General features: G+C 36.9%; 1 protein-coding gene across 4 annotated transcripts; it reads right to left on the bottom strand.

The window, feature by feature from the left end:
* Window positions 1-54417: 54417 nt before the first annotated feature.
* LOC131063486 (DNA mismatch repair protein MSH4) lies at window positions 54418-277982 on the bottom strand. 4 transcript variants are annotated; one of them, XM_057997313.2, is made up of 24 exons: window positions 277772-277982; window positions 277004-277207; window positions 276839-276874; window positions 276623-276735; window positions 246509-246554; window positions 206290-206336; window positions 203621-203728; window positions 203097-203172; window positions 179191-179263; window positions 178918-179063; window positions 178749-178813; window positions 140104-140243; window positions 139860-140002; window positions 139676-139726; window positions 106950-107013; window positions 87174-87317; window positions 87014-87084; window positions 86772-86830; window positions 86427-86583; window positions 66146-66198; window positions 65953-66051; window positions 55442-55556; window positions 55198-55317; window positions 54418-55066 (listed from the first exon to the last, which is right to left on the bottom strand). In XM_057997313.2, exons 1-24 carry the CDS (start codon window positions 277829-277831, stop codon window positions 54902-54904), a joined length of 2355 nt encoding a protein of 784 aa, XP_057853296.2. In that variant the 5' UTR covers window positions 277832-277982; the 3' UTR covers window positions 54418-54901. The 4 variants fall into 4 exon arrangements, with proteins under 4 accessions (XP_057853296.2, XP_057853295.2, XP_057853297.2 ...); XM_057997312.2 differs by having other exon boundaries at window positions 178728-178813; window positions 277772-277981; XM_057997314.2 differs by lacking the exon at window positions 277772-277982 and adding an exon at window positions 277523-277631 and having other exon boundaries at window positions 178728-178813.
* Window positions 277983-288358: the final 10376 nt, after the last annotated feature.

The following is a 288358-nucleotide window of genomic DNA, read 5'->3' as shown; positions in this document are numbered from 1 at the left end:
GATGGCCCATTGCTTGTGGCCTAACAAAATAACTAGAACCTAATTCTTATCATGAGCGTCACCCAATTGCAAATCACCAATATCCCTTCGAGGTGAATAATTAAATAATAAATAAAGTAAATTTCACGAGAGCTCTTAACTTGACCATCCCTAAGAGGGGTTTACTATGGTTTATCTCAACGGATGTGGAATTCAATTAAAAGTTATCTTATTAAATTATCGATCCAAGAGGGATTACCCGCCCCTTGGATTTTTAACTTCCAAATGTCCCTTATTACTCCCCAACGATTTATAGGGACGATGCCACAGACGTCGTTAATGCAGCTTTATTAGGCGTTAAGTGCAGTAGTTCAACACGATGGCATTACCCGTAAGCGTGACCCAGAGGCACCGTATATACCGAACGCTGCTAGTTTTAGTTTTCCAACTCCATTTGTTTAGTTTTCTAAACTAACATCATACTTGAATATAATTATGAAATGGATGTACATAATTTTAAACCTTAAATACTATTTGAACAAAGAATATCATTATTCTACAATCAATTGGATTAATACATGTATTGGCATGGTAATGATAATTGTGAACTTACGAGTAATCGCATGAAAATTAAGGAATACGAAATAATCATAATGCAATGCAAAAGTAACGTCATTTATATTCAAAATGCAGAAATGTTTTTCTCTATCGCAAGACTTAATTAGTTATAAGGTTACAAATTTCTCATGAGTGACCAAATTGAATAATAATGAGACTTTACTTATCTCAAAAATTATGGGTCAAATAATCCATTCATTTCTCTAAGGATTTGAAATAATACATTGAATTCAACTCTTGTTAATTTTAAGGAAATTAAATTTAGCTAAACAAATGTACATAAAAAAAAAGAAATTAATTTAATTTTAATTTAAAACGATACACAAAAAAAATACTTAAATGTTAAATCGAATGTTAAACTTCCATCCAAAATTTCCTATGGCAATCTCGTTTTAATTATTTGTATATAGAACCGGGGGTGGGGACCACGGGTCCCGCCACTCCCTACGGTCCTGCATGTGCAGGCCCGTAGGGGTTGACGGGGCCACGTGGTCCCCTCCACTCCCCTGCGGCCACTTGCAGTGACCGCAGGGTAGTGGGGGTACCACTAACCCTGCCGGCTTACGGTAACGCCTTTCTGCGCTCGTAAGGTTATTTTCGGGGTCTGTGCGTACGTGCGGTTATTTTGGGGTCTGTGCGTACGCAGTGATTGATAATGTATCATTTAAATTGCAAATTGACATTGGGGTTATATAATCTATATATATATATATATATATATATATATATATATATATATATATATATATATATATATATATATATATACACTTGTATATATATATATATAAAATATATATATGGTTTCAAATTCTTTACAGGATAATTTTTATTTAAGAAGGTAAGAACAGGTAAAATAACTGAGTATTTCTTGGTTTGTCTCCTCACAGAAACCAGACTTTTAATGTATGTATATATATATATATTTTTTTAAAATCAAAATCACAGAAAGAGAGAGAGAAAGATTTATCCAGCCATTACAGGAAGGGAGTTGTTCTCAGACTTCTCAGGAAATTGGTTTGTTTCCAGGGTTATTCTCAGAGTCCAGGAGGATTTATTCAACTGGTAATTTTAGTGAGCTCTTTATTCAATCCACAGAGAGTTTTCAAAAAGAAAATAATAATAAGAATACTCCTTAAATGAGATTTGGATAACAATAACCAGAGAGATGAAAGATGGTTCTTCTTAGCAAGAATCAAAAAGAATAAGAGGAACAATTTAAATCTGGATCTAGATTTATTATTACATTATTTTTTTTAAAAAAAAACAGTGAATCTAATTCTTTGTCAAGCAAATTTAATCTACTTCCTTATCAAGAATCTGAAACTAATAATCAACAATTTGTTCTATTCTACTCCAAAATTTAAAACTAAGTTTTATCAAAGTTTGAAACAATGAATCAACAAATTTATTTTTCTTTCTATCAAACATTTTAATCTACTCCAAATCTGAACTAAATTTTATCAAAATCTGAATAATGAATCAACAATTTATTTTCCAAAATCAAGAATCCAAACAATGAATAAACAATTTAAAACATTTTAATCTAATTCTTATCAAAGTCTGAAACTAATTTCACGAATGAATTTCATTTTCATAAAATAATCTAATCTAATCTACAACAAGAACAAGATGCACAAACTAAGCTTGAAGGAACCTGGATGCTTGCAAAAATGGTGTAGAGTCTTCCTTGATCCTCCAAATTGAAGAGAAATCCTCCCAACAAAACCTTGGCTGCAATGAAAAAAAATGGACTACAAAAGAGAAATTGCAGAATTTCTTATCCAATCGCTAACTTTTCTTTTGAAACTTGTTCCCATTTTATAAAAGAAATTACCATTTCCCACTACCTATTTTTTTTAATTGAAAAAGAGATTCTTCTCCCAATTTGGCCTCCATGCAAATTAATTGGGCTTAGTGGGAGGAGTTACATGCAAGGAGGTGGAGAAGCCTCTAGAAGCTTCTTATTCCTCCTACAACATGTGCCTTAATGTGAGGGAAATTAAATAACTAAATTAAAATATATATGCATTTTCCATGTGTGTGTGGTTTATTAATTTATTCCCTTACAATATTCAATAATTCATCCAAAGAGTATAAATAAAGTTTTGTATTTAAATCAAAAAAAATGATAAAGGAGGGTTGTGACAAAAGGCTTGGGAGAGGATCCGCTCTAAATACCAGCCATATGAGGTTGCATCCACAAAGGTGTCCCTCTGCCTCTTGTGCCACCTCTTCCATTTTGTGATTCCTCTTCCACAAATGAAACCAACCAATTATGTGCCTTATCATGAGAAACAACAATTAAATATTTGAACTCAACACTTCCTTCTCTAGAGTTACTTGCATGTGCTTCATGTTTTGATATTACTTCTTCGAGGGACTTCAACTTCTACTCCACCTTTGTACACTTAGCTGATAATTCTTATGAGACATTATCCTTATCCATCAATTGTTCCTCAACGTATTTCAGCTTCAGCTTGGCCTGAAGTTCAACTTCTCTCAAGAGAGCATTTTCCAAATCTTTCTGAAGAGAAAATAATTTGCCTTTTGAATTGTTATGATTATTTTCTAGAGCTATTACAAGGTTCTCAATCTCAAGATGTCTTTTAGTCGATATATCTTCAAGGCTACCAATATTTACTTTTGCTCCATGACTTAAGCTTTCCTTCAGTTCTTTTTCTCTTAGACTTTACATAGTCTCGAGCTCCAAAACTCTTACCAAGGAATCCTCCATAAAAATAAGTAGATCCTTGAGAAATAGATTTTCCTCTTTTAGCCTCACAATTTTTCTCTCTTGGTCATCCACCCAATTATCGACATCGGATGCCTCATCTACATTGTCCTCAAACTCATCTTCACTCGCCTCAACATCCTCTTCTTTACTCGAATCCTCCTCATTTTTCTAGTCATCCCACCAATGTACTTGGAATTTAATTTCAACTTTCACATGCATAGCACCACTCTCTACGATTCTAAATTACCAAGAAATTATTTGATGACTGAATCAACTTTATTATCTTCTTCCATCTCTGCTCAATAACTTCACCAAGCTTTGATACCAATTGTTAATTTGAATGAGTAGAGAAAAACATATAATCAACACAAAACAACATTTGAAAAGAAAATAACACAAACACACAATGCACAATGAATTATGTGGTTGACCATAACTAGCTACGTCCACGGGAAAGCAAGGAAAATCATCTATTAACGAATATCCAATAAATCATACATGGTTTGCACTCACAACCATTTATACAATCATATGCAACTATGCAACAAAGAGTTGGGAGAAGGCGAATGGTCATTTGACCGTTGGACTTCACATTCCCAATAATTTATTGGCATTGAATGATAATGTTTTAGAGAAAAAAGCTATTGAACTCAAGATAAGGGATAATGGTACATTAATCTAATATTGATTGTGAAAAAGATCAAGAAATTATGTCCCTGTAAATATCTCCCGAGTACAAAATGTTGTTTCCCTTTCAATTTCAATTTAGTTCATCTCTATATATATCCTAGGTGGATGCATTTAGGATGTTGATGCTAATATAATGACACATATGTATAAATGTACATCTATATCTCATGAAATTGTATAAAATAATATTAAACGTTACTACATATTGTAACTAAAATTAATATATATATTTTAGTTGAGACTTATTCCATTTACTACAATTATTTAAAAAAGAGATTCATATGGGCATGATAATTTTCGCATTGTTATATTGTTTACTATAGTGACAATTTCTTACACCACTGTAATTATTTTGATGTCATCATTTATAATAATTAAAGTATTATTTATTACCATTCATTGATGTGTTAACTATAATAATAAAATTTATATATTTAAAATGCATGCTTGAATTTATTATCTTGTCTATAATAATAAATTATTTACTACCATTCATTGATGTGTTAACTATAATAATGTTGTCCTCATTTTTGTTTTAAAAAATGAAGGACCATTACATGAAATTTTTGTGAAAAAATGAAAAAAAAATTACTCTATGGCACGCTTCCCGAGGCAGAATTTCGACTAATCCTTGGACTGGCTTAATCCTCAGTCCATCCTCGAACTACGTTTCGAATTTCATCAAATTTTGGGTTCGTTTGCTATGTCTTTCCTTCAGTCGGGTTTTAAAACCCCAACTGCAGGTGGAGAATTTTCTTCAAACTGCAAGTTTTAATGATGTTCATTGTTTTGGTCTTTGTAGGGGAATTTTTGACTTATTACATGTGCACTTTTATTTAAAAGATGTTACTTGTAATTTGTTTTAAATTTCCCCTTTGTTGTTTTTATCTTTTTATTGTTTTTTGGTCATTTTTAGTTAAAATAGGGATTTTTTGGCTCAACTGCAAGTAAACTTGCAGTTTGGTCAAAAAACCCCTACTTTAATGGTTTTCACATGTAATAGGGATTTTAAATCCCCATTACATATGTGCAAGTAAACTTGCAGTTTGGTGAAAAAACCCCTACTTTAATGGTTTTTGCATGTAATAGGGATTTTAAATCCCCATTACATATGTGCAAGCAAGTATAACTTGTTGTAGGGATTTTATTTCCCATTTACAAGTATTTAAAACTTGCAGTTTGGTCCAAAAAACCCGATTTTGCCTTGTAAGTGAAAAAGTGACAATTTAAAACTTGCACTTTGGTCCAAAAAACCCGATTTTGCTTATAAAGTGCATTTTTGACATTTTAAACTTGCTATTTGTCCAAAAAATCCCGATTTTGCCTAACATGTTGAAAAAGTGAAATTTTAAACTTGTCATATCCTCCAAAAAACCCGATTTTCATTGTTTCATACATTTTAAACTTGCTATTTGTTCCAAAAAACCCGAATTGCAAGGAAAAACATGTTTTTTGAAGATTTTTAGCAAATTTTGTGGAGATTTTTTGGGAGATAGAAGGCTTTTTGGATTCCTTCCTATTTCCATGCATTTTTAGACACCTTTCACGCCACATGGAGGTTAAGTTTGCTGGTTTTTAGGTTTATAACAGCAAACACGTTTTTGCTAAAAACCCACGTTTTTCTTCATTAAAAATGCCACGAATCAGCAATGTTATGAATCGTTTTGGCTTGGTATGCTAAGGTATTGAGGTTAGAAAGAGTCTTGACCATTTTCCATGCCATTTCTCATGCATTTGCTACCACGTTTTTCAGTTTTTGCCATTTTTTCAAAAACGTGGCTAGGGTTTTGGAATACGGTTAATTTCTTTTTAAGAGATATTCTTCTTTATTTCAAAGATTGATTATCTTTTGGAGAAGCATTTTCACATTGGAGCAAGGTAAGATTTATTTTCTTCTTGTTTCTTTTTTCTTGTTTTCTTGTTTTTTTTTTTTTCTTTCTAGTTGTAAATTTGTAAATGGTTGGTTCTTCCCCAAAAATCAGATTTTGTGAGAGAGATTTTCCCTTTTGTAAAGCAATTTTAGAATTGCATTGTTCTTCCCCATTTTCCCTCTTTACTTGTATTCGGGATTTTAAATTCCGATTACAAGTTGGATGAAAATCATTGTTCTTCCCTTACGGATAAAAGATTTAACTATCTTTTTTTTTGAAATCCGAGTTGCAAGTTGAAAGTTCTTCCCATTTTTGCATTGGCAAAGTTCCAAGTGATCTTCTTGAAATTCATTTTTACCTATCCGCTTCCAATTCCCTCATCCGTACATACCAATTCATCCACTCATTTCACACCTTCATTCATTTTCCCCATTTAAAGTCTACTTGCAGTCAGCCATCCAGAACCCGAAATTGGTCCAAAATGCACTCAAAAAACACTTGAAAATGAGTTTTAAAGGACCAATTACAAGTGCAAACTTGTAGTTACCCATTACACATATGAAGTTGCGTGTTTGTTCCCACATTTGCAAGTTAATGCTCTTGTTTTTCCCACACATGTAATGCAGCTTCCAAAACCCGAAATTCACTTGTGAGCCCATTTTTGCATCAATTTATCCCTTCCCTTGTCAGTCCGGTTTGCACACATGATCTACCAAATCAATGGATTAAGGCATGGGCCTTATTTTGCAAGAAGATTTCAAGAATGAAGGATGATACAAAGAAGAGATACAACAACAATTCATGGTTGAGAGCATAGAATGCTTTCAAGACAAAGATGGTCATGACATGAAAAGAGGAAGGCAGCCCGTTCCCTCTTGAAAAGCTAGTATTACCCCAAGCAAGAAGACAAGGATGCAAGTTCCCGTTCCGGTTCAAGATGTCTTTACCAATCTAGAATACTTCAAGTTCTAGCATCCTGAAGCGACATGAAGATCATCAAAGACAAAGGATGATGCAGTTAGAGTCGTGTCTTTAGACAAATGGAATAGTTTTAGTTATGCATTTGTAATTTCGTTTTGACAAGTTACATGTAAAAATATTTTTTGTAAAATGCAAGTTACACATTACTTGCACTTTTGTAATTACATGTAAGGCAACTACAAGTTGTGTCCGATTAGGACTGTAGTTGGAATAAGTCTTAGTTAGTTGGAGTAACTCTTAGTTAGTTAATGAAGTCTCAGTTAGTTATTGAATGAGTCTTGGTGGTTGAGAGAATCTCTCAAGTTAGTTAGGATCCTCCCACCTTTTTCTCAAGGCTCCTCTTCTATAAATACTGGAGGAGTCTATTGTAATATTTATCTTTTGGAAAGCAAGCAAAAACTCTGCCAAATTTACAGCAAGAAGTCTTTGAGCTTATGTATGTGGATTGAAAGTTTTTGAAGAATAATAAAGAAGGATTACTCAAGTTTTGAGTCTTTGAGCTACATGTTTGGGTTTGAATCTTTTATTTCTTCTATGCAAAGTGTTTCTAAAGGAGCTTAGTCCAATCTGATTTGAAGTCTTTGAGCTGCAAGTAGAGAAGATTAATTAAAATAGGAAAAATCTCTAGAAGGAGCAGCAAGTCTTTGAGCTTGCGTCTATTCTTGAGGAAAAGTTACTGTTTGATAAGAAATAGCAGCAAGTCTTTGAGCTTGCATTAGTTCTTGTCTTTGTGTTAAAAGAATAAATTATTCCAGTCTTTGAGCTGTTGTCGTTTATTCATTGTAAAATTTAGTATAGAAAAGGGTAGATAGGACTTCCAATAGTCAAGTCTTTGAGCTTGATATTGCTGTCCCGTCCCGAAGGAAGTGACGGAAGTCTTTGCGCTTTCAGGAAACTTCATTTCCTTTCTCTTATTTCACTTTAAAGTGGTTACTACTGTTATTCAATCGCTATCCTTTTCTGTGAAGAGAAAAGGATATTGTCTTTCTTGAAAAAAGAAGAAAGGTTGCTGTCCCATCCCATTTTACTTTCCAAGTTGTAGTTAGATAGGGGGAGCCTTCCCTTAATTAGGAGAGTTTTTACTCATGTGCTGTGGTTGAAACCACAATTTTGTATATTTCCCCAAGTGTACAAAATTTTCAACCAACAAATAATAAAATTTATATATTTAAAATGCATGCTTGAATTTATTATCTTGTCTATAATAATAAATTTATACTAATATATAAGATAACAACAAAAATATGGTATAGAGATTGCATTTATCACATTTAATTAATTATAACTTAAAATATAATTGTGTATAAAATGAAAGATTTTATTTATAAAAGATCTATGTTATTTTTCACTAATTCAAAGTAAGGATAAAGATATAGTTGTTTGAATTGGGTACTACATATAGGACTGAATTTTAACGGCTCCTTTCTATCAACGTCTATATTCGAATATTTGAATTTTTAAATCAATCTGTCCACTTCGTAGTCTCCATTCTATTTCCTACAGCTGCTGTTCTGAGCATGCAGAAATTTTGCAATTCATAGGAGTCACCATGGACATAATGTGGCAGAACCTCTGCAATAGCTCAGTAATAGATACTCTCTTTGAGCTGCATACAGTGTTTTCACAATGTGTCAGAGCTCTGTAAAAGCCCAGTAATGGATACTCTGTATCTGCTGAGGATACTCCATATGTCAAGGCCAAGCATGTACAGGTATGCATGCCATTTTGGTGGTTTATATTTTATTGGGTTTCATTTCTTCTTTGATTTTGTAGTATTTTGGTGAATAGTTGTAGAAGTCTGTAAGTGGGGGTTTCGCTTTTGCTTTTATTTTGCAGCGTTTGGGTGGGGTTCTTACGTGTTAAGAGGAGTCTGTAAGGGGTGTGTTTTTGTCTTATGTCTTGAAATTTTGTGATTTTTATAAACATTTAGACTATTTAAAGATGTTGTCTGAAGTTTTGGGACAGATTGGAAAGAATGTATGCAAGAGGATTATATTTTCTTGGGTATGATCTGTTGTTTGAATTTTGAAGTCTGTTAATGGGTTGCTTTTTCTGGGAAATATTTTTACCAAATTGATTTGGGATTTAAATTACGTTTAGGTTCTTTTGTGAGGGGATTTTCTGTGTTTAGATATGTGTTTTAAATCAATTCCTTTTGTTTTTGTTTTTAGGATTTACCTTGTTTATGATGGATTTATGATTTATGAATTATTGGGCCAGAAAAATTTTTCGGTTGGGGTAATGTGAGAGAAGATTTGCTCTGTTAAGATTTATCAATTTGCAACTAATCCCATTGGTTTATCTTTATTGATGAGAATTCAGGTTATTTGTGTTGATTTTTTGGGCCTGTGAAGCATGTTGTTTCTGCATATACAGTTTAGCATTTTGAGTTGGATTGGAAGGTGTTTTGAACAGAGAATTAGTGTCTTAGAATGTTTTGTCAGACTTGAAATGGTAATGCTTTAGGTTATTTAGGATGAATGTTAGGGCTGCAAAGCGTGTGTTATCTTGGATTGTTTTTTCTGAACATGGTTTAGAATTTTGAATTAGATTGGAGGGTGTTTGTTAGAATGAATCATTCACAGATATAGTTCGGAATAGATTGGAGGGTTTCTGAGGTCTATTTAGAGATGACTTGTTATTCATGATATACTTTCTGTCATAACTCTATTTTTTAATAATTCCGATTGGAGGGTTTCTGAGGTCTATTTAGAGATGACTTGTTATTCATGATATACTTTCTGTCACAACTCTATTTCTAAATAGAATTATTAAACAATTTTATTTGACATTGTATTTATAATTTATTTAATTCATGTATTCAAAATTTAAAATTAGAAAATCTTAATTAAAAGATTTTAGTTGCAAATTAGAAGCTAATTATAGCCAAAGAAGGTGGCATTTAGAAATAGTGAAAGAAACTTGTTGCATGCTTTCAGCCAAACATGTAAAAGTCATGCATTTGACCTTTCTAGATATGTAGAGAAGTGGGCACACTTTTTGCTTGCATTTTAAACTATAAAAGATTCTTATTCTTTCACCAAGTACGAGGAATTCACTTGATGTTTTGCATGAGTTTTGTTTTTATCACTGTGATAAAAAGAAGGCTTTAACTCATGTTGTTTGTATTGTTCTGAAGTGAATCGGTGAAGGTACTGTTAGGGTAAAAACAAATGGCAAGGTGAGATGTACCATGCTTTAAGCATTGAGAAAGCATGCGTTTGTTGTGGGTTTAAACGATTCTTTGAAGATAAAAGACAGAGGAGGTCTGAGAGGTGAAGGAGAGGAGAGTTCGGGGAGGGGGGAAAAAATTTCATCCTTCCTAAGTTTGCAGATGGAAGTTTTACAAAAAGCCGATTTGGCTCCTCTTTAGGGGACGATCAATGTTAGAGTAGGAGGATTATGATGAATATATTTGGCTTTAGGAGGACACCGGTGGGAGGTGGACTCAAAGGCATTGATCGACTCAATCTAAAGGGATCAATTAGTACCGGAGCAACTGTTGAATCTATGGGAAAAGAACAACATAAACAAGGATATATGATTTCAGTTATGATCTAAGAACCATTGTCTTCAAGCTGCATAAAGGGACCGTGAAAACATGCTAAGCAAATAAGAGTACATTAATACAAAACATTTATATTTTCATGGCATTTGCTTTCATACCATCAAACCCCAAAATATTTGGATTCTACTTGGCAGGCTTTGTGAATCTATCCACAATGTCAATACATCCACCGTATATTTGTATACAAGTCCATTTTGTTTAAATCGCACCTTGTCTCGTTTTTTTTTTTTCATCGATAAAGGCAGAGCCAAATTTGTATTAAATAGTTTTAAATACATAGGTTTGTCACTGAATTCCAAGACAATCAAAAAAGAAAGCCCCTGCACTTAGAGAGCACAGAGGTCCCTTCAAAATCTGAAAACCTTTAATCTTATGATTTAGCCATTTTTCTAAACCATAGAAGGTTTAAAAGTCTAGAGAAAGCAAACACTCTATAAACATGTATGTCCGATTTTCAACAACCTAGGAACAGAGTTTTTGAATGCAAAATTGATATCTAATAAAAATATACATATATAATTGCATAACTAGTAATCAAAATGAGATATCCACAGAAAGCCTAGCTTGGGGAGAGAATGTCAGGTTGTTGAAGCTGCTTCCTTGGACGGCCTCGGCCTCTGCTTGCTGAAGAGCCCCGGCTACGACCCTTGCTCCCACGACCACTGCTCGGGCCACCTCTGCAACTCTGATCAGGTTTTGGCTCAGCTTCTGTAGCAATCGAAGGCAGGAATCCATTCAACCTTACAAATTGGAACAGAATCTCCTCTTTCCCTTCAGCCTCTGGGTCTTCTCCTAAGAAACGCCATTTGAGATAGCTCAGCCCTGCACTAGCGAAAGCTCTGTGCCTATTCAACTCTTTGCCCTTTAGGTCCAGTAAGAAAGGGTAATAGTTGATAAGTGCTCCGTGGGCATTAAAGAGGATTCGGTCGCTCGGTCTGGGCGCACCAGAGTCATGAAGGGCCTTGTTCAAAACTTCTTGAAATTCTTGAAGAATTTCCACTGGGAAGAGTTCCTTGGTAAGATTCCAAACCATTTGCTTGGGTAGCTTCTGGTCCAGCAAAGATGCCACGAATCTGGAAGAGATGCTGGTGTTATCTCTTGGGTATTCGTCTCTGCTCAAATGAGCGCTACCCAGAATCAATTTGATGGCTAGAAGAACTGGAGGATCCGAATTGGTAAGGAGACGTTTGAGTCTCAAATCCGTAACCTTCCTAAAAGAAACTTGACGAGTAGAAGTCCTAAGAGAAATGTGGGTGTCTGCACCGAAACACGATTCAGGCCTGGGATAAACACTCATAATGAAGCCGAACGGGGGCTCGGAAGACATGGTATCCGAGACCAAGGACATGCCAGAAGAAAAACCAGGGAAGAACCAGAGAATGTCGAGAGAGAAAATGTAGCAAGAAAGGGATGCTTCTGCAAGAAGACGAGCACACAATTCGACAAGCAATAATGGGAATGGAGAGCAATAAAAGCTCGCTCGAAGGTGGCGGAAATTAAATGCCTAAGTCAGACCAAATCTACTCAAGTGCGAAGGGAAAGATTATCTTGCAGACAGCTCATGAAAAGGACTAGACGGCGGCGTTCTCCAACTGGAGCTGAGTGTGTCCCGGTTTTATGTTGCCGATTTGTCCTAGGCTAAGCCGGACCCACCTTGTGACCCAATGTTGGCTGAATGGTTTATTTGAAAAAGAAAGTGATTGTTGGGATTAACCGCCAAAAGGAGGGTGGGTAAAGAATATTTAGATTTTCTTTTTGCAGTCCGCCAGTCCGCTGGCAAGCAGCGTCTCAAACATTTTCTAATCAAGTCTTAATGCCTTGCTCTATCTAAATTATCTGCTGGCTAACAGCCCTGAGACCACCAGTGAACAAAGGTGCCTTGAGCTGCAATTTTTGATAAGGCATCCGCCTCTACATTTGCTTCTCTGTAAATATGTTTTGCCTCAAAGTGTTCAAGCATGTCCAGGTTTTCTAGTATTCTTTCCAATAGTGCTTGGAGCCTCCAATTGGGGGTTATCTTCTTCCTTATAGCATTGATTGCTATCTCCGAGTCTCCTTCCACTGAGACATTTTTGATGCCATGGTTGATGCAGTCTTGCAAGCCTAATAGTAGAGCGGTAAACTCTGCTATGTTATTGGTGTCTGGAGGGATTGGTTTTGCCATTTTCCCAATGATTGCTCCTGTTTGATCTCTGATAACATAGCCTATTCCGGAGGGGCCAGGGTTGCCTTTGGAAGCCCCATCAAAATTTAGTTTCACCCAATCTGGCTTCGGGGGAGACCAGATTGCATCTTTCGTTTTATTGGTTTTATGGCAGGAAAGTGAGGGGATAATGATTCCTTGCCAATTTTGACTAATTTTCTTATCCCATGAAGAGAAGACTTTAGACTGGTTCAGTGCGAAGGCTGTTCTTCTATTGATTGAATCCACTATTGTCGATTCTATTGAATTTAGGATTGATACCTGATTTCTAGCTTTGCCTTCAAATAGCCTGCGATTCCTTTCTTTCCGTATTTCCCAGATTAAGCATGATGGAGCAATTTCCATAATTTGGCTCAACGAGCTCTCCTTTATATGTAGGGGCCAGCTCTGAAATAAAGACTTAATTTCATTCGGCAAGGCTAAGATTAGTTCCAATTTTGCACAGAGCCATCTCCAACATTTGGAGGCAAAGGGGCAATTCAGGAGGAGATGATCCACTGACTCCGATTGGGCTTTGCAAAGTATGCATCTAGAAGGTCCTTCATAACCCATTCTTGTGAACTTGTCTGTTGTTAGAATTTTTTTTTGAATTGCCAACCATGCAAAGATGCCCGCTTTCGGTATGATTTTGGAGCTCCAAAACATCTTCAGAGGGATATTGAGGTTGTTGTGCTCTGCAGGGCTAACCAAAATTTTGTCTCCATCCTTTGAGTTATACTGTCCAGTTTTAGAAGGCTCCCAAATGAGAGAATCTTCCCCTCTTCTTGGGTTGATATTTCTCGCCTGTAAGTGTCCTAAAAGTTCTTCAAGGTCCTTCCTTGGAATCGGCAGGCCCTCCATTGATTTCCACTTCCAACTATGTGAGTTCGAAGCATCTACCATTTCCAGATAGTCTCTAACTCTGACTCCCCAATTATGTTTGAACCAATTTTCTGTGGCAGGGATATGAATGATGTTTGCCAATGGTGGATAACCGCCCCAAGAGTCTTCCCAGAATAGACTTGCTGATCCATCATGAATATCCCAAGAGACCGAGTCTGAGATCAGATTTCTGCAAAAGGTGATGAAGTTCCATATCCTTGATCCTTTAGGAAATGTCCCTGTTCTGAGGATGTTAAGATGGTTGGAGATACTTTGTTGCTAGCATTCTGACCCAAGAGGCATTTGGGTTTTTGATGAATTTCCATACTAGTTTCGCCCCCAAGGCTATATTTTGTAATTTAAAATCCTTGATGCGTAAGCCACCCATTGGTTTGGGCTTAATAATTTTGTCCCAAGCAATTAGCGCAATCTTCTGCTTCTCTTCAGTGTTTTGCCAAAAAAAATCTCTCATCTTTTTTATGATGTAGGCATTGGCACTAGATGTTAAGGATAAAATAGATAAAAGATAAGTTGGTAAGGCCGAGATCACTGCTTGAATCATGACTAATCTTCCCGCCCAAGACAACCATTTGCCCTTCCAGGCATTTGCACTTCTTTCAACTTTGATTTTTAGTGGATCCTAGAGTTTGGTGTTCCTTACACCTCTATCTATTGGGATGCCCAAATAGGTGCATGGAAGGCTTCCTTCTTTGCAGTTTAAAATTCTAAGAATTCTGGTCTGAAGTGAGATTGATGTTGTGAAGAAGAAGACTTTAGTTTTGTCCTTGTTTCTTAACTGGCCTGAGGCCCTACCATACAGATCTAGAATATAATTTAGGTGATTGGCTTCCTTAAGATTTGCTGACCCCATTAAGAGATTATCATCTGCAAATTGCTGATGGGTGGCTACGAAGTTTGTGGTTATTTTAATTCCCTCTATCTTTTCATTGACATGACTAGCTTTGATGGCTCTTCCCAGAGCCTCCCCCATTATTATGTACAAAAAGGGAGAAAGGGGGTCCTCTTGCCTAATACCCCTTGAGGAAGAGAAGAAACCCGTTGGCTTCCCATTAATCAATATTGAAAATTTGGGCGTTGAGATGCACTCAAATATCCAATCTATCCATTGCTTATCAAATCCAAAGGCTTGCATGATTTTACAAAGGAAATGCCAATCTACACTATCATATGCTTTTGTAATATCTAGCTTTATTATCATACCTGGCCTATTTGTGCTTTGGAGGGTATGTATTGCTTCTTGCGCTACTATCACTCCATCAAGAATTGATTGGCCTGGTACAAACCTTGTCTGTTCTTCTGAGATGATGTTGTTCATGAGAGGCTTCATTTTGTTAGTCATGATTTTTGAGAGAATTTTATAAACTGTGTTGCATAGAGAAATATGCCTGTAATCTCCAAGGTTTTCTGCTTTCTCCTTCTTTGGAATGAGTGCTATAAAAGTATTGTTTACCTCCTTAAGAATTTTCCTTGCCCTTCTTGAGCACTCTAAGGCTTATGAGAGTTCCTACCCTAAGATATGCCAGCATTTCTTATAGAAATCTGCAGGGAAGCCATCCGGCCCTGGTTCCTTACCAGAGGGAAGCTGGTTTAAAGCTTGGAGAACTTCTTCCATTTTTATTTTTCCATTTAGGATCTGGTTCTGTTCCATTGTTATAATCCTGGGGATCCCAGACAGCAGCTTATTTTGATCCTGAAGATGGGATCCTTCAGTGTTATTCAGGAGATTGGAGTAGTAGGAGATAATCTCTTCTTTTATAACCTCCAGGTCCTCTGAAGTTTGGTTGTTTCTAACTTGTAGTTTAGATATCCAATTTTTGCTTCTTCTGACTTTTGTTACATTGTGAAAAAACTTAGTGTTTTTGTCCCCCATTCTTAGCTAATTCTCTCTTGATTTTTGCTTCCAAAAGATTTCTTCTTTGGAGAGGATATCCTCGTACTCCAGTAGGAGGGATCTTTTCTGCTGAAAAGATTCTTGATCCATGCCCGCCTTGATGATCCTGTCATTTAGGGCTGCTAATTGTTCTTCTATGAGTCTTTTTGATGAGAAGATGTTTTTGAAGTGCTGGGAGTTCCATTGAAGCAGTTTTTGTTTGACTAATTTTAGCTTTGCAATGAAACAGAAGAGTTTTGAGCCCTCAAAGGATTCTTCCTTCCACCATTTCTCTATCATTATAAGAAAACTTGGCTCTTTCATCCACATATTTTCAAATCTGAAAGGGGTCCTAGTTGATCCCTGAGTGCCTTGTAAAGAGAGCAAGATGGGATAGTGGTCCGAGCCTGAGCAAGAGAGAACATTGCAGAGAGGAGTGAACGGGAAAAGAGTAAGATCCCCTTGCCAGAAGAATCTGTCTATTTTTTCTGCAATATTGCTAAAGCCTTTTCTCCTGTTGGTCCATGTAAAGGTGTCTCCTGAGTCTATTTCAAAGAGGCCATTCCTGTCAATCCAACTATTAAAATCCTGCTGAGCACTCCCTAAGCGAGTGATACCCCCCCTCTTATCTGATGCGCTCCTGATAGCATTAAAATCGCCCCCAATGAAGACTTGTTCTTCAGATAAGGTGGTCAAAATTCCATCTAGAGAAGACCATGTCTATCTCTTTTTGGAAAGGGCTACTGGAGAAGAGTGATTTTAACTGTTCAACTGCAGGAGAGTGATTTTAACAAGCATCCGGTCCTTATTAGATGCGATACCTTCAGCTTTAATATGAGAAGGCTTCCAAATTATCATTAGTCCTCCCGAGGAACCTTCTGATGCTACTGTAGTATCCAAAGAAGCTTGAAACGAGGAGCTTATTCCATTCCCAAAGGCCACTGCTAACTTCTCTTCCAGTTTCGTTTCTTGTAGGAGGATTATATCTGCACTGACCAAAAGAATATGTCTTTTGATCACCCTCTGTTTGTTAGGGGCGTTGAGTCCCCTAACATTCCAAGATAAGATTTTCATTGTTGTTCAGGAAGGTCTAGCATTTTCATCATTTTAATTTCATTTTAGAATCGTTGTGGGTTAAATGATCTATTGTCTCTTCACATGTTAACAACCTCAATATTCATTCCTTGCGTAGCTGTAATAATAGTTCTGTTATTTTGATCTTACACTTTGTTGGGCCATTGGTTCGATTGTCTTATTTGCATGAGGAGATATTGCATGCACTCTACATTACTGGATATATGCTTTGATGCATATCAAATACCTTACCCCAAAACTGCCACTTTGGATATATGTTTCTGGATATCTTGTAATCGACGACTTTTATGTCAAATCTAGTTTTATGATAAGTTTCTGGATTCAATTGTGTATATTTAGTTTGCATCAATATATCAGATCAAATTTCATTATTCATCATCAGGAAATGATCCATCATTGACTTTCTCTCAACAGCTCTCTCTTATCTTGATGATGGATCATGGAATTTGATCTGAAACATTGATGCAAACTAAATACATGCAATTGAATCCAAAAGCTTATCATAATATTCATCACGAACTGTGGAAATTTAATATCTTTGAAATCTACTGTTATTATGCTTAAATGGATCAATTCCTATCTTCATACTGGATATTTGATACAGCGCACATCATTATAGCGCGAGCCTATTTTCAGATTGTTTCATTTAGCATCATCTGAAACCTCCGTAAGCATTTGTCTGTGTTAAAATGATGGAAACGTTTCTCATTGCTGAGAGCAATTTCTTTGCCACAATTTGGAGATAAATTTAGATGCAGTCTAGAACTGGAGCTTGAAGGTTCTTAACAATTTAAGATTACAACAGCTTTCAGTTCCAAGCTAAACAATCTAGTCGAATTCCAGTATCTCATCATGGCGTCTCATCATTAGATGGATACAATATGGGCCTCGCTTGATATTTTGTGGATGCAACGATTAATGGTTTAATTCATTAATGGTGATCAAAATCTGTAAACATCACACTTCATGAGATGACTTAGCTATTAGACTTAACACATAACTTACTCTTCCTGTCGTCGCTTCTCTTTTGTCGTTTGAATGTTATGTGCTTGTCACAAAAGCACTAGAAGTAGAATATTAGAGAGGATATGGTAGACATAGGAAGCACTATTGTCTAAGAAAAAGTAAACCTCTCTTTATTCTTACATAAATCTCTCTTATCAAAAGTGAATATTATAGATAGCGTTGTTTACCAAGGGGTTAGATATATACATCTTCACACTTACCTTTACTATCAATTAGATACCAAAGTATTTTTATACTCTAAATATTTATTAAAGTAGATGAAACTTTGTAATACAAATTCCATTTATGTTGTCTTTATTTATGAATTAGGAAATAAGACTACCCCAAGAGAAATATTGTAATAGCTCTGTTTTTTTTTGAAGCATATTGATTTAACTCTTCTTTAAAGAATGGTAGGAGGAAGAGTACCCAAAGGATCTATCTAGAAAGTATAAAGTGATATTGGAAGATATATTGTAAACTCTTTAAATATATGCTTCATTATATTGATCTTAGAAACTTGGTTACATATTGAGAGTATGCTATTAGTATGAAGTGATATTGGAAGATATATTGTAAACTCTTTAAATATATGCTTCATTATATTAACCTTAGAAACTCGGTTACATATTGAGAGTATGTTATTAGTATGAATATCATACCAATCTGTGTGCCCTCCTGGAGTTGATGTTTTGTTAAACTTAACTTAATTATAATTGTTTCCAAAATTTGTTATTTGAAACTTCTATAATGATCACCTTAGTGAGAATTTGAGAACTCTAGGCTAAGGAGTAGAGTCATTAGACGATGAACCATGGAGACTAGAAGAGTAGTGAGATCATGTTCTGTGTAATGTTGAGATATAAGAAACCATGCAAAATAGACACATTTGACCTAAATACCAAAATTCCTTTAAAATAGTATGTATGATTTTATATAAGTGTGGATCATCTTATTTAACCTATCTTCTCATTCATAGACGTGGATGTCAATCAATCATGGGTTTGATGATCTTAATAACTAAGGTTTTGGATATAATTATTTTGAGGTTCCATGTATGTCCTTTATTAAATTCTTGATTGGATTAAGTGCATACCTTAGTACAACCATGAAAGAAATCTTATTTAAATCTTGATGAGTAGATAAGTGGATATACATATAGAAAAGCATTCTAAGATTAATGCACTTTGTATGTTCTTATGCGTTCTTGGATATCCTTGAATGTTTATGAGCTTGTGTAATTAAGTGCAGATCATCCTATTTTACCTTATCTTCCCATTTGTAAACACGTGTTATTAATTTACTTGTGAAAGGCTATTAATTGGATATGCAAAGATTGTAATCTTATATGCTTGAAGGGATGTAGTATCATTGGAATTATGTGTTACATATATCATAGAAATTTAGAAAGAAGTAAAGTTACAAGTTCTTTATTGATACATGTTTCATTTAAAGAATGAGAATTTTATCTAATCTTCCCATTTGTAAACACGTGTTATTAATTTACTTTTGAAAGGTTATTAATTGGATATGCAAAGATTGTAATCTTATATGCTTGAAGGGATGTAGTATCATTGGAATTATGTGTTACATATATCATATAAATTTAGAAAGAAGTAAAGTTACAAGTTCTTTATTGATACATGTTTCATTTAAAGAATGAGATTTGACATACTTATAAACATTATCATTAAAATGACTTGTCATCTTAGTGCAAGTTTGGGTGTGTTCGATAAGGAAAGGATTTTTAGTCATCTTTACATGCATGTGACATATGTGTTAATAAGTTTGATCAACATATGTGGGTAGTTGACCTTGTGAAATTGTGCTTAAGCTATTAAATATGTGTACAATTGATTTTAAGAAATGGGAAATGACATATATCCTTATTACTTAGAATTGTGGAATTGCTTATATTGATGTACTGTTACGCAAATAGATGCTCTTGTATTCCTTTGTGTGCTCACGTATATGTTGTGAGAGTTTATATTCAAAGTGATTAATTGTCTTATGGATATTACATGGATTGATGCTTGTTGCATATGCATGGTAGGTAGGTGACTATTGTGTATTCTCTTTTTGTTCATTTGTATATCATGTGTGTATTGGACGAGTGTCGAATATGGAGTAAAAGAGAAGGGTGAGTTTCCAGAGAGGTTTGAGTCTCTGCTTTAACTCATCTACCGGTAGTCGTCCCTAAAAGATCTTTGGCCAAAGTTCTATTGATCTCTTAGTATATGCTTGCTAAGTGAATCATTTCATTTTCACTCTCTTCCATATCTTAGTGCCGTTACAACAGCATCGTAGATTGTAGATACACTAAGTTGCACTAGATCTCATTCCCTGCCAGTTTCAAGTCGCTAGATTTTCTCATGCAAGTCAGCAGTTCTTCGTGTTAGGATGAACTCTGAGGAAGTGTAAATGCTTCGCGGTTGGGTGGTAAAGCGCTCCAGCAGTGTTTTCGCCCATGATGTAAGTATGGGAGATAGATGTTGGGAGTTCCTATTAGGATGATATTCAACTTTGTTTTATATTATTCATTGTATTTGGCTTTATGGTCTTTTGTAACATAAGTAATTTTCATTTAACATAAGTAATTTTCATTATGTTTAGCCAATCTCTTGACTTATTTAATAAAAAATTGTGTTGAGTTGTAACATTATGTAACTACTTTTTGGTATATTGAGCATAATAGATTATTCAATAAACTTAATTCTTAATTATGTGTAAAATTGTTGTAATTATGCAATTAAATATTAGGTCCTTTACACTTTCATTTTCCCTTGGAATGATTGGATTTAAATAATATTCATAAAAATGACTCTGATGTAGATTTTTTTTTTACCTTCACTTTTTATTTTACATTTTTAAGATTAGCATCTTAAAGAATATAATTTTGGTGAATATTTCAAGCGCTAGATTGCCTGTATAAAATATTTAGACCAGCTTATATGATATAGATTTTAGGAGATGAAGGTTTGTCTTTCTTCAGTGGCTTTGTCTTCTATTTTCTTCTAATTGCAGTGAATTCCCTCTCTCAAACAAGTCACTATTTTATTTTCCATGTTAGTTGTTGTTTCTTTCACATGATAATGTGAATATGACTCTTAACGGATCTTGAGCATCCTTAAATCATGAGGAATAATTTTGTAAACTACTGGTATCTGACATTTCTTTGACAGGTATTTGACATATATTTAGATTGAAGTTATATTGCATAATAGTTGAAAAAACAAAACCAAAGAGATGTTGAAGTTACTGTGGTTGAGAGATGTAGTTCTGTATGCATCATTGCATTATTTCCCTTGGGTACATCCGCATCCAATGATCCTTACTGTGATGAATGTTCAAATACTTTAGGACTGTGAACAGGAACCTTACTGTCTGGCCCCATATGAATAGTAGGTACTGCATCTGCAAAATTTCTTGATGTTGTTTCATTAGAGGTCAGATACTCCAAACCCATATAAGGATCACTCACATCATGTAAAAAAATCAATACTTTGCAAATAGGCCTTGAACTTGAGATTGCCCTTCACTGTCTTTTCATCATCTCCTCCTGATTCACTAACAGCTCTCAGATTATTCTTATTGGCTTCAGGAATCAACCATGATAAAGCAGAGGCCTCTTCTACTGAGTACATTTCAGCATCATTACCATTCTGATCAGTCCTATGGTCCAACAAATCAGCATGCTCATTATCCTCCACTTCATCATTTTCCAAATGCTCACCACCACCACCATCATTCAAGATATCATTGGAGGTCCCAGTTTTGTTATTATTGACCTGCACATTAGGACACTCATAATATGGGGTCACATGAAGTCTTTCATGTCCACCAGCAAGTGGGCTGGCAAGTTATTTGGAAAAGTAATTTATTATAGAGGAACATCCCGTTATGTTTCAATGTGTGTTTGTATTTTGGACTTGAGCTTTACCAAGATTTGACTGGTTCCAATGAATTTCGTGGTTGAAGCATTTGTTGTCTTTCTGATTTTATTTTCTGTCTGTCTTAATCCGTATTCGGGTGTGATTGGCTGAAATGAATGGCACTGCAAAAACTTTGTTTTGTTTCATATGGTTAGAATTTCTGTTGGTTAAGTGTATGCTTGTAATGAGAAGATAGATTTCAATGAGGGTTTGTTCTGTGTTGGTGGACAAAGAGACTGACAAAGCAATAGCTCTGTTTTGGTCTCGAATAAATGCAGGAGAAAGAGTAGATAGTGTTCTGAAAAACAAGGCAATTGAAGCGATCAAGTCACTGAGGAACTGTTGCTCTGCTGAAGCCCCAGTCTCTGGACAATATACTGTTGGACTTGAATATTCCCAAATACTGTTAATCTCGAGTATTATTTCACTGGATGACCAGATTGCACAGGCTCAACTTGATTCATCAGGGTTTGGCATTCAATGGAAAAGGCTGGTAGCCAAACATGAAAACAATGTCAATGAGTTGAATTTAATGCAGGGCAGCAGGAAGGTTATATTACAACATTTTTTTTAGACAAGCCAAGTTTTATTAGAATAGATTTCCACATGAAATAGAGCAACAATTTGAAGCTCAGCCTCAAAACCCTAATCAGTATTGTGCATCAACTAATTGATATTATAATGTATTATATTTAAGTGGGAAGATGATTTTGAATTTCTTTAATAGGCTGATTGTGCATTGTTATTTTCTTTATGAAGTTGGACGCTGATGCAAAGAGTGTCCAACCTCCCATTGGTCGTATTAATAGGTGTGTGATTAAGAGAAGAAAAAAAAAATGGATTTTTTTCTTCTCTTTCTTATTAAGAGAAAAAAGAAAAATTCGATTTTTTTATTTTCTCATTCTTCTCTTAATCTCATGCCATTAGTATGCCAATGGAAGGTTGACGGCTTCAATTGCATAAAGGCTTCGGGTTCATAAATAAAATAACAATGCATAGTCAATCTATTAACAAAAAATTAAAATCATCTTTTCACTTCTCTTAACTATAATACATTATGCTATTAATTAATGTACAATATTAATGTAGGGTCTTGAAGTTGAGTCTCCTTTTATTGTTCTAGGAAGTTCATTACACTTTACATGACTAAAAAAGTGTTATAATTAACATAACCTTGCTACTACTTTATATTAAAATTCAACTCAAGAGGTTGAGTGGTGTTTTTAGGTTCGGCTACCAGCCTCTTTTCATCAAACTTAAACATTGATCTACCTATCTTAACTTCAACCCATTGTCAAACACATCCCAGTTTTTGTGGGACCTTTTTCAAGATACTACGAAATATATATTCAGAATAGGTCGTAAAGAGTTTTTTATTTTTTTATTTTTTGAGTTAACCCTTTAAATGGTTAAAATTATCAGATTTCCACAATCCATAATAATATCTATAGTTGTTTCTAGATTTGATTGTGTAACTCTACTCTCTTTTTTTGCATCATTTTATTTTTTGGCATCAAAATAAAATAAAATTACACAATCAAATCCAAAAATAGCTATAAACTTTAGATTGATTTTGGGCCAAGATAAATAGCATTTATTAAAATTAGAATGCCCCTTCAATTTAAAGTTCAATAAAAATCTTATATATTGATTAAAGTATTGTATTTTTTATGTGTAAACCAATTAAATCAGAATTAGAGACAACACGATGTGCAATGTTGATATATGTTTAATACATCAGAATGTAAAACTTAATATTAAAATTAATTAATTCAATTATGTATTAATTTTTTAACTTTGATTTAAATTTTCCATTTAAAATAATTTTTAAATTTTAAACCAAACTATGAAGTTTTCTATTATAGCTTATTTTAAAAGCTTAATAAAATTTTAAATCATTTTAAATTGAACTGAAATAAAACAATATATTTAAATTTTGAAACTCAAATATTTTCTAATTGTTTTTCTTATTTTTCTCTTTTATTTATTTATTTGTTTTGTTTTTAATTTTTAATTTTTTTAGGTAAATATTGTCAAGGACGCAACTACCATAATATTAAATGATCAAAATTAATAAAATGCATGCCCTTACCACAAGAGATGCAACAAATATAAACACAATGACACTTCCCCATGGGGGCTTCACTAGCTAGGCAATATTATATCACGTGCGTTCATATTAGGGAGTTTAATATCCCCAAAATGAGGGTACAATATATTGCCTATCGATGAAAATAGAGGGGTTTTTAATTTGAGCTAAGAAAAAATGTAATATTTGGTGAAAATAGGGGAGTGGAAGAGGGGAGAGGTTTAATTCAGACTGTTTATTGGGAGAGGGTGACAAAAAAGGAGTTTAAGGCAATATTTTTTGAAAATAGGGGGATTATTTAGTATGTCATGAATGCACATGATATAACTCAGGTTCACTAAGTGAAGCCCCCCTCCACTTCCCTAATTAAAAAACAAAATGATAATATGTTGTGATCTACATAGTCTGCATATTACTATGTTTTATCTATTTCTCCCCTAATAAAAAAACAAAATGATAGTATGTTGTGATCTAGTTAGTTTCCATAACACTATATTTTCTCTCTATCCCCTATTTCTCCCCTAATAAAAAAACAAAATGATAGTATGTGATCTAGATAGTCTCCATAACACTATATTTTCTCTCTATCCCCTCTTTTTTTTTTTTAATAAAAGGAGTAAAAACTTTATTGAAACACAGACACAAAAATTACAAGGAGGACCAAAGCCCCGAGGCCCCAAAAAAGAGTCATAGGCCCAGTCCAAGATCAGCCAACATCATAACTATCCATGTACTCAACAAAAATATTTTGCAAGACCTGATAGTAATCTGGGGAGAGATGCTCCCAACCTTCAATTTTCCAATCACTATCATGTTCCGAAGCCCACTTAGCCAAACAATCAGCTACTCTATTCCATTCACGAAGAATGTGGATGAAAGACACCTGCTCCATTAAAGAACTAATTTGAAGAATCTGATGAACAATCCCTGCCAGCTGCCAATGAATCCCACTCACCTTCTTCTTTGTCAACAAATTAACAATAATTTGTGAATCTGATTCACAGAAAACCTTCCTTCTACCCAACTCCCAAGCCTGCTCCAGGGCATAGAGAATAGCAAGTCCCTCCATAAAATTATTAGATTGCCTCCCTTTATGCACTGAAAAGAAGAAAACCACCTCCCCCATACAATTCCTACCAACACTACCAACCCCTGCAGGGTCTGGGTTACCCCTGGAGGAGCCATCAGTGTTAATATTGATAAACTCATCCTAAGGGGGTCTCCACCTTCCCACCCTTTGGACCTTCTTCATAGCACATCTATCTCTTCTGACACAAGCGGAGGCGGGAGACAACTCCTACCAGCCAAACCTACTCACAATATCTGCCTCATCTCTATCCAAAAGAAAATTCACCTCACATTTAGCTTCCACTATCTCCCAAATCATAACCATGATTCTATTCCACACTTGCTGCACTAACAGTCTGGCCTCACGAAAGATCCTTCTGTTCCTCTCAAACTAGATCTGCCAGAGTATGAAAATGGGCCCAATATACCAGACTGTCTGGAGGAAGGGGGACAAGATAGGAGGTCTACCCAAACTGCTCCAAAACTCCACCAAAGAGTTTGCGTGAACACAAGAACACTTCCACACCCCCACCAGTAATGCCAAATAAGCATAGAGAAGGGGCATCTGAAAAACAAATGTGAAGAATCTTCCTCCCCATTACCACACAAAGCACAAATAGAAGGCCCCAAGAATCCCCGCTTGCGAATATTATCCCAAGTTAGGCATCTATTCAAGGCCAGAGTCCAAGCGAAGCAGTTGCACTTCGGCCATGAAGAATTGTTCCAAACCTGTTTCCACTAGTGCACCTCTCTTCCCTCCAATCTGTGGTTCAACAGTTCCCAGTATCCACTAGCTACCGCAAAGACACCCTTAGGATTCAGAGACCAGGTTAGTCCATCCCTACCCTTGAGGGCACTATAATGTCTACTCGCCAGAATTCCATGCAACTCGACACACTCTTCATCCCAGCAACCGACCACTCATTAGGAGCCTTCCACCGCTCCAACTCCAGCCGACCACACCTGTAAACAACCTTGAAGTCACTCACCCTTGACCACCCTATCTCCAAAAACCTCTGGTTAAGGTTCCCAAGATTAGGAAATTGATCAAGGATGGGGGGGTACCCATCCCAAGAGTCGTTCTAGAAAAGGACCTCTTCCCCCCTCCTGCAGATCCAAAAGAGTCCTTCCTTAATGAGAGAGGCCCCCTTCTTGAGAGTATACCAAATCGTTGAGCCCTTTCCCTCAAGTAGATATCTTGGAACCTCCTGCACTGGGATCCTCTGCATATATTTGTAGGCCAAAATCTTAGCCCAACCACGATCCTGCTCGACACACCACCTCCAGTACAATTTAGTTGTCAGAGCCTCCCCGAATAAAATAGCTTGCCTTAAACCAAGCCCCCCCGACTGCTTCAGGCTACACACCAAGTCCCAATTGATAAGACTCCATTTGGAAGAGGATAGATTGCCTGCCCATAAGAATTGCCTTGCCAAAGAGTCCAAACCCTTCAAGAACCACTTAGTAGCCACTTGAAGCATGCATTGATAAATTAGAAGAGCCTGAACCACCGACTGAATCAGTTGAACCCTCCTAGCAAATGATAACCATCTGTGAGTCCAATGTTCAACCTTTGAGTGAAATTTATCCAAGATACCCTGTCATGACTCCCGAGGAGGGTTACCAGGAGAAATAGGAATACCCAAATAAGTCAAGGGCAAAGAGCCAACTTGGAATCTCAGGATAAGAGCAATCCTCCTTTGAATAGTTCCAAGGGTGTTGAAGAAAAGGATAGAAGATTTATCCTCATTGATCAACTAGCCCGAGGCTGCCAGATAAACATCCAAAACCTTATGCAGATTAGTAGTTTTTCTGATTCGAGCAAGTCCCATCAAGGCCATGTCATCAACAAACTGCAAATGAGACTACGGCTGCAAGTCATTACCCCAGCTCCAACCTTGAATACTACCCAGACCCACATTATGCTTGATCAGCCTCCCCAGGCCCTTGGCCAGAAGAATGAATAAATAAGGGGAGAGGGGGTCCCCCTAACGGAGGCCCTAGATGCACCAAACAACTTAGTATGATCACCATTGATTAGCACTGAGAAAGAGGTGGATGTAAGTCCACTCATAACCCATTGGATCCATTCCTCAGCAAAGCCAAAAGCCCTAAGGATCTCCTAGAGGAAGGACCAATGAACTCTATCACAAGCCTTAGCCATGTCCAACTTGATAAACATAGCTTTTTCCTTGGAGGTTACCATAGAATAAATGGTCTCCATAGCAATGAACACACCATCCAGAATTTGACGCCCTTCCACAAACCCGCTCTGTTCCTCAGAGATAACATCCCCCAGACACTTCTTCAGCCTCTCTGCTATCAGCTTAGAGATGATCTTATAAATCACATTGCAGAGAGATATAGGGCGAAACTGGCCTAACCTATCGGCCCCATCACACTTAGGGATTAGCGCAATGAAAGTTGCATTCAAGGCCCAAAGCATCTGTTTATTCCTCTGGGACTCTTGGACTACTTCCAGTAAGTCCAGTTTGATGATATCTAGAACTCTTGAAAGAATTCAACCGGAAACCCATCCAGTCCTGGGGCTTTTCCTTTCCTCATGTGAAAAATAATCCTCTCAAGTTCTTCCAACAAAATAGGGCTCATAAGATGCTCATTCATCTCCCCAGTAACAAGAGGAGGAATGCAAGCGAGAACCTGGTTCTCCTCCACCAATTCCCCCTGAGAATCCTCACTGAAGAGGGATCAGAAATACTGTAAAGCCTCCCTAATTATTTCCTACAAGGATAATAACACCTCACCTCTATCATTGACCATAGTAGGAATGGAATTTCCATAACGTCTTGCTTTCACAGAGTTGAAAAATAAAGTAGTGTTCTTATCGCCCACTTGAAGCCAACCAATACAGGCTCTCTATTTCTAGTAAATTTCTTCCCTGAGCTCCCATTCCTCTAAAGCCTTGGTAGCCCTGTCCTCCTCCCTAAACAAGGCTTCAGACAAACCATGTTCTCTGATTTCATTGGTGATGTCATTTACCACTGTTTGGGCAACTTTCTTAGCGTGAAAAATGTTCCCGAAACCCTGTCGATTCCACTATTTAAGCTGAAACTTAACAAATTGCAGTTGCTTGGCAAAAGTGTACATAGCAGTGCCAAAGGCCAGCCTCCCCTTCCTCCACCACTACTCAACAAGAGCCTGCAGAGCAGGATCCCGAAACCACATAAGTGGGAATTTGAAGGAAGGAGAGCGAGCAACCTAGGCAGAAGAAGAAACCAACTTGGTCTGACCCTCTCCAGTCAAGAATCTCAGAACTTGTGGACCACCCCCCACCAACCCAAAAACTGGAAACCAGAAATCGATCCAGCCTCTCTGCAATCCAATACTCCCCCACTCTCCTATTGTTCCAGGTGAACAAACCATTACCAGGCTTAATGTCAACAAGATGCAGTGAAGATATACTATCCCGAAAAAGGAAAGAAGAAGGTTCCAACCGCATGACACCCCCCTTCTTCTCACTCAACTCAAGGATAGTATTGAAATCTCCCGCCATAATACAAGGATGAAAAGGGACCAGCCTTCGCATACAAGAAATATGAGACCATAAGTTCTGCTTGCCCTGAAGATCAATGGGGGCATAGATATTAGTAAACAAGATAAGATCTCCGGTCTCTAGACTAGAGGAAACCCCAGCTAACGAAGATCTGGAAGCCACTCACCAGACATGGCGAATCCTTGAAGGGTTCCAAAGATAGGCCACCCCTCCAGAGGAACCAGCTACCCCAATACACTGACACTCGCCTCACCCCCAGAACTTCGGCACTAGACCCATCATACTCTCCATCGAGAGTTTAGTTTCTTGCAAGAACAAGACATCAGGTGAATGATTCCTAATCAATTCCCAAACAACTTTTTGTCTAGGGCCGCTATTCAAGCCCCTTACATTCCATGAGAGCACAATCATTTAGGAGGACTGGAAAAGTGAGAATCCAAAGTCTTTACTAACCCTGACTCAACCAAATTCTCTCCCATCAGTTTGATTTTATCCAAATCCTTCTTTCTGCCAACCTTTGAGTTCTTCTCCATAGCACTTTTCTTAATATCTTTCTGATGCAGACCCAGGTGAACGGAAAACTTATTACTTTTAGCCCCAGCCGGTTCCAATTTCAGAGCTATCGGAGAGCCCTCCCCCCCAACCAAATTCACCTCCGAACCAAGAGTGAGTCCCAACTGGACCCCTAATGTCTGATCCATCTCCATTTGCTGGCTTCCAATCACTTGCAGGGCCTGGGTAAAATCCTCAATAACTCTTTCAGGACCCCCCCTTGAAGTACCTTGGTCCAAAGGAGTTAACCCCATATTCACTTCCTGATGGTTAAGGTGATCCAAGGCCTCAAATCTGTTAAAGGTGTCCTCCTCCTGTCTCTCCTGTAAGGACCTCTTTTGTCCTCGATTCCTGTTCCTTGTCTTAACTGAGACAAAACCATCAGCACCCACTATCTCGATCGACATAGCAGCTTTTCCTTTATCAGCCCTATCTTGACTCTGGGCCGGCTGTTGAGGTTGGCGCACCACCAGTTTATATCTAGGGCACTTACACTGTAAATGACCATACTCATGACACAAACGACAACGAAAAGGTAGTCTCATAATCTATCTATTGAACCCATGAGTAAGAGCCCGCACACATATCTATAGCATCTAGCAAAGGTTTACTAAGATCAATTTCAACACAGATACATGCAAAGGTCATTACCTTTCTCCCTAGGGTTTGCGTTGAAGATCCCACTAGCTTCCCAAGCAGTCCGACCAACAACCATAGCACATCCTCCCGACAACATTCCACTGGAAAACGTGGTAAACGAACCCACACTAGAACCCTATTTGGGAGCTCCTCCAAAGGGTTAAACCTTGCATGCCAAGGTTTGATGAACAACCCCACCTGGTTGTAAAAATATGGGCCGCCTTCAAAGACCCTATTGCGATCCTCCATGCAGTTGAAAGTAACCATGAAATAGTTGTTTTCCAGCAGCATAATCTCCATTTCCCCTTCCTGTGCCCAAATCCTCTGTGCCCAGTTTTCCAAAAACTGCAAAGAAACCCTCATTCCCAAAAACTTGCAATATAGTGAGTGTTTTGAAAAGTACTAAACGTCTTCAACTATCAACTCGGGAGGAATAACCAGCTTCGGCCTCTCGCTGCATCTCTCCAGGCAACCATTAATCTTCATAATGCGAGAGCTACCAGAACTCCCCGATCACGATTCAGATGAGAAAAGGTTATTGTTAAAAGTCTTCATACTCTGGAGTGGGGGTTTTGAGCCCATCGCAGTGCGGAAATCCATGGCAGGAGGTACTTGTGAGGCCTCACCACCAATACTCATCATCGAAGCTCAAAAAAATTTATACAAGAATATAAAGGACCCACACCCCAAAGGGCCACTCGGGAAGGCATGACACCCATGACCCCACCACTCCCAAGCACCACCGAGAGAAGGAGCCGGCCAAAACCCCTGTCCCCCTGAAATCCCACGACCCGCAACAAACCAGAAGCCCAGCCGCTCGCAGCCAAAGCCCCACTCAAAGCCCACCGTTACACCCTCCACTCCCTCGGCCAAACCCTGCCCAGCCTCGTTTGCCACTTATCTCCCCCGCCACACCTACACTTCCCTCCCCCCGACGACACACCTGCAACTCTGCCTCCCACGAGCTAGGGCGACCTTTTTATTATTTGCATGCTTCCTTCAAAGTATCTTGTGAACTTCCAATGAGATCTCAATTGGGATACCCGAGGAAAAATCCATCTCCACACAAATCCGGGCATAGGTGGTGCTTGCATAATTGATTGTCTCATCATGAGCTTATCTTCTGGTACTACTTGTATTGTTCAATATCTAATTTTACCTGATACAACAATTATCTAAACATACTAAGAACATACCATTAAGATATACTATCGTAACTACACCCTTAACAATGACAAAATTCTTTTTGATACCCATTTTCCCAAACCATTGTCAATTGGTTCAGAAGCTATGGTTATCAGACCCAAAGACACATAAAATGAAAAATCTTTGAGCGAGGATCGAATTAAAAATATCAGGCCTTAGAGCATAAGAAATCGCCCTGAAAACCCACGAGCCATTCTTTAACACATTATCCTTATCCTCCTAAGACTCAAACTCCAAGATGAAGATACACCTTGCACAGGGGAAAATACTCTCCTCATTGTCTAGATAGTCTTTCCATTTCGGAAAAAATACAATTGTGCAAATCACACAGCTTTGACCAAGTTTTAAAAAATCTACATATGAGCACATGGTCTTGGACAAATTTCTCTTGGTCATGAACATGCCCTTCAATGAGAATCTCTACGATGTGCCTAAAGGGAAGCAAATGGATTAGAGAATATGATTTATCGTTGCAGTAGCTGTCCTACCAACAACTTTGCATCAATCCATATTGTTCAACTTTTCAAAATTATAAATTTTAAAAGAAGAAGAAGACAATTTTAACGTCCATAAGATTAAGCATAGCCTTAGTGGGCCTGAACATTGGATGTGAGAGATTGTAGCCATTAATAATTTGTTTTGGCCCAACACCTGGTGGAGGAGAGGGACGAGTGCAGTGAGGATGCCCTAGGGCATCCCAAACCCTAGCATCACTTTGCACAACATTTGTGAAGGAATTTTTTTTGTCTTTATCAGTGCCCAAAAGGTGATCAAATACAGAGCCTTTGCCACTATTCAAGCAATTTGATTTGTTTAATTTTTCTATATTTTTAAGGTATGAGAATAAAGCTAAAAAAAAGACAATTAATATTTCTCCACTTAAATCCCTCTAATTTTTTTAATCTTTTTATTTTATTTTTATTTTGTAGTGTACTCTATTTTATTTATTTATTTTAAATGATTGAGATAATATTTAGATATTTCAATTAATTTTAATAATAAATATAATTTTATTATTAGTTCTTGCCAAGGATACTATTGCATTCATTATGTTTTTAAATAGCTTAATTAGTTATTAATCATTGTCATTATTAACCAATCAATTTTTAGAATTTTTCAAACCAAAATATTTTTTTTTCCTTATAAAAATTAAGATGCAATTTTTTTAACAAAAAATACTTAAAAAATGATTTATTGATCATGTGATTGGCTAAAATATTTTTAGTGAGTTTCTTTGTTGAAGAAAGACAAAAAGATATGAAGAGGAAAAACAGCTCTGCAACTAGGGTTTGACGTGGACTCGTTGGTGCGCCTGGCATTGGGTTTCTTGCTCCTGCATGTGGAGGAGGTGGTAAGACCTCCTCCACGGTGGTAATCTTCTTCCCCCTGCTTTCCCTTCTTTTTTGCTAGCTTTTCGCCAAGGCTCTCTGCATGCGGCGTTTGCAATTATTGCAGGTGCGAGTGGAGGCAAGAGCATTTAATGCTTGATGGAGGCAGAATTAAATGGGTCGGACGCTACCCATTTTCCCTCTTCAAAATCCATGGAGGAAGAACTTATTGGCAAGTCCTTCCGAGATACCATCGTTGGTGATGCTTTGCAGATTTCGCGAGAGGCCAAGTTTACTTTGGTAAGTGCTTCGTCTGCAGGATTCAATGGCGGAGACAGAAGACGAGGTAAGGACCCTGCCTTGGCTCCTTGTACTTTCTCTATCTCTCCTAATGACTCCATGACCGAAGCCCTTGAACTAGAAAATAAAAGGCTCCAAGACATTGCCATTTTCTTTGCAGTTACTAATATTGATAAGTGTCCGGCTAGGAAATTTCTTGATGACTGGATGAAAAATGTGTGGATTAGAAAGCTAGGGTTCAATTTTTCCTTCTGTAAAATGATTCAAAAGGGTCTATTTGTTATTTTCTTCAAAGACAATAAATCACAAGTAGAGGTTCTCCATAAACAGTTCTAGGCCATTGGGCAAACCACCTTCAGGGCCCTCAAATGGTCCTTTGATGCAATTAATGAGAAAATTTTGGCTATCTCTTGCCCTCGTTGGATTCTAATTAAAAATTTACCTCCCATTTTTTGGAATTTCATTCCCCAAATTATTGAGTCTATTGGCAAAGTGGTCAGGATTGATCATTCTTCGAATCTTTGGATTATGTTTGGTTTTACTCTTCCATTACATAGTTGCATACTTGATGTTGTTACTGGGTGCATTAAAGGCATTAAGAAAGACACTAACCTGTTCTGGAATATGCTATCTGGTGATATCCTTTGGTATTTATGAAAAATTAGGAACCTAGAAAAGTTTCAAGGGCAAGAAAGGGCCCTTACTGAGTCTTTTCAAAGTCTCACCCTCCACTCTGTTTGCTCGCAGGTTACCATGGTTTTCAAGTTGAATAAAGAGAAATTTTGTAGATTTCTTACAAACGGCCACACTACAATTTTCATCTTCGAACTCTCTCATGGCTACACCTGGGGAAGGACGAATGCTGGAAGAACACCATTTGTCAACGCCTTAGATGCTCTCATGGAAGAAATCAGAGGTAATGGCCACTTCGTTCGACAGTAGATGATCCAGTCTGCCAGAATGCTGGATGATCGTAGGCTAGTTTGGATGGAAGGTCCTTCAAAATAGATCGCCTGGATTTAGTTCAGACATATATCATGGACAACTTTTTTGTATTTACCTCCTTCGATGGACAACTCTTATATTTACCTCTTTAGTTTTGTAAATAGACAGTCTTTGTTCATGACTCAATCGTTAGATAAACTCGTATATTATGTAAAGGAGCACTTTGTCTTAGACAAGGAGGTCTTTTTGACTTATTATGTACATTCGCCTACATGTAGAGGAATATCGTGACCTATTGATAAAACTTTAATATCTCTATTGTATCACAGTTTACTCTCTATAATCAATACAAAAAATATATTTTTAATAAGTACATTATATTTAATTAGATGAAGCACATTACTAACCCGTGACATCTCTGCATTACCTCAATAATTAACCATTGTTAGTCACCACATTTCCTCTAGAAACAACTCACACACACACACACACACACACACACACACACACACAAATATATATATATATATATAATAAGTACATTATATTTAATTAGATGAAGCACATTACTAACCCGTGACATCTCTGCATTGCCTCAATAATTAACCGTTGTTAGTCACCACATTTCCTCTAGAAACAACTCTCTCTCTCTCTCTCTCTCTCTCTCTCTCTCTCTCTCTCACACACACACACACACACACACACACACACACACACACACACACACACACACACACACACACACACACACACACACACATATATATAATTCGACGGTCATTTAGTGCTTTGAAGACCCCTACTAATATTAGAAAATATGTGAGAACTTTTTTCGATGGTGCCTTTTCAACTTGCGTGCCATGAACCTGGTGTGTGGCATATGGAAGGAATACTTAATAATTTATCAATTTTTTTGGTTTGAATTTTGACTTTTGACTTTGAAATAGTAAATGAGAATAGTTGGAGGGCACATGTCTAGGTAATGCCTCAGTCTACTAAAATATTAGTAGATAGTTTTTCTTGATTTAGAGATTCAATGAAATGCATCTAGACATTATAATTATTATTATAGGTATACTAGCAAGGGTAGCTTCTAATTGACATTAATAATAATAATAATATTGATAGTAATTAAAAATAAGGACACAAAGTTCAATTTATGACTATAGGAATAAGATCGTAATATAAATTTTAATTTTTTATTTTTAAATAGAATATATAAAAAGATAATAATCTTTTCTATAAATTTGGGTATTAATTCTAATTGATATAGATATTTTAAAATTTATTTGCTAAAAAATAAAATTATATTATTGATTGTTTAAATATATAAATTTTATTTTATTTAAGAAATAGTTCCTTTTTTTTATAAATTGTTTATTTTTATGTATGTTTATTTTGAAATGTATCATAGATATTATATATTTATATATTATTTTTTAAAATTTTGATTTCATAATTTTATTTTTTTAATATATGGTGATTGCTTTTGGTTATCACGTGGATGTGTTCATGATATGATGTCTTGTGTCTTTTTATAATTGTAGAATCTTTTTTTAGTATAATCAATTTTAATAAAATAAAAAAATTAATTGTGTTTTTGTATTTATTTTGGAACTGAAGTAAAAATAAAATAAATAAATGTATGTTTTCATATTAAACAAGGAGATTGATTTTACTATGATTAAAGACTCCTCAAAATTTCATGTTGTACTTGAAAATAAATAGTTGTAATGAATGTGCACTATGAAATCTAAAATAATGCATAAAGACTTGGAACAATGCTACATTTGTAGCTCTAAACCCTTTGAGTGTAACTTTTGATTTCAAAAGTGCAACCTTGAACCTTAGTGTAGTCATGAACCTTTTCTCTCTTTCTTATTTACATGCAAATTTATGTAGCGACACACCCTTTTAACTCAATGAAGTTGATAAAAAATAACTAAAACTAATAAAGAAAATTATTATGATTAAACATGGCAAATGTACTTATTTTTATTACACCTAGAAATATATAATTTTAGGATCAAACATTAGTTTTGCAAATAACTAATTTTCTCTTATTGATGTTAATGTTGATGCCATTCACTTCATTTAATTTCTTTCTTTCTTTTTTTAATTTTTTTTTTTTTTAAGCTTCAACAAATATAGTTAAATAATTCTATTTATGTAATTATAATTTATTAAATTGTATTAAAGTTTAGAGTAACAACAAAAATAATATTATGTGTTAAATCAAGAGTAAATTATATCATGTTAACACTTTACCAATCTAATATAATCAGACTACAACAAAATAGTTTAAAGACCATAATAATATGACAATATAACATAGACATTTATTATAGCAAAATAGTAATATAGTAGACTTAAGAGTCATATACTAAGGCATTAAAAAATAGTCAAAACACAATAAATGAACAGTAACATAATGATAGCTATCTTCATCTTCGTGATATCTCATTTGAGTAATCTAAAAAAATAAAGAGTTAAGTTTGCAAACTTTAAATTTGAAACAACTAAACTACTAATATTTTGTGATCAAAAGAGAGATCAAACCAAATATTTTTTTTTGGTTTTCTTTACTACCTTGTTTATCTATCTATCTAGAGACATCTCTATCTCTCTTTTTATCTCACCCTATACCTCTCTATCTGTCTATTTTTATCTCTCCCTCTACCTCTCCATCTCTTCATCTATTTCTCTCCCTCTACCTCTTTGTCTCTCCAGCTATTTCTCTCCCTTTTCTTCTTCCCCTCTAACTCCATCTCTACCTTTATCTACTCTAAACTAACTACACTATTGGCAAGAACATGACGAATTGCGTCCCTTGTTGCACTCTATTTTAGTTTATTATTATTTATTTTTATGCCAATTATCGGTATTTTAAATAATTTTTAATTTAATTATTATCATTATTTATTAGTTGAATAACTATTTGTATTTAATTAATTAAATAATAAATACTTGTATAATTGTTTAGAAGATTAATTATGATTTTATAATTAAATAGGAATAGGTCATGACATGCTACCCCTAAAATATGCATCATCTTGATAAATCAAAGCAGTGTAATCCAAACATGTAAAATCATATAGTATTATAGTTTGGTAGTTTTTTAGATTAAATGGAATATAACTATTGCATCTCATTGACAATTTTTCATGTAGTGTTTCTTTATCATAACAATCTCACTAAAGTATTGGTCTACCATTCTATTGCAAGAATTCTTACTCTTATAATTCTTGATTCTTAGAACTATAAAGCATCCTTGTAACACTCTAATCCATTGAACTGAAAAACATCACTAAGTTTTTTTATATATGTATTTTTCATCCCAAGTTATTAACTATTCATTCTCTTGTATACTTAAGTAACCATGATGGATTTTCATCTTGTTTTTGTGGATGGATTCTTATCATGTTTTGATGGATAGATGATGAATTTCAATCTTGCTTTGACGGATGGATGCCTATCTTATTTTGATGGAAAGATGTTGTAGGAGCATCCATAGTGGACAAGCTATCCAACATCAACCAAAAAGAGATTTTTTTATTTAATTTCTATTTTTGTATGGTTTTAAATGAAATAGGGTGAATAAATTTAATAACAAGGCCAACATTTAATAAAGTTTATAGAGTTTTCTTTCTTGATTTTGGTAATTTGGAGTAATGTTGGAGATAATCCTTCTTGGAAGTTGAAAAGAAAGGTTACAATAGAGCATCATACTACAAATAATGCATTTCACAAGTTTGTTTAATAATGGGAAAGATTCATTTATATCTCTCTTTTCTTGAACTTGCTAGTTTTCAAGAAAGGGTTTTGGCGTGGGAATTTGGGTATGGTTCCAACCCTTGGTTTCGTGGGATATAGCGGATTGCTACAACAACAAATGTCCTTTTATACCTATTTGTTGTTGTAGCAAGGGTCTTTTTGTAAAAGTTTAGATTGTACATGTCAAGAGGTGAAGAAGCTATTTTCCACATGGATTATCTTTTTCGTATGCCATTCAACTTGGGTGACCAATTTGGTATTGGTAAGGAAGAAATATGATGAGAATATCATGTGTTGACTTTAGGAATTTGAACCATGCATCTGAAAAGGGGGTGAATCATGAAATGGGTTTATTGAAATTGTGAGACCCTTAAATGCAACATAGACACTTATATTGAGAGGGGGGTGAATTAGTATAAGTCTACTTTTACCTTTTCAAACTTAAACCATAAGTGTATTAATTTCACAATATCAATAGGGTCATCCCATGATATTGATTCCCACTTTACTTGATGCTCAACAAAAATTTATCTTCAATAATTTTATTTTTTTATTTTTTAACAATAAAACAAAAATACATTAAAGTTATACTTGTTGGAAAGCTTGTTTTGAGGGCTACGATCTTGCAAGTTGGTTTGTCAAGTTGATTCCATTTGGACTTTCAACCCAAGCTTCGAAACACAAATTTTTGAGGAAAATTGAAGAGGATGGGGGGAGAGCCCTAGCCAAGGATGTTTGAATGAACATATTACCTACCTTCAAACAAAGGTATTTTTTCACACAATTTATCAATGTAAAAATACATTACAACCTTTGAGCAATGGTGATTCACTCAAATTTTGTAATAATTCACTCGAAGTTTGTAATGGACCTTTGCTCAAAGGTGGACCTTCGAATGGAGGTTCTTGCAAAAAAGGTGATTTGGAGGAGATCCATATGAAATAACCATATTACTATGTGTTAATCTTTTATTTTAAGTTGAAAGTCTTTGTATGGTCTCAAAAGTTTCCTAGGATATTTTACTACTAGTTTTATTTTTTGTACTTTTTTATGATTTTTGCGATTCAAATTGGATCAATGCATCTATTATAAGATGAATAATGATCAATTCCTTGTTATTGCATTGTATGTTGATGATATGTTCTATTTTAGTAATAATAAAGCTATAATTTGTGACTTGAAGTTTCAACTTTTATCATAGCTTGAGATGACCTTAGGGGTTTCCTGATATATATTTGGTACAAAGATAAGAAGATATGGAGCAAACATAAAGATTAGATTAGACCAAAGCAAGTATGTGAACTTAGTGTTAGTGAGCATATACAAGTTTATGTAGTGTTGTGAGTCTATATACCTCTTGGACCCTACCAATTAGTTGATAGTCCCCTACCATAAAATGTTTTCTCTTGCAATGTATTTGATAAGTAGGATGACCTTAGGAAAAATGTCTCAACCATACATTCTAATTTTAATAACCCAACAATTGTAATTTTTAGGCTATGTAATAGAAAATAGTTAATATATAACATATAGAGGTTAGTTTTGGCCTTGGATGGCTAGTTCCTTGGCAATGAAGTTCTAAATCTCTTTAATCTCTATAATTTAAATAAAAAAGGTTCAATTAGCATGCCATATAAAAAATATGGCCTCCAGAAGTTGGGCATCCTACATTGGAAATGTCAAGCCATCTATGGTGGATCAAAGAGTTGGAAGAAGTACATTTGTTGGCCAACTTATTCAACACATGTTATGGCATGCCACAAAATACATTTTAATGAAGATGATGAAACCAAAGTGGAGTGCCCAAGTTGGTAAGTAGATTATGACGAGCTTATGGCAAGTGGAAAGACTATGTTATTTTATCATGCAAATTCATCTTGGGATTTCAATGTTGGATTTCTAAATAGGGAGTGCCATATTTTGTATGGTTTTAGCTCATAGTTTTCTAATTACCATTTGACACTTTCATGTACTGAGTTCTTGAGATGGAGGTTTCATAGTGAGCTTTTTCAAGTTAACTTTGCTTCAAGTTTATTGTTGGCAATACACCTATAAAGACATAAAGGCTTTGCAAGCTTATTGCAACCATTAATTAGTGAATAATACATCAAGTTTCTTTGAAGTGATTTTTATTTTTTATTTTTTATAATCTTGAAATGGTTTTCCCATGTAACTCCATATGTTATGACACAAATTTTATTATATATTTTTCCTTGTAACTACAAATATTGAATTTATTTGCTTAAACCTCTAAAGCGATTAGAAGGAAGAGTGTGTGCACTCTTGCTTCTTTTTAATATTCACTCAACTGTGTTAAATTTTAATTATAGAAACGCCTTTTAAATGTCTTTTTGGTTAGATTGTTTTGTAGGATACATCCAAGAATGTCCACTTATATAGAAGACTATTTATTAATCATTATTATTCATTATAGGTTTTCTATGTTTTAATGAAAACTATTTATAATTAGTCCAATCTATGATTTAGAAAAATAATTTTAGAATAAAATTGTTGACATTTCAAAAATTAACATTTATGGTCCATTATTAAAGTGTATATAGGTGTATATTTCATAATAAAGCTCTTTAACATTTGTACAATGAGCGAATAAACTAATGAGAGAATAAATTAAATGTTTATCTAATTAGTTTGATATCGATAAATTAGTGGTTATATTGACAATTACAAACTAGTGGTTTATGGTTTCAACCATGTAATTCATTAATGATCATTCTCAAGTCTATGAGTATAATTATTAATTTATATAACAATATTATTAATGATTTAACTCAATACCCTCAATCGATTATCTTCTTGGTTATTAAACCACCTCTCAGTTTGAGTATGGTGGGGCTCAAGAATACCTTAATGAACCTTGATTTTTGTCTTAACATAGTTATAAACTAGAAAATCAACAATGAATTGATTCTTCTACTTGGTTTCATAAATGATAGTGAGTAGTAGAAGGATTAAAGTGTTAGCTATAAATGCAACACAACATTGAAAATATGAGCTAGGAAAACCCATGAGGGTAAAAAGCCTAGTTGATAGAAGCAATTCTCTATTATAATATACAAGTACAAAAAGATTACAATCCTTACTTATATAAAAAAAGATAACAATCCTCTATCAAGCCTATAACCACTTCAATGTCTATTTATGAGAGAAACAAAACTCTACTTATCTTCCTCCCTTTTAATCTAGACCACCAAACTACTTTGATAGAATGTTGGAAAAACCTCCTTACATGTTTCATAGTGTTGCCCATGCTTAACCCAAAGATACATACATTGTTTACAACACCCACAAAACTATCATAGTGTCTCCCATGCTATGCAATCAATAAAAATACAACACCCAATAGCTTCATAGTGTTGTAAATGATCTAACTTAAAGAAGAATTATGTTTTACAATACCCAAGAACATGCCAAAGTGTCTACCATGTTTCCAAAACTTTATAATTTTGTAGGAAGACTCAACTTCATTGAAACAATGGAGCATACATGCATACAAAACTCGAATGAGCTTGATAGTGGTATACATATTCTGAAAGCAAAAAGTATGTTACAATATTATATAAACATGTCATATTGTTGTTCATGTTACCAATACTTTCTAGAATCCCACACTCTTATGCAACTAGAGAGAATACATTCTTATAACAGATAAATAAACTTATTGGCATTGCACATGCTCTCACCCAAGAAGTATACATGTGATACAACACCTTACAATATGCTATATTGTTATTCTATCTTACCAATACATGCTTCATTCCTTGCTCATGTAAATGGAACAAAATTGCACTTTCCTTCTTTTAATTTCATACATGTCTACAACATGTGAAAAAAATTTCCTAGAATTGATCATGCTGCTCTTGAATTATTTTAATTGCTAGAACAAATAATACCTTCATACAACTATTATATACACTACTCATGATTAATACCAACAACAATGGATGTGAAAATTTTGCAAATTTTCAAAAAAATGTGAAGGCTTGAAACTTAGATTACCTCATACATTTTTGTTTCTCCTTGTCATTGCTTGATCTCAAGTGGACTTATTTCTCATGCCCACAACTTAGTGAGTGAAACTCTATTCCTTTCTTGCACAACAAGGTGAAGTTATCCTTGAACAAAAAGAAAATTTACAAGAGAAAATCGGGGTGCTACCATATGTCCATACACAAGACAACAACACTCTCTTATCTCTTATGTAAATTTAACAAGTTCTCTATCCAAGCATCATAAACAAATCCCTTAACACATGCTAGTGGTGTATACTCATGAGAAGGATGCCCCTTGATAGTTGGGTCTTTTTTATTCTTCTCTTGTCCAAGTGACTACTATTTGTCATGCTTTAGGTGTAGTTATAGATGGAGCCTCCAATACTTGTTGTCCCAATGTCCTTAAACTTTGCAATGATAACAATAATTTTTAGATTTATGCCTATTGAAATAGGATCTATTGTTACCTTCCTTGAGAGTGCCTTTGGAATTCTCTTGCCTTGGTTGGTGAGTGGTTTCTACTTTTTCCATCCTTATTATGGTGTTTAGGCTCCTTAGTGATGATGCTTACTTCACATATTGTACCACAATGGTTATTGCTTTCACAAACAATGCATGGAATATGAAACTTGCAATCTCCTACCTTATGCCCATTCCTTTTACAACTCAAACAAATAATGGAACCCTCAACCATATACTCAATCACTTCCTTGGCTTTGGCAAGTTGTGAAGTAGGTGTGGTACAATATATTTATTTCTTTATTTCTTTGTTATCCTTCTGAAGTAGATTTTTCTCTCCTTTTCCTACTTAGATTGTTTCTCTTCCTTTGGACACTATACAATCATCTTGAGGCCTTGCAAATACACTGTTAGAGGCATTTGTACTTCACTTCAGTTGTCCTTGATTTGTGCATGGTAAAGACCTGTAAGAGCTTTATTATGCTTTCTCTAATGCTTACTCTAAGATTTATTGACTGTTTTTGAACTTCTTCTAACTTTTGTCATGGTTGCTCCTTTGTAAGTTGCACACCTTGAGAAGTATTAAAAGGTAGAGAGGATTGTACATGCAAAAACTTGATGTACTCCAAATCTCCTACAAATACCAACAAACTTGTGGTTGTAATACTATTTGATCTATAATTTCCCTAAAAATTCAATTAGAAATTAGGGAATCAACAATGAATTTACTTGAATTCATAAAATTTCCACAATCCATAATGATTTGCTTGTTATTCTTTTGGATTTGATCATGTATATTTTGTTGTTGCCAACGTTTCAGATCAAAAACCATGATCCATCATCTGGGCAAGAGAGAAAGTGAGAGAGCAAGAGAACAAAATATAAGGATATTAGCAGACCTAGAAGATTACAAAGATGGGAGAATAGGTACAAGGACAAGGCACAAAAACTAAAAGAGAAAAAATAAATAAAAATAAATAAATATAACACCAAAAAAGAAACAAACAAATAATTGGAACATAAATAAATCAAAGAAGGACGAGGATGAAAATAAAACATTAATGAAAACTGACCATATATGTATATATGTATGTATGTATGTATGTATGGATATATATGTGTGTGTGTGTGTATATCTATGTGTATGTATGTATGTATGTATGCATGTATGTATGCACTCACACACACATATATGTATATGTATATGTATGTGTATATGTATGTGTATATGTATATGTATATGTATATGTATATGTATATGTGTATATATGTATGTATATATGTATATATGTATGTATATATGTAAATATGTATGTATATATGTATATATGTATATATGTATGCATATGTATATATATTTATATATGCATGTATATGTTGTTATCCCCAATTTAGACATGTGGAAAAATTGGGGTAACCCCACAATTTCTTGGCCTATTTGTGGTTTAATCGCTCTATGCACACTTTTTGAGAAAACTTCATTATCTCATACGTGATCGTTGCTTTGAATTTCCAAGTTATCTTCCTTTTATGTTCTAGGTGTCAATCGGGCCTAGAAACCCAATTTACACCATTTTGGGTTCAAGGTGCAAATTGGAATCATAGAGTCGATTTACACCTCCTTTATGCCTTACCTTTTGCACTAGGTGCAAATTGGGTTTGTAAACTTGAAATGCACCTTGCCAATGACAAGTGTGAATCGGGTTTGCAAATCCAACTTGCACCTATTTAAGACACTTCTTGTTTTAATTCGATTAGGAGTCTTTTTGTCGTTGTTTTTAATCTTCCCCCTGCATTTCCTTATTGGCTTATCATTTCGGCTCAAAGGCATTTTTGTAAATGATTCCTTCTCCTTCAAATTTACAAAGCATTCGAGCGAGTTCTTATTCTTTCATTTTCTCGATTTTTGTTTTTCCTTTTGATAAATGTCATTTCCCAAAGTGCAATATGGGCTTGAGAAACCCTAGTCGCATCCTTTTTTCCTATGATTTTCAAATACATATGCTCTCTTTTCATTTTACCTCCAATGATGGTGTGTTCGGGTCAATAAACCCAAACCACACCAATGATTGGTAGTGTTCAAGTTCATCAGCCTGAACACTCATCTTGTATTTCCCTTTTGATGGCTTTTTGTATCACTATGCAGCCACATTTATGGTGTTGTTCAGGTCCATCGACCCGAACAACACCACATTCATGTTGTTTCTCAGGCCGGTGAACACGAGTAGCACTCGAGTCCAAGAACTTCACATTTTACACCAACCTTTGGTGCGGTGTCAGTTCGTAAACTCAAACCACACCAATCTTTGGTGGATTTTGAGTTTACGAACCCACATCCCACCTTCCCACTCAATTGAGGCTTGGTGTAAGACGGGCCTATAAGTCTGCCTTACACCATGAAACCAATGTTGTGTATGGTGGGCCTATAAGATTGCCCTACACCATTTTGAGTCTTTGCATTCATTGGTGTAGGTTAGACCTATGGGTCTGACCCACAACTATAACAAGCTTTTCTCAAGGTGCAGTTCGAGTCCATAGGTCCAAACTACACCTAGCCTTTTTACCAAGTGTAGTTCGAGCCTATGAACTCGGACTGCAGCTTTGAACCACACTTAGCCATAAGTGTAATTCAGGCTTACGAACTTGAATTACATCAATTGCACACACATGTAAATAGGGTTTGTAGGCCTGATTTACACCTATACTACCATGATGCAATGAGGTTTTTTGTAACCCAAATGACACCAAATGCAACACATTCATGAGCATTGTTCAGTTCAAAATGATCAAGATAACTGATGTTTTCTTTTCTCAAGTATTGATGATTTCTCTATGCTATAGTGTTATTCTTGTACAGATGTCAGAACCATCTCTGAGCAAGAAGGCCATGAAGTTCATAAAGAAAGATCCACATCCATTATTACCACCATCATCAGTCTCATCAAATATTGATCACATAAGTGACACCAAAATAGGTCATGTTGACCTAGCATAGTTTCTTAAGAGAATAGAGCAACCACCTTCATACTACAAGATGGAACCTGTTGGCCATTTGGTGGAATTGATTATGTGTTGCATTGATATTTTGTCATTGATGCCAATACTAACTACTTGGATGCTTTACCGACACCCTTCTAGTCCTGGTAGGTTGAGTGGTTTCTGGTTGATTTGGATCCGACATGATCCAATATAGTTTGGTGATGGAATTGGCTTGTTCATGATACTAATGCTCATATTTGGTTAGTTGGTTTTGGTATGGTTATTGGATGCTATCCCGCTTGCTTAGAAGATTAGTTTATGGTTTCGACGAGGGTTTCACCCATAGAGCTTTTGATGAAGATCTTTGATGAATTGTATAAGTGGTGTTGGTGAAACTTCTGGTGAAGTTTCAGGATGTTGTTGGTGATCATGTTCGAGACTTGGCAAATGGATATTATTGTTGTAGCGTGTGGACCTATACTCGGTCCCGGTTGATCTAGGTTATGGACCGACTTTAATGTAATGTGTGGATTGGACCTCTCGATGTATTTTCAGGATTTCTTATGTTTTCGATATTGTTTGTTTGGTCTTAAGATGACATGGTTTGTAATTATGTAATTGGTTTATTATCTGGTGGCCGACCTAATTGTTTATGGTTGAGGGTTTGTATATATAGATGTAAGATCTCATTGTAGATCATCATGGTTATGGTTAGAGGTCATGGTCAAAGAATGTAATGTGCAAATAATGTAATATCATTCAGGCAGAGGATTTGGTTGATCATTGGAGATCAAATTGGGTTTATGTAAGAGGATTTAGTCCTCCGATATTGAGCTTAACCGGAACTGTACTCAGGCATATGAGATGCTATCTTTTGCAGTTCAACACTTCTCTGGGTTGTAGTATGGATTTCTATGTAGTCAGTGAGGCTCCTTTTTTGATGAGCAGTGTGCTCTAGGCTATTGGCCTTCCTGCAAGTGCAGGCCCCTCAATTGTAATTCACATACTTACTGCAGAAGTATTATCTGACTGTGGGTAGGCTTCCCATAGAGGTTTTTCCCTTTAATGGGTTTTCCATGTATAAATCTTGGTGTCATGTGGATGACTTTTATTCTGTGATTATTGTTTATGCTTAATTGGTTTAACTGCTATTCCGGTATTTGGTTTAAGCATTCTGGTATTAATGTTTTGGGTTCTGGTACTGAAGTTTAATTGCTAATAGTTCCGGTAATCTGTGACAACTGATTCACCCCCACCCCCCCCCCTCTCAACTGTCTTCTGGTTATTTGAATTGTCTAATAGAACCCACCATCAACAATGGTCTTCATTTAGTTTCAACATTCCCAATGTCTTCTCAGGATCCTAAATTTGTCATGGCAGCTGCAAATCGTTTTGATTCTGTTAGTAGGAGTGTGAAGGACACTAGTGGCAAAAAGTTAATCAGACTTGATGAAGACTTCTTTGACACTATCTTCAAGTATTTGAACATTAAGAAATACTCTAATATTACCATGCAGTCAGCACAAGCTTACTAATATAGGAATTTAGATAAGTGTATAAAGAATATGAATGGCATTTGGTTGAAGATCCTGAGACCTAAAATTGCTTAGTGGCTAGAGACCTTTCGTAGGAGTGATCTTATTGAAGAGGTCAATGACCTAGTTACTCTCTTAATCAGAGTGAAAGGGATTCTTGCTTCAAATACTTATTATGAATGGGTGTATCAGTACATCCATGTCATCAGACAGAGCATGGAGAAGATATTTTGGGGGAAGCAAATAAGTGATGCCATATGTGAGAAGCTCACCAAAGTGCCAACTCCTCTTAAGTTCAACATGATATCTTATTTGGTGTATGCAACAACTTCTATGAGGAATTTCCTAGGACTATCTACATCAAGAGACAAAAGGCAAGTTTCTTTATATGACTACTATTCCAGTTGGTACTGAAAAACAATTTCAATCATTTTCAAAGAGTGAATGGTGCATTCTTTGGTTATCACATGTGCATGCTGGACAAAAATTCATACAACAAAAGAGTGTTTAATCATGCTTGGGAAGTTGTGAACGAATATGGGTGCATGTTCCTACAATTCCTTACTTTCACGTATCTAAGGGTGGGATGCTTTAATGGTGAACCTTTCACACTCCCAAGATATCCATAAGATAAAATTGTTTTGATGGAACTGGGTCGTCAGATGGTGGCAGTGCATGAAGCACAATCTGGCTCACAAAAATAGGTCTAAAGTTCTCCTTGACCATTGGTATGTACTCTATCAACTCAATCTTCAAGGCTAGGGCAATGGAAGAAGAGATGAGGAGAGTAACTATGAGATTCTTCAAGGCTAGGAGAGACTTTGATCATAGAGGAACGAGGAACAAATTGAAGAAATCATATGCTCATGTGCACCATATTGAAGACATCTATATTTATTGTAGGAAAGAGCATGATGTCAAGAAGCTTGATTACTGTCGGCTCACAGTGGATCGAATTTGAGAACTTGACCTTGTTGATATTCCAGATGATCTTGAAGAGGATGGTAATGTTCTAGACCTTACTTATGTTGAAAAGAAAGTTTCATCAACACCCTTGCCTCTCATTCATTGGTCATATAAGGATTCAACTTCCATCAGAGATAGATTCCAAAGTATTCTTGTGAATACTAATGTTTGGCTTTCAAGCAAGAGAATTCACAAAGAATAAACAAGATCCTGCCACTCCTCAGAAAGCTCCAAAGTTGAAATTTATAGTTGGGGCTAACAAAGGAAAGACCCAAAGAGAACCGTCCACTTCAAATATTTAGGAAATAAAAGAGTCAAAAGTATAAGATGAGCATTTGGACAATGAACATCCTGATATGGAGCCCATTGATGTTGATCAACTTGAAGGTGAGCAAGAGGCTAATGAAGAGCATGATGAATATGATGAAGGACTACCACAATCAGATAAGTCCTATGAGTCCCTACCCCAGGTATCTCTCTCTTCTTCTACCATGGTACACACTCCTATTTATACCACTAAATTAGAACCTTTTGGATCTACTGTCACTTCTGTCACCCCTAGCGCAATTGTACATATTTCTTCCAATAGTGCTAGTGAGTCTGACTTTGATACCCCACATGATAATATTGAGAATGTTTTATCTACTTTTCTGAATTTGTTTGAAGTGTCGACCACCATGTTGGATGACTTTGATAAGTTCATGGCAAAGACGATCTCTCAAAAATCCTCCTATTGTTGTTACCACAACATCACCTATTGTGACTACTACTTCTCAAGAGCAAATATATCCCTCTCAAGCTTTAGTCACATGTGTTGATGATGATTCTTCCTTACCACCATGGTTGTTCTCAAATGGCCCTAAGAGAAAGAAACAAGCTCTTTCTCTAGATGATTTTGATTTTAGTTAGCTCATTTCCACCAAACCTAAGATCACCAAGAAAGCCAAGACCATATCAAGGGTGAAGGTGGATAAAGATAGAAACAAATATGTAGCGATTTCCATTCCTCCTTTTGATAAAGACATTGATAAGATCCAAGACTCAGATTATATCATCAACAAGGTTGAATTGGGAAAACAAACTCATGATTATGCCACATCAAATGTTCAATCAACTTTGGATTCCCTTGTTTCTAGGTATGATGAAGACAAAATCAAGAAGGATAATCTCAAGGCATAGGTTGAAAAACTCACTAGTGTGCTAATCAAGGTGACTAAGTCTTTAGTGGCCATTGAACCAATGACTTCAACACTAGATGAAAAATTTATGAAGAGAGCTGAGCAAGCATCTTCATGAAGTGAAATAGTGGGAAAATGGATGGATAGGATGCTTAGCCAAGGTACGCAGCTCCTGAGCTTAGCTGTCACCATAGTCAACAATCTTGATACCATGAAAACTGAGGTGGCTAACACCATAGAAATCTTCTCTCAAGAGTTAGAAGTGAAGGAAAAGGATGTTGATGCATGATTCAAATGATCTTATAATTCTTTTGATGCTTCTGGATTCGATTGTGTGAAAATTTTCACACAGTCGAATCTAGAAGCATCAAAAGAATTATATCATGGATTGTGGAAATCTAATAGCATTAATTAGATGATCTTGTGCAAAATAGTGACATTCCTTCTTGAGCTATGTATGTTGAGCAGCGAGAGGCATTAGAGCATCAAATGAATATTTGCAATGTCCCCTTTTCCATTCTATTTTGTTTTGGGGACTATTGGCCAATCACGAGACCCGTTGGTCAGTCAGAGGCAAAATTAAGGTTTCCTATGTTTTGGGAGGATGCTTTGGCAATTTTGGTGGCTTGTTTGTTGGAGTTTTATAGTTCTGATTTTGGATTCCTTCTGGGTTTTCAGAAAGCTTTGCAATGATGGTACATGCATAGAAATCAATGGAGTTTGGTAAACTTACTATTTTTAGTAAGTAGGGGCGATGCCAACTTATTTTTTGGGTTTTTTTGGGTTTTCAAAGAGCTTCATGATGGTGTGACATGCAAATGAATATGAAGACTTTATCAGACTTACTATTTTTAGTAGGTTGTGACAACTGCTCAGAATGTGGTTAAAATGCATTTGGACACTTACTATTTTTTACAGTATGCTACTTTTTGTAAGTGCTATTTTTGGCAAGTTTTAGTGATCTAGTTCAAGGACTATTTCTGGCCGTACAATATTCTGTACTTTGGCCTTCAGTTCACTATGACAGTAGTTCAACACATGGGAAAAGTATTTTTATTATTATTTTAATGTCCCCCTTGGCCTAGGTGTATGACTTATGTATTTCTGGTTATGACCTAAGGGGACGACTTGAGGTGATAAAGTATTATTTTATGTCATAAGGTTGGGTGATTTAGTGTTGAGGGAAAATATTTTATAAAATGAAATATTAATAAGGCAAGATGGACGCCTTATGGGAAGTAAGTTAATTTTATAATATATTTCACTTATCTACCTTGGACGCCACATTATTATTTTATTGTCATTTTTATAAAGTATATTTGCTTCTATGTGAAGGTCGACTAGGAAAGGAGGGGAAATGAAATGCAAATTTCAAATTAAGGTGAAATTAGTGTGCATTTGGGTTTGACATCCATTTGGAGGAATGCGAATTTCAATTTGGAGACACCAAGGTTATAAATAAGAGTGTTGGGCTCTTGTTTTGGTATCCATGAATATTTATAACAAAGTGCTGTCGAATTTGTGCAACTTGTGCTTTGGAGTTGAGAGCTTCCTAGCTTATACTAGTTTCGTTCTTGAGAGATAGCACCTAGCTATTGGAGAGCCTATTTCTCATCTAGAGGAATAGAATGAGCTACATTGAGATGGATTTTGTTATTGTATTTTCAATTTTCTGAGTGTTAGTGTGATTTTGTATGTTGCTGGTTTGTCCATGGCTAAAGCAATTATTCGATCATATCTTCCTGCCTAATTGTCTGATCATTCTAGGTATTGGCTTGCTAGTTTCCTCTCTGCTAGGCATCCCTTTCTATTAAGTTTCATTAATTATAGCAAAGAGCTAGATTTTTAAGGTAGATCGCCCATCTCCAAGCAGGTTGTACCATGTTGGAAGTGACCTTGGGATGAGTTTGAAGGCCATTTGGATTAGTTTGCTCATTGAGACTTGGGCATCCCTTTCATAGCTCTCATTTGCCACTGATTTTGAGCTATTCGGAGGTGTCTTGAAGGAGATACGAACTTCAAGTGCTACTGCTTTGGTTTTTGGTGTGTTATTTTAGATTTGGTAAAGTGTTCTTTTGTCTTGTATTTTCTAGAATTCATTTTTATAGCTTCTTGGAGTATCTTCTTGTATCTCTTAGATATTGGAGCTTGATGTACTGACAAGCATTTTGTAGAGTTTCCATTGTAAGGCTGATTCATTAGTACTAAAACAATCCATTTTATTTCTGCACTATACTTCTTCTATCGCTCACTGCACAAGTGGAAGAGTTTGAATTGCCGCCTATCTCTATTCTATTTTGTACTCCTATCCTCCCGTTGAATAAATGGTTGAGTGATAGTTTTATTATTTCTTGTCCTCCCGCTGAAAAGTGGTTGAGTGATTGTCATTTGCTTAATTTAATCCTCCCACTGAACAAGTGGTTGAGTGATTGCTTTACTTTCAGAATTTCCTTTCAACACAAGTTTTTGATTATCCTAACCTTAACGAGTGCTGAATGTTGTGTTGAAAACTAAAAAACAATTAAGGGGGATATTACAATATTCCAAGCGGCTTATCAAAAACATGAGAAAAGCTCAAAAAGAATGCATAGACAAAAAGAAGAGAGATTGTTGATAAGATATCAGAAATCCCTTGTACTTTCCTTGATGAAAATTAGGAAGCACTTGATGTGGATATGATCATCAAGGAGTTTAGTTTATTACTAACTACTTAAATTGAGAGTGAGGACTTCTCTTTGTCCTCTATTGACAAATTGGTTGATCTACAATTTGTTTTGGATATTCTTGATTCTCTTTTAAAGAAACATAATTTTTTTTGTGTTTACTTAGGAGATTCTATTACATGGGTCAAGGTCATCACCAGTCATACCCAAAGTCCCGATGAAGCTCAAATGAAGATCGCTCTACATATATTTGAAGAATTTTAGAAACAAGATCAACGTGAAGAAAATGATACAATCGTTTTTTATGATTTTCTAGTGGCATTTTGTAATTCCAATCAACACCTTAAGTGTCATTTTGTATATGCTTTAGTACACATGTAAGACTGCACGTGTCCTAAGTCAAATAGGTCTCTACTTTTGACTTAGTCACAATTAGTTGTAACTTTTCCTATTTTTGTGCATCATCCCTCTTCTATATATATGAGGGATTTCATTGTAATAAGGATTTTTTTTCCATCTTTTTGCTAATACATCGAAACTTTGCAGAATTGAAAAACTATCTAAGTCTTTGAGCTTATAGTGTATTGAAAAAAGAAAAGAAGTTGCATCCAATCTTTGTCTTGGGACTATTTTATTGTGTGAGGGAATGTTCTTATGTCATTCTTGTCTACTTTCTTTGAGGTTCAATCTTGCATTGTGTAAAGTATTTGAACTAGAAGAGGTTAAGTGGAATATTGTAAACTTTGTTTTATGATATCTAATTAAAAATGTTTGTATTGATAAGTGGATAATAAAGTGAAGTCTTTGTACTTTGTTGAGTTATCTTGTTATAGTAGAAAGTTTTATGATATACTTGGAAGACTTTGTGCTTACAATATGTCAATTTTGGGTTACAGTGGTTGATAGGACTTGAGTGTTTGAAGGAGAATTTGAGCTCTTTTGTATACAAAAGGCCCATCCCTTAAGTCATTTTCAAAAAAAAATGCAATGAAAGACTTCGCGCTTTCATGGACACTTTGCTTTCAATTAGTATAGATTTCTAAAATTACTGCAAGTTTGAATTGTTTTTATTGAGAAAAGAAGAAATCGGTTCTAAATAGAGAATTAGATAAAAACTAGTTCTTTAAAAAGAGAATCAAGTTATTATACCATCTTGGATTAGTGTAAAGTTAGCAAGTAGATTTAGAATAGATAGAGATTAATGTGGAAAGGGGGAGCCTTCCCTTATAAATAGGAGAGATCACATCTTGCATTCTGAGAGGTATTATCTCCATGTACTGTCATGAAACTCACTTTTTGTAAGCCTACACGAGTTTATAAAATTTTCACCCAATACACACACACACACATGCATGCATACATACATACATACATACATACACACAAACACATATAGGTGTGTGTACATGAAACAATGCAAACAAAGAAAGAACCAAGAAACAAAAAGCCCAAAAAAATTAATGAAAATAAATAATAAAAGAAACAAGGAAAACAAAGAAAGGGCCAAATACACACACACAAAAATATAAATCACAAACCTTAGGAATCACATTCCTCCTTCCAAAGACCCCAAAGACATCCTTCTTAACTCGATTGTCTATAAAGTCATTTGTTTGTGTGGCACTCCTTATATTGGCGAGTCTGGTCGCTCTATTAGTTCAAGAATCAAAGAACATTGGACTAGCATTAAACATGAACGAATCCTTAACTCGTCCTTTGCAGAGCACTCTTCCAAAACTAAACACCACATCCCCTTAGAAGACACCCAAATTGTTGCGGTTGAGGACAACTACTTTAGAAGGAAGCTCAAAGAGACCATTGAAATCCATGATCAACCCTCCAACCTCAATCGAGATGGGGGTCGGAATTTAAGATTCTCTTGGCTCCCCCTTCTAAACCATCTTAAGAAACCTAGTTCTCCCACTCCCCATGGTCCCGTTCTTCTCCTTGTGTGATCGACTTGCCCTTTCCCTTCCCCTTAATCCTTTCTTTTCGATCCTCCTTTTCTAGGCCTCTTTTCTCTCTTCTCTTCCTTTCTTTTCCATTCCTTGGCTCCTCTCTTTCCATTTGTGTCTTGTTCTTCTTGTTAAGGTGTTTGGTCCCCTTGTTTTCCTTCTAGGTTCTTTGGCTTCCTTGTTTGTTGGTGTTTCTTTCTATTTTTGTTCTTTTCCCTCTAATTTTTGTTTTTGTCCTTTTTCAATTTTGTGTTTGTTGGTTTTTTTGGCTTTAGCTTTGGTTCTTTTAATGTGTGTGTATGTGCACATATATATAAGCAAAAAGAACCAACAAACACAAAGGTTTTATTTTCATCATCTTCCTTCTCTATTTTATTTCTGTTTCAATTATTTGTTTGTTTATTTTTTGGTGTTATATTTATTTATTTATTTTTATTTCTTTTAGAATTTCTTTTTGCTCCTTTTAGTTTTTTGTGCCTGGTCCTTGTGCATGTTCTCCCATCTTTTTAATCTTCTAGATCTGCTAATATCCTTATTTTTCGTTCTCTTGCTCCTTCACTTGCTCTCTTTCCCTGATGATGGATCATGGTGTTTGATCCGAAATGTTGGCAACAACAAAATCTACATGGTCAAATCCAAAAGTATAACAATCAAATGAATTTATTATTTTACTTATTATCAAAATGGTGATTCCACATGAGCTAAAAAATGAGTGTATTTGGAAATGAACCGGCATTCTTGTCTTCTCAATTCTTGACTAGTAAACTTGGCACATGTAAGAGAAGTCTACAAGCATTCTATAGGAACCATTTGAGGGTCTCAAGCAAAAGGGAAGATGACAATTAGAGGTTGTATCTCTCAAAAAGTAGAAGCAGTAGTAGTTATAGGCTTGACAAAGTTATGTAGACTCTGTGTACTTGTATATTATGAGCAATACACTTTGGTAGAGCACTTGCCCATGTCAACAAGGTTTTTCTATCTCATATTCTTTATGTTGTGTTTCATTTACACTTCGGTACTTCTTTATGACCTACTTCATTTGGAGGTCATAAATTTTGTATACAAACTTGAAATGAAGTTCAATTTCCTTGAAATTGCATAAAATTTCAAAAGGAACACGAATATATAATAATATTCAACTTCCTTACCACCAAGCTGATTAAAAATATGATGGACCCAAACTGAAAAAGTGGAATGTTTCATATTGTATTATATTGAAAAACATACATAGGAGAAATTCATAGATCTATGGAAACAAGCATTAAGGATCTCTGCATGAACATTTGTTTCCACAAAGTGGGAAAAATTGCTTTAGAAAAACATTTGGATGGAATGAAGCATCATAATTAGATTTTAGATATAGAAGTCAAATCTAATTGATATTGATATTAAATATACATAAGCCAAGTCTCATCTGTGATGTTAATATAAACAAAATTATGATTGTCAAATCTAGAAAACAAATTACTCTTAGACTCTTTTCATTGACAATCATCCCTATCTTAGATTCTTATGACATTAAAGATGTAGAAGTTAAGTATCAACATTAATTGTGATGTGATGAATTTGGTAGCAAAGAAAAATCAAAATCATCGATCACAAGGTGCTCAAGAAACTTTGTATGAAAGAAAACCTTAAATTTTATATCTAATGATTTGTACTAATTCTCTCAGCATCAATAAAAAATAGTCATATGGTTCTTTTGATAAAATAAATTTGATTCCTTTGAAAACAATCTGAAAGTGGACAATCTGAACAAGTTGTTTAAGCAAGGCTTCAAAAAATTGGGACTTTCTTAATCAAGATTCATAACAAAAGAACTGACATAGAGAAAAATCTGAAATAGTGTTGTGCTGGAGCAATTAGATGATGCTTATGTTCAGAAAACCTCTAATTTCCTCTTTTTTATCCTAACACTTGATTTTGTACTCAATCGAGGATGGTAACATCCTAGTATGGTTAACCAAAAGAGAAAAATGTTAAACTGTTCTATGACCACATGCAATTAAAAATTGTTAAGAGTCATGGAATCAAGACTATTAGATGATGAACTTATAACTTGTTCATTTTAGTTGTGTATCTGATCGTTGTAGAACAGTAAGTTAGGTTCACCAATAAAGCACAATTCAAATTACAGTACAAGTATTACAAAAAATAGATAAAGCTGAACCAATTACAAAACTTTTCTGAAAAAGTTGAGCAAAGAAAAACATCAAGTATTATGGAATGAAGGCGAAATAGAGTGTCAATCCATCACGAAAGTCATAGTCAAGGTAAAGGAGCTTCTATTAGGTCACTGTGTTAAGCTCACTATATTCGCCCATCTATGAAACTTTCCTTCAGAGTTTGCAGGGAACTACGGAGGTCTTCCTCGCTCATGTTTGCATATTTCAAACATAGAACTTTTTGTGCAACATGGTACTCCTTTCGTAGTGGAAGATATTGCTTATGATTGAGTTGCAGGTAACTTCTTTCCTAATTTATAGATATAGAAACACATGATAATCACGAAAAGGTTAATGAAAATTTCAAAAAACATATAAACACATGAAATCCACCCCAAAAAATAAAGAACAAAAACAGATGTGGCAAAAAATCTCAATCACCTCCTCCATTATCTTCTGTGTAACACACTTAGCTTCTTCAACAACTGAGTTTGGCAGCCCAGCAACACTGGCTAGCAGCAGACCGTAGTGAGGGACATTACTAAGACCTTTAAGAGCAAACTAAGAATTTCCAGTCTCCAAATAGTCAGTGATTTTTCAACGTTAATACTTGAGATTGTCAATAAAATAGAAGATTAATCACCCATATGAAGAGAAATGCAAAGAAGAGTAAGTAAAATATAACCTTGAAGTCCATTCTATTGGCTTTGACATCCACTTGAAAATGACAGACTTTGACATTTGGATACATACTTGCCAAATCAGCAAGACGCTCCATGTGTGTTGCAAATATTGTATACCTATATGATGAAAAATCAAGTTTTGGATCAATTTTCTAAGAAGACTGTCTTTAGATAATTTATATTTTTGTGGCATCACATTTCCCGAGTCAATTTTTCATTTTTTTGATGACCAATTTCCGTGAGTAGTCATGGTAATACTAATATAAATTAGCTATCAAGGAGAGAACTTACTACACGTTTAAAACTACCACAGATTATAAACATTTAATTAAAAATATTTCTACCAAAATTCTTATTCTTCAACAAAATAAAGAATTTCTCTTCAATCTAAACTTGCTTGGTTTTAAAATTAATGATGAATACAATTTTACAAATTTACAGCCAAAGATGTGATTGTGCTTTATGGTTTGAGAGAAGTTGACAAAGACTCATGGCACCCCAATTCCATTATGCTTACCTCAGATACCAAATTCATCTTTTTAGCCCTAGACTGGGTATGGCCGTGAGTTTGGTAATGGTGCAATCTAAGTTCATCCTCGGATTTGTCCTAGGTCTGGCCCAAGTGCTTGGGCTGGACCTAGGTACTTGGGCGTACCCAGCCGTGTGGGTAAAAAAAAATGGGCCCACAACAAAAAAACAATTTTTAACACTTTAAAAGAAAACGAAACCCTAACTTCACCATTTCACTCATTTATCATGTTCTATTTGTTCATTTCACCCATTTTCCATCACAATATTTTTCATTGTTTTTACCTCCAAGCTTGTTTTAAAGTTGGTTGCATTTTTCTTCAAAGGTGAAGGTGATGGAGGTTTGAGACACACACAAAAGGCTAAGGAATCATTGGAGAAGGAATATTTAGCCATCAAAGGTGAGTGAATCTTCATTTTTTTCAAGTTTTCAAGAATATTTTCAAGAATATTTTCAAGATTTTTCAAGTTTTTATTAATTTTTTTAAGAAGTTTTGAACATTTTTTTACACTTTGCATGCATAATAGGGGGTTATAATGCCAATTTTTTTTCAATAATGTTTTGAGTTTTCTATTTTAGGTTAATTCTTCATAAATGATGGTTACCAGTGGAAGCTCTAGTTTAGTTGCTCAGGGCCAAAGCGAAGAGAGCTCTTTTAAAATTGATGCAGGTTTGCCACTTTGGCATTATGTAAAAATGATCAAGCAAATGTTTGGTGGTGGGAGTTAACTTTGGTAGTGTAAACATTGTGGCACAATGTATACAAGCTCATACTATTGAGTGAAAGGTCACTTTTGCACCATCTTGAACACGAAATAAAAGCTTGTAAGGGGCCAAATAAGAAAGGGCTGCCAAAAGCTCTAATCCTAAAATATATTAGAGAACAAGAGGAAGCCAATATGAGAAGCAACAAACCAAAGAAAGATTGTCCTCTTGCCAAGCCAATCTCAAAGTGGCCCCCTAGTAGCTTCACAAAACCAGTTGGCCCACATCCTTTCATGTCAGTGGCACCTTTTGAACCAAAGAATGTTGTGGTTATACAAAAAGGGGCCCATTGGATAGGGCCTTCAAAAATGAAATCAAAGAGGTTTCTGGTTAGACCATTTCTCGTTGCATTTATGGCAATGGGCTTCCTTTCAATATTGTTAGATCACCTTATTGGTGGCAGATGGTGAGTACCCTTTGCAAGACACCTAATTAGGTTGTTCTTGGGTATGAAAAAGTGCAAACCACCTTATTGGCAAAGGAGAAAGTTTCAAAAGAGACATCTTTGAGAGTGACCAACAACACATGGATGGAAATAGGTGTCTTCATCATTTTTGATGGATGGAAATATTGCAAAAATAGGCCATTGATCAATGTTATAGCAGTGTCCCTTTAGCCCCTAAAGGGACGATGTTTTTGAAGGTAGTGGATTGTGAGGGGCAAGTAAAAGATGCAAGCTTCATTGCCAATATCCTCATAGAATCCATTGACATGGCAGGGCCTCAAAATGTTGTCCAATTCATAACGAACAATGCTAAATATTGTAGGACAACTAAGTCTATAGTGGAGGCTACATATAATCACATTTTTTGGACACCATGTGTAGTCCACTCACTCAATTTGATCCTGTAAAAGATTAGCACACACATTGATTGGTCAAACAAGTTTACATGGAGGGTGAGGAGATTCAAATGTTTGTGACTAATCATCACATATCACAAGCCATATTCGGGACCTTCTCCAACTTGGAGTTGTCGAAGGTAATTTAATTTACTTTTTTAATGTTCTAGCTTTTATTTTTTATAGTTGATATGACGTGTATATGTTATGCCATGTTAGGTTGCTGAAACATGATTTGCATCTCACACACTCGTCTTAAGACAAATTGTGAATGTGCGAGAGGCCTTGAGTGCTATGGTCATCGACACCTTGTGAAGTGTATGAAAGCAATCGAACACAAAAAGAGCCCAAAAAGTAAAAGCATTGATCCTTGATGTTGATTGGTGGGATCATGTGGAAGATGTTTTGAGTTTTACGGAGTCCATCATGAGCATGCTTAAGTATGCTGATACTGATCGCCCATGTTTGGGTGAAATTTATGATGGCATGGACTCCATGGTGAAGAAAATAAGAGAAATAATAGAGGCCAAGGAACATGACCTAGTGAAAACATTTTTCAAAATTATGCAACAAATTATTGTTGACCATCGGAACAAGATGACCACCCCCTTACATCTCTTAGCATTTGCTTTGATGCCAAAGTTTTATAGCACAAAGATACTTGCATTGCTAAGGAGGGTGCATCCATATAGAGATGCGGAGGTTGCTATTGGCTATAGGGTTGCACATTTAGAAAGATATATTCAGATGATGAAACTCAAAAGATTGCCTTGAGTGAGTTTGGCTGATTTGTATCTTCAAAATATCATGATACTACTATTCTTCATGCCAAATATAGGATAGATGCTAATGAGTGGTGGTATGCACATAGTCAAGGCTCCATTTTCTTGCAGCCTCTTGCAATTAAATTCTCTCCCATGTATCTTTTTATTTTTTATTTTTATCGTTCTCCATTCAATGTTATCATATTAAAATCTTTTATTTTATAATTTGTGTTTTATTTTTTTACCTAAATGTTGTATGCAAAATCAATAGGTTGCAAGTTCTTCAATTGAGCGGAATTGCAGTACATACTCCATCCACTCAGTCAAGTGCAATCGTTTGGGTGCAAGAAAAGCAGAGAATTTGGTCTACATACACTCCAACCTTCGTCTATTATCACATAAGAAACCGGATACAATGAGGATGTGACAAGGAATTGGGATCTAGCCCCTAAGTTGCTGATTTAGATGCTATAGTTGCATATCTTGCCCAAGTCTCTATAGATGATCATGAGGCAGCTCTTGCACTTGACACAGATGTAGCTAGTGGGAGTGGCAATTCAATGAATTGTGATTCAAATGATGTTGAACTAAATGTTGACCTTGAAGCTTCTGAAGAAGATGAATATTGATATTAAATATGGGCCATGGTTTGTAATTTTAATTTTCATTGTGTCATGACATTTTGAGACTTGAATATTATGATATTATGAATATTTATTGGCAATTATGGATTTGAGTATCACTCTTCTTATAGTTATACACAGATGCAATTTATATTTAATAATTTTGATGTTTGAACATATATATAATATATCTATATGTATATGTGTGTGTGTGTGTACAGACATACCCGTACCCATACCCAAGGGAATTTTTTTGCCATACCCGCGAATCCATATCCGTACACGTACTCAAATCGACAACTTAGTATTTAAATATTTAATTATTTAAGGCACATCAATCGTTTGGTTAAGCATGAAAAATTTAAAACTTCTAATTCATAATCCAATGAGCTATTACACTAAGGTACTTTTTAAGCAACTTTGGTAAATGATTTAATAAATAGCTCAATATTACACCAAAGTTACAAAAAAGGTTGAAAAGTGTTGGAATCAAAAAATGACTACACAGGAGTGATATTGACGATGAATGATGATAAATTGGATTTGAGTGGATGACTTATTATAAATAGACACTTTGTCCAAGAATCTTGGAGAACAAACTAAAAGCTGAAAATAACATTGAAAAGTGTCTTCTAATTCCTCTAGACCATCTAAGCAGACTGGTAATATCAAATAACCAGTCCAATAAGGTTGACATGCCCAAAATGTCAAGGCCAACTACAATGCAAGAGAACCCAAAATTTGGGACATTACACGAGTCCCTCAATTGAGTATTGCTTTAGGCAACTATAAAATTACTGATGATTTCTATGTGGTAGACATTGGGGATACAAATGTCATCCTGGAAATTTGGAGGCTTCATTCATTGGGAAAATACTCATATAATTTTCAGATTGGAGTTGAATTTAGAGTGGACAACAAGAAGGTAGTCTTGAGAGGTTTTCCCAATGATGAACCTAGGATCATGACAAGAAAGAGGATGGAGAGGATATTCCGATATTTAGACATGGAGATCTTGCATGGGAAGCCTAATGTTTGATTTCTTCTTAAATTCCTACGAACAGTGGTGGGTAGTGTCATGTTGATATTCAATATGGGGTGAATAAGCACAATGTGGTTTCTAGTGAGATTCCGCCTAGGAGAACTCTTAATAGGGTTTTGAGCATATGATTGAGCAAAAGGAGTGCTATAAGACCATTAGTACCACTCCTTATCGCCATCCAAAAAAAATAAAAAAGAAAACAGTGAAAACGATTAAGGAGTTATCATACTTGAGACACATCAAGCCTGGCTCAAGTCCCTTTGCTTCCTCAGTTGTTTTGGTGAAGAAAAAGGATGAGACTATGTGAATATGCATTGACTACAGTACACTTAACAAGAAAATTATCGAAAACAAGTATCCTATTCCCAAGATCGATTAGCTTTTGGATGAGCTTCATGGTGTAGTATATTTTTCAAAGATTGATCTTCATTCAGGATACCATTAGATAAAAGTTAGGGAGTAGTACATACACAAAACAACTTTTAAGTGCCAACACTATGAATTTCTGGTCATACCCTTTGGCTTGACCAATGTTTTCACCACTTTCAATCTTGCATGAACCACATTTTTAATAAGTAGTTGTGGAAGTTTCTTTTGGTATTCTTTGATGATATTCTTATATACAATAGGATTTGGGAGGAACACCTTAGACATCTTGATGAGGTGTTAGGCCAAGTGTGAGTTTGGGATGACAAAGATACTTTACTTGGGATATGTGATCAGTGCAAATGGTGTCAATTTTCACCAGGAGATGAAATAGGTTATTCTAGATTAGCTACCACTGAAGGCATTGATAAAGCTGAGAGGATTCTTTGGTTTATGCAATTACTGCAAGAGGTTGTTAAAGGGTTTTCTTAGCTTCGTTCACTTCTTACAAATCTCACTAAGAAGAGAGATTTCAAATAGATAGAAGTGGCTCAACATGCATTTGAAAAAATCAAGAAGGTGATGAGTACTTGCCTTGTTTTGGCTTTGCCTAATTTCTCTCAACCTTTTGTTATGGAGTTTGATGCTTCAGGTGAGGAAATTGGAGTAGCATTGATGTAGAATAGGCATCCCATTGCCTGTGAGATGTGAAAGCTTTGAGACACAAAGAGGTTGTGTTCCATCTACAATAAGGAGATGCTTTCCATCATGCATGCATTGGCAAAGTTTAGGTAGTACTTGGTAGGTGGAATATTTGTTGTCTGAATAGATCACAACAATCTAAAAATTTTCATTAAGCAAAAAGATTTGAATGAGACAACAAAAGTGGGTTAGTAAAATCTAGGCATGCGATTTTGACATAGAGTATGTGAAGGGATAGAAGAATATTGTTGTCAATGCTCTTCATAGGAAAACCACTATTTTCTCCTTGGCATAGAGATCTCAGTTAACTAGAGGGCTCATCTTTTAGTTGAGTGTTCCAAAAATGCTTTTGCTTGCAAGACTATGGATGACAGGATTCAAGATGATTGATTCAAGGTGGTAGATGATGTCATCTACTACAAGGACGTGATTTACTTGGTGCTTGAGTCAAGGTTGAAGGAGAATTCTTTTTGGGCCATTCATTATACACAACTTGCAAGACATCCAAGGTTCTTCAAAACCTATATGTAGGTTAGAGAAATTCTCTTGGAAGGGTCTCAAGGATGATGCCTTTTGGCATGTTTGTGAGTGTATAACTTGTCAACAAAATAAGTCAGACAATAGTTTCCTAGCAAGTTTATTGCAAGTGAGTTTATTGTAGTCACTTAAGGAGAATCTATAGAATGCACATTTTTTGTAGAAAACTTATGCAATTAAGCATAAAGTTGAGAGAAGTTTCGAGGTGGGTGACCTAGTTTTCTTGCACCTTCAACCTTATAGGCAATCTTGTTTGAAGAAGAGCGGTGCAAAGAAGTTGAAGCCTCACTTCTATGGTCCTTACAAGACTGCATGCAGTTTGGTGAAATACCTTATGAATTGGAGCTACTGGAGAATAGTAGAATTCATAATGTGTTCTACGTTTCTTGCTTTAAAAGGGCACTTGGGCAGCATATCACATCATCATGAGAGATTCCACCATTGGATGAGGAGGGAAAATTGGTATTGGTTCCTAATGCTATTTTGGATGTTAGAGAGAGGAGGTTGAGAAGACGAGTGATTAAGGAGTATGATTAGATGGAGGGAATTTCCTATTGAGGATGCTACTTGGGAAGGTGAACAAATATTGCAGCATCCAGATCTTTGCTTGCTTGAGGACAAGCAATTTTTAGAAGGGAGGACTATAATGTCCGCTTTTGAGGAGTAGCCAAAGATGGCCCAATTAGCCTATTTTATTCCTGTAGGCTAAATATCAGGGAATAAATTAAATTAATTACTTAAAGTTGTCCAATAAAATAATATTTTTCAGATAGCTTTAATTAATTTAATAGACTAACGTATGTGAAAATTAAAAGGTCACTTTATTATTGAGCTCTAATTAAATATTTTAAGCGGGAATTTGAATAGTCCTTTGGGAATGTTCTTAGGAAAAGTATAAAAGAAGAATTGGAGGCTCATTTGCATATGCTTGGTTATATTCTCTATTGTGGATTTTGGAGCTTCTTGTGCAGAAAACCCTAGGATGAAAACCGTAAGGGAAATCAATTTTGGTGGAGCAAAATCTACCCTAGCTGGTTGCAGGTGGAATCATTTAGATTTCATACTTGGATTGAGTGAGTTATAATTTTGTGAAATCTTGTGAGCAAGAAAAAATTATTCAACTTATTTGTATCTGTTGAAAGGGCTTGTAGGCATTGAGTTGGATGCCATAAAAGAAAATTTGTGGACTGGTGAATATTTACTGATTCAATATGATTTGAAACATAGCACTTCAGGGCTGGGCATGAAAAAACTCTAATCGTGCGAGAACTTCTTGTTCTGGTTGAGTGTTGAAAGTTGAAACATTGTGACATGAGCACCTTATTCGTAGGCAAATGAACACTGTGTTCTGGGTGCAACTGTGAATAGAGTTTGAATGCATTTTAGGCTGCCATATACAAGGTAGATTGGTGTGAGTCTCCAGGTCAGGTCATCGTAATTTCTAGTAGCTGTTTCTTACTATCACTAAGGTGTTTGAGGAATCAGCAGAGGCATTTCAGTTTGTGTGGAGCCAATGTCCATTCCTAAGGTTGTTATTTGGGGCTTCAGACCTCTTGTTGCAAGTCAAACAGTCCTAGTCAAGAGACGTGTGGGTATTACAGTGCCAGGCGATTGTTTTTGGAGTCTCAGGACTCTTATTTCATCTTCTTCGTTGGTTGAACCCATATTAGTCTCATATTCCAGCTGTACATGCTTAAACCATAGAGAAAAGGTCGGCAATGTAATGTCCCAACTTCCATAATAGAATTTAATAATAAATAATAATAATAGAATTAAAGTACAATAGAATAAAAATATAATTTAAATTAAAATATAAAGAATATAACTAAATATAAATAAAGTTTAGTTAAGTTAATGAATGGTCAAAAGGCATGAAATGATAAGCTGCGACTCTCTCAAATATGAGGTATAAAAGGGAGAAGAGAACTCATTCGAAGGGGGGAGAATATGGAAATGAAAGTGCAGATCTGATGGTGAAAGGTAGTGTCCCTTTCAAAGGACATAAATAATGAAGAGTTGCACTCTTTCAAAGGGAGCTAATGATGAAAGGGTGTGTCTCTTGCGAAAGGGCATACATGATGAAGGGGTGTGACCTCTCCCTCACATTGAAAGATATAAAGTAAAGGAATCAGAAGCATCTAGGGAGATCATCATCGATCAGATCAGATCAGAACTATTATTAAGTTAAAGGCACAAAAAGACCTTAAGAAAGAAGAATTGAAGGATTCAGATTGGATTTTATAAGATTTTAAATATTCAGCAGCTCGTCTGATTACCACAGTTTGCTAATTTATTATATGTAAAATGAATTCCTTCATATGTTCTGAATATACCCAATCATGGTAAGAGAAGGAAGAAGAACATGAAAGAAAGCAGATTGAACTCACAGCAAGTAAGGAACTCTCTATCATATCCATGTTTAAGACATTGGTACGTGATCCTGTGCACCATATTTCTACAGCATTCTTTGCATACTAATGTCTGATAACAGTCTACTGTTATGTACATTTACACATCATACTTTAGAGTCATTTATGGTTATATATTCTGGAAAAAGTGATGAAATATGATACTTTGCATACATATACATATACATATATATATATATATATATATATATATATATATATATATATTCATTCTGGTTTGTCATGGTAGAAGAAGAATGGTTGCAATAGGGGGAATGGCGTTAAGGGTCACCTCTAAGCATGCCACCTCATATGTTTGGCAGAGTCCACATGAGGCCAAAGGGGGGTGAAGGTGCTCTGCCTTTGGGCTTAGGAGGGTTAGACTTAGGACACCCTATTGATGCAATCTCCATCCTCTCTATGATGATGATGATGATGATTCATATGAGTAGGAGAAGGTGACTCGATTGAGGGAGAACAGCATTAAGGACACCCTACCAAGTATGACTTGATTGAGGGAGAATGGCATTTACTCTATCAAGTACGGTTAAGGGAGAACGGTTGTTGAGGACACCCTATTAAGTCATCCCTCCCAAGTCACTTTGTTTGGGATACTTATACTTATGATCCATGTTTCTTTACATTTATATTTATCTAGCTTTTTTTTACCTTAATAATCATAGTTAGCTCTCTTTGATTTATGAATCATAGTTAGTCTTCTTGTTTTATATAGTTAGCCTTCCTTCATTTTATCATGATCAGTTCATTCTTTACTTAGTATGTTTGTAATTAATCACTTATATGTTATAATTGCTAGACTATTTCCTAACTTGTTGCAGGGTTTTACTATTAAGAGTTAAAAGGCACTCCCTCTCGTAACCCTCCTTTAATAACTAAGAATTATAATCTAGGGTAAACTAGGGTAATTTATAAAAAGGGACATTACAAGAAAATCCATTAAAATGTATTTCCGCACATTGACAATTATAGCAGAACTGTGGTGTCATTCGCAAAAATATATTAAATGTAATGCTTAATGCATATGAATGTCTATGGAAAAGTTTTATGTTGCATGAATTCTATCCTTCTTTTAAAGCAGTAGCATTCTTGCATTTCATGAACTATATTGCACTTAAACTATATGACAAAAGACCTTCCACTAAACATTGGAGAAAGCGCAAAAGTTTTGGGTACAAAATTTTAAGTGTTGCTCAAAGCACTTGTAACTGCTTGATTGCTGCGACATCAATTATTTTATTTGGAAATGTAAGGATTCCATTGTTTATCGCTGTTACACTTGGTTATTTTGGCATTTGAGTGTTTCTAAAATTCATGACAGCATTATGGAATGTTACATCTGCTGTTCATAATAGAGTCTTCGATTGATAAAGGGTTTCCTAAGTTTGTTGTTGCTGACTATTGTAGTTTAAGGTTGTCCAAATGGGGACATTACATAACCCAAAACGACCCATCCATGCACTTTTCAATGATGTCCCTTCTTACACAATTTTACTAATCTTCCTCATTTTTTGATTCTTAATTTATCACGTTTCTAAAAAACCAAGAACTTTTATTCACTAATTTTTTAGTAGTTGTGTTCAAATTTTGTATACGTGATTATCGTTAAGAAATTGGTGAGATTTAAACTTGCAAGGGTCTTTGTCATCTTGCCACATTTTCTTATAATGTTCTTTTATGCATAAATTTACTTAAGTTCAATGTTTTTATTTCATTGATCTTGAAACTGATTTTCAACTTTCTTTTTGGGTGCAGACCAGTCATTTTTCTAATTGCTGGATGGATATATGCTCCCTCTTTTAGGTAAAACATATTACAAGGTTAAAAATTATATTGAAGAAACTTGCTACTTTTTGTCAACTCAAATTGTTTAATGATCATTGACTTTATTTTATGCATAAAAGGAGTCACGTAATTACGCTTGAAGTGACAGTAGATATTCACAACAACTCCATGCAATGGCTAGACCATCTAATGAAGAAGTGGCTCGACCAAGTTCATCAATCACAATTAGGCTCCTGTGAACACAAAAATACAAGAAAACTCATTTGACTTCAATAAATTGCTAGTAGAGCCCAAGAGTCACAAAAGGAGTTTTGGATATTAACATACCGAGGAGAAACATTTTGCACAATGAAAGCAGTTTCCTTCATCTCTGTCATAAACTGCAACACAAAATATTGCATTGTATGAGACTTTCTATCACAAAAAATATTTATAATATGGACAAATAATTATGAATGATTTCACAAAGAAAAGAAAAATGTATCCTCTATTCACATGACAAGAATTTAACTTTACAGTATCAAAACATTGCATGATTGCACCATTCTAATTTGCATCATCACTTTGGAAAAGATTTGCAAGTTTATAGAGCCAATAGATATAATCTAGAACTTAGTTTATCAAAGAGTATACAATTATATTGATATTTTATGTTTTGTGATTTTTCAATATGCATTTACTGTATTTATAAATTAAAAGTCAACCATAGATTAACTATATATTAACAAACTTAAATTACTTGCTGAAGCTTGCAGAATGCTACTTTGTTTGGCTATAGTGAACTACATTTCCTTTCTTGTTTTTCCTCCTTCTAAAATATTGGACAATACCTAATACAATCTATAATAAACATATATTAGATGCAAATACTATACCAATCAAATTTAATTCTAGTTTTCCTTGCAAGGAAAAGAGAAAATCCTACTAAAAAAAATTTCTCTTTATTCATTTGTCTAGATGCAAACACCATCGATATTGATATGAGAAATGCAAAGCAAAATAACTATATCATAAAGTAGTAGTAAAACATAGAGATAATGGAAGATGGATGGTACTGAATGATTCCTTTCGACCTATGTAACCTATGTATGCAAGATGATAATAAGAAAGTGACATGGGAATCACACTATATGGAAGGAGATGTTAGTAAGAAACACAACACCATCACAAGGTAACTTTGCAACCTGAGGGGGTAATACTATAACTACTTTGACTTGACACACAAGTAGTAATTAAATGAGGACAAAAATGGACACAAAGTAGTATGAACATCAATCATATGGGTATAAACAAATCTTGAATGCTCAAATTTGTTCCAAGCTTCTTGGGTGATAATTCCATTTTAAACTTCACAACTATGGATGATTAGAGATTTTACAAGACTAGAGAACAGTAGTTTCTTTTTGTCCCAATGCCTTTGTTCAACATATGTATAGTGACTTTCTAAACCAAAGCATTCCAACTAGCAAAAATTCTTTCTTTAATACTAAGCTTCCAATTTAGTTTGCGATTGAGATAAATACTTGAGTATCTATAAGAGTGGACCATCTTCAAAGGTTGAGTGCTGAAGGAAAACTTAATACGAATATTTACTATCAAACAAAGGTTGCTGCAAAATGTTTGAGGAAAAAAAAAAAAATCAGGGACAATAAGGTGTTGGAACACTTAATTGTTTTTCAAGGCCAATCGGCTATTTGGAAAGGAAGACTATATCATCAATACATACAACTCAAAAGACATCACTAAGACCAGAATTGATGAAACCCCTTGGTAGAATCAATTCAAAACTATCATTAACAGAATAAGTTTATCAATCAGGTTTTCATAATGAGCAGTTCACACTTTTCTTCAAAAACAGGATATAAGTATTAAAATAATATTATATCTATTCTATAATGGTCATATTCTATTCTTAGTGGTCGTCTCAGTTGTCCAATTATTTAACTTTTTAGCTTTTTAGTCAACTTATTAGTTTATTTAGTATTTTAAGTGTAACTATTGCTTCTTTTATAAGAATGCATAGTTTGCTTTTTAGTTTTAAGCTTTATTTAGCTTTTTAGCCTTTAGTTTTCACTTAAATGAACCAAAAAGTTAAATGACCATTAATAAAAGAATTAAATATAAGTGACTAAAATGTAATTAAATATTCTAATACCCTCCCTTAATGGTTATTGATTTTTCTCGACAAAAAATCATAAGAGGTTTTTGCTTGATTTTTTCCTCAAAAATTAGGGTTTTGCCGGATGATGTTAGGTGTTTTGCCTCGTGACATTTTGTAGGTTTTCATAATTTTTTCGTGAAAAAATGTTTGAGGGTTTTCACAATTTTTTCCTGAAAAATTGTCCATAGGTTTTCATGATTTTTTCCTCAAAAATTGTTGGTTTTTTTCGATTTTTTCCTCAAAAATCATTTGTAATACGTGAAGTTCGCATGGGATTTTGTGATTCACAATGTTCTTAGGGTTTGACGGTTTTTTCCACAAAAATCGTGCTTTGTTGCAGTTAGTTTTGGTTCACACTACTAGGGTGAACATTTGCAACCATGGTATCTTGCAATATGTTTTGGAGTTGCTGGAGCAAACAGTGCTCAGTACTCTTCTACAAAAGGGTTTGCCGATTTTTCCTCAAAATCATAGTTTAAGGCTTCAGTAATTCGCGTGTGCCAAATCTCTAATTCGTGTGTGAGGATAACATCAGCTTGGATAGCTTCTAGTACTCTTGGTCATTTACATTCTAAAGATCCTAGAAGGTCTCCGTAGTAGCAGAGTATTCTTTGCATTTGTGATCAAAAGACCTATAGTGTTGTCACGAAAACTTGCACCCTTGCTGAGCTATCAACTCAGCAACCTTGTAAAACATGGAAACAACCCCAAAGTGTGGGACCTTGCATAAGGGGGTTGAATCTCCGGAGAAGGCTGGCTTCCTTCTCCATCCAGGTGCAGGTGTTGAACCAACTCAACACTCCAAATCTTACTTTTAAACCTATCCCAACAACTTGAAGAGGAAAAGGGGAGAGAGAAATGCTTAAAATGAAAGGAGGTGATGCACCAAGATAAGAGATGTTTCTCTCCCCACTCGAAATGGCACAAAGAATCAATTGAAATACTAAGAAGATGTACAAACTTCAGTTGCATGAATGACCTCAACACATGTATGGAGTTTAGAACTTGTTGAATGTTAAGAGGGGAGAAGGTTTCCCACAAGTCACACCCAGAAACAGGTTAACACAACATATATGTGAAAGAAAGCCACAAACATACACTTACAATGAAGTTAAGAGAACATACACAACATGCATAAGTTGAAGTAAGGCAAGAATAATGATTTCAATTCATTATAAGGCCAATGGCCAAACTTACAGTTGCAGAAATGCAAGATAAATACAAGTCTTCAAGAGAAGTGAAAGAGCATAGGAAAGCTCAAGCCAACAGGGAGAGAACCCTTTACAATGAGGCTTAACAACCTTTATATAGAAAACTGGTCGTAGAGGAGAGACCATTGGTCAAGGAAGAGAAGCCTTGACCCTTGTGTGTGCAGGGAAATGTCAGTCAGAGAATGCAGGGAAGTGCATGCACCTGGCATTGTGTACATGCAAGCAACCCGACCATACCCTAACAACACAATCCCAAGAAGAAAGGTACTTTTAGAAGGTGGATTGCCTAACATTCCAAAGTCAAAGCATGCATGCACGACATAAGTAACCACAAATAAGCATGGCCTTGTACTCCACCTGATGGAAATCCTGCAAAAATCATTAAATGTGCCCTTGTAGCTCCATGAAAGGTGTACAAGTCGCAACTACTAGTTGGAATCCCATGTTGGTGGAGCATTAAGAGCTTTGAGTGTTGATCACGCCATTTGGAAGTGTTGCAAGCCGGAAGTTGGAAGACTTGGGAAACTTGGGCTTCCAGAATTGGGAAGACTTCAGAAACCTGGGATTCCGGAGTTGGGAAGACTTAGGATTTGGGATTTTGGGATTTCGGGATTTTGGGATTCCGAAGAAGGGAAGGGCAAGGGCTTGGCGATTTCGGGATTCCGCGGTAGAGGACTTAGAAATTTGGGAACTTCGGGGTTCCAGAGTTTCGAGGATGAGGACTTAGGAACTTGGGAACCTGGGGGTTCTGGAGTTCTGGGGTTGAAGACTTGGGAACTTGGGAACTTCGGGGTTGAGGAGTTTCGGGGTTGAGGACTTAGGAACTTGGAAACCTGGGGGTTTCGGAGTTCCGGGGTTGAGGACTTAGGAACTTGGAAACATGGGAGTTCCGGAGTTCCGGGGTTGAGGACTTAGGAACTTGGGAACTGTTGGTGTCTGTTTTATCATCTACCAAACATTAGGATAGGATACCTGAAGGTATTCTATCCTCTCCTGAAAAATCACTACTAATTCAGAGGTCTATATGTGCGAACAAGCGACTTTAGTAGAATAGCTTCTTGGGTAGTGTCCCCAACTTGGGCAGACTTCTATCACTCCTCCTCCTTAGCCTCCCAACCTTGGCGGACTTTGGAGGGCTCTCCACCTTGGCAGACTTTAGGCTAGGCTCCCACATTGGCGGACTTCAAACCCATCCCCTAAGCGGACTTCAAGCAACCTCCCCTTGGGCGGACTTTGGAGGGCTCTCCACCTTGGGCGGACTTTGGTGTTAGCTCCCCCATGACCTCTCTTGCCTTGGGCGGACTTTGGTGAGTGCTCCCACATGACCTCTCCAGCCTTGGGCGGACTTTAGAAGGCTCTCCACCTTGGATGGACTTTAAGCATAGCTCCTACATAACCCTCCTAGCCTATGGCGGACTTTAGAATGTTGGCCACCTTGGCCTCTTTAAACTTGGCACCTCCTACCTTGCTCTCTTACTTTGGCGGACTTGGGGGAGGGCTCCATTATGACCTCCATTGTTGATGTTACTTGGCTAAGGCATTGGGGTGGACTTTGAAGTTAGCTCCCACATGTCCCCTTTTACCTTGGCGGACTTTGGACTTGGCACCCACATGACCCCTTTAGCCTTGGTGGACTTTAGACAAGGCTTCTCCATCACTTGGCATGCTTGGGCGGACTTTAAAGAGTGCTCCCACCTTGGGCGGACTTTGAGGCACTTTCCACATGCTTGGGCGGACTTTGAAGAGTGCTCCCACATGCTTGGGCGGACTTTGAGGCGTGCTCCCACATGACCTCCCAACCCATGGCGGACTTCTGGCTTGGCACCCATGTGACCTCCCAAAGGCATGACGGACTTTGAGGTGAGCACCCACACAGCCTTCTAAGGCATGGCAGACTTCAGGCAAGGCTCCTTCATGGCCTCTCTTGCATCGTGGTGGGGTTTGAACCTGCAAAAATACTTCAAAAACCTTTGTTAGCCAGACTTAGCATAATTTTCAGAGAAACCTCAAAATTTCACAGTTTAATCTAATTTAACTGGATTAACTTGAAATTTGAAATCCATGCTTAGGTGGATCATCTGAAGCAACAAAAAGCCTAAAATCTAGGGATTTAGCTTTTTAGATCGAAACTTGGAATTTTCAAGTTCCGGTCGAAGCTAGTCAGTGGTACAAGTGTAAACCCTAGGTTTGCATCCCGAAAAAGCAAAAAGCCTAAAATCTAGGGATTTAGCTTTTTTAGGTCAAAACTTGGAATTTTTGAGTTCTGGTCGAAGCTGGTAAGTGGTACAAGTGTAAACCCTAGGTTTGCATCCCGAAAAAGCAAAAAGCCTAAAATCTAGGGATTTAGCTTTTTTGGGTCAAAACTTGGAATTTTCGAGTTCCGGTCGAAGCTGGTCAGTGGTACAAATGTAAACCCTAGGTTTGCATCCCGAAAAAGCTAAAAGCCTAAAATCTAGGGATTTAGCTTTTTTAGGTCAAAACTTTGAATTTTCGAGTTCCGGTCGAAGCAGGTCAGTGGTGCAAGTGTAAACCCTAGGTTCCCATTCCGAAAAAGTAAAAAGCAGACATCCCTAAAAAATAGGGAAAACTTTCTAAAAATAGAAAGTTGTCCAAATTTGTCCAAATCAATTGCGATCTTCGTCCTTTGGCCTCTCTAAGCACTCTGGTGGTGTTCACACTTCGGAATCACATAACTTGCAAAAACTAACTTTCAATCGTCAGGACCTGAAATGCTCTGAACTGGACAAGGCTTGGTGAAACTGCAGCAAAAGGTCACAGGACGCTAACAAAACCGTAGAAAGAAGGAAAATCAGAGGGTCCCCAGTAGCAATGGGCCGATGTGTGGGAAAAGGTCACAACATCTGGCGACTCCACGAGAGGAATGTTCCTGAATATTCCTAGGATAAAACCCATTCTAAACATTTAGAATCAAAAATTAATTATAACTAACTTACCTGCCGGCTTGGAAGGGCATTCAAAAAGGAAAGAGGAATCCTCAGTTGCATCAAGATCTTTCATCCTTCAATTATAAGTGTGTGCCAAATGCATTCCTTCCCGTCTCTTAAGATCATTATGACCCTTTGGTTCCATCATGGCAAGTTGCATAATTTTAAGTGCTTTGCCTTACTCCAAAAGCATCCCTGGATAGAGCCTCGCTGCCAGCGAGCGTCCATAGCCCCGGTGAGGTTATCTCTATAATCTCACGAAGATTGCTCTACTTCCGGCGATTTATACTTTGATTTGAAGGATACACCTATAGAGATTTCCGCACACCCCAAACGCCAAGTGTTTTGATTTTCTTTTCTTTTCTTTTATTCTTTCTTGATATTCTTTTTTCTTTTTCTTTTTCTTTTCTTTTCACATATTTCCACACTTTGGCGTGTAAGTAATGAAGCTTACTACGGGCTTGAGTATTATAGTGGCGCTGAAGTAAGACTTTTGACGAATTTCCTTATGTTCTCTTGCCATAACTTCACCGTGGGAGGTCCAAAATGACTCAGAGGATTCTTAAAGTGTACAAGATATAATGACTAAAAGACTCAGTGTCGAGATACAACTGATGATTCCCTTTCTAGTCAAATGCTCGTCCCAACTTCGAGATACTTTAGAAGCAATTAATCTAAAATTTTAAAAGCTCTTCATAAATATTCATCAAAGGAATACCCCGAACATAGCTTAGCGGGGTCATACCAATGTGTGCATGTTAAGCAACATTGCCTTCTCACCAAAGGGAATCCTCCTTTATTACTAAACTAATGCACGCGGAAGCAAGCGAAAGCAAAACAGCTAAGCTAACAAAGCAATCTAAACTAAGGAAATAAAAACAACTAAACGAGACACACAACCAAAGCAAAACTACCCTAGCTATGTACAAACAAATTCCACCATGGAACTCAAGGCATGAAATAATGTTTCAGGAATTGCCCATTAACGGGCAAAGGAATGTCATCACCTGTCAAAGTCTTTAACCTGAAAGCGTTCTCTCCCAGTATCTTGGCAATTTGGTATGGTCCCTTCCATAAGCAATCGAACTTGTCATGATCCCCTTTTCGTTCGTGGGGTTTATCCCAATACAGGACCAGATCCGAGATCTTGAATGCTTTCGTAGTGGCTCGTCTGTCAAACCATCTTTTGACTGTCCCTTGGTACTTGGCAAACTTTTCCAGGGCTTGATCTCTTTGTTCTTCTAGAAAAAGCAGTTGGGAGAGACGAATTTGGACTCGCTCTTCTGGATCCAAAAATTCTTGCATGAACTTTAGAGTCAGGATCCTTAGTTGAATAGGGAAAATCGGGTCCTGTCCGTAGACCAGGTGGTATGGGGAAGTGCCTAGAGATTTCTTAGCTCTCGTTCTGTCTGCCCATAGAGCAAACCTCAATTGTGTATGCCAATCTCTTGGGTTCTTATCAAGCAACTTCTTGATCACATTGAGCAAATTTTTGTTGGTTGACTCTGCCAGTCCATTACCTTGGGGGTAATAATTCGATGAGAATTTCAAAGTGATGCCATAATCGAATGCCCAGTTGGAAAACTTTAGAGAAGTGAAGGCGGAGCCATTATCGCACACTAGAGCATGAGGGCATCCAAATCTGGTGATAATGTTCTCTTCAAGGAACTTGATTACTGTGTCTGTCGTATAGTTCTTCAATGCTTGAGCTTCAGACCACTGGGTGCAGTAATCGGTTGCTGTCAGGATGTACTTGTGCTGCGCGGATGACGGTGGGTTTATTGCTCCAATAAAATCTAACCCCCACATGGCGAATGGTCTTACCTCTGTGATTGGTTGCAATGGCATTGCAGGATTCTTTTCTCTAATAGCGACAACTTGACAAATGTGGCATGTCTTTACGTGTTCATAGGCATCCTTAAAAACAGTAGGCCAATAATATCCTGCCCTTAAGATTTGAAAGGCAGTGGCTTGACTCCCTCCGTGGCCTGTTCCAAACTTGGAATGGAAATGTTCTATTATTCTCTTGGCTTCGTCGTATCCAACACATAGAAGGTATATACCTTCATGATTCTTTTTGTAGAGCACTGATCCCTGGAGCATATATCGCTGGCACTTAGTCTGAAGGCTCGTTTCTGTGCAGAATTCATGGGAGCAGGGTATTTGTGGTCTGTTAAATATGACACAATATCATAGTACCATTCTTTCTGAGAGACATCAGTCAAGACATATGTCTGTTGTATTAGTCCAGGTCCTTCGATTGCCATAGTCTGCAATAGAGCCTGCCCTCGGACGAATTTCATTGGTTGTAACTCTACATCATATTCTTGGATGGTGGCCACTTTCCTCGCCTTTCCCCTAGTTTGTTCTGCATCAGGAGTGTTTTAACTGCAACATCAGGTACAATGGCGAAGATCTTACTCCTTAATATATAGTGCCTAAATTTCTTGACAGCCTTCACCAAGGCATAAGCCTGCTTTTCAACACTTGGGTATCTCAACTCTACATCCTTGAGAGGCGAGCTCATAAAGGCTATAGGATGCTCTTCCTTTTCCTCAGTTCGTTGCGTGAGTATTGCGGCGCACGAATGTTCAGATGCAAAGGAATACAAGTAGAATGGCTTAGTGTAGTCTGGACTGACCAAAACTGGCGCGTCGGCTATAGCCAATTTGATTTCTTCAAATGCTTTCTTTAATGATAGTGTCCACTCCATCTTTGCACCCTTTTTCAACATCTCATTTAAAGGTTTTACTATCTCGGCGAAACCGGTGATAAATTTTCTGACAAAATTAATCTTTCCGAAGAAAGACCTCAACTCCTTTTGGTTGGATGGCAAATTGATCCTTGAAATAGCATCAATACGCTCAGGGTCAATCAATATGCCTTTCTCTGTGATCAGGTGTCCTAACAGCTTGCCTTCGGTGACCCCAAATATGCATTTCTTTGGGTTTAAGGAAATCCCATACCTTCGGCATCTTTGGAATATCCTCCTTAGGTCTTTAACGTGACTCTCTCTTTCCTTTGAGAATACAGTAAGATCGTCCATGTAGATGATTATACTCCTCCCAATCAGCTCTCTGAAGGCGATATCCATAGCTCTCTGGAACATAGCTCCAGCGTTGATCAGCCCAAAGGGCATTCTTTTGTAAGCAAATGTTCCCCATTTTGTAGTGAATGCGGTTTTCAATCTATCTTCATATTCCACAAGTACTTGATTATAACCTGAGTATCCGTCTAGAAAGGACATCATCTGTGAACCATTCACAATTTGTAATACTTCGTCGAGGGACGGCAGGGGGTAATTGTCTTTTTCAGAGGCTTTGTTCAAATTTCGGAAATCAACGCACAGTCTAATTTCTCCACTCTTCTTCTTGACTGGGACCAAGTTGGCGACCCACATCGAATGGCGTACTGGAAATATGATCCCTGCTATTAGCAACTTTTTAACTTCTTGGTGTATAAGAGGTTCCAGTAATGGGTTGACTGGTCTCTAGCGTTGCCGGAAAGGTTTACTGTCTCGTTTGAGAGGAATCGTGTGGGTAATGATAGAAGTATCATAGGTCCTTAGGTCCTCGTAACTCCATGCTATGATATCAGAGTATTCTTTTAAGGCTTGAATTATTCCGACCCTTTCTTCTGGTGTACAAATTTTGCCTACGTACACATTTTTGGCATTGTCCTCAGTCCCCATATTTACCTTTTCGAATTGGTCACCATTAGTCTTCTGACCTTTCATCTCATTAATTTGGTCTTGATCATACATTCTTTCCAACTGTATCATTCCTTTAGGGATGAAATTTGTTTTCAAGTTCAAAACTCCGTCATCATCCAATTCTGCTTCTTCTTCTGTTTCCTCCTCATCAATCATTTGGGCTGTAAATATGTCTGAGCTTGTTAAAAATTCTTGGATTTGACCATCGTCTTCGAATACTTGAAAATTTGTGATGTTATCTGGGATTGAGGGATTCAGTGACAACTCTTTGGACAGATGATCCATGTTTCCTATGGTAAGAGGTTCCAGTGAACTGGCTGCTTGAGCTAACGTGTTCGCAATTTGGTTATCTGCTCGCCCTATTGACCGGATGTTGAAGGCGTCAAAGCTTTCCAGAAGATCCCAAACTCTGTTACGGTAATGGGACAGCCTCTTATCATGGCAAACATATTGCTTTCTCACTTGCTTGACCACTATCTCTGAATCACCGTAGGCTTGTACCGTTTTAGCTCCCTTGCTTATGGCGAACAATAATCCATGAACTAGCGACTCATACTCAGCTACATTGTTGGTGCAGGGGAATTGGAGTTGACGAGCTATGAGAAACATCTCCCCGTCAGGATTGGTTAACTTAAAACCAATTCCTGCCCCTTTCTTGGAATAGGATCCGTCAAACCTTAGGATCCATGCTACCTCTTCATATTGAGACCATACTGAAGCTTGCTCTTCCATTTCCTCCTATGGGGGTGGTAGAGTTTGGGTTTCCATGGTATTTTCGTTGAATTCTTCTAATATCTGACTGATCTCACCTTCAACCTCTTGTTCGACTGTACGATAGGATGGTGAAGCTTGTATTTCAAAGGTGCATCTCCGACGATCTTGTAGTTGATCTTCTTCCATATTTATCTCTATATTCTGCTGAGGCTCGGAGAATCCTTGATGGACTTGTCTACTCTCGATGTCACTTCCGGGATCTGCAAATTGCTGTAGCATCCGACGAACCTCTGTGATTGCTTTGTGACATTCTTTACAAGTGAATTTTGAATGAGATGCGTCGTGAACCCGACACCAATTGGTCAGCAATAGCTCATGAATCTTACTCCTCATCTCAGCTCTCCGACACACATTCATCCATATGAATTCTTTGAAACTCTTGAACAATCTTTTCTCTTTATCTGGATCGTCCATCACTGTGAAGTCGGAAAGGTTTACATTGGTTTCCCCTATGGAGGAGGCTTGTAGTGTCAGAATTTCATTCACCCTAGGTGTATAGGACCCTAGGTCTGTTTCAAGGAACAATATCTCGTTATTTTCTCCATATTCTGTAATCATTAGTCTGAGTCTTGGGGTACTATCAATTTTGATTTGATTGGGAACCCCTTTCCATGGCAACCACATGTGAGAGAAGTCAGTGGAAATGTATCCATTCAGTCTTCTGGACCAATCCCTACTTAGCAACATGCCATATCCATCTGGGATGTCTACGACAGAGATATCGATGCAACTTTGCACTTTCGGGTCTGCTGCCAATTGCATGTGGATATTGTTGAGCTCTCCCATCACCGGTACCTCAGTCTTATCTAGTTGTGTGACTTTCTTATTAGTCCTTGCTGAAACAAGTCCTAATTTTTGACAAACGACCAATGGCATTACATTGCTGGAGGCCTTGGAGTCTACTAGGCAATTATGCAACATTTTACCAAATATCCTTACCGACAACAGGAATGGAGCAGGTTCATCTTTCCCTTGGTAGAAAACTACTTGGTTCTTTCCTGGTTCCTCTTCTTGCTCTTTGAAGGAAGAATCCCCTCTGTGTGAGCTTTGTGATAATTCTTTTGCTATAATTTCTTCCTTGAATATGTTTGTGTCCATGAGGACTTCTTCTGGTGTGATGCTTTCTTGGTTTTCAATTGAAGTCTGCATCATGCCTACAAAATTTGGAGATTGTTGTGGGACATCGGATGACACAATATTGGTATTAGCGGGAACATTGACCGTCCCTCTGTGTACGGCATTTGGTTGAGGGATTCTTGGTGCCCCAACTTCAGTAATACTACCAAAGATTGTTTCTCTAATTTCGTGGATTTTCATCAATTCAATCAAAGGCAGACTGAATTTTATCCTTTTGAATTCTTCTAACACAAATGAACTTAGCCTCTTTAATTCCTCCTTAGGGCTGTCTTTTGTCTGGGTGTGAACGGGCCCTAGCTGGGGATCCGTTAGTTGCCTTTGGTCAACTTGATGGGAACTGACAGGTTTTGAACTACTGGGTTGGACATTCTGCTGGTGATATTCAGGAGAATCCCTGGGAGGTGTTGGTGCATTAGTAGCATTGGGATTTGGTGGGGTCTGAAAGTTGTTGGGAGGAATAGATGTGGTTAAAGGCTCATTGTATCGAGCATTCCATTGGTATACACGAGGTTGATTTCCGGACGTTTGTTGGAATGCTTGTACTTCCCTAGTGCCTTCAACTAAAACACTATCATATAATGGGGGGAAGTTATAGTCATTGATGGTGGTTGGTTGGTTCGATACTAATTGGACTTCAGGCTTAACTTGACCTTGTGGCAGTTCCACGGGGCTATTAGCAGACGTAGGTGGGAATCTTTGGCTAGGCTGGTATGATGAACCATTCTGGAATGGGGACCTGACGTTTTCTATGACCAAAGCTTGATCATATCTTGTTACAGGAACAATCTCATACCCAGTTGGCGGGGCTTCTTCTACTCCTGAATTCCTTCTCTCGCTTTGGAAAATGTCTGCTGCTACCTGGAATTCATGGTATTGTAAATCGGAATGCTGATCAGTACTGTGCAGCCTACACCATCCTGATAGTGCAGCTTCTGCTAGGAATACTTTATCTGCGGGACGACTATCTGCAGCAGGTTGGCTATCCAAAGGGGATGGTACAGTACCGTTGTTGGGCCTAGTATTCCATGTTCTCTTCTAGGGAACCTGATTATTGTTTCGAAAATTCTGATTATTCCCTTGGTAGTTCTGATTGTCTCTTTGGAAATTTTGACCGTCTCTTGTATATCCGGAAGAACCTTGTCCTGGATGATTTCCTTGATAATTTCTCTGCATTTGGTTGTTCTGTCCTTTCAAATAGGTTACCTTCGCTGACAGTTTCTTTACTTGATTGATTAATTCCCTCATTTCTTCTTTCTCCTCTGAGGTTCGACTGGAAGTTGTCATGTTTTGGAGATATACCGGCTGCGGCGGTGGTACTTGTGAGATAGGATTTCCAGGGTGAAGAACCAACTGATTACTGGCTATAGGAATTGGGTTCATCACCGGAGTATTTTGAGACAATGCTCTATAGATATTTTGGACTTGTCCTTGTGCAGCGGGATTTCCTAGATAGTTCAAGGGTCCTGTAGCGGCACCTACTTCCAAATCATTGCTGACTAAAATAGCTGAAGCATAAGCTTCTTTGAAATTGGTTGGGGGGGTCCCTTTTGTTTTTACAAACATGGAAGTGAGGCGGCCCAATGCTGCATAGTAAACAGGCAGTGCAGCAACATTATTCAGGTTGTAGGGATCTCTTAGTCTTGTATATGCTTTGTGAAACCTATTATTGAAAGTGCTAATAGGTTCATGTTCTTGTCTTCTTATTTCCACAAACTGTCGATATAATTTAGATGGAGAGATTGGCGATCTGAATTTTTCTAAGAAGATATCTTTCATCTCTTGCCAATTATGAATGGAGTCAGCTGGCAGGTGGATATACCAATGAGAGGCTTCTTCATCAAAGGTGCAAGGAAACAACCTACAAGCCATGTCTTCATGCTGGATATCTCTATTATGCAGGAGATCTTCAAAAATCTTGATATGTTCATCAGCCGAGCGACTTAGGTCACCACTATGAAACCTAGAACAGAAGTGTTTAGGGCTCTTTGGCATTGCATTATAGGCTGTGAAGACCATAGGGGATGCATTGGCCGGACGCCACGCCATTGGGATGTTTGCTGGGGAAATCACTGGCTGAACTTGTTGGACAATTGGTGTAAAGGAGACTGAAGGCGAAGTGCTTGGGACTTGAGGGGAGGGGGTTTGGAATAAATTGGAAATGTCTTCCACCTTTGGTCTATCTTCTTCTGCTTGATTCTCTCCTTTCTCTGGCGAAACTTCTCTTTTTTGTCTAGATCTGGTGGGTCGTTCCAATTCTACGAACTCTTTGGATGAACCTTGTGTTGATCTGAGGATCCTCTGAAATTTATCCGGGGAGAAAGAACTTATGCGATCCAGCATAGCGTTTATTCTTGCTGAGGCAGTCAGGAGCAGGTTCAGGGGCTGGATTAACTTCCTCTTGTTCTCTCTGATTTTGTGTGTTGATGCGGTTAGCAATCTCTTCTTCCTTTTCTAGGATGAAGCACATTCGACACCAGTCAGGATAATTTCTTTTCACAGACCAGGCTAAGCTATATAACTCAATGATGATGTCTTCTTGTTCGTTGTTGAAGCTCAAATCTGGTTGTATTACTGGTTCGGGGTCTCTTCCTGGTTCAGGAGGATTGATGGGCAGACCCATCTCTTACCATGTTAGTGGACTGGGAAGAAAATTGTAGGATTTCTTTCAGAACTTGCTTGTGAAGGGTAGAAATCCTTTGTCTCTCTAGATTTTCTTTGATCACAGTCTCTATTTGTCTTCCTTTTTCTTTTTCCGTGGCAATAACGTGACTTACTTGTCTGAACTGAGAGTAATTTACTTTTGATTTCCAAGCAAGTGCCCGCAATTGATCTGTAATGCAGGACTCATTTAGTCCTTGTTCAGGTTGTTCAAGAGGCAGATTGAATGGGAATTCATGCGGCAATACCATGCTGCCTCATATCTACTATCCAGAATAGGTTACTTTAGCCGGTCCAAACTTGACGATGATCAAGCCCTCCTTCTAGCGCCATTTTATGTTGGTGCATGGGAGGAGGGTAAAGAAAAAGTTGTGGACAACTTCTGCAAGTACAAACTTGAGTTCAGCTGGTGAAGACTTGATAATGATCAAGCCCTCCTTCTAGCGCCATTTTATGTTGCGCTTGAGAGGAGGGTTAAAAAGTCCTTAAAATTACTCCCTCAAGCATAAATTGATAGAATCTAGATGTCAATTGTTCAGCCCTCCTTCTAGCGCCATTTTATGTTGGTGTCTGTTTTATCATCTACCAAACATTAGGATAGGATACCCGAAGGTATTCTATCCTCTCCTAAAAAATCACTACTGATTCCAAGGTCTATATGTGCGAACAAGCGACTTTAGTAGAATAGCTTCTTGGGTAGTGTATGCTGAAATTTCAAGGGGGACTTATGTTTGACAAGTATCTTGAACTGCTGGACTTAGATGGATTTAGCAATTTTAGGCTCTTCTTCTTTTTTTTGGATTTTTTGGGATTTAGACTTTCAAAAGAAAGGGAAAAAGAGATAGGGTTTAGGAAGGCTAATCTAATCCTACGAATTTTGGAGACGGTATCAACTGGGTGCTTTCGAGAAACCAAACCTTGATTCGCCACGCTAGGGACAACTACACAAGGCTGGTGCAATCTTCAATGGGTTGTGCTTATGATCGAGATGTTGGGATGCATAGGGGATGGGCTCAAACTAACTTTGCACAGTAGAATGGAAATCATCCATTTACCAAAAGTATGAGCGGAAATACACCATCAATTGACACTTATCAAATCTTTCATTCAAATTAACAACAATGAAGCAAATCTAAATTATTTCTAACTAAGTGTTGAGGCAATTGAAACCATGCAAATCATTCAAATAATAGAGATTACAAAGCAGCGCACATGCCTCAACACTTAGTTAGAAATAATTTAGATTTGCTTCATATATCATCTGGAAATGACCTTAAGCAACAATACATCAAAAACCTCACACTCTCCAAATGAGAGGAGGTAGGCTTATATAGTTTTCAAGAATAAATGGACGACCGAGATCAAACAGTGATCAAGGGCCCAGATTGAAAGCTACAAACCCTAATTAGGGTTTCCCAAAACTAACTACCCTCGACCAATGAGAAAATTACATTTGGGACACTTGTCCTTCTTGCTAAAAATGAACCATCAATGAAAATAGAAGGTTGTGGCATTGTGAAGTGTGCCCTTCTAGAAGCTTCTGGATAAGTCAAGTTCATCGAATCTGGACATGTTGACTTGGAGTGATCTGATTGGTTGGAAGATGACGAGCCGCCACCTCAACATGTTGAATGTCTTCCTTGAATTTTCCAATTTGTGTCAAGAAATTGTCTAAGTAGGGAAATTTGATTCCTTCTTGTTACCATTTGATTTTGCTTGGGAGCTTGTCTTTTTTTCAATTCCTTCCGGAGATGAAATCCTTCAAGAAGTTGGAAGTTTATTTAATTTTTCCATATTTTCACCAAGTCTGAGAACTTTTCTTTCTTGATGCCTTGAGATTCTTTCAAGTGCCTCGAATTTGGAGAAGAAATCTCTTTGCGAAGTATTTCTCATACTTAGACAAATTTTGTCCCTCTCTATGCTCGGACGAACCTTGCTCATGGTCCCTGTCTTCAATTTTGAATTTGGCTTGAAACTCCGTTTGTGTTTTCAGTGACGATCCTGCCTTCAGCTGCCAATTTATGTTGCATGGGAAGAGGGTTAAAAAGCTCTGGGTAACCCCTTGCAAATATGAAATGATGGGATCAAGCTGTTCAGGCATTCGCTGTGATCATGTCCTTCTTCTCGATACCCTGACATGCCTTCAACATTTCCCATACTTAGCCAAATTTTGGCTATCTTCACGCCCGGATGAACCTTGCCTGTGAACTCCAACTACGATCTCTATGATGATCCTGCTTCTATTTCCTCTTGCGACCTATAAAACCAAAGGAAAATAGTTAGAAATCTATCTTGGATTAAAGAAAATCGAGGCTGCGAATGGCTAAGTGTTTGGAAAATTTCACTTCATTTTCATACTTAGCCATAAAAATCGAATTTTCACCTTAAAACCCTCAGTCTTAAGGCTGGTTGTGGTTACCACCAAGTGTCAAAACTTTCAAAAAAAAAAATTCATACTTAGCCAAAAAAATGATTTTCTTCCTTCAAAATTTTCGAAAAAATCATTTATTAAATTCTGGAAAATATTCAGAAAATTCACAATTTTAATTTCACCTCTGACTTGGATAGAAGTAAGGCTAGAATTTTCTCCAAAATATTCAGAAAATTCAGAAAAGTTTGGATGATTCTTCCTCGTACTAGTTGCCTCTCTAGAAATCTGTAAACCTTTTGCCAAAAATATTATCCAACTTCCAGCAATATCTAGAATTTTCTCCAGATGATCTTCAAACTGACATACTTTACCAAGCTCTCCTTGGTAACTTTGAACTTCTTGGTGTAATAATGAAGTTGATAATGAAGTATTTGTAGACAAGGTTAGATCTTCAAGTAAAACCCCTAAAATCATCCAACTCATACTTCTAATTTAAAAAAAAAACTTTCCATTTTGATTTAAGTTTGAAGATATTCATCAATTCTCCAATATTCCCTTTCAACAAAACTTTCCATTTTGGATTTATTTTGAGGATTTTTAAATAATCCTTAGATATTTTCTTCATTTTGGATTTAATTTTGAAATCTTAGTGGATTTTGTGACATCACTGGCATCTTGTTGATTTTGTTTGACTTTTCAATGCGTAGGTGGACTTTTGAAATTTATCTCCATCTTCTCCGAGGTATGGCGGACTTTGGAGACCTTTCCTCATGGCTCTCTTGAAGGCGAAATTTTTGGCTAAGGCATGGGGCGGACTTAAGCCTTTGCTCCTACATGGTGAAATTTTGGCTAAGGCATGGGGCGGACTTTGAAGGTCTCTCCTCATGGCTCTCCATCAAGGCGAAATTTTGGCTAAGGCATGGGGCGGACTTTGAAGGTCCCTCCTCATAGCTCTCTTTACCCTTGGCGGACTTTAAACTTGGCACCTCCTACCTTGCTCTCTTACTTTGGCGGACTTGGGAGAGGGCTCCTACATGACCTCCATCTTGGGCAGACTTTGGTGGCGGCTCCCATCTTGGGCGGACTTTGGTTGTGTCCCCAACTTGGGCGGACTTCTATCACTCCTCCTCCTTAGCCTCCCAACCTTGGCGGACTTTGGAGGGCTCTCCACCTTGGCAGACTTCAAACCCATCCCCTAAGCGGACTTCAAGCAACCTCCCCTTGGGCGGACTTTGGAAGGCTCTCCACCTTGGGCGGACTTTGGTGTTAGCTCCCCCATGACCTCTCTTGCCTTGGGCGGACTTTGGTGAGTGCTCCCACATGACCTCTCTAGCCTTGGGCGGACTTTAGAAGGCTCTCCACCTTGGGCGGACTTTAAGCATAGCTCCTACATAACCCTCCTAACCTATGGCAGACTTTAGAATGTTGGCCACCTTGGCCTCTTTAAACTTGGCACCTCCTACCTTGCTCTCTTACTTTGGCGGACTTGGGGGAGGGTTCCATCATGACCTCCATTGTTGATGTTACTTGGCTAAGGCATTGGGGTGGACTTTGAAGTTAGCTCCCACATGTCCCCTTTTACCTTGGCGGACTTTGGACTTGGCACCCACATGACCCCTTTAGCCTTGGCGGACTTTAGACAAGGCTTCTCCATCACTTGGCATGCTTGGGCGGACTTTAAAGAGTGCTCCCACCTTGGGCGGACCTTGAGGCGCTTTCCACATGCTTGGGTGGACTTTGAAGAGTGCTCCCACATGCTTGGGCGGACTTTGAGGCGTGCTCCCACATGACCTCCCAACCCATGGCGGACTTCTGGCTTGGCACCCATGTGACCTCCCAAAGGCATGACGGACTTTGAGGTGAGCACCCACACAGCCTTCTAAGGCATGGCGGACTTCAGGCAAGGCTCCTTCATGGCCTCTCTTGCATCGTGGTGGGGTTTGAACCTGCAAAAATACTTCAAAAACCTTTGTTAGCCAGACTTAGCATAATTTTCAGAGAAACTTCAAAATTTCACAGTTTAATCTAATTTAACCGGATTAACTTGAAATTTGAAATCCATGCTTAGGTGGATCATCTGCAGCAGCAAAAAGCCTAAAACCTATGGATTTAGCTTTTTAGATCGAAACTTGGAATTTTCAAGTTCCGGTCGAAGTTGGTCAGTGGTACAAGTGTAAACCCTAGGTTTGCATCCCGAAAAAGCAAAAAGCCTAAAATCTAGGGATTTAGCTTTTTTAGGTCAAAACTTGGAATTTTCGAGTTCCTGTCAAAGCTGGTTAGTGGTACAAGTGTAAACCCTAGGTTTAAATCTCAAAAAAGCAAAAAGCCTAAAATCTAGGGATTTAGCTTTTATAGGTCAAAACTTGGAATTTTCGAGTTCCGGTCGAAGCTAGTCAGTGGTACAAGTGTAAACCCTAGGTTTGCATCCCGAAAAAGCAAAAAGCCTAAAATCTAGGGATTTAGCTTTTTTAGGTCAAAACTTCAAATTTTCGAGTTCTGGTCGAAGAAGGTCAGTGGTGCAAGTGTAAACCCTAGGTTCCCATTCCGAAAAAGCAAAAAGCAGACATCCCTAAAAAATAGGGAAAACTTTCTAAAAAGAGAAAGTTGTCCAAATTCGTCCAAATCAATTGCGATCTTCATCCTTTGGCCTCTCTAAGCACTCCGGTGGTGTTCACACTTCGGAATCACATAACTTGCAAAAACTAACTTTCAATCGTCAGGGCCTGAAATGCCTTGAACTGGACAAGGCTTGGTGAAACTGCAGCAAAAGGTCACAGGACGCTAACAAAACCCTAGAAAGAAGGAAAATCAGAGGGTCCCTAGTAGCAATGGGGCGATGTGTGGAAAAAGGTCACAACAGGAACTTGGGGCTTTCGGAGCTTCGAGGTTGAGGACTTAGGAACTTGGGAACCTGGGGGTCCCAGAGTTCCGGGGAAGACTTGGGAACCTTGAGGGTTTCGAAGTTCTGGGGTTGAGGGCTTAGGAGCTTGGGAACTTGGGGGTTTCGAAGTTCCGGGGTTGAGGACTTAGGAACTTCCTTCTGACAAGAGAACACTTCACACTTCATGATTCCATTGTTTTCTCTTTGATCAACTGAGGCAACGCTGGTCCATAGAACATATCTCTGATCGGTTCTCGCTGATGGACCAAGGGTGTCATAAAATGACAACAGTGTCTTCTATAGGGTATTGAGTATGATGACCATTAGGGAGGGTATTAAAATAATATTATATCTATTCTATAATGGTCATCTTCTATTCTTAGTGGTCATTTTAGTTGTCGACTTATTTAGCTTTTTAGCTTTTTAGTCAACTTATTTAGTTTATTTAGTCTTTTAGGTGTAACTATTGCTTCTTTTATAAGAAAGCATGGTTTGCTTTTTAGTTTTAAGCTTTATTTAGCTTTTTAGCCTTTTAGTTTTCACTTAAACGATTTGTTCTTTTTATAGAACATCATCTTGTAAACCCTATATATACGGTTGTATATTCTTGAATAAATCATTCAATTATTTTTCAATAAGGCCTTCACTAATCAATCTACAAAATGCATGAAGTACCCAATTCCTGCTTACAATGGTAATTGGACTGAATAAGAATAAGAAAAAGAAAAATGAAATAGAAATGCAAAATTGAACAACACCGTGCTAGAATTGGTCTCCAGATTGTCTCCAGTTCCTATACGAGTAAACAAACGATCCACAACTCTAAATGTGGCAAAATGAGCAGGAACATAGCAACCAATTTGAGCAAGGATCACTATAAGGCAAACTTGCTTAAGAAAAGTGCTCTTTCCACTCCTGAAAATTAAGTCATATAATTAAAAAATATTTCTGCATTGTATTATTAGTAATCAAGTTTCATATCTGACACTATTGCAATATTCCTACTCCATTTTAAAAAAAAATTAGTGCCAAAGAATTTTCCTACTGCAAAAGAGAAACAAGCTAACAGAAATTAAAAAAAAAACAGTATTATGGTTACACACATGTTCGGTCCCATGATAATAACCATATTGGAAGCTTCTGATAGGAAAGTATTGTTTGCCTGCAATAAAGACATTTTTTACTTTATTATTATTTACATTGACAACTCTATTTATTGTGCAAGTCAAAAGTCAATTCATGTTCTAGTGTCATCAACAATGGATGGAAGTGTATGTGTAGATTGAATTTATCTCATTAAAATCAAACTAGTAGAATAAATAATGAAATGAGATTAAAAACTCACAACAAATCCTCCAGGGCGAATACATTCAATAACAGGGTGCCTTCCTGCCTCTATTGCCATTGGGCCATTTTCTTATGACCTCAAACAACATCAGAAAACATTACTATTATTTCATAGGTAGTTAATGTCTTTCCCTGAAACATCTCGTGGAAGTGTATACCTGTGAACTCAGGTCGTGTGTAGTGGTCAACAGGTTTACTCAATATCATATGGGCAAAAGAATTTACAATCATGTCCAGGAGACACAAAGATTCTGAAAGAAGAATAAGGAAAAAGATGTCTTCCCTTACAGAATCAATTAATCCTGCACAAAAGTCATGTGTTAGCTGCTTGAAAAAATACCCAAAAACATATGTATCATCATTTTTTACATCAAACTTGCAATAGTGACAGATAGCGGAAAATTGGATATAATCTAGCATTTAAAAAAATAATATTCAAGAAAACTTTCATAAATTACAATCAAATTTTGTTTTCAGAGATTCTGTATTTAATCTTGTTGTAAAAATTACTTCAAGAACTGTTACAAGGTGGTAGTAATGTTATTAGAGACGTGATACCAATGCACACAAACCAAAACATGTTTTTTAAGGCCTTCCACACTTATGGTTCATTCTTACTTAAATGTATTGTTCTTTTCCTTTTTTGTCATCTATACAAATCTAGCACACTCTTTTACAATGTAGATTACTGATTAAGCCAAATATAACATGCCTATGAGGAAAGTTTCAACTTCCAAGTATAGAACAAAATGTTGATAATTTCTGTGTGTAGGAGAAAACATTTTAGCATGTTAAAAAATTGCAATGGGCTGTTAAGTTTATTCAAATTCTATGATCAAGAGGATAGAAGAGATGAAGATATAATCTGAAATCAAATTTGAACTGCTGTAGTGTAACTGGAAGGATGCACAACACTTATCGATTTCGTTATTGTGTTCCTCCTCATTGTATGCATGTTATATATATGTAGATGAGGGGGTACGTAGTGAAGAGATATGTCTTCCCACGTGGGAAGACACATCTCTTCCCTACGTACCACTCATGATAACCCAGCACGTTAACACCATTAAGATCATTGCTGATCGTGAGGAACACGATTATGAATCGCTTAATCATAGCCCGTTAACATGACAGGGTGTGACCGGTGGTAAACACCATAATTCAATTTAGATATTATTTCTTTATTATTTACTTGTTAGCGTATATACTAATAGTTTATCTATTAATATATGTGTGAACATGTAATCAATTCATGCATCGGAATTATGAAATTGTACGACCGACGTTACAAGAATTAACACTCCCTCTTAGCTAGGGAGGACACATTTTTTGTTAGAGAAAACATCACAATTCATCCATTGATTGTGAAGAGAAAAGCTATCACACCATAGTGATATTCAGAGATATGGTTCAACAATGAATATCAAGTCTCATGATACTCACCATAACTCATAGTTATCAAGTAAGGTATGTGCACTTGGCATCAAGTCACATGATGCCTACCATACTGATAATGATTCATGGCATGTCCACGAATATTATGTCCATAATATTCACCATGAAGATCTCTATCATAATTATGGTTTATTTAATGATACCAACCAACTGATATCTACCATAATCTCTCAGAGATATATACTATCATGACATGTCCACAGATATCAAGTCACATGATATCCATCAAGATAGATAAATTGATAATTGTAAAATCGTCACCTTACAATATCAATTTGAAACAAGTGTTCATTATTGAAAAGTCGTCACCCTTCAATAATGTTCACAGGGGGGCCCATGAAGTCATGGATTTACACACATGACAAAAGAGTTTACACATTAAACATCTTAAATATATTAGTATATCAGAATAAATGAGACTCTATCTCAAATTTAAATAACATTTTCAACCATACCAAGTTTATCTCTAAAATGTTCAATCTTGATCCTAGAGAGAGGCTTGGTAAGAATGTCTGCAATTTGATCACTTGTACTAATATAATTTAGTTGGATAACATTCCTTTCCACCATATCTCGAACATAGTGATAAGGAATCTCAATGTGTTTAGACCTGTCATGAAATACTGGGTTCATTGAGAGCTTGATGCAACTTTGATTGTCACAATAGATGATAGTAGGATTTAAGGGCTGACCAAATAGTCCTACAAGCAATTTCTGGAGCCATACTGCTTCTCTTGCTCCCATGGAGGCTGCAATGTATTAAGCTTCTGCAGAACTCTGAGCAGTTGAAGACTGTTTTCTACATATCCATGAGATCATTCCTGATCCTAAACTGAAGCAACATCCTGATGTGCTTTTCCTGTCAACTACGCTTCCAGCCCAATCAGAATCAGTGAATCCATGTAGGTCAAGGTCTACATGTTTATATTTCAGACCAAAACCAATAGTTCCTCAAAGATATCTCAGAATATGCTTTGCAGCAACAAGATGTATTTCCCTAGGTTCACACATGAACCGACTTAGTGTATTAACAACATAACATATATCAGGTCTTGTGTTTACCAAATACATCAGAGATCCAATAATCTGTTTGTAGAGGGTAGGATCTGCAAAATCTGATTCTGTAGCTGCTTCCTTTAGCTTGTGCAGATTTGTCTCCATAGGTGTGGCCATGGATCTACAATCCATCATTCCAAATCTCTTGATTATATCAATGGTGTATTTTCCTTGATTAAGGATTATACTATCTGCCTATTGCCAAACTTCCAATCCAAGGAAGTAGTGAAGAATTCCTAAATCCTTCATATCAAACTCAGAGGCTAATTCTTTCTTACACCGAGAAATATGATTATCCTCTCCTGTGATTAGTAGATCATCAACATAAAGAATAAGGATTAATAATTCACCATTGATTACCTTGTAGTAGAGATTTGGATCTTCTTCATTCTCGAAAAATCCTAATTCCAAGAGATAGTGATCAATTCTTTCATACCATGCTCTGGGAGCCTGTTTCAGTCCATATAGGGCTTTTTTTAATTTGCAGACATGTGATTCAGCCTTATGAATCACAAAACCTTCAGGTTTCTCCAAATAAACTTCTTCTTCAATCTTACCATTCAAAGAAGTAGTCTTAACATCCATTTGATGGACTTTCCATCCTTTAGATGCTGCAATAGCCAAAACTGCTCGGACATAAGTGTATCTGGCAATTCATAGTCAAGACTCAATACCTTCTTCCTGTGAGAAACCTCTAGCAACAAACCTTTCTTTGTGCTTCTCAATGCTGCCAGTTGCTGCATGTTTGATTTTGAAGAGCCATTTAGAAGATACCACAGATTTGCCTTTAGGCCTAGGCACAATATCCCAGACATCATTTTTCAGAATTGACTGATACTCTTTTGACATAGCATCTTTCCAAACTTGATGCTTGAGAGCGTCTCCAACACAGGAAGGTTCTGCATCAATGGTCTCACTCATCAAGGCAACATAACTGGAAAATAGGTTAGGTCTCTTACTTTCTCTGAAGGTCCCCTTTGGAGCAGCATAATTTTCAGCTTCTTGAAGCATCTTTTTAGCCCAGAGTGGTCTCTTCCTAGTTTCGGGATAATGTTCTTCTAAAGGTAAGTCTTGAACTTCATGCTCAACGTTTTCAGGGGTCTCCCTCTGAATCTCAGGGGTGGGATCCTCATCCATGCTTGTAGGGGGATCTTGGAGTTCTAATTCATTAGAGCTTTTGGACCTCTTGAATGCTATGTCTTATCTCTGCTTAGTTCAATTTGCTTTTGTCCAGGTATGTATACTTTGTAAGCCTTAGAGGTTTCACTATACCCAACAAATACCCCTTTCTTTCCAGAAGGTTCTAACTTTGATCTCTTTTCTTTGGGAACATGAACATAGATTGGACACCCAAAGATCCGAAGATGACTTATGTCAGGTTTGTTACCAGTAAAGGCTTCTTCAAGGGTTTTATTATCAAGAAGAGAATGATGACATCTATTTTGAATGTACACAACTGTCCTAGATGCTTCAACCCAAAATGAGGTTTCTATATTTTGGTCAAACAACATAGCCCTAGCAGCTTCTACTATAGTCATGTTCTTTCTTTTAGCTACCCCATTTTGTTGTGGGTTATAAGGTACATTTAACTCCCTCGTGATCCCAACATTTATACAATAATCTTTAAATATATAAGAAGTGTATTCCCCCCCATTGTCTGTTCTTAAGGTTATGATTTTCTTACCTGTCATGTTTTCTGCAAGAGCTTTGAATTCCTTAAATTTAGAAAGGATTTCTTTAGACTCTTTGTACCTCAGAAAATATATTCAGGTCTTCCTAGAATAATCATCTACAAATATTACATAATATAAAAATCCCCCTAAGGAGGGTATAGACATGGGTCCACATAAATCAGAATGAACTAATTCTAATACATTTTTGGATTTCCAATTGCTAGAATTGAAAGACCCTTTAGTATTCTTTCCCAAGGCACACCCCTTGCAGGCTCCTTCTGAACTGTGACTTAGCTTGGGTAAGCCAATCACCATCTTCTCTATCTTAGGTAGGGCAAGGAAATGAAGGTGCCCTAATCTTCTGTGCCAAAGTTCATTCGAATCTGGGGTCTCATGAATCAAGGCTTGAGGTGGAGTGGTGCAAAGTCTGCAGAGGCTCCCTTGTCTTACTCTAATGGTGTGGGCTTTCTTGATGGTGGAGTTCTTTGACCAAGCAAGTACCTTTCCTTCCATAAAGGTTAATCTGTAACCCTTATCTTCAAGTGCAAAAACTGAGACAAGGTTTCTCTTTATACTAGGTACAAATAGAACTCCAGTCAGCTGTAGGGATATGCCTGACTTTAGGTTGATATTACAGGTTCCTATTCCCATAACTGGATAATTTGAGTCATCACCAATTGCCACTTCTTCATTTGAATTTTCCACAAGTATATCTAGGTGCTCACGAAATCCAGTGACGTGTCGAGATGCTCCGCTGTCAATCACCCATGTGTTGGAACTGGAGGTGACTTGACTAGAGAGGGCTGAGTAGAAGACTAGTTTCTCAGAATCACTCCCTTTCTTAACTTCTACCATTGAAGCCTGTTGCTTGATCCTGTCTGGACACTTCATTGCATAGTGCCCATATTGGTCACATCTGAAACATTGTACTTCAGAAATGTCTCTCCTTTTCTTTGAAGACCCCTTTCCATTTGAGCCATTGTCCCTCTTTCTCTTAAAGTTCTTCTTCTTTCCTTTCTTGTGAGAATTAGAGTTTAGAACTTGAATGTCCTCATTACCATTGTTTTGTTTTATTCCTCTTGTGACAAGCCAAGATTCCTCTTGAATGCAATCGGTTTTCAATCTATCAAACTTAGGAAATTTAGAACGAGCACTAATTCCTTGAATGAACGATTCCCATGAGGTAGGAAGTCCATTTAGGGCCATCATAGCAAGTTCTTTGTTGTCTACTAGATGTCCAATAGTGGATAGTTGATCCCTAAGCTCAGTGATCCTCAAGAAATAGGATGTAACTGTATCTCCTTTATTCATCTTTATATGGTGTAGTTGATTCTTCAAGGTGAGAGCCCTGCTAGTGTTGTTGATTTCATAAATGTTAGCTAGGGATTTGAACATCTGAAAAGCCGTCTCATATTTAGAAATAACAGGCACAATGTGGTCTCCCACTGAATCCACAATTATCTTAAGAGCCTTCTCACTGTCCTTGCTCCACTGAATTTTCTCCGTATCATCCGAGGGTTTAGGAATTTCACTTTTGACATGGGAGTCAATTTTATTTTCCTTCAAAACAAGCATGATCCTGAATTTCCAAGATACAAAATTTGATGCTCCATCTAGTAGATCTTCAAACCTAACTCCGGTTGCCATTAGGATTATAGGAATGTGATCTACTAAGAGTCGGGTGAAAGTCTATATGATCGTTATAGAATTTAATTTGATCTTCCTTAACTTAGCTTTGATACCATGTTAAGTTTATTCAAATTCTGTGATCAAGAGGATAGAAGAGATGAAGATATAATCTGAAATCAAATTTGAATTGCTGTAGTGTAACTGGAAGGATGCACAACACTTATCGATTTCATTATTGTGTTCCTCCTCATTGTATGCGTGTTATATATATGTGGATGAGGGGGTACGTAGTGAAGAGATATGTCTTCCCACGTGGGAAGACACATCTCTTCCCTACGTACCACTCATGATAACCCAGCACGTTAACACCATTAAGATCATCGCTGATCATGAGGAACGCGATTATGAATCGCTTAATCATAGCCCGTTAACATGAAAGGGTGTGACCGGTGGTAAACACCATAATTCAATTTAGATTTTATTTATTTATTATTTACTTGTTAGAGTATATACTAATAGTTTATCTATTAATATATATCAAAGTTCCCAGACTCGGACTCGGCTCTGACTCGGCAAGGCTGACTCGACTCGTGACTCGGCTCGGACTCGGCAATGACTCGGCAACGACTCGGCAAAATAAGAAAACCCTTGAAATTTAGAGATTTTTAACGATTTAAAACTTGTTTCATACACCCATTATTGAATTAAGCTTAAAGACACTATAACATCATCAAATAGAAGCTAATTTGATCACATACATAAACATACATCCATCACATGCGTAGAAATGTAAATTGTAGCTGAAGGAATTAGAAAACATAGATATATAGAGTTATAAATGTTGTCCAATGTATATAAAATCCATGACTTCAAATGTTCCCAAACATATATGTAACTGTAAAGTGTAAACAAAAACAAGTCTATGGCTCAGGCTATGGCTCAGCCTCGTCTATCTGCCTCCTAGAAAGGCATCTAAGGTAGGTCCTGGATGACTGAGTAGCCATAGTCTCTGCCTGTGATGTGCCAGTCTGAGTAGCCATAGGTGTTGGGGACGAGGGGACGTGTTTCTGGGACAGGGGGACCAAGGGCCTAAGTTTGGGGACGACAGGGGACGACGACAAGGGGGTGGCGGGGTGGTGGTGCTGATATAGTTATACATATACATATAGTACTTGAAAAACTAGTTTTGAAAAGATGTATGACAGTATTACAGTATAAGAATTACATTTTCAAATGAGACTATAGGAAATTTGAAATACTAAATCTAAATACCAATTACCAAGATTTCTAAGTTGTGTTGTTATATGGAGCCTAATCAGAGTCAGAGGTTAGATTTTCCCTACTTCTATCGGCGCAGTTTCCCCCTATATTTTTCAACGGGGGTTTGGGGGCAGCGCCCCCAACTTGGGGTCAAGGGGCAGCGCCCCTTGCGCGTTCCCTGTCGCGATACAGGGCGGGGTCGAGGGGCAGCGCCCCGTGAGGCCAAAAATACTTGAATTATTTTCTAAAGGCGTCGGGTGTTATAAGAAAGGGAAATGGCGAAAAAAGTCATTAAAAAATGTTATGTTTTTTTTTTTTTTTTTACTGCACTTTATTTAGTGACTCCAGCCGAGTCACAACCCTCGGACTCGGCGGGTCAGGGAATGACTCGCCTGACTCGGCGAGTCAAGCGAGTCACGCCCTCTGACCCGTCCGAGCCCGGGTCAGGGTCACCGTGACCCGGCAGGGGTCACCCGGCCCGCTGACTCGCGTGACTCGCCGCGAGTCACGGAACTCTGATATATATATATATATATGAACATGCAATAAATTCATGCATTGGAATTATGAAATTGTATGATTGACGTTACAAGAATTAACATGGGCAATAATTTTAAAAGAAAAAATTAAGAGGTTGGAAATATAAGCCAACTGATGAAGTATTAGGGAATGAGAATTTTGAAAGTAAAGTTGTGAGAAGTAAGGACTATTTAAGAGGGTTATCAGTATAATAATAATAATAGTAATTTACTATGAGAATATAAATAATATTATAAAACAAGATATTATGGTGCTCAATGAGAGAAACAGTCAACATTTGGTAATAAGAAATTCATCTTCTACATTTATGCAGGATTGAGAATATTGAATTGATTCAAATTTCTGCCCTTCTTTATGGTGCATAATTGTGTTCTCTGCTAAAATTAGAAATTCATGTGGCTCCAAAGAAACATATGAGTCACATCTGAACATGTAAAACATTAGTAAATAAGTTTTTTGTCCAGTTAAGTTTGTCCATGGTGACAAAATTTCTCTCATCAGTCTTTAAAGCTAGATATTCCTGAAAAGAAAACACCAAACTACCTTTGACAATTTAAGGAAGATGCCTTAGACATAGGTAGAAATACAGGTACTCAGTTATGATGATATAAATGAAGAAATACTTGATATCCCATATATCTCATAATAACATTTAGTCGTAGCTTGCTGTAGATAAGGTTAACTGTAATTTTTAGCTTATATATAATTCTGTAAAGCATATGCAGGGGATTGTGGCCAGCTTACAAACTGTTCCTAACAATTCTATATCTTAATCTTATCTCAACTCAAAAAAGGGAGATTCTTTGGTTCTCCACATACAAAATTTTCCATGTATCTTGGAGATACTATGCATAAAAAATGTTCTTAATAAGAACAATGTCATTTCTAGATATCATGTATCTTATTTGTAACTTTTTATATATGTTAGTGTTTTAATTTGGACCATTCAATGTGACATGAAAAAGAACAAGGTATACAATAAAACAATTCTTTGAATTAAAAGGAGAAGCTCCTTGTAAACAAAAACCAACCCAAAACCCTAAATTGACCAATATGTATTTTCTATTTACAATCTATATATTCTATACAATGTTTTCTAAGCTAGTTCGCACATAACAAATAAACTAAGGGTGTCTTACTGAATTTCCTTAGGAAAAAAGCTGATATGCACCTCTAGTTAAGAAAAAATACTTTTATGCTTTTTAACTAAATGAAAACCCTATAATAACTACTATGCTTACATTATTTTGCTAGATACAAAGATTGATCAATGCAAATACAAACAAGGATTGAATAAGCTTAAACAAAAGGTCAAACACTTTGGTAGATTGAATCAAGAAATAGTACAACTCCGCAATCTCCAAATTAGAATAAGCTTGCAATACAAAGCATGCAAACTCACTGAAAGCAATTTAATCTACCTCAACACACATCCACACAATGTTATAAGCTAAACATGGTACTTACATCCAAAGCTACAATGATCAGCAACACCTACCACAATTCAAAGCTTCTAACAATTGTTAAGTAATATTTAACTCATAAAAGCACACAAGACATAATACTTCAACACAAGTTGGGTAGAAAAATAGGTAAAATAAAATTCTATTGATTAAAACTAAATTTTGAATCCTAAATAAGTACCACAAGCGCTTATTTACAATCTTTACAAAACTATTGCATGAAAAATATAAAAAAAATCTGAGTACAATTTCTACCCTAAGTATAGACTACTTGCATCCAAGGCAAGCTTTATTGAAAAAATTAATCATCTATGTTACTGGATTTGTGGGTTTGGGTTTGGAAGTGAGTTCAGGTGCTATTCGGGTTTAGGTTCTTTGGGGTTCCACCTTAGGTTTGTACTCGAGCGTCCAAACCGAACCTAAGTGTTTCCGACATTGTGGGTGTCCAAAAAAGGGCCCCACAAGTCAAAAGAACCATTTAAAAGACCTCAGGTTTGTACTTGAGCATCCAGACCGAACCCAGGTGTTTCCAACATCGTGGGTGTCCAAAAAAGGGCCCCACAAGTCAAAAGAACCATTTAAAAATTAGAAATTCCCGCCAGCCCTAATTTTGCCCCACCTTTCCTTCTTTTTGTCATTTCACCTCATTTTTTCAGCACAAAACTTGCATTCTCACCTTTTATTTCTCCTAGCTGGTTTTGAAGGTTGCTGATTTAGATTCTATAGTTGCACAGCTTGCCCAAGTCTCTATAGATGAGGCATCTCTTGCACTTGACATAGACATAGCTAGTGGGAGTGGCAATCTAATGGATTGTGGTTCAAATGAAGTTGGACCAAATGTTGACCTTGATGCTTTTGATGAAGATGAATATGGATAATAATTATGCATTGTAATTTGAATTTTCATCGTGTAATGACATTTTGAGACTTGAATATTATCATTTTTTCAAATTATGAATATGATATTAAGGGGTATTTAAAATTTTTATTTATTGGCAATTATGGATTTATGAGTATGTATGTATGTAGGTATGTGTATATATATATATATGTATGTATGTATGTATGTATGTGTGTGTGTGTATATATATATGTATGTATATATATATATATATAAATATATACATATACACATATATACATATCTATATATATAAATATACATATATACAATTTTACTTATTTTTTATAATTTTGATGTTTGAACAAATATATATGTATGTGTATATATATAATATATATATATGTGTGTGTGTGTGTGTGTATATATGTTTATACATGTATGTATGTATATATATAAGTATATATGTATATTACTATATATACATATACATATACATATATATAAATATATACAAATATATACATCTATATAAATATATACATATATATATAAATATATACAAATATATACATCTATATAAATATATACAATATATATACATATCTATATATACATATATACATATAGATTATACATATCTACATATCTATATACATACACACACACACACACACATATATATATGGGCATACCTATTGTTGACTTGGTGGTCAGCACCTCCTTTGGGGTTTGCGACATGGCTTAACCGCCTCCTGTGGATCTGGGTAAGTTTGGCGTTTGTAGCGGGCATTGATAGCTCGAGCTTTTGGCACAATGACAAACATACCTACAATTGGTATCAAAGCCTTGGGTCATGGGTTCGAACCCCGAGAGGTCTCCTTCATTCCGTCGGTACGGAACCCTCAGTCAATGCTAAGGGGGAGATTGTTGACTTGGTCGTCAGCACCTCCTTCGGGTTCACAACATCGCTTAACCGCCTCCCATGGATCTGGGTAAGTATGGCGTTTGTAGCGGGCGTTGATAGCTTGAGCGTTTGGTGCAACGACAAACATACCTACACCTATAACCATACCCAAGGGGAAAAATATTGTCATACTTGTGTACCCAAACCTGTATCCTGTATGTAGAGCCGTACCTGCATTAGGATCTTAGACTACTATTAAATTTGAAAGAAAGCAATCTTTAGTTACACTCTTGATAAAAATTTCTATAAACCATCAATAGACATTCTAGATTGTCATTTAAAAATAGCCTCTTTAGAATTTTGTCATCTTCTTGCTAACAATAATGATAAAATAAGTCCAAGTTTTTTACACAATTGGGTATTTCGCTCTAGCAATCATTCGAATAAAGCTTTTATTGTTTTGATCAAGGGAAGACATCTAACAAAACCCTCAAACCCTAATAGTTCATTCTTGGTGATTGGAATCTAAAACTTGTTTGGAATGATGCCAAAACCATAATCACATGACTGACTATGATGAGTGAAATCTTTTTTGTTATGTCTGAAATTTTCTGATATCTATTAGAAATTGGGGACATCCGGAAGGCCTGCAAGATTCCACTGGAAAAAAAGTAAAGGTTACAACAGATCAGGTATCATGAATGATGTTTGAATAAAACAACAAATGCTGCTGCTTATATGATGAAAACCTCTTGCGTTATACTTCCAAAAACGATTGCTTTGCTGCTGTACCTGTTGTTGATTTCTGATATAACTGTTGTTGGAAACTTTATTGGACAGTAATGAAGAATGCTATTGATGATTTGTTGACAGCCATGATAAGAAAATGGTGATACAAAATTTCTGATATGCTCCTCGAAATTTTGTATCCCTGTCAGAAATTATACTCCTCGAAATTCCATGTAATCTAACAACTTCTTTAAAGAACAAATTAGCAATGTTAGTGGCATCACTAGTCTTCTTACATGGAATGAAATGCACCATTTTCGAAAATCTATCTACCACCACAAAGATTGAATCTTGCCCCTTTGTGTACGAGGTAAACCCAACACAAAATCCATACTTACTGAATCCCAAGGTTTGGCTGGAACTGACAATGGCTGGTAAAGCCCAGCGTTTTGTCTTCTTCCCTTAGCAAGTTGACAAATTTTGCACTTCTCTACATACTTTCTCACATCTGCATGCATCTTAGGCCAAAAATAATGAGTATTTAATTGCAAATAAGTCTTATCCTGCCTAAAGTGACCAGCAAGACTACCACTATGTTTTTCCTTCAACAAATTATCCCTCATGGAGCCTCGAGGGATACACAATTGGTTCCCCTTGAAGAGAAAACCTTCTTGAATCATGTAGTCCATCCAAGGCTCTCTATTCCTTCAAATAGGATCAAGGCAAGCTTCATATACTTCATTAAAATCAACATCCTCTATATACAATTCCTTCAAACCTTCAAAACCCACACTTTTAGTTTGTATCTCACATAGCAGCAAACTCTTCCTACTTAAAGCATCAACAACTTTATTCATTTGGCCACTCTTATGTTTCAGAACAAAATTATAACTCTAAAGATACTCAACCCATTTAGCATGCCTCTGATTCAACTTTTGTTGGCTATTAATGAACCGCAAATCATGATTATCTATATACACAACAAACTCCTTAGGCAGTAAATAATGTCTCCATTTCTTAAGAGATTGAACCAAAGCATATAACTCCAAATCATAAGAAGAATATTTCCTCTTAGCATCATTAAGCTTCTCACTGAATATGCAACCGGTTTACCTTCATGGCTTAGGACCACCCCAATTGCTAACCCACTAGCATCACATTCTACTTGAAACACCTTGTCAAAATCACGCAAAGCAATAATGGGCTGCTCACTTACCTTCTTCTTAAGAAATCTGAATTTTTCTTCAGCCTCCTTAGTCCACACAAATGGTCTTTTACTCCCTTTTATGGTCTAAAGAACAGGTACTACTACATGATTGAAATTTCTTATAAACTTTCTGCTTGTGCATTAGTGTTATGGAATCATGTTAATTTAAATTTATGAATTTCCTTTAAGTTTAATGTGATATTGTATCGTTTAGAAATAAAAATTTTCTCAGATGTTTAGTTGGTTAGTTAGTTAGTGTTGTCCTCTGGGGTTTTCTTGGCAGGCATTACAATATCTGTGCTTTGATACCACTGAAATATCCCCTTGATTTTTTCCTAGTTTTAAACACAAGAAATTGCACCTGTTAACGTTAGCATAAGAAAATTCCAGCAAACTTAACCACTTGTTCAACGGGAGTATTTGATAACAACTTGGAAAAACGTATTGAAAATGAAGGGAATACAACTTGGCGGTATAACCAGCCACTTCCACTTTTCAGCGGGCAATACAAAACTAAACTCAACCACTTATTCAGCGGGAGTGTAAATAACAAATGCTGGAAAGTAACTGAATATGAATTTGGCGATAAACCAACCACTTCCACTTATTTAGTGGGTAACAAGGTTAGCTTCAAATCTAACAATTAAAGAACGTTGTTTAGTACTACTATAACAACAATTTATAATAAAGATAACAATGAAGCATCATGAGAAAAAATTGCTACTAAGATCCATGAAGTTAGAAAATCAATCGTAAAAAAACTGATAATTTATAGTGAAAATCAAGAGTTTAGAACAACAATACCCAATCTGATATGTAACAGTTGTAAACTGATTTTTCCAACCAGCAACATCGAAAAGATTTTCATAACTTCCTTGATTCTTCTCTGAATGAGCTCAAACTGAAAGCAAAGACACCATAAGGGCTAAGCGTCTAACTTCCAGCCACTACAAGTCCCAAACCAGCACCACAAATATGGCATGAATACCAATGCAGCCCAGATAAGATGGTACAACTAGTAAGAAGATACGACCAGCAGAGAAAATCAATCTCTCCACCAAAAGTCATGATACCTTGGGCATAGGAGCGCCCAGATCCAAGGAAAAGAACGAGCCAGTACCCACAAAAATCTAATCAAACCTCCAGTCGGTAGGAATGTAACTTTGAATCAACATAGACGGTTTTCACAATTCAAAAACCAAGCAAACTTCACTCACACCAGTTAGAAAACATCAAATCCACACAAAAATGAAATCTCCATTGGAATACCTTGGCAAGCTCTAGATGAAGTTGCACCATAATTAGCTAGGAATTATCTTTCAAACTCGAAACTGGAAGAAGATAGAAGGCACTCAACCCCGAAGCAAGAGTCTAAAAATATTTCAGCAACACTTCATTATCAAAATAATAGAATACCCAAATGAGCCTCTCAAACCTACTTTTGTAGCTCTCTCAAAGGGATCAACCCTCTTCTCCAGGCTATGTGGGATTAAAATTTTTACTTTATTTTATTTCCCTTCACATGTGCACAAATAACTTAATAAAAATTATTAATAATTCCCAACTTGGATGACCACATGAGAACATCTTTTAGAAACAACTTAAAGTCATTGAGCCTAGGTGTGGGGGTCAAAAAGCAACTTGGAATAATAAAATGACTTTAGATATTACCTTCTAGAAATAAACTCCAAGAGAACTGAAAAGACACCCCTTAGATCAGATTGCCAGAAATAGAAACCAAATGTTGTATTATACTGCTAAAAATAGTACTTACTAAAAATAGCATACTGCTAAAAATAGTGACTCCAAATACCTTCTAAGCACAATCCACGTAGCCATCAAAATTTACTAAAAATAGTAAGTTTAGAAATCTGCTTTGATGGAAATGCATGTAACACCATTTTGAAGCTCTCTAGAAACCTAGAAACACCCAGAGAGAAAACTGTCAGACTCTTGCAAAAAAACCCCTGAAAGCCTCCCAAAAGATGGAAATCCTAATTTTGTCTTTGTTTAGCCTACGGGCCTCTGGAATAGGCTAAAGGTCATCAAAAAGGACTAGTGCTGGAAAGGGGACATTATATGTGAAAAGTTTGGTGAAAGCCATGATATTTGCCTTCCAAGTTGGGCCTGGCTTATTTCTATCAATCCTCCAAGCATCAAAATAGTACTGAGATTTCGCCTTCAAATGTTTAAAAAGATCAAAGGGTGCAAGTTGTCCAAATTCGACCTTTAAAAGTAAAAGTGACTTAAAATACTCTTTCAAACACCTAGAAAAACACCAAAGAAAACATAGTAAAGGGGGGCCAAATGATATTCTAAGTTGCATTTTAAAACATAACTTCAAAAAACTCAGTGTTTTGATAACAACAAGATAAAAACGTCTTACTCCCATTGTCCTTGCAAACATCGAAAGTAGTACCGAACTTCACCTTTCAAGCATTTAAAAGGTCAAAATTTAAGATGAAATATCTTCAAAAATTCGATGTTTGGCAAATGAAAGTAAGTACTTTTCTTTTCCATCCTCCAAAGCCGAAAATAAAGCTGAAGTACTAAACATTTAAAAAGGCCAAAGTTTTAGAATATAAGCCAAAGTCGGCTTTGCAAACCAAAAGTGAAATGAAATGCTTTCCCCTTGACCCTTTCAAACGCCGATATAAATCTCAAACCTCTCTTGGAACCATAAAAAGTCAAATTTCAAAAGCCCCCCAAACAAACTTCGCCTTTGCTACCAAAAAGAGCGAAAAGTCTTACTCCCGAAATCTTTCTAAAGCCGAAAATGACACTGGAATTTTTTTCAAAGATTTTTTTTTAAAAGTTGTGGCTTTTGAAACGTAGAGCCCAAGCATAACACCCAAAATCCACATTAATAAGCTTGAGTTCGTTCAGAATGCAACGAGGGTAGAAAATCACGTCTAGAAAACATGCAAAGGGGGAAGTTAGGAAACGATCTCTAAGCTAAGACCATTGTAGAATCGCTGGAGAGAATCACATTGCCAAAAACAATTTCTAGAGCCACACAAAAGAGGGAAAATGTTGCAGAGGAGAAAACAATAAGTTTGTTGAAGAGAGGCACTGTAGAATTAGCAAAATGTAACCTTGTAAAACCGTGCCATTCAAGAAGGAGATTTTGCTATAAATCATTGCAAAAGAGGGAGCAATATCCAAGTTAGAATCATTACCATGCTAAGGGGAGGCCGTTGCAGAAACATCTCCGTAGAAGAAATTGCAAGGGCAAAGAAAAATATTGAGCAAAGAAAAATAAAAATCGTTTCAAAATCAAACCACATTGCCCTTCAAAAACACCCCACAGAAGCCAGCCATGGCAAGGAGAACAATGTTGCTCGGACATAGAGAAAGGCATTGCAAGGGAATCATTTTCAGAAGGGGGAGTAAATAGGAAAAACATATCAATCTTCGGTTTTAGCACGATAAAGTGAATTAAACTATGTTTCAGAAATTTTCTTAAGTCCCAAAATGTGCCCCAAATCTGAAAGTGGTGTTGCTTGTGTAAAACTATTGATTGCATGTTTAAAATTGCCTCTTTTCTTTTACACGGTTTAAATTGAAACTTTTTAGTCTCTACACTAACACCTGTGTGCTAACATTGTTTTTGGCAAGTTGACACCATTGAGTCAGTGGGACCCCGCAATGTTGTCCAAGTCATAATAGACAATGCAAAAAATTGTAGAGCTGTTGGTTTGTTGGTTGAGCAACGCTATGATCACATCTTTTGGACACCTCGTGCGGTACATTCACTCAATCTTATGCTACAAAGGATTGGGCGAAAAAAAAATGGATAAGAGATGTGTATGTAGAGGCTGAGGACATCCAGATGTTCATCACAAACCACCACATGTCTCAAGGGATTTTTAGAACTTATTCGAATTTGGAGCTACTGAAGGTAAGTGAAATAGTAATTTAATCTTACATTTTCTGATTTTTTTTAATTTTCAATGTTCATAATATCATTGTGTAAGCTATATTGTGTATTCTTCTTTAAAGTTTGGCTTTCTTTTTTAATCATTTGGCATTAATTTGTGTTATAGGTTGCTGAGACCCATTTTGCATCAAACACAATCGTCTTAAGATGACTTGTGAAAGTTAGAGTGGCACTATGCAATATGGTGATCAACACCAATTGGACTGTATGGAAGCAGAGTAGCACTGAGAGGGTAGAAAAAATTAGGGAGAGAATATTGAATGAGAAATGGTGGGATCTTGTTACATATCTCCTAAGTACCACTGAGCCCATCATGAGCATGATTCACTATATAGACATGGATAGGCCTTGCATAGGTGAGATTTATGATGGCATTGACTCAATGTTTGAAAAAATAAAGGTCGCTATAAATGAAAAAGAGAATGACCCCTAGGAGAAATTCTTCAAAGAACTGGAAGTAATTATTGTAGAAAGGTGGAATAAGATGACCACTCCTTTGCATGTTCTTGCCTATGCCTTGACACCTAAGTACTATAGCAATTAGTTTCTTGATAAACCAGGAAGGATTCCACCATGGAGAGATTTAGAAGTATCTGACGGGTACAAGGCAGCATTTCTTAGACTATATCCTAATGATGATTTGAGGATGTTGTTACAAATGAGTTCATAGAATTCGCAAATGGGAATGGTCTAAGTGTTGATGCACTTCGTCATAGATCCGAGAAGGATGCTCATAGCTGGTGGTACTTCCATGGCACATGCTTCCAATACCTACAACCCTTCGCTATAAAAGTTTTATCGCAAGTAAGTTTAATTAATTAAAATTTTAAATTTACAAGTTTTAGTTTATTTATAGTTTACTTTGTCTTCATAGGTTGCTAGTAATTTTATTTTTATTAATGTATAACTTTAATTCTTTACTTTGTCTTCATAGGTTGCTAATTCATCCGCTTCAGAAAGAAATTGGATCACATATTCTTTCATCCACTCAGTAATGCACAATAGGCTGCTATCAAAAAGAGCGGAGAATTTAGTATATGTGCATTCTAACCTACGTCTTCTTTCACACAAACAACGTGACTACACACAAGGGGAAACGAAGATGTGGGATAAAGAGCCAGAGCATACTGATTTGGATGCTCCTGCTTCTCAACTTCTTGCATTGACACTTGATGACTCGAAAATTGAGCCAACTTATAGTGCAAGTGCAAGTGGCATTGGCTCATCTAATGTCAATGTCAATGAGGAGGATGATGAATTAGATTATCCATTTGATGATTAAACTTTATATTGTTGAAAGTTGAAACAATGATACTTGAATATTTTGTCATTTTGATATTAAACTTGATGTATATGATGCTATTATGGTATGATGCTATGATTACAAGCTTATGTTTGTTTTGTTGTTTATATGATGCTATGTGACATGCAAATTTTAATTCATGCTTATAGGCTTCACAAATATCAATATATATAAATATATATATATATATAAAATTTACATGTTTTGTACTAACGAACCCAAACCCCTTTCACATTTTTGCCGTACCGGCGTACCGGGTTCTTCGAACCCGAACTGGTAACTTAGTATTATATTAATTACTTGACAAATGTTAATAGTCCTTTCTTATCTGAAGCGCTGCCTTTTGAACTTGAATAACACAAAAAAATTTACCTTTTTGAATGAGACAAGAATTTTGTCTTCTAGTGAAACAATTTGTCCTCTTAAACAAATTGCACCATTTGGAGAATGCATTATTAAATTAATAAATCACTACTGCATTAATTTGTTGTTTTCAACATTGTCTAGATCAGTTTCTTTTCACTGTGCTGGTCTCCTTTATAATATTTGATTTTCTTGTTTCTAATATATTTTCTGTTCTTATTAATGCTGATGACTTCTTGATTATCACTAATCGATATTAGTGCTGACTGCTGCTTTGCACCACACAAATGCAATCACTATTTGATAGAACCACTTCATTATAACTTTGTTGGTGCAATCAAACACATCGTCATTTACTTCAATCGCTTAGAATGTAATTGCTGTTGAAAACATACATAATTGATGTCTTCTTTAATATTAATTTTTTCCATTTCAATTTGAATTTCTGTCTCTAATTTCAACCAAAAATGCAATCTTCCGTTTTCTGGCTGTATACCTTTCTCTAACCTCTATTGCTGTCTTCTTTGATAACACAGTCGCTGCACATTGGTGTTGTTCTATGAAACATTGTGTAGTTTCCGTGAATGCTTGTAGATGGTCATTGTATTCTAGTCACTTCCTCCCTGATTCTGAAATCTCTTGCTTATCGTGTGTAGCAGCCAATATGAATAGATCGGCAAGCATAATCTTTGTCATGATCTTTCTCATTAACCAGAAGATGTACTAATACTTGTTAAAGCATCATTATTTAATTTATCCTTTTGACTTCTGAATTATGTTCTTCATCATTTCTGTGATCTTATCATTTGCATTATAGTAAATGTTTACATCTGCACATGATCACTTCTTATTTCCTTGGGTCTTGATAATGATCAAAACATGAGAACTCTTCAACCTTTCTTTCAAGAGCCCAAAATGCTTTGAATATCACCAATAAGAACAGCTTCAACACAATCTGATTCTAATGGCTTTGTATATCATTCATAAAATAATAGAGAGATCTTCATAAGCAAGTTGCCATAGAGAATGTCGCTCTTAATCTGTCCATCAACAATTTACGTATGTATTTCCACTCTTCACATCAATGACAAACATTGTCTTGCTTGTCTTCTTGACATCAATGACAACATTTCCAGCAGTATTTAAGTTTCTCTTTTGAAAATAAATAGTTTGGGCCACTTAAAATACTATTATTATTTCTCTTATTTCATCCCTTAGCCTATGAGAAATAAAGAATAGGTTAGAAGTCCTTAATTAATTCCTTTAGATCTGAAAAGGGGACATGACACAAAACTAGATGGAGATGGATATGCACCACAATATTTATGTTAAATGCTGCTCTAATAGAACACAATTTAGACTATAACCTTATGCTTTTTCTACAAAAGTAAAAAGATAATTTAAGCATGAAAATCAAAACATCTTATGTATATATTCTGTAATTGATGTTTTCAAATTCTTATGAGAATATTGATTTGTATTGAAAACCAATGTATAGCCTAACGTAAAATCAAGGCATAACTATCAAATAAGCAATAAAATCATAAGTTGATATAGCTAAAAATGACCTTCCAAACAGCGCTCGGTTCTTATGTAACATTCTGTGGCAGCTGACTTGTTCCTAATATTTAGCTGCAAGAAAATAAGAAACACTCTAATCATGATTTTCTTACGTATTTTCAGAGACCAAAGAACACATAACTAAAACAATTCAAAAAATTATTTTTTTCTAGCAAACAATGTACTCAACACAAAAGTGAAGGTTTAAACTACACTACATATAATAGCAATTTTATTTTGTAGGAAGCAATTGTGACAAGCGTAAGAAAAAATTGCCATGCAAGAAGATACACATATGCCTATGCTTCTTCAAAACATTTATAGTTAATTACTAGTAGTTCACTGAAATTTTTTCACAAATTTTACTATTCTCTCTAGGGTATCTATTTTCCAGTAGATCAGATACTTTCATTATGTGGTCCCTCATTTGCATCATAGAGAGAGTGACTATCTAGTAAAAATTGATAAGCCTACCAGTGATCAAAAGAAAATTGTGCAGTGAAACATGACAAGTTATGAAATGAGTCTCTGATTCAACATTAGTATGTTACGAAATAACTTGCACAAATGAGGAAGATAATATGAAATATGTTGAGAATTATGTATAATAGCACAAAATAAAAAGCCACTTTGAGGAGGGGGAAATGAAAGATCCCTGATGGATCCCCTTGCTGATCAGCTGTAATTTTTAAAATAATAAACTATATTTTCTTGTGATTTTTGTTAATGGTCTTATAGAATAGAGAGAAGTTGCAGAATGTTTGCTTTCTTTTTGTAATTTTTGAATATATAAGCAAGTAATGAATAAAGAACAGCAAATAAGGAAGGAAACTGAAACAAGTAAGAACATTCAATTAAATCAGAATTGATACAAATTGTACCAGGCAGATTTCTGATTTATAATATCCAGATTATTCCCTATGCACTGGGGATGTGCTTACATCCAATAATGGCGCCAACTGAAAGGTAGATGATGAACACAAACCAAGAACACCAGCTTTGGCTGAATGAAAGTCTTCACCACTTCCAGCGTATAGTGTACCTATTGTAATAATGGCATCAAGCTGAAACAATCACGCCCCAGCTGGGAAATTCAACCACCCTGCTGAAACCCTCACCAAGCAATTTGAATCTCCACAAGGAATAGCGCATACACTCTGACCAATAATGCCAATGCCAAATGAATCCACTGCCAATCAATAGCTGAGGGCTACGTCCCAGCTAGTACCAATCATGGGGTTTGCGTCCCAGATTAAAGAATTGCTCTACCAGAGCAATATCGCACCAAACAAGTTTTCAATATGTAAAAGATAATGAGAAATTAGGTTTCCTTCTCCTTATATCTCTTTCCTTCCAAATCGAACCCTAAAGATATATGAAAAGTGTGCTTTATTATAAAGTCATATTTCCCAATATTGGGCGCCCAAGTATAGAGAAAACACCACTTTTTCAATATAAAATAACTCCAAGCACCAAAAGGACCCTGGCAAGTGAAAATCATTTAGAAAAGTTCAAGACCTTTCCAACGAGCTATAACACATGGGCATACGAATCCAGATGAAGCCAAAAACCCCTTATTACTCTGAAATGGCTATAGACATAGCCTTATTTAAAATATTAAAACAAAACTTAGGAAATATTTAAATATATTAAAAATATAACCCAAATAGCTACAGAAAGCTCGAAACACACCAAAAGCCTGAAACTAAACCTGTCACCTGTCTGTGACTGATGTCGGAAATCATGGATCAACTGGCAGTCTCATCCCTAAAATCTAGGGATGCTCCTAGAAACTAGGAAACACACCCAAATCTCCTGAAACTGAAACCAAGGAATGGCCTCATGGAACCCCAACCCTGGGCGCTGTCACAACCTCCTAAAAGTAGGAACTGCCTCCTAAAATGTAGGAACTGCCTCCTAAAATCAAGGAACTGCTCCAAACTGGTCTACTACTGCCAGAAACACCAAATCCAAACACTGAATATCCTGACTGAGTCTCTATCCACCATTGCCAGCCTACAAGACTCCATAAAAGGCTAACTCACATGTCTCTGCTAGACAGAGCTAAAGAGGGGACATGACAGGAAAACCTCCAAAAATATCCAATGAGAACACACTTCACAATATGATGATAAAATAAGGCTCACTACCTCCTATATATACCCTACTTATGCCTAGGATATCAACTTTGGCCGACCTAAATATGACTATATAGGCGTAAGGCTGACCTAACTAACTAAATAACATTGTAATAATAATAATGACTTAATTACGGGTTAATGTAGCCACAAGACAGCTACTCATAATCATATATATACTCTAGGATCAAGAGTGTAGCATGCCCCCTTTCTTTAGAAAAGCATTGTCCTGAATGCTAATGATGGCAGGCTTGCAGGTCTGATATACACACATTCCCTGCTAGCCAAGTCGGCTCATCCAACTCCCTTCATGTCGCCTCTCTGCCTTCTCCCCAAAACCTGTCTTCTTCCTCTGCCAATCAGCTGCCAAAGTAGGACCGACCCACTTCACACACTCTTGTGCAATGACAGACCTTTTTTTCCTTCAATCCAAATCCCATCGATCTCTCTTCAAAAATAGAATTGATCTGCCCTTCCCTCTTTTCCCTAACCGATCCCTCTTCCACGTATTCCATTCAGTTAGTTTCACTTTTCCCCCCATCCATAACTGTCAACAATCGGTTGCAAGAAGGAACCATTTGGATCAAAGGAGTCAAAATGAAAACAAACCCTTAGCCTAGAAAAACACATACAAAGAAAACAACACCAAACATGAAAACAAAAAGAGGGAGAATGCCCCTGCATCAAGCTCCTTGGGTGAGATGTTTGTGAGCATAGCTCGCAAAAGAAGTTGGATAGTAGAACTACCCTTTCAAGCTATCATCAACTTGCAGCATGCCCCCTATGCTTAGAATCAACAACCTTTATTGATTCACTTCTTTTGTTTCTCCCAGCATGTGAGCAGAATATTACCTCCTTTACATAGTGAGATTAACTTTGGTACTTATCAAACTACTTCTCCCTAGTACTCCCCCTTGCATTCGCTACCTAGAAATTAACTCCTCTTTTAAATGGAGCTTCACATTTTTGTACCTTTCCCATTCTTTGCCATGTTACAAGAATCAATTCCATCATCAGTATAAGCAAAATGTGAGAAATTACTCATGATGTTCGAAATGTTTCTTGTCTTCATTACTGCACTATGTTGTTTGGCTCCCTCATACCTCTCCATTGCATTCATTGCACATTCATGTTAAGAAACTTCAGTTGTATCAAAGGATTGTGAAAACTAAAACATTACCTATTCATCCTCTATTGTAATGTGTGTCCCACTCGCTATCAGTACAAGCCACTCTTCTTCAATGGCTCCAATTTGAAGTAATACATCATCTTCCATATTTTGTTTTATTTACTGCACACTCTGTCCATGAAGACTGTGAACAATCTTTACTACTGCCCCAACATGTCCTTCTTGCTTATCTGTTATACTATGGTTATCCTCTTCTCCTGTTGGCTGCCCTACGTGCAAATCAGCACCATTTACATCCTTGCAATACTCAGAAAAATGAAGAAACACCTTCTTAGTTGCCACTGCAACTTCTCCTTTCTCCCTGCCATCTACAAACTCTTTCCCACTTACCAACATCACCTTACCATTGCCACTATGGCTGTCCTCTTTTGGTTCTTGTAAACGCAACAAGGTATGTTTAGTTCCATCCTTCTCAATAGTATAAGTATAATTTCTACCATCATGCACTGCATTTTTGTCAAACTGCCAATGTCTACCAAGCATCACGTGGCAAACATCCATAGGCATGATATCACACAAAACACTTTCTTTATAGCTACCTATTTGAAATTCAACCAAAGCTTGCTCACCTACCAATAACTAATGCCCTTTTTGTAACCAAGAAACTTTGTAAGGTGTAGGATGTTTAATTCTCTTAAGACCTAGTTTATCCACCATTTCCACAACTAGATTATCAGTACTACCATTGTCTATAATAAGTTAGCAACACTTACCTTTAGCCTTGCATTTTGTCTTGAATAATGCTCTTTTGTGTGTTGGTTCTTGACTCTTGTTTGGTGGCTTCAACAATACCCTTTTTAATAGCAAAGACTCTCTTGTCTCAGGTGCTTCAATATGATGAGAAGGTGATCCCACACTTTATTGATCTGCTTGCACAATCTGATTTCTTTATTCATTCCTTGTATGTCCTTGCAGGAACATAGGACACTCCCAACTTTTATGACCAACATACTGATTGAACATAAAACATTCACTCAAGAAACCTCTTCCTCTTCCTTGATAACCACCTCTTCCAAATTATCTACCTCCTCTGTTTTGATAGCCTCCTCTTTCTTGATTGGTTGGTCCAATAGAACTAGTGGTCCTCTCATCTTGATATTGTTGTTGTTCTATATTAGCATATCATCCTCTTCCTCCATAGTCTCTTCCTCTACCATTTTCTTGTTGGCATTCCTTTCTCATAAGCTTCTTCTTTGCCTTAATGACAAACTGATAGGCTTCTTCAAGAGTTCTCAGGGACACTAAACTCAACTTATCCTACAGATTATATCTCAAACCATTAAGGTATCTCGCCACCTTTTTCATGTCATCTTCACTATGGCCTGATCTAATCACCAACTTGTAAAACTCTTCAGTACATTCTTTTGCTGACGTATCTTTCTACTTAAGGTTTTGCAATATTTTGAATAGATTAGTTTGGTAATCGGCTGGAAGAAACATAGCCTTCGATTTGGCAATCATCCTATCCCAAGAATTTATCTTCTCTTTATTCCTCTTTCATCTTTCTGACTGAACATAATCCCACCACATAGCAACATGGCCTTTCAGCCTTGTAGAAGCAAACTTGACTCTTCTTTCTTTTGCAACCCCTTCATACTCAAAATATGTAATGTCCCATTTTTGGGACATTAAAAAAGTCAATTAAATAATTAAGTTTTAAGTTTTCATATTATATCAGATTTAATGACAACTTAATTTAATTATTTAATAGAGCAATTAAAGTGGCTTTTTATGTCAACAAAGAAAGATAAAAAATAAAAAAGTCCCTTTATTATTGTTATTTCCCTTTTGTAAAACTAAATATAAAAGTGGGAAATATGAAAGAACTTCTGGAAGCTTCTTGAGGAGTTTTCACAGAAGGCAGTTTGGGGCTTCATTTTGGGTATGCTTATGGATTTTGATTTGATGAATTCGTCTGATGCTTTGCATTAGCTGAATCTTTGGGGACACAAACCCTCAGCAGATTGACAGAAAGGGCTGGACGAAACCCTAGCTCTTCCTGGGAGTGGATTCGCAGTGGAGTCTACATCTGCACCAAATTTGTGAAATCTCCTCTGGAGACAAATTTACAGATAAGTTAGATTATCAGATATTAAATTAATGGAGTTTGCCTGAGAGATTATATTATAAGTTTACATTCTGAAATCGGGGCTTTAATTATTATTCCAGTAGTAATATCAAGAGGACTGATTCAAATGAAGTTTATTTTCTAGCCGTGAGATGTTTGTGTGTTGCGTGATTCTCTTCCTTAGTGTTGGAGTGGAATCTTATTGATGCCTGAAGGAAGTTGCATATTCTTTAATTCAATTGCAGAAAAAGGGAAGCTCAGTGAAGTATTCTCCAGGCGCAAAAGACAATATATGGTGAAGGCGTGGCATTAGCGGACAAAAGAAACACAAGTCAAATGGTACTTCAGTATTACTGAAGACAAAGAGAGTCGTGGAAAATAATCATATTCAAACCATTTGATTGAGGAGCCGCAGAAATAAGGAAGAGCTGAGTAGGTAGGCACGTGGAGTCAAAGGTTTAAAAGAGACCAAGTGCAAGGAACAAAATAAGGGACAGAGGAAGATATCTAAAGGACATGGTTATAACCAATGTCGATTGGATGAGACAATGTGTTTGCCTTGAGATAGCTGGAGGTGAGTCGATTTGGATTTATTTTGTCATTATACTAAGGAATCAAAAGGGCCTTATGACTGTATGGACTTCCGCGTCAGATCAGAAAAAGACAGTGGAAGGGAACTATTTGTTTTATTTGCAAGACGTGGGATCTGAGCATACTCACAAGAAGACAAAAAGTTATATGATAATTATATCTGAAATCTGTTGTTAGACCATCAAAAGGCTATTGTACAAAAAGTTTGGGAAAAAGTTGCTTCCATTTGGTGTGTAGGAGTTTTCCAAACTTTGTGGTTGAGAGTTTTCCCTTTGTCTTTTTTTGGGCTTCATCACTATCTCTTCCCAATGCCACATCACCTTCCTTGCAAATTAAAAATCAGTATTCTATGAGGTTGACTTTTCTAATCTCTTTGCACAGAATTCAAGGGACTGCAGACTGGTTTCAAGAGGTCAGCTTATTGTTATTTATATCTTTGTTTCTGATCAGAGTATTCAAATATAGTATTACTATTCCTACGCTTGAAGAGAATTTTCTGTTTGGAGTTTCTGAGTTTTGTAATTTCAGCACAGCAGCTTATATGCAATTTAAAGTCGGGATTGATTGCTTTGTTATGTTTTTCTGTAGCCTAAAATAATATTTCAGTAAGACTAAAACTCAGATTTCATTGCAGAAAATTAGACTTATTGCAGATCGTTATTTATATTTGATTAAATGAATGATCATTTATTTTGGTTAATACCAACTCTGCAATAAGATAGATCAGACATTGCAAGCAAATAATGAGAACATCTTACAGTACATGCAAGCAAATTGTTTGACTAAATGTCTATAGCAAAGGGCAAAAATTTAGTAGCAAATTAAGGGTGGGCTATTGCAAAATATTTGTCAAGATCATTGATCCAATCAATGAGATTCTCTCTATTGAGGCTTCCAGAATAGGTGGGAACCTCTATCCTTGGCTTGGCTCCAACACTTATGACTGCTTTTATTAATCTCTCTTCAACTCTTTCCGGGTCTGCCAAAGCATTATCAACTGCCCGAGGCTCCTCTTCTTCCTCAACATCACTCACATCATCTACTACTGCTCCTCTCATCTGGGCCTGCTCCATAGCATCCAATCTTGCTGTAATCTTTTGCAACATCTCAAGAATCCCCTTATCATGACCTCTTTGACCACCTCCTCTTCTAGCACCTTCTTTGTGCATTCTTCTTGGTGGCATTCAAACCAATCCCTTATGTTCCAAGTCTTTTATGGCTCTGATACCAAATGATGGTAGGCTTGTGGGTCAAATATACACACATTCCCGGCTAGCCAAATCGGCTCGTCCAATTCCCTTCCTGTCACCTCTATGCATTCACCCCAAAACCCATCTTCTAACCTTTGGCAATCAATTGCCAAAATAGGACTGAATCACTTCACACACTATTGTTCCAATCATATAACTTTTTTTCCCCTTCAATCCAAATCCCATCAGTTTCTCTCCAAAACAGGATTGATCTACCCTACTCTCTTTTCCCTAAATGATCCCTCTTCCACGTATTTTGTTTAGTTAGTTCACTTTTTTCCATCATCCATAACTATCAACAATTAGTTGCAAGAAGTAACTATTTGGATCAAAGGAGTCACCATGAAAACAAACACTTAGCCCAACAAAACACAAAGAAAGAACACAAAACCAAACACGAAAACAAAAACAGGGACGATGCCCTTGCATTAGCTAACCAAGTGTGGATTCTTCTGAATGAACTCTTCATCTTCCCATGTGGCATCTTCAACCGATAGATTCTTCCATTGAATTAGATATTCATTGACTGTTCTAGTCCTCAGCGTCTCTGTACATGTTCAGAGAATGAACTCTGGTTCTAATATGATTCCTCCTTCTTCATCAAGCTCCAGAAATATTGTCTGTGTAGGGATGTTATTCCCTATTACTTTCCTCAAACAATAAACATTAAAAACTGAATGCTAAGTTAACAATTCGGGTACAGGTATGAGTACGAATAAGGATATGGATTCACGGGTATGACAAAAAAAATTCCTTGGGTTTGAGTACGGTTACTTCTGTACATATATATAATATAATATATTATTACAATATTATTATATATATATATTAATATACTAATATGTTTCAATATTCAATAAACTTAGACATAAAACAAAATAATTAATTAATATAATATGTTTAAAAATTTATTTTAAAATATTATTAATATATGATAATGTAAATTATAATATTAGTTTAATTTAAATATTTTTAAATATTAAATTTTAACATATTAATTAAAAAAAATACCAAATCGAATGATTTTCATTTAAAACATAAAGTATAAATAAAATAAATTTTATTTGAAAAAAGAAAAATAAAAATAAAAACCAAAAACTTTGGAAAGTTGCTAAAACAAAAATAATATACCACCAAGTTTGATTGTTAAGTTTCAATAATTTGTAATCCCCACCGGATAAGTGGAAGTGGTTGGTTAAACCACCAAGATTTGGGTTGTTAAGTCCTTTCATAATTTGTAAACCCCCCACTATAATCAGTGGAAGTGGCTGGTCAAACCGCCATCAAGTAATGCTTTCATTGTTTATGCTTTCCTCCCACTGCATAAGTGGTCGAGATGAATACTTGCTAATGCTAATGGATGTTGAATGTTGTGTTTTAAAAAATTGAAAAAATTAAAAGGGTATACTTCACCCCGTGTCCCTAAAATGTCCCCAGTATGAGGACGAGGGATTTTCGCCCAGGGACATGTCCCAAGGTAACACAGATATTTCTTGATGGATTAACAATGCCAATCTTGAAATACTCAGTGTTCCACGGTTGTTGGGGACGAGGGGACGCGGGGATGGGTTTTGGGGACGGGGAGACAAAGGGCCTAAGTTTGGGGACGACGGGGGGGGGGGGGTGGGAGGGTGGTGGTGCTGATATAATTATACATATAGTTATAGTACTTGAAAAACTAGTTGTGAAAAGAAGTATAACAGTATAAGAATTACATTTCAAATGAACTATAGGAAATTAGTAAAATTACAAAATAGCAAAATTTGAGTTTGATATGTTCGAACGGGAGACTCCTGCAAGTGTCGTTACCCCTCAAGAGACGTCTGGGAGTCTCCCAAGGAGTCTTGGAGACGTCGGATGGGAGATTCCTACAAGTCTTCTTGCCCCTCAAGAGATGCCTGGGAGTCTCCAAAGGAGACTTGGAGACGCCAAGACGTCTCCCAAGGAAACTTGGAGACGTCAAGATGTCTCCCAAGGAAACTTGGAGACGCAGAGACGTTTCCCCGTCTTTGGCGGAGCTTCGGTGGCGGTGGCGGGACGGTGGGAGATGTCGCGTCCCCGTCCCCCCTGTTAAGGATATAGCTTCATTCGGATTGAAGCAAGTAATATATATAATGACATTGAACGAAGGGTCATGTCCCCGTAGGGTCATGACTCTATGTAGCATAAGCCACGTAGAAGTCATGCCCCTACGTAGACATGGCTCTTCATCCTTTTATTTATAGGCATCGACACTTGCTGTGAACGGAAACCAATAACTATGGCAGTTTCACGAACCAGCAAGTTGTCGATATTATCATAGAAGATTAATAGTTAGAGTTATATATATATATATATATATACACATCGGAGGTAAAACATACTCATTGCAGTGATCTTATTAAAGTCTATCCTCACTAGATATTACCAGACTATTGTATTATCTATCTTTGATCTAAATTCCTTAACATGGTATTAGAGCCACGTTGGTAGAGAAATAATAAAATAGTGACACCTCTTTTCTAAAAAAAATTCAGACTTGCGCTCAGAATCAAAGGAAAATCAATCATGGTGAACAGTGTTAGAGTGGAGGATAGACTCGAAGGCGCATCCAACTTCGTCTCCTGGAGAATTCGAATAACAGCAATTCTTCAAGAACTCGAACTAGATGCATACATAGAAGAAGATACTAAGATGCTGGAAGACGAGCCAGAGAAAACAACCTGGAAAAGACACAACAACAAGGCTAAGAAAATCATTATTGATGCTGTTAAAGATCACATTCTCCCAACCATCTCAAAACTAACTATAGCTTATGATATGTTCAAGACCATTCAAAACTCATATGAAATAAATAATGCAAGCACATTGCTCACTTTAAAACAGCAATTAATGCATATCTACATGAACAAAGGAGAAACAATCACATCCTATTTCATGAGGATTTCAGAATTAAAAGACCAATTGTCAACTATTGGGAATAATATAGATGATATGGAGCTATCTCTAATAGCACTTAAGGGATTACCATCCAATTGGGAATCCTTTATTCAAGGCATTAGTGCTCGTCCGACACTACCAAAATTCGATCAACTCAAGAATGACTATACTCAAGAAGAATCTCGACTAATCACAAGAGGATTGGGTCCAAACAAAGGGGGAGAAATTCAGGCACTACATGCTAACACAAGCAACAAAGGGAAGAAAAGGAAGTTCAAACGGAAGAGAGGAAATAATCACAAAAGAAAAGACTTCTCCAAGATTCAATGCTACAAGTGTGGTAAATTTGGACACACTCACATGCTCTGCCCAGATAGAATGAAAGCTCAAGCAACCATAGCTAAAGTCAAGGAAATAGAGAATCCTCTATTTTTCTTAGCCTTATCAAGCGAACTAAACTCAAACAAACATACGTGGATAATCGACAGTGGAGCATCTCGACACATAACCAGTTTTAGAGATCAATTCAAAACCTTTGAAGGCCACTCAACTGAAGAAGTTACAATAGGAGACAATTCTACCTATCCAGTGAAAGGAATTGGGACCTGCTCAATTCAATTAAGAATAGGAGTTACATTACAATTGAAAGATGTTCTCTTTGTACCAGGTATCAAAAGGAATTTGGTCTCTATTTCAGGACTAGCTGATCAAGGATATCGTGTCACCTTCCATGAAGATAAAGCTCTACTCTGGCCTAAAAACTCTAACATAAAGAATGCTATTCCTATAGGATCTAGAGATGGTAGTTTATTTAAATTATGTAATACTCAAAAACAAGCACTAAATCATGAAGTATCAAACTCTAATGAAATTTGGCATACAAGATTAGGACATCTTCGATTTAGTGCCCTACCTTCTATAGGAAAAATTACCACAGGATTACCCAATCTAAAATCTGATCATGTTGGAACTTGTAAAGGATGTGCTCTAGGGAAGAACTCAAAAGGGTCTTTTCCCTCAAGTGAACACAAATCAAAATTTGTACTAGAACTTGTCCACACTGATTTGTGTGGTCCAATGTCATTACCATCACTAGGGGGATTCTTGTATTACGTGATATTTGTTGATGATTACTCTAGGAAAACTTGGATCTATTTCATAAAACTCAAAGAATCAAATGAAGTGTTATTGAAATTTAAAGAATTTAAGGCCCTAGTGGAAAATCAAACTGGGAAGAAAATAAAGACTCTAAGATCAGATAATGGGGGTGAATATATCTCTGAAAATTTTAAAGAATTCTGCATTTCTGTTGGGATTAAGAGAGAGTGTACTGTACCTTGTAATCCTCAACAAAATGGAGTTGCAAAAAGAAAAAACAAAACCATCATCGAAGCTGCTAAAGCCATGATGCATGATCAAAATATACATATCTCATTTTGGGCTGAAGCCTCAAATACAACTGTGTACATTCAAAGCAGATGCCCTCATTCAATCCTAGAGAATATAACACCCGAAGAAGCCTTTACAGGAAATAAACCAGATTTAAGCCATCTAAGAATCTTTGGTTGCCACGTGTATATTCACATTCCTAAAGAAAATAGAACCAAACTAGAACCCTCCAGGAAGAAAGTCGTATTTGTTGGCTACAGTGAAACCACTAAAGGATACAGAGTCTATATTCCAGGACGAAGATCCATTGAAATCAGTAGAGATGTCAAATTTGAAGAAGATGCTGCTTATAAACTATCTCTAAGTGCAGAAGATGATCTAACTGCAAAATCAGATGAAAATCCTACAATTGAAAATCAGAGGGAGAATAGCATAGAAAATCATGAACTTCAATCACCTAATTTCGAGAATGCTAAAAATCCTAACAACGAGAAAAGACCACTATGGGCAAGAAAGATGATTGAAGAAAATAATGTGCAACCCGATGAAATCTTCAAAGAGAATAAGAAAACAAGAAGTCAATCATGCTATGTTGCCCTCATGACCGAACTTACAAAATCTGAACCATCAAATGTTGAAGAGGCTTTAACATGTCAAGCTTGGAAAGATGCAATGATTGAGGAATACCAATCTATCTTAAAAAATGATGTCTGGGACATTGTACCTAAACCAAAAGACAAATCAGTTGTCTCATCAAAGTGGTTATTCAAAATCAAATATGCACCAGATAGTAGTATTGAAAAACACAAAGCCAGATTCGTTGCCAGGGGGTTCTCTCAAAAGGCTGGAATTGATTACGAAGAGACATTTGCTCCAGTTGCCCGATATACTTCTGTAAGAACCATCATTGCCATTGCAGCTTCCAAAGGGTGGAAGATACACCAAATGGACGTGAAGACCGCATTTTTGAATGGTGTCATTGAGGAAGAAGTATATATAGAACAACCTGAAGGCTTTGCTACACATGATAGAAATCTCTCTGTGTGTAGATTAAAAAAATCTCTCTATGGCCTTAAACAAGCTCCCAGGGCATGGTACGAAAGGATAGATAGTTATCTCTCCAAACTAGGATATTCCAAAAAATGAAGCAGACTCTAACATATAATTCAAAATATCGGATGGTGACATGTTAATACTTGTTCTCTATGTTGATGACTTGTTGATAACAGGAGAAGATCACCTCATTGCAAAATGCAAACAAGATCTTGTGGCTGAATTCGATATGAAGGATCTAGGTCTACTACACTATTTTGTGGGCCTAGAAGTATGGCAAAAAGAGAATTATATTTTCCTAAATCAAGGAAAATACACCACTGATATCCTAACCAGATTTGGTATGATAGATTGTAAGCCTCTATCCATTCCAATGGAAAAGAATCTTCATAAGCTCAAAAGTGAAGCAGTAGATTCAAAACCTACAAATCCTACATACTATAGACAAATTATTGGATCTCTTATGTACCTGGTAAACACTCGCCCTGATATTTGTTACGCTACCAATGTGTTAAGTCATTTCATGTGCGAACCTAAGAAGATTCACCTAATGGCTGCTAAGCATATTCCGAGATACTTGCGTGGCACTATTGGACTTGGCCTAAAGTATAAAAATGTTGAGATACAACTCCAAGGGTATTTTGATTCCGACTGGGCAGGAAGTTCCATTGATCGTAAAAGTACAACGGGGTGTTGCTTTAGTCTTGGATCAGCTATGATATCGTGGTTTAGCAGAAAACAATCAGCAGTTGCTCAGAGTTCCACTGAAGCCGAATATATGGCTGCCTCCATGGGAGCACGTGAGGCAGTATGGTTAAGGAAATTGCTAGTTGGACTATTTGGGAAGCCCCTAAACCCCACTGTGATTCACTATGATAATCAAAGCTGCATCAAACTTTCTGTAAATCCAGTTTTTCATAATCGATCCAAGCATATATAAATCCCATACCATTACATAAGAGATATGGTAGACAGAGAGCAAAGTGCCGACATATTCACCAAACCTCTTGCAAAGTTGAAAGTGGAGTACTTTAGAGGTAAACTTGGTATGACTAAATTATAATGAAAATTTCTGATATTAATCTTAATCATATGTAATTGATATATTCATGAATATCTTGAATGCAATATTGCATGTATGTGTTATGTCATGGAAGGTGACGATCTTTCATGTGATGTAAGTGTAAGATCACTATTGTAAGGTGACGACTTTCACAATAGCCTGATCTGTTATCAAGATTGACTACATTAAGTTGTTGTCCTGGAATGTGTCAGAAATCTTGATACTAAATTTGCTATGATGAGTTATTGAATTGTTATCATTAAATGATTGTTCCGAAATATGTTGGAAATTATGATTACAATCATATCATGATTGACTACATTAATTTGTTGTCCCGGAATGTGCCGGATATCATGATACTAAAATTATTTCACCTGTGATAATGACAATGTTACAATTGTCACTAGAATCAAGGTTGTAATCTGATAAGACTTCAAGTAGTTGTTGTCCCAGAGTGCTGGATATCAAATAATCCATATCTCTCTGAGATATGAAGTATTTCACTAGTAAGTGTTACTAAGTGAATGCTCATGTCAAATGAATGTGTATATCTAAAATGTTGTTCCTTAAAACTTAATTATGAAATTCAATCCTCTTTTGCTAAGAGGGAGTGTTAAGGATATAGCTTCATTCAGATTGAAGCAAGTAATATATATAATGACATTGAACGAAGGGTCATGTCCCCGTAGGGTCATGACTCTATGTGGCATAAGCCATGTAGAAGTCATGCCCCTACGTGGACATGACTCTTCATCCTTTTATTTATAGGCATCAACACTTGCTGTGAACCGAAACCAATAACTGTGGCAGTTTCACGAACCAGCAAGCTGTCGATATTATCATAGAAGATTAATAGTTAGAGTTTTATATATATATATATACACATCGGAGGTAAAACATACTCATTGCAGTGATCTTATTAAAGTCCATCCTCACTACATATTACCAGACTATTGTATTCTCTATCTTTGATCTAAATTCCTTAACACCCCCATCCTGGAAATGTCCCCGTCTCCGAGACGTGGCCCAAAAGGGGGGGGAACACGTCCCCGTGGAACACTAGAAATACTTCAATGTTTTATAAATGGTTGCTGCTTGGATTGATTTTTTGAATTATATTTATTGGTGAGAGTAATTCTGAACTAAAATATGGAATAGATTGTCAATTGATGCCTCCTACAAATGAATTGTACTCCCTTTTATATTTTCTAATTGGAGTGAGTCATACCTCTTCATCCAATCATTTCCTTTTGCAAAAGTTACACCTCCTCATAATCAAGCAATGCCTCGTTATGTTTGTTTTAATTTTAATTCTAATTACATGCTAGTTGATGCCAATCTTTAATGAATCTCCATCAATCCCTTACATATTTGTTTCCTTTGCCAAGATTAAGTGCCACAATATAATGTCATGATCTTAAATACACCGCCTAGATGATAATTTAGGGTTGTGATCTAAATTTATCAAGTCTGAGATTGTTCTTAGCATGGCGGAGGCATAACAGCCCACCCCTCCCAAGATGAAAGATGCCAACTAGGAATTGACCCTTTCTGATAGGTTTTTTCAATTGAATTTCTTCGACCAGCGAGAGATTGTTTCAAGTGTTTGATGAATTTTTGAGGTTTTGATGTTTTAGTGTTTTGGAAGATGCAAAAATGAACAGAATTGCAAATAACAAACTAAACAAATACTGAAAATTAAATTCAGAATTCTAATTTCTTATTGCAGCAAGCAATATGACAAGAAATGACCAATTTATTCCACATGGGGCCCAAATAGCATACCAAGTGTCCAGAGCTTGCTTGCTTGAGCTTCTTTATTTGACTGAATTGAAAGAAATGTTGATATAGGGGCTTCCACAATGAGACAACAGCTCCAATATGTTTTATTGACCTTAATATGAATTACCAAAAACAATTAATGAAGAATTGTGCAGACCCAATCTGATTTCCAAATTCTTGCCAGGCGAGACCCTCCAAAAATGATGAATTTCCCTGATTTATTGCTTGTGCTGATCACATATAACCTTATTCTTCCAAGTAAACCTTTAATTTTCTGATTCCAACTACCAACAATGGATTTTGAAGAGATTAGCTGAGTTAAAACCCTAGCGTTTATATTTTATGATCTTGCTGGTAATGACTTCCGAACGGCTCAGATCTGCTGATGGTGTCTCAGATCTGCCGTATAAGCTCTGCAAATGCAATCTCAGTCAACAAAACTTCTGATTTTGGCCATCAATGGCCTGGAATGAAGTTCCTTTGTATGCCAATTTTCTGTCTAGTGAAAGGGGCTACATCCTATCACTTGAATAATGAAGGTTTTCGTCTCCAATTTGCTCTCAGACCTCTTCCTTGTCATTGCAGACCTGCTGAACAAGATATAATCTCAAAAAAATGAATAATTGAATGCCAAATCATTCCCGTACACCTCTTTTAGCCTTCTCCAAATCCCACGCCCAACTTAGGGCTCCAAAATACCAAGATTCCAAATGGAGTATTCCTCCTTGAGCGCTCAGCCTTGAGGGATTTAATTATCATTTGATGGGGCCACTTATTCTATTAAGCTTTATTAACCTCTTGCCTAGATAGGTGTGCAAGTTGGTGGTCACTTTATGATTTTAAGTTGCACTTTATAAACATCTTTTATAAAGTCACTTTTAATGTAATATTGCCACTTAAGGTAAAAGTAACTTTATAATATAATATTAGCATTAGTTTACCTAAAGTCACTTTATAAAATATTTCTAATTTCTAAAAAAAAGTGACTTATAATATTGTTGTGACATATTCACACATCGCCCCATTGCAAATTGGGACCCCTCCTTTTTGTGCTTTCTAGGGTTTGCTTTCTAGGTCTTTTAGGGTTTTGTCTCTTAGCATTTGCATTTGGAGTGTCGTCAGCAGGTGCTCCTGGATTAGGGTTTCTTTGAAAGTCTTCCTTAGGCCTAGTTTTGCTTTTGTCGCTAATAGTGTCTTGCTTGAGTTTCAGAGAGGTCAATGAAGCTTGGTGAGTGAATATCATCTTTGAATGTCTGAGTTGAGCAAATTGGCAAAGATATGGAAGGGTATGCCTCAAGGCATGAGTCTAGGCCAAAGTCAGGTCAATTTCAAGGTGGATTAAGCCTAGAATCGGGAATTTCGCTCCTGACCCTTCCAAAGGGTCCAGAGCGAATTCCTCTTTAAGACACTCTGCATTGCCCCAGACTAGAAGCTAACCCATTCCCAGGCTTGAATGAAGGCAAAACACTCGTTTGAATTTATAAATGTGGAGTCAGGATTTGAGCCTAAGGTTGAATTTCGCTCCTGACCCTTCCAAAGGGTCCAGAGCGAAATTCATATGAAACCCTATTTTTTACAAAATCTTGAGCTGCATGTCAACTTAAAGGGCAAATTTGCATGATCATGACGGAAGGAAGCCTAACAAAGTGTGTCCAAGGCATGAAAAGAAGAAAGGAAGTAAGAAATTAGCTCAAAATGAGAATTTCGCTCCTGACCCTTCCAAAGGGTCTAGAGTGAAATCCTCATTTGACCCTCAATTTTGACCTAAGGCATTAAAAATGAAGATTTTGGAGCCAAGTGGATTGCAAATGGACTTGGATGTGGCGACAAGAGAGTGAATTTGATCAAATTTAAAGATGGATTGGATGAAAGAGGTAGGAAATCAAGCAAATCTTGAATTTCGCTCCTGACCCTTCCAAAGGGTCCAAAGCAAAATTCTTATAAGACACCTTTTTTCTCCTTGTTTGCACTGAAAGTCTTGTTCCTTGGACATGGTAAGGTTAAATTGATATGTTCTAGCCCTAGGAAGTGATTGAAGGCATTGGAAAGTGTGGATTTTGTCCAAGACAAGAATTTTGCTCCTGACCCTTCCAAAGGGTCCAGAGCGAAATTCATAGGAGACCCATTTTTCTTCACAAAACCTTGAAGTGAATGCTAACTTGGACTGGAGGATGATCAGGAGAGGTCTAATGAGTTATATCCAAGCCAAAGAAGGGAGGAAAAAAGTGAAAGCGAGCCTAAAATGAGAATCTCGCTCCTGACCCTTCCAAAGGGTCCAGAGCGAAATTCATATTTCCTCTATTTTGCTCTTTAGCATGACCAAATTTGTAACTTCTAAGGCATGGTTTGGAGGACTTGGATGCATATTTGCCTTGGAGAGGAGCTTTGAGGTGATGAAATGATGGAAATCAACCTAGAAGATGGATTTCGCTCCTGACCCTTCCAAAGGGTCCAAAGCGAAATCCTCAATTTGACCTACTTTTTTGCCTTAAGCCCTTGGTTGACCTTGTCTTGAACTAGTTGTATGGTGGATTCACTTAAATGTGGAGAAAGGAGCTTAAATTTGATCAAGTTTGAAGGAGAATTGGATGAAGGAAGTGGAAAACCAACCAAGAATGTGGATTTCGCTCCTGACCCTTCCAAAGGGTCCAGAGTGAAAATCCCCATAGACCTCATTTTCTTCCTTGATTTGGTCAAGTTCTTAGTTCCTAAGGCATGTTGGAAGGTGGATTGACATGTTTTTTGCCTTAGGGAGTGACTAAAAGTGAAAATGTGAAGGATTTTGGCCTAGAAGGTGAATTTTGCTCCTGATCCTTCCAAAGGGTCCAGAGCGAAATTCCTAAAATCCACCTTTTCCTTCCATTTTTGTGTCAAGCTAAGTGTGGATCAAGGTAGATTGAGCTTGGAAGGACCCCTAGGCATGCCTTGGAATTGATTGTAGCCACCAATGATCAAAATTTTGAGCTAGAACAAGGATTTCGCTCCTGACCCTTCCAAAGGGTCCAGAGCGAAATCCTAAATAGGTCATGTCCCTGACCATGTTTTTTAGTGAAGTTCTCCTTTCTAGCCATTTTGAGGGTCAAGCAAGTGTTGCATGCATGGGAGAGGGATCCAAGGATGAAAGTGCAGGTAGGGAAAGTGAAAAGAGTAGACCTATGTGAAGGAAAACAAGTAAGTCCTAAAATCACCTAGTTTATCCATGATGGAGGTCAAGGTATGAATTCCTAAGCCTTGGTGGAGAGAAGGCTAGCATGTGCTTGTCTTGGGAGGCATTTTGGAGTGGAGAAATGATGGAATTTGAGCTTAGTCAAGAATTTCGCTCCTGACCCTTCCAAAGGGTCCAGAGCGAAATCCTTAAAAACTCTATTTTGCTCCAATTTTTGCATCAAACCTAGTGTTGATTGAGATTAGAAACATCTCTAGGCATGCATTTGAACAAGTTGTGGTCACAAAATGTGAAGATTTTGTCCTAGAATGCAAATTTCGCTCCTGACCCTTCCAAAGGGTCCAAAGCGAAATTCCCTATAGGTCTTGTCCTTGGCCATGGTCCGAAGTAAAATCCTCCTTTTTGGTCTTTTTGGGGGTCAAATCAATGATGTCTTCAGGAGAAAGTGATTCAAAGGTCAAGAGAAGTTCAAGGCAAAAGAGATGATGAAATTTGAGCTAAATAGCAAATTTCACTCCTGACCCTTCCAAAGGGTTCAGAGGGAAATTCTTATAGGGCCTGTCCCTAGAGAAGATCTTGAGCGAACTTCATTTTAATGTCTTCTTGTTGATGATTTAAGGTAGAAAATACTATGTTAGAACGAATTTATTATGTGTCCTTATCACCTTTTGGTTTGTTTTGTAGATGAAAGAAGGCCAGGCCAAGACAAGGATGACCTATTCCAGTCTCATCATTGTCAGGGACATTCCAAGTGCATAAAGGAGGACTCAAGGTGCTTTTGAAGTGTTGGAAGACTTCAAGTGTTCGACCAGTTGCAAGCTAGCCTTGAGACCTCATTTTACTACACAAAGAAACCATATGGTGACAAAGGAGGACCTTACAAGCTCTTCAAAGCAATATGAGCTACCAGAGGAGAAAGAAAACTTGACCGTGAGGAGGCCTCATCAAGCACATGGAAGTTAAAGAGGTACATCATTCATCGCATCAAAGGATAGAGGAGGATCAACCAAGACACAGACATTAGACAAGGTGGCATCCCAGTCACTGCTCCTCCAGCCAAATTGGTCCATCTCAACATCTCCAGATTCAATGTACCTAATTTATCAAGGATGGCACAAACTTCAGTGTACCTACCCCTGCTTCCTATTGGTCCTCATTCCTGGAATGTAATTTTCTCATTGGCTAGGGAAGTTTGTTGTAACAAACCCTAATTAGAGTTTCTATCCTTTAATCCTAGCCATTGATTCTAAGTCAATCAGAGCCGTCTATTTGTAAAGGACTCTCTATATAAAGCCCTGGCTCTTCATTTGTAAAGGTTAATAGTTAGAGAATAGTTAGGAGTTAGCAAAAGAGAGAGTCAATAATTAGTAGCTTAATAGTAGATAGCATTTTAGAGTAGAGTAGAAAGAGAAGGCAAAGATTGCTGCCAAGAGATTGTTGCAAAAGACATGTAAACTTCATTGAAGGAATGGTGAATTCTATGTGTTGATTCTACAATTTGCATGGTCTCTATACTTCTCAAGTTTAATTTCATGTTATTAGATGAATGGAAGAAATTTGTATGATCAATGGTGAAATTTGTATATCCATACTACTAGTGGTTTGTTGATTGCAAACTTGCCTTGCGTAGTCAACTGGAATCATTCGGCTTAAGCTTAACTTCAATTATCGCTTCTTCATTGATATGCATCAACCTGACGGTGTCTATGCTTGTAGCAGTGATCTGAACGTCACAAAGCTTTCCTTAGAAGATCGCACTAACCTTGTGGAGATGATCCTAGCATGTCAAAGCAAGACTTAGTTAAAGTTTCATCAAAGGTCATCCATTGCTCCTACATTCTTAGTGTTAGAATTAGATCCTTCTCCAACCCTTATCCTTTTCCCTTTTTTAAAAATCAAGGATCAATAAAGACCCACGTTCCAGTGATATCCAAAGCAAATCAGACACTCACGTCATCGAATGTAAGTCCCCTTGTGATTCCAGCAAAATCACATCATACCGCAAAGAGCTTATCCACACATAGAGAACCTACAATCAGAACCTTGGAGCTACTCCGATTGATCCTTCTGCGAGATCTTCAGCATTCGGGGAAGCTTTATTCAAGAGAGGATAAGGTACCTTTAGGTATTTTATTCTGTGTTTGGTCGTGTACAAAAGACACATCAACAAATATATTATAAAGGTCACACCTTATAAGCTTACCAAGGCCAAATAAATGACCAAGTAAAGTCCCCCTTGGTTAGCCAGTCATCTCCTAACCTCCAAATTTCACCTGCGAAGATCGCTAACAAGTGAACCTATGCATCTGGATGACATCCTAAAAAGTGGAGACATTACATAAGATTGCTCGTACACAACCAATTTTAAATTGGGATGATCAACAAATTATGCTCCTTCCTAAGTTTCATATATTCTTCCATTTGACTAAATATTCCAAATTAACCTTATTCCTTAATTTTTTTTTCTCATGTTAATGATGTCCTCAGATTCCAAAATTAATTTTCCCTTATCATCAACCAGAGATAACTCCAAACATGGTGTAATATGTTGACCTAGCACCTTTTTGAGGCAATATATGTTGAAAACGTTATGAATTCAACTATTTACTGATAACTCCAATTCATAAGCGACCTCATTGATCCTTCTCATAATATTATAAGCCCCATAGAATCATGGCTTGAGTTTCTCACACCACTTCCCTTGATAGAGGATTTTTTATATGGTCGCAACCTTCAAATGTTATTTCGAATCTTCCATGATCCACATACATCTTTTGTTGATTTTGGGTGTGTTGCAAGTTGTCTTGAGTGTGTTTGAAATGTCTATACTTTGTCGCACCAAATCTCTTGCCCCAGGAACGCTACTTTTTGTAAGAATCAAGTCTCCAAATGATATTGCCTCATACCCATATACTGCCTTGATGAGTAGTTTTATAACAATATGATGAGTAGTATTGTAATAATATTCTCCAAGGACCAGCCTTTTGACCCATGAGGTTTGCTGCCCTATGACATAATTTCACAAATATCCTTCAAGCCACATGTTTACAATTTTTGTTTGCCCATTTGTTTGTGGGTGCTAGCTAGTGCTTGGGATAGGTTTTGTTCTTGCTAACTTAAAGAGTTCTTGCCAAATTAAATTGAGGAACTTGCTATCTCTATCACTAATGATGTTTTTGGGTAGCCCATGTAGTTTGAATATTTATCTAAAAAAGAGATTAGCTATTTGTGGTGCTCTATATTTAGAAGATATTGCATTAAACTGAGCATACCTAGTTAGCCTATCCACCACAACAAACATACAATCCTTTCCATGTACTTTTGGAAGTCCTATGATAAAATCCATTAAAATGCTCTCTCATTTTTTATTTAGTATTGGCAATGGTTGTAACAATCTGGCTGCAAATGTTTTCTCTACCTTGTTTCTTTGGAAAATCATACATTCCCTGACATCCTTTAAAATAACCCCTTTGAGGCCTTTCCAAGAAAATGTTTCCCTCGCTTGTATGCTTTGTAGTAACCCTGATGACCTGATACCTCATAATCTCTTCTTTCATTTTTGATCCTGGGATGAAATATATTCTATCTTTGCAGAGAATGAGCTCTTCCATCACTTTGAACTTGTCTTCTTGTAGTTCCCATTCGATATACCATTTGTCAATGGCACAATGCATCGTTGGCATATTCTACAATTATTGAATTCTTGCAATTCGCAGAGATGTCCATCATAGAACATAGGTGAGGTCTTCATGATAAAGAATCAGCCACAACATTGTTCTTTCCCTTCATGTACTCAATATCAAAGTAATATTCTTGCAACTTGCTAACCCATTTCTACTATCTATTATTTAGATCCTTTCAGTCTTAAAAAAATCTCCGACTATTATGGTCAATCTTGACAATAAATATTCCACAAATTATATATTGTCTAAACTTGGCTACGACATGCATAATAGCTAATTTCTTTGTCATAAATGGAATAATTCCTTTCCGTCTCCATAAGCTTGTGACTCTCAAAAGCTATTGAGTGTTTATTTTGCATTAGTATAGCTTAAATACCTTGCCCTAAAGAATCACATTATAATTCAAACGAAAGAAAGAAATCCTGAATGGCTAACACTAGACAAGAACTCATTATTTCATTGAGTTTGTCAAAATCTTTTTGGGCCTCCTCAGTTCATTAAAAAGTACCTTTCATAGGCAAATCTATCAATGGGAAAGTTAACTTTGAAAATCATTTGATAAATCTTCTATAATAACTGCAAAGTCCTAAAAATCCCCATAAATGGTTGGAAGTCTTTGGTCATGGCTACGACATGCATAATAGCTAATATTTCTTTGTCATAAATGGAATAATTCCTTTCTGTCTCCATAAGCTTGTGACTCTCAAAAGCTATTGAGTGTTTATTTTGCATTAGTATAGCTTAAATACCTTGCCCTAAAGAATCACATTATAATTCAAATGAAAGAAAGAAATCTTGAATGGCTAACACTAGACAAGAACTCATTATTTCATTGAGTTTGTCAAAATCTTTTTGGGCCTCCTCAGTTCATTAAAAAGTACCTTTCATAGGCAAATCTATCAATGGGAAAGTTAACTTTGAAAATCATTTGATAAATCTTCTATAATAACTGCAAAGTCCTAAAAATCCCCATAAATGGTTGGAAGTCTTTGGTCATGGCCAATCTACTATTGCCTTGATCTTTTTTTTCATCCACACTTAACTCCTTCGGCGTTCATCTTATGAACCAAATACAAAGTTTCATCCATCCCAAATTCACATTTGGACACTAGCAAATAATGATTGTTCCTCAAGCATCCCCAAGAATTCATCAATGCCTCAAGTCATCCTCCCAAGTTTTATTGTAAATCAATATATTGTCAAAGAACACCCAAAGAAATTTCGTTAATTGTTTGTTTAATATGTAGTTCATGCAAGATTGAAATGTGGTTGGGGCATTAGTGTAATGTCCCCTTCTAGCCAGTGATCACTCCTGGTGGAGAATAGCCTATTCTGGAGGCTTGTAGGCTATTTTTGGCAGAATTAGGGTTTCCATTTTCTAGGAGGATTTTGAGTGGGAAGCAGTTGGAGTTTGGGACTTCTGATTGTGGATTTTTTCTGGGTTTTCGGAGAGATTCGCAGTGATGATACATGCATTGCGTTCAATTGAGGTTTGCATACTTACTATTTTTAGTAAGTAGGATTAGAATAGCACATTTTTCTGGGTTTTTCAAGAGTTTTTCGGCAGTATGAATTGCAACTTCATTTGACTAGTCTTTAGTGGACTTACTATTTTTAGTAAGTAGCAGTTGGTCTCAGTTTGTGCCCTAACAGAGTTGAGTCACTTACTATTTTTAGTAAGTAGGTTTTTCTTAGGGTTTCAATTGAGCCAGGCAGCATCGGCTATTTTTGGCAGGTTTGGAGATGACTCAGCGACTCAATTCTATTTCTCGCAGGCAGAGTTGAGTTCAGAGTGCAGTTTAATGGACTTAGTCATTTATCATTTAAATGACTTAAGTTAATATTTTATTTTTGGCATCACATATTATTGTTGAAATAATTGTTTAATTTTGGCATCCCTTTTGGGAAATATTTAACAGAACTTTAACCTATGGTTGAATATTTTGATGCCACTATGGAGAGATAAGGGATTGAATTAATAAAGACAAATTTTATTTATATTGTGATGTCATTTATGCTTTTGATGACCACTTTGAGGATAGATTAATCTTTTATTTCCTAAGTCTGGACGCCCATGGAGACATTTTTTTTATTAAAAAGAATTACAACTTTACATTACATTTGATGGTTGATTATTTGGGTGGCCACTAAGGGGAAAAATATGATTTTTGCCAAGTTAAAGATATTTTGTTTTGGACGCCCAAGTGTAATGCCATTTCATTTCATTTCATGGCAATTTGGATGGACTTGAAATTGAATTTGGGGCTTCAAAAAGTTATAAATAAGAGTGTTGAGCTCTTGTTTTGAGATCTGGAAGAAATCATATTGTTATGATGTCGGAGTGGTGAGTGAAATAGAGCTTCGGAGTTGTGGCTCCCTAGTTTAGCCAGTTTTGTCCTTGAAACATAGTACTTAGCTAAGCGTTGGATTGTGGTAAAGTTTTCTGTGTGCATTTTCAGATTTTCAGTGTGGTGTGGATTTCAATGTTCCTGGTTTTTGGTGTGGCTAAAGTGAAGATTTGATCGTATCTCCTTGCCTATGCAATTGATCATTCTGGGTAATAGCTTGTTGCAAGTGTATCTAGAGGGCGACCATTCTTCTACCTTGGCATTTCTATTGGTGTACTTTTTTATTTTTGGCAGCAAATCGAACTTTCCAGCTAGGTCGTACCATCCCTTGGCTACCTTGGGTTGCATGTTGGCTGTTTGTGGTTTTTGCAATGTAGGTTTGAGTCTCTGGTTGGCCTTAGTCATAGCTTTCATTTGCTTCTGTTTTTGTGTCATTCCGAGTTGTTTTGGGTGAGTTATGAGCATAATAGTGAATTTGGTAGAGGCTGTTTTCTGCGTGTTATGCGGACAGCAAATTGTAATTTCAGTTTAGTGATTATTGGTGTGCTATTTCTTTGTGGGTGGGTTTGAGTTTGTCGGTTGTGATAATTTTGGATATATTTAGCAGTATTAGACAACATAATCTCTCTTTCCTATGCATTGCATCTCTTATTTGTAAGGCTGGTTAGTAGTACTAACAACCACTTCTGGATTGTAAAGCATACCCTGCTGAAAAGTGGAAGAGGCTGGCTTGCCGCCTACATTTGATATTTTGTCATGCTATCCTCCCGCTGCATAAGCAGTAGAGTGATATTTTGTTTGTAATGGTCCTCCCGTTGCATAAGCGATTGAGTTGAGCTTTGTTGTTGTGTTCAGTCCTCCCGCTGAAACATTGCGGTAGAGTGATTCGTGTTGAGTGTGCTCCTGTTTCCTTGGCTGGTTTACCGCCAAGTATCTTGTTTACCCATTGGATAAGCGGAAGGGGCTGGCTTGCTGCCCATTATTGTAATCAGTACTTTCAGCAGTTTGTGGCTAACAATCCCCTGCTACCGTATGCTCTCACCCTCCCAATTTGGGCTTTCGGTGATCAAAAGGTGTAGGGTTCCTATCAGTTGTTTGGATTACATTGTTTTAACCCTAACGGGTGATTGGTGTGATTGTGATCTTGCTGTAAAAATTAAAAAAAAAAATTGTGGGAATATTACAATTAGTTAGCCCAAATGGTAAGACTAGCAATTCAAAATGCCCAAAATGACACCTCAAGGCTGTTTTAGAAACATCCTCTCTGCTCATTCTTATTTGATGATATCCGCCAATTCCAACCAATTCCTGAAGCAAGGAAGCCTGGTAGATTCCATGAGCCTTGAGATTTGGACTCGCCGAGTTTAGCTGAGGCTAGCAGAATCTCAACAAACTCACCAAGTTTGCTAGAATCGATGATTCCAATAGATTTACGAGCCTCAAAATCTCTCATCCTAGCAAGATGAAAAAGTAAAAAAAAATAAAAAAAATAATGAATTTAGTTAAAACTTAAACACTTATAATTGTTTCCCCAACCCCCAAAATGGCATTCTTATTGTTTTCAAGCAAAAGTAGGAGAGAAAAACAAGGCTTTGAGCAAAAATAATTGCCATTGAAGAAAAAACCAGTAGGCTAATCAAACACAAATATTGATTGAAGATCATTTGGGCACGTTATTAGCTTGGATTGATGTATTTAGAGGATCTCAAAAAGGATTTGGAGGAGGCCACAACTAATTTGGAGTTGTATTTCTTCATTTTTGGAGCAAATTTGAGGAGGTAAGTTAATATTTTTTGTTGTTTTTTGTTTTTTTAAATTTCATAGTTTCAAACTACCGTTTATTGATACATTTGTTTTATTTTATTTCATTTTAGGTTAATGGAAAAAAAGAAACCCTAGCTATCAAATAATCAAACCCTTACTATTTTTTTCCCTTAGTTCTTTAGCTGCAAACCCTAAGTGTAAATACTATTTTTTTATCATTTATAATTTATTGCAACTTACCATTCATTTATACATTGATCCAAAATTTGAAGTATAAAGTTCTACCCTAGTTAGAAAGGATCCTGCTTGGAAACATGTCATCCTTGCTACAAAAAAAGGAGAAATAACATGTAAATATTGCAAAACAAAATACAACGGGGGAGGTATTCATTGGTTGAAGTATCATCTTGCACAAATACCATTGCATGATATTAAACCTTGCACACTAGCACCCATTGATGTTGTACATGAAGTACAAATGCAAATAGAGGCCTTTGAAGAGAAGAAAGAATTAAAAAGGAAGAAAAGGGGGGAAATGGCAAACATTGGTGGGGAGACCTCTTCCATTTCTCTGTTTCCTAGATCCTTGAGAAGTGGTAGTGGTAGTGGTAGTGGTAGTACGAGTGTGAGTGTTGGGCCTCAAAATCATAAAAAATACTCCACACATGACTCCAAGTTCAGAGCCATCACTTGAGAGCATGGGTTGGAATAAGGAGAAGCATGACACTGCAAAAAGTGCAATTGGAAATTTCTAGTTCTATTTCAACATTCCATTCCATGCAGCCAAGTAAGCACTATTATGTTTTCTTTAAAATACATAATTTGGTTATATGTCTATTTTAGTTTTAATTTTTAAAATTAATAATATTTTGTTTATATAATTTGTTTTAGGTCTCCTTATTGGCAAAACATGGTAGACGCCATTATTGTCTGTTGTGCGGGCTTCAAAGCCCCTAATAATGAGGAGATAAAAGGTGACATTTTGTCTCAAAAGGTGGTTGATGTCAAAGTCACAATGGACGAGGAAGGGTTGCACCATCATGATTGATGATTGGACCGACAAAAGAAATAGAACATTATTGAACTTTCTTGTTTCTTCCTTAGGTAATTGTAGTTTATATTATGTAAAGTTCTTTTTTAGCGTTCAATTTTTTTTATTTTTATGTCACTAAATCGCTGATTTTTTCTTCCTCGAGTGGCATAGTGTTGTTGAAGTCAATTGACACTTCAAGAAACACAAAAAATGTTGAGTTTCTTTGTGGGGCCTTGGAGGAAGTGTCGGCTAAGGTGGATGAGGAGAACGTAGTACCAATAGTCACACTCAGATAATGCAGCGAATTATATTGTTGCAAGTAGACTTCTTATGGAGAGGCACTCCACCTTGTTTTGGACCCCTTGTGTTTCTCACTGCCTTGACCTCATATTGGAGGATCTTGGCAAAATTCCCTAGATCAAAACATGTGTAGAGCATGCAAGAGATATTTGTAAATACATATATAATCATGCTTGGGTCCTCAACCCGATGAGGAATTTCACAAATAAGAAAGAGTTGGCTTGTCCAAGAAACACCTTCTTTGCAACTAATTTTATCATGTGGCAATCCTTGCTTCAGTCCAAGTCCACTTTGAAACGCATGTTTGTAAGTGAGGAATGGTCTAATTCATCATATGCAAAAATCACTGCAGCAACATATATGGTTGATCAAATTTTTTATGAGCACGCTTTTTGGTAACTGACCAAGGAGATTGTACAATTAACTTTCCATTATATTTTTGTTCTTATTTCCATTTTGTTTGCTTATTTTTGTTCACACTTAATTATATTCATTGTTAAAGATTTAACTTAAAATTTAATGTTTCACAATGTTTGCAGTTTGCAAAGCCTCTAGTTATCTTCCTACGAATTGTCAATGGAGAGAAGCCCACAATGGGCTACATACATGAGGGCATGGACAAGGCGAAGGAGGCCATTAGATCAATTTATTTAGGGGATGAAGCTAAGTATGGTCTCATACAAGACAATGTTGACCAACGACGGCACAATCAACTTCATAGGCCTTTACATGAAGCTGCCTACCACCTTAATCCAGCATTCCAATTTTGCCAAGATTTTAAGGCCAATGAGGAGGTGTTGAGTGGGCTCTACACAATTGTAGAGAAAATGTCATCTGATTCTCATTCATCATATGGAGCACACATAGTCAATGAGATATAGATGTTCAAGAATGCACAAGAAGACCTCTTTTCACGAGACTTATGCAAGCAAAATCGGACGCTAATGCAGCTAGGTAATAAAATTCTCTATCTTTTACCATTTTATGTTAATTAACTCAAAGTTATAGAATAGAAATTATTTTTATATTTTCTCATTCAAATGCATGGTGAGAGTTGTTTGGTGCTAAGGTGCCAAATCTATAGAGGATTGCAATTCGTATCTTGAGCCAGGCATGTAGTGCTTCAAGATGTGAGTGCAATTGAAGTATGTGTGAGCACATACACTCCAAAAAGCGCAACAAGTTGTCAGTGCAAAGGTTGAATGATAGTGTGCATGTTCATTACAACCTTTGCCTTCCATCATAAACAAATTTTGGGTACCGAGGCGTCTCCTATCACTTTAGAGGAGGTTGATCCACAAGTAGAGTGGATCTCTGAGATTGAAGATCTTGTCTTCAACGATGATTTGGCATGGGTTGATCAAGTGGATCGAGAGGCAAAGACAATAGCCATGGTAGAGGAGGAGGTTAGAGCATGAGGAGACCCACTGGAGGAGGATGATGATGTGATTGTCACTGAGCTTTAACTTGAACCTGAGACCCAGATAGATATCATGGCTGCAGCATAATCCAGGATCTATCTTAGCTGAATATGTAAGAAGCCTATGATGCCGAATGATATAGACTCCTCTGAGAAATAGACTTGTAGCTTTTATTTTGATATTTGTTTAGAACTTTTGATGCCATGGATTTCATATTCCATGAGTTTTGTAGACATTTGACACTATTTATATATCTAATGTGTTATTTCCTTCAGCTAAAATTTGTGTTTATACTTATGTGATCAATGTATACTTGTGTATGTGTTCAAAGTAGCTTCTATTTCATGAGATTATTGTGTATTTAATGTTTATTTATTAAACGGTGCATGAAACAAGTTTTAAATCCTTAAAAATCTTTGAATTTCTTGGGTTTTTCAATTTGTCGAGTTTTTGCAAGTCTAGAAGCCGAGTTCGAGTCCAAAATCAACTTCCAGAGCCTGAGGCAAGTCCAAGTCTTGTAACTTTGGTTAGAACTAGGTTGTATGTGTCCCATCTTAAGTAACTCCTTAATTGTTTTCTCAATTTCTTCATTATATCTCTTTTGGGTGGTGATAAGGTGTGGTAATGACAAGTTTTTCTTCTTCTAGTTCAATGGTATGCTCAAAATTCATCTTACGAGGTAGTTCGTAATGTTTCGAGGAGTAATCTGGAGCAACTACTTAGCCTATATTATTCCCATAGGCTAAAGTCAAGTAAAAGGGAATAATTTAATTTAGTTATTAATATTATTTGATAGAGCATATTTTATAAGTAATTTTAATTAATTTGATAAAGTTTTACAAGTGATTTAAGTGGAATATTAAAGAAGATTAATAAAGTCACTTAAAGTTCTTCTAGTGGTTTTCAGAGGTTATTATAAAAGTACACCATGAGGCTCATTTTCACAATTTATAGTATCAGGAATTAGTCCTTCTATCTCAAATTTTTATGAAGCTATCTATGTTCTGTCTTTAGGGCCATATAATGTTTATATTAAGTCTCCATGAGTATATACTAAGTTGCGCAGCCCAACAGTAGGACAAATAGTTGTTTTGCCAAAATCAAGAACAGCTGCATTTAGGTGTGCAGTGCCCAGAGAGCTAGTGTTTAAAAACAATTGGCAATTATATATACACAGGCACATACTACAGTAGGAAGCTGACTGGTTGACTGATAAAAGTATAATCTATCAATGGAAATGTGCCAAACATAGCATGCTTACCAAGATTTGTTAAATACAAGTCTCTTATAAATAGAAATGTGTGCCTGTGAATGAATATCATGTATTTTAAACAAGAATACAGCTTCTATTTACAGGTGCAGAAGTCCTAAATAGTCGAAATTAACAGTTGAACTAGATTTAGCAAGTGTTGTGTTTAAATAAAATCTTTCATACTTTATATCAGCAGAGCAGTAATCAGACTGTGAGCTTTCAAGAATCAGATTGCAATTATACCAGAAGTAGCCTGTCCTTCAGCAAAGGGTTCCATTTCTCCTAAATGAAGTTTTTAAAAATATAAACAACATCTAGAGTTTTATCAACTTACACTCAAATTCAAACTCTAGGCTATCTTCCCATCAAATTGCCTGCAGTTCAGTTATATTATCAGCATGTTTATGAGTAAGATATCAGCAGTGTTGTAGCAGATCAGCAATGGCTCAACTACAAAAAACAACTAACAGTGGCTGATCTGAAGTTTGAGCAACAGAAATTGCCTCCCTCCACTACTGCCATGGGGAAATCAGTTTGATCTGTTGACACTAGCAGCTCATCGCATGCTTCCCCTAGAATCAAGAAATAGTTTTCTAAAGTTATAAAATATTGACAAGCAGGACCCTAATTAGCATGTTTCAGCCTTCACCAGCTATTAGTACCAAAATTGGCACCCCAATGAAACTTTCTCCACAATCAGATTTATTGTCAGTAATCATTTCACCCTTGTCAATTTTCGATGCCATGCAAGTTATCTTTCCAATTGAATTACTAAGTCATTAGGTGTTGCTCTATTTTTGCCAGATGAAATTTTTTGAAGTCACTTGTAAATTAGGATTATCAAATGCAAAAAATGTTAAACTGGCTCCAACATAGGTGGAAGAAGAATGGAATATCAAAGGATCGTGGCAAAGAGCCAACAAAGCCTTGCCCCAGAGAAATAATGGCTAAAAAAGGCTTTCACACTTTTACAATGGTTCAGACAAGCAAGAAATCACGGCATTGGCAAAGAAAGAATTTAAGTCAAAATAGCATGCATGTTGTGATATTTGAGTGGCAAGCCTTTAAGAAAAGTGTGACCAGCACGTTAAGTGAAGAGTTTAAGTGTGGTCTTTTCTAGTGACATAATTAATCCAAAATCATGACTTAAATGGCGAAGTAGGAAGAAAATCCTGAAAAGACATGAATGAGTTTTAGTTTTTTGAGTGTGAAAGCACACTTTTATAATATATGGGCCAATGGAAAAATGCAATGCAAGTAGTTGTCATTAGGTGAAAGTGTGACCAACAAAAGACTAATACAAATGTTAAGTGAAGTCAGACTTTTCTATTTGCATTTGCACTCAGGAAAGGTACCAAAACTGGTGGGAGAAGCACAAAACCACTCCACAAGTAAACTCAAGTTATGTCACACATTTAGGAATGGATCAACCAACTGAATACGTACTTTTATGATGGCAATACAAATGACAAACTCCACCAAATAGGGCAGTAAATTAAGTGAATGTTGTGTAGAAAGAATCTAAGTCAAAATAGCTTGCATGTTGCACTAGTTAAGTCGCAGTCATTTAAGAAAAGTGCAGCCACTATGTTAAGTGAAAAGAGTTTAAGTGTTGCACTTTTTTAGTGAAGTAAATAGTCCAAAAGCATGACTTAAATGGCCAAGTGGGAGGAAAAGCATGACAAGACATGAATGAGTTTAAGTTTTGAGTGTGAATGTCACTTTTATTGTCGTTAAGCCAATGAAAAATGGAATGCAAGTGTTTGTCATTAGGTGAAAGCGTGAGCAGCAAGAGAAAAATACAAGTGTACTTTTCATGTAAGGTATATCTGTTTATTTAAAGTCATTTAAGTAAACTGCTTGTTTGCATTATTGTTTGACGTTCGACTGTAATTTCTCTCAAAATTTTGTAAAGACGGTGTTTTGACATATATGATTTTAATTATTTTATGGTTTATAGCCATCAAGAACTGCCTGGCACATGTTTCTGTTTTACATTCACAGACTACTTTAGTTGAAACTGCTTCAGAACAGTGATTATAGTACAGACAGTGTCAGTTGTAGATGTCAACTGCCATGGAATATTTTGAAAGCAAGGCATCCCTTTACTATCAAACTAGCAGCTACCCTAGCATCATATAAAAATTTAAGTTATATCTTGTTTAAATTAAATAGTATATGGCTGCTACACCATGTACACTTTTATTTGTTGATAGTGCTTAACATGTTTCCCACTAAAATTTCTTGTAAATGAGAATTATCTCTATTGGATAATACATTCTCAGAATATTTGTGAAGTAATATTGAATTGAAAAATATAGTTACCGAAATCAATTGTTGAGTAGAACAATGTATGTTTTTCCCTTGTTTGGTAACCTGCCAATCACCACCACATTCAAATACCAAATGCAATGAAGACTTCACAAAAAGACAATATAATTGAAAAAATAAATAAATATAAAAAAGAACTCGTATTTAGGAATGAAACTGGGCGCTTCCTGGTAATAACCTGAATAAATATCTTAGGCAAACCCCCTTCTGGCAAATCCTTCTCTGGCATACTCATATAGAAACCTTGTCGATTGTTAAATGGGATCTTCAAATTTGGCAAATTCATATCTTCACGGTATTTTTTTGCGAGAGCATGTATAGCTGGTATTCCATTCCAAAATGAAATTCATCTTCCAGAAATTAAAATCTAGGAATATGGGTAGGGTGACTTGTTGATGAAGAAAGGGAACATGAGAATGCACCTTCACTTGTATCACAAAAGGATTTTCTTGCTACATCAAGAAATCCATCTAATCCAGACTTCACAGCAAAACATTGTTGTGTGCGCATGACAAAAGGTGCTCTTGCATGACAGACATCTGCATCAATGACCTCTTCTATCCTATCAATGGATTACCACCAATAACATAGAAGTGAATTAGATAGAAAGGAAAGCTTTATCAATTTGATCTTTTTCACTAATAAGCTTCACATGTTGACATACAATATTTTAATGTTAATAATCAATCTTTCAAATGAATAGAAAAACATTTGAATGTTACATTTAATTCCTAACTTAAGTGCTTTAACTTCACACAACCCAAAAGGAAGCATGAAAGTAAAGCATGATCATGGTCCCATTATTGTTGTATTAATGATCAAAGACACAATGGTTTCCTACAATATGAATTGAATCATTTTTTTAGCATATATGTTAGCTGCAATAGTACAATTATTTACTTAAAGTAAAAGTCAACAAATTGCATATAAAGCCACAACCACCTACTTTTCGAAAATCTGCATTAAAAAGCCTGTAAATTCAACAATGCAATTATATTTACCTAAGCACACATATACAAGACTTCACAAAAGATCACAGAAATTTTAGTAGCAAATAGTCTTACCAAATTCCATTCAAAATTCATGTGTAAGTGACAGTTTTAAGGAGTTTTTACAAGATTTTGCACTAAAAATAAATAAGAAGATAACTGAAGTTCCTAAGCTATCAGTACTTTGCTTGCATACAAAGCAAGCCCAAAATATAAATTTGTCTTGAAATACATTAACTAACATGTATAATCGGAAATCTTCAAATGGATTTTTTATAAAGATAACTACAATAAAAAATAGACATTCTAGGTGGTCACCTAAAAAGTGTACCCTCAAATAGATGATCTAGAAACTTCTCCAAAATAGTGCTCCAAAAATAGAAGAAACTCCCAAAAAATATCCAAATAAAAATATTAGTAGCTAAAAGTATCCCTTCTTTGGCATCTATAGATAGTCCTTGCATAGTATCAAATTATCAATGGCAGTAGTAGCATCCTCTCAATCGTATGCCCTCTGAAAATCTAGTTAGGCATGTACAAGACCAACTTAAGTGACATGGATAAGTAGATGGAGCACTATGATGTGTGGATTATGCCTCTGAGTGGTTAGATCAATCTAGAAGTGCACCCATTAGTTTTAGGGTGACTTCAAAGTGCCATGAACTCTTCAAAATCTTGCCTAGCATGTGTCAACCCATTTCCAAACTGAAGTAGTTCTTTGCAAGTGCATTATGCAAGTTATCTACATTATTCTAGGTGGCAAGGATCTCCCAAGAACATTTTTCCTTGATTATGGTTTAGTTAGAACTATGGAAAGCAGGCTTTCATCATATTTGCAGCAGCTTCTCCAAGGCAATATCAAGGTTTCAGGACAGTTTACAGTCATTTGTATAAGGAAAATCAACAGACTGTAGCCATCCCATGGCTGATTTTTATTCTTGTCTCCATTTTTTGTTGACAGAGTTATCATTTTCTGAGTTTTAGTTTTAAAAGGACATTCTGACTTCTTCACGGTATGTTTGGCAAGGTTTCCATCTAGGGTTTTTCTGGTGCAAGTGATCATATGTAGTTGTCCAGGTATTCAGCTTGTGATGCAGACTGAAGGAAGAAATCCTTAGGTTTCTTCAGGGATTACAGTGACAATTTCCATCTGTCTGAAAAGGTTATGAAAACATCACTGAATCCTCTTTATTACAATTTTCCACATATTTGACTCCTTGTGAGACAAGGGTTTTCTCATATGTTATGTCCCCAATCGTGAAACCTAGACAAGTATGTAATTTTTTGCATTTGTTAAGGAACTAGAAATGACTGCAAAACAATATACACTAAACCCTACACAACCATGATAAGAAATAAAGTTCAGAAATTGAATAAATAACACTGATTAGCTAGCAGATCCATCGATCATTGATGAGAATTAAAAGAGGAAACTTCAGATCTGATGATGGATCAATAATGACACTAAATGAGAATTAAAACACCTTGAATGGCAAGTAAATTATTCTGATCCAAATGATAAAGGGAACCTGTAAACATTAAATGAAATAATCAGGTCTAAGTGGCTAGTCGAGCCTTAATCAGCAATGATTAAACCAGTGTAGAGCAAAAAATGACAGCAAAGAAAGCAATAATAATCTGATCCAATGTAATGATAATTGTTCCTACTTACAGGCAGCCATACAGCCTATATGGTAGCACAATAGGCTCCAAATGATGGTGCAAGGCCTGATGTATGAGCCATGATACTGCCGCAAGCAGTAAAGTGAGAGAAATGCTCATAAAGAGTGTGGTGCAATCCAACAACAGATATTGGTTTCCTTACAATCCCGAACAAGCATTATATCCATGTTTTCAACACTATGTTATCAGCCATAGAGAATTGATTTCCACGTCCAACAAATAGAACTTCAAACTTTCACTTTGTTTAAATTTAAATTCCCAACTTCCAGAATTTTTTAAAGTAAAAATGACAAAACAAGAATACCAAAACCAATCAAATATGTGGCATTACCTCATATAATATATCTTGCTTGCAAAACCTCACGATCTAACCTTTAATTCAAATCTGCAAATCTCCTTTCCGAACAACTTGTGACTCAGAATGAACCACACCAAATCAACTGTCATAATCCAATTATATCACCCAAATTTAAATATATTTTTTTCGCGACAAAAATTAGTTATGATGTTTTTCATATATGATGTAGATGATGTTTTTCTATAACATTTCATATTTTAATGTCAGTTACAACTTAATATAACTTCTTGTCAATTTGTATAGCTGTGAATTCCTAACTCAAAATAAACGAAAAGGATAATTTGGGCAACTATTCTATGCCACTGCTGATTCCATCCAGTAGTTGTTCTTCCACTGGCCAAGACTGTGACTTGACTGACATAGGAAGTGTTAGTTTTGGCTCTCAATAGTTATAGAATAGAAGAAGATAGTAAAATTTTACCAATTTAGTCCCGGAGGCTAAATATAGTGATGGAGCAATTAACAAGAAGACGTGGAGATTACTTCACCTTATTTTACACTAGAGTGCCAGATATATGGCATCAACTACTATGGTTAAGGTTGCAGCAGGTTTCGAAGAAAACAAAAAGAGGATAAAATAGAACTTGGGGAGACTATATTGAAGTATGGAAAACATGCAAATACTTTTTTTTGGGAGGGGGATTATGCATCAGATGGGGGAGGCCACAGGGTTCTAGGAAAAAGAATTGCACAAACTTCTTGCAGAAACATGGCATCAAATGTGTAGCCTTTGGCATGAAGAAAAGGAATAGACAAGATACTGAAAGGGGGATTCCTAGTATGGTATAGAGGAGTCACTCCAGAGAAATGGAGATTCGGATTTGTTCCTTGGAGGAAGTTGACTACGTGGAGTTTACAAGATCACTCGTAGGTGTTGTCACCTAATCACACATCACCCCATTCCGAATGGGGACCCCCTACTTTTTAGGTCCTCTTGGTGTTTTGGCTTTGGTTTGTTGGGTCTTTTCACGGCAATCTCTTCGGTCTCCTCGTTTTGCAAGTGCTTTGGGATGAAATTTGATCAAGTCTACAAGTTATTTGAATAAATTTGGCTAAGTCTCGAACCTATTTTGTCCATTTTAGGGTTTTCCCTTCAAACTTGGATTTAAGGCCTTTCCTTTAGATTTTTAGAAAATCTGAACGTTGCATTGGAATCAAAGCCCTCCAAGGAACCTGCCAGTGAAATTTAAGAAAATTCTGAGCAACTTTCTATTTTTAGAAAGTTCCTATTTTTAAGGTATTTCACTGCCTCCTGGATTGTCTTTATGTCACCAAAAATTAGACTTTCTATTTTTAGTAAGTGTTGTCTCATCCCATTTTGCCCTAATCTTAACATTTGGAAGTACTTACTATTTATAGTAAGTCTATTCTTGGCAAGTTTATCACAGGCGGGGGTCTCGACACTGAAGACTAAGCATTCCCGAACATTTCTAAATCCGGAAAGTTTGAAAAGGCAAGCTAATTGATCAAGAAATGGCTGTCTGGATTCATTCTAGAAGTGGAAAGGCATGAAAATCTCCTAAGGCACAGAATCACTTTGTGTAATATCCCCAACAATTTTTTTTGTTTTTTAAAAAGTTTAACAACAAGCCAAACACCCATTAGGGTTAGAAAAATGCAATCTAAACCAATTGAAAGGAACCCCACCACCTTTTGATCACCGAGAGCCCAAGTTGGGAGGGTGAGAGCATACAGTGATAGGGGATCGTTAGATGCAAAATCTGAAATATTGATTACAATACTGGGCGGCAAGCCAACCCCTTCCACTTTCCAGTGGGTAAAACAAGGAAACTAGGTGGTAAACCAGCCAAGTAAACAAGAACACACTCAAGCACAAGTCACTCTACCGCTATATTTCAGCGGGAGGACTTATTACTAACAAACTCAACTCAACTGCTTATGTAGCGGGAGGACAATTATAAACAGAGATCACTCGACTGCTTATGCAGTGGGAGGACAAACACAAACAAGGATCACTCGACCGCTTATGCAACGGGAGGACTGAACTACAAACTGAATTACAAACTGAATACAAACACTAAAGGCGGCCAAGCCAACCTCTTCCACTTGTGCAGTGGGAATTACAATGAATACTTCGGATACAATAGAGGTTAGTACTACTAACCAATCATTACAATGATGAATACAATGAAGCACTAAAGATTACAACAATGAAATTCAAAGAAATACAAGCTAAAACACAATTAACCAAATCTGATGTAAAATACCAGCAGACTCCAGCACTGAACCAGCAACACTGAAAGACTCACAACTCCTCTGAAACAGCTCCAAATCGCACACGAACATAGGCAAAAGAAATGTATGACCAAGAATAACAAGATAGCATCACAGATCGGCACCAAAATCACCACCAGCAAACAACACGCAACCCAAGGCAGCTCCAGGAAAAGTACGGCCAGCACCAGAAGTTTGATCTACCACTAAAAATCGAAATGCACACCAAAAGCAACGCCAAAATAGAAGAATGATCATCCTCCAAATACGCTTCCAATGAGCTGATACCAAGAATGATGGGTCGCACAGGCAAGGAGATATGAACAATTCTTCGCTTCAGCCACACCAAAACCAACAACACAGGAAAACACTCCACACTGTGAAAATTCCAAAACACACACTGAAAACTGAAAGCACACTCACAAATGACTCCAACAACACATTGAAATCAGCTAGGTACTGTATTTCAAGTACGAAACTAAGCAAGCTAGGAAGCCACAACTTCGAAGCTCAAGTTCAATCACCATTTCGGTAGCATAACGATATCATTTCTCCAAGATGTCCAAATGAGGCGCCCCACCTTGTATATATAGATTTTTTCATCTCAAATTCAAATGAAATGGCGCCCAAATTGCTTTACATTCATATGCATTTCATTTCAATACCCCCTCCAAGTATGGTGTCCACTTTCCAATCTCTCTAGTCGCACTTTTCCCAAAAAAAATTGCCATGTTTTTAACATTAACATTACAAAGCATAAAACACATTCATTTTTTACGCCATCAGCTTAGGGAAATAAAAAATGTGACTTAAGATAAATGATATAATATTTTCCTTCCCAAGTCATTCCTCCAAAAGTGATCAGTAAAAAAAATTAAATATCAAACTTTAGGATAAAGTAATAATATTTAATTAATCAATTATAAGTCAACTACTGATCATTGCCAAATCAAACTGCAACCTGAAGTGCAAGAAAACACAAATTTGAACTAGATTGGGGCTCTGCTAAGACTGCCAAAAATAGTACTGCCTGAATTAACACTTACTAAAAATAGTACGTCAGGAAAACAACTTCAAAAAATATGCTCGTTGAACCCTATGAATGAGCTCGAAAAACCTAGAAAAACCCCAAAATCCAATCATCTAACATCAACTTACTAAAAATAGTAATTTCTGCAAACTCCCCTAAATTGATTGCATGTCATACCACTATGAAGCTTACAGAAAACCGAAAAGGAAACCTCAATTCTTTCTGCCAAACTCCAACCAGAACATCCCTGAAAACTGCGAGGAATCCTCCTAGAAAATAGGAAACCCTAATTCCTCATTCCAGTCAGCCTTCGGGTTTCCAGAATAGGCTAATAGACCACTTATTACTTCCTACTGAGAAGGGGACATTACACTTTGATCCAAAAATGACATCCTAATCCAGAAATGAGCAAAAAATTGACCAAGTCTAATGAGCAATCAACAAAAAATCCTTGCCAAGGTAGAGTGGCTTTCATAGAGGTGGGCGCCAAATTAAGGGTGTGGAGGAAAATTCCTGCACACCATTTTTGCTTCACTTTGCCAAATTCACACCCATGTAGAAAGTTGGGCACCAAAATGGGGGAATGGAGGAAATTTCCTCCACCCCCAAAAATCCTACACACCAAATTAGCACCCAAGGTCAGGGAAGAGCACCGGTATGAGGGCCTCCACATCCAAAATTCCTCCCTTGCATAGAAATTTCGCCCAGACAGGAAGTTGGGCGCCAAAACAGAGGTGTCAAGGAAAATTCAATGAAGTCAACATTCCTCCTCTGCATGGAATTTGCGCCCAGGCACTAGGAGAAAGCGCTAAATAGGGGGGTAAAGGAATTTTGTCCAAGACATGAAATTCCTCCATGGGGATGAATTAGCACCCAAGTGTGCATCAAAGCTTTGGACAAGGATAAGGAATTTTCCTTCCAAGGTGAAATTTCGGGCAAGGAAGAAGTCAAGGATAAGAATGCAGAAGGAAAATCCCCTTAGGAAAGAGAATCAAAAAACCCTTCTCAGGCATGAAAATTTGCCCAAATGTTGAAGAAATTTTGAGGCAATGACAAAATTGGACAGGGAAGAGAATTTTCTCTCGTAGACCCCAAAATTCAAATTTGAAAAAAATCCTAGAAAATAGGAAATGTTGAAAATTGATCAAAAATCTCCCTCAAGACATGATGAATTCAAAAAGCACAAAAATTCCTTCATCAAGGAACAAATTTCCAAAATTTCTTCTCCTTTTCCAAAATGTGCCCAATGTTGGACCAAGGACGTGAAAATCTTGGTTCAAGAAGAAAACTTCAAGAATTCAAAAAAAATTCCTTCCTTAGGGAAGAAATGCGCCCAAGGTGAAGAATTTCAAGGCACAAGGAAAATTGGATTAGTAAGAAGATTTTCTCTCTCCAGAGCTCAGAACAAGACAAAATGGTCAGTGGTCAAGTCTTTCAGGACGAAGTGTGCACAAAAATTTCTCTCCAAGAAAAAATTCTCTCTGAAAGGATTTTCTCTCTCCAAAATTTCTAGGCATTCAGGAATCCTTCAAAAGTGGAAAAGATTGTTAAAAATTCTTTCAAGGGAGGAAAATCCTCCAAAATGTCTTTTGTGGGCCCGGAATGGAAGGATTCTTGTCAATGATGGGTTGGTGAAATGCAAAGAGAATATTATGTCTTAATGAAGCACAACTTGCAAAATTATATAAGTTCCTATGATGGCAGGGTGCACTTGCATGTCAAGAACCTATTGAATGCATGGTGTCATGATGGCACACTTATTGTTGGCGAGCATTTGACCAAGTGGCGGTTGAGTCAATGCATGGCGAGGTGGTGGAGCATCTTTTTTGCATATAGCCGTCACATTTAGGAGATGGAGTATTTATGGCATTATGACTATTTTTTGCATAGAGGAATATTTATGACATTTTGGGCGAATTTGAAAGGAGTGGTGCATTTAATGCACAATAGATGCCATTTTTAGCAGCAATGTAACTAATTGTAAGTAGGCATGATAGGTCATTAATATTTATTCCCACCTTGTTGCATCATGTGTGTGGAATATTTTGGGTCAAACCCAAATTAGGGTTTGCATGTAATCAAGGCTAGAGGTCTATATGAGGGGGTGACCCCTTCATTTGTAAAAGGAGAAGAGATCACTTTTAAGATTGTTGCGATAACTTGTTGAAGCCATAAAATTAATACATTGTCAATTTGATGGTGTATACTTGTTCTATTTTGCAACTTGCATGGTCTGGCTTTCCTCACAATAGAGTAGATTTGCTTTCAGTACATAGATGAACGGGATTGATGAGATTGTTTGCAGTGAAATCCTTGCTCATACCTTTTGTTAGTAGCTGATTGTTATTAACTTTGTAAGGTTAGCCTAAGCCCTTTTCGCATAGAAACTTAACTTTGATCATCTAATCTAGTGGACATTGTTCGTTGATGGTGTTCATTGGTGTTTTGAAAATATTTTGCACAACCTTTAAAGATTGCACCACCTTTGTGTAGTTGTCTCCTAGTGGTGAAGCAAAGTGCGGTTGGTTTCACCCAAGGAATCATTGTCTCTTTGTTCTTAGAGTTAGCATAGCTTTTCTAAACCCTCTCCTATTTACTTTCAGCATATTTAAATCCAGAAAATATTAAAAAAGAGCTTCCCATTGATAAATCATTCGTGGGTAAATTCCTTGAAAGTTGTGAAATTGCTTAATCTTCTTCAAGTGTGCGTAAGTCCCCTTGGATTACCAGCAATCACATTAGCCAACTGAGTCACATCCATTGCATATAGAAACTTTGGAGTCGATTTTCTGAACTTATTAAAATCTTAGCATACAATCGTACTTTGATCAAGAGAGTAAAGTGACCATTGGGAAACTTTATTCTATGTTAGGCGCTGTCATAAAACGCACGTCAACAAAATTGGCGCTAGAAGGAGAGCGCATTGAAGAACTTTCATTGAAGAAGAAAACCGATTGTTCAAGGAAGGATTATTTAGATGAATCAAGATGGTATTGCCAGCTAGAGGTGAACCTCCTCTCCTGCAACCTGGCTTGGGATTCCACGATCATCAAGAGGATATCATATCTGGATTAGTTGATCTTGCTTGGAAATTGAGCATAAGCCAAACTCAGTATAACGAAGCCTACCTCGTGATGCGAGAAGAACGGGAGAAAGCTATAGAAATCGGAGTGGCAAATTAAAGAGAGCTCCTTAACCAAAGATTTCCACTTGCTCCACTTTCCCCGCGTCGGCAGTAATTGAAGAAGTTGAATTTGAAGATACATGCTGGATCGTATTAATTCATTCTCACCGGATAAGCATCAAAGAATTCTAAGATCTACTCTAGGAGCGAAAGAATTGCAAGAGTTGGTATTTGCTCCCAAGTCAAGACTTGGAAAGAAGGAGGCTTCAGCAAGCCAAGATTCATTGAGTGTGGAAGATCTTACTCGCCTGTTTCAAACTCCACCACCACAGTGACCAGTGCAAGGAGCATCTCGTGCAAGTAGTTAGCAAGCACCTATTCAAACTGCAGCACCAGTAGTTGTTCAACAAGAACTAGTTCAAGCAATGGTTTGGCATCCGGCAAATGCTTCTCCTCTCCAAGCCTTCACTGCTTATCATGATATGCCTAAGAACTCAGAACATTTATGTTCCAAGTTCTATGTTAATGATGTTAATCGCACTGCAGAAGAGCATATCAAAGTAAATAGGATATCCGGCATGAGGATGTGGCCTGCTGACTATTTCCATATTCATTGGGTGAAGAAGCATTCTACTGGTATATCAATTTGCCTATAGATCCAATTAGAACCTGGCAACAAATGAAGGATACGTTCTTGGCAAAGTTCAAGTTGCCTATTTCTCTGACATAGATATATCGACAGTTCATTGAAGTAAGGAGCCAAGAACGTGACTCGATCGATGCCTTTAACAATAGATTTCAAAGGGCCTACTCTAGCCTGTGCACGCCATATGACGTAAATGATGAAGCAGCAGGCAAATCTATTATGCAGCTTTGGATTTTTTTACTTCCATGTTTGTTCAGTAGGCTAATCCAAATGATTTAAAGGCCACCTTCAATGAGGTTGTTAAGATCAGTCTCCAATCGCAAAAAAGTGTTGCAGGGACACCACCTTATTACGCGCAAGCTAGCGCAACAAATTATGTCCCTGCTATCAATCCGGTTCCTACTCCTGCGAATCAATTGGTACCTCATCCAAGAGCTCCAATGTCACAAGTGCAACCACTACAGCCAGTTTATTTGCAAAACACAACCACCTCATCCAGGACTCAAGAAGAAAAGAATGGGATTAAGGAGATAATCGAACAAGTGAAAAGGTTGTCGACTGAGGTGATCGACCTCAAAAACTAGAACAACTAGATGTAGAACATGCAGAGGAATTATTAAGCAAATTAGGGTGCCAATAGAGCATATCAAAATAATCCTCCTAATCACCAAGAAAACCATCAAGGGCACAATTCTGGACATCAAGATAACAACCATGGCTTTCGAAATAATAATAACAATAATCAAGGGTTCCATAAGAGGACATGGAACACAACACCAAACAATGGAGGAGTACCTTTACCGCTGGATAACCCGCCACCCTCCAATAATAGGCTGACAAACAAAGTGTTCCTTGCGGAAGCCACCTTGTCAAGTTGGTGCAGACTTCACAATACCAATCAGCACTTTGAGCTACAATGCCATGAATTCCTAGTAGCCGCAAATATCTTCAGGAAGGAGATAAAGAATTCTAAAGTTCATGAGAATCCTCCGACGATGGGATATGAGATAGTCCTGACACCTAAATATGATCAAGCTTTAATCATAGAGGATGTCAGAATTCGACCTGAGTTTCAAGACTACATGCCACCACAAGGTAATCGAAGATTCCCGCCTGCATCAGCAAACGGCCCTATGGAAGCACCAGAACAATCTCTTTCACCCAATGAGCCTCTAGTGAAGGATGGATATATTTTCCCTCCACTCTACAACAGTGTCTTAGTGGAAGCGATAGGTGAGGTTCAAGCATTCTAGAAGTCATCTGGAAATGTCGCTCCAAAGGCATATCAGAGAAATTATCAAAATCATGAACCATTAACTACTTCAATTCCTCTGAATAATTTCTCGACTCCTCTGAATCCTAATGCTAGTAATGCTCCAATTCTTCCAAGGGATTTGTCAGAGTACAGACAACAAGTTGTCCCACAAAAGGAGAGAGGGAAACCATTTGCCCAGCAAGCAGAGAAGAGGCAACAAGAGAATCCTCCTAAAGAGGAATTAAAGAGGTTAAGCTCTTATGTGTTGGAAGAATTCAAGAAGATTAAGGTGAGCTTGCCTTTGTTTGAGTTGCTAAGGATTCCGAAGATCCAGGATACCTTATTAGGGAGCCTAAATGATGCTTCCATGGTAAGGAGTATTCCACAAAGCACGTTGAACACTCAGAGGAATGCACCTAATAACTCTCAACCCAGTCCAACACAGAATACAAATGTTGTTCAAGATGTGTTGCAAGCCTGCAAGTGTCTTTCAACGCACTTGATGCTCCGCAACAACCCCCAAGCTTCATAGGAATGGTGCAGAATTCGCCAGATGCTCCAAAGAACAAAGTGCTGCAACGATGGAACGTGCTCCACAAAATGCTCCTGTGACATATAAGGAAGAAACAATTCAGAGTGTTAGTGAGCCTATAAAGAAAGCTTCTACCAATGCCGTTCAAGCGCAAGTTGGAAACTAGGAAGCTCAGCAAGAAACAAGAAGCCAAGAAGGTAATAATACTGGTGATCAAAGAAGAAAGCCCACAATCTTTTTCCAAGGAAGAGATGAACTTGCTCCTTTCTTGGTTTCTATCAGAATTTTCGGCAAACTCCTACATAGCTGCCTAATAGATTTTGGTGCTTCAAGTAATGTCATGCCATTGGTTGTATGCCAAAAGTTGGGATTGATGCCCATCCAGATAAACAAGAAGGTCACCAACTGGATAAGACAAAAGTGTCAATTGTGGGGGAATTGAAAAACATCCATATGCAATTAGTTGTCGACCTAAGAGTTCAAAGTTGCGTTGATATATCGATAGTTGACATTCCGGATGGGTTTGATATGCTCCTGAGTAGAGATTGGTCCAGAAAGTTGAATGGATATATTTCCACTGACTTTTCTCACGTGGTTGTTGTGGAAGGGAGTTCCTAATTAGATAAAGATTGAGAGCACGCCTAGACTCCAACTAATGATCACTGAATACGGAGAAGGGAATGAAATGTTTTTTCTGGAAACGGATTTGGGTACTTAAAGGCCCAAAGTTGAAGAAATCCTAATGTTGCATGGTTTGACAAAAGGTGAGCAAATGGAAGACACACCTAACTCCACCGAAATACTTATTGAAGATCCAAAGGTACAACCTGGTGGAAGTGAAGATTTGTTTGAAAGTTTTAGAGATTTTGTTTTGAAAAGTGTTAAGCAAGAAATTGAATTGGGCAGAGGCCTTGGTGTTTGAGATTTGTTGTTACCCAACTGGTGCAAAATTCATAATGATTTTCACTCAGAATTTACATGTGGAATGTGCAAGATTGCTATTGAGTAAGTATCCAAGATGGTTCCACAAGATCCAACAGTGGAGAATATTGCAGAAAGTAGTAATGTTGGAAACATTCCTGAAGAGGTAATGCCAGAACCTGAACATAGAAAGGTGGAGAATTCCCAAGAAGAACATAAGAAAGAAGCTCTTTAGCCACCTAAAGCTCAACCCATTGATCAAGTATGGACCTTAAGGTTTGATGGATCAAAATCTAAGAGCGGAAATGGAGCTAGAATTGAACTGATCAGCCCAACTGGAGAAGCTTACTTGACAGCCTACAGACTACAGTTCCCTTGCACAACCAATGTTGCTGAGTACGAATCATTAGTTGATGGGTTTCTACTTGCAATTTAGAAAGGAGCATAGACACTGCACGTATTTGGAGATTCAGAATTTGTTGTGCAGCAAGTGAGGAAGTTATATGCTTTTCATGACAAAAGACTATGCTGCTACAGAAATAGAGTATGAGATCTTATTGAAAGCTTTGATGCATTTCAATATCAAGCCAGTACATCGAACAAGTAACCAGACAATGAATGCATTAGCCCAAGCAGTCAACTCACTAGAACCTCTTGCCATTAAAGGTTTAAATAAATCCACCATGGAATTGACTTCAGTTCCCTCTGCGCTCGACAATGTTACAAATTTTCAAGTGTTTGAGGATGATAAGCACATTCTAGATTTCCTAATGAATTCAGATTTATTTGTCATGCAAATTATTGATGAAGAAGAGCTAGAAGAAGTTGAGTTGGATGTCGAAGGGTTCACGAACCTGAAAACAAATACCATTCCCCAAGGAATGATTGAGCTAGAAAGAATCTTTGATCCTGATAGACTAAGTAGAAATCAAACTATCGAAGGAAGTGAGGGTGAAGCTGTGAACCTGGGGAAAGATGGACAAGTAAAGAATGTTTTATTGGAAAAGTCTGTACCCTAGAAGAGAAAGAAGGAATACTGAAGAACCTAAAAGAATTCTCTGATGTCACTACATCGGGATATGAAGATTTAAAGATCTATGATAGTTCCCTCTTCACACATACAATTCCACTAAAGCTAGGAAGCAAACCATTCCGGCAGAGGCAGAGACCAGTGAATCCATAAAAGATATGTGGGTCTATTGGATCACTAATAAAGATCAAGGTTTCTGAAAATTCAAATAATTTTAAACCCTTCAAGAAGGTCGTCTAGTCACTCCCTTGAGACCATCTACCCCAATCAAGGAGTGAATTCATTAGTAAAGAGTTCACAAACTACCTTCAATATCATGGGATCAAAAGATAGTTGACCATAGTCAAAGAATTTTGAACCCTTCAAGAAGGTCATCTAGTCACTCCCTCAAGCCCATCTACCCAAATCAAGGGGTGAATTCATTAGGAAAGAGCTCATAAACTACCTTCAATATCATGGGATCAAACGATAGTTGACCATACTATATAGCACTCAACAAAATAGTGTTGCAAACAAGGATAATAATATTATTGTGGAAATGATGTGATGTATGTTAAAAAATGCAAATCAAATTCCTACATTCTAGGCCAAAGAAAGTCATACAATTGCATAGTTCTTGAACAAGGTACCCACCAAAGTGCTCTAAACATCACCAGGTTGTGTCATGGATGGATCTTAATATCTTCTTCACTTTTGACTCTATAACAAGGTATATTCTATCCTTAAACAAAATTTAGATCATCCATCATTTTATACTAGTCATCTTGGATCCTTCCCTCCCTCGATATCACAAGAAAAAGTATTCTTGGAATACTGTAATAACCAACCTCAATTATTTTTGAAAATATAGGTTACCTTTCAAATCTGAAATGAAAGATAACAACTTTCTTTCCACTTTTTGATCACTCAGGTTCCAAGGAGGGCAAGGTGAGAGCAGACAGTGTTAAACTCCAAAAATGGAAATCATCAAGCGACAAGCCAGCCAATAGTACTGATTAAATGAGATGCATTACAATACTGAAAGTAAACATCTTCTTATTCAACGATAATTACAATATCATATCTACTTTCAAGGGAATCTTTTTAGGGCACATCCACTTTGTAGTGGGAAAGCTTATTTAAACTAAAAGAAAATATTCAAAGTGCAATAAAAGATATTAATAAAGTGTACCCTTTTATTCATTTGGAATATATTAATATGCAATTTAATATTTGCATGAGCTATTATTACAAAAAATATTGAAAATAATTCAAATATTTTATATGCATTTTTTAATTTAAAAAATTATACATTTCAAATTAACAAACATCATAGGTCAAATAGTTGCATTTGAGATAATATTGCTACAATAATTCTTCATATATGTCTACAATTATAGAGGGTATTGCTTGCTAGCGACTTGCTTAAGCACAACCAAGACGTGTTGAAGTCACTCAAAGATCATCTTCAACATGCTTAGAATAAACAGAAGCTCTATGTCGAGCAAAGTCACACAAAGAGGACATTCGATGTTGGAGATTTGGTGTTTCTAAGGTTGCAGCCATACAAGAAGTCTTCCATTAAGAAGAAGGGATCTGGAAATATCAATCCCAGGTTCTATGGACCACACAAGATTGTGAGGAGAGTGGGTGAGGTTGCTTGCAATTTGCAGTTGCTAGAACATAGTAGGACTCAGAATGTTTTCCATGTTTCTTGCTTCAGAAGGGCACTTGGGCAGCACATCATTCCCTCAGCAAATTTCCCTCTCTTAGATCGTGAGGGGAAGCTAATCTTTGTTTGTAATGTCCCCTTCTCAACAGTAATCAGTTTCGTTGGCCATTGGCCGTTAGCCTATTCCGGAGACCCATAGGCTAGTCGGGAGCAGAAATTAGAGTTTCCTATTTTCTAGGAAGATTCTATGGAAGTTTGGCGGCCTACATGTTGGATTTTCACTGTTTTGATTCTGGATTCCTTCTGGGTTTTCTGAAAGCTTCGCAATGATAGTACATGAGTAGCAATCAGTGAAGTTTGGTAAACTTACTATTTTTAGTAAGTGGGGGTGAGGTCAGCTCATTTCTCTTGGTTTTTACAGGTCTTCGCTATGGTGGAAAATGCAAATGAATCTAAAGACTTTTCTGGACTTACTATTTTTAGTAAGTTGCGACGGTTGCTCCGAATGTGCTTAAAATGTAGCTAGACACACTTACTATTTTTTAGCAATATGCTATTTTTAGTAAGTGTTGTTTTTAGCAGTGCTATGTTTGGCAAGGTTCCTGCAGCTCGGTGCAATGGCTATATCTTGAAAGGCAGTTCTCTCATTTTGATCTCCCATACTCTTGGAGCTTGTTGCAATGGACACCCTAGAATGCCCAAAAACTAAACCAACTGCTGATAGGAATTTAGTCAAACAGTTTGCATCCAACTCCTTATTTCTCCATTTAATGTTTAAACCTCTTATGGCTTTGTAAATGAAATGTTTGTTTGTTTTTAAGTCTTTGCATAGGTTTAAAATCACATAACATGAACTAGAAGGAAATTACAATAATATGCAACATGAAGATTGAACTACTGCTGATATGATATTATTTCCAGAATTAATAAAGTCAAATACATAGCAGATTTTTCAACTCACTAAATACTCCAGCATTTTTGACATAATGTTCCAACAATGACTTCCCATCTTGCTGCTACAGTAACATGAATAGTGTCGTGCTACAGTAAAGTGAATAGTGCCACACTACAGTAGCGTGAATAGTGCCATGCTATAGTAACGTGAATAGTGCTGCACTGCAGTGCTGCTACAGTATTAATTAGTCTTCAATCAGTCCAATATCTTCATAAAATCATCCCTTCAGAATGGCATAAGCATTGGTCAAGAAGTGAAGAAGGTATGAGCAAAACACCAAATCTAACTGTAGCTGGAGATGCACCCAATCTGCCTGTTAATGAAGCTGATAGCAATGGATTCCAAAGGTCAAACCCCAAGGGAATGACGTCTAGAATGTCACAAGAGAGGATAGACGTCCTCTAATGCCAAGAACGGATCTGCAACTCACACATCAATTTCTTCTCATATTCAACAGGCTGAATGAAGCCACAAAAGCTTCCTTTTATTCTTTCTCCAAGGGTCGACCCAACTCACTTGAGCAATGTGGGATAAAAGATGTGCAATATAAAACATATTAAAATATTCACTTATGTCTCCCTTGGGTACCCCTTTGATTTGCACACATCCCCATAAAATAAATATTAAAGTAACACTTTAATATTTTACAATTAAATTAAATGTTACTTTAATAACACTTCAGGCATTAAAATATATTAGCAATCGGGCTTCGAATAGCGCGAGTGATAGCTCGTCGGAAAGCTCTCGTCAAGGAGTATCGAATCCAATCACTAAAGCTAGCCTCCGTTGTGTCCTGCTGACTTACTAAAAATAGTAAGTATGCCTGAAACTAAGTAAATCAACTTTGTTTTAGCCCAAACTGGAAATGACTAGGCCAAAACACTCCAGGATCCCCTTAAACCCTTCGTTAGCCCTTGGGACCATGTAGAGCTAGGCTAATGCACATACACTTGGTCAACTGCTAAAGTGGGGACATTACAGTCCGCCCCCCTTGAAATTGCTTGTCCTCAAGCAATCTCAGTCTAGCCTGCTGTATCACCTGCTCATTCTCCCATGTAGCATCTTCCTCCGGCAGGTCTATCCATCTGACCAAATACTCCTTCACTATCCTGTTTCTGAGTTTCCTCTCTCTGGTGTCTAGAATAGCCTCAGGTACTAACACAAGCTTCCCCTCCTCATCCAAAGGGGGTAAATCTGCAGAAAGTACGACACTCTGACCAATGGCTTTCTTAAGTCTAAACACATGAAATACATTGTGTACCCGACTGCCCTCTGGAAGCTCAAGCTCATAGGCGACTTCGCCCACTCTGCGAATCACCCTGTAGGGACCATAAAATCTAGGCTGTAGCTTCTCTGCTCCGCTCCTCTTGAGCGATGACTGCCTATATGGCTGTAGCCTCAAATACACCATGTCCCCCACCTCGAAACTCCGCTCTACCCTATGTTGGTCAACATACAACTTCTGCTGATTTTGAGCCTGTTGTATATTCTCATTGAGCGCTCTTAGGATATCCTGACTATCCTACAACAGATCCTTGGCTTTGGGCACTCTGCTGTCCCCCAAAGCCAAATCCATGAAGCTTGGTGCTTCATACCCATACAATGCCATAAATGGAGTCATCCTGATGGTCATGTGATATGTGGTATTGTAACAATACTCCCCCATGTGTAACCACCTGACCCAAGCTCTCTGCTGCGCAGTCACATAGTTCCGTAAATAACCTTCCACCCATTTATTTACTATCTCCGTCTGCCCATCTGTCTGATGATGGTATCTCGTACTAGGTGTAAGATCTGTACCGCACAGCCTGAACAACTCTTGCCAAAAGGCGCTCATGAACTTGCTATCCCTGTCACTAACAATAAATCTCGGTAGCCAATGCAACCTAAAAATCTCTCTAAAGAACAAATCTGCCACCTGGGCTGCTGTGTAAGTAGAAGGAATAGAAAAGAAGTGAGCAAACTTCGTCAATCTGTCTACCACCACATAAATGCAATCTCTTCCTTGCACTCGTGGTAAACCAGTGATGAAGTCCATAGAAATGCTTTCCCATTTCCTGTCCGGAATGGGCAAGGGCTGTACTAAACTTGCAGGAAACGTGTGCTCTCCCTTATTCCGCAGACAAACTGCACACTCCCTGACATACCTCTGAACATCATCCTTGAGCCCTCTCCATGAGAACCGCTCTCGGATCTGCCTGTAGGTCTTGAAGACGCCCGAATGCCCAGTTGTAGGCGCATCATGAAATGCCCTCAGTATCGCCTCTCTCAACTGTGATGACAGAATCAAATAAACCCTGTCCTGAAGCCTAATCAATCCATCTATCACCTCATAGCGATCATCCTATATAGTACCTGAAATCAAACCAGAAGCCCAAGTATCTCCGACATATTCTGCTATAATCTTATCCCTCCAATCTCCTGTAATCTCTGCAAGAGCACAAATGTGAGGTCTCCTAGATAAGGCATCAACTACTACATTCTTCTTCCCTTTGACAAACTCAATGTCAAAGTCATAAGCCTGCAATTTAGTGACCCACTTCGGCTGTCTGTAATTCAAGTCTCGCTGGCTCATGAAATACTTTATGTTGTTGTGGTTCGTCTTGATCACAAACGTCCCTCCAACCAAGTAGGATCGGAATTTGGCCAAGGCATGCATGATGGCCAACATCTCACGATCATAAATAGAATAGCTCCTCTCCACACCTCGGAGCTTCCTACTCTCAAAAGCGATGGGATGCTTCTCCTGAATCAATACTGCTCCAACCCCATCACCCGATGCATCACAATGAAGCTCAAAAGGCTTCGTGAAGTTTGGTAGAGCTAGAACTGGACATGAAGACATCACCTGCTTGAAATGCTCAAAACACCTCTATGTTGCCCTTGTCCACATGAAGGCCCCCTTCTTAGTAAGATCTGTCAAGGGAGCAGCTGTCTGAGAAAACCCCTTAACAAACCTCCTATTAAAACCACATAAGCCAAAGAACCCCTTAAGCTGAGTAAGGTTCGTAGGCGTGGGCCAGTCAACAATAGCTCTAATCTTTTCAGGATCCATCCGAACTCCCTTTGCATTGATAATATGACCAAAGTACAAAAGCTCTATCATCTCGAACTCATACTTAGACTCCTTGGCATACAGTGACTCTCTCTCCAAGATAGATAGCACCTCCTCAAGATGCTGCAAATGCTCCTCCCATGTCTTGCTAAAGACCAAAATATCGTCAAAGAAAATCAAAACAAATCTCCTCAATTGCCCCCTGAACACCTGGTTCATGCAACTCTGAAAAGTAGCAGGAGCATTGGTTAGCCCAAATGGCATAACCAGAAACTCGAAATGACCATAGTCACACCGAAAAGCTGTCTTCTCAATGTCCTCTGCCCTCATACTGATCTGATGATACCCTGATCTCAAATCTATCTTTGTGAAGAAGCATGCCCCATGTAGCTCATCTATCGGCTCATCTATCCTTGGAATGGGGTACCTGTTCTTAATGGTTTTCTTGTTCAAGGCCCTGTAGTCAATGCACATGCGCATTGTTCCATCCTTCTTCTTAACCAAAACAACTGTTGAAGCAAAAGGGCTTTTGCTTGGCCTAATGTGCCCCATCTCCAACAACTCCTTGATGGCTTTCTCTATCTCATCCTTGTGTTTCTTCGGATGACGATAGGGCGTGATCATAATGGGCTTAGCCCCCTCTTCTAACTCAATGACGTGCTCTATCCCCCTATTTGGAGGAACGCCATGTGGAATACTGCCAAATACCTTGGCATGTCTATCAAGGATGTCCTGCATATCAGGCGGATGACTCTTAACCTGTGGCTCTGGTGATGCTGGCATAATCAAGCACTCCGCTACCCACTCAACATCATCATGTCTGAACAACCTCTCCATCCTCCTCAAAGAAACTGCCCTACAACTGCCATCTGATAATCCTCTGAGTACCACAGTCCTACCCTCCTGCTGGAACCTCATCTTTACTCTCTCCATGTTGAGAGTAAACTCTCTCAACGATGCCATCCAAGTCATCCCTAAGATAACATCATAATCACCCATGTCCACAACATAGAACTCATCCTGGAGCTCATAACCATTTCCCAATCTGATGCGAAGATTTGTAATCTTTTGTGTGCATAGTAACTTGTGACCACTAGCTACCATGACTCGGAATCCTGAATGTTCTTCAGTTTGCCACCCTCTCCTAGCCACTAACTATGAATCTATGAAATTATGTGTGGCCCTAGTGTCCAGCAAAGCAACCACCTTTTGTCCTTGTATGGTGCCACGCACCTTAAAAGTAATTGCCTTTTGAGCACCTGTCAATCTAGCTAGGGACTTCTCATCCCCTGAACCCTCCTCAGTGGCACTGCTCTCACCATCAAACTCTGACTGCTGCTCCTCATCGTTTGATTGTGACTCCTCAGCAGAGTAGTACTCCATCTGGTTAGCCTTAGCCTTCAGTGGATACTTGTGAGATAAATCCCACGGTTCCCTACACTGAAAACATAGTTTTTTCTGCCTCAACTCGTTCAATGTCTCATTGTCTAACCTCTTTGATTCTTTTTTCTGAGGCTGAGAATCCCTATGTAGAGGTTTCTTACCCTTATCCTTCTTGAAGTGTGGATCCTTAGGAGTGAACTTACTCCTAGAAGCGGAAGGTGCAAGATCTCTCGCCTTCCGAATGGCATCCTACAATGTGAGAGAATCATGTCCCTTCACCCATCCACAAATAGTACAATCAACCTCCTCTCTGAAATGTCTGTAACCAACACTGATAGACTCTGGAAATCTGAGATGTAACTGTCGATAGGACCCCACTGTCTCAACTGGGCTAACTCCTTGAAATGGAGTTTTGGATCCTTCGTATCAAACCTGTCAATCAACCTCTCAGTGAACTCTATGTATGTGTCTATCTGGTTATGGCCCAATGTGACCATACCATGGTGCCACCACTCGTGTGCACTCCCATCCAAGTGCAATGCAGCATACTTAATCGCATCCTCCTCAAGCATGGGATTAAGCTGGAAATAAGTATCTAATTTCTGGACCCATGTCCGTGCTGAAGCCTTCCTGTACCATCATAGTATGGAATAGACAACTTTCCCAACTTCTTCCTCATCTCATAATTCTGTTGTCGATTTCCTCTCATGGGCATATTCTTGAGTCTAACATCCATATATTCCCTGAATGTCATCTCAGCCTGTAACTCAGGGCTAGAGTCCCTCCAATCATCCATAATCATATCTTGAATCTCTTGCTGTGTAGGAGCGGCATTATTCTGGTCATTCTATCTCAGAGGAAACTGTGGCATGAGTGGTCTCGTAGTAGAAGAACCTGCTCTAGCATATGTACTGGTTCCCCTGTTAACCGATGCATCTCCATTGCCTCCATTACCCGGTCCACCTCCCTGGTTAGCATTATTACCCTGATTGGTATTATTACCTTGGTTGCCATTATTGCCTTGATCTTCTCTCATCACATGTTGTGTAATGGCTATAGCCATCTGCTACAATGTAGCCTGGAGCTCCCTCTGACCCCTAGCAAGATCACTGAGCATCTCCCTAGTGCTAGGTTCTCCCCTTTCCCCATCTCTGTCACCCATGGCTGGTGCTGAAAAAGGGTCACCCTCCTCTTCAATCTCTGGTGAATTCTATAAGTTTGTGTTTGACCTGTTTCTCCTCAAGTAATACTGATGTGCTGGATGCATGAAACCCTCACAGGATGGCAGGAAAAACAAGCTCTGATACCGCTGTAATGGACACCCTAGAATGCCCAAAAACTAAACCAACTACTGATAGGAATTTAGTCAAACAGTTTGCATCCAACTCCTTATTTCTCCGTTTAATGTTTAAACCTCTTATGGCTTCGGAAATGAAATGTTTGTTTGTTTTTAAGTCTTTGCATAGGTTTAAAATCACATAACAATTACTAGAAGGAAATTACAATAATATGCAACATGAAGATTGAACTACTGCTGATATGATATTATTTCCAGAATTAGTAAAGTCAAATACATAGCAGATTTTTCAACTCACTAAATACTCCAGCATTTTTGACATAATGTTCCAACAATGACTTCCCATCTTGCTGCTACAGTAACATGAATAGTGTCGTGCTACAGTAACGTGAATAGTGCCACACTACAGTAGCGTGAATAGTGCCATGCTACAGTAACGTGAATAGTGCTGCACTGCAGTGCTGCTACAGTATTAATTAGTCTTCAATCAGTCCAATATCTTCATAAAATCATCCCTTCAGAATGGCATAAGCATTGGTCAAGAAGTGAAGAAGGTATGAGCAAAACACCAAATCTAACTGTAGCTGGAGATGCACCCAATCTGCCTGTTAATGAAGTTGATAGCAATGGATTCCAAAGGTCAAACCCCAAGGGAATGACGTCTAGAATGTCACAAGAGAGGATAGACGTCCTCTAATGCCAAGAACGGATCTGCAACTCACACATCAATTTCTTCTCATATTCAACAGGCTGAATGAAGCCACAAAAGCTTCCTTTTATTCTTTCTCCAAGGGTCGACCCAACTCACTTGAGCAATGTGGGATAAAAGATGTGCAATATAAAACACATTAAAATATTCACTTATGTCTCCCTTGGGTGCCCCTTTGATTTGCACACATCCCAATAAAATAAATATTAAAGTAACACTTTAATATTTTACAATTAAATTAAATGTTACTTTAATAACACTTCAGGCGTTAAAATATATTAGCAATCGGGCTCCGAATAGCACGAGTGATAGCTCGTCGGAAAGCTCTCATCGAGGAGTATCAAATCCAATCACCAAAGCTAGCCTCCGTTGTGTCCTGCTGACTTACTAAAAATAGTAAGTATGCCTGAAACTAAGTAAATCAACTCTGTTTTAGCCCAAACTGGAAATGACTAGGCCAAAACACTCCAGGATCCCCTTAAACTCTTCGTTAGCCCTCGGGACCATGTAGAGCTAGGCTAATGCACATACACTTGGTCAACTGCTAAAGTGGGGACATTACACTTGTTTTGGCAAGTTTAGTATTTGATGGAAAATGGTGTTTTAAGTTGAATTATAACCTAAGGCAAAAATGGACGATTTATTAAAGGGATTACTTAAGTTATATTAAAAGTCATTTTCTCAATTATATGTTGGGCGCTCATATTATGTATTATTTGCATTTTTAATAAAAAGTCTTGTCTAGGCAAAATGGGACGACTTGGTGAGGGATGAAATGAAATGCAAATTAAAGTGAATTCGAATGTCACTATTTAGTCCCACATTGGAGGGAAAAGGAGGTTCGAGTTGGGAGGAAGTTATAAATAAGTGCCTTGGCCTTCATTTGAGACCATCTATTGCTTATCATAACGAAGTGCTGCCGAAATCATTTTAGTCTCCTACTTTGAGGGATGCATACCTCCTAGCCTCCTTCAGTTTTGTGCTTGAAAGAAAGCCCCTCGCTGAATACTATGATTGTTTCTCATCCTGAGAATCAGATTGAGCTCAGCGAAGATAAAGTTATATGATGCTTTCTGATTTTGGAATGTTGTTTTCAGTTCTGGAGTTTTCTGTTTCATATGGAGCTGATCGTGAAATTCATTCACAAGTCTCTGAGAGTTCAATTGCTACTTTTGGGTATTCTTCCTATGTTTTCCTCTTGGTTAGGCGATTCCTTTGCTAAGTTTCGTATTTTTTGGCATTGATTTGGATTTTATAAACAAAATTGCCCTCCTTACTTGGTCATACCATGTATGTGAATGCCTTGGGAATCGTGCATTAATGTGTTGATAAGATTTGCGGCTGGTGGTTGGTCATGGCTTGGACGCCTCCTCTCTAGGGATCATTTGCATTTGATTTCAAGTCATTCGGAGTTGTGTGGGCAAAGTTATGAGCATCTAGGTGATTTCTCTTCTTGCTGGTTTGTTATTTCAGTTTGTTGTTCTTTATATCACATCCGAGTTATTTACCTGTTTGGATACTTTTCATATGTTGGATAGCTCATATTTGTTAGAAGATCAATTCCTAACATTTTGGTGTGTTTGGATATCAATTTCCTATTGTAATCTGCAAGCTAATGCTCTCATTGTAACGCTGAAATCAGTAGTACTGATCAGCCTTTGTTTTATTGCATTTTACATTTTTTATTCCCATTGAAGAAGTGGAAGAGGCTAGCTTAGCCGCCTATCTATTACTTTCAATTGGTTTCTCAGTCCTCCCACTGAATAAGTGGTTGAATGATCTTATTTTCAAAATTGTAACATTGTCCTCCCGCTGAAAAGTGGTAGAGTGATTTTACATTTAAGTTGTTCTTGCCCACTGAACAAGCGGAAGGAGTTGGCTTGCCACCTAGCATTGTACTTTCAGTTTGTCTTTGGAGCTAACAATCCGCTAATCACCATATGCTCTCACCTCACCTGCACTGGGTTCTTGGTGATCAGAAAGTGGAAGGGTTACATTTCAGAAGAATTGTATTTCTCTTTCCTAACCTTAATAGGTGCTTTGTGATGTTTAAAACTGAAAAGAAAAAAAGTAAGGGGGACATTTCATAGTTCTTGAAGCCATCATCAACATCAAAGAGAAGTTGAGGAACAAGAGCATCAAAGAGTACATGGTGCATTGGAAGAATCTCCTCATGGAATATGTTACATCTAAAGGCACAAAGATACTTGGGGATTGGGTTTCGATTCACAGGATTGGTCACAAAAAAATTGGGGATTGTGTTCATTTTGAATTCATCCATACAAAACATTTAAAATTTATGTATATAAGGATTTTCGTTGATAAATAATGAAAAAATATAGTTGTAGCGTAGAAATTAGGAATCATCAAAACAAGTAGATCAATCAAAATACAAAACATGACAACATAATCAAAGAAATACCCATTGCAATGAACCTAATCACAATGCACATTCAATAGAGGTATGAAAATGAAGCATTCAAAAGAAAAACATTAAGCAAACCAGATCCAAGATTGAATACTCCTTCCATGCGGCTCCATTGTTGTTCTTTCCTCTTCAATAGTTTTGTGGATCTCACCTACAAGTGCCCTCACAATTGAAAGCAAAAAGCTCAAGAGTACTAGAACTAAAATTTGATAGTTTGACAGCAATTCGGATTTCAAGAAGTAATTGAAGGGGATGATTGAAGAAAAATTATCCAATTTATAGAGAAATTGGAGAAATCACAAAATTGGCATGATGCAATTCAAATGGAAATTGCAAATCAATATGACAAATTATGACAAATTATGCACTTTCCATGCATAATTTGATTGATTGACAATTTGATGACAAATTATGACACATTCTATGTCAAAATTGATTGATTGTCAATTATGACAATTTATGACAAATTGAAATGTCATTCCCATAGAATTAGGAGATGAAATAGGAGGGAAAAGAAATTAGAAATTTGAGAATTTAGAAAATTGAAATTGATGAAAATTAGGAAATTGGAATTAGAAATTGATGAAAAATAGGATTTAGGAATTAGTGAATTAATTAATAATTTTTCATTTATTAATCAATTCACAAAGAAGAATAATTAGCCAATTAAATAAAGATTTAATTGTAATAAGAAGACTTAGGATTAACAAGTAATTTAGTAATCCTAGAGGAAGAAATGGCGAATTAGGTTAAATGACTAAATCATAAAACCCTAGAAGACGAATTAGAAATGCGAAAATGACAATTAGGTCTTGATTAGAGATAATTAATGTCATGATTTGATTTTGATAAATGACCAATGCGACAAAATGATTGAGAAAATGCGCCAATTAACGAGGAACAATGACAAATTGATCCAAATTGACATAATTGAGACAGACAACGATCGATGACAAATCGGTCGCAAAATGACAAAATTGACAAGTGGACAAGGATCGACAACAAAATGGATTGCAAGATGACAAGATCGAACATGACAACGGTCGATGACAAATTGATCGTAAAACGACAAGATTAAAGGATTGATGATAAATCGACAAGATTGATAAGAGGACTAAACCCTAATTAGGATTAACGATGTCCAAAATGATGACAAATGAATACGCACATTGATGCGACAGAGTAAAATTGATCAAAATCATGACTGGATAATGTTGTCGACAAGACCAAATTCGAAGACGAGATGAATGAAGAATGTAGAAGAATGACTCGATGTTTGCAAATGATAAAGACCAAGTGCGTGACATAGGAGAAATGTTAATGCAATGCAAAAACCTAAAATGAGGCAATGCGCAATTGTTAAAGTATGACTCTGCAAGCGTTGACCATTTTTGGGTGTCTACATTTTGCCCCTCTTTGAGACAATGCGATTTTAAGCGTTGTTTCAAAGAACAATAATGAAAATGCCCCAGACAATAATAATGACATATGCATGCCCCCTCGAGGAATTGGCCGGAAACATGCAGAAAAGAGGCCAATTGATCGATAAAAAATGCTAGGATCGAACGGACTGAAAATCAGATATCAGGTGCACAAGACCGCGACCAACATAAGATGGAGAGGACGCACATCCATCTATGCAATGACAAAGAGCTATAAATGGGACCAAGAGGGTGAAAATGACTCATTTGCACTAGCTAAAGAGGAGGATTTGTTGCTCTGGACAAGGACACTTGCAGACAGATGGCGAACGTTCCAATGGCGGATCACCTTGGGGAACGTGTACGCACATTCAGACGATCGGAGGACGCAGGAGTAGCGGTATGTATCTCAAAACCCATGTTTTGAATTTCATGAATTTTGATGGCTTACGGGACATTGCGGGGATGAGGAGGACAGAGGGAGCACTGAGGACAGAGGGAGCACCCAGTGACAGAGGGAGCACCCAGTGACAGAGGCACGTGCTCCTTATGACAGACAATGGACATATGTAGTTTGCCATTTTGTAGTCAGCCTGCGGGCCATACTTAGGACAGACAGTCCGATTTTGTACTCCGACATTATTATGATATGTGATATGATATGCATCGATATGATGGGATGCAATGATTTGTAGTTATTTTTTTTTTCATGTATGGATGACTTATGCACTTGTGTATGAACATGTATGAATGCATTTTTATTGATTTTTGATGTATTTATGAAATGAAATGGATAAATGTTTGATGTAATATGTGATGGAATGCAAATGTACTAACCAAATGGATGCAGGATGCATCATATGTGCTTGGATATCGGAGCACTAGACCGAACTGACTATCCGACCGGACGGAAGAAGTGTTAAGAAAAAAGAAAATGAGATAGAAGACAGTTAGAGATGATGAAAAATTTGCTTTCAGTAATGCACTTTGTAGGTGAGAACCTTTATTTTTATTTAGCAAAATGGATGCGTAGCATCATGGCATTGAAGGCCAGAGCTGAAATGCAACCCGATTTGCGAAAGACAGACACAGCATAAATGACAATCACAATCAAAGAAAGAGACCATGAGCCATCCCGGTCACTCTAAATCACTCAGTGACCTCATCGAGCAACATAGGAACATGATCGAAGCCAAAGATAAATCAATAAAAAGATAAGACTCACAAATTCAAGCAAATCAAACAAACATCTTGATCTTTATTGTCAAAAATTGAACGTGCTGTTAGGACGATCATGCTGTCTGGTTTCAGGAAATGAGGTACCCCGTCTAAGACAGGACACAGTCTGGTTTCGAGTATACCACACCCTGTATAAGACCCATGATAATGTGACAAGGACAAATGATTTGATGTCGATATTTGATTGAGATAAGACAATTGTGATCAGTTTGAATGTTTGATTTTGATTGAAAAGTTCATCTGGTAATGCATGATTTCATTAAAGCACAGTGTTTGATTGATTGCAAGTGTCGTTGGATGAATGCTCAGTGATCTGTCAATGCACAAAGGGAATACTTTATTGGGAGTTTTATACTTTTTGATGTTTTACAATTTTTTTGTGTTCATTTTTTTCAGGACTTTATTTGATTTTTATGAATTTTTTCAGGACATTATTCGATTTTTATGAATTTTCTCAGGACATTATTCGATTTTGTTTGATCTTTTTTCAGGACTTTTTGAATTTTTTCAGGACTTTTTTCAATTTTTTAAGACTTTTTTTTCAGGACTTTATTTGATTTTTTTGACTTTTTTCAAGACATTTTTTCAATTTTTTTTGGATTATTTCAGGACATTATTTGATTTTTTTGAATTATTTCAGGACATTATTTGATTTTTATGGATTTTTTTTTCAGGACATTTTTCAATTTTTATGAGATTTTTTCAGGACTTTTTTCAATTTTTATGACTTTTTTAGAGATTTTGCCCCCAGTGTCTAGCAAGGAAAGGAATATGATAGGTGAATAAATAGGCTTGCTGAAATGTTGGTGGATAGAAGGAAGATAAAGGCCTTTTATTATGGAGACAACGTGGATGCAATTTTCAAGGGCTATTGTGTGATGGGACAAGAGACTGGATATGACAATGTATAGCAATGAAATGGCATGAGGGACATGTCAAGAGGATTTTGAAACCATGTTTAAATTTTGCGGCTTTATGTCAAATCAAGATCAAGGGACAAAAAGAGTGTATGGATAGCGATAAGATATGGATAGGATAAGCAAGACCAAGAATGGATAAGGGACATGGACTGAAGGTCGGGATTGGCTACGGGATAATGGTAGAAAGTTGCAATAAGACAGGGAATATGGATGAAAGGTTGTAATAAGCAAATGGATAAATGACCAAAAGCTATGATAGACTAAAAGCTGCAAACAAGATGTGTGATGCTCATGAAGATCCTCAGCCTTGTCAAGATCAAAGGTGGAAAGAGGAAATGGACATGAGGGACAATAGGATATGAAGGGTAATGACAGGGGTATGATAGGATAATGAAGGGCAATAGGATATGGAGGAAACCTGCCCCCAAGTGTGGTGTGCAAGAATTTCATAGATTACACATGACGCCTGTTTGCCAGGTTTTAATCACGGTACTTGCCCAAGGCGCCTATTTGCCAGGTTTTCACCAGTGGACGAATTATTTTTCTTTATTTTTTTTCTTTTCTTTTGTCTTTTTTTTTTTTGATTTTTTGGTATTTTTGAGCTTTTTCAATAGAAGACGGACACATACATGATAGGGATGGAGGAAGGACTCAAGTGTCTTTTTGTTTGGATAGTAGCCTTGAGAAAAAAATGGACCATGACCTTTGAAAGTATGCTCAAAGATGTTGGTAGGATAAGGACATGGAAAATAATATGAAACTAAGGCAAGGATTTATGCAAAGGATTGGATCAAAGGGATGGAAGGATGGAAAATATGCATTGGATAATGGATAGGGTATTGGAAGAATTGGGCTTGAGTGGATGGAAATGAAGGCAAGATCGACATTGGCACACACCTTGAGGGGTGATGGACTGATGGAGGAAAAGTGGGTGTTGGATATTGAGATTTTGATGGAGGAATAGCGTGGGATTTTGGGACATAAGGGCCCAAAATTGATGAAGGAGGTGATGGAGAAATAGACTTGGAATGTTTGGATGGAGGAATAGCAACTTTGGATGCCAAGTTGGATATTTCTTTAGGCTTTTGTGCTTCAAGGAGCTTCTTAGGGATCCACATGGTTTTTGATTTTTCATGCTTTTGTGGTAAGTTAAGTGCATTGCTTGCACAAGGGATTTAGGAACCCATATATATTTTGACCTTGCTTTATTTTGCTCAGTGGGCCTTTGTGGCCTTTTTGATTTTTCTTTTTCTTTATAGATCAATTTGTTCTTTGTTTTGACATGTCGATTATATTGGACATGTTGATCCTTGAATACATGTGGATTTCTAGACTTACGACTTTTATGCTTGGCATCCAAATTGCTCGGAGGAGGGAATGAATGTTGGTGTGGACGGGAATGATATGGAGGCATGTGGGATGGATGGAAGTTTCTCCAAGATGTGTGCCTTTGCTGATGTTGCATAGGAGATGGAGGGATATATGGACCTAGAATGGATGGAAGGGATGATGGGGAAGGTGGACATTTGGATTTTGACTTTGAAGGGATACCAACGCCTTGAGTGTGATCTTTGTAGCCATGACCATTAAGATCTTCTTTAACATGAAGGGATTCTTGCTTATGGAGATCTACCCCTTTGCCTTTATCAATATTTTGACTAATAGGATACTCTTTTCTTTGGGAAGAAGATGAGAGTCCATTATGAGGTGGATGTGATATGAGAGAAATAATGAGATCTTGAAGTGGATCGGATTGCACCAAAGTGGAAGAACCCATTGTTAATGTCAGGGGTTCATGAACATCTTGCACTGACACGTTAGAATCATGAGGGGTATCAGGATCATGAGGGGGACTAGGATCATGTAGTGGACATGGTTCAATGACAGGCTCTTCAAGAGATGGAATGGGAGAAATAATGGGATCATCAAAAGAAATGCCCTCTTGGAGTGGATATGCTGGATTAGGACGTGGAGATGGAGGGACAAGTGGATCTTGTGGAGGATCTGAAGGAATGATTTGATCTTGACAAGGAGGAAGATCATTGGAATCTTCTTTAAAGGTGCTTTGCTCTTGACTTTCAATGGGATCATCGGAAAGGATGGAAGGGATATCTTGATCTTTCTGAGGAAGTGGAATGTCAATGGGATTTGAAAGGACATTTTGCTCATTAAATGGAATGGGATCCTTTGGGATTGGATGAACTGGGATATCTTGATCTTGCTCGAGGAATGGAGTGTCAATAGGACTTTGGATATGATGGACAAGAATAGGAGAATCATTATGAGTGTCTAGGGAAATGGGATCTTGGTCAACAATTGGATGGGGTGATAAGGTTTCAGGATCTTGATCTTGATTTGCTTTAGGACTCATTTCTTCGTGCTCTAAATTATCCTCTTGACATGAGGTTGGACTTTGGATATGCATGGAGGATTCTGACAAGGAATCAATGCTTTGGCATGAAGGGGATGCACTTTGAACATTTGCGATGGATTCTGGCAAGGAATCAATGGTTGAACATGAGGAAGAGGGACTGCGAATGGGGTCCTCTAAAACAGGTAATGGCAATAAAGTGCATGGTGGCATTGGGTCTTGTATTTCTGAAACATGACAAGGATGTGCATCATGAATTGGATTATCTTGGCAATCAATTATGGATAGCTCTTGGATAATTGCAGCCTTGGGTGTATTGTTTAATGAGGACAATATGGAAGGTTCTTGTGAAACTTTTAAAGGTGTAGGGATAGATGCCACTGGAGAGTCAATTTTCTTGCGGGGGGATGAGGCATTGCTAGACATAAGTGTATTATCTTTATCTTCCTCAAAAGACTCACTTAGTTTTTTCCTTAAGAGCATTGCAATAAGGCCACCTTTCTTTCGAGGTTTTGACATAGTTGGACTTGGAATTTGAACTTGTTTTTGATTTGATGTCATGTTTTGATTTTGGACTTGGTTCAATTGTTTTGACATGTTTGAAACTTGGGTTGGTGTGTGTTGCAACCTTTGTTTTTGAATGTTTGGTTGCGGTTGTTGACATTGATATGTTGATTGAACTTGAACTTGTTTTTGATTTGATGTCATTTTTTGATATTGAACTAGATGTTGATCATTTTGGTTTGACATGTTCAAAATTCGGCTTGGTGCATGTTGCAAGTTTTGTTTTTGAATTGGTGATTGTGGTTGTTGACATTGATATTCCACCATTGGTTGAACCATTTGTTGACATTGTATAGTTGGTTGGACATATTGTTGAAATTGGACCATTGATTGTGTTGGTTGCATATGTTGAACAATTGGTTGTGATGGTTGACAATCCGATTGATAGTAAACACCTTGTTCTTGTTGTGGAGGCACATAATGTTGAAATTGATGTTGTCTCCTTTTTTGTAATTGTTTCATCATCTCTATTTGCGAGAGGAGAGCTGGTATGTCTGATCGTTCAAGAAGAGATCTTACATCAATTGGCTCAAAATTTGGATTTTGACCTGGAAATTTTCGAAACATTTTGGACATTTGAGATCTTATCTTCTCACTGTTTATCACTTTTTGCTCCAATATCTCCTTTTCTTGAGCTAGTTTCTCCTCTAGTTTTTGTATTTGGACATTTAAATCATCATGATAAGTTTGACCGATATTGCCTTGTTGTTGGGCTGGATAGAATCGTGATTGCATTGTCGGTTGATATGTCAAACTTTGTTGCATCATTGGTGCTTGGAACCTTGTATCTCTTCCAAGTATCCGAATTTGTCCTTCTCAAGCAACTAGAAGGGTTTTTGGCCTCTAAAAACAAGGTGTTTAATAAGGATTTCTGTTAAGCATTACTCCTTGATGTCATGCAAGCATGATTGAGACATTAAGCCCATCAAGATACCAAACAAATGTAGTCGCGCAAGCACGATTTAGACCAAGAGGCCCTACTTAGATGTTGATATGAGAAAGAGTTTCAAGGGGCATCACTTCCCAAGTAACTACAATTCCCACGTAACACTTCCTTCAAAGCTTTCGCTCATCGGGTATTTTTTTATAGTGAGTTAGAATGCCAAGGAATTCTAGCCGTACTCACTTTGGGTCGTCCCCTTCTCACGATTATCACTCGCTTGCTAAAGCAAAGTGGTCGGGAAGGCAGGCCCTCTAATGGAGACAAACAATCAACAAGACAAGCATGATATCGAAGATCTGGATTTCTGATCACCCTATGAAGGATGAGAGCATACTCTCCTACTCCAATGTCATACTTAACAAACAAAGCAAACAAGGGTTCATTTCCACCTATTTATAAATCACTAAGTGCCTAATTAAAAATCTCAAACACACAATTTGGTTGTTTCTCCAAGGCAACCTGCAAAACCCTAGTTAGATGTTTGATTTGTTGTCTTTGACCATCGAATCTGCATAACACATGTTAGTAGTTTGATTTTTAGTCTTTGTCATGCGTATGCCAAGATCCTACATAAATAATTAGTACCCAAAATCCAAAGCATAGATGATCTGATTTATGAAAACCAGATTACAATTTCAGTCCACTTTGAGAAGGCATAACTTTCTCATCCTAGCTCCGAATTACAAACCGTTTGATGCGTTGGAAAGGTATTCAAATAATCTAGAACCAAATTTCGGAAACATCAATGATGTCTCATCATGTTTTCGGGCACCATATCTATCCAGAAATGCACCGAAGACCCTCAAAATTGCAATTTACTAAAACATATAAAAATTTTCAAGTAAAAACTGCATTTTTCACCTCTGATCTGGACTTTACACAGGCGCAGAAGTCATGACACAGGCGCAAGATGTCTAACACAAGCGCAGAATGTTTCAACACAGGCGCAAGATGTCTCAACACAGGCGCAGAATGCTTCACACAAGCGCAGAAGTGTCCAGAATGCACTACACGGCCCTGTTTTTGGGTTTTTTGACCTGCAAATCAACTTAAAAGCACTCCAAAACACAGTAGAAGGGTTAGAAGGTTAGTATTCACGTCGGGTTCACCAGTTAATGTAGCGTAGAAATTAGGAATCATCAAAACAAGTAGATCAATCAAAATACAAAACATGACAACATAATCAAAGAAATACCCATTGCAATGAACCTAATCACAATGCACATTCAATAGAGGTATGAAAATGAAGCATTCAAAAGAAAAACATTAAGCAAACCAGATCCAAGATTGAATACTCCTTCCATGCAGCTCCATTGTTGTTCTTTCCTCTTCAATAGTTTTGTGGATCTCACCTACAAGTGCCCTCACAATTGAAAGCAAAAAGCTCAAGAGTACTAGAACTAAAATTTGATAGTTTGACAGCAATTCGGATTTCAAGAAGTAATTGAAGGGGATGATTGAAGAAAAATTATCCAATTTATAGAGAAATTGGAGAAATCACAAAATTGGCATGATGCAATTCAAATGGAAATTGCAAATCAATATGACAAATTATGACAAATTATACACTTTCCATGCATAATTTGATTGATTGACAATTTGATGACAAATTATGACACATTCTATGTCAAAATTGATTGATTGTCAATTATGACAATTTATGACAAATTGAAATGTCATTCCCATATAATTAGGAGATGAAATAGGAGGGAAAAGAAATTAGAAATTTGAGAATTTAGAAAATTGAAATTGATGAAAATTAGGAAATTGGAATTAGAAATTGATGAAAAATAGGATTTAGGAATTAGTGAATTAATTAATAATTTTTCATTTATTAATCAATTCACAAAGAAGAATAATTAGCCAATTAAATAAAGATTTAATTGTAATAAGAAGACTTAGGATTAACAAGTAATTTAGTAATCCTAGAGGAAGAAATGGCGAATTAGGTTAAATGACTAAATCATAAAACCCTAGAAGACGAATTAGAAATGCGAAAATGACAATTAGGTCTTGATTAGAGATAATTAATGTCATGATTTGATTTTGATAAATGACCAATGCGACAAAATGATTGAGAAAATGCGCCAATTAACGAGGAACAATGACAAATTGATCCAAATTGACATAATTGAGACAGACAACGATCGATGACAAATCGGTCGCAAAATGACAAAATTGACAAGTGGACAAGGATCGACAACAAAATGGATTGCAAGATGACAAGATCGAACATGACAACGGTCGATGACAAATTGATCGTAAAACGACAAGATTAAAGGATTGATGATAAATCGACAAGATTGATAAGAGGACTAAACCCTAATTAGGATTAACGATGTCCAAAATGATGACAAATGAATACGCACATTGATGCAACAGAGTAAAATTGATCAAAATCATGACTGGATAATGTTGTCGACAAGACCAAATTCGAAGACGAGATGAATGAAGAATGTAGAAGAATGACTCGATGTTCGCAAATGATAAAGACCAAGTGCGTGACATAGGAGAAATGTTAATGCAACGCAAAAACCTAAAATGAGGCAATGCGCAATTGTTAAAGTATGACTCCGCAAGCGTTGACCATTTTTGGGTGTCTACAATAGTAAAATAAAATACATATATCTAATATCCATCTATATAAAGATAAATAAAAATGAAAAATGAAAAATATATTAATATGATTGTATATATAAGAAATATAAAAATACATTAATATCAAATATAAACATAAAATATATTAATATCAATGTGAATATAACTATAACTGATATTAATATTCATAATATCCATATCCATATTATTATATTTCTATATTTGTTATTTGTATATCTATATATAATATTCATTATATATTTTTAAATAGCAAATATAGATATATAAATAAGAAATACACTAATATGAAATATATATGCATATAAATTAATAACTTGTGAATAATACTCAAAATGCAACTAATGTCATAATTTGTGATTGATACTTGATCCGATTCATACAATCTATTAGGGTCATGAAAAATAGTAAGGTTGTCTTCATATATTGGAGGTCTTGCTACTTTCTCACCCTACAAATCCTTTTTCCAAGCTATTCAATCCATTCTTCTTGAATACCATTCAAAGCCTTTCCTCAAAATATAAATGCAAAACTTAGATGATATGAGATACCAAACAAACAAATTGTGAAAAGGGGATTCCAAAAATAGTTTTAGAAAGTACAAAATAATTTTTAAAATGGGCCAAACTGTTGTGGGATTGCAATAGATTTTGAAATATTGTAGAAATTATTTATGAGTTCTCCCAAGTTCATCTGGGATAAACCCATAGGCCAAATCCTAAACACTAGCCACACCATAGCTCACAACGAACTAGTATGTAGACTCAAAATAGATAATACCCAAATTGGCAAGGTAACAAGGAAAACCCAGTAACACAAGCTTGAGGGAAAGCAATTGTGGGAAGAATGAACTATCATGTTCCCTTCTTGAGAATGAAGGAAATAAGCGAAGACTTGGAGCTTATTTTTATTTCCTATACATGAAGTGACAAATAATGGAAATAATTCAATTATAGTATTTTAAGTTGGGTCCAATCATCTTTTCAAAAGGGCAACTTATATATTATTATTAAAGTAGCCATCTAAATGAAACATTATGTAATGTCCCAATTATATGCAATATTGCTTCATGAGACTTTGGCTAGTTTCTGAGTTTTCTTATATGCTCCTAGGTGTGTTGGGGAGAATTCAAAACTTCTTGGAGGATGCAAGTTTGACATTTCAGGAATTCTATTTTTGGCAATGAGCTTAGTGGACAGTATGGAGCAGTAGAACACTCTCAAAAGTGTTTTCTAACATCTAGGGTGTACTCCAAACTTCGTGGAGAGTACGTCTATTTTTAGTAAATCAATGAATTGGCTCCAATCATTATCCTAATGCATTTTCTTCATTGTGTGATCAGAATTAGATTCCTAAGTTGTTGCAGTTTTTTCCACAACTTAGGTGAGTTATTGAGCTATTAATTAATATTTCACTAATGTTGTCTGAAATGGTAAATAGATTATTTACAATGGAGACGAAAGGCTCCATAAATAACAAATTACATGACGATGTTTCTAAAACAGAAACAATCATGAATTGAGAAATGGAAAGTTTCTAATATTACAAATATGACGATTAAATATAACAATAATTACTTTAATATTGTCTACTATTAAGAAGTATTAAAAGGACAAATTAGTGTAATAGCTCAATGGAAAGGGGATTAAGAGTTTTAAAAGTTAAATGCCTGGTTAAGGGGCCTTTGGACATAAAATGTTACTATTATTTCAAAAAGGTCTTTGTTAGGGAAATAGAGTGAATTATCATATTTTAAATTAGTTTATTCCCTCTGAAAAACTATAAAAGTAGGTGTTGGGTCTCATTTAGTGGATATCTTGTTGATTGATACTATTATGCTATTGAATTGAACCTAGAAGTTCTTCCACAATCTTTTGGGAATGAAACCCCTCTTGAGATTTCTAGTTTTGGGTTTGAAAGATAATCTCTAGCTATACTGGTGTGGTTTCATCTAGAGGCCACCATAGTATAGATTAAAGCTTCAAGTTTGGTTTTGATTTGAAAATCTTTGTGGAGTTTGCTAAAATTATTTGAGGGTGATTTGAGGAGATTCTTTGTTGGTCATACACCTCATGTTAGTTATATTATTCCTTGTTAAAGTTTCATGGATAAAATTTTTGAGTTTGTTTTTTAATATGTTGTCTGGGATGCCATTATTGTTTACATTTGCAGGATGTAAAAAATTGTTTGGATACAGATTTAAGTTGTTGGAAAAGTACCATGACCCTATTACTAGTTGTACCTGGTAGCTTAGGAATTTTCAAGTTGATTCACTACCCATTTTTAGGGTATTTCTTATGGGTTGCAAGCGTCTAAATCCTTGGAGGATAGTTGCAAATTTTTTGAGTTGAACTTTTGATGTTGGCATGATTACAGGAGACCATACATGAAATAAACATTTAAGCATAAGTGACATTAATACTTGGACATTTATTTTCTTATACTTTAACTTACATTCCATGTATAATGTTAGGATGTTTGAGATGGATTTCAAATCTTTAGGACTTACAATGCAAATTCTAGTTCTGGAGGATCTTATTAGTTTTCAGACTTAATAAAATTTCAGTGATCAGGAGTTTCCAATGTGCTCTCAGTGTGAGTTCAGTTTGTTATAACATCACTTACTATGATTTTGGAGTGTGCTTGATGAAGTCTGAAGTGATATTTAAGCCTTTGCTCATGTTGGGTGTGTTAGACAAAAAACGGTGAGTTTTTTGGGGTGTTTGCTTGCTGTTCAGACCCGTAGTAGTGTATTTTCAGTGCATCAGGCTTGTACCAATGACCGCATTTAACATCACTAAGGTATATTGTTGTTGTTTCAAGTTAGGTTGGTCTATTCATGATTTGGGATACCTTTGGGGTGTTTCAGTAGTTTAATTTTCTTATTTCGTTATTAGCAGCCATCCTCATTTTGGTGATTATGATGCATATGTGCTAACTTGTAAATGTTTTGGATAATCATTCCGCCCAATGCTCTATCTTTCATACATTTACATTTGAACAGTGGATGGTAGCGCCACTAGTAAGATTTATCAAGGTTTATTGTTGATACTTGCCCCACCGAATAAGTGGTTTGTTGTTATCACCCACCACTAGATAAGTAGAAGGAGCTTGCTTTTCATTTTAATTTGTATAATCTCTCCCACTACAAGTGGATGTGCCATTTTAATTCCTGCTAAATAAGTGGATGTTTACTTTTCTATATTGCATGTATTCCATTAAATAATTGGTTTGACTGGCTTTCTGCCTAATGCATTTCTTTCAATAGTTTACTTTTAATACCTTGTAATCTGAAAAACCATATGCTCTCACCCCGCCCTTCCAAGATCTAGGTGATCAAAGAGTGGGAAAGAAGTTTTTATGTGTTTTATTTCATTTGAAAGCTAAGCCATATTTTCCCAAAAAAAGAAAAAAAGAAAATGTCACTCTTATTTTTCCATAGAAGAATGAATGGACATTTGCAAGTTCTTATTCTTAGGAACATTAAAAATTCATTTGATCAAAAGTGAATACGAAATCAGCTAGGTATGAGCAAATGGTGCATAAACACAACAGATAGGCTAATAAAAGTCAAAAATTTACTTCTAAATTATTATTTTGCAATTCAAAAGAAGTAAATGACATATAGAAGACATTTAAGCTCAATGCCAAAGATAGGGCTCTAGTGTGTAAACGAATATAAATATCACACCTAGTTTTAATAAGGCCGTACGTTTCATTTTCACAAATTGATTTGTGTATCTTGCAGAGAAGGAAGCTTTTAGCATTCTTCAAAACCTGCAAGTTTGGGACATATTGAGCAAAAATTACATTCTATGAAAACCCTAACCATTTGCTGACTGCTGTGTAATTATGTGCATAGCAGTTCAAATACCATGTACCTCTGAAAGCAAAGGCAAGGCTTCTAGAGCTTCTTTTAGAAGAACAACACTAGCCACAATCATCTGACTCCTCCTTCCACTGGTACATTTTGAAGACTCAACAGATAACTTCTTTGGTTTGAAGCAAAAGTGGCAAAGTACCCGATCTCAAACCCAAAACAATAAAAACCGAATTTGAATTCTAATGTTCACAATAAATAATTGGGCAACATTATAATTCTACCATAGAGGAAAACAACAAAGATTTGATATGTATTTAGTTTAGATACTTACCAATGTCTTTTGGAATTTTCTGCAGTACTTGAGACAACCCAAAGAAGAGGTTCTCATTGCTTGTAAGTTCATCCTACAGCATGTGTTAATCAAGTTCAGATAAATTTTTGCCAAACCTTACACAAAATATTATCTTCAGATTATTTTTTACCAAACCTTACACAAAATATTATCTTCTGATTAATTTTTACCAAACCTTACACAATATTATCTTGAACATATTTCAATCATACTGGGCCCAGAAAAAAGATCTTAGAATGTTTCTTTTTGCACATTTCCATTACAAACAAATGAATTCTGGGGTTTAACCAGAAGGCAACAATATAAGGATTTTGATCACTTCGCATTTTGAATAACTTATAAATTGTATAGTTTTTATGATTTATCCAAGACTCTTCCCATGAATTCATTTTCATCAATAGCTCCGATGGGAATTTCTACCCAAAGAATTTTCTATAGAGTACAATCAACAGAATTTTATACTTACCACTTCTGTAGTTCTTGGTTGCATTATTTAAGAATATTTCCTACAAAATCATCATTTTGCATATAATGTCAATTCTTTTCCAAGAGTAATTAATATGATGAAAGAATTTGAGGAAGATGGCATCTTTCAGTGCAAGTCAATAGTGGTTAATAAGTGACAAATGTTATCCCTTAACATTAAATCAATCTTCTGCATATGCACAAAGAAAAGTAGACAAGTAAATCCTACCACCACTTAGCAGTCTGTAGGCCATGATAATCAGCCTGGTTTTACAATACTCAAACATTGATTACTTAAATTTTCATTCAGCTATTAGATATAAACAAACATACTGCAAATGACATGGTTCTTTGGGATTTGATTACTACAGGCAGTTAACAATCTTCAACTATGGCTAGGAATTTTATCATTTATTTGAGAGCATTGATCTAGCATAGAAAAATCAATTCCAACCAAATCCCCTGATATGCATTTGAGGTCATATACACACCTTTTCCCCACCCAATAAAATTTTGACAACCCTGCTGTGCAGGCCCTCACAAGGGGAAAGAAGGAGAAGAAACACAACAGCCACAAAGAAAATTGATGCTGCAAGACATATAGTCAATCATGAGTTGACTATTGTCAAAACATTAAATTGATCTTTACTTCCCTCACATACATTCCACACAACTAGCATTTTTCTGATAGACAAAAAATAGTTGTATTGAATCTATTGATAAAAGTAGGGTATAAAAACAGCAAACAAACAATTTGCAGCCAAGGATATGTCTACACACACAAACTCAAGCTTCACAATGGTAAAACATGTAGACCAAGGAACGTTAAACCAAAAATTTGATCATATGAAAATTGTTTCTAGCATAAGCCATATACAATAGCATTATAGCAAGATCATGTGACAAATATTTGCTCAGAACTCCTGATTAGACATCATTATGTCTGGAACAGTAAAGTTTCCTCCATCATGTGCTCTATGTTGTCAAGAGAATCTGCTAGTTTTTTCTTATTATCAGCAGATATCACATGTATTGTTAGCTGAGGTTATGAAACAGAGACTGGAGCCGTCCAGATCTTATCCAGTGGTTGTGTTAGGCCGGGTTTAACCTCCATAGCTTCCATTGGTCATTTTCTTTTGTTTGTTGATTCTGTAGCCATGAATATTTCTTCTTGGCTCTTGAGAACATTCTGCTAGACAAGCTCAATAAGTTTTGCATTCTTGATAGCAAACTGGGATGCTTCTGCACATCCATGCATGTAAGCTACGCTTGTTGACAAGTGACAGTTTTAAGAAAGACTAGCTTTGAGTTAATTTCAATAAAACACTTTCTTCTACCCACCTCCTGAGAATGGCGAGGTTGTGAAGTAAGATGCCATGCTTGATGCAAGGCAGGTTAAGCTGTTGGTAAGTGTTGTGTGTTGCACACGCTCCCTGTCGCCGACAGGGTTGCCCTCTTTTTGGTCTTTTCGCCTTCGCCCTGTTGAGTTTTGCATAGGGTGTCTCGTGTCTTTTTTGAACATAAGCCTGGGAATCCGCAGGGTGAGTTTAACGTTTGGGCATTAAAATTTCAAAAGATCGCTTAAGCAGGTAAAACACTAAGTCTGAAGCTTCACAGTGTTCCTTTTTTTGACTTGTAAAATCACCTAAGTTAGGTGAGAAATGGCAGAAGCTTGCAAAATTCCCCAATTATGATGAAGCGTCTAAAGGTCGCAGAAGGACCCAAAATGCCGATTTTCGCCAAAAGGATATAGAAGGGAGAAAAAAATTTTAAAGTGTCAAAAGTTGACAAAATCTCCCAGAATCCCGAAATTCGCACTAAGGGGGAAAATTACAAGAGTTTTAAAAAAAGTTTGCAAAGTGGCTAAAATCCCCGAAGTTTGCAAAGTGGCTAAAATCTCCGACGTTTGCAAAAGTGCCCAAAATTCCGAAATTCTCCATAAAGGGGTGAAAATGTCAAAGTTTTTAAACCTTTCAAAACTGCCCAAAATCCCGAAATTCGCCATAAATGAGTGAAAATGTCAAAGTTTTTAAACCTTTCAAAAGTGCCCAAAATCCCGAAACTCGCCATAAAGAGGTGAAAATGTCAAAGTTTTTTAAACCTTTCAAAAGTGCCCAAAATCCGAAATTCGCCATAAAGGGGTGAAAATGTCAAAGTTTTTAAACCTTTCAAAACTGCCCAAAATCCCGAAATTCGCCATAAAGGGGTAAAAATGTCAGTTTTTAAACCTTTCAAAAGTGCCCAAAATCTCAAAATTCACCATAAAGGGGTGAAAATGTCGAAGTTTTTAAAACCTTTCAAAAGTGCCCAAACTCCCGAAATTCGCCGTAAAGGGGTGAAAATATCAAAGTTTTTAAACCTTTCAAAAGTGCCCAAAATCCCGAAATTCGCCATAAAGGGGCGAAAATGTTAAAATTTTAAAAACCTTGCAATTGCTCTCAAACCCCCCGAAAATGTGAAAATAAAATAGTAAGGCGTTAACTTAAAGTTTGCGGAAGTGCCATTTAGGCCGAATTTCGAAAACGTCTAAGTATGAACTTTTTTAAAAACTTTTTGAATGCCCCTCTTGCCCGAAATTGCCAGGAACAACTAAATTCGCGGAAGGAGTAAAAGCGTTAAAGCTTGGGAAATTTTCAAATCACCCTCCAGGCGTTAAATTTAATGTTTGTTAAATTAATTTTAATTTTTCAAATTAATTTATTAAAATGGGATTAATGGTTTGCAAGTCGCAGGAGGCCATCACAGAGAACTAGGCGAAGGCCTGAAAATGCAAATCGAAGAGGGATCGCAACCAAGGCCAAGCATTGGAAGCTGGAGGAGAAAAGATGCAGTGCAGGATCAAAGCGATGAAGCACTAGGAAGCGTGCCACACGGGCAACAAGTTAAAGTTCACCACCAAAGACCGAAGAACACTCTGAATGCAACAATCATGCATTCTCAGGAAAAGTACACAGCTGGATTTAACTCCAGAAGTTCAGTTTCTGTAAACTGAAACTAATTTATTGTAAAACTGCATGTGGGTCCCGCACAGGATATTTTTGTGGACAGTTATGTCCAACTACCAGATAGACTCAAATTGAATCCAAATAGTGACAGGTAGTTGGGATAGTAGTTGGATAGATGACTAAGAGTTTAATGGGCATGGGTTAAGGCTGCCAACTTTTGGATGGCAGGTTGCAGCCCTTGGATGCAGTCAATCCTAGCCTCTGATTCAATATTGTAAAAACTATAAAAGGTAGAGGCCTTTCTTTTGTAAAGGGTTAGATAGTTAGACAGTTAAAGAATTTTGTAGTTGGATTTTAGAGTTAGAATAGATTAGATTTTAAGCATAGCATGGAGATGCTGCAGAAATTGTTGTAATAGCAGCTAAAGCAAATATATGAACATTGAAGGATGGTGTTTGTTGTCTTTGTTTTATTCTATTTGCATGGTTTCTTTTAGCTGGTTAAATTTTAGAGTGCAGGGATTTTAATGGCGAAGTGTGGAGGGGTATTTGATGCATTTCTGGTTCATACCATTGGGGGTCTACTAATTGTAGGTAACAGTGCATGGTTAGTTTGAACCCAAAATGTGCTTAGTTCAACTGCAGGTGTTCGTCTTAGGCTGCGCCAGAATTGGGTGCCTAAAACGAGTGTCTCCGGTCTAAAAATCCTTCATCCCTTGGAGCTTGCACCGTTTTTGTCTAGGTGTGATGGTATCTCTGGCGAAACAAGAACTGGTTTATCGAAATCTATCTACCCGCTGCATCTGTTGTTATCATCCTTGTCCTTAGGCTTCCTGAACCCTTCCCGTTTTTATTTTATTTTGTAGTCTGAGAATCACAGCAGACCACCTTGTTGCAAAATCGTAAGTCCCCTTGTGTTCCCAGGAAAACACATCGATCACTAAGTAATCCTGCAGTCAAGACCTGACAATCAAAACCTTGAGGTCGTCCCCATTGATCAAAGAAACAACATTAGGGATTTCCTTATCTCAAGAGAGGATAGGATACTCGGCGAGATCATTCTATTCTGCGTTGGCCGGATGAAGTCGTAGTTCCACAATTTCAGACACGTCAACAGAATTGGCACTAGAAGGAGGGCTTTGTCAGGATCCAGGCAGCAAGTTGAGTCCATTGAGACCTTTTAAATGCTATACTTGGGATATGCAAGATCCCTGTTAAACCAGAAAAGCCAAAAAATCAGAAAACCTGAAAATACCAAAAATATTTCTGAGTCAGTATGTTGAGTCGATCGCTTCATGAAGGCTGTTCGCAGTCCGAAATTTTTCAGATCTAGCAGAGGTTGAGTTTGCAACTATAACCCAAGCGGTTGTTCGAATTTGCATCTATAGCTCATTGCAGAATTCATGGCACCACAATGCACGATGAACTGAATTGCTTGACATTTTTGTCAAGGGTCGAGCTCGCATTGCAGGGGCAGATATTCTTTTGGGATATCCCCAAACTAGAGAAGTTAGCACAGCCGGATATTCCCAGTCCTCTGTCCAGCATCAATGAGTTTACAAGTTTTAAGAATTTGATTGAGAACCAGTTTGGTCTCGAAGAGGAGTTATACTTGGAGAGCGTGTTGTTGCCTTGGTGGTGAAGAATTCACCGCACCCCACACTCAGAATTCACTTGCTCATTATGCATGGAGGCAGTCAGTCAAGTTAAAGCCCAATTTGGACTGCCGGAAGAACCAGAGGAGAGCATCACTAGCAAAGTGTGGAGTGCCTACCTTGCTGCAGACGAGTATAGACGATCGCAAAATCAATGCAGCGCCACACTCCCCGATGATGAAAGGATGGAGTTGCCAATTGCTAAGCAAGATGAACCGATCAATCAGACCAAGGCAACAGATGAATTTATTATCCCTACAACTGATGAGGACAGTGTTCAAAAGGACGATCAAGTGAGCTTTGTGGATCAGCCACAGGTTGAAGAGCAGTTTGCAGTAGCCTCACCAATGGACGATGCAGTCCAAGAGTCCGTCAAGGATGTTTTTGAGGGCCAATTAATCGAACGATCCCTGCTGTTTGAAGACAGGCTGGCAGAGGTGCCTAAGGCTGCATTGTTTGCACAATATGAAGATGCACCAGCAGATGATGCACCCCTCTACCCTGAGTCAAGTTCAGTTTTGAGATCAATAGTCAACCTGCGCCACCCGATGAAAAATCTGATGATGATTTGCACACTCGGAACTGTACCAAGATGCTGCACCACCAATGGCGACCTCCTGATATAGCTGTTGGAGCCTTCCCACCGCACAACCCATCGTACAATACTTTGCATGACTCAGAATCGCACCAGGTTGTTTCTTTCCCTCCTGTTGTTTTTGAATATTCTGGGAAAACAACCTATAAATGGATTAACCACGGACCTAATGAACTTCCCCAACTGATAATTTTGCCCAATGTCCTAGTTAAATTCGAGAGTGGTCAATTGAAAATTTTCTTTTCAGAATACAAAGACAAACAAGCCAAACTGAGAACTGTTCCCACTGCCTTGTTACTGCTGCATATACTGAGAAATCATCATGGATCGGGAACGCATGTATATAACCCGGATTTTGTACAGTCGGTCTTTTCTTGTACATAGTTAGTCTAGGTTATATTTCCTGTTTTAAGAGTAGTTTGTTTTCTGTTTTCTGTTTAGTTTTCCTATTTTCCTGCTTCAGTTTCGTTTGCTTTTTCGTAGTATAGGTGTCCTTTCAGAAGAAGAAGTCTCCCTGTCAGTTTTTGTAGGGGTTTGTTTGCTTTTCCCAGCACTGGTGTACGAAGTCGGAAAAAAAATTCCGGCTCATTTCTTGTATGCCGACTTTGGTAGAGCACCTAATTGACGGTTGCCCCCGTAGTTGGTCCATTTTGGTTTAAGGCTTAGTCAGTCAAAAAATTTAGTTGCTTACTGCGTCTTGTCGCCAATGTTGTGATCACTGCACTTTTAAACGCTTAAAACGCTTAAGTTTGTCGTTTTTTCAAAGGGAGGTCAATGCAAGTGAAAAAATCTGAAGCTCTGCTTCAGCGACCACTGTAACGCTCAATCCCACGTAGGCTTCACTGCTTACCAGCCAAGGTGAAAAAGTGAAAATAAAAGAGAAAAATCAAAAGAAAAGAAATTGAAAAGCAAAGAAATATCAAGTTGCTTGGCTTTGGGAATGCAGACACCTCTGCCGATTTTCAACAAGAAAATTTATCAGGAATGGAGCAATCTCTGTGAGGTTACAGGCGATAACTCCGCTGGGGCTGTAGACGCTTGCTGGTAGCGGGGCTCTATCCAGGTTGCTTTTGGAGTTAGAGTCGCCCTACATAGCTTGTCTTGACTGAACAATGATATTTCAACTTTCTTTAAGCAGAAATGAACCTCACTGCACACACTTGATTTTCAGGTTTGGTGACTTGATTCAATTTGCGACCTCATTTTTACTTTGAATCTGTCTTTTTTCATTTGGTTGGTTTGTGGGGTATATACCAGAGATTCTGGGGTTCGATCCGGATAGTCATCCTTCAAATGTTCAAGAACATTTCCCCGCCGAGTCACCATTTGTTGTGCATTGCACACGCTCTCTGTCACCCACAGGGTCGCCCTCTTTTCGTTTTTTTTGCCTTCGCCCTGTTGAGTTTTGCACAGGGTCTCTCGCGTCTTTTTTTAGCATAAGCCTGGGAATCCACAGGGTGAGTTTAACGTTCGGGCATTAAAATTTCAAAAGATCACTTAAGTTGGTAAAACGCTAAGTCTGAAGCTTCAAAGTGTTCTTTTTTTTTTACTCGTAAAATCGCCTAAGTTCGGTGAGAAATGGCAAAAGCTTGCAAAATTCCCCAAATATGATCAAGCATCTAAAGGTTGCAGAAGGACCCAAAATGCCGATTTTCGCCAAAAGGATATAGAAGGGAGAAAAAATTGTTAAAGTGTCAAAAGTTGACAAAATCTCCCAAAATCCCGAAATTCGCACTAAGGGGGAAAATTACAAGAGTTTTAAAAAAAGTTTGCAAAGTGGCTAAAATCACCGAAGTTTGCAAAGTGGCTAAAATCTCCGAAGTTTGCAAAAGTGCCCAAAATCCCGAAATTCGCCATAAAGGGGGTGAAAATGTCAAAGTTTTTAAACCTTTCAAAACTGCCCAAAATCACAAAATTCGCCATAAAGGGGTAAAAAATGTCAAAGTTTTTAAACCTTTCAAAAGTGCCCAAAATCCTGAAATTCGCCATAAAGGGGTGAAAATGTCAAAGTTTTTAAAACCTTTCGAAAGTGCCCAAAATCCCGAAATTCGCCATAAAGGGGTGAAAATGTCAAAGTTTTTAAAACTTTCAAAAGTGCCCAAAATCTCGAAATTCGCCAAAGGGGCGGAAATGTTAAAATTTTAAAAACATTGCAATTGCTCTCAAACCCCCCAAAAATGTGAAAATAAAATAGTAAGGCATTAACTTAAAGTTTGCAGAAGTGCCATTTAGGCCGAATTTCGAAAATGTCCAAGTATGAACTTTTTAAAAAACTTTTCAAACGGCCCTCTTGCCTGAAATTGCCAAGAACAACTAAATTCGCGAGAGGAGTAAAAGCGTTAAAGCTTGGGAAATTTTCAAATCACCCTCCAAGCGTTAAATTTAATGTTTGTTAAATTAATTTTAATTTTTCAAATTAATTTATTAAAATGGGATTAATGGTTTGCAGGTCGCAAGACAACATCGCAGAGAACTAGGCGAAGGCCTTAAAATGCAAATCGAAGAGGGATCGCAACTAAGGCCAAGCGCTGGAAGCTGGAGGAGAAAAGATGCAGTGCAAGATCAAAGCGATGAAGCATTGGGAAGTGTGCCACCCAGGCAACAAGTTAAAGTTCACCACCAAAGACCGAAGAACACTCCGAATACAACAATCATGCATTCTCAAGAAAAGTACACAATTGGATTTAACTCCGGAAGTTCAGTTTCTGTAAACTGAAATTGTTTTATTGTAAAATTGCCTATGGGTCCCGCAGAGGATATTTTTGTGGACAGCTATGTCCAACTACCGGATAGACTCAAATTGAATCCAAATAGTGGCAGGTAGTTGGGATAGTAGTTAGATAGATGACTAAGAGTTTAATGGGCATGGGTTAAGGTTGCCAGCTTTTGGATGGCAGGTTGCAGCCCTTGGATGCAGTCAATCCTAGCCTCTAATTCAATATTGTAAAAACTATAAAAGGCAGAGGCCTTTCTTTTGTAAAGGGTTAGATAGTTAGACAGTTAGAAAATTTTGTAGTTGGATTTTAGAGTTAGAATAGATTAGATTTTAAGCATTGCATGGAGATGCTGCAGAAATTGTTGTAATAGCAGCTAAAGCAAATATATGAACATTGAAGTATGGCGTTTGTTGTCTTTGTTAAATTTTAGAGTGCAGGGATTTTAATGGCGAAGTGTGGAGGGGTATTTGATGCATTTCTGGTTCATACCATTGGGGGTCTGCTAATTGTAGGTAACAGTGCATGGTTATTCTGAACCCAAAATGTGCTTAGTTCAATTGCAGGTGTTCGTCTTAGGCTGCGCCAGAATTGGGTGCCTAAAACGAGTGTCTCCGGTCTAAAACTCCTTCATCCCTTGGAGCTTGCACCATTTTTGTCTAGGTGTGACGGTATCTCTGGCGAAACAAGAACTGGTTTATCGAAATCTGTCTATCCGCTGCATCTGTTGTTATCATCCTTGTCCTTAGGCTTCCTGAACCCTTCCCTTTTTTATTTTATTTCGTAGTCTGAAAATCACAGCAGACCACCTTGTTGCAAAATCGTAAGTCCCCTTGTGTTCCGAGCAAAACACATCGATCACTGAGTAATCCCGCAGTCAAGACCTAACAATCAAAACCTTGAGGTCGTCCCCATTGATCAAAGAAACAACATTAGGGATTTCCTTATCTTTAGAGAGGATAGGATACTCGATGAGATCATTCTATTCTACATTGGCCGGATGAAATCGTAGTTCCGTGATTTCAGACACGTCAACAATAAGGAACAAACTGACTATTGTTTTGAGGAGCTGGACGAAATGTCAAAAAGAAGAGCCTTTTTGAGATCTCGATGAAACATCATATAGGATTATATTTGTCCTTCTTTTCTAATTTTGATCATCTTGCAATGCATGAGAGATTGTTTCAAAAACAGGTCACGGGGGATCCACAGGAACTAAATTTAAAGGAAGTATGCTTGTCTGAGCTAGTCCAAAAATAATATCAAGATGCTAAGAATCATTGGAGATGCTAGCTAGGAAGTACATCACTGATCACACCATGCCAAGCTTGTTAAAAAGGAGGATTACAAAGAGAATGAGTAATAAACAGCATACATGCCTTACAGAGTCTTAAGAATATTGAGGCAATGTTTGTGTCTAGGTGAGTGTGAATGTGTAACAGGGCTATGTGATCTATAATTTGCTACAAAAAATTTCTTTCTGAATTAGAAAAAATCCAAAATATTGATAATCAATATTCCATAACTGTTCTCAATCCTTTGAAAACTCTATGATTTTGTAACTTAAACCTAGAAAAGCAATCTTCAACACAAACAGTTTAATAACACAAGTTTTATCCTAGAAAGCCCCACTAATGGAGGAAAAAACAGCTTGGTAGGGGCCAATAGAATGTCCTCCTATTTGTATTACCTGAAAACAAGTACAAAGAGGGGTGTGTACAACTTCAAGTTGCATCCTACTCTCTATCTGGTACTTTGTGATGAGCACACGATTATACTCAAACGGGGAGGATGAGTCAATATAATTCAATCTTTTACTTTTTCAACTTAACAATCAGAATATCATCAATTGAACAATATCAATAACAAAAGTAACACAAGATGAACACATGATTTATGTGGAAACACTTATGAGAGAAATCCAAGATGAAAGATCCCTAACCAGTCTGAACTAAATTTTTTCTTGTTTCCAAGTTGCTGTAATGATGTTTTATGACTGTTTTGCTGAGGGTTTTTGCTTGGGTTTGTTTTCAGTAGTTTGCAAAGTGTTTATTCGTGATCAAATGCCAATAAACCAACACTGGGAAAGCAAAACGCAAGAATACAATTGACTGATTTTTAATTTCAGAATTCTGATTCTAAGAACAGCAGAAGAATAATTTTCAGAATTAAGAATTCTAATCCACCAGGACAGTAAAATGGTATACCAGGTGTCCAACACCCAAACTAGGGAAAGCTTTATTGAAGAGTTTGGTGCAGAATACAATCTAAGAGCACCCAGAAGCTGGAAATGGCTCTAATGAGCTTTACTTGTCTCAACAATAATTAATAAAAACAAATATACTGAAACTGCTAAGAAATGTGCCTAGCCTCTAGGCCAAATTATTGAATTTCCTGAATTTCCCACAAAGAATCCTTGATCTAGATCCCAATTGACATTTGTAGCCTGTAGAATGCATCAAACCCCTGTAGGAAAGTGTTGGCAATGAAGATGATAACAATTTCCATCCTTCAACTGAATTGTATGGCCCAAATGGAGAAGCCAGAGGGCTGCTAGTTGATCATAAGACTCTGCTAAATCACACTATATTACCATGAGAAAGATAACAAGCAATTTTGCAAGTCTTAAGATACACAAAACAAGACTGAATGCATGTCATGACATATATATCATCAACACAGTGCAACGTAAATATAAGCCCTCGTATCATTTCTTATTTCTCGAAGAAAGGAAACAGATTCATCATCCCATTCCCGATGTCCATTTTACAAAACATTATCAATAATCCAAATAAGATTCGCAAGAAGAAAGACAGAGAATCATGCCTGAGAAGCATTGACAACAATGCCAACAATGCACCTTTAGTTCTACCAAGCCAACAATGCAAGAGAAAGCAATATTCCTCCATTCACCACGCCAAAGCAAAAACAAAATACTTTTGCAAGGGGTTTCTTCTCCGATATTTCCAAAACATACCCAAGCAAAACTACTATACTATCATTTTCCTCCAAAACATAAAGCCCCTTCCTCTCAAAAGCATGCTTATTAATAACTTCATGAATTGGAAGCTACCGCCCAACAAGAAAGAGCACGACAGTGAAAAATGATACTCCATACAACTTGTCAAAGAGAAAGGTTGTGTAACATTTTGCTAGGAAGGCCTCCCACAAGAAACAATGCATAACATAAAAATAAAATAGAACAAAAATGATAATCAATTCTAGACACAATGCACTTCACCTTACATGCACAAGTCTTAAAAATAAAAGCAGCACAAAGTCTACAAGTTATCTCCTTGAGCTTTCTACACTAGCTTCAAACGTGATAAGCAACTCAAAGTCTGCAAGATTGAATTTAAATCCCTCTTGAAAAATAGAACAAAAATGGTAATCAATTCTAGAAAATGTTGTCACAAAACAACTTGAATTGGCACAAAGTCTCAATACAACTTGCCTCTTTTATTGAAAGCAATTTGATTTACATCTAAGCTCAAAGTCTTAGAGTGCACATACAAACTGGCAGAATTTGGTTGCATTGCCAAAAAATTCTAAATTACATAGAGCACCCTCTTCTATATATAGCAGAGGGTATGAGAGAAAAATGTGGGAGGTCTAACGGCCAAAGAAATAAGAATCGCCCAAAATCACCGAGTTTGGGTGATTTCCAAGTCAAGTCATGCTTGTCAAGTCTAGTGAGATCAGGCTCAGACTCGGACGAATCTAGGTCAAAAAATCGCCCAAAATCATCGAGTTTGGCGAGTCCCGACTCCCAAACTCGACTAGCAGCATGTAACTTTAAGTTAAAAAAAACACAACTTCTAATATGTTTTGAATTGATTTTTTTTTGCTTATATAATGCTTTGAGCCTCAAAGTGAACTTCATTTCATTCATTTGGCAAAATAGGAGAAAGGTGAGTTGTGAGGAGAAACAATAGAAAAATAACACTTGACGGCTATATAAAATAATAAAAGTCTTTTGGGCTTGCTAGGCGCTATCGCTCGACCCTGCAAGGGGCGTTGCCCCTTGACCCCAACTTGGGGGCGCTGCCCCCAAACCCTTGTCGTAAAATTAGGGGGGAAATTGAATCGATGAAAGTAGGGAAATTTTAACCTTCGAGTCTGATTAGGCTCCAATTCCATATAACAACATATTCTTTCATTTAGTGCATCAAGAGTTGGAAAGGAAGAGTTTGCATCTCATTTGATCATATGATGACATGGATTTTTTATTCCATGAGTTTTGTAATATTGTATACATTTGACAATATTTATATATCTATGTTTGTTATTTCTTTCAGCTACAATTTGCGTTTATGCTTATGTGATTGATATATACTTGTGTATGTAATCAAATTAGCTTCTATTTGATGATGTTATTGTGTCTTTAAGGTGTATTTAATAAAGGGTGCATGAAACAAGTTTTAAATCTTTAAAAATCTCTAAATTTCTTGACTTTTTCACTTTGCTGGGTCTAAGCCGAGTTTCGACTCCTGAGTCTGAGTCTTGGGTCAAGTTGGCCTCGCCAAGTCCGAGCCGAGTCCGAGTCCCATTTCTTTGGTCTAACCAACAAAGACTTATTCCACAACTAACTAACTATGACTTATTCAATATTACAGTCCTATTGCATTTCGACATGCAATGTGATTACATGTAATTACACATTACAACTTTGCAAGTGATATGATCTCTTGCAATTACGATTTCTGCCATTACATGTAATTTGTCAAAATGAAATTACAAATGCATAATTGAAACTAAGTGTCCAGAGACACGACTCTATTTACATCATCCTTTGTATGATCTTCATGCTATTATAAGAAACTCTATGATTGAATTACTCGGGTTTGGAAATGGCATCTTGAACTGGAACAAGAACTTGCACCCTTGATAGTCTTTGTGTCCTTGGCCAGCGAACTTCAACCTTATCACATGCTTGGGGTAGTACCATTTCTTCAGGAGGGAAATTCTTCTCTTCGTTGTGTTCTTTCTCCATGCTTGATTCATTTTGTCACTGGATGACTTCATGAGGATTATTGACCCTTGGGCTGCCCCATGAATTATTGTTGTATCTCTTCTTTTGTTCACTGATGAAGAACCCATAACACCTTATTCAAGATGAAATTGTTATAAAACAATGCCCATGCCTTAATTTGTTGGTTTGATAGATCGTGTGTGCGAACAAGACTAACAAGGGAAGGGATAAATTGATGCAAAAATGGGCTCACAAGTGAATTTCGGGTTTTGAGGACTGCATTACATGTGTGGAAAAACAAGACCATTGACTTGCAATTGTGGAGAACGAACATACAACTTCATATGTGTAATGGGAAAATACAAGTTTGCACTTGTAATTGGATCCTAGAGACTCATTTTTAAGTGTTTTTGAGTGCATTTTGGACCAATTTCGGGTCTTGGGAGGTGGAATGCAAGTACAATGTAGGCAAAAACTTTTACACTTCCACTTGTAATCAGGTCTCGAAGACCCGATTGCAAGTCAGAGGTACTTGCAAACAAATGGAAAAAACTTGATAGTTTGCCTTTGAACTTTGAAGAGCGAAATTTGGGAGATTATGTGCAAGTGAACAGCATTATGAAAGTTTTGAAATCACTTGGAATCGGGTCTCTGAAACCTGATTACAAGTGAACACAGCTATGTGTTTAAGTATGAACTTGCAATTGTACTCATGAAACCCGAAAATTAAAAGCAAAAGATGAGGAAGAAATAATAATGAACACTTGTAATCGGGTCCTCAAAACCCGATTACAAGTAAGAACACATTGCACTTGGCGGATAAGCTTGTAATCGGGTCCCCGATTACAAGTGTGGCTAGCAAATTGGTGGATCTATCCTAAGCATACCCTCATTGTGGTAGAAGGAACTCTCCCCAGTCCTATATCTTGCCTATATATGTGCCCCCAAAATTGCTAATTATGAAATCTATTTCAATTATCTAATTCAATCGCTTCTATACTAAGAGAAAGTTAGGGAGTACCTCTCTACTCCATTCAAATTTATGGGAGAAACATTCAATTTAATGTCAATTCCAAGGATAAGGGCTATGATTAAATCTTTTAGCTATGGTCAGATACCCCAAAGGCGCTATGAACAAGAGGGCAGAATTAGACAATTTCTGCTATAGAAAAAGGACAAAATGTTTCATGCAAGCATGATGGAAATCCTCTTAATGATAAGTAATTATATATAGGATGTATAATGAGAATGCCTTGAGTAAACTCAAGATCGATGGACTATTAATGATAGATAAGGAGCCAAATGCCATTAACCCCATTGGCATAAAAAATTTCTTGACAAGAGTATTGGAAAGGTCAAAAGAGTGCTGAAGATAAGTAACTAATCACTAGGAGAGGAAGTGCCTATGGAAACAATGCAACAATTGTTCTCATCATCTAAGAAGTAGAAAGGCCTTGAGAAAACACCTTCAATGATCAAGGCATTATCCGAGGTGGTCATGGATTAAATCCAACATGAAATTGAAGAGAACATGAAATTGAAGAAAAGAACTCTCATTGAGGTATGTAAGAACAAAATAATGGCATGAATAAGAATTTGAAATATCTATACTAGTAATTAAGGCTAACCAACAAAATACAACTATAAACTGCCAAAGCCTTAGTGAAATTGAATGAGAAAAGTGAAAGGATCAATGAAATCTCAAGGAAGGTTGAGTTTATCAAATAGGTAAGGTTGATGGTGAACCTAAAAATATAAATATACTAATAGATGATGAGCTACTCTGTGCCTCTCAATTTCTCCATGGTGATGATAAGAAGGTCAAGGGGTACATTAAAAAAACATTCGACTGCAACAAGAAGTGGAAAAAGAATTCTCCAAACTTCATACTTTGTTCAAATATATTGAATATAAGCAGGTCCTAAATGAGAAACATGGGTTAGTTGCATAGACTATGTTTGATATTACAATTGCAAACTTCATGAAAATGTGATATCTTGCAAGTAAGGACAAAAATGCCATCATCAAATACAAGTTGAATTAGAGAAAATGTATAATGCAGTCCACATTTCCAGAGATAAGATGAAACATGTGTCCACAGTGATGAAGGAACAAATTAAATCATAGTAATAAGTTATCTTATTTTAGATATCAAGTTAATTGGATTTAAGTCAAGCATGTCAATCAGTTCGCTTTAAGTTGATTGTCTAGTTTCACATTAAAGATAAAAGAACTACAAAGAAAAAAATATTGTTTGTAAACAAAGAAGGTTACTGTTGACGTTTCTAAAGTCGCATCGCTGCAAACTCCATCCGGCCAACGCAGAATAGAATGTACTCGCTAAGTATCCTATCCTCTCTTGAGATAAGGAAATCCCTAATGCTGTTTTTCATTTGATCAAAGGGGACGACCTCAAGGTTTTGATTGTCAAGTCTTGGCTGCGGGATTACTCAGTGGTTTGATGTGTTTTGCTGGAAACACAAGGGGACTTACGGTGAGATGAACAATTGTTGGATGAGTTCCCTAAAATTCTAACAGTCTCGTTATCGTTTGATTTCAGTTGGATTGATACTAATTCAGCTAGACTGTGGATTCTTCTTGGTAAAAAAGGAAGAAAAAGGGATAGGGAAAAGAGATACAGAGAATCTAACTAATTAACCAAGATAGCATATTCAAGAAAAACAGATAGACACCTCCAAATAACCAGATTAAACACTATCAGCTATTTAAGCACAATGTTTGTAAGAATCTAGTGCGATCTTCAAGGGAAAATTAAGTTTTCATGCTATTAAACATAGATTCAGAATTTTATATTCATTCACTAACCATTTGATAACCGAACTAAGCATATGAGAAGGTTCAGATTAATCATGCAAAGGGAATGACAATCAATCAGTCCTTAATGGTATGAACAGCGAGGATTCTATCAGATGCTTATCTAGAAAATGCTATAGAAAAAATGAAAGACATAACAGAATAATTTAAATGGTGAAGAAGGAGACCATGCACTCACAATGAAAAGAAAACAGCCTTAACTTTGCATTAATCCTATGTAAATTTCGCTAGAGCTTCAACAACAATCCATGAACTTCTTACAAAATAAGGGAAAACCAGTCCCTTTAAATAGGCTTTCAAAAATAGATGAATGGCCAAGATCTTAAACTAAACAAGTGGCTCAGATTCATCTTTACAAAAGGTACCCATGCCCATAAATGGAAGGTAAATATCAGCAACCACCCAAAAGGAAGCAATAACTACCTAAAAAAAGTAATTAAAATTATCCATAACAATTCAAAAAGTGCACATGCACAAAGTCTAAAGTTTACAGTTGACTTGGCAGTCAAATATGAACTTTGGCCAAAAAAGTGTTTTTTCAAATTTGAAAGAAAAATGCATTTTTAAGAAAGCACATTTTTCTTTCACAGCTTCATATTCTCTTTCTAAAAATTCATCTTCACCATGCAAATACTCTTTCCAAAGGTCCCGACCTGCTGCACGTTCTTCGTGAACATACTCCTGGAACCTGATGCACAATTGGAACAAAAAACTGAACTGAGGCATAGGGCGATGACGAATTTTATACCGCATGCCCTCTAGATAACGGTCTACGTGCTTCAAACCATCTTGCCAGTTGGACCAATTACACTCAAAACACATGTATGAATGTAGTTGACCGGCAAAACCAAGGTCCTTGGTTGAGTAGGAGATCTTGTCTGTTCTCAATCTTTTCTCCCAGTCTGGTTGCATTACGTCATCGGACAGATCATTTTTCCACCCCAAAACCATTGATCGGAGGATTGTCTTGCCAAGTTCCTGCATGTTCTTTAGAATTCCCTCGCATGCATCTTGCTCTTTGTCAATGATCTCTCTTGTCTCATTCTTCATAGTGATAGTCCAGTACCATTCTTTAAAAACGTTGATATCATGGGGGTCCAGGATGGCGGACAATGTGGGAATTTGTGCTTGGGTCTAGAAAAGAGCTCTTATAAGAGGAAGAGTTGTAGTAGCTACCTCAAGGATTCTGAGGCATTCCCGTTTTACCTTGAGCAGCTTGACCAAAATAGTCTCTCGATGGTGAGCCATTTCCTTTACCGCTTCAATGATTTGCTCTCCTCTTTCTTTAAGGCCTTGCATCCATTCCTTGGCGGCCTTGGTAGTATCTCGTACTCCTTCAAATTTTGTGGTGGTCCTTTGCGCCAATGTTGTCAGGGGAATGTGGGATTCGGAAGCATTATGCAATGGTCTAAGGAGTTGATCAATGTACCCCTCGGCCTGCTCAGCACGAACTCGATACATGTCATTTTTAGTTGTTATCTCTTCGAGTTGTCTGAGCATGTTTTGTACGGAATCCTTGAATTCCTCCCTTTCATGTTCCTTAGTGGCTCATCCGATGGGGACAGTTGTGATGCTATAGTCAGTCAGTGTAACTTGATCTGCTGGCTTATCAACAGGCGGGGTGGCGATATGGAGGGTACGGTTCTTTTGCCCATCTTTGGTTATCCGGGAATATGCCTTAGGCTTTTTCTTCCCCTTGGACTTGGCTTCGTCTATGCCCGAGAAAATGTCCTCCGAGTCAATGGGTGGCTTGGTGGCTGCCTTTCGCTGGGCTCGAGCAACTAACCAATCTTGAGGTATGGTCTGGGTTGATACTATAGTTAAATTTGCACTCTGCTCTTTAATGTTTTCAGTCGGCTCATTGCATATTTGCAGCTGCTCTGTTACAGGAGGAGTGGAGGAAGTGTCAAATCCTTTGCTTGCAGCTGAATTCTCTCCTACTTCACTGAACAACTGTCTGGTATCTTCATGTGATGGTTGTTCTTCAATCCTTTCAGGCTCGCGGGTCTCATCTGTCCTTTGCTCTCCTTCAACAGTGGAGTCATCCTTGGCAATACTATGCAGCTGCAATTCATGGTGGCTCTGTTGGGTGGGTTCATGCAATTCAAGCCCTTGAGTAGACGGAATTTCTCCTTCCTCAACTTGATTCTTAGGTTCGGCAGCCTCAATGACCCTCACCTCTGTATTTAGCATGTCGGATGCAGGAGGATCATCAGCTCCGAATGCTTCAACATCGCTCTGGGAAGGCAGAGCAGGTATATAATCTAGTTCAACTACATCATTAGATGAACTGGGGTCTTTTGATGATGAAGTGACCTCCGGTCTCCTAATAGGGATCTTCTCCCTTCTTGTTCTTTTAGATGTCCGAGTCTCTCTGCTGGCTTTGGCCTTCTTTCTTTTTTCAGGTTTTTCAACCTCTTCCTTAGGTGCACTGGAGGTTCCCTCATCTTCAGAGGACTGAGAAACAAGGCTACCCATCATTTGGTAGGTGAATTGGACTCCCTCATGAATTAGCCGCTCAATTTGTTGGTGTAACCACTGATCAGTGTACCTTCCTGGGGCTGCCATAACCGCCTCAAAATCAATGATTGGATCTTGTGACCAATCGATGCCTGTCAAAAGATGTCTTACCGCCTCGAATTCCCAAACTTGTAGGCAATTTCCAGAATCTGTTAACTGATCCGGGACCCAACGGTATTCATAGTCGCATTTTCTGCACACTCAGCCTTGAATATTCGCACCGTCGGACTTCATAGTCATCAGAGCAGTTCTTCCAATAATCTTCAACTAACTCCTTTGCTCTGTATTGCCTGTCGTAGGCTCTCTTTGCCAAATTGTCGTGATCAAAGCATTTCCTTGGGAAATGTTCCTGTAGGCCGTAGGAGGCTAGTTCTGCAAGGGATTCTTTGGCATGAACTGGAGTTTTCAGATGGACATCGAAGTTACTTATGATCATAGGGAAGGCAAATCCAGACTGCTTCTTGTCTTTGAGTAAACTGTTTGCCGGACGTGACTGCCTTGCAACTTCCAGAAGAACTATCTTGTCGGTTGGGTATCGCGGAAGTCGGAAAGGAGCACCCTCAAAGCCAGCTATTCGGATGTAGGAGAATCTTGTGAACTGGATGAACCAGGCGCCCTACCTCTGTACTAGAATAGTAGCCTTCTCTGAGAGCCTTATGTGTAGTCCTCCTTGCATCAGCCTAACCAGGCGCATTGTGAAAGCATCATTGACACGCTCATACTGGCCAACCGCATAGGCAGGGCTGTTCTTTTCCCTCTGAGCTATGTCCTGATAGTGTAACTGTGGGTAGCAATCATATACCTTCACCTGATTGGGTCCATTCCCAATTTCACCTTTCATGATTAAACCTGGCAGTGGCTAGTTTTTTGGCGAACATGTAGACTAGATAGGATGTCATAGTAAAGTACTTTTTCGCCTCAAGTTCGATCAATTGGGTATGGATGTTGTCACTTATGATCTGGGCCTAGTCAAACTTGGATTTCCCAGCGAAGACCTATTCTATGAAGTAGAATATCCACTCTTCAAAGTAGTTAGATTGGGGGAGTCCCATAACCCTACTGAGCAATGTGACCATGTCTCCATGCTCATTGTGAAAGTTGCTCCTGGGGGTCTTTTTCCCAATCCTGATGCTTAGAGGTCTTCTCTCCTTGTACCAGTCCTCATTTATCAGTGTTCTGCATTTGGTGGGGTTCATATCATACGCCACTTGCGCTTCATCTATAGTTGTTGCTATGGGGTTGTTCGGGAAGGGAATATATTCGGGTTGCTATGGCTTCAGGAGTGAAGTCAGCGAGGACCATATTCTCAAGGAGTACCAATCTGGTGTTTGATTGGTAATGCCAGGCAGCCTCTACTACCAGCTCATAATTTTGCACTGACGGGGGAAATCCTGTTGCCTGAGCGATGCCACTTCCCATCATCCGCCTAGGCCTGCCATAGGCATTAGGGGAGAAAACTCGGTCTCTTAAATCCTGAATATCAATATGCTCCAGGTCAGTATCACCTACATTTTCCCACACACTTTGAACTTTTGATTCCCTCAGTCCGCCTCTCTGATACTGATATTTCATCTTTTCAACTCTGCGAAGGATATCTGACTTGGATGCTCATGACGTTTCGGCTGCACCAGGTGTCTTTGATGATTCTACCGCCGATTTAGGCATCTATCCTGCACAGCCGGACGCAGATTACGAGACGATATGAAGAAAACAAAGCGGGTTAGATAAAAGAGAAACAAGGATAAATTTGAAAACCGAATTTAAAGAAAGCATGATACTAAAACTAAAGAGCTTGATTGATTTAGACATGAACATTATGAAGCTCTTTGACTACGAATTTACTTATTCGGCTACGGTTCAAGGACTTAGACAATTTCGACTGCTAAACTTACACTTAAACATTTCAAGATCGATTTTCAAAACGGACGAAGTTTAAAATTTTCCCCAAGTCTAAAAATGCATTTCCTGGTTAACTCATGGGAATAGACTTCTAATTTCAATTGCTTTGCCTGACGCCTTATAAATGGGAAAAGATGCGGTTTTAATACTTAATCATTTTAATCAATTTCACACAAACACATCCATCCCATTTTGCATATATTTCAAACGACTTTAAGAGGGACAAGGCAAACTTACCTGGCGAAATGAATGGCGTGAATCCGCACAACCTGTCTTGCAAGAATGATTTCCTTTGGATTTTGAAAAAATGTCTTTCTTATGCCCTACGTTTTGAAAAGACAAACTCACAACTTGTAAATTTAGAATGGGAGAGCTCTGCAATTTCAAATTTCAATGGTTAACTCCCATTCTAATTTTGCGCCTAAGTGTGGAGAAGAATGCAACATTTTAAGAACTTAGATTTAAACGATTTTACCTTGGTGATTTTGACTCCTGCTGCAAGCTCTTTTTTCATAATTTTAGTGGTAAACTTTGGGGTTATTGCAATGCTTTCAAACTCTTACCTCACGTTTTCTCTCCTAATGGTGTCAAACTTGGGCGTTTTGAATGGGTTTATGGCGTTTTCTGCACTTCCCAAGGTTTTACCCTATGACGATTTTCGGAAAATGGGTTTGGAAAGCTTTGCAAGGATTAATAAACTTCGCGCGAACTTAACCCTATGCAAACTTCGGCGGTTTGAGAGAGTTTGATAACCTTTCACTGCGCGATTTACAGGTGGAATGCAAATTTCGGATTTTGGAAAGTCTTTTCAAATTTTGGCATTGTGAATGCCATTTGCGAACAATGTCAAAAACCGCGATTTTACCCTATACTGCGATTTTCGGCACCTTGTGTGCTTTTGCAAGCCTTTATACTTTATCACGATTTTTTCTATAATGCGAACTTCGGGCTTTTAGATGCTTTCGCAAGTTTTCACTTTAACTTATCCCTTATATCGCGATTTTCGGTGAATGGGAGGAGTTTTCAAACTTTTTAAACTTTCTATTTATCTCTCATAAGGCAATTTTCGGCATTTTCGGGGGTTGTACCAACTTTGCAAACTTTCTAACTTACCCTTTATATGTGATTTTCGGCATTTTTGGGGGTTTTGCAAACTTTGCAAACTTTCACCACTTACACAAACAAAATCGCGATTTTGGGGTTTTTTCCGAATTTCGACATTTTAGGGTGTTTTGAAAACTTCGGCACTTGGAGAGATTTTGCAAGTTTGTAGCTTTTTTAAAACTTTACTTTTCGCACTTTTACCCTCTAAAACGCGATTTTTCGGGATTTTGTGTGCTTTTGCCAACTTTATTTAAAAAATCGCAATTTTCTTCAACTTCGGGCTTTGGAGGCACTTTGCAAACTTTTTACATCCATCACTTACCCCTTATAATGCGATTTTGGCATTTGGAGAGAGTTTGCCAAGTTTTACTTCTTGCATTTTATCCAATACTAGCGAATTTCGAGATTTTCACCCATTTTGCAAACTCTTAGAAACTCATGTAATTTTCCCCCTCAGTGCGAATTTCAGGATTTTGAGAGGTTTTGTCGACTTTTGACACTTTGCATTTTTCTATCTCCTCTATATCCTTTGATTTTGAATTTTGCAAGTTTCTACCATTCCTCGCCTATCTCAAGCGATTAAATGATCTCTTGTAATTTTAATGCCCAAAGGTTAAACTGATCTTGCGAATTCACAGGCTTCCGCACATGACATTATCATCTCATGGACTGATTACGGGCACGCTCAAAAGGAGGTGAGACACCCTGCCCAGAACTCAACAGGGCGAAGGCGAAAAGACCAAAAAAGAGGAAAGGGGACCCTGTCAACGACAGGGAGCGTGTGCAACGCACAACAGTTACGATATAGAGAAATAGTGTAAAGGCTTAATCTAGAATACCCAAAATAGATCTTAAAAATGGAACAATCATATAGACCTCTGAACTTATCCAAGTAGTCAAGACGTTAATTGTGTTAAATGACTCATCAGCCAGTTCACTAAACCAATTGAATACAATAAAGGATGTTGTTGTGTCTTCTTGCTCTCAATTCTTTCTATTGTATTCTTGCAATGGGTAAACCAATATTGATCTCCTAGCTTCATATAATTATTCAACCTTGAGAACATTGGTATGAATCTAAGGGGAAAAGGTTGCACCATATATGTCAGTATAACAAAGCCTGAACCTACTGATGCTAACAAAAAGGAGTGGAAAAGGAACTATGATAGAGCTCTTGGTTATATTTATTCATTAATGTTTTTTGATCTGAAAATTTCATCTTCAAAAAAATTCAACACCTAAGCAAGCATGGAACATTCATTTTTCTCATATTGAAGATTCTTCACAAAAAGGCAAGTTACAATATAAGGTGTGAGGTCACCAAAAGGACAACAAAATATTCAAGACTACAAAGAAGCTATCACACCAAAAGAAAATGTGCATTCTAACTAATTCACATTTATTCAACCAATAAAGCTAAAGCCCAAAAGCACTAGCAGGTGTGAAACCTCCTGACCTAAGGGAAATTGAACTGTCAAACGAACCTTCAGTCTTGGAGGATACCACCCTTGAGCACACACTGCTGATAAAATAGGAAGGTATCAGTTATTTTGAAGAAATGAATGCCCCCAACACTGATTCTATTTCTATTGGTAGCCTATAGGGCACAGTTACCAAGAATAGACCCTAGGCCCCTTTTGCTGAAGATGATAAACAGAGTCAATGGTCCCACTGGCTGAAATTGTCAGTCGAATTTCCAACTTGAAGAGCGGGATGAAGTTTATGGAAGAAAATATGAAAAATATGATAAGATTTATTTCAACACAAACCACTCTTCACGCTACTATGGTTGGGCAGATAAATAAATAAATATTTTCACTCAATTATATGCAAGTGACAAGAAGAGCAAAAAGAAAGGTTTCCTGATCAAATGTGATTTATATCACAAATGATTTCATGTTGGGGAATAAGATTATGTTTATTAAAATTTAAAACAATATAAAATTTCTGTTACAAATTGAGCCCTTTAATAGAGATTAGTGACCAAGAAGGATATAGCCTTGAACCTAAAAAATGAGTTCACTGCATGTAAAGTTCAAAGCTACTGTGTCAACAAGGGTTGTTTCAATCAATGACATTAAAGCATAATCTCTAGATTAAATCAAGAAAATCTTCACATTAAAGCTACATACTGGATTGTTTATCTAACCATACCAAAGGAATATTCAAGGAAACAACTGACCAAACAATCAAGTCGAGCATTTATAGTCTCAATATCCTTCAATGGTTGCAGAAGATTAGCTCTAAGAAGCCTTGACCTGTAAATGCCATTTTCAAACATCTAAATTTAATATAAAGAGGATAAAGATTAAACCTGAAAGCTCTGGAATGTAAATTTAGACAAAGGTACAACACAATTCAAAATATTTCTGAATTTTCTAAACAGTTAGATGCAAGTAGGTTAGGGGCCAAAAGGAAAAGGATTATGTGGAAAATACTGACCCTAATTGAAAAAAGGCTATCAAATAATTGAGAATAAACTCTCTTGTAAGTTGTAGAGATTAAAACTATTTGGGGATTCACCAATGTAGAAAAACTTTTCTACGAGATTCACAAATGAAATTATGACTTCCTATAGCTCAAACGAATATTTTGACACAAGAAAAAACTATTATACTTTAAAATTTGCATTAAGTTGAATTATAAAATCACTATCAACATTCTTTCACATACATAAATACACCTTTCCTCAAAAGAGAAGCATACCCTCCAACAGTTTTTGTAGAGTTGAGCGTGTGAAAAAGGCTGTTCTTTTTGTTGCTTGGAAGACCAGGAATAGAAGCTAAAGGCTCAATTAATTCCAGGTTCTGTACACTGAATCATTGAGAGAAGACATCGAATTTTAAAAATGAAAGTATGATATAAACTAATCAAGTAATATTATATGCAACAAGTCACCAAATTACAGCATTGCCAACTCACTTATATGATATGCCAAATACACTTTTCCTTGAGAATAATAAGTATGCAGTTTTGATTCATCACACATTTTCTCTAAAATAAATACCCATAAATCTAATCTGTCTCCATGTATGTGTTGAATAATTATATTAGGAAAAGAAAAGAAAAAGTTTTATAAAATTCTGAGATGTAAATTATTGCCACTCTTATTATTATTTTAGCAATTCTGTTGCACCTAGCATCTGCTTATTAAACCATGCTTGTATATAAAACTCAGAAGAGAAGAATGGTGGCCAAAATATACCATATATGCATTATATAAGCTGGTCTAAAGTAAATAGTGGCATGATCATAGTCCTTAAATTGTAGAGTTACCCTGTTTTTGCCATGTTTCCTTTACTGGGGCCTACTATTCTCTTATTTATTCTTAATCACTGTTATCTTGTTAAAATCCATAACATCTTTGGCAATGCTAGAATCCATCCACATCTAGAACCTGATCCCTCTCCACCTCTATTTCATTCACATCTGCATCAGTCATTGCTTACAGCCAAACAAAGATTATTTTAGAACAATATTGTTCTATCCTACATGAGTGTAAATTTTCTATGAAAGTGAGGACTACAGTTACCACCATAAACATCAAAAACATTTATCCTGAGATTCTCGTTTGTGCGTTTCATATTACATGATTATTCTGTGCCTATTTTCCAATGAATCTCCTTATAATCCACTATAGCTCGAGTTTCCAATCAACTTATGGCAAAAAGGGTAACATGTATTGAGGGAAACTTACTTTTAACAAATTTTGATGTTTAAACCTTGAGTAAATTAGGACACCTCCAAGAACCAGTATGACCCACAAGCGAACCAGAAGACAAGAATTAAAGCCTTTACCTTCAATCAACTACAAAACAACATAATAAAACACATTGATTCCTATCCTTTCAGACTCTTATCATTATTGTTTTTGTCAAACCAACCTAAGAGGGAAAATTGATTTCCCTCTCTTTCTCCATCTAGCAAGGGTGGCCTATCATATCTCTACATCAACTTGGACTCCAAGACCCTATTGTTTTTAGAAAATAACCTATAAATTTATCTATTTGCAAGTGATATTGAAATCAAGCTTCAATTGGGTTGTTTTTTATACTCAAAGTAATTATTATAGTATATTACATTATTGATTAAATGATAGGATGTTATGTGATACCTCTAATAGTATTTTGAAGGAGTTAGAAAGCTTCACACAAGAATTTTCTTGTCATTTGATTTATTCATTAAGTCGTCTTCTACTTCACAACCAAAGCCCATATCATTAGAAGCTAATTCAAGTTTGAGGAGGTAGTACAATAGTGAATATTGATATCCATACCATATGGTGTTATCCATTGTGAATTTCCAAAGCATGAAATTGGATGTTCTTGAGACCCAATAGATGATAACCATCATCTTATACCACAATTACACTCGTAGAAGAAGAGGGATCGATATTAAGTTTGTTCTAACCGATGGGAAGCATCTAAGATCCTTTGTGGTAAGGAAACTCAACAATGTGAAACTGTTGAAAGAAACCTACTCACAATGCAATCCTTTTAGTTTGAGGGACGAAGTTTAACTAAAAATTGATTGACAATGGAATTAGGTACTGACTAATGAATAATGTCAATAAATTGATAAACATACACAACAATATGCATATAATTTGAGAAATTGTGATTAAATTATTGAAGTGAAAGAACTAATTTGTCCTCCATAATAGTCTAGATTTGAATATTCTATTTATGGATAAATAAAAACATCGAGTACTGGAAATTGTCAGCTATCGTGAAAAGGGCAGCATAAGGAGCATTGTCACAAACAATATTGTTAGGAACTTAAGAGCCAACTGGCAAGATTCTACTAAAATCTTTCAAAATAGATCATAGAAAAAAATGGAGTATCAATGCATGACCAAAGGTCAAAGCGAATCAAAAGAAGAGCAATTTATAATGGCTAGAAAGAGGTTACTAATCAATTGGAAAAAATATCCACAGATTACTAAAGTAGGATAGTGTGAGGCATAAAGGAGCTTCAAAAGGAGGATCAATAAGAATGAGATGGATATTTCTAAAAAAAAAGATTGATAGAAAGATCCTAACTCCTAAGTGAATAATAAATAAGAAGACTAACTAGGAAAGGAAAAAGATGATTCTAAACAAATGAAAGACATCAGCATTGACAACCATAATAATACGTAACTAGAGAGCAATTTTCTATAATTATACCTTATGGCACTTGAAACGTCTACTTATCTCACCAATAACAATGAGAAAATTATTTTGAACATTATTAATAACCGAAGAATGATAAACACAACAAATTTTATGAAATGTTACTGAATTACTAACTTTACCATTCATTGTCTTTGAGCAACTCAATTTAAGGACAAAAAGTCAGCTAATGCAATGAGCATTTCCTACTTGGAAAAGTACCTTGTGGTATCAATACTCATATGATCAAAGGATCCATTAAAAGTTATCTGCAAAACAACACCATTACAGCATTAAAAGATGATTTCCAACGAAAACCAAGATAACAGTGAAAGCTAAATGATTCCAAAAACTTGAGGATAAAGATATAAGGCGTTTAATCAAAACAAAATGTAAGATTAGGAAGCAAAGAAGATAAGCATAGCCATCAAAAATGTGGTTTGTATCAACTCATCTATTTATCAAAGTAGAAGAAAAACTATTTTACCCTCCTTATAAAATAATATCTAAATCATCTACAGTTTGGTGCACGTTGATGAGATGTAGGAACATACATATTTTCTTCATACTAAACATAAGAATAGGTACTTCCTAATTTGTGCAGTTCAATAATGAAATCAAACTAGAAAGCTCTAATTACTCATATTGGCATCTTTATTCATCAATTCTGTATCAAGAGAGTTCTGTTCAGGAATGAAAACAATCCTCTGTTACAATTCAATCTATCCTATAGTTGTTAGCATGGCCTAAAATCCTTAATTATTTTGCCAAAACTTATTCAATGCAGTAGAGAAAGTTATGCTTGCTATTTTTTGTCACTATATATACAGCAAGATCTATGAGCCTGACCTGCCCACAAGTTGGCCTATTGATGATCAGAAATAGATTGAATTAATGACCAGAAAAAAAATGGCAGTAAAATTCTCATCTGTAATCATATTGGCATAGAATTTAACAGGGGCATTCTCTAAAGTCCATAAAGTATTCAACAAGTTTCCCCGGCAAGTATTGATAATATAAATCTGTTAACATGTTAATCTTCTGGGTTAACAAAAATGTATTTACTATTTACTTTTTCGTTTACATGGTTTTTCTTTATATGGCAGTTTAACTCTTCTTCACTGCTTATAAATATGAATGTGAATCTTCCTTTGTAAGGACAATTATATACAATGATAAAGCAATTCTATTCTGCCCTTGCATTTTATTCCCAGGTCTAACAATGGTATCAGAGCCTTGCTGTTGTAGAAGAAATTGTGAGAGGAAGTATAGTAGTTGCAAATCATTGAGAGTGTAGAAGGATGAAAAATAAGATCTCAAATTCATACTAGCAAGTCATGTAAGGTGCAGAAGATTCATTTGCAAGTGGCAGTAGTACGGAAGTCTTAAAATAAAGAATGATTTTGCTAAGCAGTGACTTTTTTGAGTATATTGGATATGCGACTTATGATAAGTTTGGTACTTACTAATGTATTCCAAGTATTTGAGGCTATGGAGATGAAGATGTCTCCTGCTAATTCAATAGGGTTAGTCCCACATTTTATGCAATTGAGTTGTAAGTTGAAAACCCAAAAAGTAGCTTCCAACACTCTTCTTGCTAAAATGAAAACCTAAGAGGGTGGCTTAGTGGAGACTCGTGATGAAAATATGCAAGGGCATCAATAGGTGTGCATCTATTTATACAAATTTTCAAATGATAGATGCTCTACTCTTATTCCATCAAGGAGACCAAATTGTTGGCATTTTCCTCTCATCCACCAAGGAATAATTTTGTGCCTACCAGATTTGAGTAGAAACATTTCAAAAATGATAGATGTATGTACTTAATATGCTTTGTGCGAATTGGTCATATGACATTGTTGATGTATTCAAGAGTTTGTTGATGCCATGGTTGGTGTACTTACATTCTAGATGTTGCAATTATAGCTTACATTATATTTGTCAAGTTTAATGAGATGGAAACTGAAAAAGATTCAATGTTTGCTATTTTTATTTCTTTGACAATCAATACCATGAGTCATGACATTTAACTTTCAAGCTTAACACAGACTAATATAATAGATTAAATATAATGTCAACAATAAAGACTTGGCTCAAGAGTTCATACTGCATTTCAAAATGTGGATCCACATGCAAAAAACTAAAATAAAAAATTTAAATTATCATATTATATCATTCGATGGGTGAAGTTCCACTCCTAGGCCAGCTATGTTGTTAATTTCCAAGTCCTTAGCTATGATGCTCTATAGATATTCATCACCCTCAAACTCAATTTCCTTTGTAGGCAATCGAATTCGGGGTAAATCATTGAGGCCATCAAGATAACTACTTCATCCTCCAAGGATGTAGCTGCTCCATCAAGTGGAATTTGGCCCCATTTTGTTGAAGGATCCTCCTTGTACTTAGAGAAGGGGAAGTGAGCTATGAATATAGAATAGGTTTTTTATTTCTCAAGATGAAGAGCTAGCTAAATGTCAGAGTAATCTTATTGTAAATGATTGCAATATAGGTGTTTCACTTCTATGGCTCTGTTATCTACCAAAGTTGCACTGTAATGTCCCCACTTTAGCAGTTGACCAAGTGTATGTGCGTTAGCCTAGCTCTACATGGTCTCGAGGGCTAATGAAGGGTTTAAGGGGATCCTGGAGTGTTTTGGCCTAGTCATTTCCAGTTTGGGCCAAAACGGAGTTGATTTACTTAGTTTCAGGCATACTTACTATTTTTAGTAAGTCAACAGCACACAACGGAGGCTAGTTTTGGTGATTGGATTTGATACTCCTCGGTGAGAGCTTTCTGACGAGCTATCACTCACCCTATTCGGAGTCCGATTGCTAATATATTTTAATGCCTGAAGTGTTATTAAAGTAACATTTAATTTAATTGTAAAATATTAAAGTGTTACTTTAATATTTATTTTATGGGGATGTGTGCAAATCAAAGGGGCACCCAAGGGAGACATAAGTGAATATTTTAATATGTTTTATATTGCACATCTTTTATCCCACATTGCTCAAGTGAGTTGGGTCGACCCTTGGAGAAAGAATAAAAGGAAGCTTTTGTGGCTTCATTCAGCAGGTTGAATATGAGAAGAAATTGATGTGTGAGTTACAAGTCCGTTCTTGGCATTAGGGGACGTCTATCCTCTCTTGTGACATTCTAGACATCATTCTTTTGGGGTTTGGCCTTTGGAATCCATTGCTATCAGCTTCATTAGCAGGCAGATTGGGTGCATCTCCAGCTACAGTTAGATTTGGTGTTTTGCTCATACCTTCTTCACTTCTTGTCCAATGCTTATGCCATTCTGAAGGGATGATTTTATGAAGATATTGGACTGATTGAAGACTAATTAATACTGTAGAAGCACTGTAGCGCAGCACTATTCACGCTACTGTAGCATGACACTATTCATGCCACTGTAGCGCAACACTATTCACGTTACTGTAGCACGGCACTATTCATGTTACTGTAGCAGCAACATGGGAAGTCATTGTTGGAACATTATGTGAAAAATGCTGGAGTATTTAGTGAGTTGAAAAAATCTGCTATGTATTTGATTTTATTAATTCTGGAAATAATACCATATCAGCAGTAGTTCAATCTTCATGTTGCATATTATTGTAATTTCCTTCTAGTTCATGTTATGTGATTTCAAATCTATGCAAAGACTTAAAAACAAACAAACATTTCATTTCCGAAGCCATAAGGGGTTTAAACATTAAACGGAGAAATAAGGAGTTGGATGCAAACTGTTTGACTAAATTCCTATCAGCAGTTGGTTTATTTTTTGGGCATTCTAGGGTGTCCATTACATGCACCCTCACCAAGTTGCAGACCTTGGTACTTTGAAGAAACATGGGATCTTTCCAAGTTTGTGGGTCACCTATATTGGAAAGAACCTCCAGAGAAGGCTGGCTTCCTAAAACTATTATCACCTACACTTGTTGATTTTCTGAGAAAAGAGTAAGGAGGAAAACATAAAATTAAATCTACAACCTAACACGTGATACACCAAATGATATCTTAAGAAAAACACAACCAATAACACACAATATAACAGTGATAATACTCTCCTACAAAACCCAATAAATCATAACATTTGCATTAATAGTTTATAAGATGGCTAAAAATCACAATCCTAAGAGAAAAACACTCCTCACAACCTAAGACTGTTATTTCACTCACACAACTTATAACCTGCAACTAATTATACTCCTGCATAAGATATCTACATGCAAACACAATTTCAAGGACAAAAAATGTCACAAAAACCTGTACTAACACTAAGGACTCACAATAACAAAAGAATATGGGAAGGTATAAACTGCTTATTTGTAATATCTCGGATATTTATTTTTTGTTTTTAAGACCAATAATAATCATTAACCAACAGATAACCCGTTAAGGTTAGAAAGCATAAACTCAAAGCTTGCTGAAAAATGCAACCCTTCCACTTTTTGATCACCAAGTGCCCAATGTGGGAAGGTGAGAGCATACGATGAATAGGGGATCGTTAGATCTCAAATCTACTGAAAAGATAAAGTGAATACAATACTGAGCGGCAAGCCAGCCCCTTCCGCTTATCCAGCAGGAAAGCAAGAAACTTGGCGGTGAACTAGCCAAGAGAAACATACAGCAGACACAAATCACTCAGCTGCGATATTTCAAAGGGAGGATTGAATTATAGAAAACTCAACTCGACCGCTTATGTAGCGGGAGGACCATTACAACCAACCATCACTCGACCGCTTATGCAGTGGGAGGACTGAATTACAATATAATTGATATAGGCGGCAAGCCAGCCTCTTCCACTTTTCAGCAGGATGAGAGTTTCCAATCCAGAATGGGTTAGTAGTACTACTTCTTAACCTTACAATAACAGAGAGAGTGAGAGTAGAATAGTAATGCTGAACATCAAAGATAATAAACATGAAACTCTACTAACATCAAATCTGCAGGCTGAAAATGCAAAACCAGCAGCCTATGAACTCACTAAAACACTCATATCTCTCTCAATTCACACCCAATTCACCCTAAAACAATTCTAAACCAGCACTATACCAGCAACGATGAAAACAAACCCAAGACGAGCCATCAAAACACCCTCATTTATTTGGCATGCATCCCAATGCACATCCTAAACCCCACGCCTAACTAGAGAATTTCGATTTACTCTAATACGTTCAATGCTCAACAAAACGGGCCACAAACTTACCGAATGTATCGCCAGTAGTAGGAAAGATGAATGAGCCGGTACCCAGAATGATAGATTCGCCAGGCCAAGAGGTATGAGCAAAAGACAGTTTCAGCAACTCCGCGACCAGCAACCAGAAAACACTCCAATCCCACACTAAACACTCCACAATCTGCAAAACTCACTCACCAACAACACTAGAAACACCAAGACACAGCTAGGTACTATCTTCCAAGTACGAAACTGAGACTTAGCTAGGAAGCCACACTTCGAAGCTCAGATTTTCAGTCACCAAACCGGTAGCATAACGATGCAATTTTCATCAGATACCAAAATGAGAGCCCAAGGCTCTTATTTATAACTTCTAACTCCACCAAATTCAAATGCAAATGCTCACAAATTCATCTTTCTAATTTGCATTTCATTTACCCAAGTGAACCCAAAGATGGCGCCATACTTCAAGTCAAAAGTCATGCCTAGCCAGCAAGGACCACGATTTTATGACTTAGCAAAAACTTTGTTGAATAAAATAACATCTCCCATTTTAATATTGGCGTCCCTTTCCAGACATAAACAATTCGCCTAGCACTTAGGAGCAGTGTTCCACGGGGACGCGTCCCCCCCCTTTTTTGGCGCGTTCCCCCCTCAGAAATGTCTCGGGGACGGGGGGATGGGGACGCGACGTCCCCCGCCGTCCCACCACCGCCACCCAAGCACCGCCGGGACGCGGAGACGTCCCCACGTCCCCACGTCTCCCAGAGAGACGTGGAGACATGGAGACGTCTCCTTGGGAGACGTTTGGGCGTCTCCCCGTCCTTCAAGAGACGTGCAGACGTCTCTCCAAGGACGGGGAGACCCCCAGACATCTCCTGTCGTCCCCACTTATATGCAATGTCTAAAATTAAAATTTAAAAAAAAAGTGAGTTTTTAAGTTTTTTGAGGGTTAAGGGGTAACTCTAATTGGACGTGGGCCAATAGAAAAATAACACCCGATGCCTTTAGAAAATAATAAAAGTATTTTTAGCCTCGCGGGGCGCTGCCCCTCGACCGCCCCTTGACCCCGCAAGGGGCGATGCCCCTTGACCCCAACTTGGGGGCGCTGCCCCCAAACCCCCGTTGAAAAATATAGGGGGAAACCGCGCCGATAGAAGTAGGGAAAATCTAACCTCCGAGTTTGATTAGGCTCCATATAACAACACAACTTAGAAATCTTGGTATTTAGATTTAGTATTTCAAATTTCCTAGTCTCATTTGAAATGTAATTCTTACACTGTAATACTGTCATACATCTTTTCAAAACTAGTTTTTCAAGTACTATATGTATATGTACAAGTATATGAGCACCACCACCCCCCCGCCGCCGTCCCCCCGCCGTCCCCAAATTTAGGCCCTTGGTCCCCCCGTCCCGAAAACGCGTCCCCCCCCCGTCCCCCCGTCCCCAACGCCCGTGGAACACTGCTTAGGAGACATCATGTTATGCACAATTTCCAAAGTCATTAATGAGTAGTAAAAATAATAAAATTAATTATATATTAAACCTTAGAATAAGGAAATAGTATTTAATCACTTATGACTCCAATACTGATTATTAACAAAAACCAGGATGAAGCTGAGCAAGGAAGACCACTGAACTATTGCAGGATCAGGACCCTGTCCACTCCCAAAAATAGAAACACTTCATGCTACCACTTACTAAAAAAAGTAAGTCATGAACTACTACTCCGAAAAGCATGATCTTCAAACCCAGTGACAGAGCATGGAAAGCTCAATAGGACAGTATCACCAAAACAACCAACCCTTGACTTACTAAAAATAGTAAGTTCTCGCCTCATCAATGTTTGACCCTAATTCTTCATTCCACATAGCCAACGGGTCTCAGGAATAGGCCAATGGACCACTGGAAGTACATCAACGAGAAGGGGACATTACAGTCCGTCCTCCCCAAAATTGCTTGTCCTCAAGCAACTGTAAGGCTGGATGCAGTAGAATCTCCTCATTTTCCCATGTAGCATCCTTTGTTGGTAAATTTTTCCACTTGAACAAGTATTCCTTGATCACCCTTCTCCTCAAAGAACGTTCCCTTAAATAAAGGATAGCTTCAGGAACCAAAACTAGCTCTCCCTCCTCATCAAGCGGGATAACTCAGTTGAAGGAACAACGTTGTGTCCAAGAGCCTTCTTGAGGCGTGACACATGAAATACATCATGAATCCTATCGCTTGCTGGTAATTCCAGCTCATACGCCACTTCTCCAATTCTCTTGCTGACTCTAAAAGGCCCATAGAATCGTGGCTTGAATTTCTCAACCCCACTCTTCTTGAGAGTAGACTATCGGTAGGGTTGGAGCCTCAAGTAGACCATGTCACCCACCTCAAAGGTGCACTCAATTCGCTGTTGATCAGCATACAACTTTTGTTGATTCTATGCATGTTGGAGATTGTCTCTCAGAATCCTTAGAATATCCTAACTCTGTTGCATCATATCCTTCGCCTAAGGGGTTCTGCTATCACCAAATACTAGGTTAGCGAAGCTAGGAGATTCATAACCATATAGTGCCATGAACGGTGACATCCGGATGGACATGTGGTAGGAGGAATTGTAGCAATACTCTCCCAGGTGAAGCCATCTTACCCATGCATTCTGTTGCTCCGAGACATAGTTTCTAAGATATCCTTCCAACCACTTATTCACTATCTCAGTCTACCCATCAGTTTGTGGGTGATAACTTGTGCTTGGAGTGAGCACAGTACCACATAATCTGAAGATCTCCTGTCAAAAATCACTTAGGAACTTGTCCCTATCACTCACAATGTTCTTCGGTAACCTATGTAATCTGAACACATCCCGAAAGAACACTTCAGCAATCTCAGCTGCTGTAAAAGAGCTAGTGATGGCAAAAAAATGGGCAAACTTAGTTAGCCTGTCTACCACCACATAAATACTATCCTTCCCTTGAGCCCGTGGCAACCCAGTGATGAAGTCCATGAAAATACTTTCCCATTTTTGACCGGGAATATGCAAGAGTTGTAACAAACCAACTGGCAGAGTGTGTTCATCTTTGTTTCTCTGACATGTGTGACACTCCTTGATGTACTTCAAGACATCATTTTTAAGTCCCTTCCAAGAAAATCTCTCTCGGATCTGCCTGTATGTTTTGAAGTAACCTTGGTGACCAGCAAGGGGAATATCATGGAAAGTCTTCAAAATCTTCTCCTTTAGCTTAGATTCAACCACAATGAAGATCCTTCCTTTGTATAGTATCAAACACTCAACCAATTTGTACCTTTCATCATGAAAAGTAATGCTGGTTACAAACTGATTTTTGGCATAATCAGCAAGCAACAATCCCTCCAATCAGCACTAAGCTCGCATAGTGAGCTCAAATGGGGCCTTCTGGATAAGGCATCAACTACAACATTGTTCTTTCCCTTAACATACTCAATATCGAAATCGTAAGCCTGTAGCTTAATCACCCACTTCTGCTGGCTTTCATTCAAATCCTTCTGATGCATGAAGTGTTTAAGACTATTATGATTAGTCTTAAAAATGAACTTACTCCCCACCAGATACTGCATGAACTTCGTAAGGGCATGCATTATGGCAAGCATTTCCTTGTCATAAATTGAATACAGCCTTTCAGGTCCTCTCAACTTCCTACTCTCAAAGACTATAGGATGCTTATCCTGCATGAGGACTGCACCAACACCTTCTCCAGATGCATCACACTGCAGTTCAAAAGGTTTGGTGAAATCAGGTAAAGCCAAAACAGGGCAGGAACTCATGATTCCCTTAAACTGCTCAAAAACTATATGTGCCTTTTCGGACCATTCAAAAGTTCCTTTCCTTGTAAGATCCATGAGGGGGGCAGCCAACTCAGAATATCCCTTCACAAACCTCCGATAAAAACCACACAGACCCAAAAATCGCTTCAAGTTTGTTATGTTTTCAGGAGGAGGCCAATCAATGATGGCTCTAATCTTTTCGAGGTCCACCTTCACACCACCTGCACAGATAATGTGACCAAGGTAGAGCAACTCTTCCATTTCAAACTCACATTTGGACTCCTTGGCAAATAGGGATTCGGATTCTAGTATGCTTAGCACCTCATCCAAGTGGGGTAAATGCTCCTTCCAAGATTTGTTGAATATGAGTATGTCATCAAAGAATATCAGTACAGACTTCCTCAGCTGTTTCTGGAAGATTCCGTTCATGCATGACTGAAATGTGGTAGGTGCATTCGTCAAGCCAAAGGGCATGACTAGGAACTCAAAATGCCCAAAGTGGCATCTGAAAGTAGTCTGCTCCACATCCAAAGATCTCATCCTAATCTGATGATACCCTAACCTAAGGTCAATCTTAGAGAAGAACACTGCACCATGTAGCTCATCAATGAGCTCATCAATTCTCAGGATAGGATACTGATTCTTAATAGTTTTCTGATTCAGGGCCCGGTAATCCACACGCATGCGCATGGTCCCATCCTTCTTTCTCACCAAAACAACAGCCGAAGCAAAGGGGCTTTTGCTTGGCAGTATGTAACCCATATCAAGCAATTCCTGGATTGCTTTCTCAATCTCATCCTTCTGCTTCTTAGGATATCGATAAGGAGTAGTCATAACTGGCTTAGCTCCTTCTTCAAGCTCAATGATATGTTTTGGACCTCTCTTAGGGGGTTTGCCAGGAGGTGGGTTCTCAAACACCTTACGTCTCTTGGTTATCAAGGCTTGAACATCTTCAGGATAGTTTCGATTCTCTTTTAGTGGTTCTAAAGGTATGACCATGACCTTACTTCTATCTGTGATCAATGCTTGGATGTCTGTGGAATAGCTGCCTTTATCTACCAATGGATTTGAAGGCCTTATCAAACACTCTGCTGCCCACTCCACCTGGTTATGGCGGATCAGCCTCTCCATCCTTTTCAAAGATACAACTCTAGGTCCACCATGCGACATTCCTCTCAATACTACCTTCTTCCCCTCCGACATGAATTTCAACTCCATGGTTTGCAAGTTTAATGTAATCTCACCAAGAGATCTCAGCCATTGAATCTCGAGGATTGCATCATCAGTCCCACCAATGCTAACCACAAAGAAATCATCTCTAATTTCATGATTCCCTAGCTTCAGAGACATGTTGGAAATCATCCAATTGTAGGAAATAGTGGAGACATCTACTACCATGACTTTGAAGCCCTCAACTTCCTTTGCCACTAGTCCCCTCTTAGCAACAATCCTTTCATCAATGAAATTGTGGGTTGCTCCTGTGTCAATGAGAGCAATGACATGATGCTTTCCAATCACATCCCAAACTCTAAAGGACTCATTCTTGTGAATGCTCGAGAGTTGAGCAACCACTCCTCTGTCTTCTGACCCAATTTTAGGCCCTTCAGGAGCCTCTTCATACTCGATGTCCTCAACTTCAGTTTGCTATTCTGAAATTTCAGAATCTGATCCATCTGCAAAATAGCACTCCATCTGATGCAGATTGCCCTTTCCATGACACTTATGTCCTGGGGCCCAAGGTTCTTTGCAAGAATAACAAAGATTCTTCCTTCGAAGTTCTTGACGGAGCTCATCATCCATTCGCGAAGGGAACCTCTTGGTCTGATTTGTGAATTTCTTCTTATCCTTTCTAAAAGAGAAAGGCTTGGACTGAATTTTGTTCTTTGGGGCAGCCAACTCCATGCTTCGAGATTTCTTAATAGCTTCTGCCAAGGTGGGCGGATCAAATGCTTTAACCCAACCTTTCAAAGGTTCCTCAAGTCCTTCAGTGAAAAGGACAACTAACCGCTTCTCAGAAATGCTACTTACCATAACTGACAAATTTTGGAATTCAGTTACCTAAGTGTCCAACAAACCTTGCTATTTGAGTTGAGCAAGTTCTCTAAATTTCACCTCTGGATCTTTGGTGTCGAATCTCTCAATCAGCTTATTGGTGAAATCAGCATAGGTGGTGATTAAGTCGTGACCAAGGGTGACCAACCCATGGTACCACCATTCGTGGACCACTCCATCCAAGTGCAAGGTAGCAAACTTGATGGCATCTTCTTCCTGCATAGGCCTCAAGGACAAGTAATTGTCCAACTTCTGCACCCATGCTCTAGTTGTGCTCTTAGTGCTTCCATCAAAGTGTGCTAAAGTCACTCTTCCAAGAGCTTGCTGATAATCTCTTGGGGCAGCAAATCTATTGTCATTCCTCCTTCCTCTCTTCATTTTCTAATTCATAGACTGATCCAAAGTGAGGATATCTCGGATCTCACCAAGGAGAGAAGCATACTCCATGTAACTGTTTCTTATTTCATCAGTTGTAGGTATCTTCGTTACAACTTGTTGTACTTCTCTTGGCAGGAATACAGGTTGTAGAGGTCTTGGGGTTGAACCTCCACTGTTGCTCCCGTTGTTACACCCATTTCCATTGCCTACAAGAGCATTAGAAGTGTTGGCTTCCGGTCCATTGTTGGGTTGGTTAGGGGTCCCAACAACGTTCTGGTTAAGTTTGGCCAGCAGTAGAGACATCATGTCCATCATGGCATTGAATTGTCTCTCAGCCTTCTTATCAGGTGCCTCATTCTGTTTTGTAGCCTTGTCTGCCATTGAATCGACTGAGTCTGAAGAATCCAAATCCTTCCCTCTGTTTCTCAGTACTTCTGAAAATGTATCCTCTTCCGACACTACCGGAATCTGAAATTGATATCTCTTCTGTTCTCGGTTGTAGTATCTGACGTCTCTGTCACTCATGGAGAATTCTGAGTCCACTATACTCACAGGCTGGCAGGAAAACCAACTCTGATACCACTGTAATATCTCGGATATTTTTTTTTGTTTTTAAGACCAATAATAATCATCAACCAATAGATAACCTGTTAAGGTTAGAAAGCATAAACTCAAAGCTTGCTGAAAAATGCAACCCTTCCACTTTCTGATCACCAAGTGCCCAATGTGGGAAAGTCAGAGCATACGGTGAATAGGGGATCGTTAGATCTCAAATCTGCTGAAAAGATAAAGTGAATACAATACTGGGCAACAAGCCAACCCCTTCCGCTTATCCAGCAAGAAAGTAAGAAACTTGGCGGTGAACCAGCCAAGAGAAACATACAGCAGACACAAATCACTCAACCGCGATATTTCAGTGCGAGGACTGAATTACAGAAAACTCAACTTGACCGCTTATGCAGCGGGAGGACTGAATACAATATAACTGATATAGGCGGCAAGCCAACCTCTTCCACTTTTCAGTGGGATGAGAGTTTACAAGCCAGAATGGGTTAGTGGTACTACTACTTAACCTTACAATAACAGAGAGAGTGAGAGTAGAACAGTAATGCTGAACATCAAAGATAATAAACATGAAACTCTACTAACATCAAATCTGCAGGCCGGAAATGCAAAACCAGCAGCCTATGAACTCACTAAAACACTCATATCTCTCTCAATTCACACCAAATTCACTCCAAAATAGTTCTAAACCAACACTATACTAGCAACGATGAAAACAAACCCGAGGCGAGCCATCAAAACACCCTCATTTATTTGGCATGCATCCCAATGCACATCCTAAACCCCACACCTAACCAGAGAATTTCGATTTACTCTAATAAATTGAATGCTCAACAAAACGGGCCACAAACTTACAGAATGTATCTCCAGTAACAGGAAAGATGAATGAGCCAGTACCCAGAATGATACAATCGCCAGGCCAAGAGGCATGAGCAAAAGACAGTTTCAGCAACTCCGTGACCAGCAACCAGAAAACACTCCAATCCCACACTAAACACTCCACAATCTGCAAAACTCACTCACCAACAACACTAGAAACACCAGGACATAGCTAGGTACTATCTTCCAAGTACGAAACTGAGACTTAGCTAGGAAGCCACACTTCGAAGCTCAGATTTTCAGTCACCAAACCGGCAGCATAAAGATGCAATTTTCATCAGATACCAAAATGAGAGCCCAAGGCTCTTATTTATAACTTCTAACTCCACCAAATTCAAATGCAAATGCTCACAAATTCATCTTTCCCATTTGCATTTCATTTACCCAAGTGGACCCAAAGATGGCGGCATACTTCAAGTCAAAAATCACGCCTAGCCAGCAAGGACTATGATTTTATGACTTAGCAAAAACTTTGTTGAATAAAATAACATCTCCCATTTTAATATGGGCGTCCCTTTCCAGACATAAACAATTCGCCTAGCACTAAGGAGACATCATGTTATGCACAATTTCCAAAGTCATTAATGAGTAGTAAAAATAATTAAATTAATTAAATATTAAACCTTAGGATAAGGAAATAATATTTAATTAAATCACTTATGACTCCAATACTGATTATTAACAAAAACCAGGATGAAGTTGAGCAAGGAAGACCACTGAACTGATGCAGGATCAGGACCCTGTCCACTGCCAAAAATAGAAACACTCCATATTGTCACTTACTAAAAATAGTAAGTCATGAACTACTGCTCCGAAAAGCATGATCTTCGCAGCCAGTGACAGAGCATGGAAAGCTCAGTTGGACAGTATCACCAAAACAACCAACCCCTGACTTACTAAAAATAGTAAGTTCTCGCCTCATCAATGTTTGACCCTAATTCTTCATTCCACATAGCCTACGGGTCTCAGGAATAGGCCAATGGACCACTGGAAGTACATCAACGAGAAGGGCACATTACATTATTAGTACAAAAGGTGTTACAATCTGTATTACCCCTAAAAATGTGTTACAAAATCATCCACTTTTGCAGAAAGAACTCTGAAAGTACAGTCTACACTAAAGTGAACAAGTCAGAACCCCTAAAAAGAAGACTAAAGGAGGTATATATGCTTTTCCAAAAGCAAACAATGAATATAAAACTCCACCTCCTCTTGGGCGAGCAAACACAAAAACCCACCTTTTGAAGACCTAAAACAGGTCTAAAAGGGAAAAACTTGGGCCAAAAGTCAAGCCCCTCCACTGTCCTGCCATAAAAGCTCTAAATGCACCATAAATGACCCTAAAATATCTCCTGACAGGCCTGCAAGCCTTCATTAATGCCAAAAATATCTCTTTGACTTCTCAATAAATGAAAATATATATCTCATAAAGTGATTTGAAATTCATTACTTAATTAAACGTTTAATTTCATTTTTACATTTAAAGTCAAAATTTAATAACATGAAAAAAAAAATATGTAATAAAGTTTTTTATTAAAGTGATTAATTCACTTTAACAAGTAATTTTATCATTTTTATGTTATTAAATTTTATAAATGTAATAAGAAAACATTTTTAATAAAGTGATTTATTTCAAATCACTTTAGTAAACATTTTTCTTACTCCATTTATTAAATTTTTACTTTAAATGTAAATATAAAATGAAACAAAGATATTAAGTAATAAGTTTAAATCATTTTAATAAAAAATTATTTTATTTATTAAAACCTATGCTTAATCTTCATACAAATATATTTATTAAGTGATTTGTTAATATATCACTTAATAAATATTTATTACATGAAAATAATTATTAAGTGATGTATTAACAAATCACTTAATAATCATAAACAAGGGGGATGCTTTCTTATGAGACTAGGAGATGAAACAATAAAATTCGATCTCTCCTTGGGCATTTTCACGGGGCAATTGAAGAGAATGAAGAAAAATAAAAATCAAGGCAAAAAAAATGCCTTAAGCTATCGGTGAGGATTATACAGAAAAGAAACCCTAAATTTATTCCATTCTCTCCTCACGATATTCTTCTTCACTCTGCTAGAGACGTAGCCGCCATGAGGGTTTCTGTTGGGTCTGAGCTGTAAATCTGTTGCGTGAGCCATGGGGTTTTCACAGGGTACTTGGACGATTTGCACTGGCACGATACTCTTCATTCCTTATGCCGCCATGGGGATTCTTGCATTCTAAGTGCGCGACTATTCTTCATTCTTTAACTGGAGCTTGGCATTATCAAGTCGTGTACTTGCAAACCCTTAGTGTATTTGTTGTTAGAATAACACTTGCTTTCATTTCTTAAAAATGATCACAGCTCTATATGCACAAACCCTTGTTGTAATACTTTTGCATAAGAGTTCACTCTATTTTAATTATTTCCTGAAGCTTATCGAAGATACTATCAAAGCATATATATGCCTTAAGCTCGTTCTTCTATACTTGTTCATTTATCACTTGTTTCGGCTATATTGAGTGGCTATCATAGATGATTCTACAACTTTGTCCCTCTATGGCTAGGGTAGCGAACTGTATTTGGAAGCCTTTAAGATCTGCCAAACATACCTTCAACTCAAGCCCTTTGGATTATATATGTCCCTTTTCATTTGATATTTATTGTGATCTCTATCTCTTAAGCAAGAAATATTGTTCCTGGACTTGTGACTTGCTGCTATAGGCTCTATATCATTGCTATTTTAGTGCTCTAGAACTGCATATAGCTATGAGACCTCCATTAACTGCAAACAACCTCTGTTGACTGTATTTTATGGCTTCACCTTTGATCTAGAGTTTTACTTGAAGACAATGTCACCGTTATGACAGTGAACACTGTCTTTGATGCTGCAGCTACATTGTCCCCTTACTTTGTGGCCCTTGTTGAATATCTTCATGATCAACCTTGAAGTTCACTTACATTCCACGTATGAGTGATTATCATTGCTCCACTGTCTTCATCTGCTCTTGAGATTCTCACGCATGACAGCCATAACCCTTGGAATAAGGATCACACATGACAAGGAAATGGCATAGGGTCATAATTCACACCTGTTTTAAAGCTTTTATCTTGGGAGACTCCTTGGATCAATCTTTGATGGTTATTGAGCTTTAAGACTATATTTTCATCTTATATCTGCCCCTTTGTCAATGAAACCTATCATTATATTGATGACTCTTCCTTGACCCATAATTACTCCTTGCTCTTTTAATGACTATCCTTTAAAATGTATTTTATGTTGCAAGTATGGTTTAGTTGTCACTGCATCTTTGGTGAGGCCTAAAATGCCTTGATCTATCCTTGAAGATACCTGTAGCTGTAAACAAATCTGCACTGTGTTTGATACCAAGGACTACCCTTGAAGTCATTGTAGAGTGCTTCAACTGTTCTAGTCTGCCCTTACACAGTTCTGCATACCTTTGTGCCTTTCTAAGGGTTTATGAGGCTCTGTTCTAGAAGCTCTATCCTTCCATTGTGACTGTATTTGCTCTTGATAAATCTATGATAGTGCTCTTTCATTTACTACTCTTTAAGCTTCCTGTAGCTGATCTAGGATTGTTTCCTATACTTTCTCTGAGGGGTGCCTTACAATGATCTCCTTACTTGGTTTTGAGACTGATCACTACTTTCCTAATATGCTTTAGGACTATTAAAACTATGCTTGAGCTGTCCTCTTTTGTTCATTTGCTATCCTGTAGCATGTTGGGCTCAACCCTTGTGGGAGCCCATTTGACCCCACGTGTTATGCATGAAAAGACACTTGTATCTACACATGAAACAAACACATTAGATAAAAATGGGCATATGATAAGTGTGTTTGATAATTCTTACTTTCTTGGACATCCGTGACTAGCTAGCTGTTATGATGCATGTGAAGACCAAATTGTATGTTTATAGATGCGTGTATAAGCAGTGTTTGATGACCCGGCATTGGTCTAACAACAATTTCACTTTCAGATGCAGGCATGTGAAACAGCAAGGGAGCAATAGCTCGATGCAAGGCAAGCAGGACAACTAAAGACGATGCAGGGTAGCTCAAGCCAGACTCGTCATTCAGGCAATGACGAGTCACCCTTCACTGCTTATGCATTTACTTTTCATAGCACCTATAAATGTATCTTGTTTTCTTCATGTGCACAATAATGGTTAGTCTCACGACTTGTGTGAGACATTGTTCATTTACATTGTCAATAAAGATTACTTTTTCTTCTCAAAAATTATTTGCACTCTCTCCTGTGTCATATGCATCTGTATGAATGCAATTCCTTTTGATTTTCCTCGTGCACTTGGAATGCAATATAGCAGAAATAATATGTATCTTTGTTTCGTTTTGTAAAACAAACATAACTTAACCTATTTTAAGCTAGAAGCAAAAAATAGGTAACAGGTTCCAACACCACTCTATAGGATCTTTGTTTGCATACATGCCATATATGGCTTCCACAGAACAAAATCACCTTGCCACATGAAAACGTCTTCCATTTAATCCTAATAATTGAAGCATCCTCACCTTAGGCACAAAGATTTTTTACCACAACCCAAAATTCATTCATTACCTCTCTATCCTCATATGGAGACCTCTTCTTTCCATCTTCCATGTATCTTTTCTTCTATCAAAGGATATGGAAAAATATCTCTAACATCTATTATTTTCTTAACTATTTCACACATAGAAATCCATTTCTTCCTAAATTTCTCCTAAACATGGCTTGTCTGAATTTGCACAATTTATCACCATACAATAATGGGCTGAATAAAGTCAGCAAAATTTTTAACATCAGCCCAAAAATGGTCATCAAGGATCATACCTCTCACCTCAACTACAATGTCTGATGTAGATTGTCTCCATGATGCCCATGCATCACTAACTATTGTAGAACTCAAAGCTCCTTTGATTGCATAAAGATGATCAAGGAGTATAAAATAATAAACAAACCGTGTATCAGCAGGTTTGAGAAGTTCAACATTCACAATTCTTTTATAAATGCCATGTGGTGATGATTACATATGAACATTTGTATTTTTCTTCCCTTTTGCATAAGGTCTGAAATCTATGGAAACTTTCCAATAACTTTGAGTGCATTATTCAACAAATGCACACAACATGGTGTCCAAAATATATGTTTGTACCTTTTTTGTACCAACAAGCCTATTGCTTTACAAACAAGGGTAACATCTATAACAACTTGGACTGATCCCACCTCCTCAATGGCATCACATAGTTGGCTCTAAAGTAACTATGCATTTTTTCTTTCCCTCAATAGTCTATGGCCTTCTATAAAAATGGGCCTTTTCTGCAAGTTGCCATTATATAAGGAGTGGATATTTTTAGCCATCCTTCACAATGTTGCATCCCTTTGCAAACCACACTCTTTCATTGGTGTAGTTTGTTGTTCTAGTTGAACTTTCTCTTTATCAAATAGAGTAAGGTGGTGAAGCTTTCATGCCCCAGCAGTTTATAACTTACTAATCCTGAATTGATAATTTGGACCATTTCCATGTAGAAATGTGAGCAAGAAATCACAAATGGTATTCCATTTGCATCAAAGAAGTGTAAAATTGTTGCATAAACCACATCTCAGCCTTGCACATCAAACAATTTTTCAATGGGATTTGGGTTGCCAATGTCTAGTCTCTTGCAAGAAGCCCCTGCATCTTCTATTACATCTCTAGAAGACAAATCCTCTTATTCTCTATATCGATTTTGAGTTTCCCTTGTTGAAGAGTGAGAACTCAAATGAGATACTTTCCTATCAGCCCTTTCTTAATCGCTAATAGATTAATATCATTCAAGCTCATTCAAACAAGGTTTGACACCTAAAATAGAATAAATTAATAACAATAAACCCAATGCTCAACCCCATATACCTCATGTTGAGACCTATTTTGTACAACTTAAACAAGATAATAAAGAAGGTTGGTTTTACAAAATCTACACTACTAAATATCTTTTTTAGAGATCTAGAAAGAGAAAGGTACAACCTAGAAATTTAAAAAACTAACAAACCTCAATAATAATGTTATCAAATAGTTTAGCAAGAATTATAGTTTGGCCTTTATGTGCCCAGCAACCAACAAACAATCAATAGAGATCAAACAAGACTTTGCGAGTGTACAACCTATAACAAGGTCTAAATACCAACAAATCTTCAAGGAAATCTAGGTGGCCAATGAAAAGAAGTGTAAACCAACATAGTACAACTAATTTGGTATGGTCTAAAAATAAGGCTATCAACTCACTCCAAAGCTGATTAATCATATTCAACTACAAACTGCAATAACATCTCACCAAAATCTGAAAAAAAAAATAAAAACAAATATTGGAAATCAAAAACTTATCAACTCAAGCAAATTGTCAATTCCTACATGGAACTGCGTTGAAAACTAGGAGGATTTCCATCCTTAGAGCTTCACAAATCTGGGTTTTTTTAACTTGAGAAGAGAAGAAAAATGCACATTCATTCTTGAAAAATTAGATTGTTTTGAAAAGCATGAAGGCCATTTTCAAATAGCTTCCTCCTATTTATGACTTATTTGAGGAAATAAAACAATATTATTTTCTTTTTGATAAATATTACTCAAATTCATAAAAAGTATAATTGTCATTTTTAAACACCAGTTTACACCATGGATCTACTAACACTTAAAACACCTTATAAATTATTAAATATAAGTTGTCTTTTAATTTTTACTTTTTGACAACTTAATTTCATTATTTAATTGATTTTCCCTTTTTATAACACCCCAATAGCCTATAAGAAATAGACTAAGGGTCACCAATGAACTTACATTCAAGAAGGGGAAATGACAAATCACATGGAATTTTTACGTTTGCTCAAATTCCAACAACTATCTATGAATGAATTCATTAATAAAAATACCCCAATCAAAGAAATATTACCTTCAAATATGGAATTCATGATGTATAAGTTTATAACATTCAAGACTTGAATGTTCTTATTTTCATCCTATCATACGACTGAGCAAAGTGATCATTAGAGAGATATTTTCCCTGAATTCATTTCTCCTCTTTATCTTTGGCAACCTATTGGGCCTCTTTGGCATCTTTGTTTCTTTCAACCACTACTTCCCTACTTGCTTCGTCACTCTAAGTGATTATTCCATGCACTTGCACATTTGTTTGGGGCTGATTGAATAGTAAGACAAAATCTTCCTCTATAAAATCTACACTGAATTGATCAATGATGTCACTATACAGTGTACACCATGCAATATCCCTCTTTACAAGGTCATAATGGTTGGCACAAGCAGTGACCAACTCCTGGCTTTTGTGCTGAGATGGGAAATATCATGGCTTGGATGAGCCTATTTTCTTTGAAACTCTTTCCAATTTTGTTCCCACTCTTAATCTTTTCCTCCAGATCCAACTTTGTCCTTGATTTTCAAATAATCACATGACAAAATGGAAGGGGATTCCATGATCTAGAAATGAAATGTTGTCTATGAAACACCTGCAAGCAAGCTGACAAACCTAAGATGGTCTTGCTGATGTGAATCTGATGAAAAATTGTCTTTCCTTTTTAAAAATGCACTTTCACACCCTAGCCAGCTCAAAATATCTACAATATTTGGTGTTTTGAAAACCCTAGACCTTGGTAAATGTGAAACCTTATATGTTCAACTTCAAACCCTCACACAAGCCCTCTTTTGAAGGAAAACTAATCATAATACCTTAGACACTGAAATATACCCCCTTAATTTTTTCAATTTTCAAACACATCATTCAACACCCATTAGCATTAGCAAATAATCATCTTGACCACTTATGCAGTGGGAGGAAACATAAACAATGAAAGCATTACATGATGGCGGTTTGACCAGCCACTTCCATTGATTTTTTTAGTGGGAAATTACAAAATATAGAAAGTGTAACAACCCAAAACTTGGCGGTATTAGCAGCCACTTCCACTTATCTAGTGGGAATTACAAAATCACTGAAAAACTTAGCACTCAATCTTGGTGGTATAACCAGCCACTTCCACTTTGCAGTGGGAATACAAGTAAATTGAAAAGACTTGAAAATCACAAACTTGGCGGTATAACCAGCCACTTCAACTTATTCAGTGGGATGAAGTTAGCTTCCAAAAATGAGAAACAATAGGTTGTTTAGTACTACTAAACAAGTTATTACATAAGCTAACTTTGTAGAGAAATGATAATTGAAATCAGAGGATCGAAGACCATGTTACCAGCCCTGAAGTATGACAAATGAAGTCTGATTTTCAGAAAAACCGGCAGCTGTAGAATCCACCAAAATGCTCACAACTCCCTCATGACACCACCAAAAGAGCTCAAATAGAATGCAAATGAAGTTTGAGAGCTAGGCTATCAAAATAGGATAGGAAACTCGCCAAAATCTGAAACAAAAATAAAAACAAATATTGAAAATCAAAAACTTATCAACTGAAGCAAATTGTCAATTCCTACATGGAACTATGTTGAAAACTAGGAAGATTTCCATCCTCAAAGCTTCACAAATCTGGGTTTTTTTAACTCGAGAAGAGAAGAAGAAAAATGCACATTCATTCTTGAAAAATTAGATTGTTTCGAAAAGCATGAAGACCATTTTCAAAAACCTTCCTCCTATTTATGACTTATTTGAGGAAATAAAATAATATTATTTTCTTTTTGATGAATATTACTCTAAAAACTATAATTGTCATTTTTAAACACCTTTTTACACATTCGTTCTAGCAACACTTAAAACACCTTTTTACACATTCGTTCTAGCAACACTTAAAACACCTTTTTAAATTATTAAATATAAGCTGTCTTTTAATTTTTACTTTTTGACAACTTAATTTCATTATTTAATTGTTTTTCCCTTTTTATAACATCCCAATAGCCTAAAAGAAAATTTACGGATGGACTAAGGATCATCAATGAACTTACATTCAAGAAGGGGAAATGACAAATCACATGAAACTTTTACATTTGCTCAGATTCCCACAAACTATCTATGAATGAATTCACTAATCAAAATGCCCCAATCAAAGAAATATTACCTTCAAATATGGAATTCATGATGTATAACATTCAAGACTTGAAAATTCTTATTTTCATCCTATCATACAATTGATCAAAGTGATCATTAGAGAGATATTTTCCCTGAATTCATTTCTCCTCTTTATCTATGGCAACCAATTGGGCCTCTTTGGCATCTTTGTTTCTTTCAACCACACTACTTCCCTACTTGCTTTGTCACTCTAAGTGATTATTCCATGCATTTGCACATTTGTTTGGGGCTGATTGAATAGTAAGACAAAATCTTCCTCCATAAAATCAAAACTGAGTTGATCAATGATGTCACTATACAACATGCAATATCCCTCTTTACAAGGTCATAATGGTTGGCACAAGCAATGACCAACTCATGGCTTTTGTTCTGAGATGGGAAATAGCATGGCTTGGATGAGCCTATTTTCTTTGAAACTCTTTCCAATTTTGTTCCCACTTTTAATCTTTTCTCTACATCCAACTTTGTCCTTGATTTTCAAATAATCACATGACAAAATGGAAGGGGATTCCATGATCTAGAAATGAAATGTTGTCTATGAAACATTCGCAAGCAAGCTAACAAACATAAGATGGTCTTGCTGATGCGAATCTAATGAAAAATTATCTTTCCTTTTTAAAAATGCACTTTCAAACCCTAGACAGCTCAAAATATCTACAATATTTGGTGTTTTGAAAACCCTAGACCTTGGTAAATGTGAAACCTTATATGTTCAACTTCAAACCCTCACACAAGCATCTTTTGATGGAAAACTAATCATAATACCTTAGACACCCTCATGAAGAGTGGAGGATGAAGGTCAAACCCTAGGTGCCTCACTATAAAAAGTGTTGCATGCTGCTATGGTAGAATGTAATGTCCCGTTCTCAGCAGTAATAAATTCAGTTGGCCGCTAGCCTATTCCGAAGACCCGTAGGCTAGTTGAGAGTAGAAATTAGGGTTCCCTATTTTCTAGGAGGATTCTATAGAAGTTTATGTCACAACCCTCCCTTATCACCATATAGATTTGGCCTCCTCTTCTTCTTTCCTTCTTTAATTGCATGGCTGATATGGTTTCTATATTAATGGGTTTAAACTTTCCTTGGATTTTGACCTTTTTCCCCCCATCATCCAAACATTCAACAACTTTGTTATAGCAATCTACATTAGCTTGATGGTCTGTTAACCAACTCATTCCAATAATTACATCATATAATCCTAGGGGTGCCACATAGAGATCTACCCTTGTTTCAAACTCAGGAAATTGTACCCTTGCCCTCGGCAAACACTTAGTTACTTCCCTAGTTTCCTTATCCCCATATTGAACCGTCCATGATGACTCCATTTGATTAACTTTTAATGCATATTTGCTTACTAATTCAGGTGAGATGAAACATTCGGATGATCTAGTGTCAATTAGAATTGAAATTGGTTGTTCAAATAGTGCACCTGTAGTTTCCATGGGAACATTCTGGTATCTTCCTCTTCGGTTCCTAACTGTTGCATGAATCCTTTGTTGGGGCCCTTGTTGGGGTTGATTGGCCCTAATCTGTCCTTGCATCCTAGGACACTCTCTAGCAAAATGGTTTCCCCCACACATGAAGCATCCACCTGGAGGACCCCTCCTACCTTGATTCCTAGGGGGATCATTCCTTGTTTCATTGGCCCTGGGTGAATAAGTTACCCTGTTCTGCTGGTCATTCCTGTTATAGTTGCCTCTGTTATTATTGCCCCTGTTATTATTATCATTATTTCCATTCCTCTGATATTGATTAGGAGGTGGGTTATATGAATGAATGTGTAATAACTTGCAATTTGTCACTTATTTATATATGCATCTTTTATTCCTTGAAATGCAAGTCGGCCTCCTTGGGTTTTGGCGCTAATATTAAATGGTGAGTATTTTTGCATAGCGTGGTAATTGTTTGTGCAAAGATAGGGTCACGTTACCCTAGGATAGGACCCGGTCCTAAATGGGGTTCGGATGTTGCCTTAAGGCAATCCGAACCCATATAACCCTAGTTATAATCAACACTCCCTCTTAACTAGGGAGGAGGAGAATACATAATCTGAACCTTTAAGTTCCATCTAGCACACAAGCATAGAATGGATCTAGCACACAAGCATAGAATTACATCTTCCACCTAGCACACAAGCATAGGATGGTTCTAGCACACAAGAATAGAAAGTGTAATACACCAGTGGGTCTTTACATTATTACAATTATCCATCTAGCACACAAGCATAGATTGGATGTAATTCATTCTTGCACACCAGCAAAGAATGACTCAAAGTGCTACCAATAGTCATTGAGATTGAAGCTCCCTCTCAATCAGGGTTCCGTTTTCCATGACACCAAGTCTATCTCTGAAGTACTTGAACTTCACTCTGGATAAAGGTTTGGTGAGGATGTCAGCAATCTATTCATCTGTGCTAATGTACTTTAGATGAATGGCACCTCTCTGCACCATATCCCGAATGTAATGATAGTGTGTTTCCACATGTTTGGACCGATCATGAAATACAAGATTTATTGACATCTTTATACAACTTTGATTATCACAATGAATGGTGGTAGGATCATTGACTTGACCAAATAATCCAACAAGGAGCTTACAAAGCCACACTGCTTCTCTGGATGCAACAGATGCGGCAATGTACTCAGCTTCTGCAGTGCTTAATGCTACCGAAGATTGCTTTCTACATGCCCAAGAGATCACTGCGGAACCCAAGTTGAAGCAGATACCTGAAGTGCTTTTCCTGTCCTTGACACTTCCTACCCAATCTGAATCTGAGTAGCCTTTCAAGAGGATTGGGGTATTAACTGAATACTTCAGCCCATAACCAATCGTGCCACGTAGGTATCTTAGAATGTGCTTGGCAGCAACCAGGTGAACATGTTTAGGTGAGCTCATGAATTGACTGAGAGCATTCACAGCATAACATATATCTAGCCTAGTATTGACTAGGTACATCAGGGAGCCAATCAACTGCCTGTACTCAGAGGGATCTGCAAAATCAGAGTTAGCTGCAAAAACACTTAACTTCTTTAAGTTAGATTCCATAGGAGTACGCATAGGTTTACAATCTATCATTCTAAATATTTTCAAAATATCAATAGTGTATTTTCCCTGACTTAGAAAGATTTCGTTAGCTCTTTGCCATACTTCTAACCCTAGGAAGTAGTGCATTAGACCTAAATCCTTCATTTCAAATTCCGAGGCTAATTCCTTTTTACATCTTATGATTAATTTATTTTCACCCGTGAGAAATAAATCATCTACATACAAAACTAAAATAAGCATCTCATCATTATAAACTTTCAAGTAAATGTTAGCATCAGCATCATTCTTGGAAAACCCTAAACTTAGTAAGTACTTATCAATTCTTTCATACCAAGCGTGAGGAGCCTATTTGAGCCCATATAAGGCTTTCTTCAACCTGCAAACATGAGAATCTCTTTTATGGATTACATAGCCTTCTGGTTGCTCAATATAGACTTCCTCCTCAATGACACCATTAAGGAAGGCTGTCTTAAAGTCCATTTGATGCAACTCCCAACCTTTGGCTGCAGCAATAGCTATTATAGACCTAATAGAGGTATATCTAGCAACAGGGGCAAAGGTTTCTTCATAATCTATTCCTTCCTTTTGAGAAAAACCACGTGCTACAAACCTAGCTTTATATTTTTCAATACTACCATCAGCATTATGTTTAATTTTAAACAACCATTTAGAGGAAACGACAGACTTACCTTTGGGTCTGGGTACAATGTCCCAGACATCATTCTTGATGATAGACTCATACTCTTCATCCATGGCCAATTTCCAAGCATGATGGGACATAGCTTCTCCGATATTGTGGGGTTCAGACTCAATTATATTGCACATCACAGAAATGTAGTTGGCGTGATTTTGGAAACTCTTGCTATTTCTGAAGGTTCCTCTAGGAGTAGCAAACCCTTCAGCATCTTGAATCGTATTTCTAACCCAAAGTGGTCTCTTCTTACAGACCACAATATCCTGAGGTATATCAGTAGATTGCATGGGTTCTGATGAGTCATTCTGAACTTCCTGATCTGGGAGATCAGTATACTCCTCCTGTAACTCAGGGTTAGCATCAACAATTGAATCTTGTTTTTCCATCACCATATCATCATTGTTGATTAATGAACCTTTAGATCTTTTGAAAGCAATATCTTCTTCAAAAGTTACATCTCTACTTACCTCAACATACCTTTGACCTGAAATGTAGATCCTAAAGGCTTTGGAAGATTCGCTGTATCCTACTAGGATGCCTTTCTTTCCAGATGGATCTAGCTTGGTTCGTTTTTCTTTAGGCACATGAACATACACAGGGCTTCCAAATATCCTTAGGTGACTGATGTCTGGTTTGATTCCTGAAAAGGCTTCTTCAAGTGTCATATCCTTTAGGACTCGATGAGGACATCTATTCTGAATATAAACTACGGTTTTGGATGCTTTTGCCCATAGAAAAGGTTGCAAGTCCTGATCATGTATCACGGCTCTTGCAGCTTCAACAATGGTCCTGTTCTTTCTTTCAGCAACTCCATTTTGCTGAGGGTTCTAGGGAACACAGAACTCCCTCTTAATTCCTGCTTTAACACAAAAGTCATAGAAGCTACCTGAGGTGTATTCACCTCCATTGTCAGACCTTAAACATTTAATTTGATTTCCTGTAGTATTTTCAACTAAGGCTTTGAATTCTTTAAATCTGTTTAGGACTTCTTCAGACTCTTTAGTTTTAAGAAAATAGATCCATGTTTTCCTAGAGAAATCATCTATGAAGATAACATAATATAGGAAACCGCTAGGAGATGCTTCTAACATAGGACCACATAAATCTGAATGAATAAGCTCTAACCTTTCTTTAGCCCTACTATCACTTTTATGAAAGGGATTCTTTACATTCTTACCCATTGCACAACCTTTACAAGCATCATCATGAGATAAACTGAGTTTAGGCATACCTTTGACCATTTTACCGAGAGTGGGAAGAGCTTGAAAGTGAAGATGACCCAATCTTCTATGCCATAGCTCGCATGATTCAGGGGTCTCATGAATGAGAGCTTGAATTGGATTAGCTGCAAGCTTATATAAACTATCACATCTATTTCCAATAATACGAGCAGATTTGAAGTTAGATTTCTTAGACCAAGCTAGTACTTTCCCTTCAGAAAATGCTATTTGCAAACCCTTATCTTCTAAAGCCGAAATGGAAATAAGATTTCTTTTAATACCAGGTACAAATAGAATATCACAGAGTTGTAAGGAAATACCAGAATCTAGTTTTAAAGAGGTAGAGCCAGAACCTTTTACCGAGTATCGAGCATCATCACCGATTACTACATGAAGATTGGTGTCTTTTTCAATCAGATCTGAGAGATGCTCACGAAATCCTAAGATGTGCCTGGAGGCACCACTGTCAAGTATCCACGTATTGTTGTCCGTAGGAACATTACTGGAAAGAGCAAAGATAAGAAGGTAGTCTTCACTTTGTTCGGCAACTTCATTTAAGTTAGCTTCCCTTTCCTTTGGGTCATTCTGACAATCTCTGGTATAGTGACCATACTTGTCACATCTGAAGCAACGAATGTGAGAGGAATCTCTTGACTTTTTCCTTGGATCATAGGAGGATGATCTAAAATCTTTGCTTCTCTTTTCTTTCTTCCAATGACAACCTTTCCTAGATTTAGATAAGAGAACATGATTATCTTTGAGAGAGTTCTTGAGTTTTCCTCTTACCTCAATTCAAGATTCCTCTTCGATGCAATCAAATTGAAGACGCTCAAAGTTGGGACAATCGGCTCTTCCACCAATGCTACGAATGAATGGTTCCCATTCATCAGGTAGACCATTTAATGCAATCATAACAAGGTCTTTATCTGAGATTTGGCAATCAAGAGTGCTTAGTTTGTCCTTTAGTTCATTGATCTTCATGAAGTAGGCTATGATTGAGTCTTCTTCTTTCATTTTCATGTGTAGAAGTTGCTATCTTAGGGCAAGAGCCCTGCTGAGATTGTTGACTTCGTAGATCCCTTCAAAGTGTTTGATCATTTCTCTGGCAGATGTAAACTTTGATATGATAGTGACAAGATGATTCTTGACGGACTCAATTATGATCCTTCTAGCCTTGAGGGACTCTTTCTTGAACAGTTTCAGCTCTTCAGCATCTTCAGGAGGAGACGGCCTTTCTTCTTCTACAAATTTCAGTAGGTCATTTTCTTCAAGGATCAACAAAATACAAACTTTCCAAGCAACAAAGTCAATGGCTCCCTCAAGCCTATCTTCAGCCTTCAAACCTGACATCTTTAATCTGAAAACAACCAACAACTATATGCAACAATTGATTTGCTAAACTTAGAAGTTAATGACACCTTAGCTCTGATACCATGTAGATTTTAGACCTTAGGTATGTTAATTAGACTTAGATAATTAACTATGCCCTAGTTTGTAATTAGATTCATAGTATTTTAATAGACCAGCAGAAATTAAATATGCCCTAGATTGTAATCAAATTTGCAATATTTAACAAGTCAACATAAACCAGAAGTAAAACAGTAAACAACAAGCATACCCTGGGAAAACCTCTAATGAGGAAAAACCCAGCATGAAAGACCCACAGGTCAGATTATATATTCTCCTCTTAAAATGCACAATTACAATACTTAGCTCTTTCTATCAGATCTAATCTGTTTGTGTAGTAGATCTGCTCTTTCAAGTTCTTCAAGATGCACAACATCACCTAGGTTATCTTGCACCAATTTGCATAAGTCTGAATGAGTTCGCCTTCTTCCTTGTCAATTCGCACTTGATAAGCAGAGCTGTTTTCCCATTCGCATAAGTGAATAATGAATGAATGTGTAATAACTTGCAATTTGTCACTTATTTATATATGCATCTTTTATTCCTTGAAATGCAAGTCGGCCTCCTTGGGTTTTGGCGCTAATATTAAATGGTGAGTATTTTTGCATAGCGTGGTAATTGTTTGAGGATAGGACCCGGTCCTAAATGGGGTTCGGATGTTGCCTTAAGGCAATCCGAACCCATATAACCCTAGTTATAATCAACAAAATACACCAACCTTTGAAAATACCCCTTTCCTAAAGGAATTCAAGGATGTTTTTCTAGAAGAATTGCCCGGCTTACCCCCTAAAAGGAAGTTTGACTTTTCTATCGAAGTGCTACCAGGAGATGAACCAGTATCAAGGGCACCTTACCGAATGAACAAAACTGAATTACAAGAGCTCAAAATGCAATTAGAGGAACTCTTAGCTAAGGGATTAATAAGGCCAAGTGTATCACCATGGGGAGCGCCAGTCTTATTTGTTAAGAAGAAGGATGGAACCTTAAGACTATGCATCGACTATAGGATGTTGAACAAGGTCACAATAAAGAATAGGTATCCCTTACCTCGCATAGGGGATCTTTTTGACCAAATGAAAGGAGCAGCAGTTTTCTCAAAGATAGACCTCCGATCAAGGTACCATCAACTCAGAATTAAGGAGGAAGACATTACGAAAATAGCTTTCAGGACTAGATATGGGCATTATGAATTCACAGTAGTTCCTTTTGGTGTAACCAACGCCCCAACTGCATTTATGAACCTAATGAATAGTGTACTCCATGACTACTTGGATAAATTTGTTTTGGTATTTCTGGATGACATATTGATTTACTCTAGGAATGAGGAGGAACATTTAGTACACCTACAAATTGTTTTGCAAAGGTTGAGAGAACATAAGTTATATGGGAAATTGTCGAAATGTGCCTTCTTCGAGGAGAAGATTCACTACCTTGGGCATATAATATCAAAGGAAGGAATAGCAGTTGATCCAGATAAAATAAAGGCAATAGTAGAATGGCCAATCCCTAAAAACGTTTCAGAGGTAAGAAGCTTTATGGGGCTAGCAAGTTACTATAGGAGGTTTGTGGAAGGATTCTCTAAGATAGCAAACCCCATCACCTCATTACAAAGGAAGGGTAAAAGGTTTGTGTGGACAGAACAAAGTGATAAGGCATTCCAAATTTTGAAAGGGAAACTAACTTCAGCACCCATTCTAAAGGTACCAGATCCGAATGGACACTTCACAGTCGTAATTGATGCTTCTATTGAAGGTTTAGGAGGAGTACTTGTCCAAGATGAAGGGGTAGTAGCTTACGAATCCAGAAAGCTAAAGACTCATGAAGTTAATTATGCACCCCACGACTTAGAGTTAGCAGCGATTGTGCATGCCTTACAGAAATGGAGACACTTCTTACTAGGGAAGCCCTTTGAGTTAAAGTCAGATAACCAAGGACTAAAGTACATCTTTACCCAACCCCACTTAAATGCCAGACAAAGAAGGTGGTTAGAGTTCCTAAGTGAATATGATTTTGAAATTGAATATATTAAGGGGAAGGAAAATAGGGTGGTAGATGCCTTAAGTAGGAGGAGACACTTGATGACTATAGCAACATTCAAAACTTCTTTCAAAAGGCAAGTAATGGATGAACAAGGACATGACCCATGGTATGAGCAAGTCAAATTGACTTTAGAATACGATCCAACCGATCCTAAGATTGGAGGGTATACATTAGACGAAGATGGGTTGCTCAGATACAATAATAGAATCTATATTCCTAATTCAGGGAACTTAAGGGAAGTAGTCTTGTCGGAGGCTCACAATGCCCCTTATTCAGGGCACCTAGGAGTCAACAAACTTTACGCAGATCTAAAGAAGCTATACTTTTGGCAAGGGATGAAGAATGACATTGTCAAGTATGTGGCTAAATGTTTGGAGTGTCAAAGAGTAAAGACATAACATAGACATCCAGCTGGATTGTTACAATTGCACGATGTACCTCAACACAAGTGGCAAGTTATTAGCATGGATTTTGTGCAAGGGTTACCCATGTCACCTTCTAGGCATGATGCAATAATGGTGGTAATTGATAAACTCACTAAGGTGGCACACTTTATACCAGAGAATCTGACGGATGATGCACCTACCTTGGCTAGGCGTTTTGTTAAGGAAATATTTAGGCTGCATGGAATACCAGAGAAAATCATATCAGATAGAGATGCTAGATTCACTTCAAGGTTTTGGACCACTCTTCAATCAGCTCTAGGAACTCAACTAAATTTTAGCACTGCATAACATCCTGAAACCGACGGTCAGACAGAAAGGACAAATCAGATTATGGAAGACCTACTTCGCATGTATTGCATGGACCAACAGAAGAAATGGGAAGAGTACCTACCTCTGGTAGAGTTTGCTTACAATAATACATATCAAACATCTTTGGGAAAGGCACCTTTCGAAGCTTTGTATGGTAGACCATGTCGAACACCTTTGAGTTGGGATAGTCTTGAAGATAGAGTGATTGTTGGACTAGATATGTTGAAAGAGATGGAGAGGAAAACTAAGGAAATTAGGCAAAGATTGAAGGAAGCCTCAGATAGGCAGAAAAGTTATACAGACAAAAACAAGACACCAAGGGAGTTTGAGGTGGGAGAAAAAGTCTTCCTAAGGGTTAGGCCACACAAGAGTTCCATAAGGTTTGGGAAAAAGACTAAGCTTGCACCTCGTTATGTTGGACCCTTTGAAATATTGGGAAGGATTAATCCAGTTGCATACCGGTTGGCCTTACCTCCCCAGTTGAGCCGAATCCATGATGTCTTCCATGTTTCTCTTCTTAAAAAGTATGTACCTGATGAGAAACACATTTTGAATTGGGATTCTTTACAAGTCCAGGAAATGGGAGGAATAATGATAGAGCCATTCAAAATCTTGGAGAGGCGCCAGTGCCAGTTGCGCAACAGAGAGGTTGATCAGTGCAAAGTACAATGGGACCAGTATGATGAAAAGAATGCCACGTGGGAAGATACTAAGGAAATGCAGCAGTTGTTTCCTTTTTTGTTTTAATCATGAACTATAGACTCTTTTGGATGCGTTCAATAAGTGCATCGGGACGAATTAAGGGGGGGAGGATGTCACAACCCTCCCTTCTCACTTTTGGATTTAAAATACAATTCTATTATATTTTTGGATAAGCTATTTAAATGATTGAATGAATATTATAAAAGAATAAAATAATAATACACACACACACACACACATGGAAAATATACATTATCTTTATTTATCTATTTTCCACTTCCAATTATGGCACATGTTGTAGGAAGAATAAGAAGCTTCTAGAGGATTCTCCACCACCTTGCATGTAACTCCTCCCACTAAGTCTAATCAATTTGCATGAAGTCCAAAATTGGGAAAGAATCTCCTTTTTAATTAAATTTTCTAGATAATGGAATGGAGGGAATTTTCTTATAAAATTATATGCAAGTTTCAAAGAAGGGAGTTGATTATGTTTTGAAGGAAATTTCCCAAGTTTTAGAAGTAGATCTTTTGGTAGTCTCATTTTCGTTGCAGGAATTTTAAGTTGTTGTTTGAAGGATTTTCTCTCAAGTTGCAAGGAAGGATCATAAGGGTAGTTAGTGGATTCAACATCAAGCTCGATAAACCAGGTTCTCTCCTTGTCGCTTATCTTTACATTTACTTATGAGGAATTCGTAATATCAAAAATATAGTTATAGATCTTCTTTTATAAAAAGAAATTCTTTTATTTGATTTTCTTATTTGGGGATAAACAATAATGATGATGCTTTCATATAGTGCATGTAAAATATAGTTATTTGATTATTTTATTTCCCTCAAGAAAATATGCACATGATCTTGCTATTGTTTTCTCCCAAAAATTTTAACAAAAGAAAATCATATTCCTTTATTTGTTTAAAATCTCTTTTTCTAAAATCAAAATTCTTCCTGTGTGATTTGGATCTTTATTCCTCCCTCTAATTCATTTCTCTGGTTCTTCGAATGGAAATCTGAATCTCATTCTTTAATCTCTCTGTGATTATTTAAAATTTCTCTGTGATTATTTTTAAAATCTCTCTGTGATTATTTTAAACTCTCTGTGATTTTTTTTAGTTAAATAAATCTCTCTGTGAAATGCGTCGAATAAAATTTCTCTGTGAATATTAGCTGAATCTCTGTGAATATTAGTTAAATGAGTCGAATAAAATTTCTCTGTGTGAATATCAGTCGAACAAACTCTCTCCCTGTGAAATCTGAAAATAAATAATCTTCCTGTAAATAACTCTCTATCCCCCTCTCTGGACATTGGTTGAGAAATAGAATATAATCCCTCTGTGTAAGCCTGCATTTCTCAGTTTAACACCTACCTACTTCTCGATAACCTGTGCATCGCTGGAGAAAATTACTTCTCTGGTTATTTTTATTTCTCTGTTATATTTTGTCCCTGGGATTCATATGACATTCTCTCTTACATTAATATTTTTTTTTATGTATACATACCTGTTTATGTATTCTCTTTTTATACAAATTAATATTCTGGAATGAACTATATATATAAATTATGCGAAGCGATTAATAAATTTATGCGATTATGCGAAGTGATTAATAAATATATGCGATTATGCGAAGTGATTAATATCTATATTCGCACGATGCAATGCATGTGCGTACCGGCTCACAGGTAGAGGACGGAGTTAATACTCCGCAGGGAGTGGTACCGTAACGGTACCACCCACTAGCCTGCGGTCACTCCTGCAGCAGTGGCTGCAGGGTAGTGGAGGGGACCCGTGGGGTCCCACTCCCATTAACCCTCTTTAATGCCAATCAAATATAATTCGAAGGGGAATGTTAATTGTTAAAAATAAATTCTCTTTTTCATATATGTTTAAAATGTTAGTTTATTTAAATTCCTTCTTTTATATATAAATATAAATTTTAGTTAATAAAATTTTTAAACTTAGGTAAATTTTAGATTTATTACTAGTTTTAACAAAGTTATATTAAATGATACTTAGATCCTCTTAAGATCCACTTAGCAATTAAATGACTTGAAGCTGAATTCTATGTTGGGATTTGTGGTTTTATAAGCGATATTCTTGCATGCAACTTACCCTACCTTCGCTTCATGCAAATGTCTTTACATTGATTTCAATTATTCGTGTTCCCTTCTTCATGCAAATTATACATTTAATTGTTAGTATGCAAGTTACCTAGCTATCTTTATTATGCAAGTTATATTCAAGTTTTGAATAATAAATAATTCTAGTTATGGTTTTTATTCCATGTCATTCATCAAGTAGTTATTTCAATTAATTGAGCTTTGCAATGTCTAAATATACGCGTTCAATTCATAATTATTTTCCAAACATGATGTTTATCATAAGTTAGAGAAAAAAATTAAATAAAGGAAGTTGGAAGACCAAAACCAAGTAGCGTTCGGTATATACAGTGCCTCTGGGTCACGCTTACGGGTAATGCCGTCGTGTTGAACTACTGCACTTAACGCCTAATAAAGCTACATCAACAACGTCTGTGGCATCGTCCCTATAAATCGTCGGGGAGTAATAAGGGACACTTGGAAGTTAAAATCCAAGGGGCGGGTAATCCCGCTTGGATCGATTATTTAATAAGATAACTCTAAAACGATCTTTCATCCGCTGAGTTAAACTATAGTAAACCCCTATAGGGATGGTGAGTGAAATGCTTTTATGAAATTGATTTAATCTCGAAAATTGTTGTCGATTGACAATTGGTCATGGGTGATACTTATGATAAGAATTTAGGATCTAGTGTTTTAGGCCACAAGCAATAGGCCATCTTGAGCCTTTGCTTAAGCGCTACCACCGTGGGTAGCAACCGCAGAGAAAGTGTCTGGGACATTGACCCTAGAAAGGGTTGCGTACCCACTAATCAGTTTACATCAAACCATAGAGTAGAAAACAGAACTACATACTTTACGCCTTGATCTCGTGCCGAAGCGAGTATGTAGGCAGTCTTGGGACAGAGTTGTCCCTCGTACTCAAGCGTTCGTGGGTGGGGTCTAGACTTGGTAAAAGAAAGATTGAGTAAGAATCCTATTTGAAAGATAAGATAATTAAATTGGAAAAAGTAATTCAATGCATACTCGGAAGGAATCCCGTATGGATTCGCTTGACTTCCCGAGGCTTTAAGCCAAATTCCGAGGCGGAACTCAAGCTTGTATTATGTTGTTTAATTACTCCTAAGGATGGCGACCTCAGTGCACTTTTGTTAGAAGAGTGTAGTACTTAGTGAGTGGCTCAGGACCCGAATGGTCCTGATAAGTCTAAGTCTCTGGCCAGAGAACCTCCTATCCCGATTTGGATAGATGCCTACCCCATATGGGTAGAAGCCTATCCTGTATTGGATAGATGAAATCTTATGTCCCGTATGGACAAATGCCTAACCCGTATGGTTAAATGCTCATCCCGGATGGATGAATGCCTAATCCAAATGGATGGATGCTCAGAGTATGCAATTGAATCAAACATAATGATTAAATTAAACAAAAACAAAAAAAAGAATGGTCAGTTTTGTTGAGTTAATTATGGTGGGTTATTACAATTTAGCGGCCTACATGTTAGATTTTTGTAGTTTTGATTCTAGATTCCTTCTAGGTTTTCTGGAAGCTTCACAATGATGGTACATGCATAGCAATCAGTGGAGTCTGGTAAACTTAGTATTTTTACTAAGTGGGGGCGAGGTCAACTCATTTCTCTGGGTTTTCAGAGATTTTTGTGATGGTGTGACATGCAAATGAATGAATCTGAAGACTTTTACGGACTTACTGTTTTTAGTAAGTTGCGACGGCTACTCAAAATATGGTTAAAATGCATTTGGACACACTTACTATTTTTAGCAGTATGCTATTTTTAGTAAGTACTATTTTTAGCAAGGTTTCAACCAAGTCTGTTCAAATGGCTATTTCTAGCAAGTTAGTTTGAGCAGTAAGTCTTCCAGTATTTTTGGAGCTATTTTGGCATGTCTGAGCTTATGTTGGGTGAATTCATGGTTGAGGAAAAGTATTTTATAAGTGAATTATTAATAAGGCAAGATGGACGCCTTAGGAAGAAACAAGCTAATTTTATGAAATAATTCACTTATTTACTTGGGACGCCATAATGCACTTTATTGATAATTTTTTATAAAGTATATTTACTTCCTTGTAATGGGCGATTTTGGGAAATGAGAAATGAAATCCAAACTACAAATTATAGAGAAATGAATGTGCACTTGGATTTGGCGTCCATTTGGGAGGGAATTTGATTTTGAATATGGAGTTTCAAAGGCTATAAATAAGAGTGTTGGGCTCTTGTTTTTGGTATCCATGATTATTTGCAACGAAGTGCTGCTGAAATTCCAATTGATTGCTTCGAGGAATGCATACCTCCTAGCTAGTTCTTGGCTTCTTGCTTGAAAGATAGCAACTAGTTGAGATTGTGATACTGTTCTTTACACTGAAGAACGGATGGAGTTCATTGTTGTAGTGACATTTGATGTTTTCTAATGTGTTTTGGGGTGTTGGTGAGTTTTCAGGTTGTAGGTTGATTTGTAGAGCTGAAGTGGTTTCTTTATCAGAAGTCTAAAGGGAAATTTTTGTTGCATCTAGGTATTCTCTCTTTATTTTCCTTAGGCCTCGGCGATCCCTTACACTAGTTTTCAGAGGATAATTTGAAGTTTTGAATTTTATATTGCAAATCGCCCTTCTTCCCCGGCCGTACCACGCTGAAGTTGTCTTGGAAGGCGTGCATTAATGTTTGATCAGATTTTGCAACTAGTTGTTGGTCTTGGTTTGGATGCCTCCTCTCTAGAATTCATTGCACTTATTTTCAAGTCTTTCCGTTGAGTTTTGGAGGAGTTATGAGCATTATAGTATGTTTTTATGTTGCTGGTCTGTGTTTTTCAGTCTTCTGGTGAAGTATATCAGATTTAGAGTTTTGGAGTTTGGGGGTTGTTTCTTGGGTAGAGAGTCTCTTGAAACTTGTGAAATATATTGAACATTTTTCGCAGTTGTTGGACAGTGATATCTCTTGATTTTCCATTCATGTCAAGTATTGTAATGCTGATTAGTAGTACTAACAGCAGACTTAATTCTGAATTGTTTCTCAACACCCACCGAATAAGTGGATGAGGCTGGCTTCGCCACCTATCTTTATTTCATTGTACTCCTGTCCTCCCGCTAAATAAGTGGTTGAGTAGATAGTTTTTTATTCTCAGTCCCCCCATTGAATAAGTGGTTGAGTAGATAGTTTTTTATTCTCAGTCCCCCCGCTGAATAAGTGGTTGAGTGATTGTCTTGATTATTTCAGTCTTCTTGGTTTTGTATTTGGCTGGTTATACCACCAAGTAGTTGTTAATTTCCAGCATTTCTTTATCCCACTGAAAAGTGGAAGGGTTGGTCCGACAACCAATATGTATTGCTCTCAATATTTCATCATGCTAATGCTAATGGATGAATTCCTTGTGTGTAAAAATTAAAAAAAAAAATGTGGGGGACATTTCACAGAACCTACAAATATCCTTTTGAGAGTGATGGCAATGGAAGATACAATGTTTGAAAATCTGCTGAAACAACATGACACAAGCCCTCCAATGATGAACAATACTTCAATCTTTTTTTAACTTATCGAGATTCATGCTTCAACTCTTACAAATAGAAATCATGGAATGAAAAATGAAAAGAGGTAAGGAATAAAAACACCAACTCACCCTTCTAAAGAGAAAATGCCCTTGTATTATTGTTTTGTGTTTTGTGGCCACGCAAATTATGCCTTGGTGGCAGTTTGACCACTTTTTGCCTTTGTTCAAAGCTCAGTTGTCCAATGCTTGAGCACACACTTTTGGTGTATTTGCCTCTTTTTGAGTGTTGGAATGTTTTTTTTGACACTTTAGTGTACCAGTGCACACTTGAGATCTAGGGAGAGCCCATTTTTGTTTCAAAACCACCTTTGGCTTCTCTATGGAGGATATGCCCTATGAAGAAGATGCCATATATGTTTTTGTTTACACTTTTGTCACAAAATGAATGGTGCCATTACAACATTTGTCTAAGGGTCAAACAAAAAATAGTATGGGGTAATGTTGGCCCCAATTCTAACAAGTTTTAAGGATATGTACAAGAGCCGTATGGACCCAAATCTGAATCTACTAGCATAGAAGATTGACCAGGTTGCATTATGCAAGAGGTGGAAGACAAATTAGATACCAAGGGTTAGAGGATGCAAGAGGCAAACACATGGAAAGCCACACCAATAAAAGCAACTAATCAAACATTCTAGGTTGCATACAACACTCAATTTTCATGAAGCACAAGGCCAAACCAAAGGGACAAAACTTGACCAGCCTCTAACCAGATCCATGTATGTAACCCAGCCCTCATAAGAGATGGATTAATTCACTGTATAAGTATCAACAGTAGTGAATTTGAAACCTAGGATAGAGTTTGTGCACAATTATTATAGTAAATTGTCTGAACTTAATATATAGAACCATGAATAATACAAAGTCTTTGACTAGCTCTATGTTATGCATATGTGTGATTGAATGGCAGTACCTCATTTTCTTTATGTATAATGGAGCTACTTTTGCATGCATTAACATAGACTAGGCCTTAATGCTCTTTACTCCAAGCAACCCCAATGGATCTTAATACTCTCTCTATGCCTCAAGTGAGTGCTCAAGCTATGCACTTTAGTACTATGTTGGTGCTAAGTGACTTAGTTTTGCCTAGGACCACAGGGTTGCACACATCATTGTGGATGAACCAAAGCAATCCGTGTTCAACAAATTAATCATTAAATGGATGGTGTTTAAGATAAAAATTACTAATTTATAGTAATTAAAACTTATCCAAATATAATATTCTGTTATCTTTTTGCTTGAATCTCTGATGTAAAAAAAGGGTTTGCATGTCCTAGCATATTAACCCTCTATCATACAAACATGTACACTCTTTGATCATTCATTGACCAAGTAATGCAAGAATCTTAAATTTCTAGTTCTATTGTACTTTTCATTCTATTTTTTTAATATGGAATGTTACTAAGGAAGAACAGTCCTTTAGTACAATTGGAAATAAATGACATGAATGTTTTATGATTATGTCATTTATTTTAATACCAATCCTGTAGTCAAGTTTAACCAAATTATATTAAAAGATAAACTCACCGTTCAAGAATTAGGTGATGACTAAAGCTATGAATAATATCCTCCCATTCTATAATGGCACGAGTTTTTCAGCACAAAAGAAAGAACTACAAACTTATTTCAGAAGAGGAAGACTCTAATATCACAGGGAAAGATGAACACAAATAAAGCTCATCTCATATTTGCTGCTAATTATCAGTCATATTATATTAGATGAGGAATACAAAAGTAAAGAGGTCCCTAGCTGTCAAATTTCTGGCCATGAATCAGACACCAACAGTGAATCATTGAATAGTAAGGGTAAGTCCCATGCTTGTGATCAATCTGCTTTTATACCAATCTAAAATAGAATTAGTTCTTTAATAGACAACCCTCTCAAAATCAGCCATAATGCTGAATTGGTTTCTCGGAATGGACAATTTATTCTTGTTTCTTGGTACCCTCCAACTAATTTTGAGCCTGTTCCAACACTATTCCACCCTATTCCACAAAAAAATGGCTCTACTTCTAATCTGTGTGGTAATTCTCTTAATCATGTCAATCCAAGTTCTTCTGTACAGCAGGGCCGATACAGAAAACAAAGAGGAGATCCATCCATCTGTTAGGCTCTCCTTTCATGAACTACCATCCACTTAGCCCTTGCCAACATAAATGACACCTTAATGAGCTCCTGAAAATTACAGAAATTCAGAACAAAAAGCAGTATTTCAAGCAAGAACATAGCCACGTCCTTCAACAAAACTTACGGTAATCAAACAATATCAATTTGCAGTTATCAACTACCTGCATATGCAAGGATAAGACTTGGCAAATCCCTCTTCAACTATCTTCAACTCAATCGAACCTAAAAAAAATTGCTTTCAGAAAAGACGGAAAGGGATAATCTTGCTGTTCAGGAGCAGCTTCAGTAGATCCACAAAAAAGCCCAACACCCAGAATTTTCCACTCAACAAAGTTGCTGATTCAGTAAATCAATAGAATTCTACCATAGACAACCAGAGTAGGGGATATGTTGGTGGGATTTGGAATACTGATAGCAGTTCTTTTTTTTACCCCAACAACAGCAAGCTGGTCTACAGTGTTGTCTTCATGAATCAGCTATTAGTAGAACTATGTTCTTCAACCTTCAACCTTTGGAAATATCAAACTCTTCACTTCTTTTTTTTGCTGCAGTATTAAAAAAGTCCTAATCCCATCTGATATTTGTCTTCAGTTACTTTTTGTACTGTCATTGTGTTATCTCCCCTTTGGAGGGCTTTTAGTTTTTGTACTCAACTCTTTTCATATAAATGTAAAACTGGTGTTTTTCAATTTGTTTGATCTCTATTATACTTAATACAAATAATATGCTTCGTCAAAAAATTAAAAAGATAAACTCACCAATCCATGTTAGAGACAAGGAAAATATGATAGAATAACTAAATAGAAAATACTACCTACAGAGAAGCAAAACCCAAAAAATAAAAATTGGCTTCCAAATAGAAACAACCTACCAATACTGAGTGGTTTGTTATAGAAATGCCTTTTTCAGATTCCACCCTGGCCACATTTAGAACAGAATATATCACATTATGTCAGAATAGTGGAAAAAACCACTGTGAGTTTGACTTCTTGTGAACAATTTATATTCTATTCATCTAAATCCAAATCTATCTTTTTGAGAAGAGTTAAAACTCAAATGTGGTATTAAATCTTATTCTAGATCTATTGATCCAAATAGTCCTCAAATTCAACAACACAGAAAGTTAATGTTTTCTTATAATAGTTCCAAGAGAAAAGTTAAAAATAATATTTTACACAGCGATTAGTTTATTCTCACAAATCTATAGAATGAAGTGCAAGGAACTAGCAGCCTTTAGGGCATAAGAATAATATGCTAATGAAACTTAATAATGCTTACATGATTAATCATCAGTTATCCAAGAATCTTGCAGTAAAATATAGATAAACATGTCCCATTTAATGCTTAAGATAATAGATGACTACAACGCAGTAAAATTCAATGAGATCCTTTTATCCTGTTTAAAAGATTTTTTTAACGATCATGTCATTAGAAAAAACAGAAATTTGTATAGTTAGTTTGTAAAAGACTTTAACAAATTCCTTTCTAGATTGCCAAGTACACATGATTTAGAAAAGATATTTTGGTTTGAAATTTAAATCCAGCCAAGAACTTCATTTCTCATTAATAAAAATATATAATTGCTCCCTCTTTTTTCCAATCCAATGTATGTTTGAGGGAAAAGATGAATCTAGAGGCCAACCAACCTAAGGAAAAATATGAACTTCACACTAAATATAGGTATCGAACTATCAAAAGTTGTGGGTTAAATTATCAATAGTGGTGAAAATAAATTTTAATCAACTAAGCAAATATCAACTGTCAAGAAAATGAACAATTTGGCTCTTAAAAACCATACACTCATCCATGCAGACTTCTCTTCGGAAAGAGAAGACTTTTTGGACCTCTTCAACATGTTCTAAGGCCCGTAATGTTCAACAACTCAAGGAAAAGCCAAGCACCACCAATAATGAAATTTTGTAGACAGATGATATGCCATTTTGTTGAAGTTTTCATACGAATAATATAAATTTATGATGACATGGAAATAATTAAGTGCCAATAAATATAAAAATAAAAAAGCAGTGTAATGTTAAAGAATTGGAGTGATTTTGTAGCAGAACCAGTAGGAAGAATTTTGTAGACAAATAATTTGATTTGTTGTATTCATTGTAAGATTAATATACACCAGCCAGTAACTGTAATTTAGTGTTCTTTTAGTTTCGATAGTAGGGGTTATATAGCGGCCTCCAGCCCTTGAGAATAAACTTCCTACATAAACATGTTGTAACAACATACCCACTAACATACACCAACTCAAAAAATTGACTACATACCATCATAGACAACAGTGAAGAACAGACCAATTCAGCTAACAAAAAAGACAGGTATAAACAATAACCGTCACTAGAACACTCCCCAATGCTCCCTTGAAATATGGGAATCTAGCACATTTTCAACAATTTCCTCCACCCATTTCTCTTCATCATGCACTTGATGCCCTCTCTACAAGTGAAGGAAATCTCACTTCATAACAAACCTCTCATTGACAGTCAGCTATGTGAACAAACGATCCATAGAATACAAGTATGGTGAAGTTGCTACCAAATTCAAGCTTACAACAATGCCAATGCACATGTAGCTTTGCAAAAAAATTTCTCAAAGTCTACAAAACTACCAATTGCCTCCTTAACTCAGAAATAACCTTTGAAGATCTTGTAACCTATGTTGGCATAGAGGCTGATCTTTCACCTTCCAACCCTTGAGCCACTGATTTCACCTCATGCCCTATTGTTCCAATACAAAAAAAATCATATTGCATCCAGTTTCAAGCTAAAGTCGTTATCCTAAGTGGTCTTATGTGCAAACATGTTCTAGCTCTCATCTAGTTTGCTTCGTCTCATTGTCCTTTATTGTGATCTGAGTGTATTTTAAAAGGGAAAAGTTTTAAAGTTTCATTTTCTTGTGATCTGGGTGTATTTTAAATTGTATTTCGCTTAAGGAATTCTAAAATTAACACGAGGTTCTATTCACAATCTTGATACAAGGTTTTCTCCTTTTTCAGGAATGATTTTAAGGAAGATAATGGTGAGCAATGAGGAGCTCTACAACATGACAAACCAAGAGGAAGATCAAGATGTTTCAAGTTCAAGGGGAAATGGGTGAAGAAACTTGGAAGACAACAATGCAAGGAGAATCAATATTAAGGAATCCACACGGATGATGAAGAAGGAGCTTTTCTAGGATTGCTCTAGGATGAAGGATTGAATTACACCAAGAAAGACAAGATCCACATTTCATGATGAAGACAAAGTCGGGAACATCACAAAGGAGGAGGATGCATGCTTTATCAACACAAGGAAGGAACATGACCAAGACATCTAAGGATTTCACAACAATCCAAAGGCTGAAGGAACTCAAACACGCAAATGAAGACAAGAAGAAGGACATCACAACTTGTTGGAAGACTAGTTCAAGTTCAGGGAAGCAGATGGAGGGATGATTACACAATGCGAAGGATAGACAACATTCATACTCAAGAAGGGATCCAAAATGATGACAAAGACTCTACATCGACCTTGGATTTCAAGGAAATCCAAGATCAAAGGAAGGAACTCAATAATGCAAAGGAGGAAAACCACATGGAATATACTACAAGAACAAGAGAATTAATGCAAGGAGACGTCAAGATGCACAAGCATAAGACCATTGCAACATGAAGTCAAGAACTACATCAAGAAAATCAAAGTCAACAAAATTCTACTGAGAGGAGTTTCAAAGATTCCAAGGATTAGAATTGAAAGGTGAAATAGGGACATCACAAGGTAGATTCCCAAACATGAGAATGAAACACAAGAATGATAAAGGAGGAAAGATAGTTTCAGAAGAGTTAATCAAGTTAGAAACTTGATCAAGATGATGCAATATGGGAACATTAACCATCACAATTTGTCAAAAGGAAGGAAGAAGTTGAGTATCACAAGATATCTGTGCTGAGGTGGCGCCTGATCATCATCAACCAATCAGGTTATTCCATGTCAAGGTGTCCAAGTTCAATGTAACAACTATTTTCTAATCCATCCACATTTAAAAGGGATATGTACCCAAAGCAATGTAATTTTCTCATTGGATAGCATTTAATGTAAGTGGTGGTTGTTGTAACTACCTGTTGTGACCATTTCACACATCGTCCCATTAGAATGGGGACACCCTCTTTTTCGCTTTTGTTTTGCTTGTTCTTCTCTCCGCTTTTAGGGTTTTGAGTGAGTGAGTGGTCTGTCTGGGCTCGGGCTAAACCTTAGGGGTTTCTTTTGATGTTATTCAGGCTGAGTCTAGTCAAATTTTGAAAAGTTGTTAAGTGTCTTCCCAAAGAATTGAGACAATTGAAATAAGGTAAGCCTTTCAGGGAAGTCAAATAGGTCTTAGGTCAGATCTAATCAGGGTTTTTAGGGTGAAATCCAATTTTGACTAGGTGTTAGCATTTTTGAAGGAGAAATTGTGTGTTCTTGCCTGGGTAAGTTTTGATCCATTTTTGAAGTGAGATGATGCCTGAAACAGAGAAATCGCTCCTGACCCTCAGAGAGGGCCCAGGGCTAATTTTATCCTAAGTGCAATTTCTTATTTTTGATGGACTTGCTAACTGGTTCCTGGCCTTGAAAATGACCTAACTTTGCCTTATGAAGTGATTTGAGACTTAAATTTTGAGCAATTTGGCCTAAAGAGGTAAAATCGCTCCTGACCCTTAGAGAGGGCCCAGGGCGAAAATGTTGTTTAAGTCATATTTGTCACTGACTTTTCTAATGTGTTTTGTGCAAGGTCTCTCGGAAGGATGATTGAACGTCGCTGAGGGCGATTGAAGTTTTGAAAGCAGGAAAAGTGATGATTTTTGGCCTAAGAGGGAAAAATCACTCCTGACCCTCAGAGAGGGCCCAGGGCGAGATTTTGATTTCCTTCATTTTGCAACGGAAAGAAACCAAGTTTTGATCATGAATGGAAAATAAATGACTTTCCCCAGCTACCTGAACAAGTTTTGACTTGAAATGATGAAGGACCTTGTTGAAAACAGAAAAATCGCTCTTGACCCTCAGAGAGGGCCCATAGCGAAAAAACTTGTAGAGGTCATTTCTACCTTTATTTGGTCAATTTGAGATGTCAAAGGCATGGGGGAGAATGAAGTGAGCATGTTAAAGTATCCAGACTTGATTGAAGATGATGAATTGAAGGAGTTTTGCCCAGGAAAGGTAAAATCGCTCCTGACCCTCAGAGAGGGTCCAGAGCGATTTTCTTCATGTGCACATTTTTTTGACCTTTCTTGGACATGAGAGTTTATTCATAGCATGACGCAAGGTGACATCTTCCTTGGCAAAGAAATTTCGAGACGAAAAGTGAAGCATTTTGGTCCAGGTAGCAAAAATCGCTCCTGACCCTCAGAGAGGGTCCATAGCGAGATTTTCAAAAATACATTATTCTTGCAAGATCAAAGTGATTTTTATGATTGGAAGGAATGAAGGAAGGCATGTTCTACCCATTGAATATAATTTGGATGATCAACGAAAGAGGAAATCAACCCAAAATCAAAAAATCGCTCTTGACCCTCAGAGAGGGCCCATAGCGAAAATCACTCCTGACCCTCAGAGAGGGCCCAGAGCGAAAAACCTAATATGGGAACTTTTCATCCAAGTTTGAGGGAGACAAGTCTAGACATAGGTTTGAAATAATGTTTAAAATGCCTTGGAATGAAAGGAGATTGTTGAAAGTCAGTATTTTGAAGGCAATTATAAAAATCGCTCCTAACCCTCAAAGAGGGCCCATAGCGATTTTCCAGGATTCTCTCCTTTGTTTGAGCAATTGAGGCAAAATCCAGTGTGGATAGGAAGAAGGAATGATGTTTTATCCCTTAGAAGCAATTTGGAGTCCAAAGGATGGAGAAGTGTGTCTAAAACCAAAAAATCGCTCCTGACCCTCAGAGAGGGCCCATAGCGAAAAATCGCTCCTGACCCTCAGAGAGGGCCCAGAGCAATATTGTTGAAAATCCTCATTTTACCTTGCAACAATAAAGCGAATTTGGGTGGAGTGGATTAAGGAAGGACATTGCCAAATGATGAATAAAGTTTTAATGAAAAATGACGAAGAATCAAGCCCAGTTTGCAAAAATCGCTCCTGACCCTTGCTAAGGGTCCAGGGCAAAAAACATCAAACTTGCACTTTTTCTCTCAAATTGGACGGAGCAAAGTTTGGAAGTCTGTGGGAAAGCCTAGTTGAAATATCTTGAAGAGATTTTGGACATTGAAAAATGCTAAATTTGAGCAAAAAAATGAAAAATCGCTCCTGACCCTCAGTGAAGGTCCAGAGCGAAATTGCCTTAAAGGACATTATTTCCTTCAAAATTATTGATGAATTAACTTTATAGTGCAAGGAAATGGATTTTGGAAGTGACATTGTGAGTTTAACAAACAAGCCAAGGTGGATTTTAGCTAAAAAATGAAAAATCGCTCCTGACCCTTGCTGAGGGTCCAGGGCGAAATTTACATTTTCACCTATTTTTCCTCATAAAAAATGTCAAATTTGAAGTGCAACGCGTTAACTGGATATCAATTTACCCTCCAGGAGATTTTCAAGTCAAAATGTGAAATATTCAAGGCTAAAATTCAAAAATCGCTCCTGACCCTCAGAGAGGGTCCAAGGCGAAATCCTCATGAAATCTCATTAAGCCTTGTTTTAAAAATTAATATTCTCCAAATTGCATTAGATCGCCAAAATTGCTAATTTTGAGGCATTTGGAAAATTAAAATTGAATTGGCATTAAATAAAAGACATTTTGGCATTTAATAAATTGATTTTAAGCCTTAGAAAATCGAACTTTTATTTTGAAGGCATTTAAAATTAATTTTTATTAAATTAAAATTAAATATAAAGCGCTCAAGGCACTATTTTCATTTATTTTGCCAAGTCGGCCCCCCTTTTTTGGAATTTTATTTATTTTTAGCCCCCATTTTGCCAAGTCGGCCTAGAGGGAGCAAAGGGGAGAGCGCTCTATATATTGGAGGTGCTTTTTCACATTTCAAATCATTCAATCATTGCCTTAAGTGAGAATTTGGAGAGCTAATTGGAGGTGCGAAATCTGGTTTGCTTGGAGCGATTTTCTTTCAAGTGTTGAAGGCTAGAAGGAAGTGGAGTTTTATTCTTTCCCAAGCTAAAGGAGGCGCCATTCATTCAAGAGAACTTTGATCTACATTTTGCAAAGCGAAGTCTATTTTTGCATCATTTCTTAGAGTTTAATACTCAGGAGGAGGTATGGCGAAATCATCTTAACACCATTGTTGAAGATTTGAATTTTGAACATTTGTTTTGAAAAATCTAAGTATTGCATAGTTAATTAGGAAATGATAACTCAAGATTTATCATGAAGTTTCCTAATTAAAATCTTAAATCTTCTTTTTTACTCTATATTTCTACGCTTCAAGATATGCTACTAATTGTGAAATGTTGTGTAGGTGTCAAGATGGCGACTCCAAAGGCGGGAGCATCTACTAGTCACCCGGCTCTCATGAAGGAAGATTAGAGGAACGACGAATTGGAGACCAGGATTGTGTCCAAATGGAGTAACATCGGAGATACCAACTTGGGAAACTTCAGTGTGAAGAAGTTTCAAGAGGTCCCCTACATTGGCAAGCCATCACCTATGGCGAAGAAGATTATTGAAAGTGGCATCATCAAGGCGGCAGGTTTCCCTCCAGCGGTCCAGTGTCATGAGCTGATGATCGAGTGTGCCCGCCATTATGACTCACAATCAAGATCGACCGTATCCAAGGAAGGAAACACTTTAGCTTACCTTTCAGAAGAGGCTATAAGCGAAGCTCTTCATCTTCCAGAGCATAAAGATATGATTTACAAAAGCCTAGAAGGAGCCAGGTCAATGTATGAAGATGATCCCGATACTTGCCTGAATCTCATCAACAAGAATTGGTTGCTCAAAAGTTGTCCTTGCCTGAACAAGATTCCCAACACACCGCATAGGATTGATTTCCAGGAGGAATACAGAGATTTGATAACTTTGCTCAATCGAGTTACAGGGGCTCCTCAAGCCTTCTACTTCGAGAAATGGATGTTCTTCTTCATTCAAGTGATTGTCCAAGGAAAAAGAACGATTCATTGGGCCAGAATTATTAGCCATAGTCTGGATGTGCAGTTGAGAAGACTAAGACCTACCAAATCATTCCATATGAGCTCATATGTCATATATGCCTTGATCAGGAGTTTCGAGTATGCAGGGCTACCTCATAGAGGAGTGATTGGAAGAGGACCCAGAGAAGTGAGAGTTTGTGACTCTTATGTTCATTTGCATCATCCACCTAGAAGTGACTACAAGTTAGTCAATGATACCTTCACGATGAACATCACTAGGATATTGCAAGGCGGGATTCACAATCGACTATCTCTGGATGCACAAGAGCTTGTGAAGAAGTATGGTGCATGGTTCATCCAGTTTCCAAAGTTTACATATATCAGAGTTCAGGGGTGTCCTTCACCTCCCTACATGTTGCCGAGGTATCCGACAGAAAGGATAGTGCTACTTGAGGTAACCAGGTAGTTGGTAGCTTGTGCAAAGGTATCCAGACACAAGCATGGAAATGGAGTTCCCGTGCCTATCATATTGGGGAATTCAATTGAGGTATGTCCTAATACTCAAGCTTCGGAGGATGCAGAGAAGGAATTAGTCTTGTATTCATTCACCTTCTTTGCCCTGCGGGAGAATTTTGATCCTTATGGTTATATGGAGGAAACAGTTGCTAGGAAGTACGGACATGAGTTTCAGGTAGAAGACTTTTGGATGAATCTCTCAAGTGATTTAGAAGTGAAAAGAAAGATGCATTCCAGATTACCTTTAGATTTCATCAGGAAATGCAAAGTTTACAGAGTAGCCGATCAAGCTCAGGACAATGGCAGACATCTCCAGTCATCTTATGACAAAGAAGCCAAAGCAGTAAAGATAGATTGGAAAGAGCCCGAGGTTTTCGACTTGAGAGCTTTGATGGCTCCTGTTTTATCATGTACTCGCAGATGGGTGGATGTACAGCATCAGAAGTTGAGGGAACAGAATGTTTCAATGACTTTCACTTTGGAGGCTAGACTAGATGAAGGAGAAGCTAGCGTGAGTGAGAACACTTCTCATCCTAGAGGCGCAGAGAGGAAAGAAAGACCTGAGAAAAGAGAATCTTCCAAGAAAAAGCAAGAGGCCAATCGAGATCGTCCATCGAGCACATCTTCTCGACATGGAAAGAAGGCAAGTCAAGCTGAAGGTCAAGAGAAGATAATACCTGAGGTTGATGAATCTATGAAATCCATGGTGCAAAATGATAGGCCAGAGAAAGGACAAACACCTCCACATTCATCAAGTCAATCTCCCCAAATTAATGAGTTACATGAAGATAAGAATGATGATGAGGCGACATCTCCTCTCCGAGAAGATGAACCACTGCCTAAAGAAATACAAGTGAGAGAGACAAGATCCGCCATTCCAGATTGGTTGAAGGAGAGACTGACAAGGGTGATTGTGATTGAAGAAGAAGAAGATGTAATTGACTTAGAGAGCCTTATAGGAAATTCTCAAGAAGTAACGGAGAAGAGGAAGGCCACGAAGATGTCCAAAGTGATAAGGGATGAGATAGGATCCAGGAAATTGCAGATAGCTACACCAGTAGTGGACAAGTATGAAGGTGAAATTCTTGCAGATGAGTATGATGTAGAAACATTTGAGCTTGGTCCACTCACTACTGAACAGGCAATGGATGAGGCAACCGATTCATTTGAAGCACTTAAGGGCAAACTTAAGGAAGAAATGGAAAAGAATAAGAAGCTTGAGAGAGAGAGAGATGCTTGGAGAGGCTACTTTAGTCATCTCAATCAGCCCTTGAGACGTCAAGATCTAGCTGTATCTCCTATGCAAGCACTTCCCCTTGAATCAGTTGGCGAGGCAAAAAGAGTCAAGAGTTTGGTTCAGGTTATGAGCTCTTGGATTGACAAATCCCACACGGTAGCTGTTGAATTTACAACAAGAATGATGAAGACAATCCACCAAGCTATCCAGGTCCTTGAGATTGTCCACAATCTAATGATAACTGGAGCCGCTTTCGCTCACACTAGAGATGTTATCATTCCCGTTCTACAAGTAATCAGGAAAACACCAAGGAAGATCCTAGCACAAGAAAAGATAATGGATGGAGGAACTCATAACCTACTTCAGTGGTCAACTCTACTCCAGATGAAAGAGGTTCTTTTCGAAGACATCAACACCAAATGCAGTCAAGTTGAAGGCGTCATCCATCCAATTCAGGATAAGGTGTTTGAGGTGTTGTGTACCATTCTTGGCAGGCGGATCGAAGTTGAGACGGATGTGGACCTCCGAGAGGTGGAAGAGAGAGTCAAAGTCATCTTTTGCAAAGATGAGAATGTCATCACAGATGAGCAACGGGATCTAATGTTCACTACTATGCTCCTGATTGAGAAGATCAAAGAACTCGAACCTGGATGGGAAGCGGCTCTTCTCAGTGCCTTTGACCAGGTCATTCACTTGGAAGAACGAATGAAGAACCTTCCTGAGATTCCTATTGCTGAGATTGAAGGAATTGTGTCCAGATTCGTTGCATATGCTAAGAAAGAGCATTGGAAAGGGAACAAGGTTCTAGAAGAGAGGTTGTTATAGGATGATGTGGCATCTTAATTATCATTGGTCTATGTTTCCTTGACTTTTGTGCCAATTAAATATTTGGCTATGCATTTAATAATGTTCATCTAAAAAGGAAACTTTTTGTAACGAACCCTAATTAGGGTTTAGGTGTCAGAATCTCAGCCGTTGATCTTCTTTTGATCTGGGTCGTTCATTGTAATTGAGGATGCTATATATACCCTCACTCATTTTCATTTTGTCATTAGATATTAGAGAGATAGATAATAGTTAGAGCTTTGGAGAGAAGAAAGTTATTTTGTAGCAAGATTGAGTAGTGAAGAAAGAATTTTGAACAATTGTTGTCCATTTGGCTTTGAGATCAATAAAATATTGAAGTTATGGTGTTTTATTGCAATTCTTGTGGCTATCTTCATGGTTGTTTATCTTCTTGAATCATTCTCAGTTGAAGTAGTATTTAAGTTTGAAGGACTAAGTGTTGTGCTTGATCTTTGGTGAGATTCGCATTCCAAACCACTAGCTTCTTACTGATTGTAAGGACGCCTTGTGTGGTCAACTGGAAATATTGAGATTGCTTGAGCCTTCAATCATTATTGAACTATTGATATGTATCTTTATGGTAGTATCTATAATTCTTGATGATTTGAAAATCACTAATCACCTTAGAAGATCGCATCAATTCCAGTAGAGTTGTAATTCCTTGGCAATACTGAAATTGGTAGAATCTTACCAAGTCTAGCCTACATTGAGTCATTCTTAGGATTAGATTAGTATCCATCCCTCGAAACCCTTATCTTTTACTATTTTTTGAGAACCTGTTAGCTTTTAGGAAAATCTTGTTCCTGCAGATTGGAAATACATAAGGCCCCTTGAAGAAACAGCATTCACAACGACCACTGGTGCTTATCCACACGTAGAGATCCTACAACGAAGAACCTTGAAGTCACCCTAATTGATCCTTTTCGCGATATCTTCAGCATTCAGAGGCTTTACTCAAGAGAGGATAAGGTACCATTTGGGTATTTTATTCTGTGTTTGGCTGTGTACAAAATACACGTCAACACTACCCCAATTACGGTTTGCTTTGAATTATCTTGGCCATTGATTTAGAATCGATCTAGGCCCTTCATTTGTGATTGGGAGCTCTATATAAGGTTTTGCCTTCTCATTTGTACATGTTAATAGTTGATAGTTAGAAGAATAGATTTAGATTATAGTAGGAGGAGGAGACTATGAATTGTTGTCAAGGCTATGTTGGAATAAACATATGATTTTCATTGAAGATATGGTGGATCTTTGTATGAGTTCCAACATGTTGCATAGTTTCTACTTCTCAAGTTTTAGATTTGTTTACATAGAGTTGACTAGTTGAATGGAAGATCTTATTGTTGATTAATAGTGAAGCCTATATTTTCATACCATTTGTGGTTTGTTGATTGCAAATTGCAGTGCATGGTTAGTCTGAGCTCAATTGAAAGCTTAATTTCAATTGTTCTATGCTCATTGTTCATGGTGTTGATGTGCATAAGTGATATGAAAATCATTTGCATACCCTTAGGAAATTGCACCATCTTTGTGTAGTTGTTTCCTCATGACGAAACAAAGCTTGGTTAAGTCAGCAATCGTTTCTTACATTGTTAGAATTTTAGATTAGATTCTTTAAATCCTTCACCTTTTGACTTTTATTTTTCAAATTAGTTAAGTATTTTATGTTTCAACTAAGTGTAAGTTCCTTTGTGTTAACCAGCAATATCACATCAATTCACTAAGTCTATCCAACATAAAGTCGATCGTTTGCATTGTAAACCTTAGGGTTGCCTTGTTTGATCACAAAACTTAGCATTTGAGGTTTCCATGTTCAAGACAGGATAGAATACTTGGTATTTTATTCTGAGTTTGTAATGTCCCCTTTCCGCTCTAGTTTGTTTTGGGGACTATTGGCCAATCTCGAGACCCGTTGGTCAGTCAGAGGCAAAATTTGGGTTTCCTATTTTCTAAGAGGATGTTTTCGCAATTTTGGCAGCTTGTATGTTGGAGTTTTATAATTTTGATTCTGGATTCCTTCTAGATTTTCAAAAAGCTTCGCAATGATGGTACATGCGTAGCAATCAATGGAGTTTGATAAACTTACTATTTTTAGTAAGGGGGGCAAGGACAGCTCATTTTTATGGGTTTTCAAAGAGCTTTGCGATAGTGTGACACGCAAATGAATCTGAAGACTTTTTTGGACTTGCTATTTTTAGTAGGTTGTGATGGATGCTTAGAATGTGGTTAAAATAAAAATGCATTTGGACACACTTACTATTTTTAGTAGTATGCTATTTTTAGTAAGTGTTATTTTTGGAAGGTTTTAGTGGTCAAGTTCAGAGGCTATTTCTGACAGTGCAGTTTTCAATACTTTTGGCCTTTAGTTCACTATGGCAGTTGTTCAACACATGGGAAAAGTATTTTTAATATTTTTTAATGCCCCCTTGGCCTAGGCATATGACTTATGTATTTCTAGTTATGACCTAAGGGGACGACTTGAGGTGATAAAGTACTATTTTATGTCATAACGTTGGGTGATTTATTGTTGAGGGAAAATATTTTATAAAGTGAAATATTAATAAGGCAAGACGGACGCCTTGTGGGAAATAACTTAATTTTATAATATATTTCACTTAACTACCTTGGATGCCACATTATTATTTTATTGTCATTTTTATAATGTATATTTGCTTTGATGTGAAGGTTGACTTGGAAAAGGGGGAAACGAAATGCAAATTTCAAATTAAGGTGAATTTAGTGTGCATTTGGGTTTGACATCCATTTGCAGGGAATGTGAATTTGAATTTGGAGACACCGAGGTTATAAATAAGAGTGCTAGGCTCTTGTTTTGGTATCCATGAATATTTTGTAATGAAGTGCTGCCAAATTTGTGCCAGACTTGTGCTTCAAAGTTGAGAGCTTCCTAGCTTGTGCCAGTTTCATCCTTGAGAGATAGCACCTAGCTGATTGGAGAGACTATTTCTCATTCAAAGGGATAGATTGAGCTATATTGAGATGGATTTTATTATCGGAACTCATACAAAGATCCTATTGATGTGTTTTTTATGACACCTTTTGTACTTGGAGTATACAAAATCCCTCAAGAACTACAAATGGCAACTACAAAAGGTTAAATGATGCTTTCCTCATGCATTATGTAGGGGGATGGAAAATCACGTGCATGTTAATATCTTATCAAGGGCTAGAGTTGTCATATCAAATTGGGCTGATTAGTACATCCTATTCCTGACTTTCACTTACATTCAGGTGTTTGAATTTGAATCCTATTGATACATGTTTCGAAGATATTGTAATGTCCCCTTCTCACACATGAGAAATTGTTTAGCAATTAGCTTATTTTCTAAAGTATTCCCATAAAATAATTGGTATTGGAAAAGGAAAAATAATTTAAATAATTAAGTTGTCAAAAAATTACTTTTCCATACTTTGATTAACAACTTACACTTAATTATTTAAAAAATAGGTGTTTTAAGAATGCAAATAAAGTGTCGCTAGGTTCATGGTGATGAACAGTGGTCATAAGGGCACTTTACATATTTTTATTGAGAGAAAAAAAAAATCTAAAAAGCAACAAAAAAATATACTTTTAAAAAACAGCATAAAAGCAAAAAAGCGCTTTAACAAAAAAGCAAAAAGTGTTTCTCCTAAAATAGCTCTGAAAAGGTTAAAAAATGAGGTTGGTATTGAGAAGAGGGGTTATTGGTTATTTTTCATTTTCATTTTCTCTGAGCAAGAATGTCAGTTCTTCATATTTCTTGATGATAAAAAACCTCTTGGAATGCTAGTTTCAGAGACGAAAACTCTCCTAGCTGAATATGGTGATTTCACCTTGAGATCACAAGAACAAAAACGACAATGGATTCCCACTTCATCCTTTTCCAAGGGGAACTAAAAGTAGTCTACTTGCATTTGAAGTTCATCATGCTTTTTGTCAAGATTCCAAAAAGGGAATCCCCAAGTTCCAATCGGCTGCTACTCAACACCTAGATGAATATATTTCAGAATTCATCACCACTTGCAATATTTCAAGAGTTTCTAATGAAGATGTAGTGGTTCAACATTTTGTTGAGACCTTTGTAAGAGGAGCAACAAACAGTTCCATCATCTTGCTTCAGGTTGCATCACAAGTTGAGCTCTCACGAGTGAGAAGTTTCTAACTTGCTTCAAAATACCAAAAGACGGGCACATTTTGTTTGCAAAACTATCTAATTCAAAGAAGGATCATTATGAGCTAATGTGAGAATTCATTGCTTGATTTAACCGCCTCATCAAGAGAATCGGCCAGATTCTAAAACCTTCTTCAGATACTCACCTTATTTGTTTCACTAATGCATGTCCTTCAAAGATTGCATTCATGATCAAAACCTATGAAATTGATAAACTTGAAAAGGCTCAAGAACAAATAGTCAAGCTAGAGGATGACATGATTACCTCCAAGAAAAATCCAAAGTTCAAAATATCTATTATTGCAATAGGTTGTTAGTGATCAGGAAACATCAATTTCCATAGAATTCTCTAGCACAACCATATCAAGGTGCTCTAGGCAGAAATTTCAGCCCTTCAAATGGGATGAAAAGACAGATTATCTACCACTTCTAACAGACATGCATTGGAGTCTCCTCCCAACAATAGTGCAAATAATTTATGTTTTTTACATGATACAAGTGATCGTGATGCCAATGCATGTCCTAAAACAAAATGGATGTTGCAGCTCATATCTTTGTCAAAAGTCAATTATCAAAGTTTATTAAATAAAATCTTCTTCCAACTAAATGTAATATCCCCAATAGGGATTACCTGAATTTTGTCCTAAATTAGTTATTCCACAATATAGTTTATCATTTTTTCAAATTATGAGAGTGACTTAATCTAGTCATTCAATAAACTTATGAATTGACAAATAAATGCATGGATTAATAGCATATATATTACAAAGAATGATAAACATGTCTTTCTACCTATAACCAATCATAGTTTAGTTTGGTAGAGAAGCCTCGAGAGAGTGCATGTAAACTGCTTAACCCAACTAAGCCCAAGAGCGCACAGCGTCCCACTATGACAACTCACCTCTTGGCCCTCAAGAGGCAGGAACGCCCCACTATGACAATTCTATCCCTCGGGGTGGCCTACTTAGCTTGGGAGAACCCGTAAACTACAATTCCCTAACTTACTTCCTCCATTCATTCCTTTGATTGATTACAAGATAAGACATACACACATATAAATAATCAAAGTAATTTATTTATAATCATATACATGATATTTGCAATTCATTCTTTATATATATAATCTTATTGATATTATTTCAAGTATATATGTTTGTATATCAAGCTATTATAAATCTTGTTAACATCATTATCATATAAAATCTATTATCCTTATTCTATAGTTATACTTTATAAATCTTTTATGTATTATGAATGTATATTTAATTAAGTATGACTATCATACATATTGCAGTCTATATTAATATTACTATTAAATTCTGCATAAGAACATTATCAGGCTTCATATATTAAGCACATCCCCGTGCATACCACCAAGAACAAGGATGTGACTGCCTGTAACTTAATAACAATTCTGATCTGATCTAATCCATGGTGATGGCACTGGAGGCTTTTGATTCCTTTCCTTTATATCTAGAGTTCACATCTCTTCATTAAGGATGCCCTTTGGCAAGAGACACACCCTTTCACTATTAGCACCCTTTGAAAGAGTGCAACTCTTCATTACTTCTGCCCTTTGAAAGGGACACAACCTTTCACAATCAGATCTGCACTTATTTAAATCAGATCTGCACTTATGATTCCCAAATTATCCCCCTTTCAAAAGAAATTCTCTTCTCCCTTTTATATCTCATGTTTAAGGGAATCACAACTTTTCATCTTATGCCTTTTGACCATTCATTAAACTTAACTAAATTTTAGTTATATTTAATTATATTCTTTTATATTTTAATTTTATTCTTTTGCATTTTAATTTTATTATTAAATTCTATTTCAAAGTGGGGACATTACACTAAATCTGATGGCAACTCTACTATAGGTTTCATTCATTGCGAGCATACTTTTGAAAACCAATAAAACAATCCTAGAAGTCACTTGTCATATTCATCTATGCCCATAATCAAAGGATTTAGAAAGAGAAGTTGGAGAAAGAGAGGTTAGAGTATATGAAGAGAAAAGAAAAAATGACAATAGATTCAAGTCCATCATCATCTTAGACAAATAAGGCAATTCCAATACCAACCAAATATACTCCTAACTTTGATATCTTGGACCACGTGACCATGACTAAAGTGCGAATATCACATCTAGAATTCTTTAAAATCATCCAAGCAGTTGAAATGAGTAGTCAGCTGTGTTAAGAAAGGGGCTAAATCCATTGACATCCCTGGGTCCCTCAAGATTTGGTTGACTCATCTACAGTTTCTCAAAAAAAAAAATTAACAAGGTTGAAGATAAACCAAAACCCTTCTATATCTCTTTTTCCATAGGAGGTTACAAATTGAATAACTGCATTCTTGATTCATGTGCATCAATCAATATTATGAGTTTGGTTGTCATAAACACTTTGGGCTTGAAATGCACCAAAACAATAGGCAAGTATTAGTCAATGGAATACAAGGCACCTTTGATAGGTGTTGTGACATTTTCACACATCACCCCATTGCAAATGGGGACCCCCACTTTTTCGCTTCCTAGCTTAGGTATTTTCGTTTTGTTGTCTAAGCTTGGCAATAGTCTTAATCTTTTAACCTTTGATGGTGAAAGGGTTTTTCTTGTCAATCCGGTTAAAGTGTAACCCTTGGTGTGTTTTAGAGATGCATTGCCTTGTCATTAGGTGTGGTCATGTCAGGAAGACATGTTTCATGTCCAAGACTCATGAATGAGTCTCAAGATTCAAGATCAAGGCGGTGTTGCTAAAAGTTATCAATATTTGTAAAATGTTGTCAAGGTGTGGAATGTTGTTAGGGATGGATATAAGGGTGAGAAGTGGTAAGTTTTCGTGTAATTCCATCAAGAATTGCAAGCGCAGTTCCCTAGGTTCATGTATTACAAGTCCACAATGTGTAAGACCTAGGTAGGGAAATAGTATGACAATTTAGCTAAGTCTAGAGTCAACCCCCTTGAACCACGTATACACACTTAAATTTGTGCAAGAGCCTAGCATAGATGTGCCCTAGGTGTGGAATGAATGAGGAGATAAAATTTTCTAGGGCAAGAGTCAACCCCCTCATGGCATGTACAAATTTGTGCAAGGCCAAGGGGGGTAAGTTGTGCATTTGTGCAAGACCAGGGGGGTAGATCTGTGCACAAAGTTGTGCAAATCTTCATGCTAAATGTGCTCCATACAAAGTAGTACAAGTACACTCATCATATGTGCTCTAGCACCTTGTTTGTGCAAACACCTACTTCAAAGGTGCTCAACTTAGTGCAACCATCCAACTCTCATGCGCTCAGCATACTTAGTGCATCAAACCCTCTAATTTTTGCCCTTACACATTTGTATGTGCAAATCAGCATATCAAGTGCACTCAAGCTCAAGCTCAAGGAGGATTTTGTGCAAGTCTAGGTCTTAAACCCACTCCATGCATTTTTTCGCATATACACCCTCCAAATGTGCTCAGTATCTTTTTATACATGCACAAGCATCACCTAGATGCACTCTACCTTGTGCAATGAGGGGTCTCAAGTTCACCCAAGGTCTTTAGTGAAAGCTACCTTGTCCAATGCACTCATCTCAAAACTGTTCAAGCAAACCTCTCAAATCCACCCAACAAGTTTTGTGCAAGCAAGCCCCTCAAATGCACTCTAGAGAAAAGGTGGTGCAGGCACACTTATCAAATGCACTCGAGGGAGAGTTGTGCAAGCTTACCCCTCAAGTCTGCCCTACACAAGATTGTGCAAGTATACACTTAAAAATGTGCTCCCCATGTTGTGCATACTTAAATCCCGCCCTACATTGTGCATTTCACCCTTTGAAACTTGCTGCTGCAAGCCTGGGGCTCATATGCACCCAAGGGAGGAGATGAAAGGAGTGATTAAATGTAGAATCAGACCTTAGAAAGATAAAATCAGACCAAGAGGGATGAAATTCAGACCCTAAGAAGTGAAGAAATCAGTCAAAATCAGGTTTTAACAATCAGACCTAAAACATGAAAATGCAAACCTGATCAATGGAGCAGAGCAGGATTAGGATTCTGGAGTGAGAATTGTGTTGATAGGACCTTGATTGACATTATATTTATACCACTCAAGGGGGTAAGATGTTCACAAATTAGGCCAACCGACTTAACCTTATGGACAAAAGGTAAACAAACAATATGAAGTGCAAATTGGCTGACCTCCATCTATCCTTAGGTACCTAGGATATCCACCTCACTTTGTGCACAAGAACCCTAAATGCACCTTAGTTTGTGCATATAAGCTACCAAAACCCTTTCAGATGGAAGGTGGCTAGATCAACCTTCTTTAAGAGGGAAAATGCAACGCTCCAAGGACAAAATCAAAATCCTAAGCCAGCTGACTTGAGGTGGCATGCAAGTAATTCAATTTCAAACATCAATGATCTGAATTGACTTAGGTATGTTCTAAGGTGAAGCACCCTATAAAGCATGGATGAATTTGTTCATTTTGCATCAATTCTAATTCAATTCAAATCCTAGCAAAGAAATAGCAGACCTTAAGCACATTCCAGCAGACCTCAAATGAATTTGTACAAGCCCTAGTGTGAACTTATGACCTCAATGAAGCGAATTTCACCAGCAAAGTGCATTTCCAGATTCGCATGTCTTGATTCGTCAATGATATTTCCAGATTGAAAGGGGTTAAGGTGCTTGATTTCTCAGATGTTAGTCTTGTTTTCATTCAATCACATGGTGAATGAAAATAATATGTTTGTTTTTCAGGTTTTGATGCAAGGATGGAGGACTTAAAGCAATGCAACTTCAAAGATGCACATGTGTGAGGAGGAGGACTTTACAACCTTAACGATACAACGACAACATGGGAGATTGTTCTATAATAATGAAATGAGGACACCCTACACAGAAAAGCTCATCAATGCAGAATTCAAGATCAACACATTAAGGTCTAGGTCCACACTCCAAGGCGAATCAACATCATCGAGGACTTGCACATCAATATCCACATTCAAGAAAGGACAACATTAAGATTCAATCACATAAAGGAGGCACAGTGGAGAACATCACAACATTAAATCTACTAAGCCATGCAAGATGAACATCAAGATTTCAAGGCAAGAGGAGGAACACTTCAAAGGCGTGATGGGGAGATCAAAATTTACAAAGGAATATTTTACAACAATCTTGAGTTTGCTTCAGAAATCCAAGAATCAAGGTCAATACAACTAGGTAATCCAGATCAGAGACAACGCACAAGAGGATCAAGCATAGACACCATGAAGTCATGTATTACATCAAAGACATGTTCCCCATTTCAAGACCAACGACTATTAGGAGGAGGTAGGATGTTCAAGGTGAAATACATCACAAGGAGGATTCCCAAGTATGAAGAGAGTGAAAGCTATGTTACCTAGGGACGCGTCCCCAGAATTTTTTTTAGGCGTCCCCATCCCAGGGACAAGGGACTCCTAGGGGACGTCCCCATAAATTCTGCATATTGACAGTGAATTTTGACAATGAATTATATAAGTAATTTGACTTTGACTCTCAATTTAACACAAATTTGTCATAAAAACTCTGCTAGTTCTTATATGTTAAGATTCTATAGTGTATATGTGCATACTTTATCCATGTTTTCATATGAATATTTAAATTTCCCTATATATTTTTATTTTCCATATTTTTATATAGGTGTCCCCTTTGCCATCCCCTACCCGTCTCCAAAATTGGAAAAAAAAATAACTGTCCCGAAAACGCGTACCCCCATCCCCTGTTGTCCCCATCTCGGAAACTCGAGGTAACATAGAGTGAAAGTGATCAAGGAGATAGTTTCCGAAGAGTTAATCAAAGTTAGAGAACTTGATCACCAAGATGATGCAATTTGGGAATATGTTCCACACCATCACACCAGACTTGGGAATGTTGAGCATCAAGAGATATTGCTCAAATACAAACACTTATTTGCAATGATCTACAAGACAAGCATGTTGATTTGGTGCCTATTCATCACCAAACTAATTAGGAGATGCCACATCACCTTGTCCAAGTTCAATGAACCTGACTCATCCAATAAAGGAGCAAGTGACGCATGGCACTACATCAAATACTATTCAATGTACCTTACCTCATTTTTCATTAGTCTATATTTAAAGATGGACATGTGTCCAATACATTGCAATTTTCGCATTGGTCGAAATCAAGTTAGTTGTAGCTAGCCCTAATTAGGGTTTTATCATGTAATCTCGGCCATTGATCTTGAATCAATCAAAGCCATTCAATTGTAATTAGACCTCTATATAAGGCTCAATCTACTCATTTGTAAAAGTTAATAGTTGAATAATAGAGAACAATTAGTAGACAGTTGATAAGTAGCAGTAGAGTAGGAGGAGGAAGCTTTAAGTTGTTGCCAAGACTTGTTGAAATTAATACGTGATTTTCATCAAAGCATGGTGGATCTCTATATGTTGTTGCAACATTTTGCATGGTTTCTTGTTACTTCTCAAATTTAGGTGAAGTTCATTGATCTTAATGGAGAAATGCAATGATATGTGATGAATTCCTTGGTTCATACTTTTTGTGGTTTGTTGATTGTAAGCTATAGTGTAACCTCATTTTTGCAACAGTTTGATTGTGAATGTTCATTTATATTGTGTCTGTATAGGCCCATAGGGTATTCGAATGAATGGTTCACAGCATGAAAATATTTCACTAGCTTTGGAGATCGCACCAGTGTTGTGTAGTTGTTATCATGACGAAGAAAAGCTTGGTTTGAAGGAGTTTGTCTATCAAAGCATCATCCTTTATTATCATTGTTCTTAGGATTAGCATAGAATCTCTAAACCCTTTCCCTTTTGTCTTTTATTTTCAAAGTCAATTCCACATTCCAACCATGTTCATAAGTGTAAGTCCCTCTGTGATTACCAGCATTATCACATCATACAATGAGTCAATCCAGAATATAAAGTCAATCATTCTCATTGTAAACCTTGGGGTTGTCTCATTTGATCATATTCTTTAGCATATGAGGTTTCTTTGTTCAAGAGGGGATAGAATACTTAGTATTTTATTCTATGTTCAAGGTGTCCTAAAAAAGAATTAACAATAGGGAAGCACATGGATGCTCAAGTAGCTTTGGCAAATCATCCAAAGAAAAGAATCATGATGACAATATTAGTAGCCAATATTCTAGCATGTTATGGATGCTCTTAAAGAAGGAGCTTTTGTAAAGACGTGGGCAGGGAGATCCAACCTGAATGGTCTTTCGCCATGACCCCAATTAAGAAAAGAAAGTTCACCTTGAACCAACTCATAAGTCCCAATCTTCTATTGAAATGTTAGAAGATCGAAGGGCCAATGTTCTATTTGGAAGAACTAGATCTGGGATTTATATGATGATAACTATTGTAGAGATTTAAGCATTGAACATATTTTTTCATAAAGGAAGACAAAAACTAGGCTAAGGGATGAATTAGGTAAAATAATAATATTTTAAGTTGGCCCAATCTCTTTATCTTCAAAAGGCAACTTATTATTATAGGACCTATGTAATAGTAAAAAGTATATGTGATTCATAAAGTGTTTTTTGTAATTCAAAAAGTATTTTAAATATAGAGTGAAAAAGTAAATTCAAATAGCGGGCCCAAAAGGAAACTATAAAAGAAAGGCATTGCTCAAAGCAAATCATCTAAATTTGTCAATTTTTTCCTTCCAAATTGGAGTTTGAAACATTCAAGAACACAAACCCTTGATGTAGGAGATCTAAAGGATGAAACCACTCTTGGTTTCCATACTTGGATTCGAAGGAGAAAAACCTCTTATTCTTTAGAGATGATTCCATCAAGGGATCACATTTGAGCTGACTTGTTCAAGACTGTTTGAAGATTAATTGAGGATTTGAAGTCATTTTCGGTAGCTACAGTAGCACTCTAATAACATATGTATTTATTTGCTAAGTTTTTAGAAGGTTTAATGCTGTTGCTGTTATGAGAATTTGGATCTGGTTTTTTTATGTTTCTAGCCATTTATTCAACCCTCATAATGGTTACACCCAGCTTCTAATCATTGTTTCCAACAATACTTAATGTTGCACCTAGTGTTTCAGATTAATTGTTGATGTTACGAGACTTCTCAGTCCTTAAATCTGTTTTTGCACATGTTTCCAGCTGATGTATCTTTAAATAATTGTTGATTTCAGGGTTTTTGTTGATAGAACTTCTACTATCATCAATTTGCCAAAAAAAATAGGCATTTTTGCTGCTGCTGTACCAATTCCAGTGCCTGCATTAACTTTGCTATTATTAATTTATTGTTTGAGGGTTGTTCAAAACCTTTGCTTGAACCTTATAGCCACCATACAGTTATAGTGGCAAATCTTGTTGAGGGTTTGCCTTCTATACATATGTTATGATTGTAAGTGGAAATTACTAATATTTGTGGGCTAGAGTTAATAAATAGTATCAATTACATGCTAATACAGGATTCTATACTGATTAAAGTAACATATCTTTGATCATTAATTGACAGGAATAAGGTTGTTATTGTGGCACCCATCCTAGGTCTGGTTTGTGCTATAATAGATGCTTCTTTTGTTATCATAACAGTTAGATCTGCCTTATTTAAAAAATTGTGGTGCATGTGGAAGTGCATTCAAGTGTTTCATGCATTTTCCCAATTTAAAATGGTCATAATTTCATCATTTGAGAGTTTTGTAAATCACTTCAACTTGAGAGATGTTGGTAGTTATGTATTTTGATTAAGGTTTTGTCATGTCCCTAATTAATCCGTAGCCTTTCTCTGATTTCAGCCAGAAATAAAGTGCTTTTAAAAACACTAAATATTAATTGATCATATAAATAATACTAATTACTAATAATATTAAATATTATTATGGGGATGTCCTCACAGTGCAACGGATGTTGCGAGCCCTATTGAGAGGGCAATCTCAAGTTCGAAACCCCCATAGGATGATTGAGGCTAGAGGCTGGGCGTCACACGAGTGACCAATAGCCGATTGCTGACCAGTCAATGTGCAGCAGCAATCCCCATGTGATGGCTCACATTCCCATTCTCCACACAATAGGAAGATGAAGGTTGGTTGCATGCAGTCCATTTGGATGGACTCGTTGGCAAGTCTTGACGAAAAAGTAAAAAACAGCATGGATGATGGCAGAGGGAGATAGGACGAATGGTGGCAGAGTGATAAGGTGTGGTTGGTGATACAAAGTGACAAGGAGCAGACGATGGCGCGGAGAGATAAGGTGAGAAAGCTTGGCGGGACAGGAGTGATAAGGATGGAGAGATAAGGGAGGCTCGTTGCAGCGGAGGGATGAGGAGATTTGGAGAGATAAGGGTTGCATGAGCAAGGAGAAATAAGGAGATCGGAGTGATAAGGTGTTTGGAGAGATAAGGAAAAGGAGTAATAAGGAGAATGGAGAAACAAGGAAGAACAAAATATCATAGAAATCAGCAAGAGACAAATCAGGGAGGTGTTAATGCCTCAGCAAGCAAGCCAAAAAAATCACCACGGGGATGGAGTCCCCCATTGTGACCCTATTGCTTCATAGCTCCAGCCAAAAGCGCTTACCAACCAAAAAAAAACTATAAATATTATAGAATATTATAGAATTCTTAAATAAAGTAATATTATTCAATAATTTTCTCTTGGAAGGCTGACATAGACTAGGTTGATATTTTTTCTTTGAGGCCGACCTGTTCTTAGCATTTTTGCTGTCACCTACAAAGGAAGAGGACAATTTCATTTGGAGGTGTCGCGATTTTGGGAAAACTTGCTGTTGGGCATGATCTAGTTCCTGGAATGCCAATTTCAGGAACTTCACCAGGTTGGACGATACCCTTACCTGTAGCATTTCCATATTGCAATATCTTATCTCAACCATCCGCCACATCTGAGCACATCCATCATTAGCAGGGATGAGGTTCTAAAGAAGAAGAGGGCGCTTATACAGAAGAAGGAATCACAAGATCAAGGACAGAAGTCAATAGCTGAAAAGTCACGCAAGATATCCATAGCTAAATGCGCAGCAAAAGCCATCCATTCTAAGTTGCACCTGTAGCAAACATGGAAAGAAGAAATGGTGCCACTTCAAGGCACCTAATTGCCCATCTTACCAGCTAACTAGGTTGCCTTCACCTCCTGAGTTACCTCACGGATTGTTCCAGATTTGCAAGGCTACTGGGTGAATAGATATGAGGGACTGATTTGATGTATGTTCTCAATAATCTTCATCTATATGGGGCATTTTGATCTCCAAGGATACTATAGACATTATTACTGGGTTCGCTAATCTGTCTTGCAATTACCGTGGACCTTTGCTTTCATTTGCTAGTGTAATCCGTAGTTAATCACTTTGCTATAAATAAATATCTGTTCTTGCAATTCTGAATTTATTTTTTCGGTAACAAAATTATTTACATCAGCAATGTTAAGAAACTGGAATCTTACAGGTTTGCAATTTGTCATATATTGTTGATCAGCATTAACTTCAATAGGGTTGGCATCTACATTTAGTATTTGTTCATCATTTTAACTTGTACATGTTTAAAAATTTGACTATTTCCTAAGGTTGTTCAAGTAGGGACATTACAGTGGTACTAAAACCTTGATTTTGCTAGTTTGTGAATTAAGAAAAGAAAACAAGGAGAAAAATCTATACATCTTAGGTTTGGTAAAGAAAATGTAATATGTAAGTAAATAGTTTCAGAAAAATTTAGAGGTAGGAATGAAAAGACAACAGTAGAAGAGAAAGAAGAAAGTACCTAATGAAGAAAGGAATTGTTATGGAGCAGGAGCCAAATAAAATGTTCTTAAAAAAAGAAGAGAATGAAATTAGAGGTCCAACAAGCTACAAAGGAATCCACCATGTATGTTGAAGGTATAGATCTTTTAACAAAAAAAGATATTTCATTGAATTCTATGATTGAATGCTAGCAAAAAGTGTCTTAATAAGGTCAAGGAGGAATTAATTTTAATCTTTTCATCTACAAACCTTAGCTATTCCTTCTATTTTATATACAAATCTTAATTTCTTTTATCTGATAATTTATGTACATCTTTTGTCTTGCTTTATAATGGATTTTTTTATTTTTTATCTTTTTATCTACTAACCCTAACTATTTTTTCTTATTTTTTCTCCTTTTTACCTAAAAAATTTAATTGTTTTTCTCTATTTTTTAATCTACAAACGCTGACTACTTGTAACTTTTTTTTAGATTCCTCTACTTTTATCTAGAAAACTTAAATGTTAATTAATTTTTTTTTTTTTTATTGCAGTACACTTGATATTTATAAATTGTTTTAATGTTGACCCCAATCAGAAAATATCCTCGTTGGAAATATGTCATTCGAAGGGCTAAGAAAAGAGAGATGGTTTGCAAAATTTTCAATTTTAAAATTAGTAGGGTGGAGCATTAATCAATTTAAATATCACCTTACACAAATGTCAAACTAAGATGTTAATTTGCGCCAACATGTGATTGATGATGTTGTGCATAAGGTAAAAAGTCAATTAATGGCCTTTGACAAGAAAAAGGAACTAAAAAGAGGCAAAGAGAAGAGGTGGCAACCATTTGAGAAGATCCTTCTTTTTTAATTCCTACATTCCTTTCAACTTCAAGTACTAGTCATGGTGTAAGTGTTGGGCCTAGCATTTGCAGATCTAAATTGGATCCATATATTGCACCATGCACTACTCCAAGTTCCCAACTGTCATTTAAGATAATGAATTGGAATAGAGACAAACATCAAACAAAAGGAGTGCAATTGAAGACTTTTGGTTCTATTGTGCTGTAACATTTTTCAAAACAAGGGAATTCTTTTTTTTGTTTTAAAATATATTCTTTAATTTCTCTCTATCTTTAATTTTTTTACTATAATTTAGATTCTAAATTTTAGAATACTTTTTTTTCTTTTCTTTGTTTCAGGTCTCCTTATTGGAAAAATCTAGTAGATATCATTGTTGTTATTGAGGAAGGGTTCAAAGCCCTTAATGATGAATGTATAAAGGACTCAATTTTAAGTGAAAAGGGGATGAGAATTCCATGATTGATGAGCAGCATGAGATATAGAGAAGAACGGGTTGACCATGATGTCTGATGGTTGGACAAATAACGAAAACATGACATTGTTGAATGTCCTTGTTCCTTTCTCAAGTAATACCATTTTTCTGAAATTCATTGATGCTTCAAGAAAAATAAAAAAAATATTTTTTCGCATTTTTTAATAGGTCACAGATGAGATGAGTAAAGAAATGTTGTAAGATAATTACAAACAATGCAGCAAGTTATGATGCTACAAGTAGACCTCTCATGGAAAAGCAATCATCCATATTTTGTGTCTCTATTCTACTCATTGCCTAGACCTTATATTGGAGGTTTTTGGTAAATTCCCATGGATCAAAGTAATTGTTGAGCAAGCTAAAAATATTTCCAAAATACATATACAACCATTCTTGAACCCTCAACTTAATAAAGCAATATATAAACAAGAAGAAATTAGCTCATTCTAATATAACCCACCTTGCAACAAACTTTATCACATTGCAATCTTGGCTTCCATCAAAAGTTCCCTTGAAGTATATGTTTGTTAGTGAAGAGTGATCTCAATCTTCATATGGAAGACTACTATAGAAGTTGATGTTGTTGAGTGGGTTTTCAATGAGTATAAAATTCTAAATTTTTGTGAAGGAGATAGCAGAAATAAGTTCATATTTTGTTTCTATTTTTGCTCATTTTACCAATTTATTATTTTTTAAAAATTATTTTTTTATAATTTTATGTTCCTTTCTTTAATCTAGTACCCAACAACTTATTTATGTTATCATTTAACTGCAATTCAAAGATCCTTTAAATGTTCTTTGTGTTGCTGATGAGGATAGGCCAGCAATGGACTATGTGGATGAGAGCAAGGAGAGGACCAAGGAAGCCTTTAGATTCATCTATGGTGAGCTTGAGAAGAAATATAATCTCATATTGGATATCACTGATCAATGATGGCGCCATCAACTTCATGTGCCTTTGCATGTACAACTACATCTTTCTTGAGTCCGATGTTCTAGTTTCGTTTGGATTTCAAGGTTAATGAAGAGGTTTTGAGTGGACTCTGCATAGTCATCAACCAAATGGTACTTGATCCTCAACTTGGAAAGAAAATTGTCTTTAAAATAAAAATCTTCAAATTTTGTGCAAGGGGGCCTCTTTGCATGAAATCTATGGAACAGTATGCTTTAAAACTTTTACATTTTTTATGTTAAAATTGAAGTTGGATAGTGAGATTGAGTTCAATTTTTTTCTAATTTCACATTCATGATTGGAGATGTTTGGTGCTAAGGTGAAAAATCTTCAAATGATTGTTAAATTTATCTTAGCAAACCATAAAACACTTCAATATGCAAGTGTAGTCGGAGTATGTTTGAGTACATAGTACATACACTCCAAAAGATGCAACATTGTCAATGGAAAAGTTTGTCTATGTTCATTACAACCTTGACCTCTATCACAAGAAAATATTGAGCACTAACTTATCCCCTATCACATTAGAGGAGAATGATCCACAATTAGAGTGGATCGCTAAGGTTAAGGACCTCCTCTTATTTGAAGATGACCTTGCATGCATTGATCAAGCCAATCTTATGGCAATAGTAGAAGCCATGGCAAAGGATGAGGAAGTAAATATATCATATGTTAATGTTGCTAAGAGACTAGCAAATAGCATGGTTGCATCATCACTTAGGACCTATCTTAGATGCCAGCACAAAATTGACAATAAAACTACAAATGTTGGGTCAAATAATGTAGGTTTCTCTTAACCATAACTATACTTTTGATTTTTTGTCTTGATGCCACAGATTTCATAGTCTAGGACCTATTTATAAACACTCTATTTTAACTCAAATATGTTGTACTCATTTGATTGGTGTATGTACTTGTATGTTTGATCAAGGTAGTTTCTATTTGATCAGTTTGATATGTCTTTAAATTTGATTTAGTAAACCATGTATAATAAAATCTTTAAATCCTTAAAAAATCTCTAAGTTTCATACTTCTTTTTTTCAATTTGCCAAGTCTAAGTGTTAAATCCAAGTCCAAGTGAAAAATTAGTCAAACCTATCTAAGCCAAGTCCAAGTCTTGTAACTACTTATTTACCAATGCAAAAGACTTTTAGGAAAAAATTGACAAACCTAAAAAGTGAAAATTCTCTAAAAATCAAAAAGATTTAATTAGACAAAAATTGGATTTTCAAAACATAGAAAAACCCAAAATAAAAGTGAAAAAACTTTTTTTCTAAATTTAAATTCATTTTATTGGTATGACAAATAATTTTGAAATTTGTTTCCATTATATTCATTAGCTAACTAAATTGAATTGCACAATCCATATTGTATAGTGCATAAACAATAACTAAATACTAATAGTTTTTAAATTTTCAATTACAATCTACTTTATACAAAGTCAACCTGCAAACTAACTACAACGTTCTACTTTATACAAAGTCAACCTGCAAACTAACTACAACGTTCCAAAACATTAGACATAACCAACAACTCTTGCTACCATGAAGAGACACTAGAGGTTTGCAAGTCCTAATGATGAAGCTATTGATTAGAGCCTCTTCTAAGTTGTTCAGCCACATCACTATCAATGTTGACCTCCATTGGGATATCAAGATTCAAAAACATCAGGAAATCATCATTTGCAATCCACTTGTAATCTGAATGACATGCCCATAGTGTAGGTCGCATACTTGCTTTGGTGCACAATCAGAAGACACCACATCCAATCTTCCCAAAATGCCCTAATATCATGAGCCCTTACACTCCATAACTATTGGACCTTGAAGCCCCCTACATAGAACCACTTCCTAAGGCATGCCTTATTTATAAAAGAGAATAGTTTAAACTAAATATGTGTACAACCTATGTCATAATGTTTGTGCTCAAATTTGAATTTGACAAAGGAAAAATTCAAAATAAATCCATCAACTAATAAAATTCAAGAAAAAATTGTGATTCAATTTGAACAATATAAATTCACATTTATAAATTTTATTTTAATATTATATTAAGTTCAAAATAAAATATTAAAATATTAATAATTTTTAAATGTTAAAATTAAATAATTTTTAAATTTAAATTAATTTTCAACAAAAGGAAAAGAATTTGATGTGCTTACTTTTCATTCTCTCTTTAAAGAGTCGTCATATCAAATTATATTATATCTGCAAGTTAGTTGTTTTTTCAATCAAATTTCAAACATTCATCAATAGAGTCTTAGCCTACCAACATTCATCAATAGACTCTTAGCCTACCAGTGAAGTTAATTGGTTGTAAATGAGTTCAACTAAGATTAAGTCTTCTTAAATGCAAAAGCCTTGACATTACAGCAGATAAGATTAGAATCATGTCCTAAACCATTTTGACATAATAAATACCCCTAATTCTCAGCTCTTGGTCTATGACTCATGCTCCCATATTCAATAAGTAAAACAATTCTATAATAATTGAATAACTAATATTGATGGAAAAATAAAATGCATCAAAGAATTGTATGAACATAATTAACATCATTTAAATAGCATATATCGTGTTGAGCTAAGGTTCGGGCAGCTTCCGTGTTCAGTCATACAATTTGATGGTCAAATCATGAACCTATTTTTGTCCCTCTTACCAAATAACGATATGTTTGCCCATCTGTTATCTAGGCCGTGGTGTTATGATGGAGAATCAAAGCAGTAGAGACCGATCACCAGGCTGAGCTAACCAAGTCCACGACCGCGACAATGTGATAAAGCGGCCACATGGACGAATATAATTCTACCTTTTGAAAAGAAAAAATCGTCTTAACGAAATTTAAAGCAGATAAAACTGGTCAAAGCTAGGTCTAACCCGCGATTATACACGATTTGACCAATTTAATGGCAATTCGATGACGAGAACTTGGAAAATAAATTAGGACAAAAACCAGCGTAGTCAATTTTTTTAGTAGGCAATTTTTTATGAAATTGCAATTTTTCGAGGGAAAAAATGGCGAAACCCAGCAATTCGCGATTAATCGTAATTCATTCCAGTTTTCTGTTTCTATGGACTTAATCAATGCTAAATAACCTGTGAAAACCGAAATAAAGAACAATGTGTTTTTTACATTAACATACCATTTGATAGTAGCAGCTGCTGCTGCAAGGCCAAGGTAGTATTGTTTGTAATAAGTATCCAAAATCAATGCTGAAGACTCCTTCACAGCCAGGTTCTTCACCAACATAGCTCCCTGCAAACACAAAATTTCTTAGATGGAATTGTAATGCATTCTACGCTGCATTCAACTGCTAAATAACATTTATATGTTTTTCAGCCCTAAATTACAGATATACCTTTGTGTCATCAAAGCAACCTCGCGCTAGTATTACCTGCAACAACCCTAGATTAAAACATACCGTTGGAATTGTAAAGTTTCTTTTCAATTTTATTTCAAAAAAAAATTAGCTTAAATGAAGCTGGGAAAAATCTCGCTTGATGAAGAATTTTTCATCCATTGCCTTGTTTGTCAGACTGTAAGAGCTATCGACAAGAGCAGACACTCCAGCCATCCCATCCGGAGCCATCTTGATTTGAGGAACAATTATATCCGTCGGATCATAATAATACAACAGTGTTTTCGTATTCTGATACGAATGGCTTGTTTCGATAAACTGTGAAAGATGAAGTGCGGCGGTCCTCAAATCAAATGCTGCTAAACCGACCTGCATTAAACAAAATAAATTTAAAGCGAAACGTTTCCATACATTATAAATATCAATTATTCCTTCCCTGCTTTAAATATACAGTAAATTTACGGTGATCAGACAGCACTGAGCTTCGATTAGGTTAAAAGGTTTAATCGAATTCAATGATTAAAATAAAGCTAAATACCGGATGAATTTTAGGAAAATGAGACAAAATTAAATTGTATTAACCATTGTTGTTTGTTAAGCTTTCCAAAATTATGGTAAATGCTGCGAACTTGAAGCTTGAAAGCTGAAGTATTATAAATAAATCTACTACAAGCAAATAAATACATGAAATCAAACGTAGCCTTCAAAAGAACTGCAAATATGCGCCAAGCTGGCCGCATTAAGCTTCAATGAGTTTCAATCCATGAATTGAAATAATGGCGGACATGCGGACATCTACAGTTGAAAGCTTGAATTGAAATAGAATCAAAAGAAAGGAAAAACTTAAATCCTTCAAACGACAAGTCAAAAACCAATATATAGATTAAAAACGCTGAAATAAATAGGCATTTATAAGTGATATGTAACACTGACCTCCTTAGCTCTGTTCTCAATTATTCCTACAATAAAACTGGAACGATCACCTCCATCCATTTTCACTAACAATCGAATTGCAGCGAGTGAGAAGCGCAGCGAGTGAGAACAAAGAATGCGCTTTCCAACCAGATTGCTATCAAAATATGAACGCTATTTTTTTATGATCTATAATCGTAAAGGCAAATAAATTTTTGTTTCTTGTAGTTTAGGTTAATTTATAAGTATAGACTAGTTGGTTATTTAGAATTTGATAATTTAAATTTATAACTTATAAATAGAAAATAAATATATTAATTTAATAATGATTATTGTATAAAGAATAAAGAAGATTTAGATTTGGTATGTCTTTGGATCAGATTTATAATCATTTTGAAATTAGAAATTTCTTTGAATTTTGTATAATAAGAAATTCATTGTCATTTAGTTTGACTGTTGAATTTCTTTTTGATTGTTGAATTGTAAAGTTGTAATCATGTGAAAGTGTGTCGTGGTTCTTTCCCCCTACTACTCTCACTTAATCAGGCCTTGTATTCTCTTTTTTTGATTAATACAAGGGTGCTACCCCTCTTCAGCTATTTACTTATTAAAAAAAATCATGCAAAAGTGTTTATGTGGTATAATTTGATATTGGAATATTGATCATTTATTTGGATTGTAGGTAGAAATAAATATGTTTGCAATTTTAATTATTTTTTTGTTTTTTGAATGTATTTAAATGAATTATTTTTGGGTTTTTTTAAATAATCTCAAATAACTAATATAATCAACCAATAGTATTATAATGCCTCAAAACTACACCTAAGACTTAACAATTGAGAATAGGATTAACACTTTTTTTGTAATACAAGAGGAACATTCAACATAATAATGCACACTTTGTTGCACAAGGTGTCACAACATGCAATGACACACTTGGGATGAATACTCATGCATTTAATATAAGGCTACACAAGTAGAAATCTTAAAACCACCATGAGACAAAAGACCATGATCAGCACTAAAAATGAGATATAGAGTCAAGGTTTCCAAGCCCATATGAGCCCATGCAACTCACCTACCAAGCCACCCCCCTAAAATCTTGGGAAATAAACTATATAAGACAATTTTCACTATCTCACATTTTGATGTTAAAGGTGCATGTTGCATCTTACAACACCTCAAACTTCAAAATCTAAGTTACAATTTATAACTATCAAATGCTTCCCTAACCTTGAGTCAAGATCTACAATTTAGGCTTCAAGCCTCAATTTATGAACTAAAACATGCAATTTGTCTTAGGATCTAAATGCATTGTTAGTCAAACACATGGGTCACCCTAGAACCTATAATTACTTGAATAGTTGGTCTAAGTTTTTTTTATCTTACATAAAAATCAAGGAAGATATGCCTTGTTGACCAAAACATAGACCTTGTTAGTTTTCTACAAGATACCAATGCAAAACAAAGCTTGTAGTCCAATTCATAAGAGAATTAGAGTTCAAAGTTCTCATTTTATAATTTATGATAATTAAAATTAAAGAACCCACCATAACTAGTTCTAGCTATTTAAATGTAGGTTACAAGTTTAATTATGGATCCAAAGAAATTGCTCTTTAATAAGTGACAAAGTTCTAATTATACACATTCTTAATAGATGATACCATAAAGGAAATACCCTATGACAACAATAAAATAAATTTTCATATTGTTTGTGCATATCCATAAATCTAGAGGTAGCACCCAGTGGTGGTACAATGCCACCCAACCATATCAAAGAGATTATTGATTGAAAACACACACACTCACTCACTCACTCACAAAAAAAGAAAGAAAATAGTTACAAGAGATGGCACAAAAATCACATCAAACGCATCAAGTGCATAAATGTCACAAATTTTCAAGTGCATGATGCAATACAAGGATGGTAGCCTCCAAGAAATCACACACAAGAAGACATGGTATTAATAATTATTAGTCGTTGCATGGACTTGATCCCCATAGCTAGTTTGCCTAATAAAGCAGCACACTGAATGACACCAGCAGGGAATGAGGAATTGAATAGACAAATGCAAGAGTTGTTGAAGAAAGGTTTGATCATAGAAAGTTTGAGTTCTTGTGCAGTACCAGTCGTGTTAGCACCTAAGAATAATGGAGAATGGAGGATGTGTACTGATTCTAAAATAATTAACAAGATCACAGTGAAGTACCAATTTCCTTTACCTAGGATGGATAAAATAAAGGATTGTTTGAGCGGAGCCAAATACTACACAAAGATAGACTTGAAGAGTGGATACCATCAAATCAGAATCAGAGAAGGAGATGAGTGAAAGACATCATTTCAGATGAATGAAGGATTGTATGAATGGTTGGTGATGCCTTTTGGATTGACTAATGCACCGAGTAATTTCATGAGATTGATGAAGGATGTATTGAAAAAGTTCTTGGGTAAGTTTGTTATTGTGTATTTGGATGATATTCTGATTTTTAGTAGGACAAAAGAGGAACACTTGTTGCATTTGAGACAAGTTTTAGAGGTTGAGAGAAGAGAAGTTGTTGATAAACAATAAGAAGTATAATTTCATGAAGGATGAGTTAGTCTATTTAGAATTTGTGATATTTGCGGATGGATCATGAGAAGGTAAGAGCAATTGTTGAATGGCCTACACCAGAAAGCATTGGAGAGGTAAGATCATTTCATGGGTTGGCTAGTTTCTATCGAAAGTTTATCAAAAAATTCAATTCAGTTTGTAGCCCTGTGATAGAAGCAATGAAAGGAGATAGAAAGGATTTCAAGTGGATGACTGGAGAAAATAGGAGCTTTGACTTGTTAAAGAAAAAGGTAACTGAGAAGCCTGTATTAGCTTTACCAGATTTTAGCAAAGTGTTTCAAGTGGACTGTGATGCAAGTGGAAATGCAATTGGAGCAATGTTAAGTCGGGGAGAAAAAGCAGTAGCTTATTTTAGTGAAAAGTTGAATGATGCAAGGAGGATATATTCAGTGTATGATTAGGAATTTTATGCCATAATTCAAGAATTGAATAAATGGAGACAGTATAATTTGTTGCCTAAGGAGTTTGTGTTGTATACATATCATCAAGCTTTGCAGTATTTGAATATTCAGAATAAGTTGAATCAGAGACATATGAGATGGGTAGAGTTCTTGCAGAGTTACACCTTTGTGTTAAGCATAGGAGTTGAAAGTCAAACAAAGTTGTTGATGCATTGAGTAGAAGGAGTAATTTGTTGACAGAGATGAGGGTGACAGTGTTAGGATTTGAGGAGTTGAAGACCTTGTATGATGATGACCCAGATTTTGTAGAACCTTGGAAAGCATGTAAAGAACTGGTTATGATGGATAGAAGTAAGTGGTTGGATTATTTCATTCAGGATGAGATGTTGTTCGAAGGAGTTAAGTTGTGTATATACCTAAGAGTTCTATGAGGGATTTTGATAAAGGAGAAGAATAATGGAGGATTTGCTAGACACTTTGGTGTTGCTAAAATAGTAGCTTTGGTGAGTGAGAATTACTTTTGGCCTCAGATTCATAAGGATGTCAAGAAATTTGTGCAGAGTTGTAGGAGATTCCAAAAGGTAGTAGTCAGAATGTTGGATTGTATAAGACTCTGACAATTTCAGAGAGACTTTGGAAGGACATAAGCATGGATTTCATACTTGGATTGCCTACGACACGAAGAGGGAATGATTATATCTTTGTGGTGGTGGATAGATTCTCAAAGATGGCACATTTCATACCTTGTAAGAAGATATCAGATGAAGTGGGGTAAGTGCACAAAGATGGTGGTAAAAAAGGGGGGTATAAGTGGACACTTTTTTTTTTAAATCAGGTGAACCTGAACTTGGAGGCAAAATTTGAAAGTCATCCACTCAAGATATGAAGATAATCAAAGAAAAAATATTGTAGTACTCTGAATCTAGTTTCCAAACTACTAAACTTTTTCAAAATTGGATAAGATTAAGGGGGTCAAATCCTTCGCGCATGAAAAGTTGACCTTGTTTTTTTTTCTGAAAAAACATAACATAGTGTCTGACGTGTGCATCAAAAAAGTCATAGTTAGATTTAGTATTTTGAAAAATCCTTTGGCAGAAAGATAGTTCAGAGTTAGCACTAAAAGATGTGTATTTTTTTGTAATTTTTTGTTGAGTATTTTATTTTTTATGATTTTTCCAATCGAGCACATCCTGAAAATTCAATACCTGTTCATGTGCGAAGCATAAGTTGCACTAAACAAATTGAAAATACAGTTTTATTTTTTTTAAATTGTAAAGAATCAAGTGCACTACAATAATATATAATTTTTTTAAAATTTGGATAAGTATATCAAAAGTTATTCAAAAAATGGTGCACCTATGTCTGTGAGAACTATGGAGACACTAGTAAAAGAAATTCAATAATAATATGTTATTGTTGTTCAAATTGAAAACAAATTATATGGTTAGAAAGCTCAGAAGATGGGTGAAAATATGGTGGCAATTTTAGAAATACCCACTTTATGAAGTGTAAACCTGATGATGACAAAGTCGATAAACCAAGTTGATAAAATAAAACACGTCAAAAATGAGAGAAATGGAGAGAAATCAAACTTCCAATCCATAGCTTTGTCATCTAGGCCTATTTCCAAGCCTAAACAGTCAAAAGCACGTATGGGGTACTTATAGTGTAAGCAGCATGTACGCGCTTGTTTCCCTATAAACAGCGCGTATGCGCTATTGTATAATATGATATTCTATGTACAATATGTGTATATACATATAATATATGTAATATATAATGTGTATAATATGACATTATATATATAATATGTTTATATACATATAATATATGTATATATATAATATGTTTATATACATATAATATATGTATATATATAATATATTAAACATATATATACACATGTAAGTGTATCGTCTCTCCCTCTCAAACGCATACAAGGTCTCTCTCTCTCTCTCTCTCTCTCTCTCTCTCTCTCTCTCTCTCTACCCCACTGCAACTGTGTTTGCACTTCTATAGAAGTAAGTGAATTTATTTCTTGTCTGCAACTTCCTCTTTGATTTTTATCATGTATCCTCTCCTAAAAAAATTGACTGATGGATTTTTGTGTGTATATTGAATAGGAGGAATAGGGTTTGAAATTGAACCACGGGTGTGTTACCGTGACAAACAAGGAAACCTGTAGCAATATTCTTCTTGAATGTGTTTTTAATGAACAGAGCAGATGTGGAAAATAGTGTCAACAAAGCAACATGATGAGTCAGAGTACCTGCAATATATTTTTCAGAAGAAAACAACAGGTAGGAAGAGAAAGAGGGAGAGTAACACAGATGATGTTTTGTAGAATGATAGTGGTGGGTATGCAAGAGTTCCCATGTTGTTACACAATGCCTGTCACCTAAAGAAATTAAAGTTTGTTTTATGCATGGCAGTGGTAGTATACGATGATCATTACTTGTCAAACAACTTGGAACGGTACATACCCATGAAAGAAATCAAGTGTGTAATTCCTATAGTCACAATCGAGATCAGTCTTATAACCTTGCAAATTTAATAGCATCATATGTTTTAGAACTTAGACAATACTCTTAGGGTTAGGTCAAGCTCTTACACTTGCTTTTTAGTGAAGCCTCATTGTTTGTTCGCTTGGAGTCTCATTATATGATGTTCTATTCATAACTTTAAATTTAATATATCATTTTATTAGCCCACCATATGACCCCTTAGGTGTCATTAGAGGTCGTATTTTTTCCTAAGAGGTCATATGGTATCATGTGACCCCTTAAGACCCCTCCTCTTTCCCTCCCCCTACTCTCTCTCTCTCTCTCTCTCTCTCTCTCTCTCTCTCTCTCTCTCTCTACCTTCCCTCCCCCCTCTTCTCTCCCTCTCTCCCTCCCTCTCCCTCTCCCCTCTCCTCTCCTCTCCCTCTCTCTCCCTCTCCTCTCTCCTCTCCCTCCCTCTCCCCTCCCTCCCTCTCCCTCCCTTCCCCCCTCTTCTCTCCCTCTCTCCCTCTCCCTCCTTCCCTCTCTCCCTCTCCCACCCCCCGTCTTCTCTCTCTCTGTGTCTCTCTCTCTCTCTCCCTCTCTCTCTCCCTTCCCCCCTCTTCTCTCCCTCTCCCTTCCTCCATACCCCTTCCTCTCTCTCTCTCTCTCTCTCTCTCTCTCTCTCTCTCTCTCTCCCTCCCTCTACCTCTCTCCCTCTCTCTACCTTCCCTCCCCCCTCTTCTCTCCCTCTCTCCCTCCCTCTACCTCTCCCTTCCCCCCATCTTCTCTCCCTCTCTCCCTCTCTCTCCCTCTCCCCTCACCTCTCCCTCTCTCCCTCTCTCCCCCTCTCCCTCCTTCCCCCCCCCCTCTCTCTCTCTCTCTCTCTCTCTCTCTCTCTCTCTCTCTCTCTCTCTCTCCCTTCCCCCCCTCTTCTCTCCCTCTCCCTTCCTCCATACCCCTTCTTCTCTCCCACCCCCATCTTCTCTCTCTCTCTCTCTCTCTCTCTCTCTCTCTCTCTCTCTCTCTCTCTCCCTCCCTCTACCTCTCTCAAGAGCACATACGAGGTACTGAAAATATTAGTTCCCTACCCTGCCATAACTTTTTAAAGGCTTAGTAGCACGTACGTGGTACTTATTACTCATAAGCGCGTACGGGGTCCTATTCCCATTATTCGTTACCCTGCGATAACATTTTTAGGATTAGTAGCGCATACACGCTACTTATCAGCCCAGAATGGGAAAAAAGAATATCATTGGGCTTGTCAACATTTTATGGTCTAACAGCGCGTACGCGGTTTATAGACATAGTTTTAGTTGCCCAAGAGCCTCAACGACCTCAAAAGAAGTTTTTGAGGTCGTTGAAGGCCCCACTGGAATTGTGTCTGCACTTCTAATTGAAAATGGCTTCGAGTCTTTGAAAACTGAGATAGGACATTGTAGAGGAGCCTCACGTGACCCCACAAGATCAAACAGATCGACCATATGTGTCATGGATTGGAAAAAATAGTCCGTCAAATTTTGACAATTTTTTGGACTCAAGGCACTTGAGAGATCGCACCGGTAGAGTATGACTCTTGATGTTATGGTGCTTTGGAATGCATGAAAGGGACATGCCTAGCGTAAACCTGCCCACCCGGACATGCTCGTGATGTCGATTTGTGCACACGATGAACATAATCAATTCTAGCCAATCTTGCAACTTTTCCTTGCAAGCAACTGACAGTTTTTGGAGCAGGCGAAAAAATGCTACTAATTGAAAATGGCTCTAAGTCGTTGAAAACCAAGATAAGCCATTGTAGAGGAGCCTCACGTGACCCCACGGGATCAAACAGATTGACCGTATGTGTCGTGGATTGGAAAAAATAGTCCGTCAAATTTTGACAATTTTTTGGACTTGGGGCACTTGAGAGATCGCACCGGTAGGGTATGACTCTCGACGTTCTGGTGCTTTGGGATGCATGATAGGGTCATGCCTAGTGTAAACCTGCCCACATGGACGCTCTCATGATGTTGGTTTGTGCACACGATGAACATAATTTGACCATTGCGAGCGTGAGGGTGCTCTCGCACCAAACACATTGTTGTTTATATTCATATTGTCATTTTTTGTTGTTTATATTCATATTGTTAATTACATATGCAAATATTCATTTAAATTTATAAAAGGGCAGCCACCAAATACAACGAATACACAATAATGAACTGAATACAAGGATTTTTGTAGGGTTAATTCAACATTTTAGAAATTTTATCAAATCATATTCCACGATTGCAATGCTTTATATCATATATTTTTGTTGTTTATATTCATATTGTTGATTACATATGCAAATATTCATTGAAATTTATAAAAGGACAACCACAAAATACAACGAATACAAAATAATGAACTCATTACACATTTATTGGATCGAATATCGATATTTATATATATATAAAAAGGCATGTCTACCAAGTCAATACAAGTATTACAAAAATGTGGCATATGCCATGTCCAAATCGATATACAATAAAAATGTAGAATATATCTACATGTATTGGTCATTCTATGACCAAAACTAACACTATATGATCCTAAAGTTGTGGTGGATCATCAAAATCAAGCCTCTTCGGCATAGTACGCGGCTCTGTAGATGGCTGCAAAACCACAATTCAAAAGCCAAGTTAGAATTCTTTTGTAGAAAATAGTTCACAATTAACAACATAACTATGCATTTAACTTTAATTCCTTTGCAATTGAAATGTAGATTACCTCATCGGCTGATCCAAGAGCTAATGTCTTCGCTCTCCTCTCCTTGTCACTCTTAGGAGTTTTCTTGAAGACATACTTAAATGGATCCACGTTATGGCCATACCACGAATGAGTCTATTGTAGATTAAATGTACAATTAATACAATGTACTAACATAAATATATCAAAAACACTTAAAAGCTTTAATATAAAGAACAATAACGTACCTGTGCCTGAGATGCTTCTCCAATGGACTGAGGATGGCTCACCATCGATGTAGAAACTGTCGTTATTACCTGTACAAAAAATGTACAAAGATTAAATACAATTAATATAATGATAAGTATTGAAGGTTGAAAACAATTAATTTTACATATCAAACAAAAGTGTATCGGATCCTGAGATGCTTCTCCAGTGCAAGGAGGAGGGTTCGCCATTGACGAAATAGGTCTAGATATTTCCTGTATGAAAAAATTATAAGATTATAATATATCACAAGTTCACATGTACGCATGCATATAATCATGAAATCAAGAAAATAAAGTAGAGATACATACCTCCGTCCTCTCTTGATCCGCAGGCGAATCAGGTGCATTCAACATATCCACAAAGCTCAATGGCCACTGTACATGTAAAATAGACAAAAAAACACTAATCCATCTACAAACCCCAACTATTACTTGATTTCAACATTTTCAAACAATTGTACAACTAAAAATGTGTTCAATTACCTTCTTCACATGTTTTGGCGTCTTCGAGGATTTCTTTTTCTTAGGACGAGCACTAGACGTGGAGGGGGTACCCTAAAAACACAAAATTAACATGAGATATTAGTACAGACAATAAATTAAACATAATTTTAAAAATCTAAAATGAAATGACTTTCATATTCCATCAAAACAATAGATAAAAAGAGTTGTACAAAATATGATACCGTATAGCCTTGTGGGCCAAAATCGATCACTGAGAGTGTGATGTCATCAATCTGGGACATTTCATCCCCTGTCAACACCTACAAACCAGAAATTGGACCAAACATTAAAGATAGTTAGTATATCTTGTATTTTTTTGAATTGAAAGTGTACTATTCTATTTTAACATATTACAAAATTTATACCTCAGGCATCGAAGTTGTAGCTATGGTAACTGGGGGAGGTGTATGGGATACCGCTGCTGCATCCTGAAATGCATATTATTTGTCTCAATTTAAATCGATGTATAAATGAAAATTCATTTATGTAATTACAAATTTAAAGTGACTAATAAATAAAATGTTATGAATTCAAATCAACACACCTGTGTCTGTGGCACATGGGCAAACACCATGTCCATCAACTCATCTGTCAGCGTGACATCCTCAACCATGTGAGCCTAACATCTACAACCACAAATCGTGCATAGATGATATGAGTATCCATCTGCACCAGTTGCATCATCTATCCCCGAGAAACTGACACACATATGCTCAATGGGCTCTTTGTCGCCCTCTAACGGCTCATCATCCAATACAATAGGGTGTGCTAATGACGTCCCATGCTGGATGATGGCACCAGTCAATGTTGTGGCCGTCTGAAGAGTCTGTAGCTCCATCGACTCTTTCAAATCTAATGGGACAGCCTGATGCACCTTGGGTTTGGGTGCTAGGGGGCGGCGGCTCTCCGCGGCTAATCCCCTACGGGCTCCAGGTCTATCTTGGGCAGAGCCACCACCTCTACCATGAAACTCTCTCATGTCAAAATAGTTTGGCCGCACATTGAGCACAAACTCACAATATATTTTTCTCAAAAAATATAATGGCACCTCATAATTATTACAAGGTGGATCATCAAAGACCATCCACCACCTCTGCCAAAAAAGATTCTTCATCTATGCATTGGTACACCAATGTATGGGAAACCTCTTTGAATTAAGAGGTAATGACTGACCACTTTTGGGATCAACAAAAAGGGCACATATTTGTTGTTTAGAAATATTTTTGTTTTTTACTCCATCGTATGATAGCCCATTGGCATAGAATTGACGACACCTATCCCTAAAGCTTCCCCATTTGGTAATTTCTATGTAAACAGCTATGGCACCACTAGCTAATGTTTCTAGGCTAGTGGTGAGGGATTGATGATGGTCAAGTTCAGAAGTTTTCAATTTTACAATCAGTCTATTGATTTTAGACATATTTTGTCCTAACTGATTAATTAATTCTTCCTGTGTTTCGGTTGTGTGGTCAAAAGGAGGAATTGGGGGTTGTTCTTGTGTGTTTTCAGGAGGTGCATTTGGTTGTTCTTGTTTTGGATTAGAAGAATCTGGTTTTTGAAACAAAAAATAAAAAAACCTAATCAAAATTAATGAAATTAAATTCAAAATGTAAAACAAATTGCATAAACT

Source organism: Cryptomeria japonica, chromosome 6, assembly GCF_030272615.1.
Source record: "Cryptomeria japonica chromosome 6, Sugi_1.0, whole genome shotgun sequence".
Taxonomy (NCBI): domain Eukaryota; kingdom Viridiplantae; phylum Streptophyta; class Pinopsida; order Cupressales; family Cupressaceae; genus Cryptomeria; species Cryptomeria japonica.
This window is presented reverse-complemented; position numbering and strand designations above follow the sequence as displayed.

Bases quoted from the DNA above. Each gene is read 5' to 3' on its own strand.
- LOC131063486 (XM_057997312.2), bottom strand. From the start codon at position 277,831: ATGGATGGAGGTGATCGTTCCAGTTTTATTGTAGGAATAATTGAGAAC. The intron at 276,736-276,838 runs GTATATCTGTAA...TTGTGTTTGCAG, and splicing joins GTTGCTTTGATGACACAAAG to GGAGCTATGTTGGTGAAGAA. The intron at 206,337-246,508 runs GTAGGTTGTTTC...GTTGTTTTGCAG, and splicing joins TAACAAACCACTCAGTATTG to ATAACTTTTAATGGATCCTT.